Raw genomic sequence first — 260,794 nt, forward strand, 5'->3', positions numbered from 1 at the left:
GGTGCCGGTAATCCTAGCTACTCGGCAGTCTGAGGCAAGAGAATTGCCTAATCCCATGAGCTGTAGGTCGCTGTGAGCTGTGATGCCACCGCACTCTACTGAGGGCGACAAAGTGAGATTCTGTCTCTAAAAAAAAAAAGAAAGAAACAAAGTCCATGCCCAGATATCTTCACTGATGTACTTGACCAAACATTTAAAGAAAAAATAATACTAGTTCTTTCAAAAACTCTTTCACAAAACAGAAGAGGAGGCCATAGCTCCAGCTTTTTCTATGAGGCCAATATTACCCTAATATCAAAACCTGACAAAGATACCATAAGAAAGAAAACTGTAGGCTTGGCGCCCGTAGCACAGTGGTTGCAGTGTTAGCCACATACACCAAGGCTGGTGAGTTTGAATCCAGCCTGGGCCAGCTAAACAACAATGACAACTGCAACAAAAAAAGCTGAGTGCCCAAGAGTTTGGGGTTGCTGTGAGCTGTGACCACGGCACACTCTACAGAGGGTAACACAGTAAGACTCTATCTCAAAAAAAGAAAGAAAGAAAGAAAGAAAACTGTAAATAAATAACCTATGAGTATAGAGGCAGAAATCTTAAAAAAAATATTAGCAAACAGAATCCAGCAACACATGACAAGGATAGTGCACCATGATCAAGTGAAATCAATCTCAGGAATTCAAGGTTGGGTTTATATCTGAAAATAAATTAATACACCATAGTATTAGAATAAAGAAAAAAAACTCAATCATTTGACTAGATGCAGAAAAAATCCTTTGACAAAATTCAACATTCTTTCATAATAAAAAACATGCAACAAACTAGAAATAGAGAATTTCCTCAACCATCGATAAAGAGCATGTATTAAAAGCTCACAGATAACATCAGGCTTAATGACGAAAGTTCCTAAAAGATCAAAACAAGACAAGGATGTCCACTCTGGTCACTTATATTCTACATTGTGCTGGAGATTCCAGCCAGAAAATTAAGCAAGAAAGTGAAATAAAAAACATTTAGATGGGAAAAGAAGAAGTGAAACTATCTCTATTTGCAAATGACATTTTTTTGTTTTGTTTTTTGGGGAGTCCACTTTGTCACCCTTGGTATCATAGCTCATAGCAACCCCAAACTCTTGGGCTCAGGTGATCCTCTTGGTTCAGCCCTCCAAGTAGCTGGAACTATAGGCAATCACTATAGTGCCCAGCTAGTTTTTCTTTTTTTAGTAGCGATGGGGTCTCACTCTTGCTTAGGGTGGTCTCGAACTCCTGACCTCAAGCAATCCACCTGCCTTGGCCTCCCAGAGTGCTGGGATAACAGGCCCGAGCCACTGTGCCTGGCCCTACATGATCTTGTACATAGAAAATCCTAAGGAAAATGCAAATTAAAACCTCTGAAGAAAAAAACATGAACTATAATTTTTGTCTGCTTTCACACTACAACAACAATCACTACAGAAGACTACTGTGACCAAATTTGTGTGTGTGGGGTGTCCCCTGCCCCTCCCTACCACACCAAGCAAGCAATAAGTTCTGCAGCAGACACCAGTTGGGTGTCCTCCAATTCAATTCCTATACTACCTGCCTGGAAATAGCATCAGATCTACAAGTTGAGGGCTCAGTCCCACAAGACTGCCCCCCTTCCCCTGCCTTAAGACACCAAGTCTGTGCCTCTGGAACTTCTGACCAATCAGCTTCAAGATGGGAAACAATTTACATTCACCAGTTTATTGTAAAGGATACTACAAAGGATATAGATGAAGAGGCAAGGTATGAGGGAAGGGCCCTGGCGTTTCCAGACACCCCTGCAGTGCACCACTCTCCAGGAACCTGCACATGTTCAACTGTGTAGAGCTGTGATTGGACGAGAACGGTATAATCTAATACTAACAGACTGAGTGAGGAGTCTCAGCAAGGCCTGTCTGTTCAGATTCTTGCTGGCCGCCTGTGCAGCATTCCTTCCTCCAGGGTGTGGGGCAGGATTTCTTCTGAAATGAGAGTCTTATGACCTACAATCAGAAAAGGTAGGTCTGAGAAGTTCTTCATGGCGGTCTCTGAAACAGAAAGGTGGGGGAGGATTCCTACCTTTCTTTTTTTTTTTTTTTGTAGAGACAGAGTCTCACTTTATGGCCCTCGGTAGAGTGCCGTGGCCTCACACAGCTCACAGCAACCTCCAACTCCTGGGCTTAAGCAATTCTCTTGCCTCAGCCTCCCGAGCAGCTGGGACTACAGGAGCCCGCCACAACGCCCGGCTATTTTTTGGTTGCAGTTTGGCTGAGGCCGGGTTTGAAGCCGCCACCCTCGGTATATGGGGCCGGCGCCCCACCGACTGAGCCACAGGTGCCGCCGGATTCCTACCTTTAATAGGGTAGGGGGAAAGGAGCAGGTGAGAGGAAGACAGGAGAAAGTCTGAGAGAAAGATTCTGTTGCTGGAGGCCTGCTTCTGAGGGCTAAAGTGCCCCCAAATTATAACAAGGGGTGTGGGAGTTATTGGCCATGAACAGGGATGAAAACCTACATATATGTACATATATCTCATAATATCACAAAACCACAATGAGATATCACCTCACACCTGTTAGAATGGTCACTTTGAAAAAAAAAAAACCAACAATAATAAAAAACAAATCCAGAAAATAACAAGTGTTGGTTTGCAGACCTCCTGAGGTAATAACCCTGCTTTGAGGGGCTGTTTCTAGCCAGACACCAAGGCAGACGGGAGCTGCAGGAAGCCTGGGGCTGGGAACACCACAAAAGATAGGTCAGGGCAGGGGAGCTTGACTCCTGAGGGCATCACCTACTGTCTGGGTGGCCTTGACTCAGACATATAATCTCTCTGCCTCAGTTTCTCCATCTGTAAAATAGGCATAATAGTACTATTTTTCAAAGTTCCTGGGTGGATTAGATTAGACTGTGTGAGGGTCTTCAGAAAGAGCCTGATAGAAAGTCCTGGCTGCTGTTTCCAGAGAGAGGGGCTGCTGTGGAGCGTGACTATTCTGTCCAAGCTCCTGTTAGAAAGCCAGCCTGGGAAGCTCAGCGCCAACAGAATGTACAGTGGAACCTCCATAGATGACCACCTCCCTACACTGACCACCTGCTTAAGTTAACCTAATTTTCTTTCTTTCTTTTTTTTTTAGAGACAGAGTCTCACTTTATCGCCCTTGGTAGAGTGCTATGGCATCATAGCTCACAGCAACCTTCAACTCCTGGGCTTAGGTGATTCTCCTGTCTCAGCCTCCTGAGTAGCTAGGACTACACGCACCCGCCACAACACCCAGCTATTTTTTTGTTGCAGTTTAGCCGGGACCGGGTTTGAACCCGCCACCCTCGTATATGGGGCTGGTGCCCTGCCCACTGAGCCACAGACGCCGCCCAAGTTAATTTTCATAGACCGGACATGCACCACATATACATATCAGTACAAAAGGCTTAGTTCCTTATGTTGACCACTTCTGTATGTTGAGCATTTTGTTACAGTCCCTTGGATGGCCAGCTTACAGAGGTTCTACTGTATTTATGGTCAATTGATTCTGGATAAGGTGCAAAGACAATTCAATGAGGAAAAGAATAGTCTTTGAACAAATGGTGCTGTAAGAGGCTTAACAATTAAGTTTACGAACTCATCCTAGAAAAAAGTGTATGTACTTCATTGCTGAATATCACTATAGTCACCTTCGAACTATTCCCCTTGAGAAGTTGTGCACCGGGTGGCACCTGTGGCTCAAAGGAGTAGGGCCCCGGCCCCTTATACCGGAGGTGGTAGGTTTAAACCCAGCCGCAGCCCCAGCCAAAAGCTGAAAAAAAAAAAAAAAAAGAGAGAGAGAGAGAGAAAAGCTGTGCACCAACGTCAAGTGCCTAGTCCACTCTTCAAAGCAATTTTGGAACTCTTCTTCTGCAATGGCCATCAGACCTGTCATCATACAGCACACAAAAACCTGAAAGAACAATAATGAATGCCACTCAGCAAGACAGCACCACATGTCAACAGGTATACAACTATGAGAAACTGATATACCAAGGTGATGAAACTTTACTAAGATTGTACAAGGCTGCCAATTTAAGCGCATGGTGACAAGTTCAAGAACTTAATTGTCAGATCTCATTTGACAATAACTCTGATAATCATTCCAGGAAAAGAGTTCCAAAATTGTTTTGAAGCGTTAAGTGCTGATGCTGGTGTATAACTTCCTAAGGGGAGTAGTTTGAAGGTGACGATAGTGATATTCGGCAATGAGGTACATAGCACTTTTTCTAGGACGAGTTTGCAAACTTTTTTTTTTTTTTTAGAGACAGAGTCTCACTTTATCGCCCTCGGTAGAGTGCTGTGGCATCACAGCTCACTGCAAACTCCAACTCCTGGGCTTAGGTGATTCTCCTGCCTCAACCTCCCAAGTAGCTGGGATTATAGACGTCCGCCACAATGCCTGGCTATTTTTTTGTTTTTAGCAAGCTAGGACTAGGTTTGAACCCATCGGCCCTGGTGCATGTAGCTGGCGCCCTACCCATTAAGCTACCAGTGCCACCAGAGTTTGCAAACTTAATTATCAGACCTTTGTATACCACTGAACATGTGTAAAATATATATACATAAAATAATGAATTTGGAGCCTCTACCTCATACCATATACAAAAATTAACTCAAGATAGATTTTTTAAATCCCAAATGTAAGAGATAACACTATAAAACTTGCCTGGGTGCAATGGCTCACACCTGTGATTCCAGCACTCTTGGGAGGCTGAGGTGGCAGGATCGCTTGGGCTCAGGAGTTGGAGACCAGCCTGAGCAAGAGCAAGAACCCCATATCTACTAAACATAGAAAACCATAGCTGGGCCTTGTGGAATGCACCAGTAGTCACAGCTACTTGAGGCAAAAGGGTTGCTTAAGCCTAGGAGTTTGAACTAAGCTGACACCACGGCACTCTGACCTGGGCAACAGAGTGAGACTCTGTCTCAAAAAAATCAGATAAAACTCTTAGAAGAAAAGGTAGAAACATCTTCATGGCCTTGAATTTGACAGTTTTCTTAGATATGTCGCCAAAAGTACAAGTAACAAAAGAAAAAACAAATTGGACTTCTTTAAATCTGAAACCTTTGTGTTTCAAAGGACACCATCAAGAAAGTAAAAAATCCACAGAATGGCAGAAAACATTCGCAAATCATATATCTGATGTAGGACTTGTATCCACAATATATAAAAAAATTATAATTTAATAATAAAAAGACAGTGACAATTAAAAATGAGCAAAAGCAGGAGTTCAAGGCTACAGTGAGCTAATCGTGCCCACCACTGTACTTTAGCCTGGGTGACAAAGTGAGACCCTGTCTCTTAAAAAAAAGTAGGTGGGCCGGGCATGGTGGCTCACGCCTGTAGTCCCAGCACTGTGGGAGGCTGAGGCGGGTGGATTGCCTGAGCTCAGAGGTTTGAGACCAGTATGAGCAGCAGTGAGCCAGAGTAAGACCCCGTCTCTACTAACATCAGAAACAGCCAGATGTTGTGGTGGGCGTCTGTAATCCCAGCTACTGGGGAGGCAACGGGACAGAGCATCGCCAGAGGAAGCATTGAAAAAAAGAAGAAAGAAAATGAACAACAAAAAAGAAGAATACTTCAAACGAAGAAGAATGATGAACAAACAAGCTGAAATTAAAAAAAAATAATAAAAAATAAAGTAGATGGAGAAGGAGAAAAGAAGACGAGAGGAAGAAGACAGGGGGAGGAGGAGGAAAATGGGCAAGCAACTGAATAGACATTCTGTTAAAAAAAAAAAGTACAGGCTTGGAGCCTGTAGCTCAGTGGTTAGGGCGCCTGCCATATACACCGAGGCTGGCAGGTTTGAGCCCGGCCTGGGCCATCTAAACAACAATGACAACTGCAACAAAAAAATAGCCAGGCATTTTGATGGCTGCCTGTAGTCCCAACTACTTGGGAGGCTGAGGCAAGAGAATCGCTTAAGCCCAAGAGTTTGAGATTGCTGTGAGCTGTGACGCCACAGCATTCTAGCAAGGGCAACATAGACTCTACCACAAAAAAGTAAAAAAAAAAAAAAAAAAAAAGTACAAATGGCTAATAAGCACATGAAAAGATGTTCAACATCTTTAGTCACTAGGGAAATGTGAATAAAAAGCACAAGGTACTGTAACATTTCACATCCATTAGAGTGGCTATAATCAAAAAGTTAGATAATAAGAAGTATTGGTGAGGGTGTGAAGACATTGGACTCTTCGTAAGCTCCTGGTAGAAATGTAAAATAATAAATAAAAATATATCCCGGCTCTTAAAATAAAATTAGGTAATTTTATTTAACTGTTCTTTCTTGAAAAATTATGCAATTCTATTGGAAGGGATATAACTCTGTATAGAGATAACAAGGAAGAATTTGGATTTATCAGGGAAATGGTAGGAACCTATTCAAATTTATAAAGCAAGAGAGTAACATCAAAACTATTTTTATTTTATTGTTGGGAATTCATTGAGGGTATCAGAAACCAGGTTACACTGATTGCATTTGTTTGGTAAAGTCCCTCTTATAATTGTGTCTTGCCCCCAAGAGGTGTGTCACACACTGAGACCCCACCACCACCCTCCCTCCTTCCCTTTCTCTGCTCTTCCTTTCCCCCACCCTCCTCCCTCCTTCTCTCGCTCTCTGCTCTCCTCTTCCCCTACCACCCACCATGCACTAGGTCATTAATTGTCCTTATATGTGAATTGAGTACATAGGATTCATGATCCTTCATTCTTGTGATGCTTTACTAAGAATAATGTGTTCCACTTCCATCCAGGTTAATACAAACGCTGTAAAGTCTCCATCTTTTTTAATGGCTGAGTAGTATTCCATGGTATACATATACCATAGCTTGTTAATCCATTCCTGGGTTGGTGGGCATTTAGGCTGTTTCCACATTTGGGCAATTGTAAATTGAGCTGTGATAAACAGACTAGTGCAAGTGTCCTTATGGTAAAAAGATTTTTTTTTCCTTCTGGGTAGATGTCCGGTAATGGGATTGCAGGATCAAATGGGAGGTCTAGCTTGAGTTCTTTGAGGGTTCTCCATACTTCCTTCCAAAAAGGTTGTATTCGTTTGCAGTCCCACCAGTAGTGTAAAAGTGTTCCTAACTCTCCATATCCATGCCAGCATCTGCAGTTTTGAGATTCTGTGATGTGGGCCGTTCAGCTGGTTAGATATTTCATCAAAGCTATTTTTTAAGAAAGATAACCACATTCTGTGATTCTGAAATAGCTACATATAGCTGGACTGTGAAATATGTGCTACTAGTCTTCTCTTACTGAAGCTAAACTCCTTTCTTGTCAACAGCAGGAATTATTTGCTCTTGAGACAATAACAAAGGGAGGCAGGCCCGGCTCTGTGGCTCCTGCCTGTAATCCCTGCATTCTGGAAGGTCGAGGTGGGTAGATTGCCTGAGCTCAGGAGTTTGGGACCAGTGTGAGCAAGAGCAACACCCTGTCTTTACTAAAAATAGAAAAATTAGCCACGTGTTGTGGCAGATGTCTATAGTTCCAGCTACTCAGGAGGCCAAGGCAAGAGGATTGCTTGATACTGAGCTATGAGCACCCTAGCACTCTGGACTGGGCAACAGAGTGAGAATCTGTCTCAAAATGTAAAAAAATAATGAAGGGAGGCACCAACTCCTCTTCAAGTATTAGAAATATCTGACTTAGGGCAGCACCTGTGGCTCAGTGAGTAGGGCCCTGGCCCATATACTGAGGGGTGATGGGTTCAAACCCAGCCCCAGCCAAACTGCAACAAAAAAATAGCCAGGCCTTGTGGCAGGTGCCTGTAGTCCCAGCTACTCAGGAGGCTAAGGCAAGAGAATCGCCTAAACCCAGGAGTTGGAGGTTGCTGTGAGCTGTGACGCCACAGCATTCTACTGAGGGTGAGAAAGTGAGACCCTGTCTCTTAAAAAAAAAAAGTGTGGGTGGTGCCTGTGGCTCAAAGGAGTAGGGCGCTGGCCTCATATGCTGGAGGTGGCAGGTTCAAAAACTGCAAAAAAAAAAAAAAAAAAAAGGATCTGACTTAAATAGGCAAAAAACATTATTAAATGATATAAGTGAAAAGTCCTAGGTATAGTTGGCTTCTGGAAAATCTAAATATAGGTGTTCGAATAATGTCATCAGGAATTTGTCTCACCGAACTTTTGCCTGTGTTAGCTTCATTTTCAGGCAGGCTCTTCTCCCGTTTCATCAGCTAGAACAGAAAGAAATCTCATTCCCAATAGTTCCAACAATAGTTTCTTAGGAAGCCTCTCGTTGATCTACAATGGGTCATAAATCCTCTCTAAACTAATCCCTATGGGGAAGAAGAGGTGGGAATATGCTTTAGTTGGCCAGGGTAATGGCAGCAGGGACACAGAATGAACTGGCCAGAGAAAAAAGCAGTGGAGGCAGAGTGTGCAAGACAGTTGGTTGCTTAAAAGTGTTGGGGAAAGAAGAAGATCATGTTTATTGAATTACAGCCATGTATGGTGCCCTGCACTGAGCAAGTAAAAGTCAGTCTGGTGGAGGAGCTGGACTTGCAAACATATATCCAATGTGCTAATTATAATGTGGGAGGGCTGCACCAGGGGCCAGGACTGCAGGGGAGAAAGGACACCATCTGAGGAATAGCTGTGTGTCAGAGGGAAGGGTATGTTCAGGAAGGCTTCAAAGAGAAGGAAATCTTGACCTGAGTTTTAAAGGATGAGTAGGATACACAAACATGTGGTAGCAAATAGAGTAAGAGATTTTAAGGTCATGCCAGGGGAAAAAAGCAGAGTTGAAAAAACATTGTTGGCCAGAAAAACCACATCCAAACCAAAGATATATTTAGTTTTGCTCACACAACACTTTTAGAACTTTTTGAATTAGTTACCAACATTGAAAGATCTGGAGCTTTCACATAAAAATCCATATATCCAATTTATCTCAAAAAACCAAGTTTGGCTACATGGGGCCAGCATTTTTGCATGGTGACAAATGTCTGACACAGCAACAGTCCTTCCATTCCCTATTATAACTCATAACCTGCATAGTCCTTGATAATGGATTAAAGATGGCTGTAAATTCTTTGTAACTCTCTACCTCAAAAGGAGGGGTTTATTTCCCCTCCTCTGAAATCTAGGCTGGTTTTATGAGTGCTTAACCAACAGAATGTGGTAAAATGATTTCTATCCTTTCAGAGGACTGGTAGCTTGTGCCTCCTTCTTCTTGGAGCACTCTCTGGGGACACCTCCTTCTCAGAATCCTAGACTACTGAGAAATAATAAAATGGGTATCATTTAAGTCATGAAGTTTTTTAAAAATATCCACTTTTTTCAAAACAGAGTCTCACTCTGTTGTCCAGACTAGAGTGCTGTGGCATCAGCCCAGCTCACAGCAACCTCAAACTTCTTTTTTTATTTTTTTGGTGAGATAGAGTCTCACTTTGTCCCCCTTGGTAGAGGACAGTGGCATCATAGCTCAAAGCAACCTCAAACTCTTGGGCTCAAGCTATTCTCTTGTGTTAGCCTCCCAAGTAGCTGGGACTACAGGTGCCCACCACAACATCCAGCTATTGGTAGAGACAGGGATCTTGCTCTTGCTCAGGCTGGTCTCTTGAACTCCTGAGATCAAGCAATCCACCTGCCTTGGCCCCTCAGAGTGTTAGGATCACAGGTGTGAGCCACTGTGCTGGCCTAACTTCCAACTTCTGGATTCATGTGATCCTCCTGCCTCAGCCTCCCAAGTAGCTGGGACTATAGGTGCCTGCCACCATGCCTGTCTAATTTTTTCTATTTTTAGTAGAGACAGGGTCTTGCTCTTGTTTAGACTGGTCTTGAACTCCTGAGCTCAAGCAATCCTCCCTCCTCCATATCCCAGAATGCTAGGATTAGAGGCGTGAGCCACTGTGCCCGGCCTAAGTCATGAAGTTTTAAGGTGGTTTGTTATTACACAATGAGTACCCAGAATGGAACACCCACCCCCACTGTTTCCCTTGTGGACATCAGAGGGCTCAGCCTCTGAACCAGAGGCCTCAGGGCATCTATTGAGCTTGGGTAGTGCTGGACAGACCAAATGTTTAGATGCAGAAGATCATGAAGGGCTTCGCATGCCAGGCTCAGGGAGTTTTGACTTTTCCCTAGAGGTATTGAGGAGCTGGTAGAGTTTTTATACGGTAGGCATATTAATCACTTTTGCCTTTAAGGACAGTGATTTTAGCAATGTCATAAAAAATTTTGATCAGCACGGCACCTGTGGCTCAGTGGGTAGGGTGTCTGCCCCATATACCGAAGGTGGCGGGTTCAAACCCGGCCCCAGCCAAACTACAACAAAAAAAAGCCAGGCATTGTGGCAGGCTCCTGTAGTCCCAGCTACTCCAGAGGCTGAGGCAAGAGAATTGCCTAAGCCCAGGAGTTGGAAGTTGTTGTGAGCTGTGAGGCCACGACACTCTACTGAGGGGACAAAGTAAGACTCTACCTCAAAAAAAAATTTTTTTTTGATCACAGGCGGTGCCTGTGGCTCAGTGGGCAAGGCGCCGGCCCCATATACCAAGGGTGGTGGGTTCAAACCCGGCCCCGCCCAAACTGCAACAAAAAATAGCTGGGTGTTGTAGTGGGCACCTGTAGTCTCAGCTACTCAGGAGGCTGAGGCAAGAGACTCGCCTAAGCCCAGGATTTGGAGGTTGCTGTGAGCTGTGATGCCACAGCACTCTACCTAGGGGGACAGCTTGAGACTCTGTCTTAAAATAAAGTAAAATAATGCTCACTTCGGCAGCGCATATACTAAAATTGGAACGATACAGAGAAGATTAGCATGGCCCCTGTGCAAGGATGACATGCAAATTCGTGAAGCGTTCCATATTTTTTGTACTTCTACTATTTTTAAATATTAAAATTGCTTTATTTCTATTGTTAAAAAAATAAATAAAATAAAATAAAATAAACAGAGTTTATTTGTGTGACAAGAACAGGTGGAGTCCTGGTGAGGACTGTAATAGGCAAGGTAAGGGACATCTGAAAGGGATCAAGAGAGGAAGCTTCATAGAAAAGAAGAGAACCAGGGCAGGGTGGGGCCCCAGATACCAAAGAAAGAGTAACTAGCTTCAGGAGGAGGTAGTAGTCAGTTGCCTAGGGCAATCTCCTAACCATGTTTGTCTGATTTAAGGATCAGAAAACTATTGGTAGCCTTGGCGAGGGCAAGTCGTGTGGAATGGTGACAGCAGAAACCAGACTCAAGTAGGTGAAGTAGAGATGAGGAAGTGGAGACAGTGAGTATGAATAGCTCTTGCAAGAAATTCGATTGTGAATGTGGGAGTGAGATAGGGAAGTGTTTTGAGGTTGCCAAGTTGAGAAAGGTTCTCTCAGCACATGGGAGACTCAGTGTGTTTTCAAACTGAAAACAGAGGGTCTGTGGAGAGAGAACTTGGCAGTGCAGGAGAAAGGGGGTAAGCAGAGGCATCAGATCACTGAAGAAACGGGAAGGGAACTTGTTCCTACAGGGAGGAATCAGCCTGAAGTTCCCCAGAAGATCCCTGTCTGTTTGATAACAGTCTGTGGATGTGTATAGGAGCTGGAGGTGTTAGTGCTGGTGTGGGTAGGAGCAGAGAGGTTGAGAGACTTCTCTCTCTCTTTTTTTTTTTCCAATAAAATAGGAGCAATCATCGTCTCATGAAGATGAGGAAGGCAGCCTAGAGGAGACGGCTAACAGAAAGTGTCTGGCAAATTTGACCTAGGTCTGAGCCTGCGGAACGTGGACCCAACATCCTTACACACCTCCTGTTTAGGCCAGGATTGGTTCCTGGACAGGGCCGGTGCTAAGCCCGCAGTGGGAAGGAAGTTTGTAGATATGAGAAGGACTAGGAGCTGCATGATTGGGGACCAAGCTGCCAGGGTAACCTCTTTTAATAAGACCCTGTCACTTCTTTGGTTGGAGACTTGTGTGGCTTCCCTTTGCCTACAAGAGCAAGCTCCTTGAGAAGTCCCAAGCCAATCAACAGAGAAGTGGATGAGAGATCAACAATTCCACTTTTATTTACAGAAAAGCCAGCAATTCCAGAGAACAGTGAGGATATCTTCTCAAAGAACTGTTTTTTCGTTTGTTTGTTTGTTTTTTGGCCGGGGCCGGGTTTGAACCCACCACCTCTGGTATATGGGGCCGGCGCCCTACTCATTTGAGCCACAGGAGCTGCCCTCAAAGAGCTGTTTTGCTCTTCTGTTTCTCTTTGTTACTTTTATATACTCACAGTAAAAGCAAGCATCAGCAATGTTATTAATCATCATAGTATATGTTAAACAGATTCCTCTTCATAGGTTACAAGGTTACACAATATCCCCCTAAAAATGGTTCTATTTTCAAAGCGTTCCTACTCTAGACTAAATTTATAGTTAGTCGCTACCAAATGCATTACTAAGTGCACTTCATGCACTGGGTCCTTGCCTGGCACCGTGGTCCTTGGAGCAGCCAGTTTCCTAACTTTATAAGAAGGCCCTGTACCTGAATAAACAACACTAGATGGTGGCATGCAGGCTCATATGGCCCTGCCAGGGCCTGTCCAGCAATGCACTGTATATAATGATTATTTAGGATAACCGCCTAAACAGTGGCCACCATCCCTTCAAGCTCTGCCTCCTGGGGACCTTTCTGGCTTTTTTATCTTCCCCATCCTCCTAAACACCAGGGGTTCCATCCATAGGGAGAGCTCTGCACTCCCTAAGATGTCATGATCTTTTCCTGCCTTTATCTGAAAGACTTTTCTACCTCTCTCCTCTCTTCTCTGCTTGGTAAATTCCTATTCAAGACCCAGTTGAAATGTAATGCCAACTCATCATCCTACCACTATCTGTGGAGTGTCTCACCTGTCAATCCCTGGGTTTCCCTCTCCTCCAAGAGAACACCTAGACAGTTTGGTTGGACTCACTTATGGGTTTCAGAGTCAGGCAGACTTGGATGTCAATCCTTGACTGAGTGACCTTGAGCAGGATATTTATCTCCACTAGGCCTTGATTTCCTCATCTGTAAAAGAGGGACACACCTTATAGGGCTTTGAGGCTTTTTGGTGATGGGATGTTTGTGAAGGCTCTTGACATAGCACCTTGGATATAGTACTGTTGGAGCAATCAGGAGTCTACATGGTAAGAACTCAGTTAAAAATCTTTTTTTATAGCTGATTTGTTTGAATGATAACCTAAAGCAAGTCCACACATTACAGCTTAGGACTCTTTTATTTATTTATTTTATTATTTTATTATTTATTTATTTATTTATTGAGACAGAGTCTCACTTTGCCACCCTGGGTTGAGTGCCATGGAGTCAGAGCTCACAGCAACCTCAAACTCCTGGCCTTAAGCAATTCTCCTGCCTCAGCCTCCCAAGTAGCTGGGACTACAGGTGCCCGCCACAATGCCCAGCTGTTTTTGTTGTTGTTGTTGTTGCAGTTGTCATTGTTGTTTGGCAGGCCCCCGCCAGGTCTGAACCTGCCAGCCTCAGTGCATGTGGCCAGCGCCCTAATCGCTGAGTTACAGGTGTTGAGCCTGACCTTTTCTTCTATCCCTCTTACTTCCTATAAACTAATGGTTAGATCTAGAGAGTTGATTAGATTCAAGATTATTATTAGTAGTATTTAGGCACAAATACTACAAAGGTGATACTGCATGCTTACTACATCATAGCAGGTGGCACATCATGTCTGGTTGTCCTCTACGTGATGTTAAGCTTGATTGGTGGGTTCTTTATTTTTCTTCCTGGCAATCATAGACATGTGAACATAAGCTGGGTATCATTAGATGTTAATAAATTATTACTGAATTTTTTGGGTATAATTATATATTGCATAATTGTATTGTGTTTCAGTAAAATGAAAATCCCTATTTGACATCCTTATTTGCATGAATCTCAAAATATTATACCAAGTGAAAAAAAACAGACATACTATATGATTTCATTTGTATAGAACTTTCTAGAACAGGCAAAATTAATCTAGAGTGACAGCAAACAGATCAGTGGTTATTTGGGTCTGAGTTTGAGGATGGATTGTGGAAGGGTATAGAAGGAATTTTTAAGGGTGATGGAAATATTTTATACGAGGTCTGACGATTAAGTTTGTGAACTTGCCACTGTTCGCTTATGTTGGCAGCACCATATAAACAATTCAGTAAGGTTTTATACCTTTGGTATATCAGTGTCTCACAGCTGTGTGGCAGTGTCTTCCTGAGTGGTGTTCATTATGGTTGTTTCATGTTTTTGTGTGCTGTCGTGAGAATGTTAGAGCTTGAATTAGAGCAACGAACAAATATTAAATTTCTTGTTAAACTTGGCAAGAGTGGCAGCGAAATTAGAGGCATGTTAGTTCAAGTTTATGGGTATAATACCATGAAGAAAACGGCACTGTACAAATGGATTATACTTTTTTCTGAGGGGAGAGAAAGCATCACTGAGAAAAGAGGTTAGGACAGCCAGTAAAGAGCAGAACTAACAAAAACGTTATGAAAGTTCATTGAATTGTGCATCAAAATTGTTGGCTGACTATGAGAAGCATAGCAGACCAAGTAAACATTAATAGAGAAACAGGAAAATCTGAACTGAAAATCCTGGCGTGAGAAAGGAGCGGCTCTGGCATCAAGACAATGCACCAACTCATGTGGCACTGTGTGAGTTTTTAGCAAGTAAACAAATAGCTGTATTGGCTTGGTGCCTGCAGCTCAGTGGTTAGGGCGCCGGCCACATACACCGAGGCAGGCGGGTTCGAACCCAGCCCAGGCCTGCTAAAAACAATGACAACTGCAACAAAAAATTAGCCGGGCATTGTGGTGGGTGCCTACACATAGTGAGACTGTGTCTCAAAAAAAAAAAAAAAAATAGCTGTATTAGAACACCTTCCCTACTTGCCTGTTCTGGCCACTAATGACTTTTTTCTTTACCTGAAGGTAAAGGAAATACTGCCAGGAAGAAATTTTGATGATATTCAGGACATCAAGGGTAATATGATGAGAAAGCTCTGATGGTCTTTCCAGAAAAAGAGTTCTAAAAATCACTTTGAAGGGTACACTAGGTGCTGGTATCAGAGAATAGCTTCCCAAGGGGAGTACTTTGAATGTGACTCATTACAGCCCAAGTCAATAATGATATTAAATATCAATAAATGATAATGAATATCATTTATTCAGTAATGAGATATGCAATACTTTCTCTCTTTTTTTTTTTTTGAGACAGCCTCAAGCTGTCACCCTGCATAGAGTGCCGTGGCATCACAGCTCACAGCAACCTCAAACTCCTGGGGTCAAGAGATTCTCCTGCCTCAGCCCCCAAGTAGCTGGGACTATAGGCACCTGCCACAATGCCCGGCTATTTTTTGGTTGCAGCCGTCACTGTTGTTTGGCAGGCCAGGCTGGATTCGAACCTGCCAGCTCAGGTGTATGTGGCTGGCGCCTTAGCTGCTTGAGCCACAGGCGCCGAGCCATGCAATACTTTCTCTAGGATGAGTTCATGAGCTTAATTGTCAGAGTTAGATGGTGATAATTATATAGGTATATACGTTTGTTAAAACTAATTGAGCCATGCACTCAAAATTAGTGTATTTCATTGAATGAAAAATTTTTTTAGACAGTCTTACTATGTCACCCTCAGTAGAGTGCTGTGCTGTCACAGCTCACAGCAACCTCAAACTCTTGGGTTCAAATGATTCTCTTGCCTCAGCCTCTCAAGTAGCTGGGACTACTGGTACCTGCCACAACACCTGGCTATTTTTTGTTGCAGTTGTCATTGTTGGTTAGCTGGCTCAGGCTGGGTTGAAAGCCACCAACTTCGGTGTATGTGGCTGGCGCCATAACCACTGTGCTACAGGCGCTGATCCCAAGTAGCTGGGACTACAGGCACCCACCACAACACCCAGCTATTGTTTTTTTTTTTTTTTTTTAGAGACAGAGTCTCACTTTATCGCCCATGGTAGAGTGCCGTGGCATCACACAGCTCACAGCAACCTCCAGCTTTTGGGCTTAGGTGATTCTTTTGCCTCAGCCTCCTGAGTAGCTGGGTCTACAGTCGCCCGCCACAATGTCCAGCTATTTTTTGTTGTTGCAGTTTGGCCAGGGCTGGGTTTGAACCCACCACCCTTGGTATATGGGGCCGGCGCCCTACTCACTGAGCCACAGGTGCCGCCCAACCCTGGCTATTTTTGTTTGTTTGTTTTTTATACAGAGTCTCATAATGCCGCCTTCGGTAGAGTGCTGTGGCATCACAGCTCGCAGCAACCTCAAACACCAGGGCTTAAGCGATTCTCTTGCCTCAGCCTCCTGAGTAGCGGGGACTACAGGCACCCACCACAATGCCCAGCTATTTATTTATTTATTTATTTTGGTTGCAGTTGTCATTGTTGTTTAGCAGGTCCAGGCAGGGCTCGAATCTGCCAGGTTCAATGTATGTGGCTGGCGCCCTACTCACTGAGCTATGGGCGCCAAGCTGAAGCCCAGCTATTTTTTTAGAGATGAGTTCTTGCTCTGGCTCAGGCTGGTCTCAAACCTATGAGCTCAAGCAATCTACCTGCCTCAGTCTCCCAGAGTGCTAGGATGACAGGCATGAGCCATGGTGCCCAGCCTATATTTTTCTATTTTTAATGTAGATACAGGGTCTCACTCTTGCTTTGACTAGTCTCGAGCTCCTGACCTTAGCAGTTCTCATTTGGGGACAATGTCTCACTGTGTTGCTTATTTTTCACTCCTGTTCTCATCCATTTATCCCACCCACCCACCTGGTTGTGTCCCAGGCAGTGTGCTTGGTGCAGGCTAACTAGACACACCCCTAACTTTAGATAGGACCTGACCAAGAGCTAAAGGCTAGTGACCCATGCCAGGCACAGCACACTGTGACTTAATTCCAAGCCTTTAATTGGAGCTTTCTTCTGGGTGACTAAGATTAAAGGATAGAAGTCTAAGAGCTGCTGGTAGTCGTCTCACCCTCATCTGAAGCAGAACTGCCTGAGAACAGAACTGACATAGAGGAAAGCAGGCCGAAGAAAGGAAAAGAGCAAGACAACTTCACTGTCCAAGACCCTACTGGTCCAGCCAGACTTGGAACAAGCCCCTTTCAGTTATGTGAAGCTTTTTTTTTGAGACAGAGCCTCATTTTGTCACCCTCGGTAGAGTGCCTTAGGGTCATAGCTCATAGCAACCTCAAACTCTTGGGTTCAAGTGATCCTCTAGCCTCAGCCTCCTGAGGAGCTAGGACTATGGGCATACATCACTATGCAGTTAGTCCTCCTATTTTTAGTAGATACAGGCTCTTGCTCAGACTGGTCTCTGACTCCTAAGCTCAGGCAATCCACCTTCCTCAGCCTCCCAGAGTACTAGGATTACAGGCGTGAGCCACTGTGCCTGGCCTGAGTTTTCTCCTTCTTTACCCCTAATGCTCTAGTTTGGGTAATGGTTTTCAGGCCTTCACAAATGTGCTGGTCCTCTGTGAGGAAATGAGGTCCTCCAGAGCGTAAGGCAGTGTGTGCCTCAGTTTCCTCATCTGTAAAGGAGATAGTAGTGCCATCTAGGGGCGTTGTAAAGAGTATAATATCTATGTGCTTGGCATATAGTAGGTAAACACCAGACATTATTCTTACCACTTCGATTAGAGACTGTACATCACAGTCCTTGCCCCTTCTCACTCGGTCTGGTCCTACTGGTAAAATATAGGCCCTCACCTCAGATGCAATTACAACCCTTAGGTTTTTGCAGTTGAATAATCTGTGGAACATTTCCACATGCATTGAGTATCTCATCAGATCCCCATATCTTTGTGTGGTGGGCAGGACAAATCTTATTTATCCCTTATTTACCAATGAAGAAACTGAGGTTCAGATAAGTTAGGCCTCTTGCCCAAGAACATACAGTCAATCAGACTGAGGTAGAGTACAATTTGAACCAGTCCCTTGATGTTCCTTGAACCTCTTCACATCATTGCGCCTTTGCTCAGGCTGTTCCCAGCCTACAGGACCCTGTCCAGCCTTGCCTATTGGCTCTTTCTCTTCCTTCAGACCCAACCTAAATATGCTGTAAACAACATTTATGAAGCCAGTTGCTTTTGTCCCATGAGGTGCTTTAGGCCTTCTTCAGGTTATTTTAGGTAATCATCCCCACAACCCTATGGACAGGTGTGACTCTGCTACAGAGGGAGAAACAGAGGCTGAAAACAGTGACATACCCTGTTAGTAGGTGTGACAGCCAAGGGCCACACTCATAAAACAACTTGATTCCAGATAGGCCTTTCTTGCCCGCTGTGGTGCCCGCTGTGCATCCAGGATGGGAAAGGACTCTTCCTTTAGCCCGGGTCTGAGTTGGGGCTCCTCTCTCCTCCCACCAGGCGGAGCGCCGACCCCTGGCCTCTGTGGCCCCTTGCACAGAGCAGATGCTCCGTAATGCGGGCTTATTTCAGCTGTGCCTCACCACAACCCTGTGAAGCAAGAGAGTAAGGGTTCTCCAAGTGAAGACAGGACACCCAGGACGCTAAGCGATCCCCGAAGCCGCCGATGAGTAGATGTAGGAGCTGGGACAAGAACCCGGATCCCCTCGCCCTCGCTGTGCTGCGTGCCCATCTGTGCGGCGATGGGGACAGGGCAGTACAGCTTTGCTGGGCGGTGCGGGGGTTCGTCCGGAGGCCTGGCGTGGTGCCTGGGAACCGTCATGAATGCCAGGGAAAGTATGGCGAGGAGGCTGGGGCGGGCTGAAGGAGGGAGGCAAGAAAGGGGTATTTTTGTATTTTGACATTTAAAAAAAGTGCAGGTTCGATTCGGAGCGGAGCGACTGGCCGCAGCATGTGCTCGGGCCTGGCAGCTGGTCGCCGAGCGGGAGGCGGGCTGCGGAGCTGGTAGCAGCGGCCGTCGGGGGCGGGCCCGGCCCCCTGAGCTCCGCCCCGAGGGGCGCTGCCCCCCGCAGGAGGCGGCGCTCGGCCGCTTCTCATTCATTGTCTTGACAAGAGCATCCTCAGCGGGCGCGTCTCCGGCTGCTCAGCTCGATCCTCCTCTGCCTCCTCTGCCTCCTCCTTCGCCTCCACCTCCATTTGGGAGGTCACTTTCAGCTCGGCAGCAGGTAAGGCTGGGGCCCCCGGGACGGCGGGGGTGGCCCGGCGGCTACCCGCCACCTGTGGGGCAGACGCGAGCGTGGGCGCCGCGGGCTGCGGGGGCGGGCGTGTTGTCAGCTGCCCCACCAGGCTGGGGCAAGGGGGCCGGTGGGTCAGGCCTCCTAAAGGGACGCTGCCTGGAGAGCGAGGGCCCGCTGAGGGGCCGAGGCTCCGAGGAGGTGAGGGAGAGGGGCCATCGCAGCCAAGATGGAGGTGGGGAGCCGGGGTCAACACAGACTCCGGAATGGGAGTCTTGGAGGATGGGAGTGGGGCGCAGGGTGGGGTGGGGTGAGCTGAGCAGCTGCCCTGGGCTTGGAGACAGGAAGGGGTTGAGAACAAAACAAGAAAAGACCAAGTTCCCCTTTCCGTGGTTTCCGGGCCTGGTACCTGTGGTGGGGGAGGAGGCAGGGTGGGGCGATGGCTTCCTGTCCCCCCCACCTCTGGTCTGAGGCTCCGCTGTCACCATGCCCAGACTGCCCCCCCCAGACTTGGACCCTTCACACACCTCACTGCTTTCAGGGTAGGCAGACCTGGGAGCCTCCTCAGGGGTCCAGGGTGGGCGAGGGGCTGGAGCCCAAAGCAGGGCAATTAGCAAAGCTGCAGAGGTGGGCTTTGGGCAGAGTGCCCTTTGAACAAGGCACAGGCCCCTTCACTGGGCAGGAAGGTGATACTGTTGGGTACAGGATTGGTCCCTCGAGCTTCTTTCTCTCCACCCAGCATAGTGGGGGGAAACCATCCTAGCTGGACCTCAAAGAAGCCAGTGTCAGCCTCACCCTTTCTATGTGTAGTTCCCATAGGGGGTGGAAATGGCACTTAAAGGCACCTGCTTTTTCTGAGCAGAGGTGTAGGGAGGAGGGGATACTGGGACCTGAGCCATCACACCTGGTGTCCAGAGACCTACTGAGGAAGCCATCCTGTAGCTTCTTACCCTCTGGGCAGGTCCCCACGCCATTTCCTCCTGTGTATCCAGCCCTGTGCCAGTAGGAGACCCAGGGCCTCATGTTGGTATGAGGAATGCAGCCTTTGGACACTGTAACTAAGGCAGAACCAACCCTCCAAGCTGTCTGGGTTGAGGCCCCTGAATCTGAGCCACCGGAAAGAAAGGGCTCCGCATCCATCAGTCAGTCAACAAACATGCACTGGGTGCTACAGCACACCAGACTGTTGTAGAAGCTGAGCCTATGGGATGGAGAGGGTGGCTCAGGGTGGCCTGGGGTGGGTGGAGAAGGCCAGCTTGCAGGTTAGACAGGAGTGAGGAGGGGTTGGAGAAGGTGAGCAGGAAGGTAGCAGGCTGTCAGCCACAGAGGGCATAAGGGGCAAGGAGCTCCCAGGAATGATGCCAGGACTGAGGGGTGTCTTAGGGAAAGAGGGGGCCACTGAAAGATCAGAACTGACCGGAAGGGAGAAAAGCCCTCAACCTGTGTGCCCCCAGGATGAGCCGGCAGGTGGTCCGCTCTAGCAAGTTCCGCCACGTGTTTGGACAGCCAGCCAAGGCCGACCAGTGCTATGAGGACGTTCGTGTTTCACAGACCACCTGGGACAGTGGCTTCTGTGCCGTCAACCCCAAGTTTGTGGCCCTGATCTGTGAGGCCAGTGGGGGAGGAGCCTTCCTGGTGCTGCCCCTGGGCAAGGTGAGGCCCTGGAGTCCTGGACAAATGACACCTGCACCTAACCAATGGCTCTGGGGAGGTCCTGGTTAGGTGATTGTCACCAAGCTCTCCGGAGCCTCAATGATGTCATCTCTAAAGCTGAGAGGGCTGGATGAGCTTTAAGCTTCCTCCAGCTCCTCCATGCTGTAGTTGCGAGGAAACTGAAGCTCAGGTGGGAGTCAATGTGAGAAGGGTCACATGGCAAGTCCTGCAGACCTAGGACCAGGTCTCCAGAGTCTCAGCCTGAGGCTCTCTCCCCTCAGAAGCAGGGAAGGACTGGCATGGGGTCTGGACAGGTTCAGCAGTGTTCTCTGGGCTGGGAACAATTCTAGGTTATGGTCTGTCTGAGGAGTCAGGCTGGGCCCTTGGGGACCCAGTAAGTTTGAGCCCCGAGTCACAGGTAGGGGTGATGCAAGAGGCCTTCTCCCTTCCCAGCCCTGCTCTCCCTCTGATCTTTGTCCCTCTGCCTGCTGTCTGCTGACCCCACGGGCGCATACTCCTGTGCTCTTCAGGGGGTAAGACAGGAAGGGGAGATGGGCCCTAAGCTGTTACCTTAAAAGGGCTGATGGAAGCAAAAAGAAGAGGAAGTGGTTGTCGGGGTGAGAGCTGGGCCCGCGCCCTGTGTGGTTCTCTACACAGGAAACCCTGCTGAAGCAGCTGCCCCCGGAAGAGGCCATTTCCAAACCTCTGTGCCTGCCTGGGAGCCAGTTATGACAGGCTTCCCTAGACATCTTTTGACAGGATCCATCCCTGCATCCCCAACATTCACATACCCTTCCCTGGAGAACCCCAACCCTATACCCATCCTGGGTCTGGGGCCTTGGTCTGTTGTGCCCATGGAAACCTCACTTAGGGAGGCTGGGGTGGGGGTGCCAACCTCAGGCACAGACTAGAGGTAAAGACTGGCAGGAACTTGGCCAGGGTCTCACAGTAAGGCAGGATGGGACCCAGCATCCTGGGGTTTGCCCAGGCAACTCTGGGACTGGGGCAAAGAAAAGAACAAACCCTCCCCACAACAGGCTCTTGTCCACTTCCAGGGGACCCCACAGCCTTCCTCTTTTGGCCTCTCTGAAGGGGATGTAGGGAGACTGGATTGGGTTTGGAGGGCAAAAGTGCTTCTGTTAAAGGCCCTGCTATGCCCTCTAGACTGGACGTGTAGACAAGAACATACCCACAGTTTGTGGCCACACAGCCCCTGTCCTGGACATTGCCTGGTGTCCGCACAATGACAATGTCATTGCCAGTGGCTCCGAGGACTGCACTGTCATGGTGAGTGTTGGTGGGGACCCAGGAGCTAGAAAGAGGGCTCCAGGATGGGGTCTGACATTTGGAGCACCAAAGACTCACTCACCCCTTCTCTACAGGTCTGGGAGATCCCCGATGGGGGCTTGACACTGCCTCTGCGGGAGCCAGTTATTACCCTGGAGGGCCACACCAAGCGTGTGGGCATTGTGGCCTGGCACCCCACTGCCCAGAACGTGCTGCTAAGTGCAGGTGCCACAGGGGGTGGGGGATGAGGGGTGGCTGATGGGCTGACATGGATAAGGACAAGAGGATAATGGCTTCTGGCACTGGGGGGATTGTACAGGTTGCGACAATGTGATCCTGGTGTGGGACGTGGGCACTGGGGCAGCTGTGCTGACACTGGGTCCAGATGTGCACCCAGACACGATCTACAGTGTGGACTGGAGCCGAGACGGGGCCCTTATTTGCACCTCCTGCAGAGACAAGCGTGTGCGCATAATTGAACCCCGAAAAGGCACTATTGTAGCTGTGAGTTGCCATGAGCCCAGCACTTGGATCCTGCCTTTCCTTACTTCCACCTGGGACTGGCCCCTTAGGGTGTATGTGGGTGCCTGACCTACCACCTCCCCATCCTTGCAGGAGAAAGACCGTCCCCACGAGGGGACCCGACCTGTGCGTGCTGTGTTTGTGTCAGATGGAAAGATCCTGACCACAGGCTTCAGCCGCATGAGTGAGCGGCAGGTGGCGCTATGGGACACAGTAAGTGCCGAGAGGGCCCCCGGGCTGGGAGTCAAGACTGGAGGTTTAGACATGTGCTCTGCCACTTGCCTGGCTGGATGACCATGGGTCTATTTACCCATGTATGAGCTGTGGCTGACACAACACACTGGTTGGTCTGGGTCCTCACTGAGTCATGACCTAGTGACAATCACTATTCCAGGGCCCAACATGGCCCAGTCCAGTATTAACCTAACACTTGTCCCTACAGAAGCGCCTGGAGGAGCCACTGTCCCTGCAGGAGCTGGACACAAGCAGTGGTGTCCTGCTGCCCTTCTTTGACCCCGACACCAACATTGTCTACCTTTGTGGCAAGGTAGCCATTCAGGAGGGGTTGGGCAGGAGGTGGGTGGGAAGGACTCAGAGAAGATCAGGACCAAGACATCTGTTGGAGTTAACCCTTCCTTTGCCTTGCCACCTGCAGGGTGACAGCTCTATCCGGTATTTCGAGATCACCTCTGAGGCCCCATTCCTGCACTACCTCTCCATGTTCAGTTCCAAGGAGTCCCAGCGTGGCATGGGCTACATGCCCAAACGTGGCCTGGAGGTGAACAAGTGTGAGATTGCCAGGTGACTGATCCCTGACCCTGACTGGAGCATGCTCCTAGGGCAGTGCTGACCATAGCTGGCCTTCATCCCCCATCCAACTGTGCTGTGGGCACTGCTCACCTTCCCGTTTCCACAGATTCTACAAGCTGCATGAACGGAGATGTGAGCCCATCGCCATGACAGTGCCTAGAAAGGTGACACTCCCGTGCCCTTCCCTGGGTTCTAGGCTGGGCACTGAACTTGAAGCATTGCAGGGTGGTATTGCAGTATTAAGTGCTCTCTTAACCAGCCTTGGCCTTCCCCACAGTCGGACCTGTTCCAGGAAGACCTGTACCCACCCACTGCAGGGCCTGACCCTGCCCTGACAGCTGAGGAGTGGCTGGGGGGTCAGGATGCTGGGCCCCTCCTCATTTCCCTTAAGGATGGCTACATGCCCCCAAAGAGCCGGGAGCTTAGAGTCAACCGGGGCCTGGACACCGGGCGCAGGAAGACAGCACCAGAAGCCAGTGGCACTCCCAGTTCGGTGAGAGGGCAGGGTAGCAGGGTAGTCAGGACAGGCAGATGGGGTAGGGCTGGTGTTCAGTACAGCTCAGTGTGGGAGAACAGTTCCTCACAATGGTGGGGAACCTTTGGGGGTTGCGAGTGGGTAATCCTGAGGCCTCTGTAGAAAGGTTTCAGATTCATAGGCCTGCAGCTCTCCAGGCAGCAACTGGCCAAAAAACAGAAGGGCCCAAGGCCTGGGGCTCTTGGGAGGGGGCTTAGCAGATACAGGGGTTAAGAGGGTGGGAGGGAGGAACTGGTCCTAATCCAGCACTGGGCCCCCCAGGATGCTGTGTCCCGGCTGGAGGAGGAAATGAAGAAACTCCAGACCTCTGTGCAGGAGCTACAGAAGCGTTTAGACAGGCTGGAGGAGACAGTCCAGGCCAAGTAGAGGCCCCGGGGCCTTCAGCAATGCCAGCCATTCACAACCTTCTATTTACCCCTCATTCCTCAGGCCACGTGGCAGATAAGAAAAAAATAATAAAATGGCTTTATTTTCTGGTACCTCTCAGACTCTGGTGATAATTACCTGGATGCTGGGTCTGCTGAACTGACTAGCCCTTGAGCTTCACTCTCAATAGCCCCAAAGGGACTGTCCCATGGTGGGGGGTATGGAGGTGCCTCCAGATGCCCTACTGCATAAGAATAGGCCCTTGGCGGATGGGAACCAGCTATTGTACTTGGGAGCTTATTCTCCATTTCCAGCTCCTCAGAGCTGGCACTTCTGAGGTATTTAACGCCCAAGACCAAGGCTTCAAAAATTCCGATTTTCATCTCAAGTCTACCTTTCCTAGTCAATCAAAATATCCAGTTGCATGCCATTGTACTGACACTATTGTTTGTGGGGAATTGAACCAGCACTTACATGATAGGTATCTTTTAAACTGTAAACCCAAAGGACAAAATAACATGGAAACCTTCTGCAAGGAAAAACCTTAGAAGCAAAGCAGCAGCCTGACCCTAGTTCACAGGTAAGGAAACTGAGGCAAAGGGTGAGACCAGCTTGCTGACGGGAGATCGGACTCATAGCCTAAGTCTCCCCCTTCAAGTTTGGGGCCTTCCTCTGCGTAGTGCTGCTGCCTCTTGAGCTCTTACTGTGGGTCTTGCCTGGGCCTAGCCTCTGTGAGAGGGACCTGGAAGGAACAGATCCGTTAGGCTCTATCAAGGGGGGCTTGGGAGTAAGTTCCAATGTCCAACTTAGTGGGTAATGCCTTGAGTTGGGAGGACACAGGGCTGTTTGGGATGGGTGTCTCGCCCATAGCAAAGCTTGGTACGTATCTCAGGGGCCACCAAAAGCCCTATCCCCAGACCCTCCTCTTCAGCATGCTATAGAAAATTACCTTGGTAGAGAAGTGAGTGGGGCAGATGGACAAATGTCTTTGTCTGCTTACATGGGTTTCCTATGCAATCTATGTGACCCCGAGAAGTCACTTCTCTCTAGGCCTCAGCTGCCATCTATAACATGGGGGAGTGATACTTTCACAGCCTGGTAAATGTGGTAGGTGGATCTAATCAGGGGTATGGCCTGGGCTTCTTAAAGAGGGAACGATCCTGCACTGGCCCTTTGGGAGTCCACATGAGTAGACTCAGTCACTAGTTTTCTTCTAGCCCAGGGTACTAAAAAATGTCCAGGAAATGATCCCTGGAACCCAAAAGGGTTAACCAGTCATGGCTATGATTCTCAGCTTTACCAGCCCATTCTCTCTCTGATGAGAACAAGAAAGGGAGGCAAGGGTTGGTGGTAATTTAGGGACTGAGAAACTGGCCTTGAAAAAACAGGGGGACAGAGTGGGTGATGTCTGAAACTTGCAATTTCTCACTTCCAAAGAGCCCTGTCCCCAACTGGGTCGCTTGCTGTCTCTCTTGGGTTTCAGCAACTTCTGTGCAAGGTCCTACAAACACTAATAACCCGTTAAGACTGACACAGGGGCATCACCTATCCCAGTTTTGTGACTCAGGTCAGCCTCCTTTTTCTGCTCCAATCCCATCCCTATCACCTCCCAACACCCCCCATTCCTGAAAACTCCATGGTCTTCCCAGGGGTAGCTGTGGCCACATAAGCCCAGAGCTATGGGACTGCTGGACCTTCTCCAGTGGGCCAGAAAACATCAGATTCCATGTGTGGAGAAGTTCTCACTTGGGCACCACTTCCCCTGAGGCCTGTGAAGGGCCCAGGGGAACCTACAGGGGAATTCTATATCATGGCTTTGATATTAGAAGGGTATTGGGGAGAGGGAGAGGTTTGTCCAACTGGCCAGCGTCTTGAAAACCTGAACATTTTCTCATCTCTGCATCTCAAAGTCTGGCAGAAAGCAGAAACCCCTAGCTCTCTGGGGAATGGGTGGGTGATAGCAGTACTAGCACTAGGGGTATACAGAGAATTACAGAGAGAAATATTGTGAGGCAGGCCCTAGAAGGGACACTAACAACGCTTTGATTTTAAAAGCAGGAATACACAGATCTAGATGGGAGAGGGAATTGTCCAAGGTCAAACAAAGAAGGGCAGGGAGGGGCCAAGTCCTCCCCTCTCACCCTCCCGCATACAACACTCCGAAACAGACACTGGTCCTGATTTAATAATTTAATGGCTGTACAGGTCCTGGTCCCTCATTTCTGTTGCTTACGGGCCCACTGCTCTGGGGTCAGGGTTTTCTGCTCAAAAGCATGGATGCGTGGGAGCTCTTCCTCTAGGCACGCGTTCACCAGCCTAGAATGGGAGATGGGGTTTGGAACCGCAGGTTGAGGCCTGGGTCAAGGCTCCCGAAGGGTGACTTAGAAGACTGTGGGTGTGCCCAGGGTTGTAGTCCCCAGGACGTGAGAACACATCGGGTGAGGACTTAAATAGAAATATTCAAAGCAGGGGCCACGAAGGGGTCCTGAAGGTCACAGACCACGTTACCTGGGGTAAGGGAGTTAGGTTGCAGAGGAAGGGGGAGTGTCTGGGGTATGGTCCCGGAGCTGGAACCGCGCTGTGCGGCGTCTTCCCGGGGCCTCACCTGTGTCTCTGAAGCAGCGGCTTCCCCTCGAACTTGGAGGATACCACCAGGACCCGGAAGCTGGACGCGCAACGGTTAGGGGTTGTGTCCTCCACCTCCTACCCGGCAGAATAATAAGAATGGTGTCGAGCGCGTCCCCAGTATCCCTTTCCCCGAGTCGGGCGGCTCAACTCACCACGTGCTCGGCCTCCAGGTCCCGCTGCAGCTTCTCTCGAATGTATTCGGCGCTGAGTTCCATAGCAGAGCTGGGCGGTAGCCCAAGCGGGAACGAAACCCCCCACTCGGACCCGGGCCACACAGCTTTCCGCCCTTACAGAAGCCACTTCCGCTGGGGCCTTCACTTCCGCCCTTACTAAGGCGACGGTAAATGCGGTACTTCGCCTTCCAGCAAGCCTGGCTTTCCGACCCTCAAGGGTTTGCGCACTTGCCATCAGTTAACCAATCAGTCTGCGTAAGGACGGACCTCGCCGGAGCGGAGGCTGATAGGCTGGCGCTGCCCACACGGCTGTCTGGGTTCTGGGGACAGGCTTTCACAACTCCGTCCCGCCAGGAGAGGGTGCACGAGCCCGCGTATCTATGGCTTCCACTGTGCCTCGGGACCATCCCCGAGTACTTTTTGAGAAACGAACATCTGAACAGCCCTAACAACCCAGCTCTCCGCGTGGTCGTGGGTCACAGCCGTCAACTCCCAGCAGTAGAACCTTGGACACAAGCCCCATGGCCCCCGCGGGGGACGCAGCAAGGCCGGGGCGTTTCTTCGGTGTCTACCTGCTTTACTGCCTGAACCCTCAGCACCTGGGCCGTGTCTACGTGGGGTTTACTGTCAACCCGGTTCGACGGGTCCAGCAGCACAATGGAGGCCGCAAAAAAGGCGGAGCCTGGCGGACAAGCGGACGAGGACCCTGGTAAGAGGGGACGGGTCTCTGTGCTAGGAAGGAAATCTACGCGGAGGAGGCGGGCTCCACAGGGGAGAAACTTGAAGAGAGGGGCGGGTCAGGCCCCTGACAGTGGGTACAGCTGGTTTGGGGACTGATAGGGCTGGAACGAGGGAAGTGGATCTGGTGTAGAGGGCGGAGCCCATCACAAGGGCAGAGCGTGACGCGGAGGCGGTGCACCAACTCAGGGGAGGGGGCTGGCTAGGGGAGAGGTCTGATGATCTAGGCTGGGGGCCGGCGACAAGTAGTCGGAGTTGGAATTGATCCTAGAAGGGAGAAGAACTGAACACAGCCAAATACCTGGGCCTGGAGGCGGGGTCTGAAGTTGGCAGGTGCGAGGAGGCGTACTTCCCGAAGGGTGCGGGGCCTCATGGCTAGGCTCGAAGCCGAAGTCGGGTGTCAGGACACCGCTCTCACATGGGGCTGGCGGTGAACCACGGCAGGGGTTTCGGCATGAAGGAGTGGGGTGCTCACGGGCCGCGCCCTCGTTCTCTCCCAGGGAGATGGTGCTTGTCGTGCACGGCTTCCCGTCTGCGGTGGCTGCCCTTCGGGTAAGAAAAGAGATCGGGCGGGGGGCGGGCCGGAAGCTTGGGGCTTGCCCCTTGCGGCCTCCTGCCCCTAGCGGGCCTGACGTTCTGTACCTCCACCACAGTTCGAATGGGCCTGGCAGCACCCGCACGCGTCGCGCCGCCTGGCGCACGTGGGTCGGCGCCTGCGCAACGAGGGTTCCTTCAAGTTCCACCTGCGCGTGCTAGCGCACATGCTGCGCGCGCCGCCCTGGGTGCGCCTCCCGCTAACATTGCGCTGGTTGCGTCTGGACTTCCGCCGGGATCTCTGCCTGCCGCCGCCGCCGCATGTGCCGCTGGCCTTCGGGCCTCTGCCGCCTCGGGGCTTTATGTCAAGACCCTGCGCTAGTCCCTGTGCTGACACCGAGCCTGAACTGGAAGCCGGCTGCACACTATGTGCGGGCGCCCTGCAGGTGAGATCAGCTCCACGGAGGGGCCGGTCTAGGGTCCAGACTTAAAAGTTGTTTGTTGAGGGACCACCGACAAACTTTGACCGCAGGACCGGGGAATCGAAACCAATAGACTGTCACCAAAGATTATAGGGGTAGAAATTTTATTAGCCCACGGGGAGCTCAGCAGGCCATGAGCCTTAAAGCACTGAGCTCTCCAAGTCGTTCCCACAAAGCTTTTATACTAGTATTCTAGCAAGACATATACAGAGTTATAGTTACAAATGTTAAGTCATGGGAAAATTTTATTTTATTTTTTTCTTTTTGAGACAGTTTCACTATAGACCCTCAGTAGAGGTCCCTGGTGGTCACAACTCACAGCAACCTCAAACTCGGACTTAAGCGATTCTCTTGCCTCAGCCTCCCCTGTAGCTGGGACAATAGGCACCTGCCACAACGCCCAGCTATTTTTTTGTTTCAGTTGTCATTGTTGCTTTATCAGGCCCAGGCTGGGTTCTAACCCACCAGGCTGGGTGTATGTGGCTGGCACCCTACCCACTGAGCTACTGGCGCCGCAAATGGGAAAATTTTAGTTAGCAGACAAAAGACGTTGTAAAAAGTTAATGATTATATTTCTCAAGGAACTAGAGTGATAGTATTTGTTACATAGGCTCTTTCAAGGTTATTCCTGTTTAGTGTATCTCTTACAAAGTTCATTCTTGCCTTTGGAGGCTGAGTTCTGCATTCTCACACCACCAGGAAGTATAAGATTTATTTCTCCTTCCTTACCCCCATTTCTAAAATGGGGGTGATAGTACTTGTGGCCGTTCCTGAATACACTAGTGCCTCTTCAGGGCCTTTCCCTTTCCCTGGAAGGGTTTTCTGTAGACCAGGCGTCCTCAAACTTTTTAAACAGGGGGCCAATTCACTGTCCCTCAGACCATTGGAGAGCTGGACTATAGTTTAAAAAAAAAAACTATGGGGTGGTGCCTGTGGCTCAGTGAGTAGGGTGCTGGCCCCATATACTGAGGGTGGTGAGTTCAAACCCAACCCTGGCCAAACTGCAACAATAAAAAAAAATTAAAAAAAAAAACAAACAAAAAACTATGAACAAATTCCTATGCACACTACACATACCTTATTTTGAAGTAAAAACCAAAACCGGAAGAAATACAATTCACACTGCTTCATGTGGCCCGCGGGCTGCAGTTTGAGGACACCTGCTGTAGACCTTCTGTCTTTTTATTTATTTATTTATTTTTTTTGTGGTTTTTGGCCGGGGCTGGGTTTGAACCCGCCACCTCCAGCATACGGGACTGGCACCCTACTCCTTGAGCCACAGGCGCCGCCCAGACCTTCTGTCTTGATAACATACCACCTTTTCAGTGAGATTCTCCCTGGTTCACCATTTTAAATTGCACTTTTCTTGTACACTTTTCTGTCCCGTTTCTTTTTTTTTTTTTTTGAGACAGAGTCTCACTATGTCACTGTCTGTAGAGTGTTGAGGCATCTAGTGTCACAGCTCACAGCAACCTCAAACTCTTGGGCTTAAGTGATTCTCTTGTCTCAGCCTCCCAAATAGCTGACACTACAGGCGCTAACCACAATGCCTAGCTCTTTTTTTTGTGGCAGTTGTCATTGTTGTTTAGCAGGCCCAGGCTGGGTTCAAACCCTCCAACCTGGGTGTATGTAGCTGGTGCCCTACTCACTGAACTACTGGTGCAGCCCCTTTTTTTTCTCTTAACGCTTAACCATTGTCTGACATATTTTATTATCCTATTAGTCTCCCCTCACCCCCATACTAAACTCCAGGAGGGCTGCTCTCATTCACTACTATAGATATTTAACAAATTAATAGATGGTCCTGGCTTTTTCTGAGTGTGCAGTGAACATACACAAGTTTAGGGCCTGGTGCAGTGGCTCACACCTGTAATCCTAACACTCTGGGAAGCCGAGGCAGGTGGAGCTCAGGAATTGGAGACCAGCCCTCATGGCTACTAAAAATAGAAAAAAGTAGCCGAGCATGGTGGCATATACCTGTAGTCCTAGCTACTTAGAAGGCTGAGGCAAGAGAATTGCTTGAACCCAGGAGTTTGAGATTAATATGAGCTACCATGATACCATAGCTCTCTACCAAGGGCAACAGAATGAGATTCGGTCTCAAGAAAAAAAAAGTTTAGTACTTGCCATTCAGAGATCTAAGCTGCCTGAGGTTATTTGGCCTGTAAGCAACTACAGATCTGGCTGCAGTGGCCAAGCTGTCACATAATCACTGCTAATGCTTAGAAGAAGCTGAACAGCTTAATTCCTGGGAGTAAGTATTTTACCCTTCGCTGTACCTCAGTTTCTTCATCTGAAAGATGCAAAAAGTAATGTGTACCTCCTAGGGTTGTTTTAAGTAATTACTCTGGAACTGTGTCCTATTCATGGAAATACTTTATGAGGATTAGCTACATCATTCCTCTTACCTGCTTGTCACCTCTGACAGGATGAAGAGGGTCCCTTGTGTTGCCCCCACCCTGGCTGCCCCCTAAGAGCCCATGTGATCTGCCTGGCAGAGGAGTTCCTTCAGAAAGAACCAGGGCAGCTTTTGCCCCTAGAGGGCCAATGCCCTAGGTGAGTTCATTACCCCTATCCCTGCCTGGTCTAGCTCTGGGAAGGGGGTGCCCAGTTGTCCAATCCAGGTGCAGGAGCTGAGTCCTCATCTTGGCACCCTGAGCCTAGCCTGGAGGGGGATTATGAAGCCTGACCCTTGTATTTTCTCATCCAACCCTTTGGTAGCTGTAAGAATTCAGTGCTTTGGGGAGACCTGATCCGGCTGTCCTGGATGGAAACTGAGGAGGAAGAGGAGTCGGAATTGGAAGAGGTGAGAGATGACCTTGCCTCAGCCTCTCTACCCTCCTCCATCCTCTGGGCTGCCTTTGACCAACCCCCCTTGCCTCCACAGGAACATTGGACAGACATGCTGGAGACTGATCCTCAGTGTCCCTAGCCCTCCTGTCACTCCTTTTCTGTGCAATCCCCTACCAGCGTGGGTCTGGCCAGGTTTTACTTTAGTTCAATAAATAGTCTAAGTTAAAGGTACTTTTTGGTGTTTGTTGGGGAGAAGGGGTGGAACAAGTAGGCAGGGGCTTGGGTGAGAGGAAGGAGGGGCCACCACTGGCCCAAGAAATGTGACCAGCCCCTCCTCTGCCTTGGAGGCTCCACTGCCTCAGCTTTTCCACCTTGCCTGTGAGGTCACATAGTTCTTTGAAGGCTCAGGAGACTCACACCATTACTTAGACTGTTACCTGCTTCCCAGTAACAGTCCTGGCTTGACTATGGACTTTAGTCCAAATAGTGAGGACAAAGGCTGAGGAGGAAGGTGGGATGCTCTCCCTCCATGGGGTCCTGTGGCTTCCAAGCCCAGTCTGTTCTTTTTTTTTTTTAATTATTTTTTATTAAATCATAACTTTGTACATTGATGCATTTATGGGGTTCAGGGTACTACTTCGATATATGATGTGAAATGCTTACATTGAACTAAGTAACACATCCATCACAATTATACTCATTTCTTAATAGTTTTGAAATGTACCATTGCATCATGCACATTAGGTGAGGTCTCCCCAAATACCCTCCCTCCTCCCAAATCCCCCCTCCCCTCCCCTCTCTCTATAAGTTATGTTTTGCCATTCATATGAGTGTGTAGGTGATTATATACTGATTTCATAGTAGTATGGAGTACATTGGATACTTTTTTTTCCATTCTTGAGATACTTTACTAAGAAGAATATGTTCCAGCTCCATCCAGGTAAACATAAAAGATGTGAAGTCTCCGACTTTTTTATGGCTGCATAGTATTCCATAGTGTACATATGCCACAATTTGTTAATCCATTCATGGGTCGATGGGCACTTGGGCTGTTTCCATGTCTTGGGCTATTATGAATTGGGCTGCAATAAACATTCTGGTGCAAATGTCTGTTGTAAAATAATTTTTGGTCATCTGGGTATATACCTAGTGGAGGAATTTCAGGATTGAACGGTAGGTCTACTTTTAGTTCCTTGAGTATTCTCCAAACTTCTTTCCAAAAAGGTCATATTAGTTTGCATTCCCACCAGTAATGTAGAAGCATTCCCTTCTCTCTGCATCCACACCAACATCTGTAGTTTTAGGATTTTGTGATGTGGGCTGATCTTACTGGAGTTAGATGATATCTCAAAGTGGTTTTGATTTGCATTTCTCTCATGATTAAGGATGATGAGCATTTTTTCATGTGTTTGTAGGCCATGCACCTATCTTCATCAGAGATGTTTCTGTTCAAGTCTCCTGCCCACATGGAAATGGGGGTGATTTATTCTTTTCTTATTGATTAGTTTGAATTCTCCATAGATTCTAGTTATCAGACCTTTGTCAGAAGCATAACCTGCAAAAATCTTCTCCCATTCTGAAGGTTGTCTTACTGTGTTGTTGGCTGTGCAAAAGCTTTTTATTTTGATCAGATCCCAGTAATGTATTTTTGGTGTTGCTTCAATTGCCTGGGGGGAGTCCTCCTCATAAAATATTCTTCTAGGTCAATTTCTTCAAGTGTTTTCCCTGCACTCTCTTCTAGTATTTTTATAGTTTCATGTCTTAAGTTTAAATCTTATATCCAGTGAGAATCAATTTTTGTTAATGGTGAAAGGTGGCAGTCCAGTTTCAGTCTTCTACAGGTCGCCACCCAGTTCACCGCACACTATTTGTTTCCCCCACTGAATATTTTTGATAGGCTTGTCAAAGATCAAATGACAATAAGTAGCTGGGTTCATCTCTTGGTTCTCTATTCTGTTCCATAAATCTACTGCTCTGTTTTTGTGCCAGTACGATGCTGTTTTGATCACTATAGATTTATAGTGTAGCCTGAAGTCTGGTAATGTGATACCTCCTGATTTGTTCTTATTTCTGAGTAATGTATTTGCGATTAGAGGTTTTTTTCTGATTCCATATAAAACAAAGTACTTTTTTTTCAGTTCTTTAAAGTATGAGAATGGTGCTTTAATAGGGATTGCGTTAAATCTGTAGATTGCTTTGGGTAGTATGGACATTTTAACAATGTTGATTCTTCCCAGCCATAAGCATGGTATGTTTTTCCATTTGTTAACATCTTCAGCTATTTCTTTTCTCAGAGTTTCATAGTTCTTTTTATAGAGATCTTTCACGTCCTTTGTTAGGTAAATTCCCAGATATTTCATCTTCTTTGGCACTACTGTAAAAGAAATAGAGTCCTTGATTGTTTTTTCAGCTTGACTATTGTTGGCATATATAAAAGTTACTGTCTTGTAAGTATTGATTTTGTATCCTGAGATGCTGCTATAGTCCTTGATCACTTCTAAGAATTTTGAAGTTGAGTCCCTGGGATTTTCCAGGTATAGGATCATGTCATCAGTGAAGAGTGAGAGTTTGATCTCTTCTGACCCTATTTGGATACCCTTGATCACCTTCTCTTGCCTGATTGCGATGGCTAAGACTTCCATTACTATGTTGAATAGCAGTGGAGACAGTGGGTATCCTTGCCTCGTTCCTGATCTGAATGGAAATGTTTTCAATTTTACACCATTCAATATGATATTGGCTGTGGGTTTGCTGTAGATGGCCTCTATCAGTTTAAGAAATGTCCCTTCTATGCCTATTTTCTTAAGAATGCTGATTATGAAAGGATGCTGGATATTATCAAAGGCTTTTTCTGCATCAATTGAGAGAATCATATGGTCTTTGTTTTTATTTTATTGATGTGATGTATTATATTTATAGATTTGTGTATGTTGAACCAACCCTATAACCCTGGAATAAATGATGTATAATTTGATCATGGTATATAATTTTTCTCATGTGTTGTTGAATTCTGTTTGTTAAGATGTTATTGAATATTTTTGCATTGATATTCATTAATGATATTGGTCTATAATTTTCTTTCTTTGTTGGATCTTTTCCCGGTTTGGGTATCAGGGTGATATTTGCTTCATAGAATGTGTTGGGAAGTATTCCTTCTTTTTCTAAGCTTTGGAAAAGGTTATTTACCATAGGTACTAGTTCCTCTTGAAAGGTTTGATAGAATTCAGATGTGAAGCCATCTGTCCCTGGACTTTTCTTTTAGGGAGATTTTATATTGTTGATGCTATTTCAGTGGTTGATATAGGTCTATTCAAGATTTCTAATTCTTTCTGGTTGAATCTAGGAACGTGGCGTGCTTCCAGGTATTGGTCCATTTCCTTCAGATTATCTTATTTCTGGGAATAGAGATTTTTGTAGTAATCATTGAGGATTTTTTGAATTTCTGAATTGTCTGTTATGTCTCCTTTATCGTTTCTGGTAGACGGTATTAGAGATTTTACTTTTCTGTTTCTGATTAGGTTGGCCAGTGGTTTATCTGTTTTGTAAATCTTTTTTTTTTTTTTTTTTTTGTAGAGACAGAGTCTCACTGTACCGCCCTCAGGTAGAGTGCCGTGGCGTCACACGGCTCACAGCAACCTCTAGCTCTTGGGCTTACGCAATTCTCTTGCCTCAGCCTCCCGAGCAGCTGGAACTACAGGCGCCTGCCACAACGCCCGGCTATTTTTTTGTTGCAGTTTGGCCGGGGCTGGGTTTGAACCCACCACCCTCGGCATATGGGGCGGGCGCCCTACTCACTGAGCCACAGGCGCCACCCTGTTTTGTAAATCTTTTGAAAAACCCAACTTTTTGTTTCATTGATCTTCTGAATGATTCTTTTGTTTTCAATTTCATTTAGTTCTGCCCTAATTTTGGTTATTTCTTTTCAACTTTGGAGTTGCAGTGTTCTTCCTTTTCCAGTTGCTTGAGATGTTCCATTAAGTTGTTGGCTTCCTCTCTTTCTGTTTTCTTAAGGAAGGCCTCCAATGCTTTAAATTTCCTTCTTAGGACTGCCTTTGCCATATCCCACAGGTTTTGATAATTTGTGTCTTTGTTATCCTTTTGTTCCAGAAGTTTGGTGATTTCCTTCTTAATCTCGTCTTTGACCCAGCTATCATTCAGTCTAAGATTATTTAGCTTCCATGACTTTGTTTGAGTATGAAGATTCTCGTTACTGTTGAGTTCAACTTTTATTCCATGGCGTTTCAAGAAGATACAAGGAATAATTTCTACACTTTTAAATTTGCTGAGGTTAGACTTGTGTCCTAGGATATGATCTATTTTGGAGGATGATCATGGGCTGATGGGAAGAATGTATATACAGTTTTATTAGGGTGAAATGTTCTGTAGAATGTTCTGTTTCTTTGTTTAGTTTCTTCTTGGAGAATCTATCCAAAACTGTCAAAGGGGTGTTAAAATCTCCAACTATTATAGTGCAGGAAGATATCAAGTTGTTCATATCCATTAGGGTCTGCTTTATGAATTGAGGAGCATTCTGGTAGGGGGCATAAATGTTAATTATCAAAATCTCTTCATGTTGTGTGTTTCCCTTGACAAATATGTAGTGACCTTCCTTATCTTTCTTTATCTTTGTTGGTTTAAAGCCAATTATATCTGCTACTACAATTGCAACCTCTGCTTTTTTTCTGGTTTCTATTTGCCTGTATTATACAAGTCCATCCCTTCACCCTGTGTCTATTTTTATCCTTTAAGGTAAGATGAGATTCTTGTATACAGCAGATATCTGGTCTGAGTTTATGTATCCAGTCAACCAGCCTGTGCCTCTTAAGAGGACAATTTAAAGCATTCACATTAATTAAGACAATTGATAAGCCTGGTTGTGTTTTGGGTCTCATGATTTTCAGATGTCTAGTGGACATTTTTAATCCTGTCACCACTGTGGAAGTTGGGATTTGTTCAAAAGTTTCTGGGTGAATTTACTTTGGAGGTAGAGCATTGTGCTGGTCATTGTAGAGGATGGGTCTGAGAATATCCTGGACAGCTGGTTTAGTTATGGCAAATTTTTTCAACATGTCTGTGTCATTAAAGTATTTGATTTCTCCATCACAAATGAAACTCAGTTTAGCTGGATAGAGGATCCTGGGCTGGAAATTGTTTAGGTTTAGGAGACTGAAAGTCGATGACCATCTTCTTCTGGCTTGAAACATTTCAGCCAAGAGATCTGAAGTCATTCTGATATTTCTCACTTTGTAGGTGATGCTTTTCTTATGTCTGGCTGCTTGCAGAATTTTTTCCTTCATCTTAACTTTGGCAAAGTTAATCACAATGTGTCTAGGAGATGCTTTATTTGGATTGAGTCTTGCTGGGGTTCTGAAACTGTCTGCTATCTGAAGTTCTGTATCTCTTGCAATGCTTGGGAAATTCTCCAAAATGTCTGTACCTTTAGAACCATTCTCTTCTTCAGGAATTCCTATAAGACGAATGTTTGATCTTTTGGAGTGATCCCACGGCTCTCTCAAGGAATGATCAGTTTTTGCTCTCTATTTGTCTACCTCTTTGAGTGTTTGGGAATGTTCAAAAGCTTTGTCTTCAGTTTCAGAGATCCTTTCTCTGCCTGGTCAACTCTATTACTGAGGGATTCTACTGTATTTTGGAGCTCTTCAACTTTTTCGTTTCCTTGAGCTCTGCTATCTCTTTTTTCATTATGTCCGTATCTTTGGTGACTTGAGCTTTGAATTCATTAATTTCTTGAGATAACTTTAGAACTACTCTTTGGAATTCAGTTTCTATCTTTTCTTCCATTCCATTTATCTTATTTACCTTTCATATTCTGAATTCGATTTCTGACATTGCTGCCATTTGTCTATGTATGGCATCTTCAGTTGTATCTCCTTTGTCATTTCTTGGGGGAGGGGGGTTGATCTACTCTGGTTATTCATGTTCCAGAGTTCTTCTGTTGGGTCTGCCCATGTTTATTTTCCACCGTTTGGTTATTAGAACTGGTAGGGTGAGATTGAATTGGGATTCCCAGGTAGTAGAGATAGCCCCTTACCAAAGCACTAGGCTTTGTAATTGTGGTTTTATTTCCTACAACCTTACAAAGGCCCCTTTCAGAGTTTTAGCCAAAGACTCTGAGGACCTACTTGGTGAGATAGCGCAAGCTAGCTCTGTTTTGATATCAGCCAACCTCTACCCTATCCTAACAAACCACAATATTAGGTTTAAATCTCGATGGTGAAGAGATACAAACAGCTGCAGCGCCCAGCCCTCACCCTTCAGTTCTTTTCTGCTACAGAACTTCGAAGGTCAATCTCAGAATAACCAAATTGTCTCAGGCAGTGCAAACCCTGCTCAACAGAGAGGGATTCAAGGGTCTCCAATAGCACAGTTGGAGCCAGGGATCCATATTGCCGCCCACCAGACTCAGTCCACACTGTTGTCCACTTCTCTGCTCACAGGCCTAGCTGGAGCCAGGGGCCACGCCCCCACCCACCAGTCTCAGTCCACACACAGCTAGCCTCTGCTTGCCAGACCAGTTGGAGTCAGGGGACCACATCCCTGCCAGCCAGTGTCAGTCCATTGCCTGGCAAGCTTTTGTTCCCAGGCTCTGTTGGAGTCAGGGCACCAGGCACCACCCTCCAGTCTCCGTCTACACACAGCTAGCCTCTGCTTGCCAGACCAGTTGGAGTCAGGGGACCACGCCCCTATCTGCCAGTGTCAGTCCACTGCCTGGCAAGCCTCTGTTCACAGGCTCTGTTAGAGTCAGGGCACCGCATCCATAGGTCTCAGTCCTCACCTGGTAAGCCTCTGCTCACCAGCCCCACTGGAGACAGTGGACCATGCCCTAGCCCTCAGGTCTTGGTTCACACCAAGTAAGCCACTGCTTGAGGGTTCTGTTGGAATCAGGGGACCATCCCCTTGCTCTCAGGTCTCAGTCCATGCCTATCCAGCCTCTGCTCACAGGCCCAGCAGGGGCTGGGGACCAGCCCTGTCTGTTGAACTCAGTCCGCATGGGGCAACCACTCTCCCGCTGTGGGTGCCGTCAGAGCCAGGGGTTCTGCAACCTGTCCCATCAGACACAGCTCGAACCGAGGGTCAACACTAACACTGGACAGGCATAGTCACAACCAGGGGACTGATCCTCCTCCCACTGAGTGTCCCTTTCTTCCCATACCCTCTTTCTTCCCCGTTAATCACAGATTCCATCCGAATGGTTGGCAATCCACACTATGCCCAGTTCTCTCAGGACAAGACCAAACACTCTGTGCTCTGCAGGGGGCAGAACTTCAGACCGCCATGGGAGGGGGAAAGGGCGGATGGGGAGTTTGGACTTGTGGGAAAATATCTGTTTAATTTTATGCCTGGCGGGTTGGTGTCTAGATTCATAAGTGGGACCTCCCTGGAGAAAGAGACCTGGAGTTTCGCAGCTCTCTCCAGTGAAGTAAAATGAGAGGTCCTTTTTTCCCTGCTCATTCACAGAGCGGCAGGCCCCCTGCTTGGGGGAGGAGTCTCCTGTCCTCTAGTCGATAGACTTTGTACCTATAATTTATTTTCTTGAATAATCTTCCTTGGAGTTATAGCTTGCCAAACTTCTTTCTTGGCTCAGCTCCCTGTCTTTGGCTTCATAGAGTCCGATTCTGTCCAGTTTTTCTTCTGCTCAGGAGCATCTGCCGAGGGTTGCTACCAGTCAGCCATTGTCCCAGAATTTCCCCAGCCTGTTTTTGTCTCTGTCTGCGGAGCCTCCTTCAATCCCAGGGAAGAAAAGCACCTTCTGGGGATTGTTATTCTTCTGCCAGCCAGGAATGATGCTCTGTGAGGTCCCATGAGAGAGCTGTGAAGCTGGGACTCACTCTGTGATTGACTAGGCTCCAGTATCCTCATTTCTTCTTTTTTTTTTTTTTTAAGAGAAGAGTGTCAAGCTCTCGCCCTGAGTAGAGTGCCGTGGCATCACGGCTCACAGATACCTCAAACTCTTGGGCTTAAGTGATCTTCTTGCCTCAGCCTCCCGAGTAGCTGGGATTACAGTTGCCCGCCACAGCACCCGGCTATGTTTTTGGTTATAGTTGTCATTGTTTGGCCCAGGCAAAATTTGAACCCGCCAGCTACGGTGTATGTGGCTGGTGCCTTAGCCACTTGAGCTACAGGGTGAGCCTCCTCATTTGTTCTTATACTGTACTGCCTCAGAGAGAACTTTCCTCACTCTGCTGCACCCCCTCCCCACCCCCACCCAACCTCTTCATGGTGCCCACCCATATCACTCTAAACCTGCCTAAGGTCAGAGCCTGGAATGCCTGGGCCACTGGGGGCCTATAGGCTGCCCTGCGTCAGAACTCGTGGCACCTTTAAGACTGACCTGGAGCTAGCAGGAAGATGAGTGGCCCTGCCCATGCCTGCCTGGCAAATATCCACCTTTCTCCACTCATCTTCCCCCTTCACAAAGTCAACAAAAAATAGCTGCCTATTGGTCTGCTTTGCAGTTCAGAGGGGCAGGTCAGGATCAGATTACAGCTCCAAAAACAAACCACTATAGGGCCCTTTCTCCTTTCAGTCTTTTGTTTTCTACACACTAAACTTGGGGTTTTAGGTTAATCTTAAGTGTCACTACAGCTGGAGTGTTAAGGAGGATAATATAGAGCCCCCACCCCACCCCAAACTCCACCCTTTCCTTCCGGAGGACTGCAACGTCCCAGCTACAGATCCCTCCCACTTTGGAACTACAAAGACTTCAGCCCAGAGAGCAGCTCTGCATCAACCACATCACACCAGCACTGAGCCACAGCACGCAGAGGTGGGCATAAGGCCAGGTTCCTGAGAGGTCGGGTGAGTGCCAGAGTGAGAGCCAGCTGGGCCAGAGTCCCCTTACCCTGCTTAGTTTCTGATCCCAATATTCCCAAGGCAGAGGCCGGCTCTTGCCGCTGGGTCCCTCTGCTTCTGCCCTCTGATGTCCCTGCTTTTTTCCAATGGATATCCCATTTCAGTACAGCTCTAGCCTGGCCTGAATCCTCCTCCCCTCCTGCGGAGTCATCAGAGTTTTGCTCATTCACATACCATACTCTGGCCCCCAAAACAAGTTCAGCTGCTCAATTGGCCATGTTTGTTCCAGAGCCAAGATACAGTTGTGACTAAGAGAGTAGGATCACAGCCTGGTTGTCCTGGGGGTTTCCGCATGCGAAGGGCTTGTGGGGCTCAAGAAGGGGAACCAAGGGTAGAGGAGCCCCTTGGGTGGGGGCTGGCACTGCAGTGGAAGTAGTAAGAGAAAGCTTGTTAGTAGGAGGGAGTTAGGACAGGCAGGCTCTAGAGTTTTCTTCATTGCAGGCTGGAATCTTCTGGAGAGCTTCAAAAACCCAGATATGTGGGCCCAGCCCCAGAGAGGATTTTTTTTTTTTTTTTTTGGAGGCAGAGTCTCACTGTCACCCTTGGTAGAGTGCTGTGGCATCAGAGTTCACAGCAACCTCAAACTCTCTGGCTCAAGCAATTCTCTTGCCTCAGCCTCCTGAATAGCTGGGACTACAGGCGCCAGCCACAACACTCAGCTATTTTTTTTTTTTTTTTGGTTGCAGTTGTCATTGTTGTTTAGCAGGCCCGGGCCAGGCTTGAACCCACCAGCCTCCGTGTATGTGGCCGGCGCCCTACTCACTGAGCTACAGGCACCGAGCCCCCAGAGAGGATTTTAATTGGTCTAGCATACAGCCTGGGCACAGGAGTTCTGAAAATCTCTGCAGGGTAAATCAAAGGTGTAGCCAAAGCTGCACCGCACTGTACTAGAGTCCCCACTCTACCACACACTAACTTTGTAAGCTCGAGCAAGTTGTCCAACCTCCCCAAACCTCAGTGTCTTCATCTTAAAGCACAACTTCAGCAAATGGTATTGTGATGATATTAAGGGCTCTGGCCTCTGACACAGCAGCATGGAGCTGGTCCAGGACATTTGCCACCCACCACTAAAATATGTGAAGGGGATCCCACTCATCAAGTACTTTGCAGAGGCACTTGGGCCACTGCAGAACTTCCAGGCCCTGCCTGATGACCTGCTGATCAGCACGTATCCCAAGTCAGGTAGGTGAGGAGGGCCACCCACCCTCCCCGGCTGCTGTCCCCACATCCTCAGCCCCTGCTTACTTCCCTTTCCCATCTCTCTCCCTTTCTAGGCACCACTTGGGTGAGCCAGGTACTGGACATGATCTACCAGGGTGGCAACCTAGAGAAGTGTCACCAGACCCCCATCTACGTCCGAGTGCCCTTCCTTGAGTTCAAAGTCCCAGGGTTTCCCTCAGGTTTGTGGTGGGGTGCTGGGGGTGAGTAGAATGAAGGGAGGGAGGTCTGGACTCTAGCTCACCAAATCTTTCCCCACCCGTGGCTTAGGCTTTGAGACTCTGAAAGCATCACCAGCCCCACGGCTCATCAAGACACACTTGCCCCTGGCCCTGCTCCCCCAGACTCTGCTGGATCAGAAGACCAAGGTAAGAGGCAGGGGAAACCACGGGGAGGTTCTTGGGGACATCTAGCTTTAGTTCTATTCTTCTGGGAAGGTCTCTTGAGCCTTTTCTCTTCTTGAGGGGAAGATTCTTTGCTTCTTGCTCTTATGGGGGTCAAAGAAAGAAAGAGGCTGTTCAGTGCAGACCTGAGGAAGATGGAGTCCAGGTACTTACAAGCCCTCAGGGTACAAAGCTGGTGGGAACCTGGCATGTCTTGCTCTGAATCTGGGTGTGATGGCATTGACAGAGATTAGTGTAAAATACAGCTCCAGGGACCAGCCAGAGCTCTGAAATCAGAGCAGGGTTCAAATCCCAGCCCACTCATGCCTGTCAAGCAAGTCAGTCTCTAAGCCTCAGTTTCTTCCTTTGCCAGACACAGGGATGCTATCTAGGGTGACAGGAAGGCAGAATGGGGAGCCCAGGACTAGTGTGGGGTATGCTGTGTGGCAGTGGTGCGGGGGTTGGGGTGATCTGCCTCTGCAGGTGGTCTATGTTGCCCGAAATGCAAAGGACGTGGCTGTCTCTTATTACCACTTCTACCGCATGGCCAAAGTGCACCCTGATCCTGGCACCTGGGACAACTTCCTGGAGAAGTTCATGGCTGGGGAAGGTGGGCCCAACTCAAGGAAGGAGGGGGGTGGAGCTGAGGAACAGCAGCTAAGACTAACACCAAGCCCTGTGTTGGTGCCCCTGCCCCTTCTCCAGTTTGCTATGGGTCCTGGTACCAGCACGTGCGGGAGTGGTGGGAGCTCAGGCACACCCACCCTGTCCTCTACCTCTTCTATGAAGACATGAAGGAGGTGAGACCACCTGTTCTACTTCCCTCCATGCCACACCTGGGTGGCAGGAACTTCACAGGGGCTTGCCAAGGTTCTCTCAGCCCCTTTGGTATGGCAGTCCGCCTACACCAATCCTGGACCCTGCCCTGTCTTCCCACAGCTGCAATGCCAGCTGTACACCTCTTATCTCTAGCACCTGAGTCATCGGCAGTTCACTGCCACCCATTCTCCCTGCCAAAGCATTTGCCAAGTCCTGGGACCAGTTAGGAAAGAACACTTGTGCTTGTCTTTACCCACAGGAAGCAAACAGCGTATTACAGGATTAGCAGAGGGCAATTGATTTTACCCCAGGGAAAGAGGACGAGTGAGGCAAGGAGCTGGCTCAGAGGTTTCTGGTGGAAGTATCTTTTCTTTTTTTGAGGTTTTTTTTTTTTTTTTTTTCTTTCTGAGACAGAGCCTCAAGCTGTTGCCCTGGGTAGAGAGCCGTGGCATCACAGCTCACAGCCACCTCCAACTCCTGCCTCCGCCTCCCAAGTAGCTGGGACTACAGACACCCACCACAACACCTGGCTATTTTTTGGTTGCAGCCGCCATTGTTTGGCGGGCCTGGGATAGTTTCGAACCTGCCAGCTCAGGTGTATGTGGCTGGTGCCTTAGCCGCTAGAACCACAGGCACTGAGCCCAGATCTTTTCTGGTGTTAGAGAGGGGATCCCTCTTTTGTTTGCTCAGTGACAATCCAAACCCCATTGACAAACCCTCTGTTGCTCCAGAACCCCAAAAGGGAGATTCAGAAGATTCTGGAGTTTATAGGGCTCTCCCTGCCAGAAAAGATTGTGGACCATATAGTCCACCACACGTCTTTTGAGGAGATGAAGAAGAACCCCATGACTAACTACACCACTATCCCCTCTGACATCATGGACCACAGTGTTTCTCCCTTCATGAGGAAAGGTGGGTGCTCAGCCAGGATAGGTGTTCAGGGAGGGTGGGAACAGCAGCCAGAGCCTGCCCTGAGCTATGGGGCTTCCTTTGTGGTGGGACTCCAGCCTTGTCCCCCCTCTCCACAAGGCATGGCTGGTGACTGGAAAACCCTCTTCACTGTGGCCCAGAATGAGCAATTTGATGCTGACTATGCCCAGAAGATGGCTGACTGTGACCTCAGCTTTTGCTCATAGCTGTGAGTGGTGTTCAGTGGGAATCACTCCAGATGAAGTGTGTGAAACAAGCCTGACCCATGAATAAAATATTCTGTCCTCAAAATATGATTTGTGTTCATTGTAGTAGGGCTCTGATGAAAGCTCAGAGGAAACTTGAGCTGAAAGAGTAAATGCCCACTGGGACCAACTAGGGCCAGCTCCCCAATTCACTGTTTGGGGAAAGGAAGAACATCTGGAGAAGTAAAAAAATCTTGTGACACAGCCGAGGGGGGAAAGTATTTATTCGATCACAGAACACCTTTGTTGTTTTCCCCCATGAGGGTGGTGGGAGATGGCGAGTCTGCTGGCCAGCTTCACTTTTTCTTGGGCTCCTTACAAGCCACCACGTACCTCTGGGCCACATTGAGGGGAGGCGAGTAACCATCTGCATAGGAGGTATCTTCAAACAGGACCGAGTAGTCATCCTGGGGCTATAGCAGAGGTGGACAAGAGGGCTGGTCAGAGGCCTTGGCCAGGCCAGCCTCCCCCACCCTCATTTTATACTTGGAGTTAGGACGTCTTGCTCCCATCCCTGCTCTTTTCTCAGCAACAAAGGGCCAAGGACGGGCTAAAGAGCAGAAAGGGGCTTGGCGCCTGTGGCTCAAGTGGCTAAGGCACCAGCCACATACACCTGAGCTGGCGGGTTCGAATCCAGCCTGGGCCCACCAAACAACAATGATGGCTGCAACCAAAAAAATAGCCGGGCTTTGTGGTGGGTGCCTGTAGTCCCAGCTACTTGGGAGGCGGAGACAAGAGACTCGCTTGAGCCCAGGCATTGGAGGTTGCTGTGAGCTGTGATGCCATAGCACTCTAACCAGGGCAATAGCTTGAGGCTCTGTCTCAAAAAAAAAAAAAAAGCAGAAAGGAAGGAGACTCACTCCCTACAGTTGGGTCACAACTGCAGGGTCTGGTGCCATTTGGGCACCTGTGTTAAGAGGATTGAGGCCAACCCAGTGGGCAGCAGGCAGGAATCCTTCCATCAGGTAACGTGTGCCTAGGAGTTAGGAGATTTGGGTGCAAGCTTCCCATCTCAGGGCTCATATCCTCTACTGACTGCAGAGGTGAGGTGAGGCTGGAGGGACAGTAGGCCATTTGGTCAAGGCTTGCTTTAAGGCTCCTGGGGCTGGCAAGGGGAAGATGGGCAGCACCACCTTAGAGGATAGGAGTGGACAGGAGTACAGAGCAGACTCTGGAAAGCAGAAGGGTGAGGGAAGGTCCTTTTAGCTGAGGTGAGCAGAAAGGGCAAAGACTTGGAAGGATGACTCCTGACCTGCCAGGTCAGCCTGGTCCTGGCATCATGATAGTCTGTCCCGTAGAGGCTGCCTTACCCGTTGTGGGGGTGCATGGATCAGAGCACGGTAGAAGCAAGTGGTCTGGGGATACAGGGCCAGCACTAGCTGTTCCTTCTGGAATAAGGCCTCAGGGTCCGTTTCAGGGTTGGCCTTCCACTGGGGCAGTGGGATGATCCGCCGCCGGCTCAGGGTGTGTCTCCTGGGGGAGAGGGAGCTTATATGTCAATCCATGGCCAGGTGAAGAGGCTCCCAGTAGTTTGGCTGCCCCAGGCTTACGCTGCAACAGGCTTCCACTGCCCCTCCCTGGCCCAGATACTCACTCTTTGCCTTCCTCATCAATGTCATCTACCTCATACCTGGGGATAAGGAAAACACAGTGTAGGAGTGAGGAGGAAGAGCCGGTATGTCCTTCATACCCATCCCCGCCCACAGCACCCTTTGGGGAGCTTCAGTCCCATGAAAAGCAAAGTGGCTAAAGTAGTTATGGTCGCCTGTGGCTCAGTGAGTAGGGCGCCGGCCCCATATGCCGAGGGTGGCGGGTTCGGACCCAGCCCCGGCCAAACTGCAACAGAAAAATAGCCGGGCGTTGTGGCGGGCGCCTGTAGTCCCAGCTGCTCGGGAGGCCGAGACAGGAGAATCGCGTAAGCCCAAGAGTTAGAGGTTGCTGTGAGCTGTGTGACGCCACGGCACTCTACCCACGGGCGGTACAGTGAGACTCTGTCTCCACAAAAAAAAAAAAAAAAAAAAAAATAAAGTAGTTATGGTGATGAGAGCAGTCCAGGGGCTGATGTCCACTCACTTGTTGGTTGCATGGCTGTAACTGACCACCTCGGCCAGGATCCACTGCTCATCCCCATCCACAGCCTTTACACGGGCAGCCACCTTGTCTCCAGGTTTGGCCACATAGTCCCCTGAGGCTGGAATGGCCCCACAGAGGGGTGGGGGCCTATGAGTGGAACAGAGAGTCAGTTCCAGCCATGCCCCAAGCCCCTCCCCTGCAGCTTCTGCCCTCACTTGTCACCAGGCTTCCCAATCCACAGGGGCAGGGTCATGGCTGACTGCTGAAGCAAGGTCATCAGCACACCCCTGCGCATGGTCTTCCTGGGGGGTTCCGAGTCATTGTACAGGCCTGCGATCTTGGCAGCTGTGGGAAGGAAATGAGGCCCTGAGGCACTAGGAACAGGTGCCTGCCTCCCCCCCACACACACACACCTACCCCAGTGCCCAACTGTCACCCCTAGACCTCTGACCTCCTCAGGCCTGACTGGACACACCCACCTGACTTCAAAAAAGGCCAAAGTGGCCAATGATTACATTCTGATGAGTAAGGGATCTATCTACCATGGGTATGTAAGAAGAGCAAGAGAAAAGGTGGGAAAGCCAAGAAAATGGCAGTCTGCAGGGACTAGAAGGCTAGATTTAAGACACAGTGTGGCTCAGCAAGAAATGGGAGTAGGTGGTGGCAGGAAGGCAGTGAAGGGCCCAGGCCACAGAGTGGGTGGGTGATATGAGGGGCAAAGGTGGAACCATCTGGGGACCTCCCTGCCTTCCAACTCTGAGAGTGATCTGCATTCCCTTCCCATTGCCAACTCCACTCTTGCCAGAAACCCCATGGGATGACTCCACCAGGCTGCAGCCAAAGGCTCCCCAGGGAAAAAGTGACTGCTGCTCTCAGGAATCTCTGTTGGACTCTCCAACTTACCAATCCGCCTCTCTTCCAAGAGAGACTTGATTTCAGCGATCTTATCTAGGGCCTTCCGAAGGATGCTGAGAGTAGGAAGAAGGGAGAATAAGGTCTGCGGAAGCACACAACATAGACTTCCCTTTCTAATTTTAGCAGGCTGGGTAATTTAGACCAACCCTACTGCTGAAAATTAGAAACCCTCAGTATGTATTAAGGTCTTAACAGCATGAAAAATAAGATAGTAGGAACATGTAAAAAGAGAAAACCCCTGGCTTGGCACCTGTAGCTCAGTGGCTAGGGCGCCAGACACATACACCGGAGCTGGCAGTTTCGAACCCAGCCGGGGCCTGCCAAACAACAATGACAACTACAACCAAAAAATAGCTGGGTGTTGTGGCAGGTGCCTGTAGTCCCAGCTACTTGGGAGGCTGAGGCAAGAGAATCACGTAAGCCCAAGAGTTTGAGATTGCTGTTAGCTGTGACGCCACCGCACTCTGCCGAGGGCAAACATAGTAAGACTGTCTCAAAAAAAAAAAGAGAGAAATCCCCAGAGGTGGGGGAAGAACCACTGGTTCAGAGCAGAGCTGGGGTGGAGTAAAATCATCCCTGAGAGGCTATACTGAGACCCTAGAATGTACCTGCGGTCCCAGATTATGTAATCAGTTTATGGGGGTTCCAAGGTGGCCCAAACACAAAGCAAACAGCTTTGCTACAGGTAAGTTTCTTTATTCTAGATCTTGAAGAATCTCCCCAAACAATATTTCAACAGCAATAAGCAGTACAGACTCCACTTTGGATCATTTTTTTCTCCTAAGCTCCCATGGCAACCCTAATACATTCCTCTAGCAAACCTTTATTAAATATCCTGTGGTACTAAGGAAGACATTTCTCCAACAGGAGGAAGTCATCTATGAATAGGGCACAGTGCAGCATCATAGAAGGTGTCCAATAGGGTCCCAGAGCTCATGACTTGTGGAACTCACCAGGCAGAGGTCAGAAGATGATGTTTGGCCAGGGGCAGCCAAATCAAAGCAGGGAGGGAAAAACAGCTTGCTGCTATAATTGGAGTATAGGGGCGTGGTGCAAGGGAAGGCTCAGCCAGAGCCACTGCAGGCTTGTGAGCACTGGGACCCAGGCAAGCAGGCATCCCAGAAAACAGAAGGAATAAAAGCCTAGAAGCCAATGGGAACTTTGAAAGTCTGATCACTGCTATTGGGCCTATTTGGAGGATATAGTTTTATGTGGTAGGTCCTAAGTTATAGTCTCTGATGTTTATTTTTTTATTATTTTATTATGTTTTAAAGAGCAGGGTCTTGTTCTGTTGTCCAGGTTGGAGTGCAGTGGCATCATCATGGCTCACTGCAGTCTCAAACTCCTGGGCTCAAGCAATCCTCCTATCTCAGGCTCTGGAGTAGCTGGGACAATAGGCACAGGCCACTGCACCTGGCCGCCTGTGACTTTTTTTTTTTTTTTAAGACAGAGTCTCATATTGCCCTCAATAGAGTGCTATGATACCACAGCTCACAGCAACCTCAAACTCTTGGGCTTAAGCAATTCTCTTGCCTCAGCCTCCCAAGTAGCTGGGACTACAGGTGCCCGCCACAACGCCTGGCTATTTTTCTGTTGCAATTGTCATTGTTGCTTAGCTGGCTTGGGCTGGGTTCGAACCTGCCAACCTCGGGGTATGTGGCTGGTGCCATAACCACTGTGCTACAAGGCACTGAGCCCTTCTATGACATATTAATGGAGTCATTTTCAACCCTAGCTGGACATCAAAATCCCCTGGGGGAACTTAAAAAAATTATTTCAGGCAAGAATTATAAAAAGATGCTAAAATTTAGTAGGTTTAATATAAATGGAGTATTTACATAGTCTCAAAGTTATCTTCCTACAAGATACTTATTAACTACACAATGGAAAACAGCAATAATTCAACACTGGAGAAACCTGGAAGACACCACTTTAACCAATGGGACAAACATTATCTGTGCTTTCTAATATGATCTACCTAGGACAATACTTCTGTGCTATTATTACCAAAAGTGTAAAACCTGAATCTAACAGTGAGGAAATGTCACCCACACTGAAGGGGATTCAACAAAGTAAACTGACTTGCAATCTTGAAAACATCAAGGTCATGAAAGGCCAAGGCAGACAGGGAGGGCACTGTTCCAGACTGAAGGAGACTGAGGAGATAAGCTACTCAATGCAATGGTGAGCTCACTATTAAAATGCTTGTTCCTTTTGCTATAAAGGCTACAAGCAAATAAGATGAAATCTTAATAAGATCACTGTTAATAGTTTTGTATCTGTGTTAATGTCCTGATTTTGAAAATTGTACTATGGTTATGTAACAATGTCCTTGTTTTTAGGAAACACTGACTCATGTGTTTAGATGTCAAGGGTCACATCTGTAACTTTTTTTTTTGCAGTTTTTTTTTTTTTTGGCCAGGGCTGGGTTTGAACCTGCTACCTCCGGCATATGGGGCTGGTGCCCTCCTCCTTTGAGCCACAGGCACCGCCTCACATCTGTAACTTAAATGGTTCCAGAAAAATAACCACCGAGCAAGTTTGTGAAATACTGAGTTAAAGGAAATTATTGTTATAATAACTTATCACAGCCTTTAATTTTCTCTGTGAATCTCTAGGAAAAGAATGTAATGTTCCATTTCCTAAAGTTACTGCAGTTCAGCTACTGAGATTGATGAAAAGAATGTTTTTAAGATGTTCAAGCAGCAGCAGTGGCTAGATGTGGTGGCTCACGCCTGCAATCCTAGCACTATGGGACACTTAGGGAAGAGTGTGTAAGGTCAAGAACTTGAAACCAGCCTGGGAAACAATTAAGACCACATCTCTACAAAAAATTTAAAAATTACCCAGGCATGATGGTGTGAGCCTATAGTTTAAGCTACTCAGGAGGTTGAAGTGGGAGACCAGAAGTTCGAAGTTTTAGTGAGCAATGATCCAGCCACTACAGTCCAGCCTGAGTGCCAGTGAGACCCTGTCTCTATTAGAATAAATAAACACAAATAAAAAGCAGTTTTCTGGAATGGAAACTTCCATCTCAGAGTCATAAAAGCTTCAGGTCATCTAATACGACCTCCCAGCTGGTGCCAACAGGCACCAGCCAGCCTCAAAGACAGTGCCATCCCGAATGGTATAGGGCTAAGGAGGCCTTATCCAGTATTTATCAAGAGAAATGTATGAAGGTGTCAGATTCTCAGAGTCTGAAAAAGGGAAATGGCAGCAGTACTGCAAGTATGGGCCCTGAATTTATGAAACTGAGCTCGTGTTTCACTCGGGGAACTAAACACCAGAAATAGCCCACACCAAACTGGGTTCAGACTCACTTCACTCACCCTGCCAGAAGTCAGGCTGGGAAGGGACAGTTTGCTTTTTACTCTCAGATGAACAAGTCACTCCAACTTATGCAAACCAAACTCTAGCCTAGGAAAGTGGGAGAGGGCCTGACCATGGCCACAGGCCAAATATGAGATCAGGGAGATGGGTGGGGAAGGTTGGGCTACAGAGCCAGGAGGAGGAAGCTAGGTCAGCCTACTCTTCTGGTCTACTCCCCAGCCTGGCACAAGTAGCCCTACCAGACCCCTGAGGCCCCAGCTAGAAACCTTGGACCCTTCAACTCCTCCTCTCCCAGTTAGCCCCCAGTTTGATCTCAGACACTACTCTTAAACCCATCCTTGCTTCTCTACCCACCCTGCCATTGTCTCAGCTCAACCCCTTGTCTGGCCTCCTAGCTCACCTGCATCCCATCTGGTCTATTCTCCACACAGCGGCTAGGGGTCCCTTTCTGCTTTGAAAGCCACCGAGATAAAAGCCCATGGTACCAGCCTGGCTCCTGTGGCTCAAGCAGGTAAGGCGCCAGCCACATACACCTGAGCTGGCGGGTTCGAATCCAGCCCAGACTGCAACCAAAAAATAGCAGGGTGTTGTGGCAGGTGCCTATAGTCCCAGCTACTTGGGAAGCTGAGGCAAGAGAATCGCTTGAGCCCAGGAGTTGGAGGTTGCTGTGAGCTGTGATGCCATGGCACTCTACTCAGGGCGAGAGCTTGAGGCTCTGTCTCAAAAAAAAAAAAAAAAAAGTCCATGGTACCTAGAGCCCTTCATATCTGCTCTTCTTGTCCCCAGCCACACAGGACTAGCTAGTCCTCCCTTCCCAAATGCACATGCTCTGTGGTCCCTCTTCCATGGCCTCTCCACCTCGGTCTCTGTTGCCTAGGCTTCCACCTCGTCTGCCAACTGGTCCGCTGGAGCCATTAGAGCCATTAGTAATGCTAGGGTGTTGACTCTGGTTCATGGCTGTCACCCACATCAGGCCCTCAAAGTTAGCCATCACCCGCACATGCAAGGCCACTGTGGTATTTAAACTGCAGGCTACAGCTCATCATGAGTTATGAAATTAATTTCTTGGGTAACACCCAGCATTTAAAACACTACCACCACAAAAACTGCTGTAACTCTTTTTCCAACTCTATGAGATATTGACATACACATGCACACACCCAAAATAAATGTGTGTGCTATAGAAAGGCACTGTATACCACTCCAGCAGGGTACTAAAGAATACAGACTTTGAGTTTAAAATTGGGCTTCTCCACTTACTAGCTGTGTGACTTTTGGCAGATCATGTAAACTCTCAGTGCCTTAGTTTCCTCATCTGTAAAATGGGGCTAATAATATAAACTACTTTAAAGAACTGCCATGAGGATTAAATGAAGTAAACATATAGAGTACTTGGAATATTACCAGGAATACAATAAGGCCACACGGGAGTTATTATTACTGGGCCAGATTACAGAATTTATTTCTTACTTGGGTTATAGTCAAAAGACGTCAAAAACTACTGACATCAGGCACTTTACGTGCATTACTCCATTTTATGTTTACAATCATGTACTTAGTTATTATCCCTATTTTATTTTTATTTTTTGAGACAAGGTCTTGTTCTGTTGCCTGGGCTATAGTGCAGGGGCATAATCATAGCTTACTGGAACCTCAAACTCCTGGGCTTAAGTGATTTTCCTGCCTCAGCCTCCTAAATGGCTGGGACCACAGGCATTCACCACCACTCCCAACTAATTTTATGTTGCCCAGGCCAATCTCGAATTCCTGACCTAGAGTGATTCTCCTGCCTCGGCTTCCCCAAATGCTAGGATTACAGGTATGAGCCACCACAACTGGCCTTATTATTCCTATTTTAATGATGGGGCAATTGAGTCTCAGCTGGACTGTGTAGGGTCCCATGACTAGTAAATGGCAGTGCTGATACATGCCTTGCTGACGTCTATAAAGCAGCAGGGCTGAGGGAGAGTGGGCCTAGAAATATACTTCAGGGGAGGTGGGATCCAAGGGAGTAGAGGGAATAAGAACTGACTTCTCCATGGGAGCAAGGCAGGCTGGAGGTTTGGTCCACAGGCGCTAGTAGCCCAGTGCCCTGATGAGGAGGGAGCAATGGTGAGGCGGGCAGAACGGTACTCACTTGCACTCCGCCTCTGCATCGGCCTTGGCAGTTGTATAGAGGCCACGAAGCTTTGTTCGGTAATAGGGAGAAACTGCAGAGGAAAACATAGGGATAAAGAGGTGTGGGTAAGGGCAGGTGGCAATAACATGGCATTGGTTCTAGTACACCAGACTCAGACTTTGGGAGGCACAGAAAGGCTCTGGACTGAAGTCTGACTGAGCTTTACTGGTTCAGAAGTACTCTCAGAGATGGGCAGCACCTGTGGCTCAGTGGGTAGGGCGCTGGCCTCATATACCGAGGGTGGCAGGTTCAAACCTGGCCCTGGCCCAACTGCAACAAAAAAAATAGCTGGGTATTGTAGCGGGCACCTGTAGTCTCAGCTACTCAGAAGGCTGAGGCAAGAGACTCGCCTAAGCCCAGGATTTGGAGGTTGCTGTGAGACTCTGTCTCTTAAAAAAAAAAAAAAATAGTACTCTCAGAGGTGGATTTCTCCATGTTCACTGGGTTCCTATTTCCTTATGGTACAAATGCTATCACTCCTCTAGGAGAGGACTTTCTAAGAGCCTTTTCTTTATCATGACATGCCCAGAAAATATTTGTCAGCACACAAAAACCAGACAATTCTAAAAGCTACCTAGAGTTGGAAGGCACCACCCTAGAGTTTGACCACCTAGATGCCACAGGGCATGTGCAGGGGACACCCTGGGAGGGAAGCTCTGTTCTGGAAAAACATCAGCTAACTAAGGTGCATGTATGCTCCAAGGGCAAGTTTCCCTAGATGCAGGCTTACTGTACTTTCTTTCCAGTCCCCACAGTTGAGGGATTTTAAGATTCTTTAGTTCTAAGCAGTCTGTCATAAGTCTTCTGAGCAACTTTAGGTCACCCAACTGAAGGGAAAACTGCCCTCTACTCTCTAGGGAGCAGTTTATTTTGGAATATTCTGATACATGCAAAAGTCTCTTTTGAAAATGATAATACCCTGTTTCCCCGAAAATAAGACAGTGTCTTATTTTAAGGTGTGCTCCCAAAGATGCGCTAGGTCTTATTTTCAGGGGGCGTCTTATCTTTCCTGTAAGTAGGTCTTATTTTCGGAGGATGTCTTATTTTCGGGAAAACTGGGTCGCTATGTTCCCAGTCTTGACCATGCCCCCTTCTCACCCCCTCTCTCTCTCCTGAGCCAGCTACTCACTTTTGTTCTCTGTCTGCATCCGCTCATGGGTCTTCTGAATGTTCATTAAATTGTGTTCACTCCGAGAACGCTCTTCCTGTAAGGATAAGGGTCAACAGGACACAAGGGAGGCCCATTACCCCCCTGTGGCACCTTGCTCCCAGGCCAGAGGTCCTGTCCCATAAATATAATCTCATTTTCTGAATCCTAATTCAAGATGATTTCTTTTTTAATTTCAGATAAATATAAGGGTTCTCAAATGATTTTTTTCGCTAATGCAAAAGCATTACAAAAGGCATTAAAGTTAACGTTGTAACTTTCCTGACACTCTTATCAACAAAAGACAAATTGATCTATACATTCAATGCAATCCCCAGTAAAATTCCAGCTGACACGTTCATAGAAACTGACAAGCTTATCCTAAAATTTATATGGAAACTCAAGAGACCCAGATTAGCTAAAACAATTTTGAAAGAGAAAACCAACGTTGGAAGACTCACACTTCCCAATTTCAAAATCTACTACAAAGCTGCAGTAATCAAGAAAGTGCAGTACTGGCACAGAGATCAACAGAATAGAATCAAGAGTCCAGAAATTAACACAGACATCTACAATCAACTGATCTGGGGAAGAAGGATGCTGGAAGCAGGGATGACTTAAACAAGAAATTATAACTATACCTTTTAACCCTTATGTGAAAAATTTTAAATGCCTGAGGAGTAGGTTGTACCTTTGCCTCAACTGGCAAAATGGGGTTAACTGCAAACACAGCTCTGTTGCTTAGTGGTTAAGATCACCCAACAGCCTAGAACCTACTTCTCTATAAGTGGGAGTGGTCTGAGCAAAGACACCTATTAGACTAGTGTTGTGCTGTCAATCTGGGCCAACACAGTGGCCAAACCTAATGTCTTTTGCAAAGGTGGGAAAGTTTGGGTAAAAATCAATGACAGATGGAAAATGAGGCCAGGCACAGTGGCTCCTGAATGCAATCTTAGCGCTCTGGGAGGCTGAGGCAGGTGGACTGCTTGAACTCAGGAGTTCAAGACCAACCTGAGCAAGAGCAAGAACAAGAACAAGACCCCATCTCTATTAAAAATAAAAAAATTTGACTCAGCGCCCATAGCTCAGTGTTAGGGTGCCAGCCACATGCGCTGGGGCTGGTGGGTTTGAACCCGGCCCAGGCCTGCTAAACGACAATGACAAAAAAAAAAAAAGCTGGGTGTTGTGGCAGGTAGCTATAGTCCCAGCTACTTGGGAGGCTGAGGCAAGAGATTTGCTTAAGCCCAAGAGTTTGAGGTTGCTGTGAGCTGTGACCATGGCACTCTACTGAGGGCAACATAGTGAGACTCTGTCTACAAAAAAATAAAAAAAAAAGAAAGGGCTGCTGTGCCTGAGCGAGCACCAGCCATCCCTTAATAAATCATTCATTTCATCTGCAAAACAACAACAAAAAAATGGTTATCACTTGGGAAGGAATTATCCCACTATCCCTATGGGACTGTGTGGTATATAACTGGCAGCAGAATGATCAGCGTGTAGCTATAAACCTGGGTAATGAAACGTTTAGTAAAGGTCCCTGGTTATAATGGACAAAATGTATCAGTGGCATGCATGACATGCCACAACGAGTTATACAGCACAAGTACCTATCATCTTTGTATTTGTGAACGGAAACTATTAAATAGGGGGGAAATGAGTTTCTGGTAGGGAATAGTGGACATGACTTGGTGGGTTCAAATTCCCCTGAATAACAGCCCCATGGTAAGAAAAGGTGATGGGAAGCTGTATGGTATGTTCAGGCTAAAGTACTTCTACATGCGACTACCATTTATCTCATATTATTGTATACAAAATATGTATCCTAAGTGCCTCAAGCCAGTAGTATACAATGGCAACAACAACATGCATGGCTGAGCAAACAACATTGGCTCACATATTGAAAAGGGTTTTAGGAGAGATAAGCGTTGGTCTGTGCATCGTGGGACAAGTTGAATTCACACTTAATAAGGAGCACCAATGAGAGGGAAAAGATTTTTTAATCAGAATAAGCAGACTAAAATGAGTTATCATCCAAGAGGAAGACAAGAGATGATGAGGCTTTAGTGAAAGGGTCAAGCAGGCCCCTAAATACTGGGTAACTCTTGGACAGTCGAGTGTCGGAACAGGGCTCGTACTCTGACCCAGAAGGGGATCTTGGATATTTTAATACACACAGGAGGCTAAAGTAGCCATGAGGCAATAGTTTTCCATCCTAGCTGCTGAGATCTGAGGGGTACACCTATAGGGATCTTATGGCCCTTAAACTTATGGAAGTTCTCTGAGGGCACCTATAATTGACACTTAAGCACCTTGATTGCCCTTGACCCAAAAACAGATCAAAATAAGACAGACTTGGAAGTATGGTTAGCAGAGCTATGAATTATTCTGAATACCACCTGTGTCCTTCCCACATGAGAGAGGTGGCTGGACCCTGCTATATAATAGGAAACCAGTCTTGGTACAGCTTGTGAACTGAGACAGGGTGACTGCCTTTGTCTCCAACTAAGTTGGAACCCAGAAATAAATGAATCATAGCCAACTGTATCTGATATATTGGCAAGGGCCAATTTTGTTGGAAAAGTGTAACAAATACCTTTATGATTCTTACCAATCTGTTCTGTAATGAAACTGAATTTTACCATGACCATTTTACCGTACATATTACATTCTTGTACTGTTGGTAAGATTCAGCTCACTTATGTAAATAAGCTATATGATAATACTGACATATATTTTTTAAATATATTTTTTTAAGAGATAATGTCTTGCTCTGTAGCCCAAGCTGGAGTGCAGTAGTGCAATCAATCAAAGCTCATTGCAGCTTGGAACTCCTGGGTTCATGCAATCCTCTAGCCTCAACCTCCTGAGTAGCTAAGACTACAAGTATGCCCTTTATGCCTGGTTAATTTTGTTTTTTCTGATAGTGAGAGATAGGGTCTCCCTATGTTGCCCAGACTGGTCTCAAACTCCTGGCCTCAAGTGATCCTCCTGCCTTGGCGTCCCAAAGTGCTGGATTATAGGCATCAGCCACTGAGCCTGGCCTATAATACTGATATTGATAATAAAATGTAAGTAAGCCAGCTCCCTCAGAATGTAATACTGATGGAAAATTACTGGCCTAAGGAAGAATTTGATTTAGCTAAACATCAGCTAATTTCTATGTTTAAAAAGTTCTATGCAGGCGGCGCCTGTGGCTCAGTGAGTAGGGCACCGGCCCCATATGCCGAGGGTGGCGGGTTCAAACCCAGCCCCAGCCAAACTGCAACAAAAAATAGCCGGGCGTTGTGGCGGGCGCCTGTAGTCCCAGCTGCTCGGGAGGCTGAGGCAAGAGAATTGCGTAAGCCCAAGAGTTAGAGGTTGCTGTGAGCCGTGTGACGCCACAACACTCTACCCGAGGGCAATACAGTGAGACTCTGTCTCTACCAAAAAAAAAAAAAAAAAAAAAAAAAATTCTATGCAAATTTATCATAAGGTACAAATAGTAGTAGCTCAAGGGAGGAAACAAGTTATCAAATTAGAACAAAAACATGAAAATGTATAACTGTGGGACAGATTGGCTATTTCTTTCTTTTCTTTTCTCACTCTGTCACCCAGACTGCAGTGCTGTGGTGCAATAACAGCTCATGGCACCCTCCAACTTCCAGGCTCAAGCAATCCTCCTGGCTTAACCTCCGAGTAGTTGGGACACAGGCATGTGCCACCATGCCTAGCTGATTTTTAATTTTTTTTTTTTTTAAGAGACAGAATCTTGGGCTGGGTTGGGATTATAGTGGCTCACGTCTGTAATCCTAGCACTCTGGGAGGCTGAGGCAGGTGGATTGCTTGAACTCATGAGTTCAAAACCAGCCTGAGCAAAAGCAAGACCCTGTCTCTATGAAAAATAGAAAAACTGAGGCAAGAGGATCACTTGAACCCAAGTTGGAGGTTCTGTGAGCTATGATGCCATGGCACTCTTAGTTTAAGACTCTGTCTCAAAAAAAAAAAAAAAAATAGACAGGATCTTGTTATGTTGCCCAGGCTGGTCTCAAACTCCCATGCTCAAGCAATCTTCCCACCTCAGTCTCTAAAAGTTATGGGAAGTGGTACAAGCCACTGTGCCCGGCCTAGTCCTTTGATTGTCCCTACCTCAAAATGCCTCCTCCAAATGGTAAGCTTGTTCATACTGATGCCATTGCTGTACCTGTTATATAATTAGTATGCTAAATACAGGTGCTCAAACAAATATGATTGCTGTGTTGTAAGAGAGCTTAGGCCAAGGGCCAAGGTAGAGTGGGAGGGGTAACATGTAAGAAAGGATAGTCCAAACTCTGAACATTCCAAGAAAAGATATGGCCCTTGACCAGCTCCTGGTTAATGACCTATAAACTCTTGGATTATATTACCTATTAGTAAGACTATCTTTGTTTATAGGGACTAAAGGACTAGAGAAAAAAGGGGAATTAGTTCTAGTGCCTTTGGAACATTTCTGTTGCATGATAAAAATGTTCTGAAATTGGGGTAGTGGTTGTACAATTCTGAGAATATACTAAAAACCATTGAATTGTTCACTTTCAATGGATATATTGTATGGTATGTAAATTATCTCTCAATAGAGTTGTTAAAAAGAATCATGAAATCCTGTACGTAAGAAAATTCAACAGGAATGGTAGTTATTTCTCAAATTCTCCACCTTTTCCTTTCATTACATTGTCTTGGTTCCTGAACACAAGCTGCATCCCAACACCCCTCCACAGCTCAGCATGACATCCCATGTTCATCCCATCTAGGAGTGGACAGCAATGGCTTTTTACCTGGGTTTGTTTAATCAGCTGATGGAGCTCTGTGAGAAGTTCTGCGATACGTGAATCAGCAGACACAAGGGCCATGGTCTATGAGGGGCACCTGGTAGACAGTGAGAACACAAGAGAATTCTGTTAGTGACTATCCTGGATTGAACTCTATCCCCTCAAAAGATACAATGAAGTCCTAACCCCTGGTATCTATGAATATGACCTCATTTGGAAATAGGGTCTTTGTAGATGTAACTAACAGGTACATTAAGATGAGGTCATACTGGAGTAGGATGGGCCCTTAATCTACAGTGCAGACTATGTCTTTTTAAGAAGAGGAGAAGAGACACAAAGGCACACACATGGGAAAAACAGGTATGTGACTACAAAGGCAGATCAGAGTTAACCAGTAGCAAGCCCAGGAATGTCAAGGATTGCTGGCAACTGCCTAACCAGGTGGGAGAGACGCATGGAACATATTCTTCTGAGCATTCAAGAAGGAACAAACACTTCTAGTAAACTGAACAACTACAGGCCCTAACAAGAGAGAAACATAATTAAATTCAAGGTGGGTGGACGGTTCAGTAAGGTCAGACAGCTACCTAACAAAGGCAAACAATGTAACCCAATCATATATACCCTTATATTAATGTGAAATTTAAAAATAAAAAAATTAGAAGGAACGAACCCTGATTTTAGAATTCTGACCTCCAGAACTATGAAAGAATAAATTTCTCTTATTTTAAGCCATCCAATTGATGGTAATTGGTTATGACAGCCCTAAGAAACTAATACAGTGGCAAGTTGTCCTTGGATTGTACCCTATTCCACTGTGTGTGTGTGTGTGTGTGTGTGTGTATACTTTTTTTTTTTTCTTTTTGGAGACAGAGTCTAAGCTGTCGCGCTGGATAGAGTGGCATGGGGTCATAGCTTACAGCAACCTCCAACTCAGGCTCAAGTGATCCTCTTGTCCCAGTTTTTCTGTTTTTCATAGAGACAGGGTCTTGCTTTTGCTCAGGCTGGTTTTGAACTCATGAGCTAAAGCAATCCACCCACCTCGGCCTCCCAGAGTGCTGGGATTACAGGAGTGACCCACTGCGCCCAGCCAAGTATATATATATTTTTGAGACAGAGTCTCATTCTGTTACCCAGAATGCCATGAAGTGCCATGGTGTCAGCCTCACTCACAGCAACCTCAGACTCCTGCGCTCAAGCAGTTCTCCAGAGTCAGCTGCCCGAGTATCCAGGACTACAGGTATGCATTACCACACCTAATTTTTCTTTTTGTTTTTACCTGGGTTTGTTTAATCAGCTGATGGAGCTCTGTGAGAAGTTCTTTTTTGTTGTTGTTGTTTTTTTTTTTTTTTAGAGATCTGAAGTGATTTTACTTTTATTTCCTTCACTTTAAGCCAATTATGAGATTTCACAGTGATTTCTGGGTGGGGGCAGAAGGGAGGTGGTATTAATCATCATCAGGGCTGTGGCCCAGTTGGCCTGAGGAGTACAGGCAGGGCAGGCCCTCACTGGGGCAGCTGGAGGAGCCCAAACTGCCCCGCTGGCAGATAGGTGATGTTCCGAGAACGCAACAGCTGGAATGCAATGTTCTCTGCAGCCTCCAGCCTGCGGAGCTCAATCAGGCCATCACCCGCTGTGGCCAGTGAGTTGGCAATCAGCTCTGCTGCCTTGGAGTCGCCCTCAGCAGAGATGATGGCTGCCTTTTTCTGCTGCTCAGCCTTTTCCACCACAAATCTGGCCCTCTCTGCTCCCTGCTGAGCCACCTGTTTGGCTTCCACCGCTTCTGTGAACTCCTTCCTGAAGGTCAGATGCATCAAGGAAACATCATCCAGGATGAGCCCAAAGGTTGCTGCTCGCTCTGTAAGGTCATCGCTCACCTGCCTGGAAACGAGCTCTCTCTGGGTGATTAGCTCTCCAGCATCAAAGCGAGCCACCACTGACTTGAGGATCTCTGTGGTAACAGATGGCAGCACACGCTCATCATAGTCCTCTCCAATGCTGGTGAAGATTCAAGGAAGCTGGCTCGCCACAGGCTGGAAAAGGATGCGCAGTGTGATGTTGACATTCTGTAAATCTTTGCTACCAGTGATGACTGGCACGTTACGTGGTCGAGAGCAGCAGTCGAAGATAATTGGTTTCTGTACCCATGGGATGAGAAAGTGAGTCCCTTCCCCTACCACAATATCCTGCACTCCATGGAATCGATCAAAGATGACAGCTCTGTGTCCAGCATCCACATTATACAAAGCAGAGTTCACCACGCCTCCTGCAACAGCTAAGGCCAGGCCGAACTTGCCGATGGACTCAAACACTTTGGCAGCCATGTTTCCTTCTGTTGGACCCGCTCACACCTGCTTCCACTCTGACCTCCACATGAATTCCCCCTTGTTGTTGTTGTAGTTTGGCCAGAGCTGGGTTTGAACTCGCCACCCTTGGTATATGGGGCCGGCGCCCTACTCAATGAGCCACAGACGCTGCCCTAATTTTTCTATTTTTTAATAGAGATGGGGGTCTCACTACATTCAGGAGCTAGTCTCTCACTCCTGACCTCAGGTGATACTCTCACCTCAGCCTCCCAGAGTACTAGGATTGTAGGCACGAACCATCCGGCCACTCCTTAAGTGCTTTCTTTTTTTTTTTTGTAGAGACAGAGTTTCACTTTATGGCCCTTGGTAGAGTGCCATGGCATCATACAGCTCACAGCAACCTCCAACTCCTGGGCTTAAGCGATTCTCTTGCCTCAGCCTCCTGAGTAGCTGGGACTACAGGCACCCGCCACAACGCCTGGCTATTTTTTGGTTGCAGTTCAGCCAGGGCGGGGTTTGAACCTGCCACCCTCGGTATATGGGGCCGGTGTCCCACCGACTGAGCCACAGGTGCTGCCCCCTTAAGTGCTTTCTTTCTTTTTTTTTGGCCGGGGCTGGGTTTGAACCTGCCACCTCCGGCATATGAGACCGGCGCCCTACTCCTTGAGCCACAGGCGCCGCCCACCCTTAAGTGCTTTCTAAAGGCAGCAGGCCCTAGCCTCAGCTCTGCTGCTAATATTCTGACAAATGATTCAAACATTCCATTTTTTAAATCTGTAAAACAGGATAATCCCTGCTATATTTTAGGAGATTCAAGTAAGACTATATATGAAGACACTTTCCAACGCACTGTTAAAGCACTGTTACTTTCCTACTATAGAGGAAAGAGAAATGAACTACTAAAAAATATCTCACTCAAGGAAAGGGAAATGTATTCTGATGAAAATAAAATACTTTGTATAATAAAAGGTAATGAGAAGGAGTATAAAAAGATAATGAAAAGTAATAAACAGTTAAACTAGGTGAAAAGGGACATGTGTGGGCAGGGCTCGGTGGCTCATGCCTGCAATCCTAGAACTCTGGGAGGCTGAGGCAGGTGATTGCATGGAGATCGAGACCAGCCTGAGCAAGAGCAAGACCCTGTCTCTAAAAAAAAACAGGCGTTGTGGTGGGTGCCTGTGTAGTCCCAGCTACTTAGGAGGCTGAGGCAAGAGAATCACTTGAGCCCAAGAGACTGAGGTTGCTGTGAGATATAACACCATGGCACTCTACCAAGAGTGACAAACTGAGACCCTGTCTCAAAAAAAAAGACATATGCCTAAAGGTATATTGGATAAAATAAAGACATTTTGGCTGGGTGTGGCGACTCACAAGCCCAGCACTTTGGGAGGCTGAAGTAAGAGAATCTTGACTCACAGGAGGACTGCTCGAGGCCCAAAGTTCAAGACCAGCCTGGACAACATAGTGAGATCTTCATCTCTACAAGTTTTTAAAAATTAGCTGGGTATGCTGGCTAGACCTATAGTAGCTAGCTAGACCTATGGTTGTAGCTACTCAGGGGGCTGAGTCTAGGAGTTCAGGTTATAATGAGCTATAATTGTAACACTGTACTCCACACTGGTACTCCATTCAGATTCACACTGAATGGAATAAACTTTTCCTCCACTTAATGAATTGTGAACCTCCCTCCATGTATTTAAATGTTCATGTCCTTTTTCTTTTTTTAAAAATTTGTTCCTTGGGTGGGCGGCGCCTGTGGCTCAGTGAGTAGGGCGCCGGCCCCATATGCCGAGGGTGGCGGGTTCAAACCCAGCCCCGGCCAAACTGCAACAAAAAAAATAGCCGGGAGTTGTGGTGGGCGCCTGTAGTCCCAGCTGCTCGGGAGGCTGAGGCAAGAGAATCGCTCTAAGCCCAAGAGTTAGAGGTTGCTGTGAGCCATGTGATGCCACGGCACTCTACCGAGGGTGGTACAATGAGACTCTGTCTCTACAAAAAAAAAAAAAAAAATTTTGTTCCTTGGGTGGTGCCTGTGACTCAGTGAGAAGGGCACCGGTCTCAGATACTGAGGGTGGCAGGTTCAAACCCAGCCCCGGCCAAACTGCAACAAAAAAATAGCCAGGCATCGTTGGGGGCACCTGTAGTCCCAGCTGCTTGGAAGGCTGAGGCAAGAGAATCACGTAAGCCCAGGAGTTGAAGGCTGATGTGAGCAGTGTGCGCCATGGCACTCTACTGAGGGCAATAAAGTGAGACTCTGTCTCTCTGGAAAAAAAAAAAAAAAATTGTTCCTCAAATCACAATTCATATCCTCCTAAAATCTCTGCTGCTGTTATTAAAAAGGTAACATACAGCGACATGGTGAGTCTTTCTGTTTGGAGCTCCGCTCCTGATTACCACGCCGCTCGACCTCCGACTCAGCGGGGCAGCTGAGGCGCGCAGTGGTGTTCGGAGGGTCCTGGGCAGCGTGTGGCGATGGTCCATGGGCATCCTGTGCACGGGTTCGGGCCCTTCGCGGACTCGCGGCTGGTGAGCGCATGGAGGGCCACGAAGGCCTGGCCCGCCTTGGGCCACACGTGCTGGCTGTCGCCCCCGGAGCCAGATGGCTGAGGTGTTCAGGCGCGTCGTGGAGGTTGGCCGAGTGGCCTACGTCTCCTTTGGGCCTCACGCCGGAAAGCTTGTAGCGATTATAGATGTTATTGATCAAAACAGGGCTTTAATTGATGGACCTTGCACTCAGGTAAGAAGACAGGCCATGCCTTTCAAATGCATGCAACTCACTGACTTCATCCTCAAGTTCCCACACAGTGCCCGCCAGAAGTATGATCCGACAAGCCTGGCAGAAGGCAGATATAAATACAAAATGGGCAGCCACAAGATGGGCCAAGAAAATTGAAGCCAGAAAGAGGAAAGCTAAAATGACATATTTTGATCATTTTAAAGTTATGAAGGCAAAGAAAATGAGAAACAGAGTAATCAAGAATGAAGTTAAGAAGTTTCAAAAAGCAGCTCTTCTGAAAGCTTCTCCCCAAAAAGCATCTGCTAAGGGTGCTGCTGCTAAAGTTCCAGCAAAAAAGATGACCACTGCAGGCAAGAAGGCTGCAGCCCAGAAGGTTCCTGCCCAGAAAGCCACAGGCCAGAAGGCAGCACCTCCTCCAAAAGCTCAGAAGGGTCAAAAGGCTCCAGCCCAGAAAGCACCTGCTCCAAAGGCATCTGGAAAGAAAGCATAAGAGGCTATAATAAAAGTAATAAAAGATTCTTTTTGACATGTTGGAAAAAAAAAAAAGGTAACATACAGGCAGTGCCCGTAGTTCAGTGGGTAGAGTGCTGGCCACATACACCCAAGCTGGTGGGTTTGAATCCAGCCCAGGCCAACTAAAGTAACAATGACAACTGCAACAACAACAACAACAAAAAAGGCCAGGAGTTGTGGTGGGCACCTGTAGTCCCAGCTACTTGGGAGGCTGAGGCAAGAGAATCGCTTAAGCCCAAGAGTTGGAGGTTGCGGTGAGCTGTGACTCCACGGAATTCTGCAGCGACATGGTTAGACTCTCTCTCAAAACAAACAAACAAAAAAAAACACAGGTAATATACAAACTAGAAATATAGGGGAATCTCCTCAACATGATAAAGGGCATCTATGAAAAACCCACACTAACATCATACATAAATGTGAAAGACTGAAGGTTTTCCCTAGGATCAAGAATGAGACAAGAACGTGCTCTTGTCATTTCTGGTCAACACTGTTCTGGAGGATCTAGCCAGGGCAATTAGGCAGTAAGAGGAAATAAAAAGCATCTCAATTAGCAAGGAAGAAGTAAAACTATCTCTATTTGCAAATGACACAACCTTAGCCATAGAACCCCACTAAGCTGGGTGGCGCCTGTGGCTCAAGAAGTAGGGTGCCGGCCGCCCCATATGCCGGAGGTGTCGGGTTCAAACCCAGCCCTGGCCAAAAACTGCAAAAAAAGAAAAGAAAACCACTAAATAACGATTAGGACTAACAATAAGGTTAGAACTAATAGGAAAGGTGCAGGAAACAAGATCAATACACAAAATCAATTGTATTTATATAATCTTATAATGAACAATCAAAAATGAAATTAAAACAATTCAATTTATGATAGCATCAAAAAGAACTAAATACTTAAGAATAAATTTAACCAAAAAAAGTACATTTTTACTCCAGAAACCACAAAATATTATTGAAAGAAATAAGATCTAAATAAATGGGGCGGCGCCTGTGGCTCAGTGAGTAGGGTGTCGGCCCCATACGCCGAGGGTGGCGGGTTCGGACCCAGCCCCGGCCAAACTGCAACAGAAAAATAGCCGGGCGTTGTGGCGTGCGCCTGTAGTCCCAGCTGCTCGGGAGGCTGAGGCAAGAGAATCGCATAAGAGCCGTGTGACGCCACGGCACCCTACCCGGGGGCGGTACAGTGAGACTCTGTCTCTACAAAAAAAAAAAAAAGATCTAAATAAATGGAAAGACATCCCATGTTCATGTATCAGAAGAATAAATATTGTTGTACAGGCAATACTCTCCAAATTGATCTACAGATTCAATGCAGTCCCTATAAAAATCTCAGCTGGCTTCTTCACAGAAATTGGTGAACTCATCCTAAAATTCGTAAGGAAATTCAAGAGACCCAAAGCAATCTTGAAAATGAAAAAACCAAGTTAAAAAGACTCACACTTTCCAATTACAAAACTTACTACAAAGCTATAGTAATCACGATGGTGTGGTACTGACATAAGGAAAGATATCCAGATCAATGGAACAGAACTGAAAGACCAGAAATAAACCCTTACATCAATGGTCAACTGATTTCCAACAAGGGTGCCAAGACAATGGGGGAAAGAACAGACTTTTCTACAAACGGTACTGAGACAACTGGATATCCATATGTAAAAAAAATGACCTACCGGGCGGCACCTGTGGCTCAGTCGGTAAGGCGCCGGCCCCATGTACGGAAGGTGGCGGGTTCAAACCCGGCCCCGGCTGAACTGCAACCAAAGAATAGCCAGGCGCTGTGGCGGGCGCCTGTAGTCCCAGCTGCTCGGGAGGCTGAGGCAAGAGAATCGCTTAAGCCCAGGAGTTGGAGGTTGCTGCGAGCTGTGTGATGCCACGGCACTCTACCGAGGGCCATAAAGTGAGACTCTGTCTCTACAAAAAAAAAAAAAAAAAAAAAAAAAGAAAGAAAAAAATGACCTACCTCAGATCATATACAAAATAACCTCAATAGACAATTCTCCAAAGACACACGAGTGGCCTCTAAGCACATGAAAAATGCTCCCGATCCTTAGCCATCAGGGAAATGCAAATCAAAACCACAAGAAGGGCTTGGACAAAGTGGTTCATGTCTGTAATCCTAGCACTTTGGAAGGATGCTTGAGGTCAGGAGTGTGAAACCTGCCTGGACTCTATCTCTACAAAAAAAATAAATTGGCCAAGCATAGTGGCCTCCCAGCTACTCAGGAGGCTAAGGCAGGAGGATCACTTGAGCCCAGGAATTTGAGGATGCTGCGATCATACCACTGCACTCCAGCCAGGGCAACCCAGTGACACTATGCATCTAAAAAGTAAAAACTAAAAAAAAAAAAAAAAAAAAAAAAAAAGAACGTTAAGTTGCATTAGCTACAACTACAACATGAAATAACATCTGTAGTATTTGTTTATTTTTTTTTTTTTTTGAGACAGAGTCACAGCTTGTCACCCTTGGTAGAGTACTGTGTCGTCATAGCTCACAGCAACCTTAGACTCTGAGGCTCAAGCAATTCTCTTGTCTCAGCCTCCTGAGTGAGCAGGTGGGACTACAGGCGCCTGCCAGCCACAACACTCAGCTATTTTTAGAGATAGGGTCTCTCTCTTGCTTAGGCTGGTACATATCTGGAGTTTAGATCAGAGACTGGAAGTGGATAAATCTAAGAACAATCTGCAGATGGGTTGTTGCTAATGTCTTGGGAACTGATGAGACTAGAGATTATCTACTGAATGAGAAAAAAGGAAGGAGCTAAGCACCCAAATCAGCTACAACAAAGAAGGTAAAGTTGGACAGATAATGGGAACTCAGTGGGTCCTGAGAAGGAATGGGTTAGTATGGAAACTTGCTATGTGGCTTTTCTTTCTTGCTAAAGCAGGAATCTTGGCTAAAACCAACAGCCAGTCTTCTACATGCTCACACCTAAGAATATTTAAATTAGGGTGGCACCTGTGGCTCAAGGAGTAGGGCACTGGCCCCACATACTGAGGGTGGTGGGTTCAAACCCGGCCCCAGTCAAACTGCCACAAAATAATAGCTGGGTGTTGTGGCAGGTACCGGTAGTCCCAGCTACTTGGGAGGCTGAGGCAAGAGAATCGCTTAAGCCCAGGAGTTGGAGGTTGCTGTGAGCTGTGATACCATAGCACTCTACCCAAGGCGACAGCTTGAGACTCTGTCTCAAAAAAAAAAAAAAAAAAAAAAAGAATATTTAAATTATTCTTTTCTTAAAATTTTTTTTTTTTTTTTTTGAGACAACAATTTCACTTGGTCACCCTCAGTAGAGTGCCATGGCATCATAGCTTACACACAGCAACTTAAAACTCTTGGGCTCAAGTGATTCTCTTGTTTTAGCCTCCTGAGTAGCTGGGACTACAGGCACCCACCACAACCAGCTATTTTTAGAGATGGGTCTCACTCTGGCTCAGGCTGGTCTCAAACTCAGCAATCTACACACCTCGGCCTCCCAGAGTGCTAGGATTACATGTGTGAGCCATCTCGCCCAGCCCTTGAATATTAAAATTAGAGGAAATCGGGCGGTGCCTGTGGCTCAGTGAGTAGGGCGAGGTGTGGTCAATCTACATTGTCAATCAAACCTGGCCCCAGCCAAACCGCAACAAAAAAATAGCTGGGCATTGTGGGGCGCCTGTAGGCCCAGCCACCCAGGAGGCTGAGGCAAGAGAATTGCCTAAGCCCAGGAGTTGGAGATTGCTGTGAGCTATGACGCCACGGCCCTCTACCAAGGTTGAGAAAGTGAGACTCTGTCTCTAAAAAAAAAAATAGAGGAAATCCCACACCTGGACAGATGGGGTTTACATTATATTGCACCATCACACACAATAGGTGCCCCCACTATGCTGCCAGATAATACAGTTATCCTTCCCTTATCATTCTGATACTTCAAACCTTCTCTGTCTTCTACATCTCTGCTCTTGCCCTCAGGCCTTGGGTCTGGGTCTCCTTGGTGATGTCTGAGGTTCCTACTTCACTCAGCAGAGAAGCCAGAGACTTTACTCCTATCATCAAAACTACATGCTCAGTGCAGAGCTGTCACACTGCCTTCCCCTATGGAGGGAGAACCTGTTCCTCACTTGTGCTCTGAAGTCCATCTCCCCCTGGAACACCCGAGGATGGATGAATTACTAAGCCAGATGCCTTACAAACTGTTTTGAGCTCACCTTTCTGTGACAGCAGTTTACAATTAACCTTTATGGCCTGACCTTAGACAATGTTGGTCATGTATGTATGGGGATTTTGAACACATAAAAACGTTACCATTGCCTATAAGGGGTCCCCCTCCTGCTCAAGAGAGGACCCCTACTCTGTGGAGTAAGATCGTTGTCTGTCTCCCTCTCAATGAACTTTGTGTCACTAGTTGGCTCTCTCAAATTCTTTGCAGCACAAAGCCAAACCCCCCCATCCCATGGCAAGTTCAAGGGGTTCCTGCACCATCTAAATCAGAAGAATATAGTAACCACTAAACATGAAGTCTAAAATTGCTGGCCCTTCTACTAGTAGCCAAGACTTCAAACAAACAAATCCAAACATCCTATATTTAAGGTACATATCTGGATGAATCCCGCAGGGTTTTAGACAGCAAGAACTTTGTTGAGTCAAAGACAAAGAAGGCACCTAATACCCTACTCTCAGACCTCATACTCTCAATCCAGTTACTACCAATAAGAATCTACATTATCAATTGGTTTTTTAAAAGTTAAGAAGAAAAAATGTTGATTTTTTTTTTTCCACTGGACTGGTACTTACCCAAGTGTTTCTCATTTAAACATTATAGCAATCCTATAAAATATACATTAGCACATCTTTTTTACAGCCAGGGAAATTTACTATACAGATTAAACCATGCTAGGTAGCTGTTCCAAAAAACAGGTAGTTGAGTTGGGGTTGCAAAGTTGCAGATTCTGAAAAAGGTATGCTTAGCCAGGCGTAGTGACTCACGCCTATAATCCTAGCACTCTGGGAGGTTGAGACAGGATGACTGTTTGAGATCAGGAGTTCAAGACCAACCTGAGCAAAAGTGAGACCCATCTTTACCTAAAAAGAAAAAATTGACTGGGTGTGGTGACAGACACCTGTAGTCTCAGCTTCTCGGGATGGGTGAGGCAGGAGGATTTTTTTTGAGACAGAGTCTCAAGCTGTCATCCTGGGGACAGTACTGTCACAGCTTACAGCAACCTTCAACTCTTGGGCTTAAGTGATTCTCTTGTCTCAGCCTCCCAAGTAGCTGGGACTACAGGTGACCGCCACAACACCCAGCTAATTTTTGGGGGGTTGTAGTTGTCATTGTTGTTTGGCAGGCCCGGACTGGACTCCAACCCACCAGCCTTGGTGTATATGGCTGGTGCCCTAGCCACTGAACTATAGGCGCCGAGCCTTTCTATTTATTATTATTATTATTTTTTATTTTGAGTCAGAGTCTCAGCTCGTCACCCTCAGTAGAGTGCTGTGATATCATAGCTCACAGCAACCTCCAACACCTGGGCTCAAGTGATTCTCTTTTTCTCAGCCTCTCGAGTAGCTGGGACTACATGCGCTCACCACAATAACCCTGCTATTTTTAAAGATGAGATTTCACTCTGGCTCAGGATGCCTGTGAGTTCAGGCAATCCACCCACTTCAGCCTCCCAGAGTGCTAGGATTACAGGCATGAGCCACTGAGCCCAGCCTAAGCCCAGGATTTTGAGGTTGCAGTGAGCTATGATGATGCTACTGCATTCTACCTGGGAATGGTAGGATTACAGGAGTGAGCCACTGTGCCTGGCCATGATTCTCTTGATGACATTTTTTCCTCTAACATACTTTAATAATATAATATATAATACATATACAAAATATGTATTGATCAACATTTTACATTATCAGTAAGGATTCTGATCAACAGTTACATTTGGGGGAAAGTCAAATCTTACATATGTATTTGACTCTGCAGGGGGCTGGTACCCCTAACTTTCATGTTGTTCAAATGTCATCTCTCTATATAACCCCCTCACAATAATACCTTAAACACAATGGTAAGAAATGTTCTTCAAAAGCTTGTTCTAAATACTTGCTTCCAGGGCTTGCTGCTTGAAAAACAGTTCCAGTCACTGCAATAAAGCAGGACACTGTGCATCTCTGGAGCAGCATACACTATACACAAACTTCCTCCTTGTACTTGTCACATGTACACCAAAAGATTAATTTCACTTACTTCTCTCTCTTGCCAGATCACCAGCCATTTGAAGAGAAGAATGAAGTTTTATTCATCTTTACATTCTCAGCACAGGGCCTGGCACCTACTAAGTCTCCAAAACAGATTGCAGAACTGAACTAAATCCTAGAAATCCCTTAAAAAAGTGTTTTAACTTTAAACACTGCAACAATTCTGAAGCTGGGCTGTTCAACATCTTCTGCTCTCCATACCCAGAAAAAAATTAGTTACTATCAACATACTCTAACAGGGAATGTCTATTTCCCACCTAGGGAGAAGAAATATTTCCCCTTATAAATTCATTCACATTCAATAATACCAGTGGGCAGGACACTAGCCACATTCACCAAGGCTGGTGGATTCGAACCCACCCAGGCCAGCTAAAACAACAATGACAACTACAACAACAACAAAAATAGCGGGCGTTGTGGCAGGCACCTGTAGTCCCAGCTACTTGGGAGGCTGAGGCAAGAGAATCATTTTTTTTTTTTTTTTTTTTTGTAGAGACAGAGTCTCACTGTACCGCCCTCGGTAGAGTGCCATGGCATCACACGGCTCACAGCAACCTCTAACTCTTGGGGTTATGCGATTCTCTTGCCTCAGCCTCCCGAGCAGCTGGGACTACAGGCGCCCGCCACAAGCGCCCGGCTATTTTTCTGTTGCAGTTTGGCTGGGGCTGGGTTTGAACCCGCCACCCTCGGTATATGAGGCCGGCGCCCTACTCGCTGAGCCACAGGCACCGCCCGGCAAGAGAATCATTTAAGCTCAAGAGTTTGAGGTTGCTGTGAGCTGTGACACCATATAACTCTACCCAGGGCAACAGCCTGAGACTCTGTCTCAAAAAATAACTCTACCCAGGGCAACAACCTGAGACTCTGTCTCAAGAAAAAAAAAAAAAAAAAAAGGCAAACAACCTGAGACTCTGTCCCAAAAAAAAAAAAAAGGCAACACCTGTGGCTCAGTGGGCATGGCGCAGGCCCCATATACCGAGGGTGGCAGGCTCAAACCAGGCCCCAGCCAAACTGCAACAAAAAAATAGCCAGATGTTGTGGCGGGCGCCTGTAGTCCCAGCTACTTGGGAGGCTGAGGCAAGGGAATAGCCTAAACCCAGGAGTTGGAGGTTGCTGTGATCTGTGACACCACAGCACTTTACCATGGGCAATAAAGTGAAACAGTCTCTACAAAAATTATAAAAAATAAATACATAATAATAATACCTACCAAGCACCTACTCTGTGCTAGACACAAGGGACATACAGCAGTGAATGAGACAAAGAATCCCTGCCTTGCTCTTAGCAAACAGTCCAGAAAGAAAAAGACACTACACAAATAGTTCCATTTACTTACTTGTAGCTGAAATAAGCAGGTGGATAAATGGATACATCTGAATACATGATGACAGAGAACTGAAAACAAACTTTCAAGCACAAAGGACCTACCAAGTGCCAAGGAGAATACCCATGTTAAATAAAATTATAGGAAGTTGAGAAAGAAATTTTTCATCTGAGGAAGTGAACACCCCCTTTAAATATTCAGGCCCAGAGAGGCACTGGAATGAGACAGTAGTCATGTCCCTTCACCCAACACCTTGAACTAAGTAATCATTTTGAAGCTGCCCTCCTATCTCGATTCTAGACTAAGCTATAAACAGATCTGATTCACTGGACACCATAACCCATACCCCGTATCATTCAACAACATATAACCAATCAATAATCAACATTATTTCTGTAAACCAATTCCTGACAAACAACTTTGTAATCATTCCCCTCTCCTCATTCATCCTTTTTTCTTTAAAAACTTGAGCTCCTCCTTTTGTTTTCTTGAGCTTTTTCCAAGGCAACTTAGAAGTGTTTCCGGAGCTGCAAAAACCGTGGCCCAGATAAATTCTCTATCTATATTAATTTACCTCAGTTTCTTTCTTTAGGTCAACAAAGTCATTGTTTTGGACTAAGCCCTGTACTAGGCCCCAACAGACCAGACTAAAAATCAAAATGGAGTCACCCATGCCAGAGTTCCACAATTTTCAAATAAAGGAAGTTATCTGACTTTCTAAGAAATCAGGAGAGATAACAGTCAATTTCCCAAAAAAGGTCAGATTTTAAATATTGAATGGATGTGATAATGAAGTTCTCTCAGTTTTAATTCTTACACAAAAAGGGCAGGCTGAAGTAACCTGATGTTAAATAATCAGTTATTTTTCTATTTTTGTCTTCCTATCCCAACCTTACAAGAAAAACTTTGAAAAGTGACTAACACACTCTTTGTTACTTGTTTTGTTTCAATTTGCATAAATAAAAAATAAACCCAATTGAGGTCTTTAAGCTAAGTTTATCGTAATTTTGTCCCCTTTTTTGGTAAAGAAACTAAGTCTTGCTACGTAGCTTAGGCTGGACTGATGTGGCTATTCACAGGCACCGTGAAACTCTTTAGGTTAAAGTGTGAAATGGATAACAGCTAGGCAGTGATAGGGACAGAAAAGAGATAAAAGATTAAGACTTGGAGTAGTACAGCCATTAACGATAAGGAAGAAGAGCAAGAATCAGCAGAGGAGAGATCAGAAAAAGCACAGATAAGGAAAAGAGTATTCACGAAACCAAATGAAGAAAGTGTTTCAAGGAGCAGTGAACAACTATATCAAATACGACTACAGGATTGATAACACTAAATTTGGTGGCGTTGATAGAACTGGTTCAGCCAAGTGCCGGGGACGACTGAATGGAGCGGGTTCAAAACAGACCGTGAGGATGAAAAGTACTCCTGAGTATAGACTGAAGCCACTAGCAGCAAACAGACAAATGAAGTTATCTGGAAGGTGAATGAGGTTTTGCTGTCTTAAGATGGGCACCATTATCTTGAGCAAATAATAACAAGTGCTAGAATTCCAAGCCTTATTCAGAAATATTTCCCCTTATAAATTCATTCCCAAGTCTTCTGGACCCTGGGCTGAGCATCCCACCTGCCGCCGCCACCTCGCCAAGCTCCTCCTGCTGCGGTTTCCCACCCCAGCTCCGGACCGAAGGGCGCACGCGCAGATCCGAAGACTGCCGAGCGCGGAGCCTCCCTCCGTGAACCCCGCCCCTTGCCGCCCAGGGCGCGTGCGCATAGCCCCTGGCGAGCTGCTGCAGCTAAAGGGGAAAACCGGGAGAAAAGGCCATAGGGGCTTCGCTCTCGCGCTTCTCCGGAGATCCCAGGCCACGAACCATCCCCACCTACCGCATCCCGAACAAAACAAGCTCGTTGTGCTGGAATTGCAACGGCGGGGCAGGCGCGTTCCTCGAACGCTTTTTTCAGAGTTTCTGGATGGCCACGTTCGAAGATTCGCGGCACGTCAAGAACCACACGCGCTTTTTTCCCTTTTATGAGCGAGGCAAGAGCGCGAAGCATTCCCTGTAGCATGCGCAGTCGGTCGTGTGTGCCGTTCCGCGCTGCCCCCTGGGAAATGTAGTTTTTACTTTGGAGCACTGCTCCAGATTCTTGCCCGAAACCTCGATGCTCAGGGAGTTTTCAGTATCTTTTTCCATTCCCACCCCCCAACCCCCGCAAGGCCTCTACGTAAACAAAAAGCAGAAAAACTTAAAAGCGTACAGACTGTTGTTCGCTGGGGGGCGGGGGAGGGAAGGGCCCAGGGGTATACGGGAACTCTGCTTAATTTTGCCGGGAACTTGAAACTGCTCTAAAAAATAAAGTCTATTTTTAAAAATGAAAAATTAATTATAAACAGACCTTTAGACACAGAAATCGCACTTTTAGGGAATCTCCCAGGAAAAATATTAAAGGGATGTGGGCATGCAACATTTAGCTACGATGGTACTTATTGAAGACTATCCTAGTATCCTATAATTTCTTACGTAGACCTATAATTATTTATTTATTGGTTGATTATTTAATACACGTGCAATCTGTTTGAGGTCAGGGTCCAGGATCATCGGTTTTATTTACTTACATGTTTCTAGTACCTAGCATAGTGCCTGGCACATGACTGACCTTCAATAATTTTTTCCTATTCATTAGAGAAGCACAGGGCCTTAACACAGAAACCATTTCAGCCCCCAAATTAGCGCATCGCTTTGTTCCATCAAGCTTGCACTTCTTTTTTTGTCTCTAGCTCAATGAATGACAAGACCATCTGCAGAATCTCAGTCGAACATCCTGCATTTTGTAAAGATTAATCTATGAGGTATTTCACAAATGTTGCATTTGTAAAGTTCTTACGAGGTATTTCTCCTGAATGCCAAATATCAATTTGGGGTTTATAATCGCTTTTAAATTCATCTTCAAATTTCCGATTTTTCTTGATTAATATTTATTTATTTAGTTAGTTTTTCTTTACTTTTGGCCCGGGGCTGGGTTTGAACCCATCACCTCTGGTATATGGGGCCAGTGCCCTCCTCCTTTGAGCCACAGGCACCACCTTATTTATTTTTGAGACAGAGTCTCATTTGTTGCCCTTGGTAGAGTGGTATGGCATCATAGCTCACAGCTATTTTTTAGAGATGGGGTCTGGCTCTGGCTCTGGCTGGTCTCTCACCCATGAGCTCAGGCAATCCACCCACCTTGGCCTCCCAGAGTGCTAGGATTACAGGCTGAGGCTCTGCCCGCCTTCTTGATTAATTTTTAAAGGTGTTTAGGAGTGTTGCCCACATGCAAGGGATTGCTTGGTCTTCCCTTTTCACATACAAATTTCTCAAAAGAATAATCTATCCTCAGATCTCATTTCCTTACCTCAGATCTTATTTCCTTACTCAACACAATGTCCCTGGCCAGTAGTAGGGGTTATCCTTGACCTCACCTTTTCCCTCCCCTTCCATATTCATTCTACCACTAAATGTCTGCAATATAAAAACGTTTGCTGGACACTTACACTGTGAAAATGCTTTACACATATTCATTCACATAACACAATCGACCTACTTTCCTTCTTTATCACATCCACTATAGTTCAAGGTAGAGGCACCTTGCCTAAAATAGTGCAAAAGCTTTTCTAAATCCCAGGTCCTGAGCTTGAGTTACTCCTTTCTATTTTATGACACACTCTCATCTTTGGGCTCTTCACTGTCTCTCTCTTCTTTTATATAATTATGTCCTTTTAACCCATTTCTCCATCTCTCCCCCTTTCACCAATAGAGTGGAAATGTCCTGGTAAAACGTACTGTTTGGTGTGTATGTGTCAGTGCCCACTGTGGCACCCCATCACCACGCAAATAAAACAGCCAGGACACATATTATAAGTACATGCTTGTAGGAGGTGGACTTCCCATAGATGCAGGGCAGCCCAGAGTAACCTCTGCTGTAGCCTTTTATTGAAGCATTATACAACAGGTGTGGGGGCCCCATGCATAAGTACTACGTGCTTAATGATTGCTATGTGCTCTTTCCCCACGACTCCCACCCTGTTGCACCACAAATGCTCAAGGTTGAACTCCTGCTTGGTAAGAAGTGACTGCATGCAGTTGCTTCAGGGCTTGTCTCCAGGCTGCAAAACATCTCTATGCTGGCTAGGAGATTGTCCTGCTCCCAGCGCCTCCCTCTAGAGCCAGTGACCACTTCTACAAGCCTGGTGCTCAGTCTCCTACATGTATGTATTTTCAATTTACCTAAATGTGTGCTATAAGCCTTCCATTTCTTTTTTGTTTTTCTCTCAGCACTGTACTTTGAAGACCCATCCTTGTATGTACACTTAGCCTATGACTTAGAACAACTGTCTAGTATTTCAACGTGGGCACCCATATTTCATGATGGACCTCTAAATTGCCTCCAACTACTGGCTAATACAATACCACAGGGATCCTTCTAACTCAGCCTCCCAAGTAGCTGGGACTATAGGCGCCCAACACCTTGCCCAGCTAATTGACTGGATCTTGCTATTTTTTAGGTTGGTCTTAAACTCCCAAGCTCAAGAGATCCTCCTGCCTCTGCATCCCAGAGGGCTAGGATTATATGGACTTGCTTGGGGGCTTCTGGCACCTTCTAGCAAAGCCAGCTAGCATCTTTCACCTTGTCCCTGTTCATGCCCACTCATCACCCATTTGAAGAAAACAAAAGTCTCTCCCACGTGATCTGACCTCCAACGGGCTGCAGGTGAAGGAAACGAACTATTCATGATTTAATGGTTTTTGTTCTAGACAGATACAGAAGAAGCCTTTTCATGGCCAGAAGGTGGCATAGTATTCAGGGAATCCAAGGGAAGCTAATGATGCAATACATTAACTCTTAAACGTTGCCTTTTTTCTGCTTATAAACTAGATATACATTGCGGGGGAAACCAAACATTGCAAGGATCTATTAATAGAACTTATGATACAGGGAGTAAAAATTCGCCATGATCCCACCTTGGATATAACCGCTATGGTGAGTTTGGTGCACAACTTATTGCCCAGGTCCACCTTTTATTTTCAATAACTAAAATAAAATTTCTTACAAAAATAGAATCACCGATTGCGCGGCCTCTTGCTTCTGGGCAGTGCAGGGCTGCGTCAAGCTCTGGCTCACTCTCACGCGCGGCTGGGCGGGCGAACAGGCGATGTCGAGGTACGTTTCCCTCCGAGTGGCCCTGTGTTTTGAGGCCTCGGGGGGGTGGGGGTGGGGGGCGCTGTCCTTGGCCCGGGGGCAAAGGCTGGGGCGCCAAGTCTGCACCCGCCACGCAGCGAGCCCCCCAGCGGCTCCAGCACTCCAAACAGTGCCCAACCGGCGCGGGCGGGGTGAACGGCCAGGAAGGCGCTCTCGCTCTGCAAGAGAATAAATGCATTTTCTCTATGAGCATGCCCTGATGTTTCAGATTGGACAAACTGCTAAGAGAGCTCACAGATCACCCTAGCCGACCCCTAGCAGCCAGCCTCAGAACTCCACCTTTGAAGATCAGCACTCCACAACCGCCGGCCGTAGGAGCGGACCGTCCGCGAACAGAAAGTCAACTAGGTAACATGAAACCTGAATTATTGTCCTGCCCAGAAGGCCTTCACCAAAAGTTACAATGTGATGTCGTCCGCCTGTTTTTGTTTTTTTGAGACAGTTTCACTTTGTTGCTCTTGGTAGAGTGCCCTGGCATCATAGCTCACTGTAACCTCAAACTCTTAGGCTCAATCAATTCTCTTGCCTCAACCTCCGGAGTAGCTGGGACTACAAGCGCCTGCCACAGCACCGGGCTTTTTTTAGAGTGGGGTCTCGCTCTGGCTCAGGCTAGTATCGAACCTGTGAGCTCAGGCAGTCCACCAGCCTTGCCCTCCCGGAGTGCTAGGATTATAGGTGTAAGCCACCACACCCAGCGGCCCACCTGGTTTTTCTGCGTACAGCTAGTCATTAAAGACCCTATGGCGTTGACCCCACAAGGCACATGCCTGATGATCCAGTGGAAAAGATGCCTGTGACTACAGCTGGGTGAATCTGGGAAGACCGAAACGACAGCAGCGGACATCAGAGCCAGTGACTCCAGCTGGAAACGGATTTGAGACTTGAGATGAATCTTCATTAGAGCTAAATAGCATGTTTTTTTAATTTATTAATTTATTATTTTTTTTTTTGTAGAGACAGAGTCTCACTTTACTGCCCTTGGTAGAGTGCCGTGGCATTACACGGCTCACAGCAACCTCCAGCTCTTGGGCTTATGTGATTCTCTTGCCTCAGCCTCCCAAGCAGCTGGGACTACAGGCGCCGGCCAGCCGGGCTATTTAATAGCATGTTTTTAGGAAGACAGACTTATGTGTATGATCTTGACTAGCCAAACTATATTTACAAAAGGAAAAGCAGGGGTGGTGGCTCATGTCTGTAACCTTAGCACTCTGGAAAGAAGAGGAAGGTGGCTCTCTTCAGCTCAGGAGTTACAGACCAACCTGATCAAGAGCAAGTTCCGTACACACACAATAAAAATAGAAAATTAGCCAGGCCTGGTGACATGCATCTGTAGTTACTGAGAGACTGAGACAGGCAGATAGCTTGAACCCAGGTGTTTGAGGTTTTAGCAAGCTATGACAACCATGGCAACCACGGCACTCTAGCCCAGGCAACAGAGCAATACTCTGTCTAAAAAAAAAAAAAAATTGGGTGGCGCCTGTGGCTCAAAGAGTAGGGTGCCGGCTCCATATGCCAGAGGTGGCAGTTTCAAACCCAGCCCCGGCCAAAAACTGCAAATAAATTAATAAGTAAATAAATAAATTCGGCGGTACCTGTGCTCAGTGAGTAGGGCACCAGCCCCATATACCAAGGGTGGCGGTTTCGAACCCGGACCCGGCCAAACTGCAACAAAAAATAGCCAGGTGTTGTGGCGGGCGCCTGTAGTCCCAGCTACTTGGGAGGCTGAGGCAAAAGAATCACTTAAGCTCAAGAGTTGGAGGTTGCTGTGAGCTGTGACATTATGGCACTCTACCTGTTGCCTTACTCTCCCGGTGACAGCTTGAGACTCTGTCTCCAAAAAAAAAAAAAATTGAGGGGGGCCCCTTGGCTCAAAGGAGTAGGGCACCAGCCCCATATGCCAGAGGTGGTGGGTTCAAACCCAGCTCCAGCCAAAAACTGCGAAAAAAAAAAAAAAAAAGAAATTGAATACAGAAAATATGGTGAGAGGAGTTGAATTGATTGCTAATATGGATATCACTGATATTTCTAAAGCCTGTTTGAGTTCTGGTTTTTATGAGTGTGCAGGTATTACTAAGTGCAGTTCCATAGGAGCAGTTGAGAATTGAGAGTGATAATAAAAAGCACAATTATTTGGATCCATTTAATTATTATTAAGTTCTCTATACAGTAACTCCTTTATTGTTTGCACTCAGGCCTGTATGCCTTCTGCTGCCCATCCCACACAAAATGTTTCCTTAAATCCCTTCCAGATATTTAGGAGGTTTATGGCATGACCCAATTGCTACAAAAAGTTTAGCTTAAAGGAAAAACTGTTGTATGAAGTAACTATCTCTGTAAGGAGACGTTTTAAGCAAGAGGGTTTGGAAAATCTAAATGTCTACATGTGGCGGGGGGGTGCCTGTGGTTCAAGGAATAGGGCGCCGGCCCCATATACCACGGATGATGGGTTCAAACCCGGCCCCAGCCAAAAAAATTAAAAAATAAATGTCTACACCTGGGTGAGCACTAGGCCATCTGTGTTTCCTTTTTCCTTTTTTCTGTCATGCTCAGTAGAGTGCTAAATATGCTGTGTCAATAGATGTAATGAAACAGGAAGTGTTTTAAACATAGCTCTGGGTCTCTACTCACCCAGAGGGACCCATCTCACTCTCGAGATTTATTTTCCCTGTAGTTTATGTACTTTTGTTCTATAATAAATGTATGTTGCTGGTGAACAAATAATAATAAACATAGCATTGAACTAGGGGTCAGGAAGCTATTGACTCCTAAGCCTACCACTAGAATCCCCTTGTACTTTTTTGGTTAACTAAATGCAGTATGCTCTCCTTTACCTTTCTTCCTGGGACACTGTTTTGGGACCTCCTGGTCTATAATACTTCTGCTTATCCCTCCCAGGTCAGCTCACACATCAGGGTTCTCTGGGACAGAGGTCCTCAATTTTTAAACAGGGGGCCAGTTCACTGTCCCTCAGACCATTGGAGGACCAGACTATAGTTAAAAAAAAAAATCTATGAACAAATTCCTATGCACGGGGCGGCGCCTGTGGCTCAAGGAGTAGCGCACCTGCCCCATATACCGGGGGTAGCGGGCTCAAGCCTGGCCCTGGCCAAAACTGCAAAATAAATAAATAAATAAATAAAACAATAAAAAAAAGGAAAAAAGTCTTACAAATTCCTACGCACACTGCACATATTTTGAAGTAAAAAAACAAAACGGGAACAAATACAGTCACACCGGTGCATGTGGCCCACGGGGCCGTAGTTTGAGGACCCCTGCTGGGAGATGCTCTAAACCTGGATTAGGTACATCTGCAGCTTGAACGTATTTTTCTCACATTACTTACTAAACTGCTTGATAATTTTCTGCTTGTTGGACACCACCATCCACTATCTTATCTACGAGTGCCTAGAGTACATGTACTATGTTCTGTTTACTTTTATTACCCAGCACCAAGCACATGACTGGCTTATGGGAAGTACCCTAAACATTTGTAGATGGGAGAATACTGGCTGCTCGGGTCCTCATTTTCCTTTTCTGTTAAATGAGGTTTAGTTTCCTCATCTGTAAAATGGGGGTAGGTTTGCTGATATGTAGGGAGAATTCCAGTAATAGAATTTATTATTCTACTTTTTTTTATTCAGGACCAAGTCTCACTTTGCTCAGTAGAGTGCTATAGTATCACAGCTCAAAGCAACCTCAAACTCTTGGACTTAAGCAATTCTCTTGTCTCAGCCTCCCAAGTAGCTGGAACTACAGGTGCCCACCACAATGCCCAGCTATATTTTTGTTGCAGTTGTCATTGTTTTTTTTTTTTTCTTTTGAGACAGAGCCTCAAGCTGTCACTCTGGGTAGAGTGCTGTGGCATCACAGCTCACAGCAACCTCCAAATCCTGGGCTCAAGCGATTCTCCTGCCTCCACCTCCCAAGTAGCTGGGACTACAGGCACCCACCACAATGCCCGGCTATTTTTTTGTTGCAGCCATCATTGTTGTTTGGCGGGCCCAGGCTGGATTTGAACCCTCCAGCTCAGGTTTATGCAGCTGGTGCCTTAGCCGCTTGAGCCACAGGCGCCGAGCTGCAGTTGTCATTGTTGTTTAGCAGGCCTAGGCTGGGCAAGAACCCACCTGCCTCAGAGTATGTGGCCAGCACCCTAACCACTGAGAAATGGGCGCCAAGCCCTATCCTACTTTTTTTAATATAAAAGGATTGACTTTTTTTTTTGTAGAGACAGAGTCTCACTTTACCGCCCTCGGTAGAGTGCCATGATGTCACAGGACTCACAGCAACCTCCAGCTCTTGGGCTTCCGCAATTCTTCTGCCTCAGCCTCCCGAGCAGCTGAGACTACAGGTAGCCGCCACAGCACCCGGCCATTTTCTGGTTGCAGTTCAGCCGGGGCTGGGTTTGAACCCGCCACCCTCGGTATATGGGGCCAGCGCCCTACTCACTGAGCCACAGGTGCCACCCAGGATTGGCTTATTATAGTTCAAATATATAAACAGAATATTCAAACATCTGAAAATTAAATCTTAAGAACAAAAGTTTAACATTCAAATAGGAGTATAGTTTTTAGGTAATTTGTTGTCTAATCCAGAATACTGCTAAAGATCACTTCATGATGAATAAAGTGTTTCACCAGCAGTTCTATTGTGGCCAACCCCTGAATGACTGTGGTTCCATACCTAAAAATCAATTGTGAAATAAATCTCTTAGGCTGAACAAGACTTAGCCAAACAACAAGACTTCAGCAAATTAAACTGTTGTTTAGAGATGAAGATAAAAGTATGTCCATTGCAGTCATTTTGGTTTCTAGAAGATAATTCAATTTTCAGTGTTTTACCTACTTAAAAAAACAAACAAACTCCAACTTAGGTTTTCTTGGAGTCCATGATATTTGCATCTTGAAAACCACATGTGTTCTTTTTCTTTCTTTCTTTTTCTTTTTTTAGAGATAGGGTCTCACTCTGTCCTACAGGTTGGTTTGCAGTGCTGCCGTCAGAGCTCACTGTAATCTCAAACACTGAACCCTTCTGGGTTCAAGCCATCCTCCGCCTCAGCCTCCTAAAGCTCTGGGATAATACGTATGAGCTACCTTGCCTGGTCCACATATGCTCTTTAAAACTCTTCCATGGGCCTTTGACCCAGACCAGGCCCAACATGGAGGAGCTGACTGGAGAGGGGCCCCCTGAGGCCCCCTGAGCTATCCCACAAGGAGGAGCTGACTGGAGAAGGGTGCCCTGAGGCCCCTTGAGCTACCCCACAGGAAGAATGTTCACTGGTGATGGGGCACCATGAGTGGTCAATAAATGTTATATGTTGGCTCAGCACCCGTAGCTCAGTGGTTAGGACGCCAGCCACATACACTGAGGCAGACAGGTTCAAACCCAGACCAGGCCTGCTAAACAACGACAACTGCAACAAATAATACCCAGATGTTGTGGTGGGCACCTGTAGTCCCAGCTACTTGGAAGGCTGAGGCAAGAGAATCACTTAAGCCCAAGAGTTTGATGTACCCAAGAAAGTATATTTTAGGTTGATCCTTGAACAACATGGATTTGAACTATGTGGGTGCATTTATATAGGAATTTTTTTTCAACCAAAGATTGATCAAAAATACAGTATTTGGCCTTATCTACCTGGAAGGCTGAGGCAAGAGGATTGCTTGAGCCAAGGAGTTTGAGTGAGGTATGATCATGCCATTGTACTCCAGCCTGTATGACAGAATAATATCACCCTTTTGGCTGGGTGCCATGGCTCATGCCTGTAATCCTGGCACTCACAAGTTCTAGACCAGCCTGAGCAAGAGCAAGACCCCCATCTCCAAAAAAAAAAAGAAAGCTAGGCATTGTGGTGGATACCTATAGTCCCAGCTACTTGGGAGGGTGAGGCAAGTGAATCGCTTGAGCCCAGGAGTTTGAGGTTTCTGTGAGCTATGACACCACAGCACTCTACCCAGGGTGATAAAGTGAAACTCTGTCTCAAAAAAAAGTCCCTCGTCAGATGCTGAGCAGATTACAGTATGATGACCTTGGACTTCCCAGCCTCCAGAACTATGAGCCAAATAAATTTCTTAGAAGAAGGAGGAGGAGGAGGAGAATATCACCCTTGTGAAACCTAAGGCCATCTTAGATATCTTCCAGATCCTGTATTTTGCTAAAACTGTTCCAACCAGACCAGTAGCCCATACCAAGAAACCCACTCAACTAGTCTTGTGACCTGAGAACTGACTCAGAACAAGAAGACGATTTCTGCCTCCCAACCCTATAAGTTCATCCCCAGCCAATCAGCAAACCAAATTCCCTAACACTTTGCCCCCAAAATATCTTTTAAAACCCTGCCTCCCAAATTCTCAGGGAGATGGATTTGAGAAATTATCCTTACCTGGCATCTGCAATATTAAACTCTTTCTCTGTTGAAAAAAAAAAAAAAAAAAAACCTGAAAATTGGCTTATGAAATCATTTCAAATTAGTAAATTACCCTTATGAAAGAGTATATAGAATTATTTTGCCTTATAGACTCTGAGGCTCTGGGAAGTGAAGGTGTACCCTGGCATTCTAGGTCATCACCATACGAGGTCTAACAATCCGGAAAAAGTGCTAGATACCTTATTGCTGAATATCACTATGGTCACTCTTGGGTAGCTATACACTGATGCCACTGCCTAGTCCACCCTTCAAAGCGATTTAGGAACTCTTCTTTTGGAACTCTGGAACGGCCATCAGAGTTCTTATTGTATTACCCTTAATGTTATGAATGCCATCAAAATGTCTTCCTTTCAATATTGCCTTTTATCTGGTAAAGAAAAAAGTCATTAGGAGCCAAATCAGGTGAGTCGGGAGGGTGGTTTCAATAGTTATTTATTTACTGGCTAAAAACTCCCACACAGACTGGTACATCGCTATGATGCAAGGGCCCTGAGTTGTTGGCCAAGATTTTCAGTTCAGATTTCCCCATTTCTCTGTCGATGTTTACTTGGTCTGCTATTGCTTCTCACAGTCGGCCATAATGATTTTTTACTTCTTTCCATGTGGATATTAAGGTAATCATAGAAGTTTCATTCAGAAGTTGCCTAAAGTCTTCCCTCTTCTTTTTAGTAAGAGTGTCAATGTGCTAATTAGGTTTCTATTTCTCTTCTCTTTCCAACAAAGATGCAAATTCCCAGTGGTTACCTTTTTGAAGAATCTGCTTTCAGAAATGATGACATACCTAAAGAGCATGCCTCATTAACTCTGAAGGGTAATGCAGAAGGATCTGTTAAAAAAGTTCCAGGGTATTTCCAGGGGTCAGCATACCCCCAGTCCTATATCTCATAGTTTTCTCAAACACTTTTATTGAGATACATTTTGTATACCATGCATTTAAAATGTTCAAGTCAATGGATTTGATTATACTCAGAGTTTTGCAACCAACACCACAATCTAGCCATCACTCAGAAAGGAAATCTTTATTCTACCTGCAGCATAAGGCAATCACTCATTTTTCTGCTTATTCTGGAGCATATAAATGGAATAATATAATTTGTGATATTTTGTGATTGGTTTCTTTCACTGAACAATATTTTCACAGTTCACCCGTGCATAGAATATATTGGTCCCTCTTTTCTTCTTTTTATTTATTTATTTATTTTTTTTGTAGAGACAGAGTCTCACTTTACTGCCCCCGGTAGAGCACCATGGCATCACACGGCTCACAGCAACCTCCAGCTCTTGGGCTTATGTGATTCTCTTGCCTCAGCCTCCTGAGCAGCAGGGACTACAGGCACCCGCCACAACGCCCCGGCTATTCTTTTGTTGTTGCAGTTTGGCCGGGGCTGGGTTTGAACCCACCACTCTCGGCATATGGGGCCAGCGCCCTACTCACTGAGCCACAGGCACCGCCCCCCCTCATATCTTCTTATTGGCAAATAATGGTTATAGACCTAGGAGTAGAGTTGCTAGGATCCTATTGCAACTCTGTGTTTAACCTGTTGAGAAACTTATAGTCTGTTTTCCAAAGTGGCTGCACCATTTTATATTCCCACCAGCAAATGATGAGGGTTCCAATTTCTCCACATCTTTACCCTTTTTAATTATAGCTATTCTAGTGGATATGAAGAGATGTCTCATTGTGGTTTTGATTTTCATTTCTCTGATGATTAACTGTTTGGAGCATCTTTTCCTGTACTAACCGGCCTTTCCTTTTTTTTTTTTTTAAAGACAAAGTCTCATTGTGTGAGCTGGGTAGAGTGACATGCATCCTAGCTCACAGCAACCTCAAACTCTTGGGCTCAAGCAATCCCCTTGCCTCAACCTCCTGAGTAGCTGGGACTGTGGGTGCCTGCCACAATACCTAGCTAGTTTTCTATTTTTAGTAAAGATGAGGTCTGCCTTTTGCTCAGGCTGGTCTTGAACTCCTGAGCTCAAGTAATCTACCCATCTCAGCCTCCCAGAGTGCTAGGATTATTGGCATGTGCCCCTGCACCCAGCCAGGCCATTTTTTAAATAGCAGTTTTGCTTCTTTCAAAAACTGCTTCTTTTTTTAAAGAAGCAAAAACTGCTGTCACATCAAGAAACATTTTCTTTATTATTATTATTTTTTTTTTTGTAGAGACAGAGTTTCACTTTATTGCCCTCGGTAGAGTGCCGTGGCGTCACACAGCTCACAGCAACCTCCAACTCCTGGGCTTAGGCGATTCTCCTGCCTCAGCCTCCCTAGTAGCTGGGACTACAGGCGCCCGGCTATTTTTTTGTTGCAGTTCGGCCGGGGTCGGGTTTGAACCCGCCACCCTCGGTATATGGGGCCGGCACCCTGCTCACTGAGCCACAGGTGCAGCCCTCAAGAAACATTTTCAACACTAAAGGTATGTTTTTATGTGCTGAGGCAGTTATTTTGATGCTTTCCTTTGCTCTCTATGACATACTAGGCTCCATCTTCCGATATTTTGACCAAATTTGTAAGACTTGACCATTTTGACCAATGTTGTAAGACTTGGTTTGGGGCTGCCATTGTTAAACCCAAACTCAACAAAACACATGGGCTCCGCACCTCTAGCTCAAGTGGCTACTGCGCCAACCACGTACACAAGAGCTGGCGGGTTCGAATCCAGCCCAGTCCTGCCAAACAACAATGACAACTACAACCAAAAAATAGCCAGGCGTTGTGGCAGGTGCCTAAATTCCCCAGCTACTTGGGAGGCAGAGGCAGGAGAATCCCTTCAACCCAAGAGTTTGAGGTTGCTGTGAGCCGAGATGCAACAGCACTCTACTGAGGGCAACAACTTGAGACTCAGTCTCAAAACAAAACAAAACAAAACAAAATACATGGAGATTTTGAAAGTTCTTCAGGATAATCCTATAGTTAAGATTTTGCTGAAGCGGGCAGTGCCTGTGGCTCAAGGACTAGGGCACCGGCCCAGAGGTGGCAGGTTCAAACCCAGCCCCGGCCAAAAAACTGCAACAAAAAGAGAAAAAAAAAAAAAAGAAGAAGAAGAAGAAAGCCACTTCTTTGGGCGGCGCCTGTGGCTCAGTGAGCAGGGTGCCGGCCCCATATACCGAGGGTGGCGGGTTCAAACCCAGCCCTGGCCAAACTGCAACCAAAAAATAGCCGGACGTTGTGGTGGGCACCTGTAGTCCCAGCTACTCGGGAGGCTGAGGCAGGAGAATCGCCTAAGCCCAGGAGTCGGAGGTTGCTGTGAGCTGTGTGACGCCATGGCACTCTACCGGGGGCAATAAAGTGAAACTCTGTCTCTACAAAAAAAAAAAAAAAGATTTTGCTGAAGCAAGTGTTTTTTTCTAATCAGCTACATACTGCCTTGAGTAATCATCCAGATTGTATCTTTTTTTGTGGCTCTTTCGTTTCTTTTGAATTCTTCCCTTGCCTAATCCTTCAAGTATTTGCAACCAGAATCTTTTGGTACTTGTCAAATTGCTTGGAAGAGAAATCGTTGCCTCCTCACGAACTGTTTTAGAGTTAGCATCCCTGGGGCTAAGTAGGAAATGGCCTTGTCTGCCAAACAGCATCCCACTGGAACCTCAGTGCCGGAATCTATTATTCTAGATTCTTATACTATTGTATTTTACCTGGCTGTCTTTTTTAGTTACCAGGAGAAATATGTGACACCTATATTATGCTGAATATATTACTCATAGTTATTTATATTATCTTAACGAACTGAATGCAAAATAGAATTATAGTACATATAGTGTTGTGCAGGCCACTCTTTTCCGTTTAACAATGTATAAGTTATGGACACCTTTCTCATCAGAACTAGAGCTTATCTCTACAGAGTTCTGAATGGCCACAGAGTATTTCACAGAAGGGTGCTGATTAGTCACCTACTGATGGACACTTAGGTTGTTTCCTGTTTTCACTACAACAAATAAGGCTTCAATAAACTTCCTTATACCTCTTTACTCATCCAGAGAACATGGAGAAGAGATTCCTAAAAGTGGAACTGCAACATTGAGGTGTATGTGCATTTCAAAATCTTATCAATATTTCCAAACCATCCATTAAAGACAGCATCCATTTAAATTCAAGATGATGAGATCACACAGCCAACAAAATTTCTAAGTGCATCTGCCATATTTGAGGGTTTCTCTGGACTGGGACTGAGAGGTCATACAGATATATCTTATTTAAGTTCATTTAGCCTTCTGTGTCCCCTTGATATACACATACACCACGTTGATTACACATCTTGCCTTTAGCCCAGGAAACGTGATCTTTGGAGCTAGTGACTCCTGCATATCCCTTGGTTTGCCCAAGCATTCCTGATTTGGAAGGTTTAACTCCTGGATTTAGGTGGAATTGGTCTTTCCCAAAACCAGCCATTTTTGTTGAAACTTCACTTCCTCTGTGAAGTCTGTCCTGATCCTCTCCCCACACCCAATTGGGTTAGGGGCCCTCCTGAGGGCTCCTTAGCCCCCTGTTTATTCCAGGCTGCTTGTACTAGGTTGTAATAGATATGCCTGGCAACCTCCCAGAATGTCATGAAGATATAATCATAAGCAGAAAGAAAATAAACTTCCTTGTGGCTGATTATACACACACCTGGAAGGTAGAGGATAGGAAAACATGCCTCTTTTCCCATTGAGTCACCTTTTGAGTCCCTGCCAGATGGGTCCCAGAAATTCCTTTTCTCTTGGCCACACTCACTCTGCCTGTCCCTCTCTCCAGGGTCTAGGCTTCTTTCTTCCAGCACCTACAAGATCAAGGCTAGAAAGACCTTCCCTAGCTCCATTGCAGACAATCACAGAGTCTTTGTGATCTTCTGTTGGACTAGGATTGAGCTTCTCAGTTCCCTCAGAGCAGAGCATCAGATAGCTTAACAAGCAATACTGATCCTAGCAAGGCTTTATGTTCTCAATTAGTCATTTATTGACCTCTGACTACCAGGCATTGAGGATACAATGATAAAATGATAATAATTAAAGACACTACACTACGCCTTTAGAAGAATTGGTCTTTTACGTCTCACAACAACCCTACTAGGTAGGTACTATTATTAATTCTCATTTTACAACTGAAATAAAGGCACAGAGAAGCTGAATAACTTGTCTAAGGACATGCAGCTATGAAGGGGTAGAACCAAGCTTTGGACCCAGAAGCCCAGCTCTAGAGCCTACTCCTCCCACTAACAGAACTATACCAGTGGTCGCATTTTAGTGGGGACAAATAATGGAAAAGTAAACAAAAAAGACACTTTGGTTAGAGATAACTGAATGCTATAGAGAAAGTACAAGAAAATCGGGTTAATGGGGTAAGGGCTAATTGGAGAGATGTGGTATTTTGGACAGGAGAGTGTACTGACATGCTAAAGACCTGCCTCAATTGCACAGAGCTTCTAGAAGGTACAGGCCACAGGTAGTTCTCTGTGTCCTCATCAATGGGCCTGGTCCAAAGCAGGCATTACTAACTGTTTAGGAAGGGAGGGGAGAAGGAGAGGAGGCATCCCTGACAGGTGCCTCCACGTACAGAGTGGCCAAAACTTTGCCAGTGTTTGGCCAGCTGTGCTAACTTAGAATGAACCCTAGAATTGGGTCTTTGGTTTTCCTTCTTTGAAGAATGGGTTAAAAACCTAGACAGGCATTGTGATGGACGTCTGTAGTCCCAGCTTCGTGGGAGGCTGAGGCAAGAGAATTGTTTAAGCCCAAGAGTTGGAGGTTGCTGTGAGCTGTGATGCTATAGTACTCTACAGAGGGCAAAATAGTGAGACTCTGTCTAAAAAAAATATATATATATATACCATGGTTCTGGGATAAGCCTTCCACACAGGGGGTGCTGTCATCATCCTGCCTTTTCAGATGAGCAAACTGAAACTCAAAAGAAGCATGCACAAGGGCTCCCAGCTAGTCACCCTGGTGGCATCTTGAGAATTCATGGGGTGTTTTTTGTCCTCACAGTAACAGTAGCCGTACAGAAAGGCAGTACAGAAAGGGAAAGGGAGGGACATTCCCACATAGTAAAGTATTATCCTCCACCCAGCATGGTATTTAATAGTGCCACTAGACATTCATGAAGGTAAAAAGGTTATTCATAATTACCTGAGCCTCAAACCTAACCTCATTATATGTCACAATGGAAAAATTATTTTGATGCTGTGCTCAGTGGTAAAGCCCACCACTATCCAAGAACACCTATCTCCTCATTTTCTTCACGTCTTGATGTGTTACCTTTATTTAAGATTGTTTTCCTCTTATCCTCTGGTCTGTTATTATCATCCAAATCCTTTTTATTCACATGTCCTTCTGTCTTCACTTTCATTTCCTGGGTATTAAAGAACTTACGAATCACCCAAATCAGGAAAACAAAAGCTAAATTTAATTCTAGTTCAGGCAAGGGAGCAACACAAGCAGAAGTATGGCTTCTTGTTAGACATGGGATGAGATTGGGTTGTTACAGGGTTTGGGGGAAGGATGGTGTTTAGGTAGCGTTGGGCTTACAGCAAAATGAGGTGTGAGTAGAAAATTAACGTATGTCCTGAGCTCAGAAGGGTCTGTTTCATTGGAAACCAGAGTTAAAAAGGAAAAGAAGTGGAAAGTTTTGTCTATCTACCTCCCTGTCACAATAGAGCAGAGCAGATAAAATGAGTGGGTAACCAAAGCTATGATCTTTCTGGGCCATGGTGATTCATTTGGTCCAGATCCTTCAGGCAAGAGTGGAATGTTCCATCTTCATGGTCTTCTTTTCTGAACTTAAAATTCATATTAATTCTAGCCAAGGCATGGTGGCAGGTGCCTATAGTCCCAGTTCTTGGAAAGCTGAGGCAAGAGGATCACTTGAGCCCAGCAGTTTGAGGTTGCTGGTGACTCCTGCATATCCCTTGGTCACAGAAGGGTGCTGATTAGTCACCTACTGATGCACACTTAGATTGTTTCCTGTTTTCACTACAACAAATAAGGCTTCAATAAACCTTGAATCACACTGCACTCTAGCCTGAGTGACAGAAAGAACATGTCTTAAAAAAAAAAATTATACTAATTCCTTTTAGGCCAGCAATAGCATGTTGAAAAAACATCATATGAATTCCTATTACATTCACATTAACCTTAAATTCATGCTAAGTCATAGTAAGTAGGTACAAACATCTGTTTACCTCATTATGTATTCTACTTCAGTGTATCCATTGTTGCGTGAAAGTCTCCCAATTGATCGGTGACGCAGAGAAATGAGTCCTGCAATGAAATAGTCTTGAGTAATAAGGAGGACCACTTACACCCTCATAGCAACCTTGCTTTATTCTCCACCACTTTTTATACCCGCTACTGCACCCATACACCATCAATCAATAATCAATGACTTGATCTTACAAAATCGGTCTCAGGACCAGGTTCAACTGAGCCCGGCACCTAATCAATTTATGGATTAACTGATACACATTCCATGATCTCACTACAAGATGACTTTTTTAACTTTTTTTTTTGAGACAGAGCCTCAAGCTGTCACCCTGGGTAGAATGCCGTGGCATCACACAGCTCACAGCAACCTCAAACTCCTGGGCTGAAGCGATTCTCTTGCCTCAGCTCTGGTAGAGCAGGGACTACAGGCACCTGCCACAACACCCAGCTATTTTTTTGTTGCAGTTCGGCTGGGGCCGGGTTTGAATCCACCACACTTGGTATATGGGGCCAGCGCCTTACCAACTGAGCCACAGGCACCACCCTACTTTTTTAACTTTTTAATTAAAACCATGCCTTAAAATACTTTCCTTAAACAAAGATAAGAACTTCAACGGAAGTGGTTGCTTAAATACCACACCTTTCACATGACCATCAGGGGGCAGCAATCCATCTCTAAAAACAAAAAGGAGATCATTGAGATATGCAGCTGTTTTGCTTGCAAGCAGCTGCCCCCTGGGGCCTTTGTCTCTCAGGCATTTACAGCCTCAGAGGCCATTTTATGGAGTTCTATCCAGGTCTCTCACTGAAAGTCATTAGAAAGATTTCCTGCTTGCCTTTCCAATATGGCTCAAGTAAAGGCATATATAGGCTTTCTGCCTATAATCCATGTTTTGCAATACTTAGTATTATTATTTTTTTTTTTGAGACAGACCCTCAAGCTGTCACCCTGGGTAGAGTACTGTCTCATCACAGCTCACAGCAACCTCCAACTCCTGGGCTCAAGTGATTCTCCTGCCTCCGCCTCCCAAGTAGCTTGGATTACAGATGCCTGCCACAATGGCCAGCCATTTTTTGGTTGCAGCCATCATTGTGCAGCGGGCCCAGGCTGGATTTGAACCTGCCAGCTCAGGTATATGTGGCTGGCGCCTTAGTTGCTCGAGCCACAGATGCCAAGCCTTGAAATACTTATTATTTTATAATAAATTAATTTCTTCTTCTGTCTCCTTTCTATTACAGTGAGGGAAATATATTGAGTCTTTGTTTTGTTTTTTTTTGCAGTTTTTGGCCAGGGCTGGGTTTGAACCCGCCACCTCCAGTATACAGGGCCAGAGCCCTACTCCTTGAGCCACAGGTGCCGCCCATATATTGAGTTGTTTTGAAACCATGTGATTAAGCCTTGTGTAGTTCTTACTCTGTACCAGGCACTGTGACAAATGCCTTTTACTTGTGTTAGCTCATTTGATTCTCTCCCCAGCCTAATAGGTAGATTATTATTATGATCCTCACTTTATAGAGGAGGAAACCAAGGCACAGAGAGGTGAAGTGACACATACATGGTCACAGGAAGTAGGAAAGTAGGCATCTGGCTCCAGAGTCTGCACTCAGCCAATCTACAGCCTCCCTCTCTGGGATCCCATTCCAAAGGGATGTTTCATGTGACGAGGTGGAAACCAACTGATCCATCACATAGGGTCCCCTCTTCCCTCCTTTATGTCTTGAATCTGAGCCAGAATTGGGGTGGGGGTTCACCTGTGTGGCCATGACCCCAGGCCCAACAGGGGCACGTGGCCTGCTGGCCATGATCCCAAAGACTGTTTATACCCAGATTCTGCTTCTTCCCTCCTTCTGCCAAGGGGCGGGGATCTCTGTGGAAAAACACCCAGCTGGGTGAGGGAGGAGGTGAGGGGGGAGCTGGGACTCACAGGACTGACTCTCTTCCTCTCATGACTGGTGTTTACTGGGCTGGGTACTGGGCAAGGGCCAGATTGCATCAGACGGGGCCTGCTGGTCTGGAGCCAGACTGTGGTCTGGGGAGGAGCCTTATAAATTGGGGCTATTGGACAGGGAGAAGAGAGCCACTTGGTCAGGAAACCAGATACAAAGTTTTGGAAGATGATGAGAGACAGCGAGAGCAAGCCGGACACAATGGTCACCTTCCTGCAAGCAAACAGCCCCTCCTGGCAGCCTGCAGGCCCCGAGGATGAGGACCCTAGCCTGGATGAATATGACCTCTACAGCCTGACCCATTCCTACCTGGGTAAGTTACACTCTGTTCCCTTCCTGGTCCTTCCATTGCCTATCTCCTCTGGGGCTTCTCCCCAGGCCTTCCCCTTTTCTAGCCAGTGTGTTCCCTTGACCCCTCAGGTCACTCCCTTCTAATAACCTCACACACATTGGGGTCCCTCATTCCACAGATAGGGAAACGGCTGGCCAGCAGTATGACACCCCAGTGCTCCATGGTGCCCCCCTAGTCTGTTTGCTCTTTCCACCCCTGCAGCCTTGACCACCTGCCTCTCCTCTGAGGCCTCTGTCCACTTCTCCTCTGACTCCTACCTTGGCTACAGGAGGTGGAGGCCGAAAAGGTCGCACCAAGAAAGAAGCTGCCACCAACACCAACCGCCCCAGCCCTGGCGGGCATGAGAGGAAGCTGGTGACCAAGCTCCAGAATTCAGAGAGAAAAAAGCGAGGGGCACGGCGCTGAGATGGAGCTGGAGGTGAGAAGTCAGGGGGGCCCGAGTGCTCTGCTTTGAGAGGACAGACTGAGTGTGTGTGGTTGGGCAGGGAAGAGGGATCAAAGAACAGCTGCTTCAACATGGTAAAATGAGGTATATGTTTGGGTCTGAGTTTCCTAGTGACCAGGGCAAAGAGGGAAAATGTAGAACCTCTCCAATTGCAAAAAAAAAAAAAAAAAATTGGTTTAAAGGCAAATAAACTGAAGCCAGAGAGGTCCTTACCTAGAGTCACAGAGCGAGTGGGAGAGGCAGAATTAGAACCCAGGTCTCTGTCCCTTTCATCGCCTGCTTTCTCTCCCCCCAGATGAGGCCAGACCACGGACACCACACCCAGCAATGGAGACAGGACTACAGAGGAATGAAGCTCTGGGGATAGGATCCAGGCCTGCTTGCCCCACCCCCTACCCCAGGACTTACCCCACCTGATTGAATCACTGAGGGGCTGCCAAGGGAGCACCACCAATCCCAGCAAAAGAGCAAGATAGAAAGCAAGAGGCAGGGAACTGAGAAGTGGGGGCAGGAAGGCACCCCCAGAAAAGAAAGCCACCGAGGAAACTGGAATTCTCCCTGGTGGCTGCCACAATAAACAAAGTACAGCAGCTGCAGCTTATGTGTGTGTTTCGATCCCTGCTCTTTGTGTGTTTTCGTATGGGCATGGTTCTGCCTGCATGTGCCTGTGTTTGCATTTTTGGTGTGTATTTGTGTTTGGTGTATGCATCTGGGACAGGGAGTGTTCCTGGTTTTGTATGGCATAGGCTGTGAACCTGTTGCTTGATTTGTTTGTGTGGTGCTTTGCTGTTTTTTTTTTGTTTGTTTGTTTGTTTTTGCTTTGTATGCATATACATACAGTATTTTGGTGCATACATTTCTGTGGTCTCCTATGGGGTACAAAGGAATTTCCTTTGTTTCTGCATTGCAGTGCAGCTCATGAAACCTCACATTTTTACTGATTATGTCCTGTTCATATAAAACCACCAAATCCCCCCTTTTTTTCAGAGATAGGGTCTTGCTCTGTCCCTAGGCTGAGTATAGTGGCTTGATCATACCTCATTGCAGCCTTGTACTCTTGGGCTCAAGTGATCCTCCTGCCTCAGCCTCCCAAGTAGCTGGGTGGGACTTTGAGCATGTACCACTATGCCCAGCTAATTGCTTTTATGTTTTGTATGTTTTTATGCTTTTATGTTTCACTATGTTCCCAGGCTGGTCTTGAAATCCTGACCTCAAGTGATCCTTCCATCTTGTCCTCTCAAAGTGCTAGGATTACAGGCACGAGCCGCTAGGTCCAGCCTAAAACCACATTTTGAAGGGAATGCTACTTATTGGTGCAAGATAGACACAACTGAGACTTAAAATGTTAAGGGACCTGTCCTAAGTTACCCAGGGTTCATATTCAAGGATTCTTATTGTCCTTAAGTATGAGGTGGGTCTCTATGCTACGATAGCTGCCAGGAATAGGGGGTCAGCTGGGGAGGAAGGTTCTTATCCAGTGTTAGCAGTCTCAGGACAAGAATTTGAGAAGAATGTGGGGCAAAGGAGGTGGTGGGAGCTAAGAAGATGTATTGATTGAGATATAGGTTTGGGCTGCTGTAATGAAGAATCAAACAAAACAGTATGGGAAGTTATTTCTCACTTAATAGCTCCTAGGGTAAGTACTCCTCGGCTCAGATGACAAGTTGGGGAGTCTAGCTATCATTAGCTCATTGTTTGGCCCCACTCAAAATGTGGCTTTCACTTTCAGGTCCAAAATAGCTGTCACAGTGCCTGCCATCACAACTGCACCTCGGTCTGTGGAATGGGAGGGGAAAGAAACCAGGGGAAGCTGCACCTATTTATTTTTAAGGGCAAAATCTAAAAGTAGAATGAATACATCACATCTGCTCTGAATTTAGTCATGGCCACACCCAAGTTACTAAAGTGGTTGGGACATACAGTAATTAACTACTTAGCCATGTGGGAACCAAAACTTGTGCAAGGGCAGGGTTTTTTTGTTTTTTTGTTTTGTAGAGACAGAGTCTCACTTTATGGCCCTCGGTAGAGTGCCGTGGCCTCACACAGCTCACAGCAACCTCCAACTCCTGGGCTTAAGCGATTCTCTTGCTTCAGCCTCCCAAGTAGCTGGGACTACAGGAACCCGCCACAACGCCCAGCTATTTTTTGGTTGCAGTTCAGCTGGGGCCGGGTTTGAACCCGCCACCCTCGGTATATGGGGCCAGCGCCTTACCGACTGAGCCACAGGCACCGCTAAGGGCAGGGTTTTATTATTAAAGGAAGCTGAACAGAGTGAATACTGGAAGAAACTAGCAAGAAACATTGCCCACATGGAAACTCAACAGAAGTGGGGAAAGAAAACCTCTAGGTCTGGCCCTGGACAGAGCCCTTTCCTTTTCTCCTATCCCTTCCATATAAGCCCCAGACTGCAGAACTTGGAGCAAATGGTTGGTTCTTAGGGACCCAAGTATATCAGCAGAGGACTGAGAGACGTGTTAGAGCAGTAACAGATGCACAGCAGACTATGGCCAGCTGGAATCCTTAGGCACCTCTGTCCACACACCTCCCCTGAGCCCAGTCTAATAAAAATCATAAAATCCACGACTGGGAAAGACATTAAAAGACCTGTGTCCCAACTTCACTCTACTTAACACTGGGATAACTTCTACTTGCTTGAATACTGCTGGGAACAGGGAACTTGGCACCTTTGAAGGTTGCCTAATTCCATCTTGGGCAACTCCATGTGGGCTGAAACTTGTTTGTCTCTCCTACATGCCCCTGAGCAAGGTTCTGTCTTTCTAATCCTTTCTTCCTGAGATGACTTTAATACTCCCATCCAGGAGCCTCAGTTCAGATGTCTCCTTCTCCTCAAAGTCTTCTCTGACTTGCCCAGAATCTCAGTCATCTCAGCAAAGACTCCTTCAGATCTCATCTTCAATTCCTCTTTCTATACAAATTATTTATTAATTCAGCGAATGTTTATTGGATTCCTGCTGTATTACTAGGGTCTGGCTGATAGCATGGACTACAAGGAGAGACAAATGGGATCCTGGTATGATTAGATCCAGGGTTTAGGGCCACTGTCAGCTCTAGAACCCAGAGAGCAAATGGCAGGAGAAACACTGGGCAGCGGGCTCTCAGCCCAGGGTAGATCTACTGTGTCATCTTCATAAAATCATAGCAACAGCTCCTGTGTTTTGGGCTCCTACTCTATGACAGGTGTTTTATAGGTTTTGCTCTATTTAATCCTTATAACAACCCAAATACTACATACTATTATTGATCCCTTTTTCAGACCAGAAAACCAAGATTCAGAGAAGTTAAGTAATTTTTGCAAAGTCACACAGCCACATCTTATAAGAGCTGGGATTATAAACTCAGGTCTGTCTGACCTTTAAGGCCTAGACTTTTTGCTTTTTACTATATGCTTGAGAATAGCCATGTACTGACAAATGGGAATCCTAAATTCTAGGTAATTTCTTGTCAATTACTCCTCTGGGTCTCATTTTCCTCACCTGTCAAATGGTGGAACTATCCTCCGTTCTGCTAAAATATAAAACAAAGGCTGGGAGGTGCTTTGTCTCTAGCTGAAGTAGTCACGCCTGCCTACTGGGTCCTTTGACACCTGCTAGGAGGCCGCAAATACCACCCCCACTTCCTGGCCTCTGATTGGCCTTCCCCAGCCTCACCCTTCCCTGGCATAGCCTCTGCCCTGGAGGCCCATAAATCGCTGTTTTAGGAACTGTTAAGGCAATTCTTGGAATCATGAAACTTTTGGATCTGGAAGGATCTTGTCCAGAATCTCCTCCTCTGTCTACACTTCCTTTTTCTATGTCCCTTCTTCTTCTCCTGGTTGCATGTAATGTCCATTTCCCCAACTTGGGGGGATCCTCCTGAGAACTGGAGAAATCACTGACCTCTCTTTCCCCTCAGAGACTTACACAAACATCCCAGTTAGGTTTCCATAACTCAAAGGATTCTCAGCTCCTTGCAGAGAATTGAGACACCCACTATAGGGTTGTCCTCTGTTTTTCAAATATCTCCTTCCCTCCTCCCTCCCCTCTCTCAAAGGCCAGCTCTCAGATACATTATATATAGTTCAGAGTCACCCCCAAGTTGATTTTTGACTAGCACCCCTAAAAGTAATACTAATAATAGTAGTAGTCATAGTTACCATTATGGGTGATCTGCCCCAGAGTTTTCCCATAGCAGTTTTGTGACTGATTTCTGCTGTGTGTGCATTCAAGCTATACTATATTTAAAACACTATATTTCCCTAGCATTTAAAAATTACTTCCTTACCTTTTTTTTTTTTTTTTTTTCAACTTTTGGCTGGAGCTGCATTTGAACCTGCCACCTCTGGTATATGGGGCCAGCACCCTACTTCTTTGAGCACAGGCACCGCCCCACTTCCTTACCTTTTTTACTCAAATGTATCTAAAATGGAAACTACTGCATATAACCACCCAAAATGGAAAAACCACAGTCACATGTCACAATTAGAAATTAACTACAAAAAGAAACACCTAACCATAATTTTTTGTTTGTTTAGCAGGCCTGGGCTGGGCTCGAACCCATCAACCCTGGTACATGTGGCCGGCGCCCTACTCACTGAGCTACGGGTGCCAAGCCCTAATCATAACTTTTTTAAAAAGTTCATCTCCTAAGAAAATGCCAGGGGGCAGTGCCTAAGGCTCAAAGGGGTAGGGCGCTAGTCCTAAATGCTGGAGGTGGTGGGTTCAAACCCAGCCCCCGCCAAAAACTGCAAAAAAAAAAAAAAGGAAAGGAAATGTTAACCAGTTTGATGAAAATATTTCAAATTGGGCGGCGCCTGTGGCTCAGTCGGTAAGGCGCCGGCCCCATACACCGAGGGTGATGGGTTCAAACCCGAACCCGGCCAAACTGCAACCAAAAAATAGCTGGGCATTGTGGCGGGCCCTGTGGTCCCAGCTACTCGGGAGGCTGAGGCAAGAGAATCACTTAAGCCCAGGAGTTGGAGGTTGCTGTGAGCTGTGTGAGGCCACGGCACTCTACCAAGGGCAATAAAGTGAGACTCTATCTCTACAAAAAAAAAAAAAAAGAAAGAAAATATTTCAAATTGTATATAAAACCAGTGCATGGTGCCCCATGATTGCATTAGCTATGATTTAATAAAAAAAAAAATGCAGCTAAACTTCATCTCTGCACTACCTATGACAATCTCGTGTACTAAGAGTCACCAACACACACCCTTGAGGAAACCTTTGGTTGTGATATTGTGATATAGTGAGAATATTATTAAAAATAACGTTTGTCCACATATTGATATCAGAAATAAAGTACTGAGCTCCCATTGCTGCCACCAAGTAAGAAAAACGAACTCACTGTTTTGCTTTATATCGTTAAACAGCACTTCTGATGCTAAATGTGTGGGTTTTCCACACCAAGCAATTCTCTAATTCTCTGTGGATACCCACTACAGAGGGTGTCCTACAATTTAATTTGACATGACTTAAGCGGACCCCACAGATAAGGAGCTCAGTCCCACAAGACTGCATCCACTTCAGATGCCAATTGCAAGCCCAGGCCTCCCTCTCCTATACTTCTGGGGTTTCTATGACCCTCTCCTTGGGTTCATTACTTTACTATAATGGCTCACAAAACTCAGGGAAACATTCAGTCATATTTACTGGTATCGTATGCATCAGGGACTGGTTTCGTGTAAGACAATTTTTCTACAAACTGGGGGTGGGGCAATGGTTTGGGGGCGCTTCAAGTGCATTACATCTCCACCTCATCAGGCACTAGATCCTCACAAGGAGTGCACAACCTAGATCCTTCGCATGTGCAGTTTTATGGTAGGGTTGGTGTTCCTGTGAGAAAGTAATGCTGCCTCCTGTGGCAGGAGGTGGAGCTCAGGTGGTGATGGGAGAGCTGGGCAGCTGATGTAAATCCAGAAGCTTTGCTCGCCACTGCTTACCTCCTGCTGTGTGTTCTGGTTTCTACCAGGCCATGGACCATTACTGGTCCCAGTTCGTGGCCCAGGAGTCAAGGACCACAGGTATAAAGGATAAACCTCAGGAATAGCCAAATAGAAGGGCTATGTGGGTCGTTACAAAAGTTTTGAGATACACAAAAATCAAAAAACATAAAATCCATGCTGATGGAAACAAATGAAGCCCTCCCAGCAACACTGACAAGCTTGAGCAAGTTAAACTTTGACGGGTGAATCAGAAAGGATGCTGTCCACTGTGTTTCTTTGAAGTGAAATAAGGGACCGTAACACGGTCTGTCTCAAAACATTTGTAGTGACCTACATACATAAGGCAAAGAGTGAGGGGTGGGGTGAAGGTGGGGCTGTCCATGCCCTCTCCCAGAATCTCAATGCTGGGCATCAATATCAAAGCTCTCTGAACCCTTAGGGTTTTTATGGAGACTCCATTATATAGGCACAATTGATTAAACCAGTGGTCCTTGTTGTAAACTGACCTCCAGCCCCTCACTTCTCTCCCCTCTTGGGAGGGCGAAGACTAGGGCTGAAGTTTCCAACCTTCTGATTACATGGTTGGCTCTGGTGCCAGCCCCATGCTCTAGGAGTCCCCTCATTAGTATAAACTCAGGTATGGTTGTTTGAAAGGGGACTGTTATGAATAGCCAAAGATGTTCCTCTCACCACTATCACTCAGGAAATCCTGAGGGTTTTAGGAGCTCCATGACAGGAATGGAAATAAAGATCAAATGTTTACTTCTTCTTATACATGGATAATTTAAATTTCTATTTCTTCTTCCTTTTCAACCAGGTAGCAGGTCCTCAATGGGGGTCAGTTTGAGGTTTCTCCTGTGTCTTTGTCAAAGGTTGCTTAGGAGTGGAATTGGGAAGGGATATGGAATCATCTGGGCCTTGACATCACCTTGGCACACTGGCATCTTCCCCTTCTTCCTGTCTTTTCTGTCTCTCTTTACTGTCAACACATCACCCCTGCCTTTGTCAGTGTCCTCTGGGTTACTTCCCCCAGCCTTTGTATCAAACACTGGAGTTTATGGGCACCTCTGAGGTCTCTGCCTCTCCTTGGATGTCTCCACACTACTCAGAAAGAGCAGGACATGGGAGGCCTTTCTCAGAGACACATCAGTTCTAAGTTCTTATTCTTTTCTCTTCAAATGTCTCTTTCCTTGAGTTAGGGAGAGTATTTTAAAGTTTGTCCCCCATGACCACAATCCAACCCCATCCACCTTGCTCTGACAATTCTCTATGTCTTGAGTCCCCTAAGGCTGTTGAATTAAAAATGAAACTGCAAAGACAGCCTTGCACCTTCCTAATGAAAGCCACTCAGCCCTGACTGGTAAAAGGGAATGGGCTGAGATTTGTTACAAACTATGGGAGGCTATTGTTTTGGACTGAGGCTGAGGTGGGAGGATTACTTGAGGTCAGGAGTTCGAGACCAGCCTGAGCAAGAGTGATACCCTATCTCTACTAAAAATAGAAAAACTAGCCTGACACGGTGATGGGCACCTGGTGGGCACCTGTAGTCCCAGCTAGTTGAGGGGGGTCACTTGAGCCTAGGAGTCTGAAGTTGCTGTGTCATGGCACTCTAGCTTGGGCAATAGAGTGAGGCTCTGTTTAAAAAAAAAAAAAAAAAAAAAAAAACAGAAAAAAGAAAATCCTTGGTTAAGGAAAGCATCACTGAGAAAGTGGCTTTTGCGCAAAGGCCAGAAGGAAGTTGCAGCCATGCTGAAATTCCTGTTTATTTCCTTAAGCACACAGAAGTCACTCATACTAAATGCTACATAGTCAAACTGAAACTACAAGGAAAGTGATAGATCCCAAAAAGGCCATTTTTGCCTGAAAATAAGAGATTCCAGGTTGGGTGCTGTGTATCACATCCATAGTCCTAGCACTCTGGGAGGCCAAAGCAGGTGAATCATTTGAGCTCAGGAGTTTAAGATCAGCCTGAGCAACAGTGAGACCCTGTCTCTACTAAAAATAGAAAAACTAGCCAGGCATTGTGGCAGGTGCCTATAGTCCCAGCTATTTGGGAGGCTGAGGCAGGAAGGTCACTTGAGCCCAAGAGTTTGAGGTTGCTGTTGCTGTGAGTTAGGCTGACACCCTGGCACTCTAGTCTGGACAGCACAGTGAGATTTTGGGGCAGTGCCTGTGGCTCAAGGAGTAGGGCGCCGGTCCCATATGCTGGAGGTGGCGGGTTCAAACCCAGCCTCTGCCAAAAATTAAAAAAAAAAAAAAGCACAGTGAGATTTTTATCTCAGGAAAAAAATGGAGATTCCAGGCTCAGTGCCTGTAGCTCAGCGGCTAGAGTACCAGACACATACACCAGAGCTGGCGAGTTCGATCCAGCCCAGGCCTGCCAAACAACAATGACAACTACAACCAAAAAAAAAAAGAAAAAACAGCCAGTGTTGTGGTGGGCGCCTGTAGTCTCAGCTACTTGGAAGGCTGAGGCAAGAGAATTACTTAAGCCCAAGAGTTTGAGGTTGCTGTGAGCTGTGACACTACAGCACTCTATTCAGGGTGACAGCTTGAGACTCTGTCTCAAAAAAAAAAAGAGATTCCAGTCTCTCTGAGGGTAATATGGAAGTCCCCTCTGCTTTAACCCTTACTAAAAAGTAATCTGATGTTAACCAATCACTTTTTTTCTATTGTTCTGCTTCCTTGTTCCCATCTTACAGAACGTACAGTTCTGTCACTGCTCGGTGGGAACTCTCATTCTATTTCATAGACTGAAAAATGCCCTAATTCATGAGCCTTGAATAAAAGCCTATTTGATCTATAATTAATTTCTTGTCATTTTGTCTTTTGAAGGTCAATGGGGGAAGCTCTACCATGGTTTGTATATAAAAATATTAGTCAGCCACAACAATGGTTATCATCACACCAGCTATTCACTAGGGAAAAAGACCTGGGTCACAGGTTCACTGCTGGCCGAAGGCTGAGCCAAGAGTAAACCAAGCGTGCTGACATCCATGCCCCCCCATTTTTTTTTTTTTTTTTGAGACAGAGCCTCAAGCTGTCGCCCTGGGTAGAGTGCTGTGGCATCATAGCTCACAGCAACCTCCAACTCCTGGGCATAAGCGATCCTCCTGCCTCAGCCTCCCAAGTAGCTGAGACTACAGGCATCGCCACAATGCCCAGCTATTTTTTGGTTGTAGTTGCCTTTGTTGATTGGCAGGCCCGGGCTGGATTTGAACCCGCCAGCTCTGGTGTATGTGGCTGGCGCCCTAGTCACTTGAGCTACAGGCGCTGAGCCATGCCCTTAATTTCTAGAGAGTGCTGTGGCCTTCAGGGAGTCCCAAGTGAGCAAGCAAGGAGGTGCAAAAGGACCCAGCCCCTGACTGCCATGAATTTGAGGTTGCTATGAGCTAGGTTAACACCATGACACGCTACACAAGGGTGACAGAGTGAGACTCTGTCTCAAAAAAAAAACGAAAAGAGGGGCGCGGCCTGTGGCTCAGTGAGTAGGGCGCTGGCCCCATATGCCCAGGGTGGCGGGTTCAAACCCAGCCCTGGCCAAACTGCAACCAAAAAATAGCCGGGCATTGTGGCGGGCGCCTGTAGTCCCAGCTGCTCGGGAGGCTGAGGCAAGAGAATTGCGTAAGCCCAAGGGTTAGAGGTTGCTGTGAGCTGTGTGACGCCACGGCACTCTACCCGAGGGTGGTACGGTGAGACTCTGCCTCTACAAAAAAAAAAAAAAAAAGAGAGAGAAAGAAAGAAAAGACAAGAAGCAGAATTATTTAATTGAGAGTAGCTGATGGCTGAGGGTAGAGATCAGTAAATGCTTCTTTTATATACATATATGAGGGCTGTCCAGAAAGTGTCCAGCTATGTAATATGAAAACTAGAGACATACATGGCTGCATATTTTCTGGACAGCCCTTGTGTTTGTGTGTGTGTGTGTTTGTTTGTTTTTATTTATGTATTTATTTATTTATTTGAGACAGAGTCTCACGATGTCACCCTTGGTGGAGGTGACATAGTGACGTCAAGGGTGTCACGCCTTGGCGTCACACCTCACAGCAACCTCAAACTCTTGGGCACAACCGATTCTCTTGCCACAGCCTCCCAAGAGCTGGGTCTATAGGCGCCCACCACAACACCCAGCTATTTTTTGGTGGTTGTTATTTGGCAGGCTCGGGCTGGGTTTGAACCCGCCAGCTCCAATGTATGTGGCTGGCATCCTAGCCACTGAACTATAGGCGCTGAGCCTATTTATTTATTTATTTAGAGATAGGGAGTCTCACAATATTGCCCAGACTGGTCTTGAACTCTTGGCCTCAAAGTGATCTTCCTGCCTCAGCTTCCCAAACTGCTGTAATTACAGGCATGAGCCACTACTCCCCAGCTAGTAAATGCTTCTTTGAAGAGTTAGCATTTGAGCTGAAAACTCAAATGAATGAATATAACAAGAAACTGTATGAGAACAGGAGTATTAGTTACCATTACTGGATTACAAGTGACATCACAACTTAAAGGCCTAAAACAACACACATTTATTATCTCACAGTTCCTGTGGGGCAGGGATTTGGGTGTGGCTCTGATGGGTGGTTCTGGCTCATAAGATGGCAGTCACTGTGGTGGCCAGGACTACAGTTATCTTTTTTTTTTTTTTTTTTTGTCACACGGCTCACAGCAACCTCTAACTCTTGGGCTTACACGATTCTCTTGCCTCAGTCTCCCGAGCAGCTGGGACTACAGGCGCCCGCCACAACACCTGGCTATTTTTTTTGTTGTTGCTGCAGTTTGGCCGGGGCTGGGTTTGAACCCGCCACCCTGGGCATATGGGGCCAGCGCCCTACTCACTGAGCCACAGGCGCCGCCGGGACTACAATTATCTTAAGGATGGAAAATGGGAGAGGCAGGAAGCAGAATCTGCTTTCAAGCTCACTCAGTGTTGGCAGGCACCAAGTGCTTACTGGATGCTGTTCAGAGACAAGTTCCTTGCCACGTGGGCCTCTCCAAAGGGCAGTTTATGATGTGGCAGCTGGCTTCCCCCCAGAACAAGAACTCTGAATAAGAAAGAACAAGAGATGGTACACAAGACAGAAGCCTTGGTCTTTTTCATTTGTTTTTGTTTTGTTTTAGAGATAAAGTCTTGCTCTGTTATCTAGGCTGGAGTACAGTAGCCTGATGACAACTCACTGCAACTTCCAGCTCCTGGGCTCAAGCAATCCTCCTGCCTCAGCCTACCAAAGTGCTAATACTATAGGCATGTACTACTACATCCAGCTAATTTTTCTAGTTTTTAGTAGAGACAGGGTCTCACTATGTTGCTCAGGCTAGTCTTAAACTTCTCCCCTCAAGGGATCCTCTTGCCTCAGCTGCTAAAGGCATGAGCCACTAGCTACCATAGTCTTTTTGTAAGCTCAGAAGTAACTTATTTCTTGGAAGTGAATCACTAAGTCCAGTCCACACTTATCTCTATAAGAATAGCAGGGCAACACGAGGGTGTTATGGGCAGCAGGAAACCTTATCCTACTCACATGACCTCAGTCAAGGAATAAGTACAGATAAGTAAGGTCAGGGAAGATGGGGAACCAGGCTGTGAAGCTTTCTGACTTCTGGGGTGGCACTGATTCATGCCAAAATGGAGTAGAAAAGTAAGAGTGAGCCGCCAAACTTTGAGGAGCTGTGTGAAGGCGTACAGCACTGAGCGCTGATGCCTAATAGGACAATGGGTTTTGAGAGGATACCTCAATGGTGTAAGTTTGTGGACTGCAATTCGCACACTTTTGTCTAATAAATAGATAATTAGAAATATATGCCAGGGGTGGCACCTGTGGCTCAAAGAGTAGGGTGTCGGCCCCATATACCAGAGGTGGTGGGTTCAAACATTGCCCCAGCCAAAAACTGCAAAAAAAAAAAAAAAAATGAAATATATGCCAGGTGAGATAGCTTGTGCCTTAGTCCCCAGTGACTGGGGAGGCCACAACAGAAAGACCACTTGAGGCTGGGAGTTTAAGGCCAGTCTGAACCACTTAGGCAGACCTGTTTCTGTGAAAAATAAAAATGGAATCTTTGGGCTCGGTGCCCATAGCTCAGTGGTTAGGGTGCTAGCCACATGCATTGGTGCTGGTGGGTTGGAAACTGGCTGGGCCTGCAAACACACACACACACACACAATAGCGGGCGTTGTGGCAGGCACCTGTGGTCCCAGCTACTACGGAGATTGAGGCAAGATCTCTTGAGCCCAGGAGTTTGAGGTTGCTGTGAGCTGTGACTCCACTGCACTCTACCCAGGACGACATAGTAAAACTCTGTATCAAAAAAAAAACAAAAAACGGAATCTTTGTCAGGTGGTCAGTAAAAGCTCCCTGAAAGAGGATGAGCCCCTAGTGAGGCTGGAAAGTCAGACGCAAAGGTAATGTTACAGGTTTAAGAAAGAAAAAGTTAAGTCGATGGTTCCTACAATGAGTCTTTCCCCCAGAACTACAATTCCCAGCATGCCTCGGGGGGATTTTTGAGCGAAGTTTGCTGGTAACCGTGATGGCTCAGGCTCTGTTGGAGACATCATATCTTCACGCGAAGCCACTGCCAGGCGGTGGGCGGAAGCAGTTGGTAACCTAGCAGTAGAGTTGGGGGAAGGCAAGGGATGAGGGGAGGTAATCTATAGCCCTGAAAAACCCGACGCAGATTGTCGGGGGCGGCGGGAAGAGCTGGAGACCGGGCGACCGCCAGCGGGAGTAAAGGGGTTGGGGGTAGGCCGTGGGGTGGGTTGGGAAACCCTGAAGTGTCCTCTCTTCTGCTTAGTTCAGTCAGGTGCTGCTACCCTGCTCCATGGAAGAGGGTGCCGCTCCCCCAGGGGTCTCCTGAAGTTCTGTCAGGTCTCATCAACCATTCTCCCCAGCCCGTTTGACAAAGTCCACATTCTTTTTTTTTTTCTTTGTTCCTTGAAGCAGAGTCTCACACTGTCACCCTGGGCAGAGTGCCGTAAGGGTTACTCTAGCACACTGCAACCTCAAACTCCTGGACTCAAGCGATCCTCCTGCCTCAGCCTCTCAAGAGGGGAGGGACTACAGGTGTGCAATACCATGCCTGACTAATTTTTCTATTTCTTTTTTTTTTTTTTTTTTGGTTTTTGGCCGGGGCCAGGTTTGAACCTACCACCTCCGGCATATGGGACTGGGGCCCTACTCCTTGAGGCACAGGCGCCACCCAATTTTTCTATTTCTTAGTAGAGACTGGAGTCTTCTGTCTTGCTTAGCCTGATCTCAAAGTCCTGGCCTCAAGGGATCCTCCCACCTCAGCCTCCCAGAGTGCTGACATTATAGGTGTGAGCCACCACGCTGGATCCAGATCCATATTCTTGGATGTAGTCTTCCAGGACTTCAACCACCTGCACCTTCTTCTACGTGTCCTTGGGTTCCTCTTCTCTAGAGTTGGTATTTAGAGAAGGTACACAATAGGGCGGCGCCTGTGGCTCAGTGAGTAGGGCGCTGGCCCCATATGCCGAGGGTGGCGGGTTCAAACCCAGCCCTGGCCAAACTGCAACAACAACAAAAAAAGTAGCCGGGTGCTGTGGCGGGCGCTGAGGCAAGAGAATCGGGAGGCTGAGGCAAGAGAATCGCTTAAGCCCAGGAGCTGGAGGTTGCTGTGAGCTGTGTGATGCCACGGCACTCTACCAAGGGCCATAAAGTGAGACTCTGTCTCTACAAAAAAAAAAAAGAGAAGGTACACAATAAATGTTCATGAATGAATGTGTGAGAAATAGCCTGGCTTCACACCATCCCTTTTGCTGAGGACGTCTCTCCTGTCTGCCTGTCAGACTTCCCCTCCTTCTCTATAGTAACCTTTGTCCCTTGACAGTGTAGTAAAGCTGTCTTTCCATGATAGAGTTTTTCCAGTCATCCAACAGGTGTGACCCTCCTAATTAACCCATAAGGCAAATATAGTCATTATCCCCGTTTTACAGATGAGGAAACCCAGGCTCAAAATGAAAATGAGCCTTGAGGCCAAGCTGAAGCTGGACCCCTTGGTCAGGTCCAGAGAGGTCAGAGACTCTCTCTTGCAGGAAGCCCTTGTAAGAATAGCCCTCTCCTCACACAAAGCCCTGTACCCTTTGCTCCTCCTGCTACATTCCAGCCTGTTTCAGGGCAGACTGTGTCTGCATCTACTTCCCCTTTGAATGTGAACAAAGTGAGGAGATGGTCATCAAACTTTGTTGGCTCTATTTGAGTTGGCTGGGACTGCTCTGCTTACCTTCCCAGGTACCAGGTGGGACAGTTGTCTTCTGTGGCTCAGACGAGCAAGATAAAGACATTGAAGTCCTGACCATCTATTTCTGCATGGTGGGTTTGGGATGGGGAGGGGGTGCTGCTGAGTGGGAATGAGTTAGCTTCAAGATCTATCACCTGCAGAAGTGGATGTGAGTTAGGATGGAGATCAAGGAGATACTAAGGGGAGCTTGATGTGACTGGGACCTATGACCTCAACCTAAGCTCTCTGATGGCTAGTTTTCTGCTTTCATCTACCTCTTTCCTCCTAAGGGCTTCTTTATATTCACTGAGAAAACTTGGAATACACCTGGACAGGTGATCAATACAAGAATTTGAGGGAATGACTATGAGATTTCTGGTAAGAGAGTGTGAAGTGCCAGAGGCTGGGAGATCCACACTTTTCTTTGCCCTCTTGTTGTCTCTGGCCCTTGCACTTTTTTTTTTGCAGTTTTTGGCGGGGGTTGGGCTTGAACCCACCACCTCCAGCATATGGGGCCAGCGCCCTACTTCTTTGAGCCACAGGTGCCACCCCACCCTTTTTTTTGGAGACAGTATCTTGCTTTGTTGTCCAAGCTAGAGTACAGTGATGTCATCATAGCTCACTGCAACTTTCAACTCCATTTTCAACTTTTCTGTCTGAAATGCTCTCTCTACTGGCTTCTGACACAGTGCTCTTTCTAGTGCATGATACTGTTTGACTTTATTATGATTCTTTATCTAGCCTATGATTTTTGACATTGGAAAACTCATTTAGAAGAGTAGGTAAAAAAGGGGTGAGAACATGTACTACAAGCAGCAGAAAAAGCTCTCAAAAGCTCTCAAACTAGCTTTTGCAAAACATAAGATTGGCTCGTAAAACTGAACATTTCAGAAATAGTTGTTTCAGGAATGGTTGGATCTAGGAGTTCAATATAAATAATAATCAAGATTCTTGCATCTCTCTCTAGCTCTCAGCTCTACTCTTTCACGCATTGGTTTCAGATGGGCTCAAGATCTTCCCTCAGAACAGCTCCCAACAGTTTTGGTTCATACCCTAGTGATCCCCCCGGAGAGAGAAAGAGAATGAATGCACAAGAATGAGACTCTTTCCTTATGGCAAATCCAGGGGTGAACTCTGGATCTGTGTTGCCTTCCCATCCCCAAACTATTCATTGTAGTGAAGGGCATGGAGCACCCTTACTGTCTGGGCCTGGGTCTTGTGCCTACCATGGAGAGTGGCAGTCTTTGAGAAAGAGGAGAGATGATTCCCCCAAAGGAAAATCTAGTGATTTTCTTCTTTAAAACCTAAAAATGGGCAGCACCTGTGGCTCAAAAAAGTAGGGCGCCAGCCCCATATACTGGAAATGGCAGGTACAAACCCAGCCCGGTTCAAAAACTGCAAAAAAAAAAAAAAAAACTTAAAAAAGAGGTACAGGGCATGGTGGTATGCACTTGTAGTCCTAGCGACTCAGAAGGCTGGGGCAGGAGGATCACTTGAGCCCAGAAGTTCCAGGCTGCAGTAAGCTATGATCACACTACTGCATTCTAGCCTGCATGACAGAGCTAGACTCCATCTCTAAGAAAATTAAAAATTAAAAAATAAAGGCCAGGCCAGGCATGGTGACTCACGCCTGTAATCCTAGAACTCTGTAAGGCCAAGGCAGGTAGATTGCCCAAGCTCAGGTGTTCAAGACCAGCCTGAGCAAGAGAAACTTGGTCTCTACTAAAAATAGAAAAACTAGTTGAGCATTGTGGCAGGTGCCTGCTGTCCCAGCTACTTGGGAGGCTGAAGCAGGAGAGCATTTGATCCCAGGAGTGTGAGGTTGCTGTGATAGGAGTGTGATAGGAGTGTTAGGCTGATGTCACAGCACTCTAGCCTGGGTAACAGAGTAAGACTCTGTCTCAAAAAAATAAAGACCAGGCATGGTGCCTCAGTCTGTAATCCTAGCCTGAGCAAGAGTGAAACCCCATCTCCACAAAAAAAAATTGAAGAAGAATTAGCCAGATGTGTGTGTGGTGGGGGGGCACCTGTAGTCCCAGCTGCTTAGGAGGCTGACACAGCAGGATTGTTTGAGCCTAGGAGTTTAAGGTTGTTGTGAGCTAAAATGCCATGGCACCCTAGCCAGGGGCAACAGAAGTGAGACTCTGTCTCAAAAATTTAATTAATTAATTAAAAAAATAAAATAAGAGGAATGGGTGGGAAGGTGGAAATGACAAATGTCAACTATATCCCTAAAAATGCTCTTTTCTCCCACCCTCTCACCCTTGTTGAGTCTTTGCTTTATGTCTCCTCAACACTAATAGCACTTTCCAGTTTCCAGGGTACCAGACCACACGTGCTGCAGCACTCTCTGTTTCTCTGTGAAGAAGGTGCTGCTGTACCCTTTCTCCAGGTGAAGAAACAAAGACCAGAAAGTGGTTTCCTGGGATCTCCCAATATGTTGCAAACCCTGCCCTGCTCTGTCTCATTCTCTCTGGTTTCACGTGTATGTCCAGTATTCTCAGCTTAGTGGCCTCCTCTGTGGGCAAGGACCATGGTCCCACACCTCAGTATTCAACCCCTAGCTCTATCATCCCTTTCCTACCCAATTTTACCACCTCAAGGCAGGAACATGGGAGGAAGTAGAAGCAGTTTATGGTGACACTGCCAACAGGACCTAGATGTCTGATGAGGTGGGTGAAGGCTGGAGGTCTGGAAAAGATTCTAGGGGGTTGAGAAGGGCCCAGGATGTGTAGAAAAATTGACAGGCTAAGAGACAACTGTCTGGATCTTAGGGTTGTACACAGGGCAGGACAGTCCTCAGAGCCATGGAGGGCAGAGGCATGTACCAGTAGGTGAGATGAGAAGGAGGAGAAAGGAGCTGGTTATTTAAAGAGCTGAGGGAAGAGTGTCCCAGGTAGAAGGAATAGCAGGTGCAGAGGTCCTGATGTGGGAGTATACCCGGTGTGTTTGCAGGGCAGCCAGGAGGCCAGGGAGACAAGGATCATGGGGCTTGGTGCCTATAGCTCAGTGGTTAGGGCACCAGCCACATATACCGGGGCTGGCAGGTTCGAACCCAGCCCAGGCCTGCCAAACAACAAAGACAACTACAATCAAAAAATAGCGGGGTGTTGTGGCAGGCGCCTGTAGTCCCAGCTACATGGAAGGCTGAGGCAAGAGAATCACTTAAACCCAAGAGTTTGAGGTTGCTATGAGCTGTGACGACACGATACTCTACTGAGGGCAACATAATGAAACTCTGTCTCAAAAAAAAGAAAGAAAGAAAAGGATCATGGGAACACTATAGGCCATAAAGAGGGTTTCTGTTTTTACTCAGAGGCAAATGGGGATCCATGGGAATTAGTGAAACAATCATGCCCTTTTGGGACCCAGAACCAGAACTGAGGCAAGAGGAAACAAAGTGGTGGGCGGAAACATGTATGTTGTATATATATATTTTGTACAGATCAGCTAGTACAAAAAATTCTAGCGGTGGGTGGGTATGTGTTGCTGGGTGTGTCCCATTCATGGGAAGTAAACTGTCTGCTCATGTGAGGGTTCATATGCAGTGGGCAGGACAAGCAAGGAACGTGGTGCCAGAGGTGACTGAGCCCCCATGGAAGTAACCAACTGAGGACCCTGGGATGGACATGGGGCCCAATGTCAACCTGGGAGCTTAGGGCCACTGGAGGACCTGGTGGGAATGCCCAGGGCCTGCCTGCCCCTCTCAGACATCCGGCAGGGCCTATCCTAGAGCTCAGCCCAGGGTCTGCCTCCATTCTGTGTCCTCCTCTTAGGGAGGCTGATGATGCACCTGCGAAGGTGCTGCTGCAGTGCAGGGCAAGGGCTCCTGAGCACAAGGGATACCTACAGTAGAAGCCAGCACATCCATCCACCCAGAGGTCCTCACATCTGAGGCTGTTCACACCCTAGCCCAGGTTCCAAATGGCTGGCTCCCTGAGATTTCTGTTCTGGCCTGAAATTCACTCTGACTTATGTCTCTGGGTCACCAGACCCCTTCTTCCTTTAGCTCCTCCTCCTTAACCTGCACCTCACTTCCCCCTCCACTTCCTAAGCTCGAATCGCAGCCTCTTTTGCGCACCTGCTGCCTTCCTCCTGCAGCTGTCCTTCAGCCCTGTGGATAAGAAGCACCATTGAATTTATTAATCACAACTAAGATTTCTGGAGAACTTCCCATGGATCGGACCTTGTACTACTAATAATAGCTGAAACCTACCCTGTTCTGAGCACTATACACAATAGCTCATTGAATCTTCTACCAGGGTGTCCAACCAGTGGCCTGCAGGTCGCATGTGGATTATGTGAGGACTTTTTTGCTTATCTGTGATGTCAGATATCACGAGAATTATGAATGGACCTTTTTTTTCTTTTTTTGGCTCATCAGCATTTGTTTGTGTCTGTGTATTTAATGTATGGCCCAAGACAACTTTTTCTTCTGATGTGCAGTAGAGAAGAAAAAGGTCAGAGACCCCTGCAATTGTCTTACAAGGCTTGGTGCACTGGCTCATGCCTATTATCCTAATGCTTCAAGAGTTTGAAGCAGGAGGACCCCTTGAGGCTGGGAGTTTGAGAGCAGACTGGGCAACGTAGCAAGACCCAGTCTCTATTAAAAAATAGAAAAATTAGCTGGGTAAAGTAACACTTGTAGTCCCAGCTACTTGGGAGGCTGAGACAGGATTGCTGGAGCCTTGGAGTTGGAGGTTTCTGTGAACTATGATTACACCACTGCACTCTAACTAGCCTGCATGACAGAGTAAGACCCTGTCTCTAAAAGTCCCAGTCTTATGAATTTGTATTATTTTCTTTACATTATAGACGATGAAAATCAGGTATAGAGAGGTTAAATTACTTGCCTAAGATCACACAGCTCTTCAGTGGTAGTGCCATTTTATATGCATAATTGTCATAGCAGTCCTACCTAGCTGGTATAAGTAGCATCCTCACCTGGTTAATGAGTTTAGCACAAAGAGGTTACATGCCTTGACCAGAGATCAGACCCTGGAAGTGTGGGAGCTCTGGAAGGAGGAGTGTGGGGCCCAAGCCAGCATAACCCCTTCCAAGTGCATCTTCATATCCAGGATGAGAGGTGGGCCTCATTTTACAGACGAGGAGACTGAAGCTGAGAGTGTTTAGCTATCTTGCCCAAGAGGATACACAGAGGAAAGGGCAGAGCCGGGACTCAAATCGGGACTTTTTATCCCTAGTTGGTGTTTTTCCTCTGCAGGCCCTGCCTCTTTGGTTTGAACTCTTCCTTCCCAGCACTCAGCAGACATAGCTTCCCACCTTCCCCTCACCCCAGGGTAACTCAGTCTTTCCAGGCCTGATTCACTGGCCATCTACTACCCTTACCCTCCTCTTTTCAGCCCTCCCCAGGTGCCTGCGAGGCTGTGAGAGCAGCAGGGTACACAGTGCCCCCCATACAGGGAGAAAAAAATGAAGTGGACCAAGGGAGAGAAGCCCTTTTTCCTTCACCAGATTCTTCCTCCCAGGGTTGTTGGTCACATGATAGGCACACATTTGGGACACCCCATCCCCACCCTGAGGTGAACAGCAGGGGCCCAGACACCAAAGCCCCTTGCTGCTGCCACTCTGCGAAGTAAGTGCTGGTGGAGCCTAGGTCAGGTGTGGGGTGAGCTCTGTGTGCATAAAGGCAGTAGGCCCTGCGATCGGGATGGCACCCTGGGCCTTGCCTGCCCTCTCCTGGCCCAGCCCCAGGATCACACCACCTGTGCTTGGGAGCTCCTGAGGTGAGGCCTCTATCTGGACCTTCCCTCCTCATAGCTTTTCTGCCTTCACAGCACACCATCTTTCCCAAAGAGGTTAGTTCCAAGCCTTGGAGCTGACATCACAGAGTGCAGGGATTCCCCACATGAGCCCAGGCTGAAAACAGACAAATAGCCACCACTCTGGGCTGGGAGTGGTGGCTCACATCTATAATCCTAGCACTCTGGGAGGCTGAGGCAGGTGGATTGCTTGAGCTCAGGAGTTTGAGCCTGAGCAAGGGTGAGACCTCCTCTCTACTAAAAATAGAAAAACTGGGCGGCGCCTGTGGCTCAGTGAGTAGGGCGCTGGCCCCATATGCCAAGGGTGGCGGGTTCAAACCCAGCCCCGGCCAAACTGCAACAAAAAAATAGCCGGGTGTTGTGGTGGGCGCCTGTAGTCCTAGCTGCTCGGGAGGCTGAGGCAGGAGAATCGCGTAAGCCCAAGAGTTAGAGGTTGCTGTGAGCCGTGTGACGCCACGGCACTCTACCTGAGGACACTACAGTGAGACTCTGTCTCTACCAAAAAAAAAAAAAAAAATAGAAAAACTGAGGCAAGAGGATCACTTGAGCCCAAGAGCATGAGACTGCTGTGAGCTATGACATCATAGCACTCTACCCAGAGGGACCGAGTGAGACTCTGTCTCAAAAAATTTAAAAAATTAAAAAACACTTTCCCTTGGGCTGCGCCTGTGGCTCAAAGGAGTAGGGCACCAGCCCCATATGCCGGAGGTGGCAGGTTCAAACCCAGCCCCGGCCAAAAACTGCAAAAAAAAAAAGACTTTCCCTCTCTGATTCCAACCTGATGTCACTTCTGCCCCTGAGCTTAGGATTCCTACACAAGCCCATGGAGGGCCCTACAGGATCAGAGCTGGAAAATAACCAGAAAAATTGGTGGATAGGTTCCTGCTGCCTAATTTTTTTTTTTTTTGGTCCAGGTTTTAATTTCTCTTCATAATAGTGGTATCATTTGAAAATAGATATCACTCTTTTTTGAGACAGTCTTACTTTGTCACCCTGGGCAGAGTGCCATGGTGTCATAGCTCACAGCAACCTCAAACTCTTGGGCTCAAGGGATTCTCTTGCCTCAGCCTTCCAAGTAGCTGGAACTACAGGTGCCTGCCACAATGCCTGGCTATTTTTCTTTTTGTATGTGTGTGTGTGTGGTTTTTGGCCGGGGCTGGGTTTGAACCTGCCACCTCTGGCATATGGGACCGGCACCCTACTCCTTGAGCCACAGGCACCGCCCCATGCCTGGCTATTTTTTAAGATGAGGTCTCACTCTGGCTCAGGCTGGTCTCAAACCCGTGTGCTCAGGCAAAACACCCGCCTGGGCCTCCCAAATGCTAGGATTACAGGCATGAGCCACTGTGCCCGGCCTCTTGATATCACTTTTTAATGAAAAATCTTAGTCCAAACTAGGCCAATGACTTACCTGAGGTTGCCAGAAATGTTAGCTCTACACTGGACTCCACACCCCAGGCTTCCTGGTTTCCTTTCTCCCAGTTCTCACCCTCACTGTATCCCTCCTGCTTCCTGCTGGCACTAACCCAAGACTTAGTCCATCAACCAAGACTTATCAGTAGACACAGGTAGCCAGAGACTAGTCTAGACCCATCCTCCAAGAATACAGACAAAGGCTGGCACTGTCCTCACTGGTCCTCTGGGTTCTTGCCAAGGGTCCACTGGGTCTCATGCCCAGCAGCCCAGGTGCCCTCCCTGCCCAGGCCAGAGTGTGTGCTGAGTGTAAGGCTGATGGTGAGACCCAGGGCTTAGGTTAGTCCCAGATTTGTTCCATCCAGGAAACTTATCACATGTCATCAGCACAAGCAGAACCTGAATCAGGCACTTATGGCAGAAGACAGATTTGTTCAACAATGATTTTTTTTTTTTGCAGTTTTTGGCCGGGGCCAGGTTTGAACCCACCACCTCCGGTATATGGGGCTGGCACCCTACTTTTTGAGCCACAGGGCACCACCCAGATATTTTGTTTTTTTGAGACAGGGTCTTGTTCTATCACCTGGGCTAGAGTGTAATAGTGTCACCATAGCTCACTGCAACTTCAACTTCAAACTCCTGGACTCAAGTGATCCTCCTGCCTCAGCCTACGAAGTAGCTGGAAATACACGTGCCCACCATGATGCCCAGATAATTCTTCTATTTTTGTAGTAATGGGGTCTTGCTCTTACTCAGGCTAGTCTCAAATTCCTGGCTTCAAGTGATCCTCTCAGCTCAGCCTCCCAAAGTGCTATGATTACAGGTATGAACCATTGCGCCCCACCAACAATGATTTATTAAGAGCTTCCCATTGTTAGCTTCTGGGGACACACCAGTGCACAAAAAAAGGCAAAAATTCTCACCCTTGTGGAACTCTTATTCTCATGCACAAAGACAGACACCCCCCCCAAAAAAAAAGGTGGGGGGGGCAAATGTTAGTTATCTAAAATATATAAATGTCAGGCAAAAAATAATGCAGGGAAGGGGATAGAAAGATTCAAGAGCAGGGTTTTAGTAGGAAGGTGACATTTGAGCTTTTTTTTTCAGAGCCTAAGTTGCACTGGCTGGAGTGCAGTCAATGGCTATTTACAGGCACAATTATGGCACATTGCAGCTGCAAACTTCTGCCTCAGCCTCCCAAGTAGACTAGAGGTGCATGCCACCACACCTAGATTGAGCAGAGATCTTAGGGAGAGAGTGAGCTTTGTAGATAACTGGAAGAAGAGAGCTTCAGGCAGAAGGAATAGCGAGTGCAAAGGCCCTGAGGTAGGAGTGTGCCTGGCATGTGTATGGCTGGGGTGGTGTGGCAAAGTCAGAGTAAACAAGATTTTAAAAATATGATACGTCCATTTGAGACAAGATTTATGGCAGAAAGGGATGAGCTAGCAACAGAGGGTTTGGATGCAGGAAAGAGAACTTCAGAGAAGGCAGGATGGCATTCCAGGCAGAGAACAGCTGTGCATAGGCAAGAAAATATGAGGTGGCTCATCTCATTGACACATGAGTGGAACATCACGGGAGCTGGAAGAGGATGAGGGTGAGTCTGCTGCAGCCAGGTTCAGAAGGGCAGAGAAGCAGCGCGAGATGAGGTCTTAGGGAGCCCTGGGAGGGTTTGGGAGGACCAGGAGGCTGTGATCAGAGAGTGCGAGATGGGGTTCAAGATTCGAAAGACATAGCTATGGGTGCCAGCAGAGGGTGGTAGGGGCTGTGGAGAGAAAAGAGGGAGGACCTGTGTAGATGAGGGGCTGAGTGTGGCATGCTTCCAGGATGACAGCAGGACTTAGAGATGCACACGAGACAAGACAGACCTACGTTCTCACCATCAGTCTCAGATGTGTGAGACCCTCCACCCTAGTGAGCTGCCACCACTGGGGGACACTGCCGGGGAGCACTGTGCAGCTCCTCTGGGGGCTCCAGCCCTGCTTCCCTGTCCTCCCACAGCTGCCCTGCAGGGCTGCTCCAGGGCAGATACTGGTACTTCCCTGGTAGTTGGTCTTAGTAGCACTGGTGAGCAGAGCCCAGGGAAGGGATGCTGAGGAGGCAGGGAGCAAGCAGGGGAAGCCCCCTTGGTTTCTATCTCACAGCAGGGACCCAACTGGGAAACCCCACAGGTCCCAAAAGGAAAGTGGCAGCAGTGGGCCTTGGGGAAGACCAAGAAACCCCATCCTCTCACTCAAGATGGGAAATCCAGGGCAGGGCTGAGGGCAGGGCTGGGCTGAAAGGGAGCTCTATGGTTGCAGCCACCCGCCCTGACAGTGGTCTCTACAGAGCAGAAACACCAAGATTATTGTGGGTCCTGGCTTTGTCTTGATCCTGACCTCATACAACCTCAGTCTGGCCACTAGATGAACCTTGATCCTAGTCATTGACCAAGATCCTATCCCAGTCTGAGCTTGAGCCCTCAGTTGAGTCGCAGCCACAGCTGTAGACTGAATGTTGCTCCAGACCTGAACAGAGCTCTGAGCCCAACCCTGACACCACAAGCACAGCCCTAGATCATTGATATCTCTGACCCTAAACATAGAGCCAGGACATTTGCCCAAGACTAGGCTCTGAGTTCCACCCTAGAATGAGTCCAGCCTCTGGTTATAGACTCTGCTCTAATCCCACATCTGACTCTGGCCAAAGACTGAGCCCTTGGCCCTGGATGTAGTCCTAACCCTGGTTCCAAACATGGCCTCAGACCTGGTCTTATCCTACCCTGACCATAGTTATGAACTGAGCTTCAATCCCAGTCCAGGCAGCATGAGACTGAGTGTCTGCTTGGTACCCGGATTCATTCATTGAGCCACACATTGAGCTCTGCCTTCCCTCATGCCCTTCCCTCAGCTATATGGTAAACAAGGAGAGAATAGGAGTGATTCAAAATCCCAAGTCCCCTTTGGTGGGCAATCCCCTTACCTGGCCATCCATCTTTTGAAAGACAGTGGGCTAGTAATGGCCCTAGGATGATGATGGCAGGGCAAGGAGCAGGAGGGGGTTTGAGTCTCTGGGATCTCCCAGTGAATAGAGCCCGTGACTTACCCAAGAGCGGGGGAATTGAGAGAGGGCTGGACCCAGGAGCTTAGCAGTATCTCTGGAGCTTGGATTGACCGAAACTCTAGCTTCCCGTCACCCCCCACCATAACTCCCACCCCCTCTGGGAAGGGAAATTACATTTCCCCATTTTAGCAAGGGGTGGTGAGGAGGGAAGACTGAGTGAATACAAAGCTGAAAGTACAAGCAGGACGGAAAGTGAAACTGGGTGCAGCCCCCAGTATAAGACCCCCCCGACCCAGGAGATGGCTGGCCAAAGAGGCTGGGCCCCGACATGGGCCAGACGGCAGGCGATCTTGGCTGGCGTAAGTTCGAGGCAGAGGGTGGGGACTTGGTTGAGACTGGCAGAGGATGGGTAAGCTTGGCCACTGTGGATGGGGACCGAGGGCTGGGGTCAGCTAGAGGAGGGCAATGCCTGGTGGGGGAGGGTCCTGGGGCAATGGGGTAGCAGTTGGACCCAGGGCTGGGCAGAGGATGGGACAATTTGACTGCCACGAATGGGGAGGTGAGGTGGGGAAGGGATAGGTGGTGGTTTGACCAGGACTGGGCAGAGGATGAGAAACCTTGGCCAGCATGAATGACGAGAGTTGGATAAGCGGCTTGACCGGAACCAGGGGTAGGCAGATAAATGAAGTTTGGAGTGAATGAACAGGGGCCAGATAGCTTGGCTAAGACAGAGGACTGGGGTCAGCTAGAGGAAGAGCAGCGGGAAGAGCTGGCATGCGGGGTGCACTGAGGCCTCCCAAGTTATGGGAGGGTCATGCTGGCCTGAGGGTCATGAGGCCTCCAAGTTATGCTGAAGGTCAACAGCATAACAGGGTCATGGGTGCTCATCTTGGAAGGAGGACCAATCTGCAGTTGGTGACTGAATAACTCAGGGGCTAGAATCAGAGTTGTAGGCAGAGGCACAGGTAACATGGCCAGGTAGGAGCTAACAGCTACAGGATGAAGACAGAACCTTTAAAGGCCAGTTCCAAGGACCTAGGACTGGCCACAGAGGGTAGGGAGAAAGGCCTGAGGGCTCCAGAGCTCAGGCAGGAAGGCGGGATAGGTATGAGATGGCTCAGCTCAATGCTGGGTGGGCACTATCCACCAGGACCTAGGAGTACCCACTCTGTCTCCAACGTAGAGCTAGGAAAAACCTTACTCTGCCTTAAGTCTCCAGGATGTCCGAGGGTCAGAGTGGCCCAAGCTAGGGAAGCTGAATGCTAAAGGTCTTAGGCATTTCCCATCACCCCTGTAAATCCATAAGGGAAATGGATGTCCCTAGAGCAGCGGTCCTCAACTTGTGGGTTGCGACCCACAGGAACTGTCTTAAAGGGTTGCGGCATTAGGAAGGTTGAGAACCACTCCCCTAGAGGCTCCTATAACCTTTATTGAGGAGATGTTGCAAGAGCAGAGCTCAGGGGTTAGAAATTGAGAATGGACAGCAAAAGAGCAGGGATGGACTTAGGGCCAGTTTTGGTTTGTGTTTCAAGGAGAATTGCATAATTCTTCTGATGGCTGGATTTCCTCTCCCTGAGGGAGAAACTGCTGAACACTGCCCTCTCCCCTGAGTTCCCACCCCATTGCCCTTCTTTCATCTTTTCAGGAAAACACAGGGCAGGAAGCACCCTCAGAAATCAGCTATTCTGGCTCTCTCATTTAAGAAATGGGAGCCTGAGGCTGGGCACCTGTGGCTCAAGCGGCCAAGGCACCAGCCACATACACCTGAGCTGGAGGGTTCGAATCCAGCCTGGGCCAGCCAATAACAATGATGGCTACAACCAAAAAAAAAAAAAGAAAGAAAAGAAATGGGAGCCTGAGGCACAGGGAAGACCAGAATGAGAAGCAGTGCTTCTGCCTCCCATTCTAGGCCCTTCTCCCCTTCCTGGTATCCTCCCCATCCCTCCCTCTTTCACACTTTTAGATTTGCCTTGGACAGGTTCCATTGCACAGTGACCCCCCTGCCTTGGTGGAGGCTGGACCAACCTGTTCTTCTGACTCTCTGGGATAGAGCCCGTGGCATTGCCAGCCCACCACTGGAGCCCTAAGGGCCATTTCGAGCCATCAGAGCCGCCTGGCTGAGCCTAAGGAATCCTTAACAGAACAGGGTGTGCCTAATCCTTGGGCAGGTGGCTGCCTGTTCAGCGTTCCCTGGGGAAAGTACATGGCTCTGCATTTGGAAAGAACTAGAATCCAGTTCTAGATCCCCCACCCTCTGACTATCTGATCTTGAGCAAATCAACCTTATTGAGCCTTGTTTTCCTTATCTGCAAAGTGGGGAGAATATAACATTGAGCTACCATGTCCAGTTGTGCAGGTTTCACTGAAAAAGGCACTTACTTAGCTGAGGGAGTTAGTGGGGGCCGGTGTCAATATCCAGCCTCCAGTCTGCTCGCAGAGGTGGGCACTCTGTGCAGAGATGCCACCTGGTGGCCCCATGATGGTTTTGAGGGGGCAGTGGGAGAATGCCTGTGAACCTGCCTGCTCAGTGCTGACGAATAGTATGGGCTCGGAAGAGGCACATCCCTTCTTCTGAGTTCTCAAGTTCTCTCTTTGTCTTATCCACCTCATCCCCATTTGTTTAGGGCTCAGCCTATTGCTGCTGTCTTTGCTCCTGGTGCATGCTGGTGTCTGGGGATTCCCAAGGTCCCCTCTGAGCCTGCAGGAGCTGCAGAGGGAGTTCACGGTCAGCCTGCACCTTGCCAGGAAGCTGCTTTCTGAGGTTCAAAGCCATGCCCACCTCTTTGTGAGTTTCCCTAATGCAGCTGGCTCTGGGCGTGGGCACAGTTGCAGTCCCCTTTGACCTCCACTAACAGAACTTGCCCCACAGGCTCAATCTCACCTTCCAGGAGTGAACCTGGACCTCCTGCCCCTGGGAGAGCAGCTTCCCAATGTCTCCCTGACCTTCCAGGCCTGGCGCAGCCTCTCCGTGAGTGGGGGTGGTGCAGTGTGGGGCGGGAGCTGCCAGGCTGGGACATATGGACATGAAGTTGGGGATTGAGCTGAAGAAGGTTGGGCATAGCATCTGGATGGAGTGTGTTGCTAACGTAAAGATGGAGCTGGGATAAGGAAGTGGGGTTAGGAAGAGGTTGAGGGTTAAGCTGGGCATGGGAAAGGGATGGGGCTGGGGATGGATTGGGGATGAGACAGAAAAATGGGGAGAATGGTGGAGCTGGGATTAGGAATGGGAACGAGGGTGAAAATGGGATGAAAACAGGTGAGCAGGAGATAGCATGGAATGGTGGAGAAGGGGATGGGATGGGGCTCAGATGGAGAGTGCGGTAGCAGCAGCAGTGGGTGGGTAGGCTGCATGGGGTTGGGGGGCAGGTGCTGGAAGAGGAGGTGGGCAGAGATCAAGGGCAGTAGAAATGGGGGTGATAAGAACACAGGAAGGGGCTGGGAACATTGGCTCATGCCAGTAATCCTAGTACTCTGGGGGGCTGAGGCGGGCGGACTGCTTAACCTCATGAGTTTGAGACCAGCCTGAGCAAAAAGTGAGACCCTGTCTCTACTAAAAATAGAAAAACTGAGGCAAGAGGATCGCTTGAGCCCAAGAGCATGAGGTTGCTGTGAGCTATGACACCATGGCACTCTGCCCAGGGTGACAGCTTGAGACTCTGTCTCAAAAAATAAAAAATATTGGCTTGGTGCTCATAGCTCAGTGAGTAGGGCACCAGCCATGGTGGGTTTGACCCCAGCCCGGGCCAGCTAAACAACAATGACAACTGCAACCAAAAAATAGTTAGGTGTTGTGGGGGGTGCCTACAGTCCCAGCTACTTGGGAGGCCCAAGCTACTTGGGAGGCTTAAGCTACTTGCTTAAGCCCAAGAGTTTGAGCTTGCTGTGAGCTGTGACCTTACAGCACTCTATGGAGGGTGACAAAATGAGACTCTGTTCAATTAAAAAAAAATCAATTAATTAAAAAGAACACAGGAGGGGATGGGGATGGCAGTGGCACAGTGGGTAAGAAGAGAAATGAGATAGACAGAGGTGGGAATTATGGAATGGGAATGAGACCCAGACAGAGAGGGGCTTGTGTTTGACATGTCATCCTTGGCCCATGGGCCTTTCCTGACCTTTTCCCTCCCATTCAATAGGACCCAGAACGACTCTGCTTCCTCTCCACGGTGCTTGGGCCCTTCCATACCCTGCTAGGGGCACTGGGGAGCCAAGGAGGCTGGACCAGCTCAGAAAGGATGCGTCTATGGGCTATACAGCTGGACCTCCGGGACCTGCAACGGCATCTCCGGTTCCAGGTAGCATGCCCACCACCCTCCTCCATCCCAGGGGCCAACACACAGGTTTGAGGCTCATTGGCCTCCTTTTAAAAACACCCCACTTCCCACAGGCTCAGAAGTCTGGTGGGAGCTGCTCCAGATACTCTGAGCATGCATGTGAGAATGAGTATGTGTGAATGTGCATAACAGTGTGTCTGGGTGATAGTGTGCATGTGTGAACAACTGCACAGGTCCTGGAGCCCTGGAGCTACCCCTGTGATCTCCAATCTCTGTCTTCTCCCCAGGATTAGTCTTTTTTCCTTTCTTTTTCAGAAACAGAGTTTCACTCTGTTGTACAGGCTGGAGTGCAATGGCATGATCATAGCTCACTCCAACTTCAAATTTCCAGGCTCAGGGATCACCTCCCACCTGAGCCTCCCAAGTAGCTGGGACTACAGGCACATGCCACCACACCCAGCTAAATGTCTTTCTTATTTTTTTTTTTTTTTTTGTAGGTTTTGGCCGGGGCTGGGTTTGAACCTGCCACCTTCAGCATATGGGACCAGCGCCCTACCACTTTGAGCCACAGGCGCCACCCATGTCTTTCTTATTTTTTTTTGTAGAGAGAAGGTCTTGCTATGTTTCCCAGGCTGGTCTTCAACTCTTGGGCTTAAGTGATGCTCCTGCATTGACCTCCCAAAGCATTGGGATTATAGATGTGAGCTACCACACCCAGCCTGGGGGTTGATCATAAATGAAAGAACAGCTCTGAAGGACATAGGACCACATCCGGCATTAGCAGGCCCTATAGCGGAGTTTCTTCCCTTCTCTCTAACTTTCTGACATCACCCAGATCCTCCTAAACCTCTTAAAGGGAAACAGGAATTTTTCCCTTAATAAAAAGAGAATAGAAAATGCAAGCAGCATGGAAACTTAGCCATGTCACTCCTCTGTCCGTTTCTGATCCTGAAACAATCCTTAATAGCAGAGAGACATTTCCTAAACCCCAGTCCCCAGGGCACTTCCAAGGAAGTGACCCAGCTCTGTGAGCATTATCTTGCTCCATGACTTTCATTTTCTTGAACTGAAAAATCAGGTAGGACACATGAGACTATGACATCATGGAAGATGTCAATTAGGGGCTGTTCTGGGAAATCATGACCTCATGGTCACTAATGTCACTGTGAGCCGTTGGGCACAGGTAAGAAACAAGGATTCATTCAGACTCTGAGCTTGGCAACTCTCTTACCCATGGATCTCTCCTCATAGGTGCTGGCTGCAGGATTCAATGTCCCTGAGGAGGAGGAGGAGGAGGAAAGGAAGGGGCTGCTCCCAGAGGCTCCAGGCAGCCCCCTACAGGTGCCAGCCCAGGTGTCCTGGCCCCGGCTGCTCTACACCTATCAGCTGCTGCGCTCCTTGGAGCTTGTCTTATCTCGGACTGTGCGGGACTTGCTGCTGCTGTCCAAGGCCAGGCACCTCGCTGAGGCCTTGCGCTTCCCAACACCTGGCCCCCAGCCCTGAAGGAGGGACTTCTTAGCCCTCTACCACTCACCCTTTAAGACTTTAAAGACTTTAGTCTTGGCCAACAGGACAGTTTGCAGCTCATGTGCCTTAGACAAGGCAGAGCCCTACCAGCCCCCTGCCCCAGGCCCTACCCAGTAACTTAAAGTCCCCCAGTCCTTGGCAACTATTTATTTCTTGGATATTTATTTATTGTTTAGGGAGATGATGGTTTATTTATTGTTTCGTGGCCTGGGCACCATATTAGGTGCATAATAAAACACTCTCACTCTCTCTCCGCCTTAGCTTCTTTTTAGGGAAGAGCTGCCTGACACCCAAACGGCAGCATGACCTCAAGCAGAGATGGAAGCCTCTGCACACCCTGGATCCTTCTCTGATCATACGTTTTTTTAGGGTCCCTGATCCATCTTCCCCTACTCTGGCCTGTTCAGCTAAGTGGTTGTCATAGTAGCCAGCAGAGCTCTGAGGCTAAGCTACTGTTTTGGAAGCTAAGGGTAGCCTCCTGGATCCCAGTGGTGCTCCTGAGGTCCTCCTAAAACCTTACTCTTGGGCTGACTTCACACTCAGAGGTCTGTTACTCCTCCGCAGATCTGAGAGGCTTGGGTTGGAGGTAGGCTGTGGAGGGGGGCCAGAGAGGGAAGGCTGCAGACAGATTGGTCTCTGATCCCTCTTGATTCTCTATTCGGTCTCTGGACAGCTGATACAAGCTGGGGAGGTAATCAGGGCAGGGACCCTAGAAGTGGTCCCAGTAGGGTAGGTGGTCCACCAGCCTGCATTGGAGAATCAGATTCCTTAAGTTCAAGGTCTTCACAAATGTCTGGTTTTGTCCACTCCATGAATGACATACTAAGAAACTGAGGCCCAGAGGTGCATCTAGGTTGGCAGAGGGAGTGAGGGATGAGCAGGTCCATCTGAGCCTCTGCCCCCCTACTCAGGGCCTGGTTCTCAGAGTGTTGAGTCCCAGTCACTGGGGCTTTGGCTGACCCAGTCGGGCTTGCAGTTCCTGCATCATGCCGGGGTGTGCAAGGCCAAACCTGGAAGTGAAAGATAGGCCCATGGAACCTGGCAGCCTCCTCCTCCATCCCAGCCCAGTCACCCCATACCTACCCTTGTCCCAGAGGCCTTCTTCTGACTGGCACCGGGGTCCCTTCAGGGCTCAGAGGCCTTAGCTCAGGGGGTTCCTCCAGCTGAAGCAGACTCTGCTCAGGGGTTGATAGCCCCTCCTGGGGGCTAGAAGGCTCCTCCTGCTGCTCAGGGGCAGGGGTCCGACGGAAAGAGGGCCGGGAGCGGCGCTGTGAAGAGCTGCGTGAGAGGAGCACCCGGCTCCTGGGGACAGAGACATCCAGGCGGGACCCAGGAAGCAGGGCCTGCCGGGAAGGGGATACAGAGGACTGTGGGGTTGGCTTTGAGATTCTGCCCCATTCTGCCCTGGACCCCACCCATCAGAGGCCTCACCTCACTCCAGTTGCTGTGAGAATCCCCTCTGTCACTCCCCATGTCCTCTGTGGTCTCAGTGTCCCCACATGGTCCCAGTACAGCTTCTGCAGGGTCCTGGTTTACTGGCTCCTCCTGGTCCTCAATGTTTCCCAGGTCTTCTGGATCCATCTCAGCTGCTGTCTGTCCCCCAGCCATCTGTATCTCCTCCTTATCAGAAGGCCTTTGTGCCTCCCTCTTGAGGTGGTGGTCCCCATGCTTCCCCTCACTGTCCTCCCTCTGTTTTCCTGCTTGCCACCCGCCAGCCTCTTTTTCCAAAAGCATCTGCTCTCCCAGGAGCCCCTGAGACTCCACTGTGGCTCTGATCTCTGTGCTTCCTCCCCCAGAGCCTGAGATCAGGTGATCCAACCTACAGTGTCCTTCTGCCCCTACAGATTCCCCAGCCTCTGCCTGCCCTCCCCTAGGTTCTCCCTCTCTGGCCTCAAAAGTCTCTGCTTGGCCATCTCTGCTAGCCACCTCTTCCTCTGCTGAGCCCTCCAGGCCAAAATCCTGCCCATCCCTCTTCTCTGCCCCTATAGCCTCCCCTCTCCCTTCTGAGTCCCAGCTTTTCCCAGACTCCCTCTCCCAAGCTGTCTGTTCCCTAGCAGCCCTTACATCCAGATCTGCCTTATCCTCCACCATCTCAGCAGCCAAGGTGCTTGTCTGTGTGTCCTCCATGTCCTGGAGACTCATAGCCACCCCTTCCAGGCTCCAGCCTCTTCTGGATGGTCTGTCTGCCTCTTGTGGCCCTGCAGCCTCTAACTCCCCATGCTTGGTTTCTCTGATGTCTGACTTTCCCAATGGCAGGCCTGTGTCCACTTCTGGCCTGGAGCCGCTATTCAGCTCCTGGATCTCTACTACAAAGGTCTCTCCCTCTGTTTCATACTCCCTTTCCTGTGCTTTCTTCCTGTCCCCACCTGCCTCCAGGACCTCTTGTAGTTCAGACACTCTGCCTCCTTGAGCCTCAGGGGTTGCCTCCAGTGCCTGGACTCCTGCAGCCTCTTCTGTCCTAACTTGGGCCCCTCCCTTCCCCTCTTCAGCCTCCCCCACCTCCTGTTTAGCCTCCTCCTCCTCCTCCTCTTGAGCCTCCTCCACCCCATCTTCAGCCTCCCTCTCCTCTTGTTCAGCCTTCCCCTCCTCTTGTTCAGCCTTCCCCACCCCATCTTCAGCCTCCCTCTCTCCCCCTTCAGCCTCTCCCTCCTCCTCTTCACCATCTGATTTTTCCTCCTGGGTATGGCCTCTCTCCATATCCCTGCTCTGGTTTTCCAAGGCTTCTGGGAAACCCTGCAAGACCTCAGGCTCTGCACACCCCAGGCGCCTGGAATAGTCCTCCATGCTCCTTTCTGTCTCCTCTTTGCTCAAGGCTGGAACTCTCCAGAGCTCCTTCTTATTACTCTGTCCTTCCTCAGGTTGCTTTGTTGGGGTCTCAATGCCTCCCATCTGCTCAGGTTCCTGACCTTCAGTGACCTTATGTTTGAGGTCACCCCACTCAAACCTGGATGCTTCTGGACTCATCTGGGTCATCTCATTCCTCTGCCCCATCAACTCCTCCTCACAGCTGGCCTCTATGGTTCTCTCCAAATCAACATCATCTTCAGCCTCTTTGTCTGGGGAGAGTTCAGCCTCTGTGACCCAGCATCTCCCTTTCTCCTCCAGGGTCTCCTCTGTGTGCCCCACTTCCTCCAGACTGGCCCGTTCAGCCCTAACCTCCAAGTCTGGCCTCCCTTCAGTTCCTTTCCCATACTGACCCATCGAGCCCTCCAAGCCATCCCTTGCCTCCTTCTCCAACACCTGGCCCCCTGCGGCCTCCCTCCCTGCAGTCTGGCCCTCAGTTGCCTTTTCCACTGCCTCAGGGCCCAGGGCCTGGGTATATTTGAGAAAAAGGTTCATGTCAGCCTCTCTCTTCTCACCCGCCTCCTCCTGGTTACCCTTAGAGGCCTCCTCTAGGACCCAGACTCTCCCAGTAGCCTCTGGGATCCTTTCTCCTGGGACTGGCCCATAGTGTATCTCTCTGACTCCTGGCAGGTCAACCTCCTCCCTGCAGGAGGTCATCCACACCTCCTCAGACTCTTCCCCTGGACTCTGTATCTCTTGTGCCCTTGTTCTTTGGCCAGCCCTCACGTCTGCTTCCACCTCTCCTTCCCTTCCAAACTCTCCAGCCCCACACCTCTCAGTTTCCTCTTCAGTTGCCTCCTTGACTACCTGCTCTGTCTCCCTGCTGTCCCCCGCCACCTTTTGTGCGTCATCAGCAGCCTTCCCCTCAGGCTCCCCATTCCAGGTCCACTTTGACTCCGCCCTTCTGGCCATCCCTGGCTCTCTTGTCCTGACCTCTTCCTCCTCCCCCTCCTCCTCCTTCTCCTGTTCCCAGGTTCTCAGCGATTCCCCTCTGTTCACTTCCTGCTCATCGGACTCCTGTCTCTCCTGGGTTTGGCTGTTTCTGTCTTGTCGAGTCCCAGATCCTGCTTCAGACTTCTTTCTGGACTTCAAGGGGGCAGTTGGCTCCTGACACCTGGAAACTTTGGCTGACTCCCAGGCCCCAGCGTCTTGCCTATTTGTTCGGGACCCATGGAAGCTACCGTCTCCCCAGCCCCAGGTCTGTTCTGTAGCTGAGCCTCCCCCTTGGCATCTTTCGCCCTCTCCAGGGCCTCCCAGCCTTCTATCCTCCTCACTTTGGCCACCTGTAAGGCCTTCCAGGGCCTCCTGAGCTTCCTCCTCCACAATCTTCCCTGGCCTTCCTGCAGCCCCCACCCCTGGTTCCTCAGCTGCATGTGCCTCCTTCTCTACAGTAGGGACTGCATCTCCTATGAGGTAGGAGACAAAGGTGCTGAAGGAATCCTAGAAGAAAAGGCAGGGAGGTATTAAGAGAAGGCCTAGCCCTTGCCCCGGGGGCCCTGGGCCTGAGGAGCCAGAACAAGGAAGACAGGTTCTGGGGTCTGGGAGAAGGAAAGCAGGATCTGCAGAGAAAGTAAGGGAGGGCCTAGATTGGGGGCATGTAGTAGTGTTCATGGAGATGGAAGGATTGAAATCCAGAACAGATTGGGTTAGGAACCTGTCTGATACCAAAAAAAGGGAGAGGTTCAAAGGGAGGAGGGAAGGTGAGGTGGGGGGGGGCTGCAGCAAGACCCCAGGGAATAGGGTGAAAGCCCTTCTCACCAGTGCCCCCCTCAAGGCCTGATGTAGCCCAGGAAGGTATAGCCGGAGAAAATCCATCCTGTCTGTCTCTGTGTGTCCGGAAAGCTGACAATGACCCCACCTACCAAGACAAACTAGTCTTCCCCAGGACCCAAGACACTTCCTCTTCGCCTGTTTCCCCTGACAGATCCCCACCCCAGGCCCTGCCCACTGCCCCAGTGCCCACTGCAGGCTGGGCAGTAGGTGTGCATCACACAGAGGACTCAAGGCCATATTTGCAGTTGAAGGGCAGAGGAGAAGCCAGAAGGTGGGAATAAGTGGGAGCAGGAGACCTCAGAATTGGTAAATGGGGGAGGGGCCATGTGGCAACTGCAGCTCAAGTGACTCAGGTCTTATATTCACACCTCAGCCATTTCCGTCTCCCCCTAGCCGCAGCCACTCTTGTGAGAGGAAGCTGGGGTTTGTGGTTCCTATTTTGCTGGGGACAAACAGTGAGTGAGCAGGGGGTTAGTAAGAGCTCATTCTTCTCATTTTAGTGTCATTAATGATTCCACAAGGGACAAAGGGGTCTGATTGGTGGCTCCAATGCCCATCCTCTCATCTATAATTAATCTTGCAAGAGAGAACTTGGTTAATTTTGTATTGTGGTCATTTGTATCTACCTCCCACCCTCCTGTGAGTTCCTTGAGGGCAAAGGCTGTGTATGAATCACTATTGAATTTCTAGAGCCCTACATGGTTTTAGTAGGACCCATTTTTTCATTGGTTGAGTGACATAGAGGGGGTATATTTTAAACAGCAGTCTGAAGGCCTGTTAGTGAGAAAGAGCTGGTGAGGTGGGCACAGACTGTTGGAAGTCCACAGCAGACGTTAGCAGGGGAAGAACGCAATGAAGAGAATTCAAGATGCTGTTGTACCAAAGTAAGGGTATGTATGACTCCTTATTTGGGGCTATGCGACGTGGTCATGACCTACATCTCTTCCCCGTCTCCTCTCATCCCAGGCTCAGGTTAATTTCTAATTAGGGCAATTGAATGAGATCATAGAATGAGAATCTTAGCCCTTAGAATCATTTGATCTAAGCACTCTTGATGGAGGTGGGAATCTTGCAGTGGTTCCCTGCCTCTATTTCTTATTGCCAAAGGAGTCTCTAAGGTCATCTTTACGTCTAACGTTGTATGATGTCAATAACTTTCCTTTTTTTGTTGTTAGTACCTCGGTTTTCTCATATGTAAAACCAGGAGTTGGACTACTTCCGTGATATTTTTATGTTCTGGGATAATGTGGGAAAGGGGATCTTCTAACGTTTTGGATATCGCCAACAGTAATTCATGAACCCTCTTCAGGTGGGTGTTATCTTTATTTTAGATTTCTAAAATAATTTGTAAGGGCAACAGGTTGGAGTAAGAATGACGGTCCTGGGCGGGGGTGCGGGGAAGACAGCGGAATTAGACAGGTAGCCATATTTGTTTCTGGCACGTGGAGTGCCGAATGTATATGAAGCCACTTGTAGCCATGACTAGTGCTGGCAGAATACCGTCACAGCCTGATCTAACGTCATGGCGCTACTTGCTAATCCCACCCGCTCGCGTTTAAAACAAAGGGTTCCAAGGCTCTCCTGGCATCCCCCTTCCTCATGCCTTGAAGCTGAGACGGCCTAAGGAGAAGACAGAGAAAGGAAGTAGAGAGGCTCTACGAGCACGTGATGGGGAACGCGCGGGTGCCGTCACGTGATCCGACTCCCCGCCAGTCCTGGTTATCGAATGACCTGCGGTTCTTAAAGGTACAGGTCGCAGTGCCCCCTGCTATAGACGAGGTGGGGCCAGAGTCCAACGGGTGGTGCGTGGGAGGGGGTGCGATGGCTAGAGAGGGAACTTGGGGATCGCCTAATGGATCCGCGGGCGCGAGTGTGGCAGAAAAGCCGGAGCTGGGACCAGCAGTGGGGCGTTGATCCTTCTTACCTGTCACAGACCCTCATCAGTCGCGTTGAAGCCAACTTTGAACACTCTGTAACTTTGGACTCTAGGGTAACCTGAACTGGATGCCATGGGAGGACGTGCCGGCGCTCGGAGGCGCCTTTCAGATTCCGAGGGTGAGTATTGCGGCCCAACTTCGCGGCAGTGACCTCCTCTGGCTCGCAACCCACCTGAGGGGAGTAAAAGCTGGCTCGGTCCCCCGCGGACACCCATGGAGCAGTTGTGCCCCTGAGAGTGGGGTGGGGATCATGCTCTCTTCTCGTCCTCACAGGGGAGGACACCGCCCCGGAGCCCCAGACCCCTCTGTTAGACCGTCAAGGCACCCATTGGAAGAACGCCGTGGGCTTCTGGTGAGTGGCCTCAGGATCAGCAAGTAAAAATGGGATGGGAAGAAGGAGGTGATAGGAGGGAACGGGGAAGAAAGAGTTGAGCTGCACAACGAAGCTGAATCCACAGATGTTTACGGAGTCAAGTGCTTTGCCCTGATGTAGCACATACATTTGCCAAACTTCAGTCCTTTTCTTACCTCATTCAGGCTTAAACCAGATTCTCATACAGCCTGTAGGATTATTTACTTCATATTTTCCTACAACCAATTCAGACTTAAATTTTTTTTTTTTTTGGTAGAGACAGAGTCTCACTTTACGGCCCTCGGTAGAGTGCCGTGGCATCACACAGCTCACAGCAACCTCCAACTCCTGGGCTTAAGCGATTCTCTTGCCTCAGCCTCCCGAGTAGCTGGGACTACAGGCACCTGCCACAACGCCCGGCTACAGACTTAAATTTTTTAATGCACGTATTTTGATTTTTTTTTTTTTGAGACAGAGTCTCACTATGTCCCCTCGGTAAGAGCACTGTGGCGTCACAGCTCACAGCAACCTCAAACTCTTGGGCTTAAGAGATTCTCTTGCCTCATCCTCCCAAGTAGGTGGTTGTACAGGCCCGGCCCCCACCCCCCCACAACGTCCAGCTATTTTTTGTTCCAGTTGTCGTTTGTTGTTTAGCAGGCCTGGGGCTGGGCTCAAACCCCCCAGCCTCCGTGTATGTAGCCATTGCCGTAACCATTGTGCTACAGGCGCCGAGCCAATGCACGTATTTTTAAAAAGGAAACTTTAAATCACTACTCCAAATAGAAATCCAATATTTTCCTGATGCATGTTTAAATAAATGCTTCACTACAAAGATGTTTTTAAAAAGTTATCTATCTTCTCAAATCATTCAGATGCTGAGTCTGGGGGAATACTTCTAGTATTAACCTAAACATGGAGGACTTGGGTGGCAGTTTGGGTTGGAAGTGGCTTCTCGTGTGTTCTTTGGAAGAGTGGCTTAACCTCAGTTTTCTAAACAGTAAAATGGGAAGGAAGAGAACTGTAGTACCACTTCGTAGGCCTGGGGAAAGGTCACTTATGAAATCTCTGATACTAGGCTCAGTTTCCTTCTAGTCTGAGTGTAACTCTGAGAGATGAGAGTAAGTGAACAAAAACCTTTGTGTGGATCATTAAGGGTTTTGGTGTGGTCTTGTTTTGACCCCTGCAGTGTTCTGTGCGGTAATCAAGAGATGAATGTGTATACCCATTTTACATATAAGTAGACCAGGACCACTAAAATAAGAAGTGGCAAACTTGGGACTTGAATATAGTCCTTTGGGTTTCAGTCCCAGGATTTTTTTACTGCACCACAGTGCGTCTGTGGATGAGAAATGCCCCAGGAACTGAATTCTAGTAGGAACTTAGAGGAGACAATGACCAAGGATAGCTTCCTGGACGAGGTCTCAGAGGTTGGAACCAAGCCCAAGTTTGTGATCCCAAAGCTTCTATTTCTGACACCAACACTGAATGAAGATGGGATCTGGTGATAGAGGAAAATAAAAAGGGAGCTGATTGAAGGGCCCAGGTAAGGGGGTTGGGGGGGTTGGTGCAAAGACTGCAATGGATTAAAAGCCTAGAAGGAAGTTAAGATCTGTCCTGCCCTTTCCAGGCTGCTGGGCCTTTGCAACAACTTCTCTTATGTGGTGATGCTAAGCGCTGCCCATGACATCCTTAGCCAGGAAAGGTCACCTGGGAATCAGAGCCATGTAAGTGACCCCCGCCCTCACTGCCACCACCCTGGTTAGGCCCTGTGCGAAGATGAGAGACACCCTGGGGCCAAGGCCCCCTTGAAAAGCTCATGGAATAGGGCGGCACCTGTGGCTCAAAGGAGTAGGCTGCCAGCCCCATATACTGGAGGTGGCTGGTTCAACCCCAGCCCTGGCCAAAAAAAAGAGAAAAGCTCATGGAATAGAGTAGCCTAGGGATGGGACAAGGGGGTTAAAGTTCCTAGTCTCTCAGACCCTCAGAGCAGGAATGGCCTTTAAGAGATAAAAATGGATACCAGTTTGCAAGCTCAGATGTTGGCTGGAAGGGACCAGGATCTATGGCAGGGTTTCTTAACCTAGGTCTTATAGATATTTTGGGCTGGCTGAGCCTTTTTTTTTTCTTTTTTCTTTTTTGCAGTTTCTGGCCGGGGCTGGGTTTGAACCTGCCACCTCCGGCATATGGGGCCAGTGCCCTACCCCTTTGAGCCACAGGCACCGCCCATAGCTGAGACTTTGTTGTTACCTATGCATTGTAGAATGTTTAGCAGCATTCTTAGCTTCTACCTGCTAGATGCCAGTAGCACACCCCATGGCTGCCAGTTGTGACAATGAAGAATGTGTCCAGACATTGCCAAATGTTCCTTGGGGAAGTAAAATTGCCCTTGGTTGAGAACCACTTGTTCATGGGGCGTGTCTCATCCAAGGGGAGCAGCTGTCATATTCTAGGTCCAACAGTGAATTTGCCCATAATCAGATTTTCTTTTCTTTTTTCTTTCTTTCTTTTTTTTTTTTTTTGTGAGACAGTCTCGCTGTGTCACCCTCGGTAGAGTGCCATGGCGTCACAGCTCATAGCAACCTCAAACTCTTGGGCTTAAGCTAGCAGTTCTCAACCTGTGGGTCGCAACCCTTTTAGGGGTCGAACGACCCTTTCACGGGGGTCGCCTAAGTACATCCTGCATATCAGATATTTACATTACGATTCATAACAGTAGCAAAATTACATTTATGAAGTAGCAATGAAAATAATTTTATGGTTGGGGGTTACCACGACATGAGGAACTGTATTAAAGGGTCGCAGCATTCAGAAAGTTGAGGACCACTGGCTTAAGCAACTCTCTTGTCTCAGCCTCCAGCAGCCGAGGCTACAGGTGCCCACCGCAACACCCATCTTTTTTTTGTTGCAGTTGTCATTGTTGTTTAGCTGCCCTGGGCAGGGTTTGAACCCACCAGCCTCGGTGTATGTGGCTGGCACCGTAACCACTGTGCTGGTGTATGTGACTGGCACTGTAACCTCTGTGCTATGGGTGCTCAGCCAAGAATCAGATTTTCTAGATACCTAAATTTATATATGAAAGCTCTTAAATAGGTTACCTAAGCACAGTCTGTTTCCAGGACTGTTTTGGCTTGTGGGCCATGAGTTTGAGACTTACATGGAAATCTCCCTCCACTGTGCATGTAGAGAAGTTGAGGTCCTGAGAGACCAGTGCTGATCTAAAGCTGTCCTTCAACTTAAGGCAGAGCTGGGATTTGAGCAACGTGCTATTTGTCTACCTGGGTGAAAGACTTTCTCCTTTCCTACCAGGTGCACCCAAGCCCAGCACCCATCCCCCACAATAGCTCATCTCGATTTGACTGCAACCCTGTCTCCACAGCTGTACGTACTCATCTGTCCTCTCTCAACCCAGGCCCTCTGGTCTGTAGACCCCACCCATGACCCCTTAGTACCTAGCTGGCACCATCATGAAATGATGAAAATAATTAAGAACACCATTTACTGAGCCCTTTCTGTGTGAAGCATGTATTAGCTCATTAGATCCACACAACAATCCTGTGAGCTAGGCACTGCAGTCATCCCCATTTTTCAGATGATGAAGTTGAGAGTCGGAGGTTATAAATGCTTTGATGCCTAAGGAGCAGCAGAACTGGAACTTGATCTGACTCAGATCTGCCTGACTCAGAGCCTATGTTTAGAGAAGGCCTAATCAGCCAGCTCCCGCCTCTCCTTAGCCACTCAGTTGGGAGGATTGTCCCTGGAAATGTCTGGGGTCTCACTCTGTTCTCCTGTCCAGGCGGTGCTCCTGGCAGACATCCTTCCCACCTTCGTCATCAAATTAGTGGCTCCTCTTGGCCTACATCTGCTGCCCTACAGGTCTGGGTAGGGGTGGGGGGAGGAAAGGTACGTTGAGGCTGAGAGTGGGGAGGCTTGGAGAGCAGAGGAGGAGGCGGAGGGGGTTGGGGGTGGGTGGGAGGGTGGCATGGGTGGGGGCTGACCTTTCCCTCCCTGTCCTTTCTCACCTCAGCCCTCGGGTTCTCGTGAGTGGGCTTTCTGCTGCCGGGAGCTTCATCCTGGTTGCCTTTTCTCATTCAGTGGGGACCAGCTTGTGTGGTGAGTGTGCAATTCTGTGTCGGGTGGGGGCCCAGAGGAACACAGCAGAACATACTGGGAGCTGGTCTCTCCAGCTTCTCAGGAAAGCAGTTATTTCTGTAACCCTCAGAAGCCTGCTAGGGCTGTCACAAGTAGGAGATCAGAGAGGAGAGCAGTTGAGAGGGGCAGGTGGTGAAGGAGATGGGACGAAATGGGTGGATTGGATGGAGACAGAGTTACCAAGACTCTGTGATAGGCTCAGCGCATGTAGCTCAGTGGTTAGGGTGCCAGCCACATACATCGAGGCAGGCAGGTTTGAACCCGACCCAGGCCTGCTAAACAACAATGACAACTGCAACAACATCAACAAAAATAGCCGGGCATTGTGGCAGGTGCCTATAGTCCCAGCTACTTGGGAGGCTGAGGTAAGAGAATTGCTTAAGCCCAAGAGTAAGGTTGCTGTGAGCCATGGCATTCTACCGAGGGCGACACAGTAAAACTCAGTCTCAAAAAAAAAAAAAAAAAAGACTATGATAGCTGGGGGGATGTCAAGGGTAAGTTCTTTCCCCTGGTCCTTTAACTGAGTAGATGGAAATACTGTTCTCTGTGAGACGACATGAGGAGAAGGACGTTGGCTCTGCTTCAGATCTGGAACCCAACCTGTCCAAGGGCTCTGGTTTTAGTTCCTCTGAGCTGATGCAGAGGAGGCCATGGTCAAATACCTTGGGGGATTGGGCTGTTGAGGAAAGGCTAGGTATGGCCACCTCTGTGCTTGTCCTCCTCCCAGGTGTAGTCTTGGCTAGCATCTCCTCAGGCCTGGGGGAGGTCACCTTCCTCTCACTCACTGCCTTCTATCCCAGGTAAGCAGCTGGAGCGAGGACTGAGGGGAGAGGCTGGCCCTCTGCTGGCTTGGGTCTTCCTGAGTGTTCCTGTATTCTCCTCCTCAGGGCTGTGATCTCCTGGTGGTCCTCAGGTACTGGAGGCGCAGGGCTGCTGGGGGCACTGTCCTATCTGGGCCTCACCCAGGTTGGCCTCTCCCCCCGGCACACCCTGCTGTCCATGCTGGGTATTCCCATCCTGCTGCTGGCCAGGTGAGCTGCCCTGAGCTGGGAGGAAGAGAGATTTGAGGCCAGAGAACTTGATCATGATGCCTGTCTTCAGATCCTTACCACCTTGCTGTGAGGAGATGGACTCTGGTAGCTCTAGGTTTGAGTCCCAGAGCTGCCACTTGTTAGTTGCGGGGATTTGGACAAGTCTCTTCACCTCTCTGACCCTCAGTTTCCCCATATCTCAAGTGCCAATAGTTCTTCTCGCTTTCCTGTGAGATGATGAGTGTGATGCTTTCAGCACAGTGTGGTTCCCAAGATGATTTGAAGTAGGACAAAAGTGGACTTGTTTTGTTAGTTCTGTGTGTATTTTTATGTGTAGGAGGAAACAATTTGAACTAGTCAATCAAACCTGTGCCTTTACATATTATTGCTTAGGACAAGGCCAAGTAGAAAAAGTGAGCCAATTCAAAAGAAATGTTAAGCAAAAAATATGTACGGGGGGGGAATGTGGATATGGCAGATAACATGAAGCGTGGAATAAAGTGGCTAGAATTTGGGAAATTCTGGCCTAGCACAAAGTGAACATACAATTGATGGTAGCTGGAGCAATTATTAGAATTAAAATGACAAGAAAACAGAATTGACTCTCCTGATGTGAGCTCCCAGTCAGACAAGGGCCGTGGGTGGGAACCACAAGGAGAGAAATTCAGAAATTTAGCCCCAAAGACAAAAGCATTTTTCCACAATTTGAGCTCTCCAGCACAGAGTGGGTGCCTTAGAGGAAGTGAGCTTCCTATCTTTGGAAGTATTCAGATGTGGAGGAGAGTGGCTAAGAGGGTCTCTGGGGTCCCTTCCAGCCCAACAATGGCCCTTTGACCTTGTCTTCATCTTTCTCCAGCTATTTCTTGCTGCTCACATCTCCTGAGCCCCAGGACCCTGGAGGGGAAGAAGAGGCAGAGACAGCAGCTCGGCAGCCCCTGATAGGCACCGAGGCCCCAGAGTTGAAGACAGGTAAGAGACACAGACGCTCAGAGAGCGTCAGGTTTTCTCTCTGGATTTTAAGTTTTTCCTCTCTACAATGGACATAGTCAAGAGGCCAAGAGGGTGGGTGTCCAGGTTACAGGAAAAGCGTTTACATGCTCAAGAAATACTTGCCAACTACTTGGCTGTGTGCCAGGTATTCCAGTCACTGAAGGAACAGCAAGTGGTAAGGCTCGAAGGTGGAAATAAGCTCAGATGTTCTAGAAACAGACGGGTCTGTGAGGCTGGGCAGAGTAGGCAGATGGTGGACAGCTGTAAAGAGGTCTTACCTGGTTTAAGTTTGTTTGTTTGTTTTTTTGAATTGTGGTAAAATATGTACACAACAAGAAGTTTACCTTTTTTACCATTTTTAAGTATAGAATCCAGTGGCAATTTAGTCCGTTCCCAGTGCTATGTTGGCTGATTGATCCTGGCACACCAGCACCCCTCCGTTGAACCTTTCAGTGTGAAAACTTCATCTGCCCTTTTCTCCCTGTTCCCCTGCAGGCTCCAGCTCGGGCCTCTCCCTTCAGGAAAGGTGGACTGTGTTCAAGGTTTGGAAGGTGGCTGTGGTGTGTCCCCTACAGGTGGTGCCCACCTCTCCACCTTCCACTTACATCCTCTGACTCTTCCAGAGCCTGCTCAAATACGTCGTCCCCTTGGTCCTGGTTTACTTTGCTGAATATTTCATCAACCAGGGACTTGTGAGTGAGGGGTGCAGGGAGGGGTGTGGAGGGAGCAATCTGGTTGGGACCCACATATCCTTGTTCATCTCCCCCTATTTGGTCTTTGCTGCAGTTCGAGCTCCTCTTTTTCCGGAATATATCCCTGAATCACGCTCAGCAGTACCGCTGGTAGGAGGAGTGGGGCAGTGGGCTGGGGGCGGGGGGCTTCCCTGCCCAGTAGGCACCTGGGGTTAGGGGGAGGGGAGAGTGGGCAGGTGCCCAAAGGAAGTCCCTCCTATTCCCTGCCTCCCACCTCAGGTACCAGATGCTGTACCAGGCTGGTGTCTTTGCCTCCCGCTCTTCCCTCTCCTGCTGTCGCATCCGTTACATCTGGGCCCTGGCAGTGCTGCAGGTATCAAGCCCTTGCCCCTCACCCCTATTCCTCACCCCCTCCCACTTTGGCTCCCACCTTCTCCAGGCCCTGCTGCTTCCCTCCCTCAGTGGGAAGTATTCATTGTACACTGCCATTTGTAAGCATGGGGAAACCAAAGGCCAATAGGGCTCCAAGTAAAAAGTTTAGCCTCAGGAGCCAAGCAAATCTGGGTGCAAATTCTAGCTTCTGTGCTCAGCACCTGTGTAACTTAGGGCACTCTCTGAACCTTTCTGAGCCTCAGTTTCCTCTCTGTAAATCAGGTGTAGCCAACATCTATTTCTCCGGGTAGCTATAAGAAGTAGAGATGAGGAGAAGAAAGAGTAAGATTTTTGTGTTCTGTTTTAATCAGAAGCATTGTTTCGTGATTATTTGCACGTGCCCCATGCAGAGTGCCAACCTTTCAAATAATGTTTCTAACTGTAAGAAAATGCACAATTCTTTTTATTCTGCATGGTTAATTATAATAGAATCAGTGACATTCTAGTCAATGGGTTATTAATCTCGCAGCTGGTGAGCAAAGTTTGCTACCCATGGCAAAACAGTAGTCCACAGCACAAACACCCTTCCCTACAAAAGTGTTGACAAAGAAGTTTCACATAACCAGCTTCCATTGTTTCAAGGTTATAAGTCCGTAGCCCCTGCAGGTAATTGTTAAAATAAACCTTCAACTATTAGAGGCAAGACCATTGTTCTTACAACTTCAGAACTCAATTCCATGATAACAAGTTACAGAATAACTACCGACTACACTTTAATCTTAAGGCAAAAGCTGTAAAAGCCCGTAAATGCCCTCTGCCCTTCTTGCTTATTTATCTAAGCAGTACTGCCAGCCCAGGGCTTGTACCAACAAAGTCCCAAAATGTCATTATTGACAATCTGTAACTCAAGCTTCTTCTAGATGCTGCTTAAGTGTTTAGCTTATGTAATTTTTTATTTAAATTATTATAGGTACAGGGCGGCGCCTGTGGCTCAGTGAGTAGGGCGCCAGCCCCATATGCCGAGGGTGGCAGGTTCAAACCCAGCCCCGACCAAACTGCAACAAAAAATTAGCCGGGCGCTGTGGCGGACACCTGTAGTCCCAGCTGCTTGGGAGGCTGAGGCAAGAGAATCCCATAAGCCCAAGAGTTAGAGGTTGCTGTGAGCCGTGTGATGTCACGGCACTCTACCTGAGGGTGGTACAGTAAGACTCTGTCTCTACAAAAAAAAAAATAAATTATTATAGGTACATTACAGAATGTTTTCATACAGGTATATAATGTGAATTGATCAAATTAGCATAATGAGAGTATCATCACCTCAAGCATTTATCATTTGTGTTAGGAATGTTCCAATTCTGCTCTTAGTTTTTTTAAAGCTCACCATTAACTTATTGTTAACTGTAGTCTTAGCTGTGATTTTAACCAAGTCTGTTTTGTAGAGTTAGGGCTTACTTCATTTATTTCCATTACAGAAAACACCTAGCCTAATGCAGCAGAGAACATTTTGGGAGTGTTTCACTTGTCACAATAGTGTTACCAGGGTGTGTGCTTTTTTTTTTTAAAGAGACAGAGTCTCACTTTATCGCCCTTGGTAGAGTGCTGTGGCATCACAGCTCACAGCAACCTCCAACTCCTGGGCTTAGGCGATTCTCTTGCCTCAGCCTCCCAAGTAGCTGGAACTACAGGCGCCCGCCACAACACCCGGCTATTTTTTTGTTACAGTTTGGCTGAGGTCAGGTTTGAACCCGCCATCCTTGGTATATGGGGCTGGAGCCCTTCCCTGAGCCACGAGCACTGCCCAGGGTGTGTGATTTTTAATGCACATTTCTAAGCCTACCTCAGACTCACTGAATTAGGACCTTTAAGGGAAAGACTTGCATTTTTTTCTTTTTTTGCAGTTTTTGGCCAGGGCTTAGTTTGAACCCACCACCTCCAGAATATGGGGCCGGCGCCCTATTCCCTTGAGCCACAGGTGCTGCCCCTCTTTTTTTTTTTTTTTAATTGTTTTTTGTTAAATCATAACTTTGTACATTGATGCATTTATGAGGTTCGGGGTACTGCTTCAGTATACAATGCGAAATGCTTACATTGAACTAAGTAACACATCCATCACAATACTCATTTCTTAATAGTTTTGAAATGTACCATTGCATCATGCACATTAGGTGAGGTCCCCCTGAATACCCTCCTTCCTCCCATATCCCCCCTCCCCTCTCCTCTCTCTCCTCTTCCCTTCTACTTTCTGGACTATAGTTATGTTTTGCCATTCATGTGAGTGTGTAAGTGGTTATATATTGATTTCATAGTAGTATTGAGTACATTGGATACTTTTTTTTCCATTCTTTTTTTTTTTTTTTTTTTGTGGTTTTCGGCCAGGGCTGGGCTTGAACCTGCCACCTCCGGCATATGGGACTGGCGCCCTACCCCTTTGAGCCACAGGCGCCGCCCTTTTTTTTCCATTCTTGAGATACTTTACTAAGAAGAATATGTTCCAGTTCCATCCAGGTAAACATAAAAGATGTGAAGTCTCAAAAAAAAAAGGGGGGTGTGTGAAGTCTCCTTTTTGTGGCTGCATAGTATTCCATGGTGTACATATACCACAATTTGTTAATCCATTCATGGGTCAATGGGCACTTGGGCTGTTTCCATGTCCTGGCTATTATGAATGTGATACATTTCTAACAAGGTCCTAGGTGATTCTTACTTTCATAAAGAGCCTGCCTGCCAGGCAGTGGCCCCCATGTTTCTAACTGTCAGAAACATTTGAATTTATTTTTATTCTGGATGGTGAGACCCCCTGAGCAACTAGGCACAGAAGAGGAGCCTGCCCCTTCGGGTGGCTGTCAAGGACACTTCCTAAAAGAAGTGGGAACATCTAAACGATGGTTTCTTGTGGCTGGGTGAGGTGGCTCGTGCCTGTAATCCTAGCACTCTGTGAGGCCGAGATGGGTAGATTGCCTTAGTTCAGGAGTTCAAGACCAGCTTGAGCAAGAGTGAGACCCCATCTTTAAAAAAAAATTTTTTTTTTTTAAAGCCACAGTTTCTCAAGTCTCCACACTCCTGACATTTGGGTTCTAATAATTCTTTGTTGTGGAGGGTTGTAGGGTTAGTACCATCCCTAGCCTCTGCCCACTAGATATCAGTAGCACCCTGTTCCCACGCTGTGACAACCAAAAATGCCTCTAAACAGTGCTAAATATCCCTTGGGCAGCAAAATTGCCCCCATTTGAGAACCACTGGTCTCGCTATGATAAATTAGGGCTGAGGTGGGGGTGTTCTGTTCAGGGTTCCCTTGGCAGGAGGAAATGAGATTCTAGGAGTGGGAATGATGCTGAAACAGATTCGAGGTAGGGGTAGTGGTGGTCATGGTGGTGTTAGGAGTGACAGGAGCAAAGGCAAATGAGGCAGAGACTTGTGATGTGCAGGGTGCTGAGGATGGGATGGGGGAAGGCCGCCCAGATCTCAGGGTCTGGTAGGCCAGGCTAGTGGAATTCTGTAGGCCTGTCCACCTTCTCCTTCACCAGTATATTCCAGGCTCAGCCTTCTCCTCCATCTGTGCCCACAGTGCTTCAACCTGGCCTTCCTGCTGGCGGACATGTGGTTCAGCTTTCTACCCAGCATCTACCTCGTTTTCCTGATCATTCTGTATGAGGGGTTCCTGGGGGGTGCAGCCTACGTAAACACCTTCCACAACATTGCCCTGGAGGTCCGTACCCTCTAGGGGAGGGCTGTGGTGGCCTCTCTGGGAAGGTCCAGGGCAGGGAGTGAAGCCTTACCCCTGCTTTCTGTCCTCTCAGACCAGTGATGAACACCGGGAATTTGCCATGGAAGCTGCCTGTATCTCCGACACCTTAGGGATCTCCCTGTCGGGGCTCTTGGCCTTGCCTCTACACAACTTCCTCTGCCATCTCTCCTGACACTCCGGCTGCTCAGGGTGCAGGAAATGCTGGCCTGTGGGCAGGTGGGCAGGTCAGACACCCAGGTCCACCCACAGCCCATCCATGACCTCTGCTCCCGGCCTTCCCTGCAGACTGGGGGTGGGGCAGTACTAAGACCTGATTCCCGTAAGCAGTGGCAGCCATTATCTCCCACTCCCAAGCTGGTCTCGGGGAGTTTCTTCCTGGCATCATGCCCACTGAGTAAATGCCTATTTTATCAATTGACTTCTTGTATCATTTTCATTCTCAAAAACAATTTCTTTTATTATGAAAGTAACAGAAGCCTGCTTTGGAATGTAAATATATACATATATTTATATATATATATATGCATAAAGAAAACATTTTAGCAGATTTCTGCTCTGTCTTTGAGGCTTTATTTATTCATCCATTCATTCCTTCATCTCATCTCATGGGACAATCTATACATTTTCCCCTCAATATGAAATTTTCAGACAGAAAGTTAAAGAATTGTTCAGTGAATACTCCTGTGTCTGCCATTATGTGGGTTCTGCGTTAATGATTGCTAGTACTTTGTCATATTGCCACCACCCCAATCCAAATCTATCTATTCATTAGTCCATCACACTCTTGTGATGCATTTTAAAGCAAGAAGCTAGCTTCAATACACTCCCCTCTAAACACTTTACTGCACAATATCATTAACTACAGTCCAATATTTTTTATACTCCTTTTTTTAGGTATAGTTTATCTAATGGTAAAATGTACAAATTGGCCAGGCACAGTGGCTCAATGCCTATAATCCTAGCACTCTGTTTGAGGCTAAGATAGGTGGATTCCTTGAGCTCATGAGTTCAAGACTAGCCTGGAGTTTGAGACTAGCCTGAGAAAAATCAAGACCCCATCTCTAAAAATAGGCAGGCATTGTGGCAGGCACCTGTAGTCTCAGCTATTTAGGAGGCTAAGGCAAGAGGATTGCTTGAGCCCAAGAGTTTAAGGTTGTTGCTCTGAGCTATGACACCATGGCCCTCTACTGAAGGCAACAAAGTGAGAGGCTGTCTCCAAAAAAAAATGTACAAATTGTTACATATTTTTACAGTAACAAATGCTGGCTTAGTTTCTTTTTCATACTTCTGTTACCATCTCTACCACATTTGCCATATCTGTACTTAATAGTACTTTTATTTACTTCATATTTTTCATGACTGCAATCAACTTATTTTTGTTTTGTTTTGAGACAGAGTCTCACTGTCCCCTAGGTAGAGTACTATGACATAGCTCACAGTAAACCCTCTTCCTCCTGCCTCATTCTCCCAAATAGCTGAGACTACAGGTACTTACCACAGTGCCTGGCTAATTTTTTCTATTTGTAGTAGAGATGGGGTCTCACTCTTGCTCAGGCTGGTCTTAAACTCCTGAGCTCAAGCAATCCACCCACTTCAGCCTCCCAGAGTTTTAGAATTGCAGTCATGAGCCACCGTGCCTGGCGGCAATTAACTTTTAATATAAATTTAGTTGGGGGGGGAGGGGTTTGCAGGGTTTTTTTTATTTTTTTAGCCAGGGCTGGGTTTGAACCCGCGACCTCCAGTATATGGGGCCAACGCCCTACTCCTTTGAGCCACAGGCACTGCCCAAATTTAGTTATTTTATTTATATTTATTTATTTATTTTGAGACAGAGTCTCACTATGTTGCCCTGGGTAGAATGCTGTGGCATCACACTTCATAGCAACCTCAAACTCTTGGGCTTAGTGATTCTCTTGCCTCAGCCTCCCAAGTAGCTGGGACTACAGGCGTCTGCCACATTGCCCGGCTATTTTTTGGTTGCAGTCATCATTGTTGTTTGGCGGGCGTGGGGGCTGGATTCGAACTGGCCAGCTCAGGTGTATGTGGCTGGTGCCTTAGCTGCTTGAGCCACAGGCACCAAGCCCTGGCTATTTTTTTGTTGCAGTTGTCATTGCTTTAGCTGGCCAGGGCGGGATTTGAACCCGCCAGCCTTGTTGTACGTGGCCTGCACCTTACCAACTGAGCTACAGATGCTGCCCTATTTATTTATATTTTTTTGAGACAGAGTCTCAAGCTGTCGCCCTGGGTAGAGTGCCATGGTGTCATAGCTCACAGCAACCTCCAAATAGGGCTCACGTGATCCTCTTGCCTCAGTTTTTCTATTTTTAGTAGAGATGGGGTCTCGCTTTTGCTCAGGCTGATCTCGAACTGATGACCCCAAGCAATCCACCCACCTGAGGCTCCCAAAGTGCTAGGATTACAGGTGTGTGCCACTGTACCCGGCCAGATTTAGTTAATTTAAAAGAAAACTTAATGTTACTATTGAAATCATGAGTTTGAAATGCCACTTACATATTTTCAATACTATACAGCCAATAAATACATAACTACTGGAGTTTGAAATGAGCATCCAGGGCAGTGCCTGTGGCTCAGTGACTCCGGCACCAGCCCCATGTACCAAGGGTGGCGGGTTAGAACCCAGCCCTGGCCAAACTGCAACAACAACAACAGAAATAGCCGGGCATTGTGGCTGGTGCCTGTAGTCCCGGCTACTCGGGAGGCTGAGGCAAGAGAATCACCTAAGCCCAAGAGCTGGAGGTTGCTGTGAGCTGTAATGCCAAAGCACTCTACCGAAAGCGACAAAATAAGACTGTGTCTCTAAAAAAAAGAGAAAAAAGTGATACTCTGCCTCGAAATAAATAAATAAATAAAATGGACATCCAAGGACCCCTCTGAGACTACCCCATCACTACCAGTGATGTTTGTAGATGCTGCTTGGAGAAATGCTGGCACCCTGTTTATTAGCCTGGGTTTTGGAGGCAGAAGGACCTGACTTTCAGTTTCCAGCTCTGCCATTCATGAGGGCCATGATCTTGGGTAAGTCACTTCACCTCCCTATACCTTAGTTTCCTGATCTTTCAAATGAGATAACAATAGTACCAAACTTCATGAGGTGCTTTTACAAATTCCATGAAATCATGAGATAGCATAGTCAACACTCAGTAAATATCAGCTCTGATCATTCCATGATTTGAATCCTGCCTCTTAACTTTTACATTGCATTATGCCAATGGTTTTTAAACTTTAGTGTGCACTAGAGGGCTTTTAATTTAATTTTATTATTATTATTTATTTATTTATTTATTTTTGAGACAGAGCCTCAAGCTGTCGCCCTGGGTAGAGTGTTGTGGCATTACAGCTCACAGCAACCTCCAACTCTTGGGCTCAGGTGATTCTTCTGCCTCTGCCTCCCAAGAAGCTGGGACTACAGGTGCTCACCACAGCACCCGGCTATTTTTTGGTTGCAGCCATCGTTGTTTGGCGGGCCCGGGCTGGATTTGAATCCGCCAGCTCAGGTGTATGTGGCTGGCGCCTTAGCCGCTTGAGCCACAGGTGCTGAGCCTAGAGGGCTTTTTAAAATACATATTGCTGGGTCCACCTCCATGGTCTCTGAAGGAGGTGGTATGGGAGGGGACCCAAGAATATGAATTTCTGTCACATATTCCAGTGATGGTGATACACTGTTCTTAGAACCACTCTCTGAGAACCCCTAAATTATGCTTCATTATGAAACTACTTTGTATAGGCCTTTTCTTTTTTCTTTTCAGTTCTACACACTTAAAGAGTATCTTTTTTTTTTTTTTTTTTTTTTACTTAAAGAGTATCTTAAGGCAATAATTTTTTTGGTATGGATTAAAACAAAAGTTTCTTTTTTCTTTCTTTCATTTTTTTGAGGCAGAGAGTCTCACTTTGTCACCCTCCGTAGAGTGTCGTGATGTCACAGCTCACAGCAGCCTCAAACTTTTGGGCTTAAGCGATTCTTTTGCCTCATCCTCCCAAGAAGCTGGGTCTACAGGCACCTGCCACAGCACCCAGCTATTTTTGTTGTTGTTGTAGTTGTCGTTGTTTGGCAGGCCCAGGCTGGGTTCAAACCCACCAGCTCCGGTGTATGTGGCTGGTGCCCTAGCCGCTGAGCTACAGGTGCCAAGCCTGACCCATATATTTTCTTTTAAGAGGTTTTATACATTTAGCTCTTAATTTAAGTCTTGATCCTTTTTCTCCTTCTCTTCCTTCTCCTTCTCTTTCTTCTATGTCCTTCTTCAAGAAAGGTCTCTCTCTGCCTCCCAGGCTAGAGTGCAGTGGCATGATTATAGCTCACTGCAATCTCCAACCCTATGCTCAAGTGATCCTGCCTCAGCTTCTTGGGATTACAGGTGTGTGCCCCCACTCCTGGTTCTAAACTGCTAACTGGAGTTAAAGTTTGAAAAGATATGCTTACAATGTTTTGGCTGGAGCCTGGGAATTTTGATTTCAGAATTCCCACCAATGACAAGGGTAGCTCACTGTGCCTAAACTGTTTGTACAAACTATATGATTTATGCCCAACACCTGCTTTCCTTCTGGGAGTCTGAAATTTGGATATGTGGCAGAAAGAGCTACCTCTGTGACTAGCCCCCAATAAGCACCCTGGCATTGAATTTTTAATTGTTGGGATTCTCATGGACCCCAACCTGGAAAGGTGGTCGACAAGGGAGACAGAGCTAGAAAAAACATAAGATTTTCATATAAACTTAGTATGTAAAAGCCTAAGAGTCCGAGGAGGCATACACAGTCCCTCATGCCTGCTGGGAGTTCAGGACAGTGCAGCTCTGGTCCTGCTTCTTGGGGGTCTTTTATTGAGCACAGCAACGGAGTAAACATGCAAGAATGCACAGCAGTTAAAAATAAAGGAAAGGGGGGCAGCGCCTGTGGCTCAGTGAGTAGGGTGCCAGCCCCATATGCCGAGGGTGGCGGGTTCAAACCCAGCCCCGGCCAAAACTGCAACGAAAAAATAGCCGGGCGTTGTGGCGGGCGCCTGTAGTCCCAGCTGCTTGGGAGGCTGAGGCAAGAGAATCGCATAAGCCCAAGAGTTAGAGGTTGCTGTGAGCCGTGTGACGCCACGGCACTCTACCCGAGGGCCGTACAGTGAGACTCTGTCTCTACAAAAAAAAATAAATAAATAAAAATAAAGGAAAGGAAAAAAAAAGGGCGGCACCTGTGGCTCAAAGGAGTAAGGGGCCAGCTCCGTATGCCAGAGGTGGCAGGTTCAAACCCAGCCCTGGCCAAAAAAAAAAAAAGGGGAGCTCAAGCTCCCCCAGGAAGGCTCGGTTAAGGGCAGCAGTTATGTAGGAACGTAGGGTAATGGAATATCTGAAATGGCTAGGTAACCTATACAGGGAGAAGAGAAGGGGGAAAACAAGTTTCGTCCCTTTGAGCTATCTTTTTTTTTTTTTTTGACATAGAGCCTCAAGCTGTCCCCCTGGGTAGAGTGCTGTGGCATCACAACTCACAGCAACCTCCAACTCCTGGGCTCAAGTGATTCTCCTGCCTCTCCTCCCAAGTAGCTGGGACTACAGGCGCCCGCCACAACGCCCGGCTATTGTTTTTGGTTGCAGCTGTCATTGTTGTTTGGTGGGCCCGTGCTGGATTTGAACCCGCCAGCTCAGGTGTATGTGACTGGTGCCTTAGCTGCTTGAGCCACAGGCGCCAAGCCTGAGCAATCTTAACTTTCCCAACTTAACTCACCGGTATTGCTGAATCCCCACACAGGGATAGTCACGTAAATATTTCCCTGACTGGGCACTTTACCCTGAGATGGATGGACTAGGAGGAATACAGCCTGTCTACCTTCCACATTTAACCAGTTTTCCTTGTTGAGAACATTGCACAGGTGTCATCACAACTCTTAACCTGGGTGGCTCCACTGGGAGAGGGCCCTTGGAAGCTTGTCTGATTTCCCCCAGCCTTTGCCCTATGCACCTTCATTTTCCCTTTGCTGATTTTGCTTTGTTTCCTTTTGTTGTAATAAATCACAGCTATGAGTATAATGGATTATATGCTTATTCCTGTGAGTCTTCCTAGAAAACCATTGAACCTGGGAGTGGTCTTGGGGATCTCCAATACATGGCCTAACTTTATTCTTTTGCATGTGGATGGATATCCAGTTTTCCCAGCTCCATTTGTTCAAAGACTTTCCCTAATATATTGTAACACCTTGGTGAAAATCAATTGATGGTAAATCTGGGGGTTTATTTCTAGACTCTCAAATGGAAGCCATAGATCTTAGGTCTATTCTTGTACCAGTGAAACAGTGTCTTTTCTTGTTTTTGTTCTTGTTCCTTTTTTTGCTTCCAGACAGAGTCTCATTATGTCTCCCTCGGTAGAGTGCCCTGGTATCACAGTTCACAGCAACCTCAAACTCTTGGGCTTAAGTGATTCTCTTGCCTCAGCCTCCCAAGTAGCTGGGACTACAGGTGCCTGCCACAGTGCCTGGCTATTTTTTGGTTGAAGTTGTCATTGTTGTTTGGCAGGCCCAGGCTGAGTTCAAACCCCCCAGCTCCGGTGTATGTGGCTGGTGCCCTAGCTGCTGAGTTACAGGTGCCAAGCCTGTGGGGGTTTTTTTGTTTTTGTTTTTAAGATAGGTTCTCAGTTTGTTACCCAGGCTGGGTGGCATGTGCAATGGCACCATTGAAGCTCGCTGCAGCCTTGAACTCCTGAGCTCATGCGATCCTCCTGCCTCAGCCTCCCAAGTAACTAGGACTACAGGCATGCACTACCGTACCTATTTTTTGTAAAAATGAGAGCTTGCTGTGTTTCCCAGGCTTCTCTTAAACTGATCTTAAGTGATTCTCCTGCCTCAGCCTTCCAAGTGGCTAGGATTGCAGACATAAGCCACTGTGCCTAGCTTTGTAGTGAGCTTTTGAAATTGAGAAGTGTAAATCTTCCAACTTTTTCAAGATTGTTTTCAGTTAGAAATTGAGCTTATCAATTTCTGCAAAGAAGCCAGCTGTGATTTTTATAGGGATTGCATTAGATCTCTAGATAAATTTGGAAAATATTGATATCTTATTATTAATCTTCTGATCCATGAATATCGGATATCTTTCTACTTAGACCTTCTTTATTTTCTTTCAAGGATACTTTGTAGTTTTCAACTATGTCTTTTGCAATTTTTTTGGTTAAATTTATTCCTAAGCATCCTTTTTACTGCTGTTGTAAATGGAATTCTTTTCTTAATTTTTTTTTTTTTTTGAGAGACAGTCTTGTTCTATCACCTGGGCTAGAGTGCCATGGCCTCACCCCAGCTCACAGCAACCTCAAACTCCTGGGTTCAAATGATTTTCCTGGGCTCAGCGCCTGTAGCACAATGGTTATGGTGCTGGTTACAGCGCCAGCCACATGCACTGAGGCTGGCGGGTTCGAATCTGGCCCGGGCAGCTAAATAACAACGACAACTGCAACAAGAAAATGTCTGGGTGTTGTGGCTGAGACCTGTAGTCCCAGCTATTTAGGAGGCTGAGGCAAGAGAATCAATTAAGCCCAAGAGTTTGAGGTTGCTTTGAGCTGTGGAGCTGTGATGCAATGGCACTGTACTGAGGGCAACATAGTGAGACTCTATCTCTTTTTTTTTTGGCAGTTTCTGGCCTGGGCTGGGTTGAACCTGCCACCTCTGGTATATGGGGCCAGTGCCCTGAGAATCTATCTCTTTGTCACCCTCAGTAGAGTGCTGTGGTGTCAGAGCTCACAGCAACCTCAAACTCTTGGGCTTAAGCAATTCTCTTGCCTCAGCCTCCCAAGTAGCTGGGACTACAGGTGCCTGCCACAACGCCCAGCTATTTTTTTGTTTGTTTAGCAGGCCCCAGCCAGGTTCGAACCCACCAGCCCCGGAGCACGTGGCTGGTGCCCTACCTATGAGCTATTGGTGACTAGCCTAATTTTTCTATTTTTAGTAGAGATGGGGTCTTGCTCATGTTCAGGCTGGTCTTGAACTCCTTAGCTCAAGCAGTCCTCCCACCTAGACCTCCCAGAGTGCTAGGATTATAGGCATGAGCCACCACAACTGGCCTGTTTTTGTAATTTCATTATCAGATTTTTTTCATTGCAAATGTATAAATAGAATTGATTTTTGTAGGCTAGGTGCAGTGGCTCATGCCTGTAATCCTAGAACTCTGGGAGGCTGAGACGGGAGGATCTCTTGGGCTCAGGAGTTAGAGATCAGGCTGAGCAAGAGTGAAACCCTATCTGTACTAAAAATTGAAAAAAATTAGCTGAGCACTGTGGCAGGCACCTGTAGTCCCAGCTACAGGGGAGGCTGAGACAGGAGGATCATTTAAATTCAGGAGTTTGAGGTTGTTGTGAGCTGGATTGATGCCATGGCACTCTAGCCTGGGCAACAGAGTGAGATTCTGTTTAAAAAAAAAAGTGATTTTTGTATATTGATCATTGGGTCATCGAACTTTGCTGAACTCATTAGTTATAATTGTTTTTTGGTAGCTTCTTTAGGATTTTCTACATAGAAGATTGTGTCATTCACAAATATTTCTAATCTAGATGAATTTTATTTGATTTGTCTAATTGCCCTGGCTAGAACCTCCAGTACAACAATGAATAGAAGTGGTGAGAGTGGATATCCTTGTCTTGTTCCTAATCTTAAGGAAAAGTACTTTCAGCCTTTTGTCAATAAGTATAGTGTTAGTTGTGGGATTTTTGTAGATGTCAATTTTAGTTGGTTTAGGCTGCTGTAACAAAATACCATAGACTAGGTAATATGTAAACAATAGAAATTTATTTGCTGGCCAGAGTGCAGTGATGTTTACAACTAATTGATCACAACAAGTTACACATTCCTTTGTTCCTTCTCCACACCCAAAGCTTCACTTGACTATTAAAAAAAAAAAAAGGGGGTGGCACCTGTGGCTCAGTGAGTAGGACGCCAGCCCCATGTGCTGAGGTGGTGGGTTCAAACCCAGCCCCGGCCAAGCTGCAACAACAACAAAAAAAATAGCCAGGCGTTGTGGTGGGCGCCTGTAGTCCCAGCTGCTCTGGAGGCTGAGGCAAGAGAATCCTGTAAGCCCAAGAGCTGGAGGTTGCTGTGAGCAGTGTGACGCCACGGCACTCTACCAAGGGCAGTAAAATGAGACTCTGTCTCTACAAAAAAAAAAAAAAAAAAGGAAAAAGAACAAAAGAAAAAGAAGGAAATTTATTGCTCATAGTTCTGGAGCCTAGAAAGGCCAAGATCAAGGCACCATCAGATTCAGAGTCTGGTGCAGACTCATTTCATCAATTTCCTTCTAAATGCTGTCACATGGCTTGGCACCAGCCACATACACCAAGGGTGGCAGGTTTGAACCCGACCCAGGCCAGCTAAACAACAATGACATCTGCAACAAAAAATAGCTGATGTTGTGGCGGGCGCCTGTAGTCCCAGCTATGTGGGAGGCTGAGGCAAGAGAATCACTTTAGCCCACAGAGTTGGAGGTTGCTGTGAGCTGTGATACTACAGCACTCTACCAAGGACGACATAGTGAGACTCTGTCTCAATAAATAAATAAATACTGTCACATGGCAGAAGGCACAAACAAGCTCCATCAGGGCTTTCTTATGGGACACTAATCTTAATCACGAGTGCTCTATCCTCGTGACCTGATCACTTTCTAAAGGGCCAACTTCTTTTTTTTTGAGACAGAGTCTCACTTTGTCACCCTCAGTAGAGTACTATGGCGTCACAGCTCACAGCAATCTCCAGCTCTTGGGCTAGGGTGATTTTCTTGCCTAAGGGTCCCAGTAGCTGGGACTATAGGGGCCCGCCACAACGCCTGGCTATTTTTGCTGCAGTTGCCACTGCTGTTTTAGCTGGCCAGGCCGGGTTTGAACCTGTCACCCTCAGTATATGGGGCCTGCCCACTGAGCCACAGGCACCACCCAAGGGCCAACTTCATAATACTATTTCATTGGAGATAAAGTTTTAATATATGAATTTAAAGAGGGGACACAAAATTCAGACCATAGCAATGCCCCTATTAGAATTATGAAGTTCCTTTCTGTTCCTAGTTTGTTGAGTGTTTTTTTTTGTTTGTTTGTTTATTTTTTTTTTTTATTTTTTTTTTTTAATTTGGCCGGGGCTGGGTTTGAACCCACCACCTCCGGCATATGGGACCGGTGCCCTACCCGCTGAGCCACAGGCGCCGCCCTGTTTGTTTATTTTTTTTAGAGACAGAGTAGAGTGCTGTGGCGTCACACAGCTCACAGCAACCTCCAGCTCCTGCCTCAGCCTCCCGTGTAGCTGGGACTACAGATGCCCGCCACAACGCCCGGCTATTTTTTTGTTGCACTTCTCCGGGGCTGGGTTTGAATCCGCCACCCTTGGTATATGGGGCCGGCACCCTACTCACTGAGCCACAGGCACTGCCCTTGTTGAGTGTTTTTATCAGGAAAGGATATTGAATGTTGTCAAGTATTTTTTTGACATCTGTTGAGATGATCATGTGGTTTTTGTCCTTTATTCTTAGTAAGATGGTGTGGTTTTTTTTTTTTTGTTTTTTGTTTTTTTTTGTAGAGACAGAATCTCACTGTACCGCCCTCAGGTAGAGTGCCATGACATCACACGGCTCACAGCAACCTCTAACTACTGGGCTTATGTGATTCTCTTGCCTCAGCCTCCCAAGCAGCTGGGACTACAGGTGCCCGCCACAACACCCGGCTACTTTTTTGTTGCAGTTTGGCCGGGGCTAGGTTTGAACTCTCCACCCTTGGCATATGGGGCCGGCGCCCTACTCACTGAGCCACAGGCACCGCCAAGATGGTGTGTTTTATTAATTCCTTTTCCTATGTCAAACTGACTTTGCATTCCTGATAAATCCCACTTCAACATGGTTAATGTATTTAGTTTTCTGGTATTTTGCTGATGACTTTTTTTGTCTATATTCATAAAAAATATTGATCTGAGTTTTCCTTTCTTTGAATGTTTTTGTCTGATTTTGTTATCAGGGTAATACTGGGCTCATAAGAAAGAGTTGGGAAATGTTCCTTCTTTATCTTTTTGCAAGAGTAAGAGCTAGTATTATTTTTTCTTTAAATGTTTGTAGAATTAACCAATTAAGCCATATATACCTACTGTTCTCTTTGTAAATAGTTTTTGCCATATGTGGTTTTTAAGCGTTTGAAATGGCTAGTATGACTGAAATTGAACTTTTAATTTTATTTCATATTAATTAGTTAAGTTTAATAAGACATACGTGGCTATTGTATACTGTATTGAAGAGAGCAGATCTTTAAACAGTAGTTATCAATGGGGTGGTAGGGTTATTTCGGAAGTTGATTTGGGGGGTTATTTTTTAAGAGATGGGATCCTGCTATGTTGCCCAGGGTGGTTGGTCTCAAATTCCTGGGCTCCAGTAATCGTCCCACATCAGCCTTCCAAAATGTTGGCATTACAAGTATGAGTCATCACACCTGGCCTTATTTGTGGGGATTTTGAATCTCACTGAATAGAGGCAATGTCCTTAGAGGGTAGGGCCAAGCCATCCTGCCACGCACAATATGGTCCTATATGAAGAGAAATTGTTTTGTGTTTGAGTGGTTTTTCAACATCCTCCCCAAACACCTAATATAATATGTGCTAAGAATCTAACTTTATTTTACATGTGAATTCAAAGTGTTTCTTTCTGGGTTTTAATATACACTGAATTTTTTAGGAATCCAACTATTATAATAGTGTAAACTGAATGTTTGTGTTCTCCTGCTAAATTCCTATGTTGAAGCCCCAGTCCCCACAATGGATGGTGTCCGAGGTGAGGCCTTTGGGAGGTAATTAGGGTGAGATTAGGTCTTGAGGGTGGGTGCCTCCTGATGAGATTAATATCCTCATAAAAAGAGTAAGAGATAAGAGTTCTCTTTCTCCACCCTGTGAAGATACAGCAAGAAGGCAGCTGTCTGCAAACCAGAAAGAGGGCCTCTACCAAACACAGAATCTACCAGCCCCTTAATCTCAAGACTTCCCAGACTCCAGAAGTACAAAAAATAAATGTTTATTGTTTAAGCCACCCAGTTTATGACATTTTGTTACAGCAGCTCAAGTTAAGACATCATGTACATAGCCAGCCATTGTGGCAGGTGCCTGTAGTCCCAGCTACTTGGGAGGCTGAAGCAAGAGAATTGCTTGAGCCCAGGAGTTGGAGGTTGCGTGAGCTGTGATGCCAGAGCACTCTACCAAGGGTGACAAAGTGAGACTCTGTCTCAAAAAAAAAAAAAAAAGACATCGTGTACATTGAAGGAGCACTGTGTTTTGTTTTGCTTAGATCCTTATGAGAAACTGTTCTCTATATTTGGAAAATCCCTTCACTGAAGGCAACACCCATGAACATTGTTTTCCAGCTGCATTGTAGCTGCCTCATGAGCTGTGATTCTAAGTATGTATAAAAATGCTAAGTATATAAACATGTACTCAATTTAAAATGTCAAATATAGAGAAAAAAGTTCAACATGTGTTCATGTGATTTAACTGTGTTCTTATAAATAAATCTTAATAAATTTGCAAGTGGATGAAATCTCTGACTACATCTTTATATCTCCTTGGGAACTCATGTCTCAGTATTTGCATATTTAAATACAAATTTCTGATGAAAATATTTCCCTTTTTTCTCCTTAATAAATACACCTTAAGTATGGCAGTATTTACTAAAGCAAATACATTATTACTCTATAATCAATTAACCCACCCAAGAGGATAAGTATTTGTGTCCACAAAAATACTTTTCTAAAAATGTTGATTAAGAGGTTTATTTATAATATAATGTAATATATTTATAATTGCCTGAACTGGAAACAACCGAAATCAACAAAACAATGAATACAATGTATCATAGACATATAATTAAAGACCAATCAGCAAGAAAAAAAAATGAAGTAGTCTACTAGTCCCTGTAACAAAATGGATGAATCTCATAGGATTACGGTTAATGAAAGAAGTCAGAAAGAAAAAGATTCTCTTCTTTCTCTCTCTCTCTTTTTTTCTTTCAGGAAAGAGTCTCACTCTGTTGCCCCAGGCTAGATTGCCATTGTGTCAGCCTAACTCACAGCAACCTCAAACTCCTAGGTCCCAGTGATCTTCCTGACACGGCCTCCTGAGTAGCTGAGACTACAGGTGCCCACCACAATACCCAGCTAATTTTTCTGTTTTTTGTATAGATGGGGTCTCACTCTTGCTCAGGCTAGTCTCCAATTCCTGAGTTGAAGGGATCTTCCCATTTTGGCCTTTCAGAGAGCTAAGGATAGGAGTGAGGCACTGAGCCTGGCCTATTTATTTACTTTTGAGATAGAGTCCCACTCTGTCACCCCAGGTAAAGTACAGTGGTATCATTATAGCACACTGTAACCTCAGACCTCTGGGCTCAAGTGATCCTCCTGTCTAAGCCTCCCGAATAGTTGGGGACTACTGGCACACATCATCACATCCAGCTAATTTTTCTCTTTTTAGTAGAGATGGGGTCTCTTTCTTGCTCAATTTGGTCTAGAACTCCTGACCTCAAGCAATCCTCCTGCCTTGGCCTCCCAGAGTGCTAAGATTACAGATATGAGCCACCATGTTCAGTCTATAAGTATACGAAGCTCAAGAACAGGCAAAACTAATAGATGGTGATAGACATCAAACCAGTGATTGATTAGTGCAGTTGGTGTACTTAGCTGTATGTATGTTGTCTTTTAATAATTATAATAATAAAAGTACATTATTGAAAGTGGACTATGTGAAATGCATTGAGGGGAATAGTAGGATGTCCCTGTCTTCAAGGAGCTTGAGGTCTATTTGGGGAAGTAAACACACAAAGTGAAATAAAACAGTGTCAGAAATTTATATTACCTATGAATTTCATAAGGGTTCAAGATACTGGTTTTAGAAAGGGGATATCAGGTATGCCAGAGCTGAAGCCTTTGGGTCTGGAGTTGGGTGAGTGGGAGGGTGGGTACCTCCCATTTTGTCCCAGAGAGGAGTCCTAATGCTACTTCCTCCCCTTCCCACATGCTCTGTCCTCTCTGTCTCCGTTCATTTCCTTCCACAATGAAATAATACATCCAGAAGAGGCTTCTGTAGCCTGTGAATTAAAGGACCTGGGTTCAGCACCTCATGGTGTCACCATTTCATCCATCCCCTTCAGAGTCTTGGTTCACCTCTTTGTAAAATGAGGTTAGTAATCTCTCCTTTTCCTGCCCACTTGCAAGTTTGTCTTGAGTTTCAAATGCCTTTACATATTTGAAATTGTTAACAAATACCAGTTATGACTATCAGCTTTCTGCTTACTGGTTGCATTATTACAGGTACATGAAGAGAAGCAGTCCACCCAGGGAAATGTGTACCCTGCTTAAGACGCTAGACTGATCAAAACTCCTTCAGAGTGTGCTTCCTGCTCTGGAACTGGTAAGGACCCCACCAAAATCCGGGCATTAACAGAGTTCACTCATAACAAATGACCACGTTATATTTGGCTCCAGTTACAGAGCCTAGTATTCTCATATCGGAAGAAATTATTAGGTTTTCTTTAGTCAGCTGCCCTCATTCCCATCTAGCCTATGGACAAGACCAAGTGGAATCAACTCAAAACTTGTTAGAGTCTAGCTCTAAAATAATACAATTCTCAACTGTTCAGATAGCTGTGGAATAATGTTTGGTTTGGAAAGCAAGCTATTTATACATCCTCAGGCAAGTTACTTGGTCTCTAAGAACAACTCTCTCCTCTCTAAAGTGGGACAATAATGCTTGCCTTTTGGGGTTATTGAGAATATTTGAAAGAGGCGATCCTCATTAAAAGAGGAAATACATTTTATAGTATGTGTATAGTGGAACAATATTCTGCCATTAAAAAGAATGAAACAGATCCATGTGCACCAATATGGAATGAGCTGTGAGATACATGAATAGTAGGGAGTCTGGTAGGGAGGATGGCTTGAGGCCAGATCCCATCTACAAAAACAAAAATACAAACATTAATCAGGCATAGTGTTGTATACCTGTAGTCCCAGCCACTTGGCAGGCTGAGGCAGCAGGATCACTTGAGTCCAGGAGTTTAAGTTTGCAGGGAGCTGTGATTGTGCCACTGCATTTCAGCCTGGGCAACAGAGACGGATCCTGACTCTTAAAAAACAGAGTTGAGTATTGATGTTTTGAAGAATAAAAACTAGTAGAAAAAAAAAAAACGGAGTTGAGGTGGGTGGCTCATGCCTGTAATCTTAGCACTGTGGGAGGCTGAGGTGGGTGGATTTCCTTAGATCATGAGTTCGAGATCAGCCTGAGCAAGAGCAAGACCCCCATCTCTATGAAAAATAGAAAAACTAGCTGGGCATTGTGGCAGAGTCCCAGCTACTCAGGTAGCTGAGGCAAGAGGATCACTCCAGCCCAAGAATTTGGGGTTGCTGTGAGCTATGACTTCACAGAACTCTATCGAGGGCGAGAAAGTGAGACTCTGTCTCAAAATTAATTAATTAAAAGGGGGGCATTTAGGGATATATATATATTTCAGATCTCTCTGTCTGGGAGAGAGCTATGTGCAAATATACAGCCTTACCTATTTATTTATCTTTATACAGATACAACACATCCATGTATGTCCTTTTCTATATCTTTCTATATCTGTAATCTATATCTATATACAGTCAACCCTTTGTATCTTCAATGGATGGGTTCCAAAACCCATATGGGTACCAAAATCTGTGCATACTCAAGTTCTGCAGTCCACCCTGAGGAACCCCTAGGTATGAAAAGTGGACCCTGCAATCCCATGAATACTGTTATTTTTGATCTGCCTTTGGTTGTAGATATGTAACCCACCCACACAGGAAACTAATTATATATCTTGAAAAAATATCCACAGTGCAAGTGGACCAGTTCAGTTTAAACCAGAGTTGATCCCCCGTGTGTGTGTGTGTGTGTGTGAGAGAGAGAGAGAAAGAGGGAGAGGGAGAGGAAGAAGAGACAAAGAGACGAATCTGGAAGATTACACCATAAACTGACAATTGTGTTTGCTTCTGCTGAGAAAAGTTGAAAAACTGGAGGTCAAGGGTGGGAAAGAGATTTATTTTTACCTGTATTCTTTTGTACTATTTACATTTTGTAATAATGTACATTTATTATTTAAAAATAAAGACAAATCATCTATGTGAAAAGACATGGCATCTGCTAGATGCTTTAAAGATATTTATGGATGTATAATGAACCATATACATAAGATTTCCATTTACTTAGGATGTCCTGAGTGTATTTTTAATTTTTCTTTCAAAAAATGAGCTACAGCAAATGTGCTATGTGGTATCGTATTAACTTTTGACAATGCCAGGTGGGTTATGGGTACAGAGATGTTCATTAGAATAGTCTTTATTCTTATCTCTGTTTTTTGGTGGTGTTTTGTGTGTGTGTGTGCTTGACATAGGGTCTCACTGTGTCACCCAGGCTGGAGTGCAGTGGCAAGATCATAGTTCAATGCAATCTTGGACTCCTGGGCTCAGCCTCCCAAGTAGCTGGGACTACAAGTGTGCACCACTATGCCTGGCCTCTATGTTTTAAATATTTCATAATAGGTTCAGCACCTGTAGCTCAAGTGGCTAGGGCACCAGCCACATACACCAGAGCTGGTGGGTTCGAATCCAGCCTGGGCCCCCCAAACAACAATGAGAACTAGAACCAAAAAATAGCCGGGTGTTAATCCTTCATAAAGGATTAGATTGGGTGCCTTTAGTCCCAGCTACTTGGGAGGCTGAGGCAAGAGAATTGCTTAAATCCGAGAGTTGGAGATTGCTGTGAACTATGATGCCATGGCACTCTACCCAGGGCAACAGCTTGAGACAAACAGCTGTCTCAAAAATAAAATAAAATAAATATTTCACAATAAAAAAAATAAAACTTAAATGTTGGACAAGATGGCTCATGCCTGTGATTCCTTTGGGAGGCCAAGGCAGCAGAACCCCTGAAAGCCAGGACTTTGAAAACAGCCTGGGCAACATAGTGAGACCCTGGGCGGCGCCTGTGGCTCAAGGAGTAGGGCGCCGGTCCCATATGCCGGAGGTGGCAGGTTCAAACCCAGCTCCGGCCAAAAACCACAAAAAAAAAACATAGTGAGACCCTGTCTCTACAAAAAATAAACAAGAGCATGGTGGTAGGAGCTTGTAGTTGGAGCTACTAGGGAGGCTGCAGCAAGAGTGTCATTTTATCCCAGGAGTTTGAGGCTGCAAGTGAGCCATTATGACATCACCGCACTCTAGCCTAGGTGTCAAATACACCCTGTCTTAAATACATACATACATAAATAAAAAACTTAAGAAGTCTGGTGGGCAGTGACTGAGGCTGATACAGGCAGGCAGCTTGGGTGGGGAAGCTGCTCGTGTTTGGGGTTTTCTTTCCTTTGTTTTCTTTTTCTTTTTTTTTCCATCTGAGTCAGTCTTAATTCTTGTTCTGTTTCTGAATGTTCCCATTATACACATGTGCTCCTTTTGTGAAAACTCATCAAACCATGTACTTGTGATCTGCCGCTCATCTGAATTTATGTTACACTTCAACAAAAACTTTACTAGAAAAATTACCCTCCCTGTTAAACTGAAAATGTTCATAATGATGCCATAAAGGATTAGTAAAAAATAAAGAATTCGATATGACTTTTTCTTTGAAAATGATCAGGGTCTTAGAAATAACAGGAAATCACTCTAAAATCAGGAGCTTTTACTTGACAGTAAATTTGCGGTTTTCCTTTTCAGTGATGTTTGTCTTCCTCTAACTCAACCTCTTTTATCCTTGCTCCTGTGGCAATTCCAGTGCATTTTAATTTGTGTTTGGGGAGGTGAAGGGGATGATGTCAGAACTGAGTGGATCGTGGAGAAAGGAGAGACACTGGAAGGAGGAAAGAGCAAAAGAGAGAAAGGGAGAGAGAGAGGAAAGGACAGGGAGAAGAAGAGAGGAGAAGGGAGAGGAAAAGGGTGGAGGGGAAACACGGGTAACAGTCCAACACATCTGGCACCGAATGTGCCCTGAGCTTTCAGGCCTCTAGGATTTGGTTCATACTGTTTCCTCTACCTAAAAGGGCCTCCTTCTTTCCCTTCAATCTGCTAATTCCTACTTTTTTTTCTGGGGAGTATTGTATCTCCAGTGTTAAACCCAGGGCCAAACTGGCAGGAAGTGCTGAATGAATGAAACTACCTTTAAAATGTGAAACAGACCTGGTGCTGTTGAGTCCAGCCTGGGCAACATAGTGAGACCCCCATTTCTACAAAAAATAATAATAAAAAAAAAATTAACCAGGTATGGTGGTGGTGGGGCACCTGCAGTTCTAGATACCCAGGAGGCTGAGCCAGAGGATTGCTTGAGCCCAGGAATTCAAGATTACAGTGAACTATGATCACATGACTGCACTCCAGCCTGGGCAACAGAGCAAGACCCTGTCACACACCAAAAACGTATAACAGTCCTGGCACTAAACTCCTGCGGGTGGCTTCTCCAACCTAATCTATAAGGACCTACACGATCTAGTATCATCTACTTCTTTTTTTTCTTCCTTTTTTTGAAACACAGTCTCACTATGTTGTCCTTGGTAGAGTGTTGTGGCGTCATAGCTCACAGCAACTGCCAACTCCTGGGCTCAAGTGATCCTCTTGCCTTAGCCTCCCAAGTAGCTGGGACCTAGGCACCCATCACAACGCCTGGCTAGTTTTTAGAGATGGGTCTCACTCTGGCTCTGGCTGGTCTCAAATGCCTGACCTCTAGCAATCCACCTGCCTCGGCCTTCCAGAGTGCTGGGATTACAGGTGTGAGCCACCACACCCGGCCTCATTGTTTGCATTTGTTAGGTGGCCTCCGAATTGTAGTTGAGTCCTTCACCCAGGAAGGGTGCCATATACCCCTACATTGTACCCATTGGGTGGAAGCTTACTGAGCCCTCTCCCCAAGAGAGGAAGCTTTCATCCCCTTTTAGAATATTCTTTTATTCATTAACTAGTTACTGATATGACTCCACTAGAATGTGAGCTCCTTATGAAATCAGGAACCCTTTTTTTTTTTTTTTTTTGGCAACCTCATACTCCTGGATTCAAGCCACCACCTTGCCTCCAGAGTAGCCGGGACTACAGGTGCCTGCCACCACACTCTGGTCATTTTTCTGTGTTTTGTAGAGACAGTCTTGCTGTTGCTCAGGTTAATCTCAAATTCCTGACCTCCTAAATTGCTGGGATTACAGGCTTGAGCCACACTGCTGTATGAACACTAGAACACTGCTCGTTCACAATGAGTGCTCACTAAATAAGTATTTGTGAAATAAAGAATATATACTAGCTAATATTATATGCAGTACTTATTTTGTACAAGGCACTATCCTAAATGTTTCATATCTACTAAATCATTTCATTCTTGTAACACCCTATGAAATAGGTGCTACTATTGCTATTTTTTACACTTTGAGGAGACTGAAGCACAGAAGTTAGGAAATTTGCCTAAGGATGTGCCAGAGCTGGGATTCACAGCCAAACAGTCTGACTCAAAGTTTGGCCCAAAACCTAGCTCCAAAACCTAGGAGCTCATCAGCATCACACTGGTGCTCTTAAATTCCAAGTTCACAGTTCAGGGGTAAAGCCAGGGCAACTGTGTGGTTTGTTTGGTTTTTTTTCTTTTTTTGGAGACAGAGTCTCACTCTGTCACCATGGGTAGAGTGCCTGGTGTCATAGCTCACCGTAACCTCAAACTCTGAAGCTCAAGCAATCTTCTTTCCTCAGCCTCCAGAGTAGCTGGCACTACAGGAGCTCTCCATAATGGCCTGGCTAGTTTTTCTATTTTTAGTAGAGATGGATCTCCCTGTTGCTCAGGCTGGTCTGGAACTCCTGAGCTCAGGAGATCTACTCGTCTTGGCCTCCCAGAGTGCTAGGATTACAGGTGTGAGCCACCATGCCTGTCCTTTTTTATTTTTTAAGAAAGCAAAAAGTTTGTTCATATTTCAAACTACATGCAACTACCACGAGGAAGACATTTTCAATTCAGGCTGTAATCAAGTTAGGAAGGAACATGAGAAGCCAGGCACAGTGGCTCACACCTGTAATCCCAGCACTCTGGGAGGCTGAGGGGTGTGGATTGCTTAAGCTCAAGAGTTTGAGACCAGCCTGAGAAAGAGCCAAAACCTGTTTCTACTAAAAATAGAAAAACTAGCTGGTTGTTGTGGCAGGAGCCTGTAGCCTCAGTCATGTGGGAGCCTGAGGCAAGAGGAATACTTAAGCCCAGGAGTTGGAGGTTGTTATAAGCTATGATGCCTAGGCACTCTGCCTAGAGTAACTGAGTGAGATTTTGTCTCAGGAAAAAAAGGAGGCAGGGTGGGGGAGGATAAGAAACAATCCAAGTGACCATCAACCTAAGAATGGATTAAAAACTGTGGTATAGGGTGGCGCCTGTGGCTCAAGGAGTAGGGTACCGGTCCCATATGCCAGAGGTGGCGGGTTCAAACCCAGCCCCGGCCAAAAAACAAAAAAAAACAAACAAACAAAAAAAAAAACTGTGGTATGGTATACCGTGGAACACTATTCAGTCATTAAAAAGATGGAGACTTTACATCTTTTGTATTAAACTGGATGGAGTTGAAACACATTGTTCTTAGTTAAGTACCGTAAGAATGGAAAAGTAAGTATCCAATGTAGTCATTAATAATATGAATCTGGTGGATGAACTCAATTCAAGTTGGGGGGAGAAGAAAGGAGGATTGGTGTGCTCCCACCTCATAGCACAACGTAAAGGTATATGACACACCTCCTGGGTGCAGGACACAACTACAAGAGTGATTTTAACAAATGTAAACATTGTAAAAAAAAGTAAACATTGTAACCTAAGAGTTTGTACCCTCATGTTAATCTGAAATAAATACAATAAAATAATAAAGGCACACTAAACATTTTTAATATCTTTTCATGACGCAGTTTCAGAATCGCACACAATACAAAAAGAAAGGGGGCCCCTTTACATAGGGTTTTATAACATTCAATACTGAAATCCGAATGCACCACAAGTAATCGTCGCTTTTTCTTTGTGTGTGTATGTGTGTGTGTGTGTGTGTGTGTGTGCATGGATTAATAACAAGATAAAGCACATTCAAAATGTTAAATTAACAAGCGCTCGGCTTTGGTAAGCCTCCAGCCACAGTCCCAGCACTCAGTTACTTCGGGCTTGTCTCCACCCCCGTACGGCGCGAAGGCCGCTGGGAATTGTAGTCACTCGTCTAGCTCGCCAGCACTTTCCGGAAGTGACGCGAGCCCGCCTCTTCCTCTTCGGCGTTTCCGCTGTCTCGGTTTCACGCTCGAGTTCAGCTGGTTGGTATTTTTTGGTCCTTGTGCTTCAAGGAGGTAGACCACCGGGTCGGGCTATTGGCGGGGTTGGTGAGGAATCGGGGGTCGGGTGGTGGTGGCCCGGGCCTCTTCTCGTGGTCCGTGACGCTTCGGCTTTCCCGCAGGTCGGCCGGGCCAGCCGTAGCCCCTCGGCGCCGTCGCCATGTCGCGCTTTTTTACCACCGGTTCCGACAGCGAGTCGGAGTCATCACTCTCTGGGGAGGAGCTGGTCACCAAACCTGTCGGGGGTAACTACGGCAAACAGTGAGTTGGAGGGGCTGCTCCTTGGTGACCCTCAAGGAGTGTGGGGTTAGGCAGGCTCCGGAAGATCATATGTGGGAGGGGATTGAAGATGAGGGCGGCAAGAGCGGGGTCCTGAGGATGGCGAGATTTTACCGGATCGGAGCAGTGTCGGAGAGACAAACTTCACGCTTAGAGCGCTGTGAAATGTGGGAGTCTACCCTATAGGTACAGGGAGAGAGAGTCACAGAGATTTCCTACTGGCTGAGTCTGTTGCATCAGCTTTCTAATTAGAAAGACTTCTCTTAAGTCTGCAGCCTCCGTACCTCCTCCCTTCTCCTCTCCTCTTTCTCCATAATGCTGAGAAATTTTCAGCGACCTCAGCTTATAGACGAAAACTTAAAATGCTTGATTGGTATTTGGGAGCCCTTCACTGAGCTACCTTCCTTATTTTGGTATATGACTTTGCTACTGTTTGAAAAAATACATATGTATACACACGTGAGTATATCAATATGAATATGACTTCATATCACCGTCACAAGTAGAAAACCAGTATCACTTACCAGAAAGTAGAAAATAATTGGGAAAATTAATAAAATGAAAAGAATGGAGATACTGTTGCTGGCTGTGAGTCTATGTTTGGCCCCTCATTATTAAAGAAAAATACTAGCAATGGAGGCTCGGTGCCTGTGGCTCCAGCTGCTAAGGTGCCAGCCACATACCCCTGAGCTGGTGGGTTTGAATCCATCCCAGGCCCGCCAAACAACATTGCTGGCTGCAACCAAAATGTAGCATTGTGGCGGGCGCTTGTAGTGGGCGCTTGTAGTTTCAGCTACTTGGGAGGCGGAGGCAAGAGAATCGTTTCAGTCCAGGAATTGGAGGTTGCTGTGATGCCACGGCACTCTACCCAGGGCAACAGCATGAGGCTCTGTCTCAAAAAAAAAAAAAAAAAAAAAAAATATATATATATATATATATAAATACTAGTAATGGAGATATTAATGCTATTGACACTTTTTCTTGCAGTTGGCTTCTCATACTTAGCAAAACATTGTTTTCCAGAACCTAGCTCTGATGCAACCTCCTTGAAACCTTTTCTGTTCATTGTAGCTTAAGTACTCTTTCTACTGCTTTTTTTGGTCAGTACTTCGATAGTGACTTGTGTCTTTCTGTAATTAGTTAACTCACACAGTGAATAAACACCTTCATTGTTTTTGAGAGACTAGTGACTGTCATCTTTGTGATGAAAGACCTTAAAATTGTGCACATATATAAAAAGCCTATAAGAAAAAAGAGTCAAAAAGAGAATGGGTGTGGGGTGGATGGCCTGAGTTTCTCTGTTCTACCTGTCCAATTGGAGAAGAGAAATGGGATCTATTGGAAAGACAAGAACTAGGAAAGGTTAATTGTCTCTGTTTTATCCAACTAGGCCATTGTTGCTGAGCGAGGATGAAGAAGATACCAAGAGAGTCGTCCGAAGTGCTAAGGATAAGAGGTGAGGCCATGGAGAGTCTCTGGGAGCAGTGGTGAGTTTTCCCTATGGTGGGCATGTCCGATGTGGTATTGGGCTTCCAACCCAGGTTTGAGGAGCTGACCAACCTTATCCGGACCATCCGTAATGCCATGAAGATTCGTGATGTCACAAAGTGCCTGGAAGAGTTTGAGCTCCTAGGAAAAGCATATGGAAAAGCTAAGAGCATTGTGGACAAGGAAGGTGTCCCCCGGTTTTATATCCGCATCCTGGCTGATCTGGAGGACTATCTTAATGAGGTGTGTTGCCTGGGGGGAGGGCGTATACAGTGAAGGATTTGGGTTCCTAAGCTGCCTGCAAGGATTATGTCTCCTCTCCATTCTTTGCTGTAATATATACAGTGTTTCCCAAATCATAAGAAATAGAGTAAAGCAATGAAAGGAAACTTTTTTTTTTTTGAGACAGAGTTTTACTTTGTCACCCTCAGTAAAGTGCCATGGCATCATAGCTCACTGCAATCTCAAACTCTTGGGCTCAAGTGATTCTCTTGCCTCAGCCTTCCAAGTAGCTGGGACTACAGGTGCCTTCCATAATGCCCTGCTATTTTTGTTGTTGTTTGTTTGTTTGTTTTTGTTTAGCAGCCCTGGGCCAGGTTCGAACCCACCAGCTCCAGAGCATGTGGCCAGTGCCCTAACCACTGAGCTACAGCCGTCCAGCCCATGGTTTGAACTAATGGTGATATATAAAGCATCTTTAAAAAATAAATTGACAGAAAAAAAAAAAAAAATAAATAAATAAATTGACAGGCTCAGCACCTGTGGCTTAAGCAGCTAAGGCGCCAGCCACATACACCTGAACTGGCGGGTTCACATCCAGCCTGGGCCTGCCAAACAACAATGACGGCTACAACCAAAAAATAGCCCGGTGTTGTGGTGGGTGCCGATGGTCCCAGCTGCTTCGGAGGTGGAAGCAGGAGAATTGCTTGAGCCCAGGAGTTGGAGGTTGCTGTAAACTGTGATGCCATGGCACTCTACTCAGGGCGACAGCTTGAGGCTCTGTCTCAAAAAAAAATAAAAATAAATTGACAAACTCAGTGCCCAAACTCAGCATAGTGGTACAGCGCCAGCCACATACACTGAGGCTAGCGGGTTCGAAACCAGGCCAGGCCAGCTAAAACAACAGTGACAACTGCAACAAAAAAATAGCTGGCATTGTGGCGGGTGCCTGTAGTTCTAGCTACTTGGGAGGCTGAGGCAAAAAAATTGCTTAGGCCCAAGAGTTTGAGGTTGCTGTGAGCTGCGATGCCATAGCACTCTACCGACGGGTAATATAGTGAGACTCTGTCTCAAAAATAAATAAATATCTTAGAATGGGTACGGGCAAAACTTACTAAATGCAGAATACAAATGTCTACATACAGTAACTAAGAAAATGCCACGAAGGCTACGTTGAACAGTTTGATGAGAATATTTCAGATTGTATTTGAAACCAGCACATTGTACCCCTTGATTGCACTAATGTACACAGCTATGATTTAACAATAAAACTAAATTAAATAAATAAATAAATAGACAGATGTAGGTAATAAATAGTACCAGTGATGTACAGATAGCAAGACTAGTGGTGCTAAAGCCTGAAGTTTAGGAAATAACTTATCACTCTCCCATTACTGTTTCCCTTTCTTCCTTCTTTAGCTTTGGGAAGATAAGGAAGGAAAGAAGAAGATGAACAAGAACAATGCCAAGGCTCTAAGTACCCTGCGCCAGAAGATCCGAAAATACAACCGAGATTTTGAGTCCCATATAACAAGCTACAAGCAGGTAGGGATGCTAGAGGCAGACTTTTTGAATTGTAGGAACAGTGACCCTTTGACCAAAACGCAAAAAGTATCTACAAATGAGAGGTTTGACTTGAGAAGGAATCATGACAAAACTATCTGGGGTGGAAGGGTGGGATGGCGTTGTGGTTGGCAGGCATCCTTAATTATTCTGATTTCTGTCTATCCAGAACCCTGAGCAGTCTGCAGATGAAGATGCTGAGAAGAATGAAGAAGATTCAGAAGGTGAGAGAGGAGACCCTTATTAAAAATAGGAAGTCCAGGCTTGGTGCCCGTAGCACAGTGGTTACAGCGCCAGCCACATATACCAAAGCTGGCAGGTTCAAACCTGGTCTGGACCAAGTAAACAACAATGACAAATGCAACAAAAAAAATATCCAGGTATTGTGGAGAGCACCTGTAGTCCCAGCTACTTGGGAGGCTCAGGCAAGAGAATCATTTAAGCCCAGGAGTTTGGGGTTGCTCTGAGCTGTGACACCACAGCACTCTACTTAGGGTGACATAGTGAGACTCTGTCTCAAAAAAAAAAAAAAAAATGGGAAGTCCAAAGTTAGGGATCTCCTTGGCCTATTCCCTTGCTTGCCTTTCAGTCTTGCTCTTTAGCATTCAGCGTTTTCCCCCTTCCATCAGGTTCTTCAGATGAAGATGAGGATGAGGATGGAGTCAGTGCTGCAGCTTTCTTGAAGAAGAAATCAGAAGCTCCTCCTGGGGAGAGTCGTAAGTTCCTCAGAAAGATGGAGGTAAGAGCCAACATTAGACTAAGAGGTGATTTCTGCCTGGCAGAGGCCATTCTTAAGTCCCTGGGAAGAAGAAAAGACTCAGAACCTTAGAGTTGAGAAGGGTAGGATTTAGTGAGTCTGGTTTGAGAATAGACTTCCTCTTGTATTAGAGCACTGAGCAAACTGAAATCTAGGCCCAGCTGTTGTCCTGCAGAGCTGTGTGTCCCTGGGTCTTCATGGTCCATTCCACCTTTTTTTTTTTTTTTTGAGACAGGGCCTTGCTTTTTTGTCGTAGCTAGAGTGCATTGGCGTCCTCATAGCTCACTGCAACCTCTAACTCCTGGGCTCAAGTGATCTGCCTCAGCCTCTTGAGTAGCTAACACTACAGGCGGCTGGCACCACACTTGGCTAATTTTTCTATTTTCTGTAGAGATGGGTTCTTACTCTTTTGCTTAGGCAAGTCTTGAACTCCTGAGCCCAGGTAGTCATGCCTCAGCCTTATGGAGTGGGAGGATTATTGGTGTAAACCAGCATGTCCACCCCATTTTGGCTCTTGATAGCTATATTTCATAAATAACCACTTTTGTCCAGCTTCTGAAAAATCCCTGCAACATGTGTCAGCAAGGAGAGCAGAGATAGTCAATTTCCTTATCTTCTTCCTGATTCTTCCCCCCCCCCAACCCCCAAAGGATGAAGATGAGGACTCTGAAGATTCTGAAGATGATGAAGACTGGGACACAGGTTCCACATCTTCTGACTCAGACTCAGAGGAGGAAGAAGGGAAACAAACTGCACTTGCCTCAAGATTCCTTAAAAAGTAAGAAAAGTAGACTCGGTGCCTGTGGCTCAAGTGCCTAAGGCACCAGCCACATACACCCAAGCTGGTAGGTTTGAATCCAGCCCGGGCCCACCAAACAACCATGACGGCTACAACCAAAATAATAGCTGGGCGTTGTGGCAGGCGCCTGTAGTCCCAGCTACTTGGGAGGCAGAGGCAGGAGAATCGCTTGAGTCCAGGAGTTGGAGGTTGCTGTGAGCTGTGATGCCACGGCACTCTACCCAGGGTGACAGCTTGAGGCTCTGTCTCAAAAAAAAAAAAAGGTAAGAAAAATAGTGGGACCTAGGGCTATAGTGGGAAAGGTAGAGGTAGAAAGTCATCAGTTTGGATGTTGTTGTTTCTTTCATGTAGTCATTTTAGTTTGCAGAAACCAACTCTTCCATTTTATAGAGCTATATCTAGAAGGTTGAGTATATTAGTTGGCTACGGTCACAAAGCTAAAGTGTATTGAGGATGGGATTTGAAGGCTCCAGATTCCAAATATTTACCCATGATGTTACCCACTGCCTGGGAACTGGTTGCAAATCTCAACTTTGGCATCTAATAGCCATGTGATAATGGGCAAGCTCCTTACCCTTACTAATCTTTAGTTTTGTCATCTATAAAATGAAGCAGGGACCCTGCCTCCCAGGATAGCTACAAAAATATAGGGAGGCAATATAGGGACGTGGTGAGCCCTCAGTGTTAGTTGCTGCTGTTGTCACCCTTCCTGAGAACCTTCATGAACTTTACTAGGACAGTCACAGCATGGGGAAGGATCTGATCTGGGTTTTGGTTTCCCAGCCCTTTGTCCTTTAGTAGCTATTACCTCACCTTCTTGGTCTCAGTTTCTTCCTTTGAAATAAAGGTGGTAACTGATCCTGTGTACCCATAGGAGTAAAATCTCGAGCCCACTGAAAATATGGCTCTTTTAATATGCAAAACTATTGCTGCTCTTTTTTTTTTTTTTTTTTTTTCTTGGCCGGAGCTGGGTTTGAACCCACCACCTCCGGCATATGGGACCGGCACCCTACTCACTGAGCCACAGGCGCCACCCACTATTGCTGCTCTTTGGATTGCTTTCCTACTTGTAAAAGTTGTATTATGGGGTGGTGCCTGTGGCTCAGTGAGTACGGCGCCAGCCCCATATACCGAGGGTGGCGGGTTCAAACCCGGCCCTGGCCAAATTGCAACAAAAAAATAGCCGGGCGTTGTGGCGGGTGCCTGTAGTCCCAGCTACTTGGGAAGCTGAGGCAAGAGAATTGCCTAAGCCCAGGAGTTGCAGGTTGCTATGAGCTGTGTGATGCCAGGGCACTGTACCCAGGGCGATAAAGTGAGACTCTGTCTCTATCAAAAAAAAAAAAAAAAAGTTGTATTATGCTGCTTCAGAAAGTAGTGTGAGTTTCTCAACACTAAAGAAGTCTAGCTATAGTCTGAAAAATGATTTGGTGGTCACTTTCTTTTTTTTTTTTTTTTTTGATAGAGGGTGGTGGTGATACCGCCACCCTCGGTATATGGGGCCGGCGCCTTACCGACTGAGCCACCCGGTGGTCACTTTCTTGAGAAGCATTTTTCATCGCGTGCTCCAGGGAACACTGCTGGGAAATATGGTATATCATATCTCCTAAGAGGGCTTCAGGCATATGTTATTAGTGCATTGGAGTCCAGAAAGTGGCCACCAAAATAGATAAGCTTAACTTTGTTTTATTAATCATCTCTTAAGCTTACTTGATCGTGAAACTTGTTGTTTAACTTGTTGATGTCTTACAGAACCATCAGTGTTGCTTTTGATTCAGATTTTTTTTTTTTTTTAAGAGAGTTTCACTTTGTCACCCTCGGTAGAGTGCCATGGTATTAGAGCTCACAGCAACCTCCAGCTCTTGGGCTTAGGCAGTTCTCTTGCCTCAGCCTTCTGAGTAGCTGGGACTACAGGCACCCACCACAATGCCCGGCTTTTTTTGTTGTTGTTGCAGTTTGGCTAGGGTTGGGTTTGAACCCCCTACCTTCCATATACGGGACTGGTGCCCTACTCATTGAGCTACAGGAACCACCCTGGTTCAGATCTGGGTTTTACATATTTATCTTTCCGTAATTTGTATTGAGGTCTCCCATTACTTGGGCTGGTGTGTGCAGTGTGTGCTGCACATGTGCGTTGCACAAAGGCTTCCCATCTGGGGGAACAAGTGAGGATTAAAATCAAACTTAGGACATCACAAGAAAAGAAAACTACAGACTAATACCTTTACTGAACATATAGTCTCAGAAATCCTCAAAAAACTGGGCAAGGTGGCTCATGCCTGTGTTCTCATCAACTTTGGAGGCTGAGGTAGGAGGATTGCTTAAAGCAAGGAGTTTGAGACCTGCCTGAGCAACAGAGCGAGACATTGTTTCTTTAAAAAAAAAAAAAAAAAGGAGGACGGCGCCTGTGGGTCAGTGAGTATGGTGCTGGCTCCATATACCAAGGGTGGCAGGTTCAGGCTCTGCCCCAGCCAAACTGCAACAAAAAAATAGCTGGGCATTGTGGCTGGTACCTGTAGTCCCAGCTACTTGGAAGGCTGAGGCAAGAGAATCACCTAAGCCCAAGAGCTGGAGGTTGCTGTGAGCTGTAACGCCATGGCAGTCTACCAAAGGTGACAAAGTGAGACTCTGTCTCTTAACAAAAAAAAAAAAAGGAAAGAGAATTAGCCTGGTGTGGTGGTATGCACCTGTAGTCCCAGGAGGATCACTTGAATCTAGGAGCTATAATCATTTCACTGTACTCCAGCCTGGGCAGTAGAACAACAGAAAATAAAACATAAAAACATGCCTCTGGCCAGATACAGTGGCTCACACCTGTAAAATCCCCAGTACTTGGGAGGCTGAGGTGTGTGGATTGCCTGAGCTCTCAGTTTGAGACCAACCTGAGCAAGAGTGAGACCCTAACTCTAAAAAAATAGCCGGGCACTCTTGGCAGGCACCTGTAGGCCCAGCTACCTGGAAGGCTGAGGCAAGAGAATTGCTTAAGAGTCTGAAATTGCGGGGCAGCGCCTGTGGCTCAAAGGAGTAGGGCGCTGGCCCCATATACCAGAGGTGGCGGGTTCAAACCCAGCCCTGGCCAAAAAAAAAAAAAGAGTCTGAAATTGCTATGAGCTAAGATATCACAGCATTCCACCACTGGTGACCAAATGGGAGTCTGTCTCAAAAAAAAAATGCCTCTGCAAGATTCCTTAATGGTAAAACCTAACTTTACAGATAAATCCTTTGCAAACCTGCAAAATATGATTAAATATAACTAAAAATACCACTAAACTAAAATCTTTTAGTCTAAACTCTGAATTGTCCCCCAAATTCTGAGATAATCAGAGAAACTAATGCTGTTTTAAAAAATCAGTGCTTCAAAAGAATTTAATCTTCATTGGCTTAAAGTTTGACTCCTAGCTCTAAGAGTATTATGTGTGATCCACACCTCAAAATGAACTCTCATCATATAAAATTCTAACTGAAAGACTTGGCTTGACTTCCCCATGACATATTATACCTTGGTATATGTCATACCTTGTTAGAAATTATCAGAAAGCAGGGCGGCGCCTGTGGCTCAAAGGAGTAGGGCGCTGGCCCCATATGCCGGAGGTGGTGGGTTCAAACCCAGCCCTGGCCAAAAACTGCAAAAAAGAAAAATTATCAGAAAGCAAATGTTTATGTTATCAGTTATGTATCCAACAGATGCAAGCTACATTTCTAAAAGGACTTCACTAGAAATACTTCTATTTATATAGTTAAGAGACTAAAAGGTTATTAAGAAATAGCATTAGAAGTCAGGCCTAAAACTACACTGAAAGGGACCACACCTTTTCAACCACAACTACTGATTTAAAGCTACTAGATGTATACCCTTACTTAGGATCCTAACAACTTGGACATGTGGATCCACTAGAACAGTGGTTCTCAACCTTCCTAATGCCGCAATGTATTTTCATTGTTAAAAAGGGGTCACGACCCACAGGTTGAGGACCGCTGCACCAGAGATCCTGAGGGTTATGGGGAGGGGGGCGCAGGTAGACAGCTTCTTTGTAAGATACCACAGGTTAGTCATGACATCAGGTAAAAATAATTTCCTCCACAAAGGGCGGCGCTTGTGGCTCAGTGGGTAGGATGCTGGTCCCGTATACTGAGGGTGGCAGGTTCCAACCTGGTCCTAGCCAAACCACAACAAAAAATAACCGGGCATTGTGGCAGGCGCCTGTAGTCCCAGCTACTCGGGAGGCTGAGGCAAGAGAATCGCCTAAGCCCAGGAATTGGAGGTTGCTGTGAGCTGTGACACCACGGCACTCTACCGAGGGCAATAAAATAAGACTTTGTCTCTAAAAAAAAAAAAAATTTCCTTCCCAAAATCTTCAGCTCAAGATTCATAACTGAGGCCAGGCATGGTGGCTCATGCCTATAATCACAGCACTTTGGGGGACTGAGGTGGGAGGATTGAGGTCACAAGTTTTAGGTTAGAGTGAGTTATGCTCACACCACTGTACTCTAGGCTGGTGATGGAGTGAGACCTTATCTCTTAAAAATTAAAAGTAAAAAAAAAAAAGGGCACCAGCCCCATATACCGGAGGTGGTGGGTTCAAACCCGGCCCAAAAACTGAAGGAAAAAAAAAAAGGGGGCAGCATCTGTGGCTTAAGGAGTAGGGTGCCGGCCGCATATACCAGAGGTGGCAGGTTCCAACCTGGCCCCAGCTAAAAAGTGAAAAAGTTAAAAAAAAACAATAACTGATACAAAAGATTTCCATTTTAATATCGGTATCTTCCTCTTCTTCTACTTTTGTGTTAATCTTTCTTGCTCTTTATTGGTAATTTTTTTCTTTCTTTTCAATGGTTACTTATCCAACTTTAAAAACAAAAATCTTGGTTGTTGGCTCAGCGCCCGTGGCACAGTGGTTACAGCACCAGCCACATACACCGAGGGTGGCGGGTTGGAACTCAGCCCAGGCCAGCTAAACAACTGCAACAAAAAATAGCTGGGAGTAGTGGCTGGTGCCTGTAGTCCCAGCTACTTGAGAGGCTAAGGCAAGAGAATCGCTTAAGCCCATAAGTTGGAGGTTGCTATGAACTGTGATGCCACAGCACTCTACCGAGGGCGACGTAATGAGACTCTGTCTCAAAAAAAAAGTCTTGGTTGTTCACATTTGATTAAGAGTCTAAAATGGGCACTTACCAGAAAGAGTCCAACATATCCTTTTTGACTTTGTAATGAAGAATTTCTACCCCAACTACAATTTCAGAAATAGAAGTGTGGGGCGGCGCCTGTGGCTCAAAGGAGTAGGGCGCTGGCTCCATATGCTGGAGGTGGTGGGTTCAAACCCAGCCCCGGCCAAAAACTGCAAAAAAAAAAAAAGAGGGCAGCGCCTGTGGCTCAGTGAGCAGGGCCCTGGCCCCATATACCGAGGGTGGCGGGTTCAAACCCAGCCCCGGCCAAACTGCAACAAAAAAATAGCCGGGCGTTGTGGCGGGTGCCTGTAGTCCCAGCCGCTTGGGAGGCTGAGGCAGGAGAATCGCCTAAGCCCAGGACTTGGAGCTGTGAGCTGTGTGACGCCACGGCACTCTACCAAGGGCAATAAAGGGAAACTCTGTCTCTACAAAAAAAAAAAAAAAAAAGAAACGTGTGTAATCTCTAATTTATCTCTAATGTAGTCCAAATAGCAAGTCAAAAAACTTAAAATGTTTCAAACTAACGCAAATTCCATAGCTAAACATTAATCCTAAATAAAATTAATTTCAAATACTGGTCAGTCAAGACTAAATCTATACAGTAAACATCTTATTATACTAGGATAAATACTTTGGGAAAGCAAACCAAAATATTTAATCAACTAAGAAACAAGCCACTTGATTAAAGTTCAGTAAGCTGATTCTCCTATATAGGCTTAGCTTGATTAAAAATTAAATAGAACATTGTGGGCGGCGCCTGTGGCTCAGTCGGTAAGGCGCCGGCCCCATATACCGAGGGTGGCAGGTTTAAACCCGGCCCTGGCTAAACTGCAACCAAAAAATAGCTGGGCGTTGTGGCGGGCGCCTGTAGTCCCAGCTACTCAGGAGGCTGAGGCAAGAGAATCGCTTAAGCCCAGGAGTTGGAGGTTGCTGTGAGCTGTGTGATGCCATGGCACTCTACTGAGGGCCATAAAGTGAGACTGTCTCTACAAAAAAAAAAATTAAATAGAACATTGTTTCTACATGTTTCTTACAGTATTTGGGGGGTTTTTTTTGTTTTCTTTTTTTTTTTAAGACTGTGTCTCGGGCGGCGCCTGTGGCTCATAGGGGTAGGGCGCCGGCCCCATATGCTGGAGGTGGCGGGTTCAAACACAGCCCCTGCCAGAAGCTGCAAAAAAAAAAAAAAAATGACAGAGTCTCACTTTTGTAGCCCCTAGTAGAGTGTTTCGGCATCATAGTTCACGGCAATCTCTTAACTCTTGGGGCACAAGTGATTCTCTTGCCTTAGCCTCCTGAGTAGTGGGGACTACAGGTGCCCACCACAATACCCAGCTATTTTTAGAGATGGGGTCTTGCTCTATCTAGCTCAGGCTGGTCTCGAACTCGTGAGCTCAGGCAATCTGCCCACCTCGGCCTATCGAAGTGCTGGGATTACAGGTGTGAGCCACCACTCCCAGCCTTCTTTGTATTTGTGACTGTCTTTTCAATTTCTTCCCAAACCCACTACCTAATATCCAAGTGCTTAAATGTTACCAGACAGCATTATCCCACATTAAAAAGAGGCTGAAGCTCTTGAAAATAACCCCACTATTCTGTGGTTTCCTCCTATCTCCTCCTCTTTCAAGCCTATATAAATCTTGCTTTTGTCTTGATTGGAAATCAATCTAAAAATTATTCTGTCTCCCTAATGGCTAGGCACAGTGACTCAATGTGTATAATCCTAGCACTTTGGGAGGCTGAGGAGGGAGGATTGCTTAAGCCCAGGAGTTTGAGATCAACCTGTGCAACATTGTGAGATCTTATCTCCACAAAAAATGTAAAAAGTTACCCAGGCATAGTTGTGAATGCCTGTACTGCCAGCTACTAGGAAGGTTGAGGGAGGAGGATCACTTGAGCCCAGGAATTTGAGGTTGTGCTAAGCTTGTTGATGCCACTGCAGTCAGTCCAACCTGGGCAACAGAGGTAGACCTTTTCTGGTTTTTTTGTTTGTTTGTTTTTGTTTTTTGAGACAGAGTCTCACTTTGTTGCCCTCTGTAGAGTGCAATGGTGTCATAGGTCACAGCAACCTCAAGTGATTTCTTGCCTCATCCTCCCAAGTAGTTAGACTATATGCGCCCACCACAATACCTGGCTATTTTTAGAAACGGGGTTTTGCTCTGGCTCAGACTGGTTCCAAACCTGTGAGCTCAGGTGATCTACGTGCCTGGGCCTCCTGGAGTGCTGGGATTACAGGCATGAGCCACCACACCCGGTCTTTTTTTTTTTTTTGAGATAGTTTTTGGCGCCCTGACTAGAGTACTGTGGCCTTATAGTTCACAGCAACCTTGCGCTGCAATGATCTTCTTGCCTCAGTTTTTCTATTTTTAGTGGAGGTGGCATCTTGCTATTGCTCAGGCTGGTCTCACCCTCCTGAGCTCAAGTGATCCACCCACCTTGGCCTCCCAGAATGCTAGGATTACAGGTATGAGCCACTGTGCCTGACCCTGTTTTTATTTTTTTGAGACAGTCTCATTCTATCATGCTGGATATAGTGCTATGATGTAATAACTCACAGCAATCTCAAACTCTTGGGTTCAAGTGATCCTCTTGTTTCAGCCTCCCAAGCAGCTTGTAGTACAGGTGCCCACCACAATGCTCAGCTAGTTTTTCCATTTTTAGCAGAGACAGAGACTTGCTCTTGGTTAGGCTGGTTTAGAACTCCTGAGTTGAAGCAATCCACCTGCCTGAGCCCCCAAAGTACTAGGATTATAGGCATGAGCCACCATGCCCAGCTACAAAGTAAAATTTCACAGGTTAAAAAAACTGCGGAGGGTGGCGCCTGTGGCTCAGTGAGTAGGGCACCGGCCCCATATACTGAAGGTGGCGGGTTCAAACCCAGCCCTGGCCGAACTGCAACAAAAAAATAGCCGGGCATTGTGGTGGGCTTCTATAGTCTCAGCTGCTCGGGAGGTTGAGGCAGGAGAATCGCGGAATCCCAAGAGCTGGATTTGCTGTGAGTCCTGTAGCTTCATGGCACTCTACCGAGGGCGGTAGAGTGAGACTCTGTCTCTACAGAAAAAAAAAAAAAGCGGAATTTGAAATAATCTCTGTTATTAGTTTTATGTTTCATTGTATTAGAGTCTGGAGATGGTTTCAGGCAATATCAAGTTGGCTAAGACCATTTTGAGATAGCCAATGATCTTTTCTTTTTTTGTTTTATTTATTTATTTACTTTAGAGACAGACTCTCACTTTATCACCCTTGGTAAAGTGCCATGGCATCACAGTTCACAGCAAACTCCAGCTCTTGGGTTTAGGTGATTCTCTTGACTCAGCCTCCCGAGTAGCTGGGACTATAGGCTCCCGCCACAACACCCAGCTATTTTTTGTTGCAGTTTGGCTGGGGCTGCTTCAAACCTGCCACCGTCAGTACATGGGACCGGCACCCTTACTGAGCCACAGGTGCCGCTGATCTTTTTTTCTTTTTTTTTGTTAAATCATAGCTGTGTACATTATTGAAATCAAGAGGTACAATGTGCTGGTTTCATATACAATCTGAGATATTCTCATCAAACTGTTCAATGTATCTTTTCTTTTTTTGAGATAGAGTCTCAGTATGTCATCCTCAGTAGAGTGCTGTAGCATCACAGCTCACAACAACCTCAAACTTCGGGCTTAAGCGATTCTCTTGCCTCAGCCTCTCAAATAGCTGGGACGGTGTCTGCCCCAACACCTGGTTATTTTCTTGTTGCAGTTGTCTTTGTTGTTTAGCTAGCCCGGGCTGGGCTTGAACCTACCAGCCTCAGTGCATGTGGCTGGCGCCATAACCACTATGCTACAGGAGCTGAGCTCAGTAATCTTATCTTTGTGGGGGCATTTTGTTTTGTGAACATCTTTTTTTTTTATTTTTGTTTGGAGACAGAGCCTCAAACTGTCATCCTGGGTAGTATGCTGTGGCATCATAGCTCACAGCAACCTCCAACTCCTGAGCTTAAGCGATTCTCTTGCCTCAGTCTCCCAAGTAGCTGGGACTAGAGGCGCCGGCTACAACGCCTGGATAGTTCTTGGTTGTGGTTGTTGTTGTTTGGCAGGCCCAGGCTAGATTTGAACCCGCCAGCTCAGGTGTATGTGGCTGGCGCCTTAGCCGCTTGAGCTACAGGCCTCCGAGCCTTTAATTCAGAATTTAGATTAATCAATAATCATAAGAAATTTTGCAAATTTAGGGGGGAAACTGATTAGTAGTTGATGACTGGTAAATAAGTCAAGCTGGACAGAGCAACTAGTGTTAAAGAAGATAGCTAAGTTATTTGTAGAAGGCAGCTGTGGAGTAATATGACAGGTTGTTTCTATGTCTAGAGTAGGCTGCTTAGCACCTTAACCCTAGACCTGGCCCTCTCATTCTCTTCATAAGAGTGTCTTGATGGGAGTAATATGGTGACAGACCTTGGTAAGTAACCCAGAAAATTCAAATGCGTAGTGCTCTTTGCTTTGGTTATGGTTGTGGTTAAGTGCTGTCTAGGTCGTTAAGAGTATAACTTGGACCCAGGGCTTGATGGAGGAAAAGAGGAAGAAGCCTTAGCAGTAAGGAGGGGCTGGTCTTTCACCACCTCCCATGTCTTCTGGCAGGGCTCCTACCACAGAGGAGGACAAGAAGGCAGCAGAGAAGAAACGGGAAGACAAAGCCAAAAAGAAGCATGATAGGAAATCAAAGCGTCTGGATGAAGAGGAGGAGGACAATGAAGGCGGGGAGTGGGAAAGGGTCCGGGGTGGAGTGCCCCTTGTTAAGGTGAGGTTTTAGAGTTGAAATGAACTGGGGAATAGTTTAAGAGGCCATACAGGTGCCTTCTGGTCAGAGTGGAAAAAACTTAAGGAATAGTTTCCTTTTGGTGTGCACATGACTGGATGTATACTGTCCTAGGAAAAGCCAAAAATGTTTGCAAAGGGAACTGAGATCACCCATGCTGTTGTCATCAAGAAACTGAATGAGATCCTACAGGCACGAGGCAAGAAGGGAACTGATCGGTAAGATTCATAGGTCTGGGTTGTGGGATTACAGAGCAGAAGCTCTTTTTCTCTACGGCACATGGTGGAAGTTAGTGGGGAAATGATTCTGTTTGGGGAGGATCTGTGTATGGCTATAGTGAAGGAATAATATATTTGGGACTTACTGGTTTTTCTGCTGTTTACTCTTCTTGTGACCGTAAATCAATTGTTTAACCTTTTGGGACTGTTTTCCCATCTGTAAAATGGGAATAATGCTCCCCTTATTTAGTTATTAGGTGACTGATGAGAATAGTGGTGTGAAGGCATTTTACACCATTCCAGGATTGTCGGCATTATTGCTGTTTCTGTTTGGAATTTATAAAAGAGTAGCAAGTAGACAGGGTTAAGAACAGAGGAGGAGTAATGGGCTGCCTTGCTTGAAGAAGGTATCTTCTATGATAGGATGAGACATTTTTTATTTGCCTCCAAAGTCTCACTGAAATTTCTTCCCTTCAGGGCCTCCCAGATTGAGTTGCTACAACTACTGGTTCAGATTGCTTCTGAAAACAACCTTGGGGAGGGTGTCATTGTCAAGATCAAATTCAATATCATTGCCTCTCTCTATGACTACAACCCCAATCTGGCAACATACATGAAGGTGAGGGCAACGAAGAGAAGCCTCTCAGGGCATAGCTGGTGGGTTAGGGGAACATACCTAGAGTTTTGAAATTCAGGAGCTTTGGAAACAGTCTTGGCAGTTGAGGGCCCCATGAACTGGTGAAGGGGCTCTCAGGAGGCATCCTCTTATTGTGCCCTCACACATCTGACTCTGCAGTCTAATCTCTTGGCAGCCAGAGATGTGGCAGAAATGCCTGGAGTGTATCAATGAACTAATGGACATCCTGTTTGCAAACCCCAACATCTTTGTTGGAGAGAACATTATGGAAGAGAGCGAGAACCTGCAAAATGTTGACCAGGTAAGGGGAAGAATTGGCAGGATAACTGGAAGCATATGTTGTATGCTTTGTAAGCTCATTGGAGACAGAAAGGTTAAGGTTTAGGGCTGATTAAGGTCAGTCCTAAAGGGTGGCACCTGTGGCTCAAGAAATAGGGCTCCAGCCCCATATACCGGAGGTGGTGGGTTCAAACCCAGCCCCAGCCAAAAACTGCAAAAAAAAAAAAAAAAAAATTAGTCCTAAAAGTTGAGCCCAATTCTTGGGCGAATTGATTTCTTTGCCTTCCTCTTTAGCCATTGCGTGTTCGTGGCTGTATCCTAACTCTGGTGGAACGAATGGATGAAGAATTTACTAAAATCATGCAAAATACTGATCCTCACTCCCAAGGTGAGCCTGAGTAAGCGTGAGCTTTGGTGAGAGGAAAAGTATAGGGAATAACACTAATTTTGCAGGCTTGGTGCCCATAGCTCAGTGGTTAGAGTGCCGGCCATATACACTGAGGCTGGAGGGTAAAAAAAAACACTAATTTTGCAGTTTTATAAGAATTATACTAAATGAGAGTGTTTGGAAAGCCAGCCCTTCCTTACCCAGCATTCATCCTGAAGGGTCTGTGAGATACTGATCCTCACTCCCATAGTTTCTGATTCAATAGGTCTGGGTAGGACCTGAGAATTTGCACTTGTAATATGGTCCCAGATGATGTTGATCTAGGGATTATACTTTGGGAACCATTGGGGTAAGAATTCTATTCACATGTCTTGTTTAGCTTGGCTCAGTGGCATTGGGATGGGAATGTTGCAGGATAATTTACTCAGTAAAAAATGTGAATGTGTTGACCAAGTGAAGGGTATAGTGATGAACATAGCTCAAGGAGCTTCCTTTTGGTACTGGAGAAAGACAGTTCAAGTAATAATGGCAAGATAATTAACAAGATAACTAAACAATGTAAGGTGGGAATTAGAAGTTAAAATAGGGCCCTCTGGTAGAAAGTGAGAAGAGGAGTGACTGACTTGGATAATGATTGTTGAAGAGAACTTTATTTATTTATTTATTTTTTTGAGACAGTCTCAAGCTGTCGCCTTGGGTAAAATGTCATGTCACACAGCAACCTCAAACTCTTGGACTTAAGCGATTCTCTTGCCTCGGCCTCCCAAGTAGCCGGGACTACAGGCACCCACCACAATGTCTGGCTATTTCTTTGTTGGAGTTGTCATTGTTGATTTAGCTGGCCTGGGCTGGGTTTGAATCTGCCAGCCTCGGTGTAGGTGGCTGGAACCCTACCCAAAACCCGCCAGGAGAGAGCATTTTTTTTTTTTTTTTGAGACAGAGCCTCAAGCTGTGGCCCTGGGTAGCGTGCTGTGGCAACACAGCTCACAGCAACCTCCAACTCTTGGGCTGAAGAGATTCTTCTGCCTCAGCCACCCAATTAGCCGGGACTACAGGTGCCTGCCACAATGCCCGGCTATTTTGTAGTTTAAGCCATCGTTGTTGTTTGGCCGGCCCAGGCTGGATTTGAACCCGCCAGCTCAGGTGTATGTGGCTGGTGCCTTAGCCACTTGAGCCATAGGCACCCAGCTGAACATTTTTTTTTTTTTTTTGTAGAGACAGAGTGTCACTTGATGCCCTTCGGGTAGAGTGCCATGGCATCACACAGCTCACAGCAACTTCCAACTCCTGGGCTTAAGCGATTCTCTTGCCTCAGCCTCCCGAGCAGCTGGGACGACAGGAGCCCGCCACCATGCCCAGCTATTTTTTGGTTGCAGTTCAGCCGGGGCCGGGTTTGAACCCGCCACCCTCGGTATGTGGGGCCGGCGCCTTACCGACTGAGCCACAGGCGCCACCCAACATTTTTTTTTTTAACTTTTATTTATTTATTTATTTATTTGTTGGCTGGGTGTCTATAGCTCAGTGGTTAGGGCACTGGCCACATGCACTGGGACTACTGGGTTTCAACCCGGCCCAGGCCTGCTAAAACAAACAAAAGCAGCTGGGTGTTGTGGTGGGTGCCTGTAGTCTAGCTACTAGGGAGGCTGAGGCAAGGGAATAGCTTAAGCCAAAGAATATGTGGTTGTGGCTTGGCACCCGTAGCACAGTGGTTACGGTGCTAGCCACATATACCAAAGTTGGCGAGTTCAAACCCAACCCGGGCCAGCTAAAACAACAATGACAACTGAACAATAAATAGCTGGGTGTTGTGGCGGGCACTTGTAGTCCCAGCTACTTGGGAGGCTGAGGTAAGAGAATTGCTTAAGCCCAAGAGCTGTGGAGCCAGCCATAGCACTCTGCTGAAGGTGACATGGTGAGACTGTGTCTCCAAAAAAAGAAGAGTATGCGGTTGCTATGAGTTTTGACGCCACAGCACTCTACTGAGGATGACATAGTGAAACTGTATCTTAATAAAAGACAAAAATAACTTTAAAATTTTTGGTGTCAGGCTAGAGTGCTATGGAGTCAGCCTAGCTCACAGTAACCTCAAAGTCCTGGTTCAAGCGATTCTCTAGCCTCATCCTCCTAAGTAGGTGGGAATATAGGTGCTTGCCTTAACACCTGGCTAATTTTTTATGCTTTTTAGTTGGGGGTGGGGTGGGGTATCTCACTCTTGCTCAGAGTGCTCTAGAATTCCTGAGCTCAAGGGATCCACCTGCTTCAGCCTCCCACAGTGCTAGGATAACAAGCAAGAGCCACCATGCCTGCCCTAAAGAAAGCATCTTTAGGTAGCAGCCATGTGAGATGAGGTACAATGAGGAGGAGTTGATCAAGGAAAGAATTATCAGAAGAGAGCATCTAACTAAAGGAACAAAAAGTGACCCTGGCATGTTCCAGGAATAAAAAGGCCATTGTGGCTTGAGAATAATAAGGCAGGAGGAGGACTGTGGGAGATGAGGCAAGGGTGGGACCTTATAGCCCCTCATGGGCAGTGATGGGTAGTTAGGATTTTTTTCTAAGCTTTGAGATAAGCAGGTTGTAGGTCCTGGGAGAGAATATGTTCAGGGCATAACAAGTAGACTTTTTTGATGGGTGCAGAAAACAAACAGTAACTGGATTGACTGGGATGGAAGTTTTGGGAAAGCCTGGGTACCCAGCTGAGCTCAGAGTGTGTGCTCCCTCTGTCAGAGTATGTGGAACACCTGAAGGATGAGGCACAGGTGTGTGCCATCATTGAGCGAGTACAGCGCTACCTGGAGGAGAAGGGCACCACTGAGGAGATATGTCGCATCTACTTGAGGCGCATCCTCCACACCTACTACAAGTTTGACTACAAAGCGCATCAGCGGCAGCTCACCCCTCCAGAGGGCTCCTCAAAGGTGAGTGTGTGGCAGTCGTCAGAGGGGCAAGAGATGTGTCCCATGTGACTGTCAGGGTTTGAATGCCCATCTCCCATTCTCTAGGGACTTCCTGAGGTAGAGTAAGGAGGAAAACTAGGGATTAGAATGAGGCTGGATAGGGGCCGTGTCTGTTGCTCAGTGAGTAGGGCACCAGCCCTATATACCGAGGGTGGCAGGTTTAAACCTGGCCCTGGCCAAACTGCAACAAAAAAATAGCTAGGCATTGTGGTGGGCACCTGTAGTCCCAGCTAGTAGGGAGGCTGAGGCAAGAGAATTGCCTAAGCCCAGGAGTTGGAGGTTGCTGTGAGCTATAACACCACAGCACTCTACTGAGGGCAGCAAAGTAAGACTCTGTCTCTAAAAAAAAAAAGAACGAGGCTGGATAGAGGCTCATCTTTGGTTACAAAATAGCCTGTGCCATTTAAAGCTTTCTTTGCCAGATCTTGTTCTTGAACACCTTCCTTTTTCTTCCCTAGTCTGAACAAGACCAAGCAGAGAACGAGGGTGAGGACTCAGCTGTGCTGATGGAGAGACTGTGCAAATACATCTATGCCAAGGATCGCACAGACCGGATCCGCACGTGCGCGATCCTCTGCCACATCTACCATCATGCTCTGCACTCCCGCTGGTACCAGGCCCGTGACCTCATGCTCATGAGCCATCTACAAGACAATATCCAGCATGCGGACCCGCCTGTGCAGGTACAATAAAGAGGCCTCTGGCCTTGTTGGTGACAGAGAAGCCAGGCCGCTGTCCTCTGAGGCAAAATGGGTCAACCATAACAGCCACCTGATTGGCTGCACCTGTGGATCAGTGAGTAGTGCAGCAGGTTCGAACTCAGCCCCTGCCAAACTGCAACAAACTTAAGTAGACAATTTGTCTTTCCCAAATGCCAATGTTCTTTGATCCTCTTGCATGTTAACACATATTTTGTACTGTTCCAACGGTATTAAATTTCTCTGGGCAAGAGAGATTTTGGTTCAGTCAGCATTTTTATACCTACTGTATACATGGTTCAGAATGTTTGGAGATTATCTTACTTTGAAAGATCAAACAGGGGCGGCGCCTGTGGCTCAGTCAGTAAAGCGCCGGCCTCATATACCAAGGGTGGCGGGTTCAAACCCGGCCCCGGCCAAACTGCAACGAAAAAATAGCCGGGCGTTGTGGCGGGCGCCTGTAGTCTCAGCTACTCGGGAGGCTGAGGCAAGAGAATCGCTTAAGCCCAGGAGTTGGAGGTTGCTGTGAGCTGTGTGAGGCCACGACACTCTACTGAGGGCCATAAAGTGAGACTCTGTCTCTAAAAAAAAAAAAAAAAGAAAGATCGAACAGATTCATTAAGAATTTGTCCAACTAAGAGGAAAGAAAGGGAGCGGCCCAAATGCAATGCGGTGTATTGGGACATAATAGTGGAACAACTAATTTTGTGTGTGGCGATATCTGAGGATCTTTTCATACAGAGGAAGTAGCAACATGGTATCTGAAAGTGCAGGTCCTATAAATCTGTGTTCAAGACAATGAGGAATATGTACAACTTGTAGTGAATTTGGTGGTGTTTTGTTTGTTTGTTTCATTGATCTTTTTTTTGTTTTGTTTTTTTGCTTTTAGCTTTTTGGGTTTTTTTGAGACAATATCTCAGGTTGTCACCCGGGGAAGAGTACAGTGGCATCATCATATGCAACCTTAGTGCAACCTAAAACTCCTGGGCTTAAGTCATCCTCTACCTCAGTCTAGGTAGCTAGGACTACTGGAATGTACTAGCACATCTGGCCAAGTTTTAAATTTTTTTGGTGTAGGGATGGAGTCTCCCTGTTTTCCAGGCTAATTTTGAACTTTTGGCTTCAAGCAGTCCTCCTGCCTCAACCTCCTAAAGCACTGGGATTGCAGTTTTGAGTCACCATGCCTAGCCTGATTATCTTTATAGTACTGAGTTGAAAGAGTTCTTTATATATTCTAGATGACCAGTCCCGTGTCAGATATGTGTTTGGCAAATATTTTCTTCCAAACTATGGTTTGCCTCTTTTTTTCTTTTTGAGGCAGAGTCTCACTTAGATCTCCTTTGGTAGTGTGCTGTAGCATCATAGCTCACAGCAACCTCAAACTCTTGGATTCCAGCAATCCTCTTGCTTCAGCCACCCAAGTAGCTGGGACTACAGGTGCCTGCCATGACACTCAGCTATTTTTAGAGACAGGGTCTCACTCTGACTCAGGCTGGTTTCGAACGCCTGAGCTCAGGAGATCCACCCACTTCAGCTGCCCAGAGTGCTAGGATAACAGGCATGAGCCACAGTGCCCGGCACTCCTTTTTGTAAGCTTCTATAGGTTTTAATTTTACAGTTAGCCTTATTATTTGTCTTGATTTAATTTTTACATGTGTTATGAAGTTGGGCTCAGAGTTTTTTTTCTTCCACATGAATACCTAGTTGTGCCAGTATAATTTTTAGGAAATACTTTCTCTCATTCCGTTGCTTTCGTACTTTTCTGGCAAACTACATGAAAAAACCATATGAGCCTATAATGCTGAGTGTATTTCAGTGTTCTCCAGTTCCATTCATTCATCTCTTTGTCTATCCCTATGCCAGTCTTACAATCTTGATTACTGTGCCTTTATAATAAGTCTTGAAGTTAGGTAGTATGTGTCCTCTAACTTTATTCATTTTTGAGATTCCTTTCTTTTTCCCAAGTTGGTTTTAATTTCATTAATTTTTGTCTGCAATATTTTCTAGTTTTCAATGTAGGAAATTACTCCTGAATGTTTTACAATTAAAATTTTTTTATGCTGGGGTGGTGCCTGTGGCTCAAAGGAGTGGGGCACCGATCCCATATGCCAGAGGTGGTGGGTTCAAATCCAGCCCCAGCCAAAAACTGCAAAAAAAAAAAAAAAAATTTATGCTATTGTAAATGTACTAGTTTTTAAGTTTTCATTCTCTTTTTTTAGAGACAGAGTTTCACTTTGCCACCCTGGGTAGAGCGCTGTGGCATCACAGCTCACAGCAACCTCCAGCTCTTGGGCTTAGGCAATTCTCTTGCCTCAGCCTCCCAAGTAGCTGGGACTACAGGCACCTGCCATAACACCTGGCTATTTTTTGTTGTTGCAATTTGGCCAGGGCCGGGTTTGAACCCCCCACCCTCGGTATATGGGGCCGGCGCCCTACCCACTGAGCTGTAGGCACCACCCTAAGTTTTCATTTTATTTATTTATTTATTTTTTAACTTTTCTTTTTTTGCAGTTTTTGGCCGGGGCTGGGTTTGAACCTGCCACCTCCGGCATATGGGGCTGGTGCCTACTCCTTTGAGCCACAGGCACCTCCTAAGTTTTCATTTTTTAACTGTTAACTCCCAATATATAAAAATGCAGTTATTTTTGTATGTTGGCTTTGTATCTTCAGTTATTATTTCTAGTTATTTTATAGATTCCTTTGGATCTCCTACTTAAATCATTGAGTTATCTGCATTTTGCAACAGTTTCATTACTATTTTGATCTTTATTTCTCTTTCTTGCTATATTGTAATAATTGAGATCTCCCAAGGTAGCTGAATAGAAGCAGTGAGAACATATGTCTTTCCTTGTTCATCTTCCCCGCTTTCCAGGGAAGCAGTGAACATTTTACCTCTTAAGTATGAGATCAGATAATTAAGTTTGCAAACTCATCCTAGAAAAAGTGCTGTGCATACCTTGTTGAGTCTTGCTATGGTCACCTTCAAAGTAGTTTCCTTGGGAAGCCGTGTACTGGTTCCAGTACTTAGTCTACCTTTATAGCACTTTTTCTAGGATGAGTTTTTAAACTTAGTTTCCAAACTCTTACAGTAACAGCTCTGATAGCCATTCAGCTTTGAAGGGTGGACTAGGTGCTGATGTCAATACATAGCTGCATAAGGGGGACACTTTGAAGGTGACTATAATGATATTCAGCAATGAGGTTATGTAGCACATTTTCTAGGATGAGTTTATGATCTTAACTGTGCAACCTTATATGATGTGAGCTGTAGTTTTTTGTTTTTTGTTTTTTTAGAGACAGAGTCTCACTTCATCACCCTTGGTAGAGTGCTGTGACATCACAGCTCACAGCAACCTCCATCCAGCTCTTGTGTTTAGGCGATTCTCCTGCCTCAGCCTCCTGAGCAGCCAGGACCACAGGCGCCCACCACAACGCCCCACCATCTTTTATTGCAGTTTGGCTGGGGTCAGGTCTGAACCCGCCACCCTCAGTATATGGGGCTGGCATGCCACTCACTGAGCCACAGGTGCCGCACTGTAGTTTGTTTTTTTTTTTGAGACAGAATCTCATTATATTGCCCTTGGTAGAGTGCCTTGGCATCACAGTTCACAACAACCTCAAACTCTTGGGCTTAAGTGATTCTCTTGCCTCAGCCCCTCAAGTAGCTGGGACTACAGGTACCCGCCACAATGCCCAGTTATTTCCTTTTATTTTTTATTTTTGGTTATTGTTGTTCAGTAGGCCGTGGCTGGGTTCAAACCTACCAGCCTGGTGCATGTGGTTGGCACCCTAACCACTGACCTATGTGTGCCGAGCCTGAGCTGTAGACTTTTTGTAGATACCCTTTCTTCAGATTGTGAAAGTTCTCTTCTGATCATGGTTGGTCGAGAATTTTTGTCTTAAATCTTGAGTTTTCTCATGCTATTTCTATATCTATCGAAATGATACAGTTATTTCTCCTTCATTCTGTTCAGTAATATTTATACTAACCTTTTGTTACTAAAATATGTCCTATTTGGTCATAAATATCATCTTTTTATTTATTTATTTTTATTTTTTTGGAGACAGAGCCCGAAGCTATCCCCCTGGGTAGAGTGCTGTAGCATCACAGCTCAAGCAACCTCCAACTCCTGGGTTCAAGCGATTCTCTGCTTCCGCCTCCCAAGTAGCTGGGACTATAGGTGCCCGGCTATTTTTTTGGTTGCAGCCGTCATTGTTGTCTGGCAGGCCCTGGCTGGATTCGAACCCACCAGTTCAGGTGTATGTGGCTGGCGCCCTAGCCACTTGAGCCACAGGCGCTGAGCCTTTATTTATTTTTTTTTTGAGACAGCGTGTCAAGCTGTCGCCCTGGGTAGAGTGCTGTGGTGTCACAGCTCACAGCAACCTCAAACTCTTGGGCTTAAGCGATTCTCTTGCTTCAGCTTCCCAAGTAGCTGGGACTGTAGAAGGCTTTTTGTACCTCTGCTCAGACTGTCTTACTTTGATCTTTGTATTTTTGCTGTTGTTGTTAATAAAGACTTAGTATTTCCGTCTCAAATTTATACTACTTACAGTCTCCCCTCCCCCCCCTTTTTTTGAGAAAGTCTCACTTTGTCACCCTCAGTAGAGTTCTCTGGCGTCACAGCTCACAGCAACCTCCAATTCCTGGGCTTAGGTCATTATCTTGCCTCAGCCTCCCAAGTAGCTGGGACCACAGGCACCCGCCACAATGCCCAGCTATTTTTTTATTGTTGCAGTTTGGCCAGGATCGGATTCGAACCCGCCACCCTCATTATATTGGGCCAGCACCCTACCCACTGAGCCATAGGCGCTGCCCCTACTTTCCCTTTTTTAAGAATGTTATTCTCCCAGATACTTGGATGACTTGCTCTCTCTTTTTCTTTAGGTCTTTATTCAAATGTTCCCTTCAAAATGAGGCCTTCCCTAGTTTGTATAAAGTTGCAAGTCACCACCACAACACATGGTTCCTCTCTGTCTCCCTCCCCTATTTTTCTCCTTCATGTGAATCACTATCTGCATATTGTGCTTAATTTGTTTTCCATAGCCCACCCGTGGAACTGAAGCTTCTTGGAAAGCAGGGACTTGTCTGTTTTGTTCTCTGTCCCAGCACATAGCCTCATGCTCAGCATGTCGTATGTGCTTGAAGTATATTTATTGAATATGAATGACTTGCCAGATCTGAGTTCATTACCTTTTGCCCCCAGATCCTATACAACCGCACCATGGTGCAGCTAGGCATCTGTGCCTTCCGCCAAGGCCTGACTAAGGATGCGCACAATGCTCTGCTGGATATCCAGTCGAGTGGCCGGGCCAAGGAACTTCTGGGCCAGGGTCTGCTGCTGCGCAGCCTGCAGGAACGCAACCAGGAGCAAGAGAAGGTGGAACGGCGCCGACAGGTACCCTTCCACCTGCACATCAACCTGGAGCTGCTGGAGTGTGTCTATCTGGTGTCGGCCATGCTCCTGGAGATCCCCTACATGGCTGCCCATGAGAGCGATGCCCGCCGACGCATGATCAGCAAGCAGTTCCATCACCAGCTGCGGGTGGGCGAACGACAACCCTTGCTGGGTGAGTGTGGGGCTCCATAATGCTGCAAACTTGCTTTGCTTCTTGATTGCATTTAAGGATTAAGAGAAATTAAAGGGAATAGCTCTCTCACTAGATGATTCTATTTGATTTAATGATACCTTCTCTGCCTGGTACTGTTCTAAGTGTTTCATAAATAGTAATTTACTTGACATACATTAGTGATTATCCTATGGTGTAGATAACTATTAATACTCTCTTTTTCCTGATGAAGAAACTGAGGCACTGAGAAGTTAAGTGACTTGCCCAGGTATAATATGGCTGATAGCACTTATGTGCTTCCAACCTTTCTTTCCTATTCCTCCCCTTTATCCACTTTATATTCCAGCCAAACCAGCTCTAATAGAGTCCTGTCATTCACAAATCTGATATTGGCTCCTTTGATCACTTAAGGCCTGATAATGCAGGGGTTGTGCAGTTGTGATTCACTGGGAAAGGAATTTGAATTATCCCCTTCTTGTGAGACTGGTGCATGGAAGGACTTCATAAGCTGAGCTTATTATCCACAGCTGCGTCCCCTTACAGATTTGTCCTCCCTGTATGGGACAGTGGGACAAATGGGATGTTGATCATGTATATCATGTTGTCATGCTAAAGTGCAGGTGACTCTTAGGCAAATTTGTTTGGCTTACATAGTAGTATTTTATTTAGTGGAGAAATTTCCAGTGAAGGGCAGCGCCTGTGGCTCAGTGGGTAGGGCACCGATCCCATATACCGAGGGTGGTGGGTTCATACCCGGCCCTGGCTAAACTGCAACAACAACAAAAACATAGCTGGACGTTGTGGTGAGCGCCTGTAGTCCCAGCTGCTCGGGAGGCCGAGGCAAGAGAATCACCTAAGCCCAGGAGTTGGAGGTTGCTATGAGCTGTATGATGCCACAGCACTCTACTGAGGGCAATAAAGTGAGACTCTGTCTCTACAAAAAAAAAAAAGAAAGAAAGAAATTTCCAGTGAAAATCTGAATTTCCCTATGTCTTAGAATTTTGGTGGATCTGGCACCCCTGAGCCTGCCTCCCTCAGAGTTAGCTTAGGCTGAGGTGAAGTAGCAGCTTCTGGCTCTTTCTGCAGTGGGGCCAAAAGGCAGTTTCTTTTGTCCTATACTTTTGTTTGGTTTATAGAGAAATATTCTTTGAGCCTCTAACTTTGCCTCTTTTAAAAGTTTAAAGTGGGCAGCGCCTGTGGCTCAGTGAGTAGGCGCCAGCCCCATATACCGAGGGTGGTGGGTTTGAACGCAGCCTCGGCCAAACTGCAACAAAAAATAGCTGGGCGTTGTGGCGGGCGCCTGTACTCAGGAGGCTGAGGCTAGAGAATCGCCTAAGCCGAAGAGCTGGAGGTTGCTGTGAGCAGTGATGCCATGGCACTCTGCCAACGGCAACAAAGTGAGATTCTGTCTCTGCAAAAATAAATGAATAAAATAAAAGTTTAAACTGGGGGCTATTCTAAGAGGGTTGTGTGCTTTTCCTTAAACTTTACCCTGTTCATACATTTCTGTTTGGGCCGGATCCGTGTGCACATTGAGCTTTCTGTGCCTGTTCTACGGTATGCTGTATTCCTGCTCCTCTACACCTGCCACCCATTTCCAGCCTTAGAGCTTTTGTACTTTCTCTACTCTGAATTCCAGTTACTCTGGTTTGCCATGTCTTAACGTTCCTGGCTTAACTCTCAGGATAGTATTTGGGGGCCTAAGTTTGTAATCTGCATGTAAAACCTATAATTTTAGAAAGATACATTATACTGTGACTAAATTTTTTTTTTTTTTTTTAGTTTTTTTTTCTTACTGTGTTAAGACATTTACATTCTATATTTACTAAGTTTCACATATGACTAAATTTTTTAAGGAAAAGAAGTGAGCCACTCTGAAGAATTAACAGCGAAAGCATGAATAAGATTTGGTAAATGCTGTTCAAATTTAGATGGTAAAGGGGTTTTTGGGTGTCAAGGAACTTTATGAGAATCTGATGAGTGCTATGAACCCCTTTACTATGAAGATATACGTGACAATTGGTCAACATTTTAAAGGATTCACCAGTCCCCTGAAGTGAACTGATTGAGTTCAAACCTAAGTAAAATTATTCAGCTATTAAGTGATTGGTATAGTCATATGGTTGTTTAGTAGGGAGATGGGAGAATCTCAATCTAGGTGTTTGGTCCTCTGGCCTCTGGTCTTCCTGAAACAGTGCTAATGTTCCTAGGCTCTAGGATTTCCCTAGGCTCTGCCTCATTTCCAACCTTTCAGGTCCCCCTGAGTCAATGAGGGAACATGTGGTTGCTGCCTCCAAGGCCATGAAGATGGGTGACTGGAAGACCTGTCACAGTTTTATCATCAATGAGAAAATGAATGGGAAAGTGTGGGACCTTTTCCCCGAGGCTGACAAAGTCCGCACCATGCTGGTTAGGTGAGCAGAGAGGAAGGCCATGGTGGGTAGAGGAAAAGAAGACTATTTTTTCTCCTTCCCTGCGGACCTCCCTCTCTCCTTCCTTCTTCTCACAGGAAAATCCAGGAAGAGTCACTGAGGACCTACCTCTTCACCTACAGCAGTGTCTATGACTCCATCAGGTAGAATGGGCTTTGAGAACACAGAGGGGCCCCAGCTTTGTGGTCAAGAGTTCTAACTGTCCCCTGCTCTCTTTCTCCAGCATGGAGACACTGTCGGACATGTTTGAGCTGGATCTGCCCACTGTGCATTCAATCATCAGCAAGATGATCATTAATGAGGAGTTGATGGTAAGGGCTGGGTTGTAAATGGGTGAGTAGAGTCATGGAGAGATTGGAATGGAGGGGTCGGATCTATGTCATGTCACTTCCCTTGCTTTGCTCCTGTCAGGCCTCCCTGGACCAGCCAACACAGACAGTGGTCATGCACCGAACTGAACCCACTGCCCAGCAGAACCTGGCTCTGCAGCTGGCTGAGAAGCTGGGCAGCCTGGTGGAGAATAATGAGCGGGTGTTTGACCACAAGCAGGGCACCTATGGCAGCTACTTCCGTGGTAAGTGGGTCCATATGTTCATTCTCCCAGGATCCTGCCCTCCCCACCACCACCCCACCCCGGCTGTTTTTTCCTTTGCACTCAGTCCTCCCCTTTTCTCCTGCAGACCAGAAGGATGGCTACCGAAAAAATGAGGGCTACATGCGCCGGGGTGGCTACCGCCAGCAGCAGTCTCAGACAGCCTACTGAACTCTCTCCACTTTTGTCCCTGTGGCCTAGACCACTTAACCTTTAAGTCTAAAACTACACCCTAGTCATTAAAGGTCTATTTAAAGTTGTTTTGGCTCCTGATTACATGTTATCAAAAGTTTGTTAGATCCATTCATTTGGTGATTTATGTTTCTGAGCTTCTACTACATGATAGACATATTTGGGAACTAGAGATGAATTGTATACGTCTCTGACATCAAAAAGCTTAACTCTTTGATGTTTAACAGAAAATTGTGATGAGTTATAATTGGTATGAGAAAAGGTGGTGAAAATACTGAACAGATGTGATTTGGGGGATGTCATATCAGGGTAGACACAATGGAGTAGTGATGAATGGTTGGACCAGACAGGGAGAAAGGAGTCTAGACCATGTGGAGTGTGGTCTGTGGATCCTGTTACCTGCTTTCAACAAGTTAGGTACCATAATTAAGAAGCAGCATTGAGGGCGGCGCCTGTGGCTCAGTCGGTAAGGCGCCGGCCCCATATACCCAGGGTGGCGGGTTCAAACCCAGCCCCGGCCAAACTGCAACCAAAAAATAGCCGGGCATTGTGGTGGGTGCCTGTAGTCCCAGCTACTTGGGAGGCTGAGGCAAGAGAATCGCTTAAGCCCAGGAGTTGGAGGTTGCTGTGAGCTGTGTGATGCCATGGCACTGTACTGAGGGCCATAAAGTGAGACTCTGTCTCTACAAAAAAAAAAAAAAAAGCAGCAGCATTGAGGTGAGTTTGTTTTTTTTTTTTTTTTTTTTTTTTAAGAGGCAGCTTCTTGCTGTGTTGCCCAGGCTAGACTCCCAGCTTTTGAATTCAAGCGACCTTCCTGCCTCAGCCTCCTGAGTACTGACGATTAAGGTGTGTACCACCATCCCGTAACCTAGAATGGCAGTTTTATGTTTTTTTTTTTGGCCGGGGCTGGGTTTGAACCCGCCACCTCCGGCATATGGGACCGGCGCCCTACCCCTTGAGCCATAGGCGCCACCCCTAGAATGGCAGTTTTAAAAAAGATGATTCTTTACCACATTTGAGAAGAATTCATGTAGGAAAAGGAAAAAGCAAGTGGAAAGGATTAGAGAAGTAAAGAGAAGTGTGTTAAGTGTAGAGTATATGTGGAGTAAGTGCAGGAGATAGGCTAGAGGCTCAGCCTGGGGCCATCTCATGAAGGCTTTAAATTCTTGGAACTTAACAGAATAACATGACAGGGTCAAATTTTAAGAAAGATAATGAAGCAGCATTATAGAGTATGAAATTGGAGGCAGAGAGCCAAAGTAAAAAGCAAAAACCATCTATAGTCAGAGTAATTGAGACCAGAGATGGGAAGAGTATTGAAGTATGAAACAACTATGGGGTTTTTGTGACCCATTGGATCTGGGAGTGGAAGGAGTAAAGAATGCCAGGTTCTCTTGACTGGAAGATAAACTGATAGCAGAACTGGATAAAGATGGATAAAGAGAAAAAAAAATAGATGGAATATTCTTTGTGTTCAGGTATGTAAGAACAGTACATATGCAGGGTAGACTGATAATGAAGTTGAAGATAAGAATTTGTGACTGCTACTCGGTAGGCTGAGGCAAGAGAATCGCCTAAGCCCAGGAGTTGGAGGTTGCTGTGAGCTGTGTGACGCCACGGCACTCTACCGAGGGTGACAAAGTAAAACTCTGTCTCTTAAAAAAAAAAAAGAATTTGTGATTTGTACTAATTAGACGACAGGCTAAGCTGCTGTAACAAAGAGACCCTACAACAGTCATTCAAACAAAATACTTTAGACTGGGCACAGTGGCCCTTGCATGCCTGTTAGGAGGATTATTTGAATTTAGGAGTTACAAGTCTGAGCAAGAGCAAGACCCCCGTCTCTACTAAAAATAGAAAAAATTAGCCAGGTATTGTGGTACAATGATACTGTAGCCTAGTTACTTGAGAGGCAGAGGTAGGAGTTTGAGGTTGCTACATCCTGGGACAAGAGAGAGACTGTCTCCAAAAGTATTTCTCATGTGACATTTCAGAGGCAGGTGTGGGATTAGACAACTCTGTTCCACAAACTCATCTTGGGACCCAGGGTCCTACTGTCTTCTTGCTCCCCCATCCCTGAGATAGTCATCTTTTATGTGGTTAAACCCAGCTCCCCAGCCCCAGTGGCCTTGTTCGAGACCATAGGAAGGGGAAAAAGAAGTAGAGGGCCTGGAAATTGCACTGATTCCATCAGCCAGAACTTAGTCTCACATTCTTACCACTCTGCAGAGGACACAAATGTCTCTAGCTAACATTCAGACTTGGGGCATTTTATTATGAAAAGAAGGGAAAGGGCACAATTTAGTCTCACATTCTTACCACTCTGCAGAGGACACAAATGTCTCTAGCTAACATTCAGACTTGGGGCATTTTATTATGAAAAGAAGGGAAAGGGCACAATTTATCACAGGAAAAAACAGATAAAAATTTTGAAATGTGTGACATAAATGGTTGTCAAAGTATGGAGTAACATCAGAGCTGCTATATTTACCACTTACATGCTGGGTGCTTTACATGCCTTAATACCTTTAGTCTTCGAGTAACCCTATTGTTTTGTAGATGGGGAAGTTCAGGCCCAAAGAAGTAAGTGATTTGCCTGAGATCACGTAACACTAGGAACTAAGCTAGGTGCACACCAAAGCAGCCTATGATTCTGGCTCTTAACCATTGGTTTTTGGTGCTACCACCATTTCTGGAGTGGGTGGCACAGAGGAGAAGGCAAAGACTGAGTCCCAATATGCAAGTGGTTGATAGAAGAAATCCAAAGGGTGGATTCGTAGGTAATAGAACGAGAGTGGAGAGGTGATGGAAAGGCTGAAGAGCTTATGCATTTCTGCACTTGGCTGCCATGTACTAAATATGGCCAGTATAGCGTTCTTTGGCAGGAGGTAAAGCCATTGTACTGCTCAATTCCAGAGTACCTTTCATTTTCCAGTCTGAATGGTGAGCAGTGTCATCAAAGCTTTTTCTGCCCAAGCTAGATAATAAATATTTTAAGCTTTGTGGGCTACATATGGACTGCCACTTATTCCTTTTTAAAAATTTTTTTTTTTTTTTTTTTTTAATTTGGCCGGGGCTGGGTTTGAACCCGCCACCTCCGGCATATGGGACCGGCGCCCTACCCGCTGAGCCACAGGCACCGCCCTTAAAAATTTTTTTTAATTTTCTTATTTTTAGATAGGATCTCTGTATGTTGCTCAGGCTGGTCTTGAATCACTGGCTTCATATGATCCTCCTTCAACCTCCCTTATAAGTAGCTGGGATTGCAGTTTTGTTTTCTTTTTTCTTTTGAGACAGTCTCACTCTGTCGCCCTGAGTTGAGGGCCATGGCGTCATCATAGCTCACAGCAACCTCAAAGTTTTTGGCTCAAGCAATCTTCTTGCCTTAGTCCCCCACTATAGGTGCCTCCCCACAGTGCCCAGCTATTTTTAGTAAAGACTGGTCTTGAACGCCTGAGTTCAAGCCATCTGCCCACCTCACCCTCCCAGAGTGCTAGGTTTATAGGCAAGAGCTATCATGCCAGGTTGGAATTGCATTCTTGTGCTACTATTCCTGACACTTTTTTTTTTTTTTTTTTTGTGCTTTTTTTGGCCGGGGCTGGGTATGAACCTGCCACCTCCGGCATATGGGACCGGTGCCCTACTCCTTGAGCCACAGGCACCACCCATATTCCTGACTCTAAAAACAGCTTTTTAAGAGTGTAAAATCTGGCTCGGCACCTGTAGCTCAGCGGCTAGGGCACCAGCCATATGCACCAGGGCTGGCGGGTTCGAACCCAGCCTGGGCCTGCTAAACAATGACAACTGCAACCAAAAATAGTGGGGCGTGGTGGCCGGGACCTGTACTCCCAGCTACTTGGGAGGCTGAGGCAAGAGAATTGTTTAAGCCCAAGAGTTGGAGGTTGCTGTGAGCTGTGATACCATGGCACTCTACCGAGGGTGGCTTAGTGACACTCTGTCTCTAAAAAAAAAAAAAAAAGAAGAAAGAAATAAGCAAGGAAAAAAAAAGATTACAGTCGTGAAGCACCATGCCCCACCCTGCTTATGCCATTTCTGTCCTGGTAGTACTGGAAGTTGTACCAGAAAAGTTCTGTCAAGAAAAAGAAATAAATGGCATCCAATTTAGAAAGGAAGAGTAAAATCATCTCTGATGTCAAGCAATGTTTTGTTTTGTTTTTTTTACAATCCAGAGGTTTTTTTCCTATTGTGCTATGAATTTATAAAGACCAGTTCTAGCAGCTCAGGATATTTTCCATGGGTTCTCCCAAAGTGTGCTTCATTGGGTGAAGTAGGCTATTAATTTAAGTCAGGGGTCCTCAAACGGCGGCCCACAGGCCACATGAGGCGGTATGATTGTATTTGTTCCCGTTTTGTTTCTTTACTTTAAAATAAGATATGTGTACTGTGCATAGAAATTTGTTCATAGTTTTTGTTTTTTAAACTATAGTCCGGCCCTCCAACAGTCTGAGGGACAGTGAACTGGCGCCCTGTTTAAAAAGTTTGAGGACCCCTGAAAGTGAACCGAGGTATTCCTTTCTCCTTGTCTTCCTTCTTTTTCTGACCATTTTCCTTTATGAATTCCAAGAAGCCATCCTGACTCTTAAAAGTGCTTAATATGCTCAATATGTATTATATATGCATTCCTTTGGTAGGAATCTTGTGTTTAATTTGTTAGTTTGAAACTAACATGAAATGCCAACAGCATGCTGAGTAACATCATAGGGTGTTCAGTTTTGCCATAGAAACATTTGTGGGGCATTTTTTCAGAATAGTGCCCATTCTGTTGTTGTAGTATCATCTGTCTGGTTGATTTATATGTATGTGGCCAGATTAACAATACCATGTTTTCTAAAATGTCTAGAGAACATACAATGGGTGCCTGTTCTCTTTCCTATTGATGTTTGTCATTTTTGAAAATTATTGGAAGATGGCAGTTCTGACTGAAACCTGACAATATGATCTTATGTAGAAAACACTGAAGATTCCACAAGAAAACTGTTAGGCTGGGCTCAGTGGCTCATGCTGTAATCCTAGCACTCTGGGAAGCCAAGGCAGGTAGACTGAGTTCAAGAGTTTGAGACTAGCCTCAGCAAGAGTGAAATCCCCATGGCTCGGCTCCTGTAGCACAGTGGTTACAATGCCAGCTACATACACCAAAGGTGGCAGGTTTGAACCCGGCCTGGGCCAGCTAAAACAATGATGACAACTGCAACAAAAAATAGCCAGGTGTTGAGGTGGTGTCTGTAGTCCCAGCTACTTGGGAGGCTGAGGCAAGAGAATCGCATGATCCCAAGAGTTTGAGGTTGCTGTGAGCTGTGATGCCACTGCACTCTACCCAGGGTGACATAGTGAGACACTGTCTCAAAAAAAAGTGAAATCCCCATCTCTACTAAAAATAGAAAAATTAACCAGGTGTTGTGGTGGGTGCCTGTAGTCCCAGCTACTCAGAAGGCTGAGGTAAGAGGATCGTTTGAGCCCAAGAGTTTGAGGTTGCTGTCAGCTATGATGCCACAGCACTCTACCCAAGGTACAGAGTGAGAGTCTGTTTGTTTATTTCATTTTATTTTTTTGAGACAAGAGTCTTACTATGTAGCCCTTGGTAGAGTGCTGTGACATCACAGCTCACGGCAACCTCCAACACTTGGACTTAAGCGATTCTCCTGCCTCAGCCTCCTTAAGAGTCTGTCTAAAAAAACAAACAACAACAACAAAAAAAACTCCTGAGGGCCCCAAACTTGCACCTTTGTGAGTTTCACCTCCAGGAGCCTTACCAGGTTCTCTTGGTGAAGATTAGAGAAAAATTTACTCAGGCTTCCTGCAGAGGCAGGGGAAAAGTGTCTGCCCTCAAGGGAAACTACTGTACCATAGACTAACCCATATAGGGGAAAGGAAAATACCTGCTTCACGTAAATGTGCGAAAAGCTGAGAAGCACTTATGATGTTCACAGTCCAGGGAAACAGACCCATTAAAATACTGAGACATAATCATAAGATTATACAGTGCTTCTCCTCCATGTAACCTTACCCATCACGTGAACAGGACTCCTGCATAATAACAGAGTATTACAGCTAAAAGAACTGCCAATCTCAGACTCTATTCAAGACGGAATTTCTTTTTTTTTTTTTGTAGAGACAGAGTCTCACTTTATTGCCCTCGGTAGAGTGCTGTGGCCTCACACAGCTCACAGCAACCTCCAACTCCTGGGCTTAAGCGATTCTCTTGCCTCAGCCTCCCGAGTAGCTGGGACTACAGGCGCCCGCCACAACGCCCGGCTATTTTTTTTGTTGTTGTTGTTGCAGTTCGGCCGGGGCCGGGTTTGAACCCGCCACCCTCGGTATATGGGGCCGGCGCCTTACCGACTGAGCCACAGGCGCCGCCCTCAAGACGGAATTTCTGTGGAAACCCAAAGACAACAGGGGCAATAAAAAGAAGAATACCAAAAGAAACTGAAACCTCAGACACAGCTATCGCAAGCAGTAAACACAGTATAATTTCTAACCAGATCAACATAAACTCTCACACTAAAGGCCTACTTACCTGTTTTTTGGAGGGGAGGGGGGTGTTCTTTTTTTTTTTTTTTTTGAGACAAAGTCTCACTTTTTGCCCTTGGTAGAGTACTGTGGATGTCATAGCTCACAGCAATCTCAAACTCTTGGGCTCAAGCAAGCCTCTTGCCTCAGTTTCTCACTTTTAGTAGAGACAAGGTCTCACTTTTGCTCAGGCTCATCTTTAACTCCTGAGCTCAAGCAAGTCACCCATCTCGGCTTCCCAGACTGCTAGGTTACAAGCATGAGACACTGCGCCCAGTCTATTTACCCATTTTATTACTCAGTAACTTATGTCTGGCTTTCAACAACAATAACAACAACAACAAAAAAGCATGTTAGGGGCGGCGCCTATGGCTCAGTGAGTAGGGTGCCGGCCCCATATGCCGAGGGTGGCGGGTTCAAACCCAGTCCCGGCCAAACTGCAACAAAAAATAGCCGGGCGTTGTGGCGGGCGCCTGTAGTCCCAGCTGCTCCAGAGGCTGAGGCAAGAGAATCGTGTAAGCCCAAGAGTTAGAGGTTGCTGTGAGCCGTGTGACGCCACGGCACTCTACCCGAGGGCGGTACAGTGAGACTCTGTCTCTACAAAAAAAAAAAAAATCATGTTAAAAGGCAAGAAAAGACACAGCAAGCAGCCATAATCAAACTCATAAGGGCAGAGATTTTGAAATTCTTAGACCAGGAATTTTAAATAACTACAACATGAAAGACAGAGCAGTAATGTAAGCAGAGAGATTGAAACAAAAAAAACCCAAAACAAAAGTAAAAGAAAACATTAGATACCAAACGAGTACAACAGAAATGAGTACTTTTTTTTCTTTTTGAGACAGAGTCTCACTTTGTCACCCTTGGTAGAGTGCCATGGCGTCATAACTCACAGCAACCTCCAACTCCTGGGCTCAAGTGATTCTCTTGCCTCAGCCTCACAGGTAGCTGAGACTACAATGCCTACCATCGCCTGGCTAATTTTTCTATTTTTACTAGAGACAAGGTCTCGCTTTACTCAAGCTGATCTCAAACACCTGAACTCCAGCAGTCCTCCTGCCTCAACCTCCCAGAGTGCTAAGATTACAAGTGTGAGCCGCACCTGGTCACAAAGAGCGCTTTTGTTTGTTCTTTTGAGATAGAGTGTCACTTTGTCACCCTCGGTAGAGTGCTCTAGCGTCATAGCTCACAGCAATCTCAAACTCGTGGGCTTAAGTGATTCTCTTGCCTCAGCCTCCCAAGTAGCTGGGATTACAGGTGCCTGCCACAATGCTGTCTATTTTTAGAGACGAGATCTTGCCCTGGCTCAGGCTGGTCTCATACCCACCTCGGCCTCCCAGAGTGCTAGGGTTACAGGTGTGAGTCACTGCACTTGGCCTGTACAAAGAGTGCTTTTGATGGGCTTATCAGTAAACTAAGAATCAATGAGCTTGAAATACGGTTTTTTTATTCTTTTTTGAGACAGAGTCTCACTTTGTCACCCTGGTAGAGTACCGTGGCGTCATAGCTCACAGCATCCGCAAACTCTTGGGCTCAAGCAATTCTCTTGCCTCAGCCTCCCAAGTGACTGAGACTACAGTCATCTACACAACACCCAGCTAGTGTTTAACATTTTTTAAAATCTCTTTAACATCTGGCCTAATGGAACAGAGATGGATTTTTGTATCTGCTTCTGCATTCAGTATGGCTTGATCTATTGTCTTGGTTGAAATACACAAAGAAAATACAATCTTAAACAGATATGTAGTTAGCAAAAAAAGTATATTTTTCAACTAATTGTGGATGTACTTTGATTATGCAACATTTGTCACAGAGTTGTTTTTTAAAAGTTGGTTAAAAATGTGAAATGTGAGGCTTGGCACCTATGGCTCAAGCGGCTAATGTGCTAGGCACATAACACCTGAGCTGGTAGGTTTGAATCCACCCTGGGCCTGCCAAACAACCAAAAAATAGCCGAGCAATGTGGTGGGTGCCTGTAGTCCCAGCTACTTGGGAGGCAGAGGCAGGAGAATCGCTTGAGCCCAGGAGTTGGAGGTTGCTGTGAGCTGTGATGCCGCGGCACTCTACCCAGCGTGACAGCTTGAGGCTCTGTCTCAAAAAAAAAAAAAAAAGTGAAATGTGTTCAGGCACAATGGCTCACACCTGTAATCCTAGCACTCTGAGAGGCCGAGGCAGGTGGATTGCCTGAGCTCAGGAGTTTGAGACCAGCCTGAGCAAAAGCGAGATCCTGTTTCTACTAAAGGTAGAAAAAACAGCCAGGCATTATGGCCGGTGCCTGTAGACCAAGAGACTCAGGAGGCTGTGGCAAGAAGGTCTCTTGAGCCCAGGAGTTTGAGGTTATTGGAGGCTACTAAGGCACTCTAGCCTTGGGCAACAGAGTGAGACTCAATAAATAAATATAATAATATAGAATTTTACATTATATATCATCATAGGCAACAAACACTATCAGTTGTTTTTCTTGAGGTGACAGACTCAGTTCATTTTCAAAAGAATGTCTGCCAGAGACAGTCTGAATAATAATAATTTGTACTTAATTACATATAAAAATGGAGTTCCATGAAGCAAAGTGGCTGATTCATCTCATGAGTGCCTTTCCTTAACCAACGTACTTCTCTATGAGCGTAAGTGTTGTATACTTTAACACACAGAATATTAAGAAAAAACATATTCAAGCCAGGTGCAGTGGCCCACACCTGAAATGCTAGCACTTGGGAGGCCAAAGCAGGTGGATAGTCCTAGCTACTTGGGAGGCTGAGGCAGGAGAATCACTTAAGCCCGTGACAGAGCCTCAAGCTGTCTGACCAGCCTGAACCAGAGTGAGACCACGTTTCTAAAATAGCCAGGTGTTGTGGCAGGTGCCTGTCTCCCAGCTCCTTAGGAGACTGAGGCAAGAGAATTGCTGGAACCCAAGAATTTGAGGTTGCTATGAGCTATGATGTCACAGCACTCTACTGAGGGTGACAAAGTGAGAAAAAGAAAAGAAAAAAAAAGGGAAGAAAAAAAATATATATTGGGCAGTGCCTGTGGCTCAAGGAGTCGGGTGCTGGCCCCATATACCGGAGGTGGTGGGTTCAAACCCGGCCCCAGCCAAAAAAATAAAATAAAATAAAAAACTGCAACAGAAAATAAAAAACATATTCAGTGGTTGAGATTTAATAAAATCTCATCGATCATTTCTACTGCTTCAACAAAAGACGTTTCTGAAGTGAAAGCGACTTTTTCCTTTCTTTTTTTAACCGCAAATACATACTGGTGGCAGTTATCAATTTATTATTGATCCTCAACTCCAAATACACCCTCTGCCCTGCTTGCTGCCAGATGTACTTTTACTTTTCTTCTTTGACACTAGAGGGAGCTAGAGAGACACTTTCTCTCTCTCCCTCTCTCCCTCTCCTGACTCCTGTAGCTTGTGGCAAGCAGCCCTGCACAGGACAACCAATGACATTTCAAATTCCCGCTTCAAGGTCTCAGTCCATGCTCTCCTAACCTGACAACCTTGGCGCCCCAACACCCCAATGGGAGGGGTTGCCCCCATCCTTGGCCTGCTGGTTGTGGTGTTCCAAGAAAAAAGCCCACCCAGCAAACCTCACCATGCGATGCACTGTAGCCACATCTCCCATGACGTCTGAATCCCAGCACAAAGGAGGGTACCCCCTTCCAGGTTTGTTTTTTCTTTGGGTCCTCTCCCTCAGATTTTAGGTATTTTGAGAGTTCTCTTTTATTCAGACTTACTTGTAATTTCCTGTAAATAGCTCATCATTCTTTTGTTTCTTTTTTTTTTTCTTTCAGTTTTTGGCCAGGGCCAGGTTTGAACCTGCTACCTCCGGTATATGGGGCCAGTGCCCTACTCCTTTGAGCCACAGTCACTGTCCATTTTTCTTTCTTTTCTTTTCTTTTTTTTTTTTTGTAGAAACAAAGTCTCACTTAATTGCCCTCAGTAGAGTTCCGTGCCGTGGTGTAACACAGCTCACAGCAACCTCCAACTCCTGGGCTTAGGCGATTCCCTTGCCTCAACCTCCCGAGTAGCTGGGACTACAGGCACCGGCCACAATGCCAGGCTATTTTTTTGTTTTTGTTGCAATTTGGCCGGGGCCACGTTTGAACTCGCCACCCTCGGTATATGGGGCCAGCGCCCTACTCACTGAGCCACAGGCACCGCCCTCATCATTCTTTATGGTTTTTTTTTTTTTTTTTGTAGATACAGAGTCTCACTTTACTGCCCTCGGTAGAGTGCCGTGGCGTCACACAGCTCACAGCAACCTCCAGCTCTTGGGCTTATGTGATTCTCTTGCCTCAGCCTCCCGAGCAGCTGGGACTACAGGCGCCCGCCACAACGCCCAGCTATTTTTTTGTTGTTGTTGTTGCAGTTCGGCCGGGGCTGGGTTTGAACCCACCATCCTCGGTATATGGGGCCGGCGCCCTACTCACTGAGCCACAGGCACCACCTATCATTCTTTATGTTAAAACTTCCCTGTTCAAATTACTGCCTCGTGACTGGATCCTGATCAATATAGAATTTAGATAAGAGTGTTGACTGGAGACATAGCCACAGCATAGAAGTTTGGGTTGGGTTTGGTCACACCTTGGGTTTGAACAGAGGGTTGAGCTCCATGGGAGATGGTCTGTTAGTATCCCATGACATGCTACAGCATCCCGGTTAATCAAGTTATTGCCTACTTCTTCTTTTGATAAAGTAACAACTAAAGCTCCTGCCTTCCAAGCCCAGGTAGCTGCTGTACTTGACTGTTAGGTCAATAATGACGACACTAAGGACTGCAGTGAGGGCTAGATTCTTCTGAGAGTGCTGTATTGCTTCCAAAAAAAAAAGACAAACTCAGGTCCTGTAACCCTCAGTTCATGTCAGGGTTAGAGAGGTTCCCACAACAGGCCTAAAGGTGTCTATTATTTCTTGGAGGCATTGGATTGATTTTGCTGAAAATCATAAACAAAACTCACTTGTGTGGAGGAGTAACAAGAAGCAGATTTACCCTTGTAGGAAGAAGTGAAACAGTCTTTTTTCAGAGAACATAATCATGTATATGTAAAAAATCCAATGGAATCTATAAACACTTATTCACTGGAATAAGTGATTTTAGAAAGGTTGTAGAATACAAAATCAAGATATAAATATTGATTGTATTTCTATATTCCAGGAACAAGCGATCAGAAATTTTAAAAATCATTTACAACAGCATCAAAACTATGAAATACTTAAGGATAAATCTAACAAAAGATATGAAAGAGGGGTGGCGCCTGTGGCTCAAGGAGTAGGGCGCCGGTCCCATATGCTGGAGGTGGCAGGTTCAAAGCCAGCCCCGGCCAAAAACCACAAAACACACACACACACACACACACACACACACACAAAAAGATATGAAAGACATGTACACTGAAAACTACAATATATGTATGAGAGAAATTAAAGAATTCCTAATTAAATTGAGACATATTTTGTGGCTTAGAAGGCTCAATATTGTTGAGAGCAATTGTTCCCAAATTGGCCAATAGACCAATTCAATACAGTCTCAAAATAAATCCCAACTGATTTTATTATAGAAATTGACAGCCAATTTATAAAATTTGTATGGAAATTTAAAGGACTGACAATAGACAAAACAGCTATGAAAAAAAGCTGCCAAGTAGAGGGTAACCACTACAGTGATTTCAAGTATTATTATAAAACTACAGGAATCAAAACAGTATGATCTTATTGTAAAGATAGAAAAAAGACGAATGGAACAGAATAATAAGTTCAGAAGTAAACTCACAAATACACAGACAACTGACTTTTATTTTTTCTTGAGACAGAGCCTCAAGGTAGAGTGCTGGGTAGAGTGCTATGGTATCACAGCTCACAGCAACCTCCAACTCTTTTTTTTTGTGTGTGTGTTTTTTGGCCGGGGCTGGGCTTGAACCCGCCACCTCCAGCATATGGGACCGGCACCCTACTCCTTGAGCCACAGGCGCCGCCCAACCTCCAACTCTTGGGCTTAAATTATTCTCTTGCCTCAGCCTCCCAAGTAGGGACTACAGGCGCCCACCACAATGTCGCGCTATTTTTTTGCCTGTAGTTGTCATTGTTTTGCAGGCCTGGGCTGGATTCGAACCTGCCAGCTCTGGTGTATGTGGCTGGCACCTTAGCCACTTGAGCTACAGGCACCGAGCAAGACAACTGACTTTTAACAAAGACAGTAAGGCAATGCAATGGAGAAAGAGCAGCCTTTTCATCAAATGGTGTTTGAACAATTAGATATCCATATGCAAGGGGGAAAAAAGTCTTTGATCCATACCTGACACCACATAAGAAAAGGAACTCAAAATGAATCATAGACCTAAATATAAAACCTGAAACTATAAAATGTCTAGAAGAAAACTGGAGAAAATCTTTGCAACTTTGGGTTACGGAAAGACTTCTTAGATTCAATACAAAAGTATAATCCATGACAGAACAAATCTACAAATTATACTTATCAAAGTTGAAAATGTATGCTCTTCAATCAAGAGAAAGAAAAAATAAGCTATAAAACTAAGAGAAGGGAGCGGCGCCTGTTGCTCAGTGGGTAGGGCGCCAGCCAGATATACTGAGGGTGGCGGGTTCAAAACCCGGCCCCAGCCAAACTGCAAAAACAAAAAAAAAACAGACGTTGTGGCCGGCGCCTGTCATCCCAGCTAGTTGGGAGGCTGAGGCAAGAGAATTGCCTAAACCCAAGATCTGGAGGCTGCTGTGAGCTGTGATGCTACAGCACTCTACTGAGGGTGACAAAGTGAGACTCTGTCTCTGAAAAAACAAAACAACAACAACAAAAAAAAACCTGAGAGAAGACTTTGCAATAATAGTACTATCTGGTTAAGAATAATATATCTGGGGCGGCGCCTGTGGCTCAGTCGGTAAGGCGCCGGCCCCATATACCGAGGGTGGTGGGTTCAAACCCGGCCCCGGCCAAACTGCAACCAAAAAATAGCCGGGCGTTGTGGCGGGCGCCTGTAGTCCCAGCTACTCGGGAGGCTGAGCAAGAGAATCGCTTAAGCCCAGGAGTTGGAGGTTGCTGTGAGCTGTGTGAGGCCACGGCACTCTACCAAGGGCCATAAAGTGAGACTCTGTCTCTACAAAAAAAATAAATAAATAAAATAAAATTTAAAGACTGACCACACCAAGTGTTGTCAACGATATGAAGGAACTACAACTGTCATATACTATGGGTAGAAATAATTTGGCAGTTTCTTAAAAAGTTAAATATACCTACCATACGAGAAAGGCATTCTAATTTTAGGCATTTACCCAAGAGAAAAGGAAATATATGTCCATACAAAGATTTGTGCATGAATGTTCATAGAAGTTATAATCATTAACAGCTAAAAAAACAGGCAACAGGGGCAGCACCCGTAGCTCAGTGGGTAGGGTGCCGGCCACAATACACCAAGGCTGGCAGATTCTGATGGGTTCGAACCCGGCCCAGGCCAGCTAAAACAACAATGACAACTGCAACAACAACAAAAACAACAACAAAAAAAAACTGGCAACAATACAATATCAACAGATGAATGGATTAAAAAATTGCACAATGAAAAGGAATGAACTAGTCAGACTTAGTGGCTTATGCCTATAATCCCAACACTTTGGGAGGCTGAGGTGGAAGGATCACTTGAGGCCAAGAGTTCAAGACCACCCTAAGCAACATAGCAGACCCTATCTGCAAAAAATTAAGAAAAACATTAGCAGGGTGTGGTGGCACTCTCCTGTAGTCCTAGCTACTTGGGGGCCTGAGATGGGAGACTTGCTTGAGTCCAGGAGTTCAAGGCTACAGTAAGCTATGATCATGCTACTGCATTCCAGCCTGAGCAACAGAGTCCTTATCTCTAAAGAAAAAAGTAAAAAAGAATTGTTGATAAACACAACATGGATGATTCTCTAAATAATTTTGCTGAATGAAAGAAGCTAGATGTAAAATTACTGCATAATTCCATTTATGTAGAACTGTAGAACATAGCATGCAACTTCTACCTCAAAAGAAAAAAAACTCTGGAAACAAACATTGAATTCTACCTAACAATATACTTGGTGAAGGATTTAGGGGAAGTATACTGAGTTTACACTTACGAGTAAGCAAACTATACCCTGTAGGCCAATTACCTGCTGCCTTTTTCTCGTATGACCCGTGAAATAAGTGGGTTTTTTCTTTTTTTTTTTTACAATTTTAATTGGTTAAAAAAAAAACAAAAAATAAAATGACATGAAATGTTTTTTTTTTCTTTTTTTGAGACAGAGTCTCAAGCTGTTGCCTACTCAGGAGGCTGAGGCAACAGACTGGCTTAAGCCCAAGAGTTTGAGGTTGCTGTGAGCTATGACACCAGGGCACTCTACTGAGTATTCTCCAGAGGGTCTTTAGGCACACACTGTAACCCAGGAGGGAATAACTTATACAGTAAAAGAATTGCAAGACTTTGCTTATATAAACAGAAACTGGGGGGATATGTGTGGAATGGGGTGCTTAGGGTGTTAGACCAGGTAGAGCAAAATATAGCACTAAACTGGGTAGAATTCTTTGATATAGGTTTCCTTACTAGAGAGTCAAGATTTAATGTGTTGGCTCACACAACTGGAGGTGGCTCTAACAGTTTACTTAGCAAGTTTACTGAAATTTGCACTCAACAGTAGCCTACCTTTAATGAAGTTGACATGCTAGAATTTCTGTTACATGATTTGGAGTAGGAAGTCCAAAGGCTTAGGAAGATAGGAATATCGGAGTGGATTTATTATGTGCAATTGACGTACCCACCCCCTAACTATATTCACCAAGAAGGCCTAAAGATAGCTGGGCGTTGTGGCAGGCGCCTGTAGTCCCAGCTGCTCGGGAGGCTGAGTCAAGAGAATCGCTTAAGCCCAGGGGTTGGAGGTTGCTGTGAGCCGTGTGACGCCACGGCACTCTACCGAGGGCCATAAAGTGAGACTCTGTCTCTACAAAAAAAAAAAAAAGGCCTAAAGAAGACACTTCCTTCACCAAGCATTGAGAAGGACATTAGTGAGGAAAACACCTGTGTTCTATGAGAGGGCCATATGTGCAAAGTGGCCCCCAAACACAGAAGGAGTCAAGAAACCAAAGAACGAGGCAGTCAATCCTGTTTGTCAGTACGGGGTGATTTCTTGGGAAACTTAGGGACAAAGCGTGGTCTTGGACAGCTGCAGGATAGGTAGGCCAGGGCGTGGTGGCTCCTTCCTGCAATGCCAGCACTTTGGGAGGCCAAGACAGGAGGATCAAAGTTCAAGACTGGCCCGAGCAACCTAGTGAGACCCCGACTCTACAAAAAATAAGTTAGCTGGGTGTGGCGTCACATGCCTGCAGTCAGGAGATGATGTAGGAGGATTGCTTAAGCTCAGGAGTTTGAGGTTGCAGTGAACTATCAACTATCATGAAGTCACTGCACTCTAGCCTATGCAACAGAGCAAGACCCTGTTGAGAAAGAAAGAAAGAAAGAAAGGAGGGGGGAGGGAGAGAGAGAAGGAAGAAAGAAAGAAAAAGAGAAAGAAAAGAGGTAGATATTGTTCCTCTCCAGATCCAGGGTTTCTATACTATAGGGAAAGGGTTATACATGTTCTATGTAGACAATTATAAGCAACCCTCCAGAGCAGGCAAGAATGCTATGTGTATCTTGGTCTATAATTTGTGTGATTGTTGAGGTTGCTTTGATCTAAAGGCAGGATTATAGTGAGTACTTGTTCTTACACTAAGGATCATAGATAAAGTAGGAATCAGAAGACATTCATGGGCTAAGATTAATCAGAAGTTAGCAGGGCAGATTAGCATCCAAGATGAAGTCACTTTTGTCTCTGCAACCTGCATTTTTAAAAAGCTCTGCTGTTGCTCTATACTTGTGTAAGCCAGGTATGACCATGAACAATGCCACCATTGAGATAGACTCCATGATTTCAGTGGGAATGATGGGCCAAAATTGCAAAAAAAAAAGGGGGGGGGAATCTTGCTCTAGTAGCCAAAGACCTAACTTGAGTTGCCACAGTGAAGAGACATGGAATCTGTCCCAGATTTTAGACCTAAGTCAGCATACATCCAGAGACCCTTAATGGAAAGGAAAGTTGGTTCTCCTTGAGGAAGGATCTGGGGTCCATTTACTACACAGTAGGGTGAAGAAAATATCCAGAGCCTTTGGCTATTTGGAGGTGGTTCTAACAGTTTACTTTGAGGATTACTAGATAGTGGCTCTGACCTAACAGTAAATGCCAGTGAGGCTCACCAGTTAGAGTGGGGGCTTAAGATGGTCATCTTAGCTCAAGTCCAACTTACAGAGGGCTCAGTTCATCCATGGTCCTGCCCTATGGTTATTTCCAAATTCCTGAGACTGTCATTGAAATAGACATCCATAGCGACTGCTAGAATCCCCACTTTGGCTCTCTAACCCATAGATTGAGAGAATTACAGTAGCAAGATAGTTAACCAGAAGCAATATTATATCCCTGGGGTAACTGCAGAGACTAATGCCACCTTCAGAGTCTTTTTTTTTTTTTTAAGAGACAGAGTCTCAATTTTTTTTTTTTGTGGTTTTTGGCCGGGGCTAGGTTTGAACCCGCCACCTCTGGCATATGGGACCGGCGCCCTACTCCTTGAGCCACAGGTGCTGCCCACAGAGTCTCAATTTTATCACCCTTGGTAGAGTGCTGTGGTGTCACAGCTCACAGCAACCTCCAACTCCTGGGCTTACGCGATTCTCTTGCCTCAGACTCCTGAGTAGCTGGGACCCACCACAACACCTGGCTATTTTTTGTTGCAGTTTGGTGGGGGCCGGTTTCAAACTCACCACTCTTGGTATATGGGGCTGGTGCCCTACCCACTGAACCACAGGCACCGCCCACCCTCAGGGTCTTGACAGGGATTTGGCATGTGCAGATACCAGATGGGTCTTGGAGAATGACTGTGAACTACTGTAAACTTGATCAGGTGGCCATTGCAATGGTAGCTGCTGTCCCAGATGTAGTATACTTACTAGAACAAATCAATGTGGCCCATAGTATTGTGAATGGGCTTGCTAAAGACTCAGTTAAGATACCACTTGAGAGAACCACACTTAGAAATGATAGGGTTCTGGGTGGTGCCTGTAGCTCAAGGAGTAGGGCACCAGTCCCATATGCTGGAGATGGCAGGTTCAAACCCAGCCCCGGCCAAAAACCACAAAAAAAAAAAAAAAAAAAAAAAAAGAAATGATAGGGTTCTGTTTTATAGAATGCAGTATATACTTTAATAAGAGACCATAGGGGTTGCTATCTCCCCTAGTGGCCAGAATACATGAGTCAGAATCAAGAAGTGGGATTGGACCTGGTTCTTCTCACTATTACACTTTTTTTTTTTTTGAGACAGAGTCTCATTTGTTGCCCTTGGTAGAGTGCCTGTGGCATCATAGCTCACAGCAACCTCAGACTCCTGGGCTTAAGCGATTCTCTTGTCTTAGCCTCCCGAGTAGCTGAGACTACAGGCACCTGCCACAATACCTGGCTATTTTTTTTTTTTTTTCCTAGAGAAGGGGTCTCACACTTGCTCAGGTGGGTCTGGAACACGTGAGCTCAGGCAATCACCCACCTTGGCCTCCCAGAGTGCTAGGATTACAGGCGTGAGCCACTGTGCCTGGTCCTCACTATTATATTTAGTAACCCACTTGTAGTTTTTGTATTGTTTTCCATCTTGGCAAACTTTGAGCTCTGCTGATTTGGAGGTCTAAGTCTTCAAAAGAGGAATTCTTCTACCAGGGAACACAATGATACCACTGAATTGGAAAATAAGACTGAGACTGCCACCTGGCCATTTGCAACTTTATGCCACTGAACCAACCACAGAAAAAGGGATTATTCTACTAGCTGGAGTCACTGATCCCTATGGTCCAGGAGGAAACTGGGCTGCTCCTACACAATGGGACGGGAATAATGTGTCTTACTATTATAACTCCATGCCCAATACTAAAGGTTAATGAAGGGCAGCGCCTGTGGGTAGGGCGCCAGCCCCATATACCGAGGATGGTGGGTTCCAACCCGGCCCCGGCCAAACTGCAACAACAACGACATAAAAAGGTTAATGGAAAACTGTACTAAGTAAAAGAAGGCAGGACAACTATGGCATCAATGGAGTTTGCATCATTCTTCCAGGTAAAAAGCCCAACTATCTGAGTCTAGGGAAATATGGCTTGGATGCTTGGAGAAGGAACCAAAGTTAGCAATTATGGTCTCGTAACCAATTACAGAGATAGGGTTGTAGAAGCTTGTCATAGTTTCTCCTTGCTTTTATATTCATGTGATTGTTTGTATATGTTAACCATTTTCTTTTTTCTTCTCTCATTTTTCTTTTTTATAAAAATTGTTAAGAGATTAACTTTACTATTTAGACTTTAGATAACAGAGTATTTAGGAAGACTGTGACTGAATTTGATGTGTAACTAAAACAACCAGCAATTGATACAATGACTGTTAAGATTAAATCTCATTTTAGGGAAAAAGTGAGAAGTCCACTGTGTAAAGGATTGCTGTATCTTATTGGGTGGAAATATCACACTGTTTCATTGTTTTATAGGTGTTTGGTGTTAGAAAAAGGGTACGTAGACTCAGCGCCTGTAGCTCAGCGGCTAGGATGCCAGCCACATACGCTGGAGCTGGCGAATCCAGCCTGGGCCTACCAAACAACAATGACAACTACAACCAAAAAATAGCCAGGCATTGTGGCGGGTCCTGTAGTCCCAGATACTTGGGAGGCTGAGGCAAGAGAATCGCTGAAGCCCAAGAGTTTGAGGTTGCTGTGGGCTGTGATGTCATGGCACTCTACTCAGGGCGACAGCTGGAGACTCTGTCTCAGAAAAAAAAAAAAAAGAAAAGAAAAGGACTATGTATAGAAACTGTAGTAGTAGCCAAAGGGACAGACAATGCCAGTTATCAATGTCTTGCCTCTCAGCTCCAAATCTACCTTGCATTGCCCATAATTAGTTAATATTGATGCAAAAGTGATTGAAGGAGTGAGAGAATTTCACCCTTGAATTTTGAAGGGGCTAGATTAGGTTACTGCTTGAAATAAGAAATAGTTCTTGGGCCAGACAGGGTAATTCAAGCCAATAATCCTAGCATTCTGGGTGGCTGAGGTGGGAGGATTGCTTGAGGTCAGGAGTTCTAGACCAGGCTGAGCAGGAAGGAGACCCTGTCTCTACTAAAAATAGAAAAAAAATTTAGCCGGACATCTTGGTGGGCGCCAGTCGTCCCAGCTTCTTAGGAGGCTGAGCCAGGAGGATCCCTTGAACCCAGGAGTTGGAGGTTGCTGTGAGCTAGGCTGATGTCAAGGAACTCTAACTTGGTGCAACAGTGAGACTCTCTCTTTTTTTTGGGGGGGGGCAAAGGCTGGGTTTGAACCCGCCACCTCCAGCATATGGGGCTGGCATGCTACCCCTTTGAGCCATAGGTGCCACCCTGAGACTCTGTCTCAAAAAAAAAAAAGTAATAGGCTTGGCCCCCAAAGCACAGTTGTTAGGGTGCCAGCCACAAACACCAAGGCTGGCAGGTTTGAACCCAGCCTGGGCCAGCTAAAACAACAATGACAACTGCTACAAAAAATAGCCTGGTGTTGTGGTGGGTGCCTGTAGTCCCAGTTACTTGAGAGGTGGAGGCAAGAGAATCACTTAAGCTCACGAGTTTGAGATTGCTGTGAGCTGTGATGCCACAGCACTCTACTGAGGGTGACAGCTTAAGACTGTCTCAAAAAAAAAAAAGAGAAGAAAAATAGGAGGATGGTGACATGGGACTGGGAGGATCAGGACAGCCTAAGTAGGGCAGAAGCTTTGCTTCCTTTTAGTCCAATGAGGAAAACACAGGATTTGGGACCTGGGTAAGCAGAAATTAGGTAATTGTTTCTTTTTAAAGAGAAACATCTCTACTCTGGCAGATTTGTTTATTCCTAGTCCCTAAGATTTAAAGAGCAGCGATGGAGAGGACAGGGAAGAGGTGACATAGGAAACTGGGTTCCAGTCCCTTAAGTAGACTTAGAAGCACAGTTCCAGTTATCTCATGGGCTATAGCTCTTAGAGATAGGGGTTCTGGACCCCACTCTCCCCCGGATTCCTGGAAGTTGGGACAAGATGAAAACAAAGTTTGTTACTGCTTTCCCAGGAAGGTGCAAAGGGACTGGGGACCAAACACTTGCAGGAGAGGATGGAGATTTTTGCAGGATGGAGAAGTCCATGGAAGGAGAGAGTTTGAATTCGTAGAAGAAACTGAGATCAATCTTGGAAGTATGTTCAGGAGCAAGATAGAGATAAACATGAGAGACAGGTTAGGGAAGTATAAAGTGAAGAAATGTTTGATAAACAGGTGCCAGAAGCAGGTGATATGACTTCTGAGAGCCTTAAAGAAGATAAAGAAACTCAGTGAATTGAAGGGAAAGGGTGAGGAGAGCATCTCCTGCTCCCTCCCTTACTCTGCCTCTGAAGGATGCAACTATGGAGACCTGTGCCTGGAGGTCCACTGGGAGGTAAATGAGAGAGCCAGTGCTTTCTTTTGAAAGGAGGTGGAAGATATGCTTAGAAAGGGAGCCAACTCACCAAACTGATTGCAAAGGCATGGCAAGGGTGAACCCATCTTTTGATGAAGGCTGAAGTGGCAGCTCCTACCATGTTTAGATGGCAAAGATGCTTGTTGGCAGTGGGAAGGGCCACAACATGAGCTGCACTGGAAAGACCTTGGTTGCAGAGTTACACTGTATTTGGTGAAAGAGAATAGCAGCTCTCAGGGTTCAGCCAATGTGGCAGCTACATATTGGTGGCTTGCAGACAAGTGTTGTTTGGCACACAAAATGTTTCTTCCCAGCCAGGCACTGTGGCTCACATCTGTAATCCTAGCACTCAGGAGGCCAAAGCAGGAGGATTGCTTTAGCTCAGGAGTTCAAGACCAACCTGAGTTCAAGAATAACCTGTCGCTACTAAAATTAGAAAAAAAAAATCAGTTGGGCATGGTGGTGTGCACCTGGAGTCCCAGCTACTTAGGAGGCTAAGGCAGGAGGATCACTTGAGTCCAGGAGTTTGAGGTTGCTGCTAGCTAGGCTGAGGACATGGAACTCTAGGTCAGGCAAAAGTGTGAAACTCTATCTCAAAAAAAAAACCAAAAAAAAAACCTTTCTTCCTCTCCAAATTGGAAGATTTTAATTTTAAAATCCAGACTTGATGTTTCTCAAATCCAGACATCTGGCTTCACTGAGCTGCATCCCTTTGGGGCAGAAACTGGCTGGAGCTGAGCACCAGACACCCCTCTTCTTAAACAGAGCACACTCTCCAGTTTACCACAGTGCCTGCCCGCTTCATCCTTTTTTGTTACCTCTGTCCCATATCACATAGGCATTTGAGTTTGAGACCCTTCATCTAATTCAACCTTTTCTTTTATAGATTGAAACTGGGGCCCCAGAGATCTAGTCACTTGACCTAGCTGGTTAAGAGCTAGTAAGAGACAAAGGCTAGAATTCTTTTTTTTTTTTTTTTTTTTTGGTTTTTGGCCAGGGCTGGGTTTGAACCCACCACCTCTGGCATATGAGGTGGCACCTCTACTCCTTGAGCCACAGGCGCCACCCAAAGGCTAGAATTCTTGTCTCCTGAAATGTACTCTGTGTCCCTTCTGCTACCAGCTGCTGCATCTCCTTGGAAAATGCTCAGGCCTTTAGTAAAGAAGTTGTCCCTGTAGGCTATGGGACAGGGAGATTAGTTGAGTTGGCCTTCATCATAATGAATTTCTCTATCTTGATGCCCAGCCCCTTTTTCATTACATGTTTTAGATGAGGAATATGGCTTCACTGTTTTGGATGAATAGGGTATTGTATCATTTGCATCTCAAATTGGGATTACTGCTCAGACATACACAAATGCCGAGAACCCTGGGGTGCCACCGAGGGGTACTCGTAAGAGCAAAAACTACCCATCTAATTTGCCAACAAGTTTGGGGGTTATTCAGTATTTGTAACTGGGTGGTTTACTCTCCTTTCCCTAACTTTAAGAGTATCAAATAATTTCTGCTATTTATTTCTGTGTAAATCATTATTTTGAAAATATCATAATTACAGAGAAGTTGAAAGGCTAGTACAAAGAACTTTAGCAGAACACTCACCCAGATTTATCAGTTGTTAACATTTTGTTCATATGCTTTTTCTCTTTCTGTGTATGTATTTTAAATATATATAATTTTATGGAAATGTTTGAAAGCAGGTTGCATACATCACACTCCCTTCAGTGTATATTTAATGAGAATATACTGCGGGGCTCGTGGCCTGCACCTATAATCTAGCATTTTGAGAGGCCAAGGCGGGTGGATTGCTTGAGCTCAGGAGTTCGAGACCAGCCTGAGCAAAAGTCAGACCCTGTCTCTACAATATTAGACAAGCATTGTGGCAGGCACCTATAGTCCCCGCTGCTCAGGAAGCTGAGGCAAGAGGACCACTTGAGCCCACGAGTGTGAGGTTGCTGTCAGCTATGATGCCACAGCTCTCTACCCAGGGCTACAGAGTAAGACCATCTCAAAAAAAGGAATGTGTGTATATATATGTGTATATATATATACTGTACATATCTATTTTTATATATATATATTCTCTTACATACCTACAGTAGAGTTACTACACATTCAGGATATTTATCAATCAATACCTTATTGTCTATATTTCAAATTCATAAATTTTCCTCATAATTCCTTTTTTTAAAATTTCAGATTAGGCTCGGCGCCTGTGGCTCAAGCGGTGAAGGCACCAGCCATATAAACCCAAGCTGGCGGGTTCGAATCCAGCCCGGGCTCACCAAACAACAATGACGGCTGCCACCAAAAATTAGCCAGGCGTTGTGGCAGGCACCTGTAGTCCCAGCTGCTTGAGAGGTGGAGGCAGGAGAATCGCTTGAGCCCAGGTGCTGGATGTTGCTGTGAGCTGTGATGCTACGGCACTCTACCTAGGGCGACAGCTTGAGGCTCTGTCTCAAAAAAAAAAAAATTTTTTTTCAGATTAATATAAGGGTACATCCAATTGGGTTACATTGTTTGAATGTTAGGTAGCATCCAAGTTGCAGTTGAGCCCTTCACCCAGGAGGTGCGCCAAACACCCTTACATTGTACTCATCAGGTGGGAGCCTATAGAGTGCCCCTCTCTTCCTCCCCCACCTACTTGAATTTAATTTTGTTCTTCTCTTATGTGGGCCTGTAGTTGTTCATCTATTAGTTTCAAATTAGTATTGAGGGGTGGCGCGTGTGGCTCAAAGAGGTAGGGCACTGGTCCCATATGCCAGAGGTGGTGGGTTCAAACTCGGCCCCTGCCAAAAAAAAAAAACAAACGATCAAATTAGTATTGAGTACATAGGGTGCTTGGTTTTCCATTCTTGACATATTTAATTGAGAACACACTGTAACTCCATCTACATCAATACAAAAGGTATAAAGTATCCCACTTTTTTTCCCATAATGTCTTTTATAGCAACTTTTTTCAGGTACAGGATTAAGGTCAGGATCAAGTATTTCATTTAGTTGTTAAGTCACTTTAAACACCTTTAATCTGGAACACTTCTTCAACCTGTCTTTCATGTCATGGAAATTTTTGAGGAATACAGTGGTTCCTATTGTTTCTTCTTTTTATATATCTATTTTGAGACAGAGTCTTACCTTATTGTCCTTGGTAGACTGTTATGGCATCATATCTCACAGCAACCTCAAACTCTTGCACTCAAGCGATTCTCTTGCCTCAGCCTCCTGAGCAGCTGGGACTATAGGCGCCCACCACAATGCCCTGGCATTTTTAGAGACAGGGTCTCACTCTTGCTAAGGCTGGCTTGGATCCCATGAGCTCAGGAAATTCACCTGCCTTGGCCTCCCAGAGTGCTAAGATTATAGGCATGAGCCACTGCACCCAGCCTGCTTTTTCTTTTTATATATGTATGTATGTGTGTTTGTATGTTGTAAAAGTATGGATACAGATTCTTCTTTTATTCAATAGGTTACATTGCTGTCCTTATTTATCACTCAGATTGTCTCAGATTTGGCCAATTGGGGCCTCTTCAAGCTGCATCGTATGACTCTTTGATGCCCTCATTTTTTTTTTTTTTTTGAAAACAGAGTCTCATGGGCAGTGCCTATGGCACAGTGGGTAGGGCACAGGCCCCATATCTGAGGGTGATGGGTTCGAACCCAGCTTCGGCCAAACTGCAACCAAAAAATAGCCAGGCGTGGCGGGCGCCTGTAGTCCCAGCTACTTGGGAGGCTGAGGCAAGAGAATTGCTTTAAGCCCAAGATTTGGAGGTTGCTGTGAGCTGTGACGCTGTGGAATTCTACTGGAGGCGACATAGTGAGACTGTGTCTCAAAAACAAAAAAAAAAGATTGCAATATTTGTTATTTTGTCTTTACACTGAGGCTACTTGAAAGCTACTTGAATTAGTTCTAATTTTTTTCCTTTCAATGGGTTATTTCATTCATCTAAAATAGTTAATTATATCTGCATTCAGTTTTTAGGTACCCTTCCATCCTTGTTGATTTAATTGTTTAAATATGTTGACCATTAACATGATTTAAAGTCAAAACTATATTAAAAGGAATACTCAAAGAAGTGTATCCCCACCTCATTAGGAGTCCTATTGTTTCCTTCAATGAGATCGTTACCCAAGAAATCCTCATTTTGCTCTAACCCCCATAAGAGGTAACCAATTTGATTAGTTTCTGATTTATCCTGTGCTTTTTTGTAAAAACTTGTCGATGCATTTATATATACATATGTGTATATATATATATATATTTTGAGACAGAGTCTCACATTGTCACCCTCAGTGGGTGACAGCTATTTTATTTTTTATTTTTATTATTATTATTTTTTGTAGAGACAGGGTCTCAATTTACGGCCCTTGGGAGAGTGCCATGACGTCACACGGCTCACAGCAACCTCCAACTCTTGGGCTTACGCGATTCTCTTGCCTCAGCCTCCCGAGCAGCTGGGACTACAGGCGCCCGCCACCACGCCCCGCTATTTTTTTTCGTTGTTGTTGCAGTTTGGCCGGGGCCAGGTTTGAACCCTCTACCCTCGGTATATGGGGCCGGCGCCCTACTCACTGAGCCACAGGCACCACTCTTATTTTTTATTTTTTTTTAATATGGAACGCTTTACAAATTTGTGTTTCATCCTTGCACAGGGGCCATTAGTATCCCTCCAATTTTAGTTTATGTGCTGCTGAAGCAAGCACCCAGCAATTTTTTGTTGTAGTTGACGTTGTTTACCAGGCCCGGGCTGGCTTCCAACCCACCAGCCCTGTGTATGGGCCCCCCCTAACCACTGAGAACCGGTGCTGAGCTATCTGGCTATTTTTGTTTGTTTGTTTGTTTGTTTATTTATTTTTGAGATGGTTGCTCTGGGTAGAGACCATGGCATCACAGCTCACAGCAACCTCAAACCCTTGGGCTTTAGTCATTCTCTTGCCTCAGCCTCTCTACAGGTACCCGTCACAACGCCCGGTTGTTTTTTGGTTGCAGTTGTCACTGTGGCCTGGGCCGGGTTCGAACCCGTCAGCTTGTGTGTATGTGGCCGGCTGAGCTATGGGCGCCACCCTGTTCGGCTATTTTTAGAGACTGGCTCTTGCTCAGGCTAGTCTCGAATTCGTGAGCTCAGGCAATCCACTGGTCTCGGCCTCCCAAGAGCTAGAATTACAGGCGTGAGCCATCGTGCCGGCTTCAGAGGATCTTCTTGGAAAGAACTGATAACTTGAGCTTGAAGAACGAGAAAGTGGAGGATGGGAGGGGAATTCTGCGTGAACAAACAGCATTTGTACAGACATAGTTGAATAAGGGCAATGCATGTTGTGGAAAATTTTGTGGGGCTAAAACTTGAATGCAGGGGCAGGATAGAGTGGGTGGAAGGAGTTGGGCGCTGACCGGGTGGCATAGAATTAGGGGGTACAGCTAATGCCAGGAAAAACCTAGACTGTGTTATGGCACCCGGAAGACATAAAGGCATTTAAAATACCGTTCCGATCCACTCACTTTACAAATACGTATTTAATTGACTGCCTACATTGTAGTAGGTAGGGTAGAGCGAGGGGTAAGAGCTAGATCCCAACCACTAGGGAGCTGACATTAGCAACGAGGACAAGAATTAAATGAGCTGTTTGAATAAAGTGGGATAAACTGCTGGGCAAGTATGCAGGAAGGAAACCTGGCATATTTGAAGACAGGAGTGTGGCAGGGGCAAAGGAATATTTCCCAAAAAATTAAGGCAGACTTTTAGATAGGTATGTGCAAAGGGGTAACAAGGAGCTCCAGCTGAGCATTTCACTGGGGTTAAGACACTACCCCGCTCACTCTCCTGGATGCAAAGAGTAAGCTAACTTTAAAAATGCAAATTTGACCTCTTTTCATGTTTTTTAAAAAAGGCTCCCCCCTGCTTTAAAGATAATGTCCAGGTCTCTTACTAGGCTTGGGAACCTTTAAAATCTCGTTCCAGGCTAACTATCTCTCCAGTCTCATTTTTAAGCGCCCCCCCGCCCCTTTTTACTTAGCTTAACACATCCTTAACACAATCCGCATTTTCTCTTGCCAAGAATTCCATCTCCCTTCTCCTCAGTTTAGGCGTCCCCAATGCTGGATTTGATGTCATTTCTATTTACTCTAATAGTGCCCTGTGCTTCGCGGACTAGATCTTATCAAATTATCTAAATCAACGACTAGCTTTAACACCTTGAGAGCAGGAAGTGGTTTAATTACCCTTGTGTTGAAGCACCGAACTTAATGTCCCGATGCCCAACTAAGTTTGAATTCATTGTAAAGATGGGTGAGGATTTTCAACCAGATCCTAGGAATTTTGATTCAGTTATCTTACTACAGTTTAGCATTCATTCTCGGGCATGAAAAAACAATTTAAGTTTAAAATCACTGAAATTCAAAATAATTAAGGAGTAGGAATAGATTATCTGCTAAGATTCACAATCAAACTCATTACTTAAAGTTCATCAGTCTTTTATTTAAAGCAGATAAGGTGGAGAGCAGCTCCTTACAAAACCTACCAACCTGCCTGAAAGATTAGTCACTCGGTTTGTCCAGTCCTGGGGACTTTTTTGGCACTTAAGACCCCGCCCACTAGCACCCAAGTGGCGGAAGAACCTTACGCTACGCCATCACATCTCACACTCTGCGGAGGCATCCCGACGTTACGCCGGTGGCGTAGGCGGAGCGGCCGGTCCTTCCTTTCGGCTTCTTGGGCTCCTCCCCCAGCGCCTCTCACGCTCATTGTGAAGCGACAGCAGCAGCCAGCCTCTAAGGCGGTGTGAGACCTTGAGACCCTAAATCCCTGGCGCACGTGAGCGCCAGCGCTCCTTCTACCCACTCCAAGGGTTAGCGGTGCGAGATCCACCCATTTTTATTTCCTCCTCTCTCACCGGGAGCTAACCACCTCGGTGCGAGGGAGCACCTCGCGCCGCCGCTTCCTCCTCCCGCCCCTCCCCCTTTGGTAACTCCCGCCCGCGCGCTCCTCCTCCTTCCCCGTTCCCTGGCGACGCGCACGCGCGCCAGGCCGGCTCGCGTCCTCTCGCTTTCCGCCAGCCCGCGAGACCCCCTCCCCTTCCGCCTCGCGGCGCTTCCTCGCGCCGCGGTCTTCTCTAGCCATCCCCGGCACCGCGGGGTTACCCCTCGCCTGCCAACGGCGGGTCCCCAGTCTCCCAATCCCCCTCGCTTCCCGCGCTCTCCGGCGGGGACCCAGCCCCGGCCCTCTCTCTCCCTCCCTTCCCTCTAATTCCCCTTCCGGACGCTGCCATCATGTTGAAGCCTCAGCCGCCACAACAGACTTCCCAGCCCCAGCAGCCGCCCCCCACGCAACAGGCTGTGGCCCGCAGGCCCCCCGGAGGCACTAGCCCCCCTAACGGCGGCCTCCCAGGGCCACTGGCCACCACCTCGACTCCCCCGGGGCCGCCTCCGGCCGCTTCTCCCTGCTTGGGGCCTGCGGCCGCTGCCGGGACCGGGCTCCGCCGGGCAGCAGAAGGAATCTTGGCACCGCAGCCGCCGCCGCAGCAACAGCAACATCAGGAGAGGCCAGGGCCAGCCGCCATCGGCAGCGCCAGGTGAGGAGAGATGGACTTCAGGCGCGGGAGGTGCGGCTACCGGCAGGAGGTGGCGGCTCAGTTCTGCGGGGCGGGCCCCTAGCCTGGCACCTCTGAGAGGGACTGGGGGAATGGAAAGCTCCTGTGAAGCTGGGGGTGGCCTCTCATATCCCAACAGGTTGGAGGGAAAAGGGTCCCCTGGGCAGCCACCGGAGAATTTAGGGACTGTGCTCAGCGCTCCGGGCCTAGTCGGGACTTGGGGCTCCGGCCTTAAGTGGAGGTGGGGCGCACCCCGCTAGCGCCGTCGGACCGGGGATTTGAACCGGGGGGGTGGAGAGGCGATCGGGGTCCCCGGCTCCATTACCGCGAAGGTCTCGCGGTCCCCGGCTTCAGCCAATGAGGAATCTGCTGCGGGAAGGGGTCCCGGGCTGTAGCCAATGGAGGGGGGCGCGCGGCCCACAGTTTGGCCAATGGGGAGGGAGGGACTTGGGAGCGGGTTGCTACCTCCCCCTTCCCGGTCTGGCCAGTAGGAGGGGAGCGAAGAGGGCGGGGGGACGGAAGGAGGGATAACTGGGAGGACTGCGGGCCGGGAACCTCCAGCGCGCGCGCGCCCTTCTAGTACGTGCGCGTGGATGCTGTCTTATGACCCGGGCATTCGCGTGTCCCGGTAACACGTAGGGCAGGGGCTGGGAGTGTCCGTGAAGGGGTTAGTTTGCCGTTCCTGGATGAGTAGTGGACTCCCCATTCTGTTCTGTGTGTATGTTAATTGGATTGAGAGTGGCTGGACAGGCAAGCGCAGCGGGTTCTGTCCGCGGGAGGGGGATTTTGAAGAGGCCCGTGGGTTTTAGTGCGCAGGCGCAGACCGGGCGAGGCCTCCCGGTGGATGGCTTTTGCGGCTGCGCTGTCCCCCAGCCCTGCCAACGGCCCCCTCATCGCCCTGCTCAACCGCCGGTTACATCAGCCAGCAAGGAGTAGGGTTACCTGGCGATTGGTGACTTCCGCAGGGTGGGTAACAGGCTGAATGAGTAATAAAGTCGAGGGGGTGGGGTACAGGGGCATACCACCTCCTTCCAGGGTTTGGGGTGTAAGGCTGCTGAAAGTGATTGTTTTTTCTGTTTGAGAGGTAATGTGCCTGAGCCACCTAGTTTGAACCTCTGCTCCCTTAGTTTTCACCTTCGCATCTGGGATGGGTTGTTGGTAAATATTGTAGCATTGGTCTGTTGGAAGCAAGCAGGCCTGGACCCTTGGAGAAAGTGAAACTGTTGTGTTACATTGGTTCTTAAGGCATTTGACAACCGTGTTAATGGAGGTTTTTTATTTCTGGTATTTGGAGGATGTTAGTGGTATTATGGGCTTTTAATGCATGTTCTTTTCTTCTGTAAGATGAGAAACTCAAAATCCGGTTCATTAATTGGTTTGTAGCCTAAATCAATGCCTTCATGTGGTTTATGGTTCTGGAATTTATTACTTCATAATGGTGTAAGGGAATTGAATAAATTTAAATAACTACTTTCTTGTTTCCTTCTCTTATAGGGGACAGAGCACAGGAAAGGGACCCCCACAGTCACCCGTGAGTGCCTTTTCTCTCTCAGATACATGGATCTAAAAGACAAGTGTATGGGAATACAGGGCAGATTAGGTACAGAGGTAGTCAAATGGGCTCAGAACAGCTGTGAACCCCGGTACACACAAGGAGGATGTGAGTGTGGGCATTTAGAAGGAAAGTGAGGTGTTGCCTCTGGTCCTTTATTTCTCTCTTGTGTTAACGGACAGGTGTTTGAAGGTGTCTACAATAATTCCAGAATGCTGCATTTCCTTACAGCCGTTGTGGTAAGTAGGTAGTTAACCCCTAGGTTGTTTGAGGAATATAATGCATGTTTTCTGGATGCACTTTTCTTATTTTTCTCCCTTTCCCAGGGTTCCACTTGTGATGTAAAGGTGAAAAATGGCACCACATATGAAGGTATCTTCAAGACTCTGAGCTCAAAGGTCAGTGTCCTCAAATTCATTTTTGGAGTTGTGTGGAAGGAGGAACAGAATGAAGTGGTCTCATTGAAGGTGTGAGTTGGGTGTGTAAGACTGTAGTGTTAATGGTTTCTGTAGGCCTGTGCTACTTGGTACTGCAAATAATAAAAGACAAATTAGAGAGGTAGGTACTTAATTGTTAAAATTCTTAAGTTTGAGGCCGGGTGCAGTGGCTTGCACCTGTAATCCTAGCACTCTGGGAGGCCGAGGCGGGTGGGTAGCTTGAGCTCACGGGTTTCAAGACCAGCTTGAGCAAAAAGCAAGACCCTGTCTCTACTAAAAGTAGAAAAAACTGAGGTAAGAGGATCGTTCGAGCCCAAGAGTGGGAGGTTGCTGTGACCTATGACGCCACGGCTGCAGGTATATTATCACACCTGCAAAAAGTTGTTAAAAAAAAAAAAAAAATAGCCAGGCCGTGTGGCGGGCACCTGTAGTCCCAAGCTACTATGGAGGCTGAGGCAAGAGAATTGCTTGAGCTGAAGCGTTTGAGGTTGCTGTGAAGACTAAAAATAAGACTAAAAAAAAATTTTTTTTTAAATTAAAAAAAAAAATTTTTAAGAGACATTTTTATCTTGTTGCCCTCAGTAGAGTGATGTAGCGTCACAGCTCACAGCAACTTTCAGCTCCTGGGCTTAGGTGATTCTTTTGCCTCAGCTTCCCAAGAAGCTGTGACTACAGGTGCCCACCACATCATCTGGCTATTTTTTTGTTGTTGGAGTTTGGCTGGGGCCGGACTTGAACCCACCACCCTTGGTATATGGAGCTGGCACCCTACTCACTGAGCCATAGGCACCACCCTTAAAATTTTTTTTTTTTTTGCAGTTTTTGGCCGGGGCTGGGTTTGAACCTGCCATCTCCAGCATATGGGGCTGGCGCCCTACTCCTTTGAGCCACAGGCGCCACCCAATTTTTTTTTTTTTTTCTTTTGCAGTTTTTGCCCGGGGGCTGGGTTTGAACCCGCCACCTCCGGCATACAGGGCTGGCGCCCCACTCCTTTGAGCCACAGGTGCTGCCCTTAAAATTTTTTTAATGAAATTTTTAGCTTAAGACTTTGGCCAATGTTAAGACTGTGCACTGGATTTCTAGTGTGTTGAGAATATGATGTGGGGAAAAGATTAGAAAGGGTAAGAGAAAATAGGTTTTTGCTTTCACATTTCTCTATATTGATCTTTGGGTGTTGGGGAATGGGGCTTTTGTAGTTTGAACTAGCAGTAGATGCCGTGCACCGAAAAGTATCTGAGCCAGCAGGTGGTCCTCGTCGGGAAGACATTGTGGACACCATGGTGTTTAAACCAAGTGATGTTATGCTTGTCCACTTCCGAAATGTTGACTTCAATTATGCTACTAAAGGTATTGTGCTAGGCTGTTAAGTAAGACCCGCTCTGTGAGCAGAGAGGGCAGTATGTGTACAGGTGGAACATGTTTTGTTTTTTTCCCCCTCTTTATTGCCTTTTTTTCCCCTGGAGGGAGATGGCTGGATTGTTTTGAAAATTATATCTTAACATTTAATACATAGTGGGATGAATTCTGGCCTATGTTGTGGTTCTTCATATTTTCCTTACTTAGTTTTTAACTTTTTGTTCCTTTTGAGTTTTATTAGTTAATAATCTTTATAGATCAGGATTTTTATACTCTTATCATCATCACCCCAAGTCCTGACACACAAATACATATACTTTAAGTCTGGGTTTCTTAAGCTTCTCTTTGCTCCTGAACTACTGAGGGTGTGGTGAGGGATGTTGGAAAGAAAGCTATGAAATATTATCTTTCTCCTGATTTTCAACTCTGCGCCCATAGATAAGTTCACTGATTCAGCCATTGCCATGAACTCGAAGGTGAATGGGGAGCACAAAGAGAAGGTGCTTCAGCGCTGGGAAGGGGGTGACAGCAACAGCGATGACTACGACCTTGAATCTGACATGGTATGGTCTCCTTCCCTAATAGCTGGGCAGACAGAACTGCTTGTTAACAGATTCGATTTTGGAACCAAAAATTGATTCTTGGGGGAGTGGGAGAAAAATAATTACTGTTGCCTATAGATGGCGGTTGGATAGCGAGTAGAAAGGTATAGAAGAATAGCAAAATTATTCTTTCAACATCAGTAATTGACAACTATTAGTATTTGCTTTCATAAAAGCAACTACTGTGATGCATTTAAAATCTCATGAATAAAGCCAGGTGTGGTGGTGTGTGTGTGGCCCCAGCTACTAAGATGGCTGAGGTAAGAGAATCACTTGATACCAGGAGTTCAAGGCTGCAGGTATATTATGATCATACCTGTGAAAAGACACTGCACTGCAGCCTGGGCGACATAGCAAGACCCTTCTCTCTTGAAAAGGAAAACTCTGGCTCGGCACCTGTAGCTCAGTGGGTAGGGCACCGGCCGCATACACCGGAGCTGGTAGGTTTGAACCCACCCTGGGACTTCAAAACAACGACAACTGCAACAAAAAAATAGCCAAGCGTTGGTAGTGGGCGCCTATAGTCCCAGCTACTTCAGAGGCTGAGGGAAGAGAATTGCTTAAGCCCAGGAGTTTGAGGTTGCTGTGAGCTGTGACACCGTGCAATTCTGCTATGGGTGACCAAGTGAGACTCTGTCTCAAAAAAAGAAAACTCTTAGGAATTAATGCATTATTGTTTGGGTGTATGCAATTTGCTCAAGAATTTGTTTTTTGGTTCAGCGCCCATAGCTCAGTGGTTATGGCACCAGCCACATGCACCGAACACGGCAGGTTCAAGCCCGCTCGGGCCAGCTAAACAATGACAAGTGCAACAAGAAAATAGCTGGGCTTGTGGCGGGAGCCTGTAGCCCCAGCTGTTTGGGAGGCTGAGGCAAGAGAATCACTTAAGCCCAAGAGTTGGAGGTTGCTGTGAACTGTGATGTCACAGCACTCTACCGAGGGCGACATACTGAGACTCCGTCTCAAAAAAAAAAAAAAAAATTTGTTTTTCTTGCCTTTTCTATTGATTTTTCATATTGATAAATAAGTCTAGCATTCTTTTTAACTGTTATATACTGTTTTTTAAAATTTATTTATTTCGAGACAGGGTCTTGCTATGTTGCTGGGCTAGAGTGCAGTGGCATCATCATACCCTGTCTGCAACCTCGCACTCCTGGGCTGGGTGCCTAAAGTCAAACCTTGAACCTTCTGCCTCAGCCTCAGTAGCTGGGACTATCGGCGCACATCACCATGCCCAGTTAAATTTTTCTAATATTTTGTAGAGACACAGTCTCACTGTGTTGCTCCAGCTGGTTTTAAACTCCTGGCCTCAAGCATTTCTGCTGTCTTGGCCACCCAAAGTGCTGGAGTTAAAGACATGAGCCACTGCACCTAACCTGTTTTATTTATATTCATAAACGTATATTACATGCCAAATTGTGTTTGTCCCTTTCTTTACCGATCTGTATTTTGTTACTATTTTGTTGCTAAAATACTAACCTTGTTGACCTTTTAGAACACACATCCTCGTGCACACTTGCCAGAATTTCTCAGGGATATCCTGGAAACAGATCTGTTAGACCATAGGACTTTACAGTTTTTTTTTTTTGTGGTTTTTGGCCAAGGCTGTGTTTGAACCCACCACCTCCGGCATATGGGACCGGCGCCCTACTCCTTGAGCCACAGGCGCCACCCCAGGACTTACAGTTTTATTGGTTATATCCAATTTGTGGTGTAATTATTATTAGTAATAATTGATAGTCTCACCAGCCATGTTCCTATTTTCTTCATTCTTGGTTTGATTGCATTTTTAAGTTTTTCATACGATGGAAAATAAATGACATGTCATTGCTGCTTTCTTTGCTCAGTTTTAAAATATTTTACTTTTCCCCCTTTTTTAGTCTAATGGATGGGATCCCAATGAAATGTTCAAGTTCAACGAGGAGAACTATGGTGTGAAGACCACCTATGACAGCAGTCTCTCTTCTTACACGTGAGTATCTTGCTAACTTCCAAAGGTGGATTAGTTTGCAGTCAGAAGACAGGATTTGCAGGTGGAACATAGTTTTTGCTCATTCTTCTCTCAGTTTCCAGGTTGGCCATCCTGTATTTCTGTTCTTCCTTTGGAACTGTTTTCTCAAACCTTTTCTGCTATTTTTTTCTGATTGTAAGCCACCTCCGTAGGTGGAATTAATTAACTGCTTTCTTCCTCTGTGCCTATACTTTTCCTCTAAACTTAAAACATATACACATTGAAGAGTTTCTTAGACTCAGAGTTCTACCTAGGACTCAGTATATTCCTGTTTAATACGTGTTGAGTTGTGAAGGAATTGAACCACTTACATGGCTGAGGTGACGATTGAACTGATGTTTTCCCTTTTTCTCTCTTTCTTTCCCTGCACTGGGATGGTGGCTGGCTGTGGGATTCTCTTCAGGGTGCCCTTAGAAAAGGATAATTCAGAAGAGTTTCGTCAACGAGAGCTGCGTGCAGCCCAGTTGGCCCGAGAGATCGAATCAAGCCCCCAGTACCGCCTACGGATTGCCATGGAGAATGATGATGGGCGCACTGAGGAGGAGAAGCACAGCGCAGTTCAGCGGCAGGGCTCAGGGCGAGAGAGTCCCAGCTTGGCATCCAGGTAATTGGTGGGAGCAGCTAGCACTGTTTGGGGCTCACTATAACATCCAGGGCCCAGGCCAAGAGTTTTTATACCCTGTTGATTAAGCATCATGACCATATGACGCATATGATGTGGGTTAACACGTAGTTATTCCCAATTTCTAGGTTTAGGAGCTTGAAGGCTAGAGAGGTTAAGTAATTTGCCCAAAATAACAAGACTGAAGCTTGTAATTCGGAAGAAACTTTTTTCAAAATTTTTGTATACTTGCTTTTGTTTTCTATATGTTTATATACATGTGTTTTTCCTTTTTTTTTTTTTTTAAGAACCAAGGAATCTTCGTGTATATTTTTTGCTTTTATAAAAATAAAATTTGCTCGGGAGGCTGAGGCAAGAGAATCGCGTAAACCCAAGAGTTAGAGGTTGCTGTAAGCCGTGTGATGCCACGGCACTCTTCTTGAGGGCGGTACAGTGAGACTCTGTCTCTACAAAAAAAATAAAATAAAATTTACCTGTTAATGTTCTATGTTTTATAAACGCTGCACTTTGATTTATGGTATAATCCTACCTTTCTCATAGGTCAGGAGTGGTAGAATTGTGGAACACTGGCCAGGTTGGTTGGGTCAGGGTTGATGTAACATGAGGTTAAGCCTCTAACCACAGAACATTTAACTGGGACACATGTTCTAGTGGGATAGTGAAAGAAGCTAGAGCCAGGCAGATAGAGTTGAGTGAGTGAGTATGTGTGTGTGTATGTATTAGGGAGTGGGAGAGAATTCAGAAGGAAAGACGTCATCTCTCTTTTTTTTTTTTTTTTAATTTTATTTTGTCATCTTTCTAAAATGTGCAGGTTTTGCAGGTACCTTATTTGAACTCTGAATTCTTTCCCCAGGGAGGGGAAGTATATCCCTCTGCCTCAGCGAGTTCGGGAAGGTCCTCGGGGAGGTGTTCGGTGCAGCAGTTCTCGAGGCGGCCGGCCTGGCCTTAGCTCTTTGCCACCTCGTGGCCCTCACCATCTTGAAAATAGCAGCCCTGGCCCAGGTTCTGAGGCACGTGGTATCAATGGAGGTGAGTTGTGGAGCAGACCTTGTGGGGGAGAGAAGAGAAGGAGATGGTAGGAAGGTGGGAAGGGTAATCAAAAGGATTCGAATGGGTTGGAGCAGTGGTGCATGGGCAGTGATGTAATAGGTACTCTGGCTCTTCTGACTTTTTCTTTTTTAAAAAAAATAGGTCCTTCCCGTATGTCCCCTAAGGCACAGCGGCCGCTGAGAGGTGCTAAGACACTGTCTTCACCCAACAATAGGCCTTCTGGAGAAACTTCTGTTCCACCTCCTCCTGCAGGTAAAACTTAAGTACTATTAGATAAATGTTTTTAGAGGAACATAGATATGTCAGTTTTTGGAACACTGGGATGGAAGACAGTTTCAAGGTAGATGTTTTGAGGAGTTTGGATTTGTCCTTCTTAAGAAAAAAATCTTCCACGTTCATTAGTGCAGGAAAAAATCCCAACCTAGCAATCCATGGGTTGTGTCTGGCTGGCAGATATCTTTTGTTTAGATTTGAATTAACATTGAAAAATGCTGTTTGGTGCAGCAGTTCTCAGGGCAGCCAGGGAGAAGTCATAGACTATTTTCTTTTTTTCTTTTTTTTTTTGTAGAGACAGAGTCTCACTTTATGGCCCTCGGTAGAGTGCTGTGGCCTCACGCAGCTCACAGCAACCTCCAACTCCTGGGCTTAGGCGATTCTCCTGCCTCAGCCTCCCAAGTAGCTGGGACTACAGACGCCTGCCACAACGCCCGGCTATTTTTTGGTTGCAGTTTGGCCGGGGCCGGGCTTGAACCTGCCACCCTCGGTATATGGGGCCGGCGCCCTACCGACTGAGCCACAGGCGCCGCCCCATAGACTATTTTCTATTTCTTTTGAATTACAGAACGTTCTGCCAACACTGAGCCTTCCTTGCTGCATAGCTCTAGTTGGCTGGAACAGAATCATGACTGCTCCTTTAAGCTTTCCAGTCGCTCATGTTGTTCATTTACCTGTGTATGTTACCTGCCTCAGGCTTCTGGACATTTTAAGTCCGTGACCATGGGTGTGATAAATAAACTTTGTTGGTATTTTGAGTGAGAATTCTGTACCCCACTGCCTGTTGACCAGCAGTAACCATTGTACAGCTCTCCCTTTTCTTCCAGTGGGCCGGATGTACCCTCCGCGCTCTCCCAAATCTGCTGCCCCAGCCCCAATCTCAGCTTCCTGTCCTGAACCTCCCATCGGCTCAGCAGTGCCAACTTCTTCAGCCTCTATCCCTGCGACGTCAGCAGATCCTGGAGTGGGCTCCATTTCCCCAGCTTCTCCAAAGATCTCCCTGGCCCCCACAGATGGTAAGAGCCAGATGGTTAAAGAGCTGAATGGTTGAGGGTTATGGACATTATGACGTGGTTCTGGACAGAAAGACCCTCAGGCATCTCTCTCTCTCTTTGTTTAGTAAAAGAACTCTCTACCAAGGAACCTGGGAGAACTCTAGAGCCCCAGGAACTGGCTCGGATAGCTGGGAAAGGTGAGGATTTTTTTTTTTTTTTTTTTTCCTGTTGAAGACTAATATTTTGTTTGGGAGAGTATTTTAGTTAGGAAACTTATTGGAATTCAGAAGCAGAGTGTCTGTCAGCTCTCCGATCCTAATTTAGTTAATTCTTAGGATTCTCAAGAGTTTTCTTGTCCTTTGGGCTGTTGGAAACATAGCCACTTTCAAGAAAGAAATGTATTTTTTTCTTCACTGTCTTCTCATAGTCCCTGGCCTTCAGAATGAACAGAAGCGATTTCAACTAGAAGAACTGAGAAAGTTTGGGGCTCAGTTTAAGGTGAGAGAAGTGTGAAACAAACTAGGATATTAGCAGGGTGAAGGAGTGTGTGGTTGCCTTATAGAAGAGTACACAGGTGGGGTAGAAGGGATGAAATCAAGCAGGGATGAAAGAAGGAAACATGGGGCAGCACCTGTGGCTCAAGGAGTAGGGTGCTGGTCCCATACCAGAGGTGGTGGGTTCATACCCAGCCCCGGCCAAAAACTGGACGAAAAGAAAAAAAAAAAAAAAAGAGAGAAGCATGGCCTGGGGCCTGGAACAGAAATTACTGTACTGTGTGTGTATTTTTCTCCTTACAGCTTCAGCCCAGTAGCTCCCCTGAGACCAGCTTGGATCCTTTTCCTCCCCGGATCTTAAAGGAAGAAGCCAAAGGGAAAGAGAAGGAAGTTGATGGTCTGTTGACTTCAGAGCCCATGGGGTCCCCTGTATCGTCCAAGACAGAGTCCGTATCGGATAAGGAGGACAAACCACCCCTGACACCAGCAGGAGGCGCTGAGGGACCAGAGCAGCCCCCACCACCTTGCCCAAGCCAAACCGGCAGTCCCCCACTGGGCCTTATGAAGGGAGATGACAAAGATGAGGGCCCTGTTGCCGAGTAAGTGGGGTGAAGAGCTGTGTCTATGTCGGGGTGAGGGGGAAGCCATGAGGATTGATTTTACTTTCTCTCATAGACAAGTGAAGAAATCAACGTTGAACCCCAATGCCAAGGAGTTCAATCCCACAAAGCCTCTGCTCTCTGTGGTGAGATGGGACAGGAGAATGTGGGCTGTGATTTCTGTGAGAGAGAATTGGGTGGGGCTAAGTAGATAATGGAAGGGAGCACTTTACTGTTAAGACACTGCGTTGCCCCACAGTGAAGAGACAGCAAATGTTTAGGGATGGCAGTTTTTGGGCTGTGTGAGGAACATGACTCAAACCTTGGGTGGGTGACAAGGGATCCTGATGAGTCTTTTTTTTTTTTTTTTTTTTTATTTTCCACGACTCCCCTTCATTCTACTCTGTTTGATCCTGATGAGTCTTGACAAGTATTTGTAGGTTTCTCTGTGGTTCTTAGCATTTGGCTTAGGAGTAGTTGAGTAGGTAGTTATGAACATAGGTCTCATTTGGGCCACTTAAACCCTGTACTTAATAAGCCAATACTCTGTCATAGTTTGCTCAGGTATGGTGTAAGAATGTAACATCTCATGGGGTTTGATGTGTGGCTTAACCAAAATACAGTATGGAGGCTTGGTGCCCTCAGCTTAGTGGTTAGGGCGCCAGCCATATATGCTGGGGCTGATGGGTTTGAACCCAGCCCAGGCCTGCTGAACAACAATGTCAACTACAACAGCAGCAAAATACCCAGGTATTGTGGCCGGTGCCTGTAGTCCCAGCTACTTGGGAGGCTGAGGCAAGAGAATCGCTTAAGCTCAAAAGTTTGAGGTTGCTATGAGTTGTGATGCCATGGCACTCTACCGAGGGTGATAAAATGAGACTCTATCTGAAAAAAAATAAATAAAACAAAGTTCAGAATGTGTTTGGCACATAGCATTGCATAAATGCTACATGTTATAGGTGTGTCTGGGAATAGAGGGGAGGGTACAGAAATAAACCATTATCCTCCCTTGTCTCTTACAGAACAAGTCCACCAGTACCCCAACTTCTCCAGGGCCCCGGACTCACTCGACTCCATCTATCCCGGTGCTGACAGCAGGCCAGAGTGGGCTATACAGCCCCCAGTACATCTCCTACATACCTCAGATCCACATGGGACCAGCTGTACAGGTAAGAAAGGAGCCTGGGCAGCCCGAGGATTTGGCTGGGCTGGCTGAGGGACCAGGTCATTCAGCCTTATCTGTCCTTGTTCTCAGGCACCTCAGATGTATCCATATCCTGTTTCCAATTCAGTGCCTGGGCAGCAGGGCAAATACCGGGGAGCAAAAGGTGAGCAGGGTTGGGAGGGGCAGTTGGTGGAGCTGCCCAGTGCCTCCTGGCAGGTGGAGCTTGAGCCCTGCACTATGTTCCCCCTGCCCCCAGGCTCCTTGCCCCCTCAGCGCTCAGACCAACACCAGCCAGCCTCAGCCCCTCCGATGATGCAGGCTGCCGCCGCTGCTGGTCCACCTCTGGTGGCTGCTACACCTTATTCTTCCTACATCCCCTACAATCCGCAGCAGTTCCCAGGCCAGCCAGCCATGATGCAACCCATGGCCCACTACCCCTCACAGGTGACTTCTGGCCCCAGGAGAGGAATTGGAGATCCAGAGCCCCTGCTAGGGATCTCCCCTTCTCCACCTTCAAGACTCGGTTCTGGGTGAGGGCAGCAGGTGGTGATTTGAGTGGTCAGCTGTGAGATTGGTGGTTGTGTACTTGGGTTTGAGTCTTGGCTCTTGCAGGACCTGTGACAAGACATAGAACATTTATCTAAATTTCAGTTTTTTTCTCTGAGGTGTAGTATCCGCTTGTCAGGATTGTTGTGGTTAAATAAAGAAGGTGATTGTGATGAGGCCCAGCCAGTGCCCTGCACATGGTGACTGGGCAGGAAGGAGTGGCTCCCCAGTCTGCTGCGCTGATAACCTTTAGTGGAGATCAGAGTCTCACTTTGTTACCCTGGGTAGAATGCCATGGTGTCATAGCTTATGGCAATTTCAAACTCTTGGGCTCAAGTAATCCTGCCTCAGCTTCCTGAGTAGCTGAGACTACAGGTGCCCACCACACCTGGCTATCTTTTTTTTTTAATTAAGTAGAGGTGGGGTCTAAGTCTTGCTCAGACTGGTCTCAGACTCCTGAGCTCAAGTGATCCTCCTGCCTTGGCTTCCCAGAGTGCTGGGATTGGGTGTGAGCCACTGTACCCAGCCTGCTGACTACTACTCTCTGTCCAACCAGCCGGTGTTTGCCCCCATGCTTCAAAGCAACCCACGCATGCTGACATCGGGTAGCCATCCCCAGGCCATTGTGTCATCCTCTACCCCTCAGTACCCATCTGCGGAGCAGCCTACCCCCCAAGCCCTTTATGGTGAGTTGCTGTGCCCTCCCTTTCTGCTCCTGCTGTGCTCTTCGGTCCCCTTTTGGTGTGCTCAGTGCTGGTTCTCTCCTTCTTTCCTGCTGTAGCCACTGTTCACCAGTCCTACCCACACCATGCCACGCAGCTCCATGCCCACCAGCCGCAGCCGGCTACCACGCCTACTGGGAGCCAGCCACAGTCCCAGCATGCGGCCCCCAGTCCTGTCCAGGTGCCTGCTGCGGGGGTCTGAGCGGTTGGTGTGGAATGGGTGGCAGCTAGAAGAGAGAGTGAGCTGGGGTCTTTCCCCAGCAGGGAGGATGGTTAGGAGTCTGTAAGTGGTTGGCCTGGATACCAGAGGAGTGGGAGATACTCACCCATACCTTCCCTTGACAGCATCAGGCGGGGCAGGCCCCACACCTGGGCAGTGGACAGCCGCAGCAGAATCTGTACCACCCAGGGGCCCTGACAGGCACACCACCCTCTCTGCCACCGGGACCTTCTGCCCAGTCCCCTCAGAGCAGCTTCCCCCAACCAGCCGCTGTGTATGCCATCCATGCCCACCAGCAGCTGCCCCACGGCTTCACCAACATGGCCCATGTTACCCAGGTAAGATCCTGAGGGACCTGCTTCCTCTGGGTCTGGATAGAGGACATTATCCTTGGAGCTGTCCCATTCCCAAGGCCTTGGTTTCTTTGTAGGTACTCGTACTAAACTGAGGGTTTTCAGAGCCCTTCTCAGTCTTCTTTGGTACTCCCGGCTACTTTTTGTTCTCTACAGGCCCATGTCCAAACTGGAATCACAGCAGCCCCGCCCCCTCACCCTGGGGCTCCCCACCCGCCCCAGGTGATGCTGCTGCACCCACCCCAGAGCCATGGGGGGCCCCCCCAAGGCGCAGTGCCCCAGAGTGGGGTGCCTGCACTCTCAGCTTCCACACCCTCACCCTACCCCTACATCGGACACCCCCAAGGTGAGCAGCCTGGCCAGGCGCCTGGATTTCCAGGAGGAGCCGATGACAGGATTCGTGAGTTCTCGTTAGCTGGGGGAATTTGGCATGGAAGAGCTGAGGGGCTGCAGGTGGGGCAGGATGCACGGGTTCTGGGTGGGGAGTGAGGGGTCTTGGAGGCAGGGCTGTCCCACAGGGCGCCCGCCGACCTGCACCTGTCTGTGAAGTATGTAGGGTGGGCAGAAGCCACAGTCGCCGCCGCCAGGGGCTTGCTCCTGGCTCTGTCCTTTGCTTCCCTCCGTCCTCGCTCAGTTGTGATCCAGCAGCCCCCCTCCCCACTGCCTCCCCAGCTCTCAGTGACCCCGACTGTCTCCTGACTTAGCCGAGGTAAGGTCAGCGCAGCAGACAGGGCCAGACTGGGGTGTGGGGGGCTGAGCTGGGCACACAAGTAAGGGCTCTGGCTTACTGGGAAACAGCGTTTGACCTGTGCTTCTGACAGCCCCATGAGACACCTTGAGGAGGCCGCTCCTACCCAGACACACCCCCACTCCCCCACTGGACGGCATTGGATGAAGGGACAGCTGCTTGGGTTCTAATGTTCCTGCTCTCTTCTCTTTCCCCTCCAACCAGTTCAATCTCATCCCTCCCAGCAGCTCCCCTTCCACCCCCCGGGGAACTGAAGATTGTCCTGGCCGCGACCTGAGACCTCCATGAGTGGAGGGAAGAGTGATCTATGTCTCTTCCCCCAGCAGCTCGGACCAGTCCCAGCCCTCCAAACCTCCCTTTCCCCCAGGGGAGCTGGGGAATTCCTGCCAAGCACCTTGAATGGGAAAGGCCTCAAAGCGGCAGGGCCAGGGTCCAGCAGGGGTGGGGGGTTCCTGCTCTGCCCTGCCTGTTCCCACCCTTCTTGCCCTCCCATCCTCATCTGTTCCCCCGCTGGAGATGGAAGATCTTTTATTTTCTATTATTTATAACTTCTGACTTGGGCCCCCCGTTCTTTCTTTCCCATTAACTTGAGTGATCTGTATGAGCGACAGATGCCCCACAAGGATGGTTGGACAAGGACTTTTACTTTTTATTACATAAAAATATTAAAAAATAAATAAAAAAATAAAAATTTAAACTAACTTAACCTGCTTATATTTTCTCTTTGGAGCCTAGAGTAAGGTTGTAGCTCTGAGTCTTGTATAGTATTACATTTATCTTATGTATTCCTCTTTCCCTTCATGCAAAAATTGTAGTTTCTCTAAACCCCAGGATGAGGGGGGCGTTTTGTGCTATTTTGAAGGTAGGTTCCAGACCTACCAACGTTCTTGTTGGCAGACTGCGTGGCTAAACGTATGTGACTGTATGGCAGTGTGGTCCCACAAGCAGTGCTTCATGAATTATGTCTACCTCTGCTTCTGGTGTTGGAAATAAAGACGTGACTAGTGGACAGTTGAGAGACCTGGATCTGAGTTGAGAGGTGTGAAGGTGAAATTGCTAGTGGGAGAAGAGGGGAGAGGATTTGTTAGGGAACCAGGAGCTAAATTAGTTATAGATGAGACATGAAGATTGAAGCATGGCATGTGGAAATAACAGGATTTAGAGGAGTTATTTTTTCAAGGAAGCAGTTTGGATTTCTTCTACTGAGACCTGACCTTGGTTTCCTTATCTTTAAAATGATAATTTTCCCCCTTAAAGGATTGTGAGGGCGAGGCTGGTGCTTGCTGCTAGGCATGGTGGTTTCAGCTTGGACCAAAGCCAGAAAACACTGGTTGAGACGAGGGCAGAAATAATGGTTAGATGTTGGGGGATCTGAAACTTGGTAAAAAGATGGGCATGCTAGGGGGATAGAGTATATTAGGAAGGGAGTTTTATAGAAAAACTACCTGGGTGTTGGTGCATGCCAGTAGGTTCAGCTACTTTGGAGGGTGAGGCAAGATGTTTTTTTTGTTTTAATTTTTTTTTTGAGACAGAGCCTCAAGCTGTCACCCTGGGTAGAGTGCCGTGGCATCACAGCTCACAGCAACCTCCAATTCCTGGGCTCAAGTGATTCTTCTGCCTCTGCCTCCCAAGTAGCTGGGACTATAGGCGCCTGCCACAATGCCCAGCTATTTTTTGGTTGCAGCCATCATTGTTGTTTGGCGGGCCCAGGCTGGATTCGAACCTGCCAGCTTGGGTGTATATGGCTGGCGCCTTAGCCACTTGAGCCACAGACTGCTGAGCCAAGATGATTTAAAGACCAAGCGCGGTGGCTCACACCTGTAATCCTAGCACTCTGAGAGGCCAAGGTGGGTGGATTGAGCTCACAGGTTTGAGACCAGCCTGAGCAAGACCCTGTCTCTAAAAATATAGCTAGGCTTTGTGGTGGGCGCTTGTAGTCCTAGGTACTTGGGAGGCTAAGGCAAGATAATCGCTTGAGCCCGAGTTTGAGGTTGCTGTGAACTATAATGCCATGGCACTCTGCCAAGGGCAGAGGCGTGAGACTAAAAAACAGAAAAAAAGGCTGGGCACAGTAGCCTACATCTATCCTAACACTTGGGAGGCCAAGGTGCATGGATCCTGAGCTCACAGGTTCAAGAGCAGCCTAAGCCAGAGGAGACCTCATCTCTTAAAGAATTTTATTTGGTTGCTACTTGTTAAAAACAGGGTACGTTTCCATGTGAAAGCTCTCAAGTCTGGGGTGGGGGTGAAGGAGAATGGTGTCAGCAAGAGGAGCATGAAAGCCTTCAGTTGGGCTCAGGATGCTTGAAGTGCAGGTGGAGATACAGGTCTCTAGCCCTATGAAATCGTGTATGTGTTAGTTTACCTTGATTCTTTGCTTTATGGGAGGATTATGGATAGGTTGTAATTGGTCATCTTATATAATACTCTCCCTTGCCATCAGGGGAAATGTTCTAAGACCTCCAGTGGATGTCTGAACCACACAGCATCAAGCCCTGTATATGCTGTTTTTCCCTAAATACACGATAGTTCGTTAGGCACGGCACTCGTTTCGGGGTCAAACAGGCAAAAGTATGGTATGAGTCGCATCCAGAGTGGGACAGAGCAGAATGGTAAGATTTCATCATGGTACATAGAATAGTGTATAAATTACCTAGCGTAGAGTGCTACGGTGTTCTAGCTCACAGCAACTTCAAACTCCTGGGTTCAAGCCATCCTCCTGCTTCTGCATCCTGTGTGGAGGCTGGGACTACAATAACCTACCACCATGCCTGGCTAATTTTTCTATTTTTACTAGAAATGGGGGTCTCACTGTTACTCAGGCTGGTCTCAAACTCCTGAGCTCAGGCGATCCTCCTGCTTCACCCTCCTGAGTGCTAGGACTATAGGGGCAAGCCACTGAGCCCAGCCTTTGAGCAGAAATGTCAAAGTTGGAAGGAAACTTTAGTTTTCATCCAGTCAGGAATTCCCTTGTGAAACCTCTCAGCCTAACACTGAGGATAAACACTGGACAGTATCTTCTGCAGAGTTCATTACATCCTCTTTCCTGCTCACCTGCTTTGCTTAGTTTGCTTTTGCACTGGAGTTACTGACAAGGTTGAGTTTCTCAAAACACCTCTCAGGTTGGGCCCAGAAATGTTCCCTCTGGGGGCTTGTTCATTAATCCCTGTTCAATGTTGCTTTTTGAGCATCAGTCGTCATTCTGCCCCAGTTGTCATTCTGTTTCGTTTTTTTTTTGTGATTTTGGCCGGGGCTGGGTTTGAACCCGCCACCTCCAGCATATGGGACTGGTGCCCTACTCCTTTGAGCCACAGGAGCCACCCATAGCCTTTTTTTTTAGTTTTAAATCTTGGTAAAAGTTGAAAATGAAACGTAATTATCAACCTCCTGTGTTTGGAACCAGTGATACAATAGTGATTTATTTAACTTGCTGAGATTTTATTCATATCAAGTACCTCATGTAGTGGATCTAGAGATGAATAAAATACAGGCAACCTCATTTTATTGCACTTTGCTTTATTGTGCTTGTGTGTCTTACAAATTGAAGGTTTGTGGAAACTGCATTGAGCAAGTCTACCAATGCCATTTTCCCAACAGCAAGTGTTCAATTCATGTCTGTCAGCATTCTTGTTAGCAATAAAATATTTTTTAATTAGCGTATGTATGGATATGTGTATGGTTTTTTAACTCATAATACTATTGCACACTTTATATAGTATACAGTTGACTCGAACAAAATGGGTTTGAACTGCATGGGTCCATTATATGCAGACTTTATTTATCTTTTTTTTTTTAAGATAGTCTTAAGCGGCTCGGCGCCTGTGGCTCAAGCAGCTAAGGTGCCAGCCACACACCTGAGCTGGCGGGTTCAAATCCACCCCGGGCCCACCAAACAACATTGATGGCTACAACCAAGAAATAGCTGGGCATTGTGGCGGGCGCCTGTAGTCCCACCTACTTGGGAGGTGGAGGCAGGAGACTTGCTTGAGCCCAGGAGTTGGAGGTTGCTGTGAGCTGTGATGCCACATCACTCTACCCAGGGCGACAGCTTGAGGCTCTGTCTCAAAAAATAATAGTCTCAAGCTATTGCCCTCAGTAGAGTGCCTTGGCGTCACAGCTCACAGAAACCTCAAACTCTTTGGTTTAATTGATTCTCATGGCTCAGCCTCCCAAGTAGGTGGGACCACAACGCCCAGCTATTTTTTTGTTGTTGCAGTTATCGTTTTAGCTGGCCCGGGCTGGGTTCGAACCCACTAGCCTCAGTGTATGTGGCTGGTGCCCTACCCACTGACCAACAGGCGCTGCCTATGTGCAAATTTTTTTCAATGAAAGTTACACTGAGGCCAGGTGTGGTGGCTCACGCCTGTAATCTTAGCACTCTGGCAGGCTGAAGCAGGTGGATTGCCTAAGCTCATGGGTTTAAGACCAGCCTGAGCAAAAGCAAGACCCTGTCTCTACTAAAAAAATAGAAAAACTGAGGTAAGAGGATTGCTTGAGTCCAAGAGTTGGAGGTTGCTGTGAGCTGTGACACCACAGCACTTTACCCAGGGCGACAGACTGAGACTGTCTCAAAAAAAAAAAAAAAAAAAAAAGTTACACTGAATGTGCCTGCTTTCCCTTCATCTCCTCCACCCTTGAAACAGTAAGACCAACAACTCCACTTCCTCCTCAGCCTCTTCACATGAAGATGACAAGGATGAAGACCTCTAAATGAGGGCCGTGCCTGTGGCTCAGTCCGTGAGGCACCAGCCCCATATACCGAGGGTGGCAGGTTCAAACCCGACCCCGGCTGAACTGCAACCAAAAAAGAAAAAAAATAGCCGGTCGTTGTGGTGGGCACCTGTAGTCCCAGCTACTCGGGAGGCTGAGGCAAGAAAATCACTTAAGCCCAGGAGTTGGAAGTTGCTGTGAGCTGTGTGATGCCATCGCACTCTACTGAGGGCCGTAAAGTGAGACTCTGTCTCTACAAAAAAAAAAAAAAACTTCTAAATGATCCACTTAAAATAAATACATTTTCTGCGATATTTGAAATATTTTCCCTAGTTTACTTTAAGAATGCAGTATATATGGGGCGGTGCCTGTGGCTCAAGGAGTACGGCACCGGCCCCATATGCCGGAGGTGGTGGATTCAAACCCAGCCCTGGCCAAAAACCGCAAAAAAAAAAAAAAAAGAATGCAGTATATAATATGTATAACATACAAAGTATGTTATTAACTGGCTGTTACCAGTAAGGCTTCTGATCAACAGTTAAGTTTTGGGGTAGTCAAGAGTTATACATGGATTTTTGACTACAGGGGGTCTGTATCCTTAACTTGCTCATTGTTCAAAGATCAACTGTAATGTAAATAACCTTTTTTTTTGTTTGTTTTAAAGAGTCTCAAGCTGTCGCCCTGGGTAGAGAGTGTGGTGGTGTCACAGCTCACAGCCTCAGACTCAGGCTTAAAGAGATTCTCTTGCCTCAGCCTCCCAAGTAGCTGGAACCACGGGTGCCTGCCACATGCCCAGCTATTTTTTCGTTGTTGTTGTTGCAGTTGTCGTTTTTAGCAGGCCCAGGCCAGGTTTGAACTGCCAGTCCTGGTGTATGTGGCTGGCGCCCTACCACTAAGCTACGGGCTCTGCCCCATGTAAATCTAACTTTTATGTGCACTGGAAAACAAAACATATGTATTTGTGACTCCCTTTATTGCAGTAGTCTAGAACCAAACCTGCAATATCTCCACTGTATGCCTGTAGTGTCCTGATTACTGAGTCAGTCCACACAGGGAGGCTGGGTGTGGTGGCTCACACCTCTAATCCCAGCACCCTGAGAGACATGAGGCCAGGAGTTTGGGTTTATAACGAGCTATGATCACGACGCTGCACTGCAGCCTAAGTGACAGCAAAATACTCTTACAAAATAAAAGTAAAAAGTTTAAATAGTAGGGTGGTGCCTGTGGCTCAGTGTGTAGGGTGCCAGCCCCATATACCGAGGGTGGCGGGTTCATAACCCAGCCCCGGCTGAACTGCAACCAAAAAATAGCCAGGCGTTGTGGCGGGCGCCTGTAGTCCCAGCTGCTCGGGAGGCTGAGGCAGGAGAATCGCAGAAGCCCAAGAGCTAGAGGTTGCTGTGAGTCCTGTGACATCATGGCACTCTACCGAGGGCGGTAAAGTGAAGACTCTGTCTCTACAAAAAAAAAAAAAAAAAAAGTTTAAATAGTAGTTGCCATTAACCTGGCAACTACTCAAAGATAGAAGGTGCACCTGAGCTCAGCCCATGCTGGCTCCAAGTGGTAACCAAATTCATTCCCAGTATCTCCTAGGAGACTCTTCAATATCCTATTGTGGCATTCTACTAGGCAATCACAAAAAGCTCACTGGACTAGATTTCTCCTTTTCTCAAGATGTTGAGCAGTAATGATGGCTTTATATTTATTTATTTATTATTATTTTTTTTTGTAGAGACAGAGTCTCACTTTATGGCCCTCGGTAGAGTGCCGTGGCCTCACACAGCTCACAGCAACCTCCAACTCCTGGGCTTAAGTGATTCTCTTGCCTCAGCCTCCCGAGTAGCTGGGACTACAGGCGCCCGCCACAACGCCCGGCTATTGTTTGGTTGCAGTTTGGCCGGGGTCAGGTTTGAACCCGCCACCCTCGGTATATGGGGCCGGCGCCTTACCAACTGAGCCACAGGCGCCGCCCTATTTATTTATTTTTTAAGACTTACTTTGTCATAGAATGCTGTGGCATCACAGCTCACAGCAACCTCAAACTCTTGGGCTTAAACAATTCTCTTGCCTCAGCCTCCCAAGTAGCTGGGACACAGGCACCCACCACAATGCCCGGCTATTTTTAGAGACAGGGTCTCACTCTGGCTCAGACTGGCCTCAAACTCGTGAGCTCAGGCGATCCACCTGCCTTGGCCTCCTAGAGTGCTGGGTTTACAGGCATGAGCCACCGGGCCTGGCGACATATCTGTCTAGTCTTCAACACCCTTTTGTACTTTATCCTCGCCAGCTTACACAAAGGACAGACACATAGCCTGGCATACTATTCACAGAACAGTTTATTGGCCTAACTCACCTGGTAGACCACCTCTACTGACCAGAGAAAGTAGTGTCCTTCTTGCTGCACTCTGTCGGGTTGCAGTTTGTACCATCAGGGGTACCAAGAAAGGGAACACTGACTAAAGCAGCCCTAAATGCCAGAGAACCTGGGCAGAGGTCCACAGACTCAACTCCACTTAATGTTCTTGTCCTCCTCAGTCATGGTTGGTGTGTCAGTGACAAGGCCGGTGCCAATGGTCCGATTGCCATCTCTCAGGGTGAAACGCTGGCCTTTCTCTAAGATCATCGGCTGCCGCAAGATCAGGGTAAGCTTGAGGTCTTCCCCAGGCATGGCAAGCTCCTGGAGGGGGCAGAGAAGATCATGCATAGCCTTCAGAGTGTCTTCGTTCTAACTGTAATGAAATGTTGCTGACTACACCTTGGAGGTTAAGAGTCATGGGAAAATGCAGAAGGGTGATGGATGATTCTGCCTGAAGACAGCTTCACCTACCCCAGCTGTGAGGTAGATGCAAACAGTATATTCAAAACAAGAGAACATATGGCGGCACCCATAGTTCAGGGAGTATGGCGCCAACCAAATACACTGGCGGGTTCAAGCCTGGCCTGGGCCTGCTGAACAACAATGACAACTGCAACCAAAAAATAGCCAGGCATTGTAGCAGGCACCTGTAGTCCTAGCTACCTGGGAGGCTAAGGCAAAAGAATCGCTTAAGCCCAAGAGTTTGAGGTTGCTGTGAGCTGTGATGTCACAGCACTCTACTGAGGGCAGCATAGTGAGACTCTGCCTCAAAAAAAAAAAGTACAAGAGAACATAAAAGGGACCAGTGATGAATGTTTCTGTGCTCATGAGAAAAAATGCTTAAGAAATTCTGGGTTGGGCGGCGCCTGTGGCTCAACGGGTAGGGCGCCGGTCCCATATGCCGGAGGTGGCGGGTTCAAGCCCAGCCCCGGCCAAAAATAAAAAAAATAAAAAAAGAAATTCTGGGTTATGAAAATTTCTTAATTATAGAATTTTCTAAGCCATCATATATAGTGAAACATTCAAAAGATTTCCTTTTCTAAGTATCTTCCTGTAGTCAAATGGAGGTATAGCTAAGCTTCTAGCATACTTTAGCCTAGGGCAGAATGGGTGAGGATGCCTTGGTCAAGACCCTTCCATCTACTAGTTTCGTGGAGAATGGCAATAGCTAGCCTCTCTTCACCCAGCTTGTCACATGACACCTTTGGAACCATCAGTGAGGCAGAGCTGATAAGAATGCCCCCTCCAAGGTGGCACCTGTGGCTCAAAGGAGTAGGGCGCAGGCCCCATATGCCGGAGGTGGCAGGTTCAAACACAGCCCTGGCCAAAAACTGCAAAAAAAAAAAAAAAAGATAAAAAGAATGCCCCCTCCACTCCATGTTCCTTACACACACCGTACCTTCCCAGGAGGCAGGATAATACGACAGGCCATGTCCCAAGTCAGGGAGAACATGACAGGCATGAAGTGGGATACAAATGGCTTATGGCGACCACCCTCCTCCTTGCTAAGAATGTAAACCTGAAGGAGAGAAAGCAGTAAGAGTGGAGTTGGGCTTGGCTGGAAGTACTGCTACTGCCTCTGTGCAGAGGACAGGTGGGCTTAGCTCTGCCCACCGCCACCTGGAACCCTCACCTGTGCCTCCACCTTCTGGTGGGGCTGGATGGAACCAGGCTTGACCATGACAAGGCCACGCCGCAGATCCTCCCGCTTCAAGCCTCGGACCAGGGCCCCAAGGTTATCCCCTGCCTCTGCCCTCTCCAAGCTCTTGTGGAACATCTCAATGCCTAGAGGGGAAGAGAGAAAGGAGGGAGAAGGGACAAGGAAGGAGAATCTGAAGCAAAGGGAAAGCACAAAGGGTTTGTAAGGGGTAAAGTCACCCTGGAGCCAGCTATTTGGTTCCAAGGCATCTTTCCTATACCTGTCACCACAGTGCGAATGTTCTTGTTATGTCCAAGCAACTCACACTCGTCTCCCTTCTTTAAAATGCCACGCTCTAGTGTACCTGTCACCACCGTGCCCCGGCCTGGAAGGGAACAGGACAAAATATCAAAGACCATGAACTAAGCTTTAACTAAAAAAAGGGGAGTATGATCAAGCAGTTCTTACCAGGGATAGAGTAAACTGTTTCAACAGGCAAGAGGAAAGGCTTCTCCAGGTCCCGGGTAGGCACTGGGATATAAGTGTCCACAGCTTCCAGAAGCTTCTGCACAGACTTCAGGCCTAGCTCAGGGTCACGCTGCTGTTGGAGGAAAGCAACAGCACACTGTAATCTCCATTCTGCTGTTCTTACCAAGAGTCATTCCCCAGACAGAGCAGAGCTCTGAATGTTCAACCCAACCCCATCCCCTGCAGGAGCAGTCTCTGCCTAACTCTTCCTTCACCTCAAGGGCACAGAGAGCAGAGCCTATGATGACTGGGGTCTCATCTCCTTTGTAGCCAAACTCATTGAGCAGTTCACGGATCTCCAGCTCAACTAGCTCCACCACCTCAGAGTCCTGCACCGCATCTGCCTTGTTCACATACACCACGACATGCTCTACCCCAATCTGTAGACCGGAAAGAGATAAGGATAATATCCAGTATGGCTCTGTTCCTCCTCTTTCACTTTCCGCCCCTATCCAGGCTCCAAGTACCTGTTTGGCCAGTAGTAAGTGCTCTCGAGTCTGGGGCATGGGACCATCATTGGCTGCCACCACCAGGATGCAGCCATCAAGGGGAGCAGTGCCTGTAATCATATTCTGGGTAGGAGAAGGAAAGGAAACACAGCCTAGATCAATGACCTCCTCTGCTCCACATCCAGCTAGCTAAGTGTAGCAGTTAGAAACAGAAGCTCCCTTTTCTCTGCCTTCTCACCACCCCCACTTTGGCCATGTCCACAAATCTGATATCCAAACATATTGAATACCTAATCTCCTCCCTCCGAGCCTAGCATCCTGACTGGAAGCAGCCCTGTTCTTAGTGTCCCCAGTAACCCTCACCTTAACGTAATCTGCATGACCGGGGCAGTCTGTGTGAGCGTAGTGGCGGGTGGCAGTGCTGTATTCCACATGGGCTGCATTGATAGTAATACCTCGAGCTCGCTCCTCAGGGGCATTGTCAATCTCCTCATATTTCTTGAACTTGGCCCCACCTCCCTCTGCTAGAACTAAAGAAGGAAGAGAACACACCTCTCAGCTAATTTCAGAACTAGAAGCAGGTCACAAGGCCACATCACTGGGTCCCTCCCACTTAAATAAATGATCTCCCTCAAATCTTTAACTCTTACAGGAAAGATAATGGTGGGTCAAAGACATATTAAAGAGCTTCGAGGGGTGCCCTGTGACACCTCTAGGACAAAGCCTCTGCTTACAAAGCATTCCCCATGGATACAGGGGAGTCCAGAGTCCCCCAATTTATGCATCACAGTTTTGCATGTTCAGGGGAAATCTGTCTTCTGCATCTTCCGATCCACCCCCCGCCCTAGTCAGGATCCTGGGGACACAATAAACTACTCCAGCAGACACTCTGCTGGGCCTACATCCCCAGCTCCAGGTCTGGGGCACTGCCGGACGCCCCCACCCCAAGCCCGCTCACTCTTCGTGATGGCCGCAGTCAGAGTGGTCTTGCCATGGTCCACATGGCCGATGGTACCCACATTCACATGGGGCTTGTCGCGCACGTACGTCTTCTTGGCCTCCACCGCCAGACCGCGGCTCAAGAGAGGTAACGCTGAGGACTTCAGCGGCCGCAACAAACCCTGCAGTAGTGGGATCGGACCGGCACTGAGACCTGCAAGGACAGAGGTTTGGAGTCAGGACCTGAGTCCGAACCCGGATATCTGCAACGCCCCCCGCGTGTCCCTGGGCCGCTATCGCGCTCCCCGACCCCTCACCGCTGAGGCGGGGCGTCGCACGCAGCAGGGTGGCGGTCGCCATCGTGGTCGTATTGGAGCCCGGGTACTGGGTATTGGAAGCCCGCGCCTGCAACAGAGAAAGGGCACTGGCGGCTGGAAGCCACTTCCGGCGGAAGTAGGTAACTCTGGGCACCTCTAGCCGCCAGTTTCTATGGCCTTCTCTGGCGACTTCCGGAGGGTGCTGTTCTGGTGTCTCCCGGCAGGGCAGGATGGGAAAGGTTTCCGCTACTTCCTCCCGGTCTCTAGGGCGGCCGGGCCGGATTGTTCCTCAAGCGGCGCTGTGGGCGACGGGATGAGAGTGTCCCACAATGCAGCAGCGCCCCGAGGGCTCGTGGGCGTCGTAGTTCCCAGAGCAGCGGGCTGTGGCGCGCTTGGGGCGGGAGTGAGGCGGTGCGGGACGAGATCCAGAGGGAGCGTCCGGGCTGGAAGTTCCTATCGCGGACTGCTCGAGAACGTCCTGGGCCTGACAAGAGCGAGCACCCGAAACCCCTGGAATCTGACTATTGCGGGGTCCTCTGTGCCCCTCCTGGGGGTAGGACCAGGTCCTATATCCTCTTCGGGGGTGGAACCGAAGTGTGACTTATCTCGCCGCAAAGTCTTTGTTTTTTTTTTCAGACAGTTTCACTTTGTTGCCCTCGGTAGGGTGCTGTAGCGTCATAGCTCACAGCAACCTCAAACTCTTGGCCTCCCAGGTATCTGGGACTAGACTACAGGCGCCCGCCACGGCGCCCAGCTGTTTTTAGAGACGGAGTCTATGGCTCAGGCTGGTCTCTAACCTGTGAGCTCAGGCAGTTCACCCTCTTCGGCCTCCCAGAGTGCTAGGATTACAGGCGTGAGCCACCGCGCCCAGAAATAGGAATAGTAGTAATCCGCTCCACAGGGAGATCCTAACGTCCGTCCCTGAGAGGAAATGAACCGGGCAGGCGTCAGGGATGGGATCCTGAGGCCTCTAGTTGCCACAGTCTTTGACCCTCAAGTACCCACTCGTCTGGCCCACTGCTTGCAGAGACCCTGTTCTGCTTGACCTCACAGAGCCCCCCAGATTGAATCTTGGTCCCCACCCCTTTGCCCCTCAACAGCCTGTGAACAATTTCCTTGATCGTCGCCCTACTCACTGAATTTTACAGACACACTGAGGGTAAGGGGACAACTTGGGGAGCTTTTAAGGACAGCCTGAGTCTTGTTCCCGAAGTGGCCCCAGCACCTAACAGGATGGAGCATGCAGTGAATAATAAGGGCTTAATAAATGCCCTTCAAGTGGCTCACTCCTGTATTCCTAGCTTTCTGGGAGGCCAAGTGGGATGGATTGCGTGAGCTCACAAGTTCCAGACCAAACATGAACAAAAATGAGACACCATTTCTAAAAACAGCGGGCGTTGTGGTGAGTGCCTGTAGTTACAGCTACTTGATAAGCTGAGGCAAGAGGATCCCTTGCACCCGAGAGTTTGAGGTTGCAGTGAGCTGTGATGCTACAGCACTCTACTGAGGGTGACAAAGTGAGACTGCCTCAAAATAAATAAATTAACACCTGTCAACTTATAAGCACAAGGCTAGAAAATGACTGTTTACTTTTACATCCATCATCTCATCATAGCTTCCAGACTTCACCAAGAGGTGATACCCCGTTTCCCCGAAAATAAGACATCCTCCTAAAATAAGACCTACTTACAGGAAAGATAAGACGTCCCCTGAAAATAAGACCTAGTGCATCTTTGGGAGCACACCTTAAAATAAGACACTGTCTTATTTTTGGGGAAACAGGGTAACAGCAGCTGTTTAACCCTGATTAATGTTTCTGAAACTTACCAGATCCTACGACTCAATTGACAGTGTTTGTTTCAAATAGTTTCCTAATTCCTTCTCTGGAGGTTATGATTCAGAGAGATCTATGTACAGACTAGGAAACTTTCACAAGCCTGCACCGAGAAGGAGAACAAACCAGAGTAGAAACGGTGGGGATTGAGGAAAACACAAGAGAAGACCCAAGAGACAAAAGATAGGCGGGAGGTCTGATGCAGCTGATGACTGCAGCCAGCATGAAAACAAAATCAGCTTTATTTTATGGTATCTTGGTAGGGTTGTTTATGGGGGAAATAGCATAAACAAAAGACATATTTTTAGTCTTACAATATGATTGGAAAAGTAAATAACTATCAAAAAACAAATCATCCTGTTAGTGGTTTCTACTTAATTTCATTAGTATGTTAAAAGGTAAAAAGGGAAAGATCCTAAGGATTTCTGCATAGTTCCTAAAGATTAACTAGACAAAGAAAGAGCTGTATGACTTCTGGCAGAGGGAGCATGGAGAAAGGAATATTTTTGTTTTGGGAAAGGAGAAGCAGTTGGGAGTTCTCCAGGCTGTGGGGGCCCTACCACCTCAGGTATGCTCCATATACACACCCTTCTAAGATTCAGAGGGATTTGGGAAACTCTCATCCAGAACTTTTATGTATCAGGCATTCATGTTTGCAGTCAGTGCTCCCAGTGCTAGTCTGTGTGGTGGGATCTATTATTTCCCACATTTTACAGGTGAGAAAACTGATAGGGTGATTAAGGAACTAAGTACAACTAATCCCCCAAAAGTATGGACACTACCCTGAACTATAATTTTAACTGTCATTGTACTGCCTAGATAAAGTGAGGAACTTTCTAGGACTTCTCCTCCTGGCCCTCAACCCAACAGGTCTGCTTAGGAAGAACTGGTATGGTATTAAGGTATGGTATTTCTTTCCTTTTACCTCATACCTCAGTCACTTCACTTCTGCGAATTTATCCTAAGACACTATTAGCCACTAGCAAAATGTGACTTTTGGGCGGCGCCTGTGGCTCAGTGAGTAGGGCGCCGGCCCCTTATGCTGAGGGTGGCGGGTTCAAACCCAGCCCCAACCAAACTGCAACAACAACAACAAAAAAAAAAATAGCCGGGCGTTGTGGCGGGCGCCTGTAGTCCCAGCTGCTCGGGAGGCTGAGGCAAGAGAATCGGTAAGCCCAAGAGTTAGAGGTTGCTGTGAGCCGTGTGACGCCACGGCACTCTACCCAAGGGCGGTACAGTGAGACTCTGTCTCTACAAAAAAAAAAAAAAAAAAAATGTGACTTTTACGGGGTAGTATTTGAACTAATGTTTTTTATTTTAGAGCTGCTGTATTTATTTTAATGTGTCTTAGTTTGAAAAATACTGGCATAAATGACTGGGTGGGGTGGCTCACCCTAAGAAGTGAAGGCAAGAGGATCACTTGAGTCCAGGAGTTTAAGACCAGCCTGAACATGCAAGACCATGTCTCTAAAATAACTTTAAAAATTAGTTGGGTGTTGGGCGGCGCCTGTGGCTCAGTGGGTAGGGCGCTGGCCCCATATACCTAGGGTGGTGGGTTCAAACACGGCCTCAGCTGAACTGCAACAACAACAAAAAATAGCCAGGCGTTGTGGCAGGCACCGGTAGTCCCAGCTGCTTGGGAGGCTGAGGCAAGAAAATCACCTAAGTCCAGGAGTTTGAGGTTGCTGTGAGCAGTGTGACGCCACGGCACTCTACCAAGGGAGATAAAGTGAGACTCTATCTCTACAAAAAAAAAAAAAAAATTAGTTGGGTGTGGTGGCATGCACTTGTAGTCACAGCTACTTGGGAGGTGAGATTAGAGGATCACTTGATCCTAGGAGTTTAAGAGGCTACAGTGAACTATGATTATGCCATTATGCCACTGCACTCCAGCCTAGGTGGACAAAGTGAGGCCCTATCTTTTTGTTTGTCTGTTTGTTTTTTGAGACCGAGTCTCACTATATCGTCCTTGGTAGAGTGCTGTAGCATCATAGCTCACAGCAACCTTGAACTCGGGCTCAAGATATTCTCTTGCCTCAGCTTCCTGAGTAGCTGGGATTACAGGCAACCACTACAATGCCTGGCTATATTTAGAGACAAGGTCTTGGCTTAAGTGGCTAAGGTGCTTGCCACATACACCAGAGCTGGCAGGTTCGAATCCAGCCCAGGCCTGCCAAACAGTGACAACTACAACCAAAAAATAGCCGGGCGTTGTGCTGGGCACCTGTAGATCCAGCTACTCGGGAGTCTGAGGCAAGAGAATCACCTAAGCCCAGGAGTTGGAGGTTGCTTTGAGCTGTAATGCCACAAAACTCTACCTAGGGTGATAGCTTGAGGCTCTGTCTAAAAAAAACAAAAACAAAACAAAAAAAAGGGCGGCACCCGTGGCTCAAAGGAGTAGGGCACTGGCCCCATATGCCACAGGTGGCAGGTTCAAACCCAGCCCCAGCCAAAAACTGCAAAATAATAATAATAATAATAATAATAATAATAATAATATGGCCTAAGACCCTGTCTTTAAAAGAAAAAGGTTTTCTTTCTTTTTTTACTTTGGCCAGGGCCGGATTTGAACCCTTGAACCTGCCACCTCTGGTATATGGGGCCGGTGCCCTACTCCTTGAGCCACAGGCGCCACCCAAAAGAAAAAGGTTTTCTTTCTTTTTTTTCTCATTAAACTTTGATTGATTGATTTTTTTGAGGACAGAGTCTCACTTTGTCACCCCCAGTAGAGTGCTGTGGTGTTATGGCTCACAGCAACCTCAGACTCTTAGGCTCAAGCGATTCTCTCGCCACAGCCTCCCAAGAAGCTGGGACTACAGGTGCCCGCCACAATGCCCCGCTGTTTTTAGAGATGGGGGTCTCAATGTAGCTCAGGCTGGTCTTGAACCTGTGAACTCAGGCAATCCACCTGCCTTGGCCTCCCCGAGTGCTGGGATTATAGGCATGAGCCATGCACGTGCCTGGGCTTTAAACTTTGGATTTTTTTTTTTTTTTTTTGCAATTTTTGGCTGGGGCTGGTTTGAACCCACCACCTCCAGTATATGGGGCCGGTGCCCTACTCCTTTGAGCCATAGGCACCACCCCTAAACTTTGTTTTAATGAGTCTCAAAATTCTGTAACAGATTTTTGGTCAAATTATTTCTATTAAAAAGTACTGATTTTTAAAGCTAATAGCTTAAAATTGTCACACAAAAAGAAACAAATGGTCTACAAAACATTCTCCTGTCCTTCTGAAGGTTTTACAATGCATTGTTATTAAAACCAGTCTTTTCCTATTAAACTTAAGTGACTACTCAGTGTAGAACAGAGGTTACAGTGCCAGCCCCGTCCACCAAGGCTGGAGGGTTCTAACTGGCCTGGGCCACCTAAACAACAATGACAACTGCAACAAAAAAATAGATGGACATTGTGGTGGGTGCTTGTAGTCCCAGCCACTGGGAGGCTGAGGCAAGAGAATCGCTTAAGCCCAGGAGTTTGAGGTTGTTGTGAGTTGTGACATCACGGCACTCTACTGAGGGCGACAGTGAAACTCTGTCTCAAAAAAAACAATAAATAAATAAACTTAAATGACCGATTGAGGCTGGGCACCTGTAGGTCAGTGGTTAGGGAGATGGCTACATGCTTCAGGGCTGGTGGGTTGGAACCCGGTCTAGGCCTGCTAAAAAAAAAAAAAAAATAGCGGGCGGCGCCTGTGGCTCAGTGAGTAGGGCGCCGGCCCCATATGCCGAGGGTGGCGGGCTCAAACCCAGCCCCGGCCAAACTGCAACCAAAAAATAGCCGGGCGTTGTGGCGGGCGCCTGTAGTCCCAGCTGCTTGGGAGGCTGAGGCAAGAGAATCGCGTAAGCCCAAGAGTTAGAGGTTGCTGTGAGCCGTGTGACGCCACGGCACTCTACCGAGGGCGGTACAGTGAGACTCTGTCTCTACAAAAAAAAAAAAAAAAAATAGCTGGGCGTTGTGGTGGACACCTGTAGTCACAGCTACTTGGGAGGCTGAGGCAAGAGAATCGCTTCAGCCCAAGAGTTTGAGGTTGCTGTGAGCTGTGATGCCACAGCAATCTTCTGAGGGTGACAAAGTGAGACTCTGTCTCAATAAAATAAACCATTGAAACAGTTCTGGGATTGTTCTTCCACCACTAACTAAGACTGGGGTGGCAGGTATTCGTTTAGATAATACTCATTTAGCCTTCTGAGATTTCTGGGCAGATCTGGTGACCTTGCCAGCTCCAGCAGCCTTTGTGTCCACTGCTTTGATGACACCAACAGCAACTGTCTGTCTCATGTCACAAATAGCAAACAACCCAGAGAAGGGTAGTCTGAGAAATTCTCAATATACACGGGCTTGCCAGGAACCATACTAATGATGGCAGCATCTCCGCATTTCAAGAATCTGGGGCTGTCTTCCAGCTTCTTACCAGAGGGATGATGATCAATCTTTTCCTTCAGTTCAGCACACTTGCGGGCAATGTGAGTTGTGTGACAATCTAGTATAGGAGTGTACCTGGCACTCATTTGGCCTGGATGGTTCAGAATGATTACCTGAGCAGTAAAGCCAGCTGCTTCCATTGGTGGGTCATTTTTGCAGTCACCAGCAACATTGCCATGATGAACATTTTTGGCAGACACTTTTTTTTTTTTTTTTTATTTCAGGTTAATGTGAGGGTACAGACAACCAGGTCAAAATATTTGATTTTGTTAGGTGGAGTCCCACTTGTGGTTATGACCCACACTCAAAAAGTGTGCCAAACATCCCCACACCATGCCCATTCAGTGAGATCAGCACCCTGCTCTCCCTTCTCCTCCTCCCTCATTATCCCTCCCCTGAACTTGAAATGAATTTTTCTCCTATGTGGGCATGCATTAGATTGTCTATTTTCTTCATATTATTATTTAGTGCATTTGATAATTACTTTTCCATTCTTGTCACACTTTACTAAGAAGAATGTGTTTCAGCTACATCCAGGATAATACAAAACGGGTGAAGTCACCATCTTCTTTATGGCTGAATAGTATTCCATGGTATGCATATACCACAATTTGTTAATCCATTCCTGAGTTGATGGCATTTAGGTTGTTGCCACATCTTGGTGATTGTAAATTGAGCTGCAATAAACAAGCTAGTGCAAATGTCCTTATGATAAAATGATTTTTTTTTTCCTTCTGGGTAGATGCTTAGTAGTGGGATTGTGGGGTCAAATAGGAGATGACAGACACTTTTTTTTTTTTTGTAGAGACAGAGTCTCACTTTACCGCTCTTGGTAGAGTGCCATGATGTCACAGGACTCACAGCAACCTCCAGCTCCTGGGTTTCTGTGATTCTCCTGCCTCAGACAGACACATTTTTGACATTGAAGCTCATATGGTCCTCTGGAATAGCTTTGTGCAAAGATTCATGGTGCATTTCAGTAGACTTTATTTTAGTTGTACCATTGACCAGAGCAAAGGTGACCGTCATTTGGGGTTTGAGAACACCCGTCTCCACTCACCCCATAAGGACAGTACCAATACCATCAATTTTGTAGATATCCTGGAGAGGTAGAAGCGAAAAAGAAAAAAAAAATTAATTACTGGTCTGAGTAAATACCAGGTTAAAAACAATCAATTTTATTTGGGGGCCGGGCACGGTCACTCACACCTGTAATCCTAGCATTCTGTGAGGCCTAGGAGGGTGGATTGCCTGAGCTCACAGGTTTGAAACCAGCCTGAGCCAGAGCAAGACCTCATCTCTAAAAATCGTGGGGCGTTGTGGCGGGCGCCTGTAATCCCACTTACTTGGGAGGCTGAAGCAAGGGGATCGCTTGAGCCCAAGAGTTTGAGGTTGCTGTGAGCTGTGATGTCATAGCACTCTACCAAGGGCAACAAAGTGAGACTCTGTCTCAAAAAAAAAAAAAAAAGAACTTTATTTGGTTAAGTATGAATATATGGGAAGATGGGTGGTGCCTGTGGCTCAGTGAGTAGGGCGCCAGCTCCATATACCAAGGATTTGAACCAGGCCCCAGCCAAACTGCAACAAAAAATAGCTGGGCTTTGTGGTGGGCGCCTGTGGTCCTAGCTACTCTGGAGGCTGAGGCAAGAGAATCGCCTAAGCCCAGGAGTTGGAGGTTGCTGTGAGCTGTGATGCCACAGCACTCTACCTAAGGGTGACAAAGTGAGACTCTGTCTCAAAAAAAATAAAGAATATATGGGAATGTGGTGAATGAATGAAGTTTGAGAAACACTGTGCTTCTAAAAAGAATTGAAAGGGAGAAAAATTTCTAGAGCTGTTGACTGTAGCATCCTCTAATAATGAATAGCTTAGTCAAGAGATTTGATTTACAGATAACAGATTTTACATTGGCTGGGTTAAGCAAAGAAAGGATTTGTTAAGGTTATTAGGCAGCTTACAGAATTGTGGGATAAGCTGGAGAAATAATTTCAAGCCATGAAACTGATTTGACCTTATAATAAAACTGCTGCTACTCCCACTGCCACCTACCACTAAATGCCAGGATTTTTTTTTTTTTTTGAGACCAAGTCTCAGTCTGTTGCCCCAGCCTAGAGTGCAGTGTTGTCAGTTTAGCTCACTGTAACCTCAAACTCCTGGGCTCAAGTGATCCTCCTGCCTCAGCTTCCCTGGTAGCTGGGTCTATAGGTGCCAGCTACAGTGCCTGGCTAGTTTTTCTATTTTTTAGAGATGGGGTCTCACTCTTGCTCAGGCTGGTCTCAAACTCCTGAGCTCAACAATCCACCCACCTCAACCTCCCAGAGTGCTGAGATTACAGGTGTGAGCCAATTCTGGAGGTACTGAAAGCGTGTCTGCATCAAGAAATGACTTTACTTCCCTCCTATCTCAAAGCCAAAGAGATTTAATGTCTCACATGGATATGTCTTGTTGGAGAACCCTAGATCATATGTCAGTGAGCAGGACTGATAGCAGGGAATTTCCCCAGATGTAGAAAGTCTCTTCAAAAGATGACCATGTTAGCCGGGCATTGTGGCAGGCCCCTGTAGTCCCAGCTACTCGGGAGGCTGAAGCAAAACAATCACTTAAGCCCAAGAGTTGGAGGTTGCTGTGAGATGTGACGCCACAGCACTCTACCAAGGGTGACATAGATAGTGAGACTCTGTCTCCAAAAAACAAAAAAATTTGTACCTACGACCAATAAATATGACACCGAAAGAGTACAAGGAGCACAAATACATCCAGTATGTGGATATGGTGGCATGAATTTTGACATAGCCACTAGATGAAGTATTAATTGGGTAGATTCAGAGTTGCAGAGACCAAGGGAGCCAGTCACCTATGAAAACAAATGTACAAGGTCAAGGAGTGAAAGGTGAAAGAGACAAAGGAAGTCAAAAACAATGTGGAAGCCAGGTGAAGCTCACACCTGTAGTCCCAACAACTTGGGAAGCTGGGGCCGGAGGATCACTTGAACCTAGGAGTTCAAGGCTACATTGACTTATGATTGCACGACTGTGCTCCAGCCTGAACAACAGAGTGAGACCCTGTCTCAAAAACAAACAAAAAACAATGGTGAGTTTAAGAGGCTATGAATTTGCCTGGACAATAAGAGATTTTCTTTCTTTCAAACATTTATTTTGTGTGATTGCAGTTAAAGGAAAGTTCTTCGTGCAGAATTAGGAACTCTTTTTAAAAAGATGCTCTTGGCTTGGTGCCCATAGCACAATGGTTACAACGCCAGCCAAGAGCTGGAGGGTTTGAACCTGCCCCGGCCAGCTAAACAACAATGACAACTGCAACAAAAAATAGCTGGGGGTGGCGCCTGTCGCTCAGTGAATAGGGCTCCGGCCCCATATACGGAGGATGGCAGGTTCCAACCAGGCCCTGGCCAAACTGCAACAACAACAACAACAAAAATAGCTGGCAACAACAAAAAAAAATAGCTGGGCGTTGTGGTGGGCACCTGTAGTCCAGCTACTCAGGAGGCTGAGGCAAGACAATGACTTAAGTCCAAGAATTTGAGGTTGCTTTGAGCTGTGACACCACAGCATTCAACCAAGGGCAGCATAGTGAGACTCTGTCTTAAAATAAATAAATAAATATGCTCTTAAAATCTACTGGCCTTGGCGGCACCTGTGCCTCAGTGGGTAGGGTGCTGGCCCCATATACCAAGGGTGGCAGGTTCAAACCCGGCCCTGGCCAAACTGCAAAAAAAAAAAAAAAAAAATCCACTGACTTTCTGGCTCCCCCCAGCAGTCTGTTCATTCTGCTATGTGGCAGACACTTTGAGTCCTCATGCAGGGTCTTGATTTTGTTCAGGGTGGCCTTTCCCCCAGCTCCAGAAAGAGATCCTAAGAGGTCTAGTCCAATTCTAATATATATATTTTTTTTTTGTAGAGACAGAGTCTCACTTTATGGCCCTCGGTAGAGTGCTGTGGCCTCACATAGCTCACAGCAACCTCCAACTCCTGGGCTTAAGCGATTCTCTTGCCTCAGCCTCCTGAGTAGCTGGGACTACAGGCGCCCGCCACAACGCCCGGCTATTTTTTTTTTTTTTTTTTTTTTTTTTTTTTTTTTTTTTTGTAGAGACAGAGTCTCACTGTACCGCCCTCGGTAGAGTGCCGTGGCGTCACACGGCTCACAGCAACCTCTAACTTGGGCTTACGCGATTCTCTTGCCTCAGCCTCCCGAGTAGCTGGGACTACAGGCGCCCGCCACAACGCCCGGCTATTTTTTTTGTTGTTGTTGCAGTTTGGCCGGGGCTGGCTTTGAACCCGCCACCCTCGGCATATGGGGCCGGCGCCCTACTCACTGAGCCACAGGCGCCGCCCCGCCCGGCTATTTTTTTGTTGCAGTTTGGCCGGGGCCGAGTTTGAACCCGCCACCCTCGGTATATGGGGCCGGCGCCTTACGGACTGAGCCACAGGCGCCGCCCCAATTCTAATATTTTAATTCTCCTTTCCAGAGGTTGCATTTAGGGTTGGGCTGTGACTCAATTGAAAGTAATAATCTCTAAGAGGAGATCTGCTTGGGGGTGGAGTAGGGGTAGGGGAAGGGAGTGGTTCCAGGAAAGGATTCCTCCCTCTTAAGGAGACACGGAAGAGATGGATTTCCTCCTGACTCTGGATGTTGCTGCATCTTGATGGGAAACCCGCAGTTACTGTGCCTGTCTTGCTCCCAGTCAATGCTGAAGCCAAAAGTCAGAGGAAGGTAAAGCAAACAGCATCTTAGAAGACTGGACTCCCTATGTGTGAGGTAAGGAATGTCCGTAATGTTTAAACCAGACATCAGGGTTGTTGGTTATTTGCTGTCAAACATCTTGACATACACCCTCTCTTATAGCACTTTGTACCAAGACATATTTCTTGGTTTTACTTTACTGAGACTGAGTGACTTGAGTAAGGCCAGGACTGGACTATATCCTCTGTGCCTGGCCACAACAGGCCTCTCTGAATGTTTGCCCTTGAACTATTTAATGAGCCTTTCAAACTGAAGCAGCAAGCATTGTGGTGCTACAGACTTAACATATTAAAACAGGACTTCTCATTTTCTTTCACACTCTATTTGCACATCTGAATACATGAAACCACCAGTCCCCCACCCCTGACCCCACACACCTAACCCAGTGCCCAGCCTTCATGATTCTTTCTCCAGACTATATCCCAAATGCAACCACTTTTGTGAACACTATGGTTGCAGCTGGGATTGTCTGTCATCTAAGTGACCCCAGGAGCTCTTCACTGAGTCTCCTACTCTGTTTGTATTCCTAGTACCTGTCAAATCCATTCTCCACACAGCAGCCAGATTAGTCTTTAAAATGTGAGTCATGGGCGGTGCCTGTGGCTCAGTGAGTAGGGCGCCCGCCCCATATACTGAGGGTGGAGGGTTCAAACCCAGCCCCTGCCAAACTGCAGCAAAAAAATAGCTGGGTGTTGTGGCAGGCGCCCGTAGTTCCAGCTGCTTGGGAGGCTGAGGCAAGAGAATCGCCTAAGCCCAGGAGTTGGAGGTTGCTGTGAGCTGTGATACCACGCACAGCTGGCGGGTAGACCCAGGGTGACATAGTGAGACTCTGTCTCGCAAAAAAAAATGAAATGGGGGTCAGAATCAATTTTTCCCTCAATGGTTGCTTATCACATGTAGAATAAATTTTCAATTCAAATGGGTGAATTGTATCTCATGGGGGGTAGGTGGTAGGTGAATTACATTCCAATAAAGCAATTACTTAAAATAATCCAGGCCAGGCCAGGTGGCTCACGCCTGTAATCCTAGCACTCTGGGAGGCCGAGACCTGCTGATTGTTTGAGCTCAGGACTTCAAGACTAGCCTGAGCAGGAGGGAGACCCTGTCTCTACTAAAAATAGAAAAATTAGCTGGGTGTTGTGGTGGGCACTTATAGTCCCAGTTACTTGGGAAGCTGACACAAGAAGATTGCTTAAGCCCAAGAGTTTGAGGCTATTGTGAGCTATGACGATGCCTTGGCACTCCACCCAGGGCAACAGAGTGAGACTGTCTCAAAAAAAAAAAAAAAAAAAATATATATATATATATATATAGTCTCAGGTGGCACCTGTGGCTCAGTGAGGCTGAGGCAAGAAAATCGGCTAAGCCCAGGAGTTGGAGGTTGCTGTGAGCTGTGATGTCGTGGCACTCTACCAAGGGTGACAAAGTGAGACTCTGTCTCTAAAAAAAAGTCTCTAAGTCACTTTCTTATGTCTTCTTTGTTTTTTTTTTTTTTTTTTTTTGTAGAGACAGAGTCTCACTGTACCGCCCTCGGGTAGAGTGCCGTGGCGTCACACAGCTCACAGCAACTTCCAACTCCTGGGCTTAGGCAATTCTCCTGTCTCAGCCTCCCGAGCATCTGGGACTACAGGCACCCGCCACAACGCCTGGCTATTTTTTTGTTGCAGTTTGGCCGGGGCTGGGTTTGAATCCGCCACCCTCGGCATATGGGGCCGGCGCCCTACTCACTGAGCCACAGGCGCCACCCAATCTTCTTTGGTTTTTAAAGCATCTAAATAGCCATAATTATCTGATTAGTTTGTTTTTATTGTCCTGTCTCACTGGCTCATGACAGTGAGAACTTACTTTTTAACTGTAAGAGTAATGCCTGACTCTTAGGTAAGTGAGAATTTGGTGGAGGAATTATTTGTTGAATCATTTCAGTTAAGCAGTTGTGTTGGGCTTAAGTTTCCTGATGTTTTCACTGGAAATCAAATTTTGTACTCATGTTCATTTTATGAATAAAGATGAGTCACTGGGCGGCGCCTGTGGCTCAAAGTGGTAAGGCGCCAGTCCCATATGCCGGAGGTGGCAGGTTCAAACCCAGCCCCGGCCAAAAAACCCACAAAACAAAACAAAAAAAAAAAAAGATGAGTCACTGTAACTTCTTGGGCCTCAGCTTTATTATCTATAAATTGCGGATGGAGGTAAACTATACAATCTCTATTTCTTGTAGCTCTAAAACTTCTTTTTTTATTTTTTTTGTAGAGACAGAGTCTCATTTTATGGCCCTTGGTAGAGTGCCGTGGCCTCACGCAGCTCACAGCAACCTCCAACTCCTGGGCTTAAGGCGATTCTCTTCCCTCAGCCTCCTGAGTAGCTGGGACTACAGGCGCCCGCCACAATGCCCGGCTATTTTTTGGTTGCAGTTCAGCTGGGGCCGGGTTTGAACCCGCCACCCTCGGTATATGGGGCCAGCGCCTTACCGACTGAGCCATAGGCGCCGCCCTGAAACTTCTAAAAGAAGGATGGGCTCTGATATAACTGAAATGAGTACTGGGTTGGCAGAGAACTTAGTAGCAAATTGTAGACTGGGTCCCTAGAGTTTTGCCCTCAGTTCCACTGAATTAACCCTTATAGGAAGCTCAACGGCATCTTGCCACCATCCTAACTGGCTGTGCCTCCTCAGATATCTCTCTGAACAGAGCCCCTTGGCACCAGCCCCATTACATTGTCCTCTGCTAGACCACTGCACCAACAGCCTCTCTGCCTTCAGGCATCCTGTCTCTTCGCTACCCCTGACACCCACAAGTGCCTTCAAAGAAGGTCTGATCACATCTTTGTCACTCTGATGTGACTGAAAACGTCCCAATAAGAAGTGCTTTGTGAATGTCACACAAAAGCTACCAAGTAAAAGGCACTTGGGAGGTGACCTAGCCTTGCATATCTTCCTAGAGGAAGCCAGACTTTCCCCCCTTAGGTTCAACAATGCACAAGAATAACTCACAGAATGAAGCAAAGCTCTATGCCTGGGATTAAATTTTTTATTATAAAGCATACAACTTAGGACCAGGGAAATTATGAGACATAGAGGGTGAATTCTGGGAGGGATCAAGCACACGGCTCTCATGCCCTCTCCCCATGGAATCAGAGCATTTCACCCTCCCAGCACATCAATGCATGCGCTGACCAGGACAGCTATTGAGCTTCAGTGTCCAAAGTTCTTTTTTTGTAGTTTTTGACTGGGGCCGAGTTTGAACCCACCACCTCCAGTATAGGGGCCAGCGCCCTACTCCTTTGAGCCACAGGCGCCGCCCCAGTGTCCAAAGTTCTTACTGGGGCCTCATTACTTAGGCACAATTGGCTAAGTCACTGGCCATGTGATTGATCTTCATTTCCAGGCTCTCTCCCCTCCATGTAGGTCAGGCTGGCTCAAAATCCCAACCCTCTAAACACCAAATGTTGTCTAAGGGACTCATAAATAACAGACATTTCTATTACTTAGGAAATTCCAAGTGTTTTGGGAGTGACAGGAACCTGAGACAAAGACCAAATTATTTAATTAAATTACAGTAAAATGTCCGTAGTTGATCACCTTCCTATATTGACCATCTCCTTAAGTTAACCTAATTTTCTTTTTTTTTTTTTTTTATTTGGCCGGGGCTGGGTTTGAACCCACCACCTCCGGCATATGGGACCGGCACCCTACTCCTTGAGCCACAGGGGCCGCCCAAGTTAACCTAATTTTCATGCACCACATGTACATATCAGTACAGTAGGCCTAGTTCCTTATGTTGACCATCTCTATAGGTTGACCATTTTGTTTCAATCCCTTGGTTGGTCAACTTACAGAAGTTCTACAGTATTTAGTTTGCTTATTTTAGTGATAGAATCTTACTTTATTGCCTAAGTTGCTCTTAAACTCCTTGCTTCAAGCAATCTTCTCATCTCAGCCTCCCAAGCAGCTCGAACTACACAAACTGCTGCACCCAACTCCAAATCCTTTGTTATACAACAGATGATTATTGGGTGACCCAAGCTGAGCTGATGAGACTCAAGCCTACTTCATCTGCTGGAGCTACTGGGAAAGCTATGTTCGTTTAATGCCAGCATTGTTCATCTGGTAAAGTGAAGCATGGCCCTGCCAGTGGCCATCTTCCTACTTGTGAGGGACAACCTGCCTGAGCATGAAGTCAGTTTAGGGAAAAGAGCTAAAAGAGATGGAAACAAAGTTTAAATTGACATTGCTGGAGCCTCTGATTCCAGTTATGCCTGAAGTCAATCTACCTCTGATTTTTCAATTCCTTGAACTAGTGAACTCCCCCTCTTTTCATGTTTTTTTTTTTTTTTTGTAGAGACAGAGTCTCACTTTATGGCCCTCGGTAGAGTGCCGTGGCCTCACACAGCTCACAGCAACCTCCAACTCCTGGGCTTAAGTGATTCTCTTGCCTCAGCCTCCTGAGTAGCTGGGACTACAGGCGCCCGCCACAACGCCCAGCTATTTTTTGGTTGCAGTTTGGCCGGGGCCGGGTTTGAACCCGCCACCCTCGGTACATGGGGCCGGCGACTTACCGACTGAGCCACAGGCGCTGCCCTCATGTTTAAGCTAGCTTAAATTGAGCTTTCTATTACTTGTAGCTGAAAGCATCCTGAGTATTGCATCCCCTGTTCTTGAGGAAGAAGTATTTCTCCCCATTCATTGGAATACCTGGCTTATCCTGGATCCTTAACCATACCTACCCATATTCCCTAGAACCTTGTTACTTCAATGACCATCCTTTCTACTGACTCCTTTCCCCTCAGACTGCCAACATAATCAGGTCTCCCTCAGGATGTAAACAAAGCAGCAGCTCATATGGTATCTGTAGTCCCAGACACTTGGGAAGCTAAGGCAGGAGGATCACTTAAGCCCAGGAGTTCTGGGCTGTAGCACATGAGCCTATGGGATGTC

The 260,794-nt window shown here is 46.7% G+C and overlaps 12 protein-coding genes, 1 non-coding gene and 3 pseudogenes across 52 annotated transcripts; 10 read left to right on the forward strand and 6 right to left on the reverse strand.

The window, feature by feature from the left end:
* Positions 1–10,724: 10,724 nt before the first annotated feature.
* On the forward strand, positions 10,725–10,829 carry LOC128562849 (U6 spliceosomal RNA). Its single transcript, XR_008373549.1, has one exon. It is a non-coding gene; the product is annotated as a U6 spliceosomal RNA (small nuclear RNA).
* Positions 10,830–18,861: 8,032 nt separating this feature from the next.
* CORO1A (coronin 1A) lies at positions 18,862–24,324 on the forward strand. Its single transcript, XM_053554931.1, has 11 exons — positions 18,862–19,029; positions 20,493–20,691; positions 21,856–21,978; positions 22,074–22,203; positions 22,298–22,482; positions 22,594–22,713; positions 22,943–23,047; positions 23,156–23,301; positions 23,417–23,474; positions 23,588–23,803; positions 24,107–24,324. The coding sequence occupies exons 2-11, from the start codon at positions 20,494–20,496 to the stop codon at positions 24,209–24,211; spliced, it is 1,386 nt and encodes a 461-aa protein (XP_053410906.1). The 5' UTR covers positions 18,862–19,029; position 20,493; the 3' UTR covers positions 24,212–24,324.
* A 2,062-nt stretch (positions 24,325–26,386) lies between these two features.
* Positions 26,387–27,253, reverse strand: BOLA2B (bolA family member 2B). Its single transcript, XM_053556974.1, is given in 4 exon segments — positions 26,387–26,527; positions 26,817–26,914; positions 26,992–27,093; positions 27,095–27,253. Coding segments are annotated over 4 exon segments (453 nt in total). The 5' UTR covers positions 27,248–27,253; the 3' UTR covers positions 26,387–26,427.
* A 277-nt stretch (positions 27,254–27,530) lies between these two features.
* Positions 27,531–32,665, forward strand: SLX1A (SLX1 homolog A, structure-specific endonuclease subunit). Its single transcript, XM_053556971.1, has 6 exons — positions 27,531–27,721; positions 28,251–28,302; positions 28,404–28,730; positions 31,195–31,322; positions 31,488–31,572; positions 31,654–32,665. Exons 1-6 carry the CDS (start codon positions 27,534–27,536, stop codon positions 31,696–31,698), a joined length of 825 nt encoding a protein of 274 aa, XP_053412946.1. The 5' UTR covers positions 27,531–27,533; the 3' UTR covers positions 31,699–32,665.
* Positions 32,666–40,091: 7,426 nt separating this feature from the next.
* LOC128562252 (sulfotransferase 1A1) lies at positions 40,092–44,073 on the forward strand. Of its 6 annotated transcripts, none has more exons than XM_053557027.1 (8): positions 40,092–40,376; positions 41,441–41,612; positions 41,705–41,830; positions 41,919–42,016; positions 42,542–42,641; positions 42,737–42,831; positions 43,582–43,762; positions 43,880–44,073. In XM_053557027.1, the coding sequence occupies exons 2-8, from the start codon at positions 41,465–41,467 to the stop codon at positions 43,984–43,986; spliced, it is 855 nt and encodes a 284-aa protein (XP_053413002.1). In that variant the 5' UTR covers positions 40,092–40,376; positions 41,441–41,464; the 3' UTR covers positions 43,987–44,073. The 6 variants fall into 6 exon arrangements, with proteins under 6 accessions (XP_053413002.1, XP_053413001.1, XP_053412999.1 ...); XM_053557026.1 differs by having other exon boundaries at positions 40,095–40,376; positions 41,405–41,612; positions 42,515–42,641; XM_053557024.1 differs by having other exon boundaries at positions 40,095–40,376; positions 41,461–41,612; positions 42,515–42,641.
* A 162-nt stretch (positions 44,074–44,235) lies between these two features.
* SGF29 (SAGA complex associated factor 29) lies at positions 44,236–76,766 on the reverse strand. 5 transcript variants are annotated; one of them, XM_053557031.1, is made up of 11 exons: positions 73,435–73,609; positions 65,677–65,917; positions 58,460–58,550; positions 53,652–53,727; positions 52,481–52,553; positions 47,002–47,066; positions 46,314–46,443; positions 46,099–46,245; positions 45,620–45,655; positions 45,336–45,498; positions 44,236–44,438 (listed from the first exon to the last, which is right to left on the reverse strand). In XM_053557031.1, the coding sequence occupies exons 3-11, from the start codon at positions 58,532–58,534 to the stop codon at positions 44,322–44,324; spliced, it is 882 nt and encodes a 293-aa protein (XP_053413006.1). In that variant the 5' UTR covers positions 58,535–58,550; positions 65,677–65,917; positions 73,435–73,609; the 3' UTR covers positions 44,236–44,321. The 5 variants fall into 5 exon arrangements, with proteins under 5 accessions (XP_053413006.1, XP_053413005.1, XP_053413007.1 ...); XM_053557030.1 differs by lacking the exons at positions 65,677–65,917; positions 73,435–73,609 and adding an exon at positions 76,640–76,766; XM_053557032.1 differs by lacking the exons at positions 65,677–65,917; positions 73,435–73,609 and adding an exon at positions 76,654–76,758.
* On the reverse strand, positions 59,807–60,944 carry LOC128562257 (prohibitin 1-like; annotated as a pseudogene). The gene has a single exon (XR_008373387.1). The product of XR_008373387.1 is annotated as a prohibitin 1-like (transcript).
* On the forward strand, positions 63,117–64,039 carry LOC128562258 (60S ribosomal protein L14-like; annotated as a pseudogene). The gene has a single exon (XR_008373388.1). The product of XR_008373388.1 is annotated as a 60S ribosomal protein L14-like (transcript).
* Positions 75,695–93,725, forward strand: NUPR1 (nuclear protein 1, transcriptional regulator). Its single transcript, XM_053557038.1, has 6 exons — positions 75,695–75,796; positions 76,465–76,569; positions 76,648–76,749; positions 92,453–92,645; positions 92,953–93,102; positions 93,425–93,725. Exons 1-5 carry the CDS (start codon positions 75,710–75,712, stop codon positions 93,087–93,089), a joined length of 624 nt encoding a protein of 207 aa, XP_053413013.1. The 5' UTR covers positions 75,695–75,709; the 3' UTR covers positions 93,090–93,102; positions 93,425–93,725.
* A 23,843-nt stretch (positions 93,726–117,568) lies between these two features.
* IL27 (interleukin 27) lies at positions 117,569–123,323 on the forward strand. Its single transcript, XM_053557035.1, has 5 exons — positions 117,569–117,890; positions 120,156–120,316; positions 120,401–120,499; positions 121,668–121,826; positions 123,057–123,323. Exons 1-5 carry the CDS (start codon positions 117,860–117,862, stop codon positions 123,306–123,308), a joined length of 702 nt encoding a protein of 233 aa, XP_053413010.1. The 5' UTR covers positions 117,569–117,859; the 3' UTR covers positions 123,309–123,323.
* A 522-nt stretch (positions 123,324–123,845) lies between these two features.
* Positions 123,846–128,080, reverse strand: APOBR (apolipoprotein B receptor). Of its 3 annotated transcripts, none has more exons than XM_053556976.1 (5): positions 127,935–128,080; positions 125,877–127,616; positions 124,764–125,831; positions 124,416–124,675; positions 123,846–124,342 (listed from the first exon to the last, which is right to left on the reverse strand). In XM_053556976.1, the coding sequence occupies exons 1-5, from the start codon at positions 127,989–127,991 to the stop codon at positions 124,273–124,275; spliced, it is 3,195 nt and encodes a 1,064-aa protein (XP_053412951.1). In that variant the 5' UTR covers positions 127,992–128,080; the 3' UTR covers positions 123,846–124,272. The 3 variants fall into 3 exon arrangements, with proteins under 3 accessions (XP_053412951.1, XP_053412952.1, XP_053412950.1); XM_053556977.1 differs by having other exon boundaries at positions 125,940–127,616; positions 127,935–128,079; XM_053556975.1 differs by having other exon boundaries at positions 124,764–127,616.
* Positions 128,081–128,433: 353 nt separating this feature from the next.
* Positions 128,434–141,635, forward strand: CLN3 (CLN3 lysosomal/endosomal transmembrane protein, battenin). 2 transcript variants are annotated; one of them, XM_053557019.1, is made up of 18 exons: positions 128,434–128,839; positions 129,154–129,258; positions 129,516–129,695; positions 129,939–130,004; positions 130,160–130,238; positions 131,866–131,962; positions 133,545–133,616; positions 134,032–134,111; positions 134,263–134,348; positions 135,115–135,187; positions 135,275–135,418; positions 136,275–136,387; positions 136,904–136,950; positions 137,032–137,100; positions 137,195–137,250; positions 137,380–137,473; positions 141,038–141,178; positions 141,270–141,635. In XM_053557019.1, the coding sequence occupies exons 4-18, from the start codon at positions 129,959–129,961 to the stop codon at positions 141,387–141,389; spliced, it is 1,317 nt and encodes a 438-aa protein (XP_053412994.1). In that variant the 5' UTR covers positions 128,434–128,839; positions 129,154–129,258; positions 129,516–129,695; positions 129,939–129,958; the 3' UTR covers positions 141,390–141,635. The 2 variants fall into 2 exon arrangements, with proteins under 2 accessions (XP_053412994.1, XP_053412993.1); XM_053557018.1 differs by lacking the exons at positions 128,434–128,839; positions 129,154–129,258; positions 129,516–129,695 and having other exon boundaries at positions 129,736–130,004.
* Positions 141,636–162,452: 20,817 nt separating this feature from the next.
* LOC128562243 (eukaryotic translation initiation factor 3 subunit C) lies at positions 162,453–191,601 on the forward strand. 2 transcript variants are annotated; one of them, XM_053557006.1, is made up of 21 exons: positions 162,453–162,508; positions 162,649–162,787; positions 164,196–164,261; positions 164,347–164,536; positions 165,932–166,057; positions 166,245–166,299; positions 166,705–166,814; positions 167,483–167,610; positions 177,396–177,555; positions 177,688–177,791; positions 178,269–178,410; positions 178,604–178,729; positions 179,002–179,095; positions 181,823–182,013; positions 182,511–182,735; positions 187,955–188,318; positions 190,573–190,732; positions 190,828–190,893; positions 190,974–191,061; positions 191,162–191,324; positions 191,431–191,601. In XM_053557006.1, exons 2-21 carry the CDS (start codon positions 162,687–162,689, stop codon positions 191,511–191,513), a joined length of 2,742 nt encoding a protein of 913 aa, XP_053412981.1. In that variant the 5' UTR covers positions 162,453–162,508; positions 162,649–162,686; the 3' UTR covers positions 191,514–191,601. The 2 variants fall into 2 exon arrangements, with proteins under 2 accessions (XP_053412981.1, XP_053412980.1); XM_053557005.1 differs by having other exon boundaries at positions 162,455–162,541.
* A 25,593-nt stretch (positions 191,602–217,194) lies between these two features.
* LOC128562941 (uncharacterized) lies at positions 217,195–217,290 on the reverse strand (annotated as a pseudogene).
* Positions 217,291–219,065: 1,775 nt separating this feature from the next.
* Positions 219,066–234,621, forward strand: ATXN2L (ataxin 2 like). Of its 25 annotated transcripts, none has more exons than XM_053556980.1 (24): positions 219,074–220,152; positions 221,665–221,701; positions 221,905–221,961; positions 222,049–222,120; positions 223,356–223,506; positions 223,954–224,078; positions 225,998–226,089; positions 226,532–226,732; positions 227,604–227,779; positions 227,942–228,052; positions 228,883–229,089; positions 229,194–229,265; positions 229,496–229,566; positions 229,866–230,161; positions 230,238–230,307; positions 231,184–231,330; positions 231,417–231,489; positions 231,583–231,770; positions 232,429–232,558; positions 232,654–232,775; positions 232,940–233,152; positions 233,324–233,567; positions 233,717–233,876; positions 234,143–234,273. In XM_053556980.1, exons 1-23 carry the CDS (start codon positions 219,851–219,853, stop codon positions 233,869–233,871), a joined length of 3,312 nt encoding a protein of 1,103 aa, XP_053412955.1. In that variant the 5' UTR covers positions 219,074–219,850; the 3' UTR covers positions 233,872–233,876; positions 234,143–234,273. The 25 variants fall into 25 exon arrangements, 22 of the variants coding, with proteins under 22 accessions (XP_053412975.1, XP_053412971.1, XP_053412973.1 ...); XM_053556979.1 differs by having other exon boundaries at positions 234,120–234,257; XM_053556988.1 differs by lacking the exon at positions 219,074–220,152 and adding exons at positions 220,759–220,798; positions 220,980–221,136 and having other exon boundaries at positions 233,717–234,621.
* Positions 234,622–240,935: 6,314 nt separating this feature from the next.
* Positions 240,936–245,083, reverse strand: TUFM (Tu translation elongation factor, mitochondrial). The gene is made up of 10 exons (XM_053557022.1): positions 244,851–245,083; positions 244,553–244,747; positions 243,958–244,124; positions 243,613–243,717; positions 243,361–243,525; positions 243,086–243,218; positions 242,898–243,002; positions 242,612–242,763; positions 242,378–242,497; positions 240,936–241,299 (listed from the first exon to the last, which is right to left on the reverse strand). The coding sequence occupies exons 1-10, from the start codon at positions 244,891–244,893 to the stop codon at positions 241,126–241,128; spliced, it is 1,359 nt and encodes a 452-aa protein (XP_053412997.1). The 5' UTR covers positions 244,894–245,083; the 3' UTR covers positions 240,936–241,125.
* Positions 245,084–260,794: the final 15,711 nt, after the last annotated feature.

This window comes from Nycticebus coucang, chromosome 12 (genome assembly GCF_027406575.1).
Source record: "Nycticebus coucang isolate mNycCou1 chromosome 12, mNycCou1.pri, whole genome shotgun sequence".
NCBI classification, from domain to species: domain Eukaryota; kingdom Metazoa; phylum Chordata; class Mammalia; order Primates; family Lorisidae; genus Nycticebus; species Nycticebus coucang.

Bases quoted from the DNA above. Each gene is read 5' to 3' on its own strand.
- SGF29 (XM_053557030.1), bottom strand. From the start codon at position 58,534: ATGGCCCTTGTGTCTGCTGATTCACGTATCGCAGAACTTCTCACAGAG. The intron at 46,246-46,313 runs GTGAGGGCAGAA...TTCCACTCATAG, and splicing joins ATTGGGAAGCCTGGTGACAA to GCCCCCACCCCTCTGTGGGG. The intron at 44,439-45,335 runs GTAAGGCAGCCT...CCTCTGCTATAG, and splicing joins TCCATGCACCCCCACAACGG to CCCCAGGATGACTACTCGGT.
- LOC128562243 (XM_053557006.1), top strand. From the start codon at position 162,687: ATGTCGCGCTTTTTTACCACCGGTTCCGACAGCGAGTCGGAGTCATCA. The intron at 164,262-164,346 runs GTGAGGCCATGG...CTTCCAACCCAG, and splicing joins CGAAGTGCTAAGGATAAGAG to GTTTGAGGAGCTGACCAACC. The intron at 166,058-166,244 runs GTAGGGATGCTA...CTGTCTATCCAG, and splicing joins ATATAACAAGCTACAAGCAG to AACCCTGAGCAGTCTGCAGA.
- CORO1A (XM_053554931.1), top strand. From the start codon at position 20,494: ATGAGCCGGCAGGTGGTCCGCTCTAGCAAGTTCCGCCACGTGTTTGGA. The intron at 22,204-22,297 runs GTGCCACAGGGG...GGGATTGTACAG, and splicing joins GAACGTGCTGCTAAGTGCAG to GTTGCGACAATGTGATCCTG. The intron at 22,714-22,942 runs GTAAGTGCCGAG...TTGTCCCTACAG, and splicing joins AGGTGGCGCTATGGGACACA to AAGCGCCTGGAGGAGCCACT.
- ATXN2L (XM_053556980.1), top strand. From the start codon at position 219,851: ATGTTGAAGCCTCAGCCGCCACAACAGACTTCCCAGCCCCAGCAGCCG. The intron at 229,266-229,495 runs GTGAGGATTTTT...GTCTTCTCATAG, and splicing joins GGCTCGGATAGCTGGGAAAG to TCCCTGGCCTTCAGAATGAA. The intron at 230,308-231,183 runs GTGAGATGGGAC...TGTCTCTTACAG, and splicing joins CAAAGCCTCTGCTCTCTGTG to AACAAGTCCACCAGTACCCC.
- SLX1A (XM_053556971.1), top strand. From the start codon at position 27,534: ATGGCCCCCGCGGGGGACGCAGCAAGGCCGGGGCGTTTCTTCGGTGTC. The intron at 28,303-28,403 runs GTAAGAAAAGAG...CCTCCACCACAG, and splicing joins CTGCGGTGGCTGCCCTTCGG to TTCGAATGGGCCTGGCAGCA. The intron at 31,573-31,653 runs GTGAGAGATGAC...TTGCCTCCACAG, and splicing joins AGGAGTCGGAATTGGAAGAG to GAACATTGGACAGACATGCT.
- APOBR (XM_053556975.1), bottom strand. From the start codon at position 127,991: ATGGATTTTCTCCGGCTATACCTTCCTGGGCTACATCAGGCCTTGAGG. The intron at 127,617-127,934 runs GTGAGAAGGGCT...CTTTTCTTCTAG, and splicing joins AGGCCTTGAGGGGGGCACTG to GATTCCTTCAGCACCTTTGT. The intron at 124,676-124,763 runs GTGAGGCCTCTG...CCTTCCCGGCAG, and splicing joins CTCACAGCAACTGGAGTGAG to GCCCTGCTTCCTGGGTCCCG.
- LOC128562252 (XM_053557026.1), top strand. From the start codon at position 41,465: ATGGAGCTGGTCCAGGACATTTGCCACCCACCACTAAAATATGTGAAG. The intron at 41,613-41,704 runs GTAGGTGAGGAG...CTCCCTTTCTAG, and splicing joins CAGCACGTATCCCAAGTCAG to GCACCACTTGGGTGAGCCAG. The intron at 42,832-43,581 runs GTGAGACCACCT...CTGTTGCTCCAG, and splicing joins TCTATGAAGACATGAAGGAG to AACCCCAAAAGGGAGATTCA.
- NUPR1 (XM_053557038.1), top strand. From the start codon at position 75,710: ATGCTGGCTAGGAGATTGTCCTGCTCCCAGCGCCTCCCTCTAGAGCCA. The intron at 76,750-92,452 runs GTACGTTTCCCT...GCTATTGGACAG, and splicing joins GGCGAACAGGCGATGTCGAG to GGAGAAGAGAGCCACTTGGT. The intron at 92,646-92,952 runs GTAAGTTACACT...CCTTGGCTACAG, and splicing joins CCTGACCCATTCCTACCTGG to GAGGTGGAGGCCGAAAAGGT.
- IL27 (XM_053557035.1), top strand. From the start codon at position 117,860: ATGGGCCAGACGGCAGGCGATCTTGGCTGGC. The intron at 117,891-120,155 runs GTAAGTTCGAGG...CCATTTGTTTAG, and splicing joins GGCAGGCGATCTTGGCTGGC to GGCTCAGCCTATTGCTGCTG. The intron at 120,317-120,400 runs GTGAGTTTCCCT...CTTGCCCCACAG, and splicing joins AAAGCCATGCCCACCTCTTT to GCTCAATCTCACCTTCCAGG.
- CLN3 (XM_053557019.1), top strand. From the start codon at position 129,959: ATGGGAGGACGTGCCGGCGCTCGGAGGCGCCTTTCAGATTCCGAGG. The intron at 135,419-136,274 runs GTGAGCTGCCCT...ATCTTTCTCCAG, and splicing joins CCCATCCTGCTGCTGGCCAG to CTATTTCTTGCTGCTCACAT. The intron at 137,474-141,037 runs GTATCAAGCCCT...CTGTGCCCACAG, and splicing joins GGGCCCTGGCAGTGCTGCAG to TGCTTCAACCTGGCCTTCCT.
- TUFM (XM_053557022.1), bottom strand. From the start codon at position 244,893: ATGGCGACCGCCACCCTGCTGCGTGCGACGCCCCGCCTCAGCG. The intron at 244,748-244,850 runs GTGAGGGGTCGG...CTGTCCTTGCAG, and splicing joins TGCGACGCCCCGCCTCAGCG to GTCTCAGTGCCGGTCCGATC. The intron at 244,125-244,552 runs GTGAGCGGGCTT...TTCCTTCTTTAG, and splicing joins GACTGCGGCCATCACGAAGA to TTCTAGCAGAGGGAGGTGGG.